The following is a 252,671-nucleotide window of genomic DNA, read 5'->3' as shown; positions in this document are numbered from 1 at the left end:
AGAGCTCATCAGCAGAGGTGACCATGATGGAGTCCCAGAATCGCAAAACAGCTCCAGATGGACCGAACGGGAGGTACGGGATCTGATCACTGTATGGGGAGAGGAATCCGTGCTATCAGAACTCCGTTCCAGATTTTGAAATGCCAAAACATTTGTCAAAATCTCCCAGGGCATGAAGGACAGAGGCCATAACAGGGACCCGAAGCAGTGCCACATGAAACTTAAGGAGCTGAGGCAAGCCTAACAGAAAACCAGAGAAGCGAACGGCCGCTCTGGGTCAGAGCCCCAAACATGCCGCTTTTATGATGAGCTGCATGCTGTTTTAGGGTGTTCAGCCACCACTACCCCAACCGTCTGCTTTGACTCCGTCAATGGAGAGGGAGGCAACACGGAAGAGGTTTTGGAGACAAGGAAGATGATGATGATGAGGTTGTAGATAGCTCACAGCAAGCAAGTGGAGAAACCGGTTTTCCTGACAGCCAGGAACTGTTTCTCACCCTGGACCTGGAGCCAGTACCCCCGAACCCACCCAAGACTGCCTCCCAGACCCGCCAGGCGGAGAAGGGACCTCTGGTGAGTGTACCTTTTTAAATAGTATACATGGTTTAAAATAAAGCGTGTTTAATGATTAATTTGCCCTGGCATTCGCGGCCAGTACAGCTACTGGAAAAGTCTGTTAAAGTGTCTGGGGATGGAGCGGAAATCCTCCAGGGACATCTCCATAAAGCTCTCCTCAATGTACTCCCAAAGCCTTTGCAAAAGGTTTCTGGGCAGGGTAGCCTTATTCCGTCCACCATGGTAGGACACATTACCATGCCAGGCCAGTAGCACGTAGTCGGGAATCATTCCAGAACAAAGCATTGCAGTGTATGTTTGCTGGCGTTCAAACAACATCCGTTCTTTATCTCTCTGTGTTATCCTCAGGAGAGTGATATCACCCTGGTTGAAATAGGGTGCTTTTCCTAAGGGGACATTCAGAGGTGCCCGTTCCTGCTGGGCTGTTTGCCTGTGGCTGAACAGAAATGTTCCCCGCTGTTAGCCATGCAGTGTGGGGAGGGGGGAGGGGTGAGCCACACGGTGGGGGGAGGTAAAATGCGACCTTGTAACAAAAGCACATGTGCTATGTATGTAATGTTAACAGCAAGGTTTACCGTGAAAGAGTGTACCCATTGTTCTATAAAATATGTCTTTTTAAATACCACTGTCCCTTTTTTTTTTCTCCACCAGCTGCGTGTGTTTCAGGATCTTCTCCTTCCCAGAGGCTAAAGATTAGAAGGCAAAAAATGGCACTCGCAATGAAATGTTCTCTGACCTCATGCTGTCCTCCCACACTGACAGAGCACAGACGAATACGTGGAGGCAGACAATGTCAGAGTGCAGGAAAGCACAAAATGAACACGAGGAGAAGTGGCGGGCTGAAGAGAGTAAGTGGCGGGCTGAAAATGATAGGTGGCAGCAGCTTGATGAGCGGAGGCAGGATTCAATGCTGAGGCTGTGAGGAATACAGTTTATTAAATTAGGTTTAGTAAAGGACTCTTTCAGTGAATTTTTAAGTGATCTTATTGAATTTCTGATCCCTTACACAAAGATTATTTAAATTTTCATAACGACTTTGTGTTTCATTATTGTCCTTAATTTTTTAATTTGTAAAGCATGATTACTTTCACATTGAACTGCACTGGGCTACTGTAGCTCTTCAAACGCTGGAAACCAGATGTGAGCAGTAGGGAATGACAAAGCCTCTCAGACTTCACTTGAAAACAAAATAGGAAAAATTTCATAAATATTCATGTTGCCTTAAAACTTGTGCAAAATTAAAGATTTTTTAAACAATACCCAAATAATAAGATATATTGAAAAAATAAATTTAGGTTTGGTATCATCCCCAATAAACTCTTGTAACATCCAACTTTTCTTCTGAAAACTTTCTCAAAATCCATTTGCAGGGTTCATAAATTTTATTGGAGAAATTTAGCATCAGTGTTGGCATCCACTTGTCAATAAGGATCTTGGAGAAAAATTGGAAGGGGGCACCTATTATCTTTTTACATTATAGATTCCCAGGGCCCATTCAGTGGTAGCAGAGTTTAGTAAATTAGTTTTCATGATGATGTGGTCTGTCTGACAGACCATTTCAGCGTTTACAGGGGATTCTGTGTGATGTTGGATTGGCTCTGGGGTTTCTTCATCAGTTTTTTGAATGAATTACTGCATGAATTTTATTGTCAGAATTATTTATATTTCACAAATTTTAGAGATGTTTCATACAATAAAACTAGTCTCCCATTTCTTCTGGATTGCAAGAATTTTCTTAAAATTGTGATTTACAGAATCCAGTTTTTATCTAACAAGATGATATTGTTTGAAGGAAAGTTCCTGGGGTATTGTTTCTTCTGTGGAAAGAAAGCAGACTTTTTAATTCTAAAGCTTTGTCATCATCATACATGTTAAACTGAATCATTGAAGGCTAACAATTAATTGGTTCTATTCTAGTATCCTGACAAATTAAGTGAGTCTGTTTGCACAAGTGGTTATAAATTGCTGTATGATTCACAGGGGTCAATTAAGATTATGCTGGGCCTATCTCCACTAAAGTTTTGGACACTTTCTCATCGCTCTCTTTGCCCCCGCCTCCCCCAAATAAATAAAAATGTTGGCTTCCCTAGATAACAGTGTGAACTATTTTTGCTGACCAAGGCTACGTCTACGCTGCAATCAATAGATGTTATTTGCAGCTTGGGTAGGCATATATGTGCTAGTTTTAATCTAGTTTGCATGGTTAAAAATAGCAGTGCAGATGTGGTGGCACAGGCTTCAGTAGAAGCTTGCCCAGTTCCTCTGGGTACATACATAGGTAGCCCGTGCTATGGCCTATACCACTACATCTTCACTGCTATTTTTAGTGTGCTAACTAGATTAAAAGTAGCGCAGGTAAACCTACCCAAACTGCAAATCAGCCTAAGTCCGATCTATATGACTTCCAGCTTGTTACCTTACCCCTCTTCCTTGCTTTTCCATGAATCACATAACATGTCATGACCAAACAATGGATGGGGGTACCATGAACATAGAATTCGTCTTCTTTTCCTAGTTGGTGGCCTGTTTCTATCAGAAAAGGAGTACTTGTGGCACCTTAGAGACTAACCAATTTATTTGAGCATAAGCTTTCGTGAGCTACAGCTCACTTCATCGGATGCATAGCTGTACAGTATGCCAGCTGTTGCCCAATATCTGTACCGGTTCCCTCTTTCACCATTAAGTCTAGAACGTAAAGCTCCTGCCTTAATCCTCCCTGGACTGACTCAGCACATCTGAATTCTTGGGGTCAAATAACTTCACATCAAATGGTAATTTAATGAGCAGGACATGAAAAAAAAGCAGCATGTTTGGCTTCAAAGCTGTGTTGAGATCTGAAAGTAATCCATGACAGGCCATATATCTGAAAGTCTTGATGAATGTGTATTAACCCCTATGAAAGCTTACTGTAGTTTATACAGAGTAATAGTAAATCATGCATATAACAAAGATCACCCAGCACAAAATGCCAAAAGGGGAAAAGAATATTTGGAAATGGCTTAACCAGCTCATCTGATGATGGATCAAAACTTACAGTGCATACTAAGATGTTTTTACAAAATGGCTCCAGTTCATGTTTCTTTATTGAATTCTATCAGGTATTTCTTTTTTTAATTGTGTACTGACAACATGGAATTTCATTTTGCAGATGTTTTGTAACAAGCATTTCTGCTTTAGTTAAAAAGGAAAAATCTATAAACAGCAGAAAAGTAATGTCTAGCTTCAGAATAGAAGCTGATACTTACCAGTGCTTGTTACGGGGGAGAGAGCACAAAAGAGACAAAAGCCAGTTGAAGGGGAGATAGAGAAGACTGAAATGATGGGAGTGGGAGCCAAAAGGATATGACATGAGAGCAAAGAATGAAGCAGCTCTTGAGTTTTTGCATGAGTATTGAGCTCTGAGGAGGAACAGTGATCAGAGCTGTGCAACTGGAGGAATGCCTCCAAAACAACAGCAACCAACTTCCTGCACCCAGGGCCGTCCCAAGCAATTCTGGGGCCCTTCGCAGACCCCCACCCCCATGGGCTTGGGGGTCAGGGGAAACCACGCCCCAGCACTCACCGGCGGCATGGCTGGGGCTAGGTTGCTGCACTTCCCACGGCCGGTGAGAGCAGGCCCAGACCCCCTGCACACCTCAGGGGAAGGGGGGCGGGGCTGGGGCAGAGCAGGGGCAGGAAGAGAGGGCTGGTGCAGCAGAGGGCACCAGGAAATTTGGTGCCCCAAATTTCCTGGTGCCCTACAGAGCTGCGTACTTTGTTTTAAGGGGTGCAGGCAGGGCCGTTCTTACCCATATGCAAAGTCCCATCCCTAACAAGCACAGCATACTTAATGAAATGTAGAGAACACCATATTTACTGTTGATTAAGCTGAAGTGCATGGGACACATAACAGAGTGTTGGATGGTAGAATGTGTATGAATTAGCAATAGCCTTCTTGGGTACACAATGGAATAAAGAAAATCAGTTGACACAGAGGAGCATTTCTTTCTAATATGTTGATAAAGAAACAACTCAAAGAGTTGTCTTACAGCTGAGAAACAATTCTGGGAACTGCAAATTTTTACACAATCATTATTTAAGCGGGGGGACACGACAATGAATGGGTGTGGATAAAGTTGCCTATTTGGACATAATCAAAATAAAGAACAATGATCAAAATACATTGTAGATAATCAGATAAAATATCAGTTTAGGTTTTTTAAACTAACATTTAATGAACACAAAAGAAAACAAATAGCAACAAAAATAGTCAACAGAGCATTAAACATGGTAATTGTCATGTTAAAAGCACAAGCTACAAACAGAACTGTGAAGTTAATAGCACCACTTCAATCAGTTTTATCATTAGGAGTCAAATAGCTGAGAAATATTTTAAACTGATCCTAGCTTACCTTTTCTTGGGAATTTTTCTATTATAAAATACAACCATAGTTCTCTGACTTACCCCTGCAATACAACTAATGGACCTAATGCTAAATAGGCATCCACACTCATGTAAGGCTTAAATGGAGTGGAAATGTAGATCACTGCCACACAGAGTGATTCAGGAGCCCTGCCCCTCTTCCAGGACTGTGGAGTAAGTTTTCATGATGCCTTTTCATTTGGAGCAAAAGCATGAATATTTGGAGAGCATTACTAGTGGATCACACACTGAATCCACAAGGTTTAAACCACATGCTAGAAGGGAGCAGTAAACCATATTCACAATTCCATCTCTCAGCATACAGTAGCAGACACTGTGTGCATGATGGTCCTGAGTCACATGTTGGAACCAAAGATTCAGCCCTGCCATGCTTCAGAATATTTTCCTTGAAGCACTGTCCTTTAGCTTGGGCTATTTATTTAACAATTTTTAGCTTTACTGTGTGAATAGTCATTACACATTGTTCCATGGTTCACCTTGGTAGAAAATAACTTCACCTATATTTGGATCTTCATTTCTGTTGGTGTGTTAGATTGGCATTCCTACTTTATAGAAAAAATAATAATTCTTTGTAACTTCAAAATGCAAATATTCCTGAGAATGTGTCAGATGTTTTAACGTATGGTACACAAACTAATTAAATCCCATATGTCTAAGAATTTGCTGTTCCTGGAATAATTTTGACAGTATGGAACACAATTTGCATTTGTTTATGCCTGCTGTTGCTTACTGCCTATGGAAATATAATGTCTTAGCATTGTAAGGCTATATTATGGTAGATTTTCAGATTATATTCTGTGTGATATTTCTTTTGATCTCTCTTTCAGTGCAACTGAAATATACTTTCTGGAGAGGATATTACAGATCAGCTTCACTTTGTAAGGAACTCCCTCTTCTCATTTACTGCCTTTAACTGTAAAACAACGTATAGAGGAGAAGCTTGTGAAAATCTGTTTTACTTGTACCAGGCCTAGAGTAGAATTGCTTTCTTACAATGCATATTCATATGTACAATTATTATTTATTACAGTAGTGCCTAGAGGTTCCAGTCATGATGGAAGATCTATCATTATGCTAAAGCACAGAGTAAAAAACAGTCCTTGCTCTAAAGAACTTGCAATCCAAACAAAGAAAACAAAGAAAAAAAGTAGTTACCAACAGCTCAAAAATACATAGAATGTTGATCACATTTCCCCGAACCAGCCTTTCCTGTATTCTATGTATATGCCACAACCAACCCATAGTGGCCACCTCTCACCAGGCCCACCCCACAAAAATTGCTAAAACTTAATCTGAGCGAATAAAACAAAGACAGTCAGAAAATCAGACTGGTGAAAAGTGTCTCAGAGCCTGCTTCTGGTTCCCATCTTCTCTGCTCCATGTGGAAGGACCTGGGGGTAGCTCCTGGCAAGGTGTCATAAATATAAAGGGAAGGGTAAACCCCTTTGAAATCCCTCCTGGCCAGAGGAAAAACTCCTCTCACCTGTAAAGGGTTAAGAAGCTAAAGGTAACCTCGCTGGCACCTGACCAAAATGACCAATGAGGAGACAAGATACTTTCAAAAGCTGGGAGGAGGGAGAGAAATAAGGGGTCTCTGTCTGTCTGCTGGGGATAGACCAGGAATGGAGTTTTATTACTTTTAGTAAGTAATCTAGCTAGGTATGCGTTAGATTATGATTTCTTTAAATGGCTGAGAAAAGAATTGTGCTGAATAGAATGACTATTTCTGTCTGTGTATCTTTTTTGTAACTTAAGGTTTTGCCTAGAGGGATTCTCTATGTTTTGAATCTAATTACCCTGTAAGGTATCTACCATCCTGATTTTACAGAGGTGAATTCTTTACTTCTATTTACTTCTATTTCTATTAAAAGTCTTCTTGTAAGAAAACTGAATGCTTTTTCATTGTTCTCAGATCCAAGGGTTTGGGTCTGTAGTCACCTATGCAAATTGGTGAGGCTTTTTATCCAACATTTCCCAGGAAAGGGGGGGGTGCAAGTGTTGTTGGGAGGATTGTTCTTAAGATCCAAGGGTCTGGGTCTGTAGTCACCTAGGCAAATAGGTGGGGCTTTTTACCAAACCTTGCCCAGGAAGTGGGGTGCAAGGTTTTGGAAAGTATTTTGGGGGGGAAAGATGTTTCCAAACAGCTCTTCCCCAGTAACCAATATTTGTTTGGTGGTGGTAGCGGCCAATCCAAGGACAAAGGGTGGAATATTTTGTACCTTGGGGAAGTTTTGACCTAAGCTGGTAAAGATAAGCTTAGGAGGTTTTTCATGCAGGTCCCCACATCTGTACCCTAGCGTTCAGAGTGGGGAAGGAACCTTGACACAAGGTCTTCTGGGAGAGAGTGCCAACATAGCCCATTCCTCCCCCTGCAGTCACTGGCAAGCAGCTCCAGGCTACTTGTCAGCTCCCTGTGTTGGGGAAGATGGAGAGAAGAAAAGGAGTTCCTGGTGTCATCTCATGAAGCAATATTCAGAGTTTTTCCATTTGAAAGCCAACCCCCCCCCCCGGAAAAAAACCAAACATCCCCTTTGTTTAGGACAGACCCATTTGCCAATTTCTGCTTTGGCAGAGCTGTGGGGTTAGAAATATGTGTTAATAGTATCATACAAGGGAATTTTACAGCTTCACATACAATGTTACACATTTTATCAGGACAAGACTGATCAGCAAATTATGTGTTTTCAAAATGATATCTTACATGGCATACCTTGAACAACAGTATTGTGGTGGAATGCTTGTAAGCATGAACGCTCAGTAAAGGAATATGAAGATAGACCACTTCTGGTCAGGGGTTACAGCACAGGAAGATGGCAAGGTAGTATACAGGAATGGGTGCCCAGTGAGCTTACAGGAAGGGATGTAAAGATCATATCTTGATTTTTGTGGCTGCATATTTATATTGCATTAACCTTGAAAACACATTAAAAAAAGCTACCTCATGCTCTGCCCTATAGCTCAGAGCATGGTGGCTGCTGCGCTGTGTAGCACTGATAGAGGCATATGGATGTGTGAATGCCTACTATGTTAAAGGGGTGGTGGGAGGGGGGAAGATAAAGGTTGAGCATGATGTTAGCATGCAGAGAAGACAAGACCTCTATCTCTTGCTCTAATTCTCCTTCTGAAGGGTAAAGGGTTTCCTGGTCTGTTTCCTAACTCTCGATAGATGAGGAAGGTCTCCTTTCTCTCCCTTCCTTCCTTTGCTTCCTGTAGATGAGGAGAGGAAGGGAACTCTCCCCTCTGCTTCTCTATGAACTTGATGGGGAGGAGTCTCTCCCCCCCCTTCTTTTGGTGATTGAAGGAGTCTCCTCCTTCTGGATTTCTGATAGGAAGGTGTCAAACTGAGAAGGGGGTGGTCATGCCTAATGGTTAGAGCATTGGTGATTGGGCCTAGAGATCAGGCTGGGACTCTAGCTAAGTGTCAGAGCAGAAATGAAGAATAGAATTGGAACAAGGAACAGTCTGTCTGAACCACCAAGTGGCAGGAATTACTCCCAGCAAAATAGTGATATTGAGCAGATTGAAGTGGCTGCTGTCAATGGGAGCCAATATTCCTGGCCTTGGAGGTCACCTAGTTAGACCTTCACTTGTTGATTGTCAATCAACCAGGGCTCAGCCATAGAATCCTCAGGTAATCAGGCTCAGAGATGACTAAAGTTAAAGATTTTTGTCAATTCACTGAAGCCTGCAACCTGTTTGACTTTTACTAAAAATAGCCAAGGGGTGGGGGAGGAAGAGACCAACAGTGGGAGCTCCACAGGGGGCTGACCACTGGCTGCTGCTCCAGCCCTGCTGCTGCTGCTCCTGTGGCAGGGGCTGACTCAGCCCAGACACTGTTCCAGCCCCAGGCCGCTGCTCTGCCAGCCGCAGCAGCAAACCTGGCCCTAGCCACTGCTCCCATGGCTGACTGCTGCTCTAGTCCTGACGCGGCTCCTGGGCAGGAGCTAGCAGCTTCTCCAGCCCTGCCACTGCGGCGGGCTGAAGCCAAAGAAATCATGGAGGTCTGATAAAAATCAGAGAATCCATTACTTCAATGACAGAATCATATCCTTACAGAGGACTCATTACTGGATGATACATTCCCCACCCCCCATGAGGAGCTGGGACAGCAAATGTCAGGATATTGGGATTGCACCCCGTACACAAATGGAAAAGAGATAGAAGGACCTTCTCTGCCTCCTTACAATGAGTGACTATGGTGCCACCTTTCTCCTCTTATTCACTCAACCTTGCAGTAACAGTGACATGCAAGTTGAAGAGCTTACAGTCTTGCAAAGCAAGTATCTTACAACTTGAGCATGTGTGATAGAGTATATCAGCTCTGTACTGAAACCAGGAAAATCATCTGGTAATCACAATAAAACAATTGACAAAAGAGGTAGTGTTGGGTATATTTACATACCATTTATAATGGCCTTATTACAATTCTTTACATGAACATAAAATGGCTTGCACAACAAGACTGATCATCTGTATTAGTTTTACATTAATGTATTCCTTTTAGTTTATAATTTAACTTTGACTCAATTTTGCACTTGTGAAAAATGATGGCTAAAGAGCCCAGCACCCTGAAGCCTGACATCCAAGATGGGGTAGCACAGGCAGCAGCATGGTAACATTCCCCCTACAAGCTGGAGCCACTCTGTCTCAATCTTGCTCTGACAGGCCCATTCGGTCCTGAGGCAACAAGGACACCAATTGGTGGTAGAGATTTGTAACTTAGACATTTGGAAGTAGCTGAGGCTATTAACTCATTTCATGTAAGGTACTAAACAGTCATCTGCTGTTCCAGAAATGCAGCCACTACCAATTTAAACTGAATTTGAACTGGTAGATTAAGGTGAAAAGATCCATATCTGATTACTAACATCTTGAGCCAAATCGTACGACTCTGTTAACTATTGCGTATATATATATGTGTCTTTCTGTTAATAAACTGAATACTAATTAATCCCCTAAATTAAAGTATTAATTACAAAAAGTCTGTATCATAACTAACACCCGAAGTTCAATAATTAGTGTGAAAAGCGGAAATGTCATCTGCCCTTCAAAATGGCTTTGTAATTAGCTGAAAAATCTGGGCCTGCAATCCAATCCAATAGGTGCTGATCAGTGCCGCTCCTGTTTGTCCTTGACTCTACGCTCATTAACAGAGCTGAAATCCAAACAGGCTATATATGATATAAATTTGGAGGGTCTTCTATAGCTCCCTCTTATCCTATGACCACCTCCAGGCACTCAACACTATTCTCCATCATGACTGACATGTGTGACAACCACTTCAGCATACAAGCTTCATCTTCACCTGTCTTCTAGGCTCCCTGGCCGCTGATGACACCATGCATGAAATCTAAGAGTATGGAGCTGAAGTACAACTTTCCAGACAGTGAGCAGATGTACTGTAAGAGACTTCAGTATCTGCCATGGCCCTCTCCTGGGAGATGGGATATTCAGAAATTGATGGCTGTCAGCTAGGTTGGATGTGTGCAATTACAAGGTCCTTTGAGGCTCCAGAGATCTAAGGCATATGGTGATCAACATAATTATGGCCAATTTCTTTAGAGTGGAGAAAACCCTCTGCTACTATAAAGTTTGGACCAAAATTCAAAAGTTGTATCTGCTAATTTCAAAGTCTTGAAGATCAGCAAAATTGTAAACAAGGAAAGAATTTTGATAATTTGAGAAGATTCTGTCCTTATGTATCAATGAATCATTTAGAAGAATAACACCCCATTTAGTTTGCTACAATCCTCACATTTCATGACAAAATATTAATGAAGTTGCTTTTAAAAGAAATGGCTGCAAATATTTAATATTTCTCATCTGAAAGAAGTTACTTGTGATTGAGAAACATTACATTTTATTACTTTTTTCAAGGTCTATCTATAAATATTATCAATTTACTTTCAGCACCACTTTTTTAAAAAGAGGAAGCCTGACCCTAGAGTGAAAATACAATTTTATGTTTATACTTGTATGCTGTGTTAGCAAGATATTGAGCATAAATGGGTGTATTTATTTGCATGTGCAATTAGGGTAACTGCAGGTGCAAATGAAGAAATGCAATTGCATGTGTATTTTGGCTTCACCTACCTCCTGAAAATATGACTCAAAGCATGAGAGCCCTTACACATCAGTTGATTAACTCCTGGTGGTTTTAAATGGAGCTTCTTGTTATGTCACCTAAGGTCATAAGTGTTCTTAGTTATATCAGCCGTGAACTAAAAAAATTGAAACCTCTGCTCTTTGTATCTTAAAAAAAAAAAAAAAAAAAAAAAAGCATAGATTTCTATTTTTAGAAGCCAGGAACACTCCATTTTTTTTTTTTGCTAAAACCAGAATTGCATAGTGGTAATCTTTAATACAATATGACCTAATCTTTCTTCCAGAAAGAAAGGAGCTTTAGCAACAAGTTCATGCTGCATGGAATACTTAATTTTCATGACATTTGCTAAGTTTTTAAAAAAAAATAAAAGTTTAGAACACAAGACAGGCATGTGGACTATTTGTAATAGAACTCAAAGGGGTTGAAGTTCATCCTACAGAGCAGAGGAAGCCTTTCTGCAGACTATTTTAGATAGAGTTTGTTGTTCTAAGAAATACAAATATAGCTTCATTCCAAGTTTATGTTTGTACTTTTAGCAGGGCCAGAAAGTTCTCAGCAAAGTCCTGTTCACAGGGAAAATATTCTTTCCATGTTTCCTAAAATTTTCACTTTCTCTTTATGTATTTTATTTCTGTCTTTGTGAATGCTGCCATTATGCCAACTGACAGGTAAGGCCTGAGTCACCACTCTTTTACATCAATGTTATCTTTAACTTCAATAAGGTATACCGGCGTACAGTTGATGTGAGAGAGGGGAGAATCAGGCCCCGAGTTTGCAAAGTGTTTTAATTGGCAAAGGAAGCAGTAATGTCTATTAACTGTATTAACCAAAGGGTGTAATTATCTGGATTTTGGGTGTGTCTAGATAGTTTGTCACAATTGAACATGCAAGACAGAACTTTATTACTAAATTCTAATTTGTAGAGTTATGACAATTCATTAAATGCCATAACTCTTTTTCCTTCCCCTCTATCCTACCTCTGCAGAACTGAGCTAATTTCTCTGCAGGCCAAAGCACTTGGGACCACTTCTCCTGTCACTGTGAAGGAAACACTGATTATTATTTCAAACTGACATAATAGCTGAACCTAGCAATATATTTCTAGAACCACATTATTCCATTCAAAGACTGGAGAGCTTCCAGAATAAGTTGAAGGAAGTAGAATATCGCACCAGATGACAGCATAGTTCTGATCACACAGAATGCATCTGTGTATAATTTAAAACTCATTTGTCTAGCTACCAGAACTTTAGAGAACCTAGATAAATCTCAGTGGAGTTATATTATCTAACTTGAAAATAGCTGGAATTTCACAGAGGTCAAATGGAAATAATTTCAATAGAAGAAATTCACAAAATCTTCTGGTACAAGTAATTGGAGCAGATACTTTCAGTCACAGCACAGAATTTGAAAGGGTGCCTGCAGACCTTGGCCCCAGCCCAAGTGTAGAAGAGATACCTAAGATGATTGTTCTGAAGCTACTGCACTTTTAAGAGATGAGAATTTTGTACCATGCCAGGAAAAAACAGGCAGAGATACCCTCGAAAGACTTTTTTTTTTTTTAATTTACCCACACATCATTGTAGAATACAATGGACAATTAATAGACTTCAAAAGTGGGTTTGCTGCTTCTGAAGATAAAGCGATGGTCATAATACTGTTCACCCGATACATATACTAATTCCTCATTGTGATTTAAAAAGTTTCAACGTAGGAGGCTGAATTTTTCTCTTGTTCTTTCCCTTATCCGATCAACTGGGGTCAGATCATTGTACAAGCATCCACCATCTTCATTTGTCTGAAGTGGCACTAAGGTCCACTTGCTTTCCATGTTCTTTGATACAATCCAACCATCGCTTCCTCAGTGTCTTTTTCCTTTCATCTTCTCCTGGAATACTGTCAGCACCATGTCCCCTTCATTAATCCTCTGCATGTGTCAGAGCCAGCACCATCATGCTTCCTGGATTTTCTCAGCCACACTACAGACTTGGACTTCCATCCTAATATTTTCATTTCTAAATCCGTCTCTCTGTGTAACTCCTCTCATGGCAAGGCAACATCTCAGACACCTGTAGGCATTGAACCTGCAGCCTCTATTGCCCATGCTCCTGCACCATACATCATTGCAGGGCGCACCAAGATTCTATATCGCTGAGCTTTTAGTCTCAGTGGCATACACTTGTCATATACAATCCCTGAGATGTTATTCTACACTCTTCCAGCATTCCCCAAGCTGGACTGTACCTCCTATTCAAGTTTGTAGTCTTCTGTAACCCAGACACCAACGTACTTGAACTGATCAGTCTGGGTTAGTCTCACTCCATTAATCTCTGATGCACATGACCTCAGTCTTAGTCATGCTTATTTTCATCCTATGCCAGGTCACTGGTAATACCTCTGGTTTACCAGTTCCTCGAGGCCTTTTTTTGAGGATGCCGTTATTGCTATATCTGCAGATAACAGCTTCTCAACATTTCCCATTGGGATCTTCCTGCTGACATAGTCCATCAATATAATAAACAGCAGTGGACTTATGTATTGGGACCAAGATAGATTTGCACTAGTCCTAGGGAAATTCTCTTGTCTTGCCATATGGCTTTAAGCACTCTGCTCATCCATTTTCAGCCTCTCTCACTCAGGACTTTCACTGGGTCCACTGTCATTTCATCAGGTCCTACTGTCTTACTGTTAATTTCCTGGATTGGATTTCTCACCTCCTTCTCTGTTGTTTATGTCAGACTCAGGCACAGCACTAGGATCATATGTTTGCAATTCTGCCCCAGCAGGATTTGCCTCATTTAAGATTCTCTCAAAGTATTGTTTCCACTTCTCCTTCCTTTGTTCAGGTGTTACTAGCAGTCTCCCATGATCATCATTTACAATACCATCCTTCTCTGAGTGTCATTTTTGCAATGCTATAGATCTTTTTGCTAGCTTGTTTACAAGTTCAGTATATAAGTCATCTAAGGCACTTTTTGGCCATTTTCACTCCCCTCTTGGAAGTTCACTTTGCTTCTTTGTATTAGTTTTGATTTCATTTACTCTCATTGGATTCATTTTTCTCTTTATGCACCATTTTCTTCTTTCAGATTCCTACTTGCATTTTATTGGTCCACTACCTCTCCTCTCTTTCCCTTGGTTTTCCCCATCTACAAACCTCTTCTACCACCATGATCCATATTTGCCAGAGGAACTTGTGAAGGCCAAGACTATAACAGGGTTCAAAAAAGAACTAGATACATTCATGGATGATAGGTCCATCAATGGCTATTAGCCAGGATGGGCAGGGATGCAAAACCATGTTCTGAAGCATCCCTAGCCTCTGTTTGCCAGAAGCTGGGAATGGGCAACAGGGGATGGATCACTTGATGATTACCTATTCTGTTCATTCCCTCTGAAGTACTTGGTATTGGCCACTTTCAGAAGATAGAATACTAGGCTAGACAGACCTTTGGTCTGACCCAGTATGGCCATTCTTATGTTCTTTTAAGGTGGTGCCACTCCTCTTCAGTGGATGTCAAATCAGTTTCCAGACACTTATCCTGCACTGCTTCCACAAACTTCTCAGCCGCCCTTCCCATTAATTTTCCATACTTTCAGGGGCATGCACAAGGGGAGCAAACAGGGACAACCCCCTTCCCAATGATCAGCAGGGCACAGAACTACTCCAGCCCCAGGGCCGCAATGGGGAGAGTGAGCTCCTCCGGTCCCCGGGTCCATTGTGTGGCACAGAACATGCCCCTCCAAAAGCAAGGAAATTAAAATTCCTGTCCACACCCCTACATACTTTAATCTTGTTTCTTTTGAGCTTAGTTCTCTCCTTTCCCAACACTACCACAATCTCTTGATAGTCCATAACTATGCTCCTCTGAGATTTCCTCACCAACATCACATCAATCTGGTTTTTGTTTTCACCAGTGATGTAGGCAATGAAATTACTCACCCTCTTCTGGAACCATATATCAGCTGTTATCCATTGTTTGACAACACACGTCTAGTAGTGCTTTCCCTTCCTCATTCATGCAGCCTAGACTGCATTTTCCCCAAAACATTTCATAATCTCTTCTATTTTTGCATGTGAGTGGATTCAGATTACCCGTATCACCAACAGCTGATCAGGGTTGCTGTGTCCACTAGTGCCTGCAAATCTTGGTGGAAACTCTCCATCACATCCTGGCTGAGGTGCATAAACTGATATCACAAACATGATGTACCTTTTAACTAGGGCTCAGTACAGCCATCAGTCTGTCACTTACCCTTAGCTTCAAACACCATCTTCCTCAGCTCTCCTCTCCCTGCCACCCAGACTCTAGTATGCCCCTTTTTGTCACCTGCATAGGAGAGTTTACAATCTAAGCTCAACTCCTTCATTATGTTCCCCATCCATCATCTTTCCTGTAGACACAGAACATTGATACCTCTCCTTAACATTGCATCAGCTACTTCTATATCTTTACCAATGAAACTGGATACATTCAGTTTTGCTACTTTTATAATATGGGGCTTTTTTGGCTGTGCAGGTCACTCCTTTAAGTCTGATTCTCTGCTCTGACCACCTCTCCCCTGACCCTTTATAGGGCAGTTCAGACACTGGCCACCAGAAATTCTGTTGGGCTGGTGCTGCCAGCCTTAGGGTGGGCAAACTGTTTGCATAGGGCTGAAATCCCCTCCCATTGTTAGTGGTAGTCCCTAGCAGAGAACCATAAAGGCCGGTCTCACCCCTCCTCATAATGAGTGTCAATTACAGCCCTTCGGTAACTTGCCATAAGAAGAAGAAATCTGCTTGCACTGACAGTCACTTTGTGCCAATAAGAACTCTAGTGTATCACTGACATCCCCTATATCCACCACACTGCGAGAGTCTTTCTCCAGTTAGGCTAAATACATGCCCACTCTTCCCCATCTTGTTAGGATTGACTTGGTGAACCATCAACAGGAAGTGCTGGTGCCACCATTATCCAACACCAGGCTGCTTTTAACCCAAGGACCGGGAGTTGAGATCAGACTTTTCCTTCTCCTAGATAGGCTGTCCTCCTGGGCTAAAGGGTTCTATCTGTCCTGAACTAATGCTTATTTTAAAAGCACCTGATACCCACCTTTCACACTCCTAATTTCAGTGAAAACATCTGTGGCACCTGAAGGCAAGTGAAGAGGAGTTTTGCTGTCAGAGGCTATCATAGATGCCAGCTATGTACACTTTCATGCACTGAATTCAGGAAAGAGGGAGAAACAGTGATTAAACTCCTGACATATGTTAAGCCAGGACTCCCCACTGCTTGTGAAGGCCATTGATCTTAATACACACAGCTTTGGAATGTGCTGGTAAAATTTCACAGAACTTTTCTAGAAAGTAGTATTTAATCTTTGCCTGGAATTTTCTAATCAGAATTGTCTTGTTTCTCCTGCCATAATAGGACACTTTCCCATGCCATTTTGTAAGGACTTCAAGGATCATCATTTTGAAGAGGCTGGCAGTAAACAGCCTCAGCCGACCACTAACCCTTTCAAGCAGCTTCCTTCTCTGGCCCTTAGAGACCCACCTCATTATATCCTCAAGGACCATGATTATCTGTAATGAGTAACTTTTTGGCATAGAATGGTAATGACTACTAAACTTAAGCCCCCATGCCCAGCCAGCCCTCACAGCTGCAAGGGTTAAAAAAACTCCCCTGTACTCCCCATGCTGCATGCTCTTAAAGGCTTGTGAAGCAATGGGGATTGTGAGACATAGTAGTTTTATACACCTGAGATGGGAAAATGTAGACAGTTATAGTCTGGCACCCCCCTCCTCAAACACACACCCTTAACAATGGCTTTCTGTTTATCAGTAACTTCAGCTGGGGTACCCTTTAGGAGTATCCCTTCTACACATACTGATCAACTCAGCCTGAGGAGGAGAGAGAGAAACAGACAAGAGAAGACATGGTTTTCAAATTGATCCAGACTACCTAGCCCAGAGTCAGATTCAAAAATGGTGGGAGCATATGCTTGAGAAGACAGAAAGATTGAGAGGTGCCCCAAGACATCCTGCAGCACTTGAAGTGAGGTGTTAGAGCATATTATTGATCAAAGCACCCAAAGGACAGCATCCCAACAGCCACTCCACAGCTTGGAGAAAAATTCCTTCTGGCTGTGGTGGTCAGAGCAGGAGAAAGGACCTAGTGCTCAGAGTACGAGTCCTTAGCCAGGGGCCAGAGCCAAGGGTCACAGCTGGAATGAAGAACCAGGAGTCAGAGCCCAGGATCAGAACTAGAGTCAGAGGCCAGAACCAAGGGTCAAAGTCAGTCAGGAATCAGAGCCGAGGGTCAAAATCAGGAAAAGCAGGAGCAGGACTGGAATGGACCAAGATGGTACAAGGCTAGGAACAAAGAATTATCCCAATCATGGGCAAAATGCTTCAAGCAGCCAGCAGCTTCTCATTTTAAGAGCAGGTCTGCGAATCCTCTCAGCCAACTGGGCAGTTTGGCCAATCAGGTGTCTGAAATGGGGCCCAGCTGCATTCATTAGACTGCCTGGGTTAACCTAGCAGGTAAGCAGGCTAGCTGTGGGTCCTTACTCCTGACAGGGCCATGAAGTCCTTTCTTCTGTAGAGTCTCCAATCTTTCCTGCAGCAGTATCCCTGGCATTCAGCCCCAGTGAACAATAATGAGAACTACTGTGAACACACCTACTGCCTGATGTGATGTAGCTGCATACACCTTGCTCTTTCTTTTTCTATATATTTATAAAATTCTATTTCATGAAAACAATTTTATTTTATTTACAATGCAGAGATGAAAATCCCCCAAAGCAATGACCCTTCCTCCCCATTAAAAACACAATTGATAAACCAGTTACTGTATTTGCATAAGCCCAAAGTAACATGCTGGCTCCTGCTTACTGTCAAACTGTGCTCTTAACGCTTCTCTAAACCACACAGCACCTGTAGTGATAAAAGTCTTGTCTCAGGCTGCTCCAAATCAGCAGACAACCTGGCAACCTCACCCCTCTACCCTGGCAGTAGTGTTTCCCCTCTAGCTTCACCAATGTTATGCAGTACACAACATGCAACAATAATGTCAAGAGTATTTTCCAGCCTTTTCATGAGACACCTCCACCTGCCCTATAGTCTTCCAAAGGCACATTCTACAACCATCTTTCACCAGTCCAGGTGATGTTTAAATCTGTCCTTCTGTCCAGGCACTTGTATGGTTTGTGGCTTCATGAGCTAGAGAAACAAAATGCAGTGTCCCTGAGTATCACAATTGGCATGGCAACCTCATTAATGACAATAAGACAGTCTGGGTAAAGTGTCCTTGCTTTCAGCTTTGCAGAAAGTCCTGTATTCCTGAGATGTGAGCATCATGAACATTCTCTATTCAGACAACATTAATATCAGTAAATCATCCTTAATGCTTGCATTGCCGTGGGGATGTACCGTTTCTGCTTATATACTCAGAGGCAAGGCAGTGGGGAGGGACATGCAGATTTGGGATATGAGTCCCATCTATTGCCGCACCACAGATCAGGAAGCCCATTGCATCACATCCATCTACCACTCCTTCAATATTGCCCAGCATGAAACCCTGTGCAACAAAATATGTTTAATCACCTTGCACACGTGGATGACTACTGGCCCCAAACTGATTGCCTATTGACCATTAGCAATCTGGGGTTGCAAGCTTCCAGACAGCAACTGCCACCCATTTCTCCACTGTCAGAGCAGATGGTCTCTGTGCACTGTAGAACTAGGGTGAGCTCAGCACACAACCTTATCATGTGGCCATCTGTATCTGAAAATTCTGCAACCACTGCTGATTGTCCCAGGTTTGCATCACAATCCAATCCTCATAGTATGGGCCCCAAACCACTACTCCGCTGTGTGCAGTTGGTTAGTGAATACTTGACAGCATTCCAGCTTCCTTTTCTGCTTTGCACTCAGGCTCAGTATCCTTGCTGTGTGTCTAAACACATTGGTTCCCCAGACACAAAATAATCTCTTGCTCTGTCCTTAAAATGGACAAGACAGCTCCACTGATCAGTAAAGCATCCATGTTTCTGATGGCAAGAAAGAAAAATGGCATAACAGAGAGTAGAGTATGGGATGGAACGAGGGATTTATGGAAATTTTACCTCAAACTTCCATAATTCCCTAGGAGGGTTGATGCTGTCCCCAATACCTAGCAACAGGATCACAAAACACTGCAAACATTTTCTACAAGGTAGTGTGCCAGACAATGGCATGGGGGACACTGGGATGTCTTCCCAAAATGCCCTGTCTTTTGCGCATATAACCTGTTTCTGTGAGGACATGCTGCACCAGCAAAGGCAGCCCAATGTGATTGCACTCTGTCAAATGAAACATGTTGGTTGCAGTATGCTGGCAGAACTTCTGTCAATAAAACTTTCTAGTGTGGACATGGCCTTCATCAGGGTTGAAATACATTGGCGAGGCAGTGTAGGGAATTTACAGAGCTAGTAAACCCGTTCTGCTGAGAGAGGACTTCATTCTCCAGGACACCCAATCTGTCACCCTTCACCAGCATTAAAATCAGTTGCCAACAATTATGAGAAACATAAAATGATAAAGGGGGAAATATTAACTTCTTGATAAATTTCCTTCTTTTTTCACTCTTGGTTTGTAAGGCTGATTCTGTGAAAATGCCAGTGAATCTTACTGTCTCGTGAATCCTAGCTATTCATTGGCTTGCATTGCATAGATGTCATTCTGTTAAAAGCCAACCAAATCACACAGTTACTTCATGCCTAAAGCAAGCTTTTAAAGAGATGTTCATTTGCATACATAGTCTTCTGCTGGACTGGAATGTCAAACTGACAAAAATGTCATTTAAGGAAAGTCTAGTGTTAAAAGGAGAAGGAATATACTGGCATTTAGAGTTTGGACCTGGGATCATGGAAGGAACGTTAACAAAAGGAATGTCTGCTACATTTGCATTCATAGTCTAATCATAATCCAATGTCAACCTGGCAGAGGAGATACCATAATCACGAAGGTGGTTTTCCCAGAGCGAGGCTCATCCATTGTACTGCAGGTGTGCTGACCCCTGCGATTCCCCAAGTGTGGGAAACTTGACTGCATAAATTTGTGGTCGTGGGGGACTGCGTTCGCACTTTCTCCTGGCAAAAAAACCCTATCTTCTTAAATGCAATGGAGTGGTTAAGTTTTGAGATGAAACTTTTGAATGCAATTCTGCAAACTGAACAATGAGTTTCAAAAGGTCAACAGAAGCAGTAATGGCTTGTAATTTGTATGTAATCCAGATACATTACTTTATTACACGATAAATAATGTATTAACATACTGCATAGATCTGTGTTAGCTTTGTGTGTTTTCTATTTCTTGCCTAATGACTTGCATTTATCTTGCTCATCTGTTTTGTTTTCTTTCTTTCATCATCAAGAACAGTACACCAAGAAAGTAGATATTAAAGAAAGGCCCATTCAGTACTTTCTAGAAAAACTGAGTTTACACAAACAGGGCCTAAACAGGAAAGGTCAAGTCTTCCACTAAAATTTTGTGGAACTAAATTAAAAGCAGAAAAAACAGCTGCTCTGCAGTCTTTCATTTCTATCAGCTCTTCTCTGCTCAATAAGAAAATGACAATGAAAAAATAAAGAATTTAGCAATGCTCAAACACTGGCCCCGTACTCTATGTTGGCTGAAGTTATATTCAGGACAATCATAGATGCAATACTCCATATAATAGTAAGAAAGGAAAAAAGAGAAGAGGTGAAAAATTGGAGGAGATTGAAGCAGAGGGAAGGATTGTGTGTGAGAGAGTGGGGAAGGTGGAAAAGATTTATAGATTACCTGAAAAAGAAAAAATATCATGTAGGAAACCATTTTTGCTTTTTTATAACATTGTAATGGGGTCTACAGGCATCAAGTTGAGGAGTAGAGCAATAGTGGGCTATAGAGTCCTGAACCCCTCAATAGGAGCAAGGCATGTTCCCAGTGGAGGAACAGTTTAAAAGGGCACTGATCGTCCAGGAGAAGGGGGAAATGAGCTAGCCTGCATATGGCATCAGGAAGCAAGGCTGATGTGGAGAGCTGTGCCAAGAGTGGCAACAGCTTTAAAAAGGCTGTTTTATAGCAAGGGTGTGGTTTTCCCCACTCCCCACCCCCACTTCTTTAGGAGTTAACAGCTAGTTAGTGTACAGGACACTAAAAGACTGAGGCCTGGTCTACACTGGGGCGGGAGATCGATCTAAGTTACGCAATTTCAACTACGTGAATAAGGTAGCTGAAGTCGACGTACTTAGACCTACTCACTGTGGTGTCTTCAGTGCAGTGAGTCGACTGCTGCCGCTCCCCCGTCGACTCTGCCTGCACCTCTCGTGGCGGTGGAGTACAGGAGTCGACAGGAAAGTGCTCGGGGTGGGGGGTCGATTTATTGCATCTAAATTAGACTTGATAAATCGACCCCAGCTGGATTGATTGCTGCTCGCCGATCCAGCAGGTAGTATAAACATACCCTAGACCAGTCTGCTAAGCCAGTGACCATGCCCCAAACTGAGGAGTTCCAGATTAGTAAAAAGTGACTCGGGGGAAAACATAATATAGGGTAGCTCAGTAACTGGGCTGGACTCTTTGATAAACCCCTAGGACTCTGGTTTAAGACCTGGTGGATTGGGTGGGCCTGCATCCCCGAACCTTGCTTCCCCCCACCCCCACTCGTTTGTAGTGACTGAACTCTAGGGAAGCAATCAGAGTACGAGGGAGTGACTGCGGCTGCATCCAGGGCCCTTCTGAGCTGACTAGACTGGCAGAAATTGTAAGGCCATGAGCTGACCACTAGGTCAGCTGCTCATCAGACATTCCTGCTACAAATATATAAGGAGGCCTGAAAGGTTTATTTCTAAAAAGCAAAAAAGAGAGATAGAAAGAGAGATTTTGTGTTTTGTTTGATTATATCACCAATAATGAGCCTCAGTCTTACCTTCCCTTTTTTGCTGGAGAACTCCATGGGGAACCAAAGAACTGGGACCTTCCTCAGTCATTAATTGAAAGAGCATGACTTTTAACAAAATCTTTCCTCCCATCTGTGTATCAGGTGGTTTAGTTAAATAGGTATAAATCAAAAAAATAAAAACAAAGTTTTAACCTTTCAGAGGGCAAAAAATGCCTTCCTCTGTTACCTCTTCAATAAATGTAATGTCATAATATTTCCAGTCATCGCTAGCCTCTAGTTGTCCAAGAAAAAAAAAAAAAGACGACAAGACCTGAATTTCTAATGGCGTAAAGAGGGGGGGACCCCCACATCTCTACTTTCAGGCTTTTTTTTATATTTCATAATAAAAATGGCACAGGTTCTTTTTTTCTTTAAAAATTATATGTATTTCTTTAAAATGTTATAGAGTAAAATACTCAAATGATAACGACATGTATGCGTGCATATATTGTATATTTTCTTTTCACTGGATCTATTGTGGGTGACACTAATGTTTGTTCTATGTATATAAACATAAAACTACACAGTTACTCTTGGTTGTAACGTTGGCCTTATCATAACCCTTGTCTGACACCTATTGTCTGGTAATAGAAGAATGCCTGCACTGCTCTGAAATGTGAGAGGACATGCATTTAATATACTAAACCTGAAGGCTTGTCCACAGAGGGACACTCAGGAAAGTTGATCTGAATTAACCAGAAGGTGTGCATTTAATACGTTAAATTTATGTGCACTTTAACATAAGTTTGAGTTAAACTGCCTGAAACCGTTGTTTAGATACACTCATTCAGAATTAAAGTGGCCTTAGTTTGGTCTAGTTTCTACTAAACCATGTAAACAACCCAGTCCTGCAGAACTTAAGAGAAATCTTTCACTGAAATTAACAGATGTTTTACATAGTAAGGTCTGCAGGAAGAGGCTCTTAAGTTTTTGGATAACTGGCAGTCAGCTTAGTGAATCAGATTTCCTTTATCTCCTCCTTTAAGTTTTGATCCAAAGCCTAATCAAGGGAATGAGAATCTTTCTGTTGACTTCAATGAGCTTTAGATCAGGCCCTCATCCCACTTTCTCCTTCCTCCCCTTCTTTCGCTGTATTCTATCCTTATTATAGGCACAGATCAAGACCAAGTTATGGACTAATTTTTTTATTTACTAGTAATGACCATGAATTTACCAAGCCTGGAGCCCAAGGATAAAGAAACTTTAGACAGACATCAATAGAGGAGGCAGAAACGTAGAGAACTAGTTTTAATCTAAAAGCTAATAAAGCTCCTGCCCCACATGAGTATACAATCTACTTTCACAAGATACTTAAAGATCAGCTATTCCCCATATGACAGTGTGCAAAGCTTTTAATTTTGTGATTGAACAACAATAAGGTAAAAGAAAATTAAGTTGGCATTTATTTCAGTATTTTAAAATGCAGGAAGGGACTCTTGAGGCTACCAATTTTACAGACCAATCTTATCATTCAGTGCAGGCTAAAAATATTAATCAAAACATCAGTATAATGCCAGATATCCTACTTCCCAAGGTGATGTAGGCAGGCTTTACAACATACCACTATCTGTCAGATGTTTCCTATAGTCTCTTATCTACCCTTGAAAGCTCAGACCCAGAAGGCCTGCCAGAAGTTATCTTGATGATGGACATAGAAAAAGCAGTCAACATGATGAAACAGAGCTTTCTGTTTGCAGTGCTGGGAAAATTTGGTTTAGGCAGCCCTTTTGTTAGATGGGTGATCATAAGCCTTGGCAACAGCCTTTTCCAACTGCATAGTGGCACCCAGCACGGTTGTCTTTTGTCACTTTATTGTCTTCTTTGTTTCTATATCCTTTAGCTATAACTCAGTCTGAGACAGAGGCTATAGAAAGGTGGGATCTAACCCTGTTTCTCTTTACATGCCAAGGATATTTTACTTTGTCAGGAATTCTGACTCAACCTTACCAATTTTTAAAGATGCATTATCATTTTTGACATGATAGGCTGTAAAATTAAATTATCTAATAATTATCTAATTACTAAATTAGATAGAGTCTAGTGCCACTGAAATCTCAAAATGAAAGGTAAATACTCAGTGCACTGTATGCTATGAAGAGAACACCTTGCTTATCAAATATCATGGTGTTAAAATCTGACTGATATTATTCTATTCTCCAATTTAAATTACACAGCAAGGATTGAGGAGACAGATGAAATGATCTGCCTAGATGGAATCATGTTCCATTGTTCATAATGGGTAAAACTGAAGGTGTTATAATAAATGTTCTACCCAGTTCTTTAATGTTATTTCAACCCCTTTATGTTATCACGTGTAATTGAGAGGCTAACATTTCTGGCAGCATAAACAATAGTTAAAAATACCTAAACTAACTGAACTATGCAAAGTGCAGCTTCACCTGAATTTAAATTTAACTACTGGGTATTCAGCTTGTGAGGAAGCCTTTTTGAATACTTGGATATTCCAAGTTGTTTTTCTTCTTAACGTACAAAAATACCATCCTCTGCATCTGATATTATAGCCATGCAAAAACTTGGGATTAATGCATTGTTCAAGTGGAGAAGTCAAACATGTGCCAGTCAGGAAATACAGACATAAGGTTGACAGCAGTGCCCTCATTATCCTCTCAATTTTTAGATAGCCTTAAGTGGAAATTATCTCCTATTTGAGATAGCCTGAAGATTGACGTGAACCTGCATTTCAGATGGATCACAGATGTAAACATCCCAGTGGTCTAACCACAATCACTTTGAATTGCTTTAAACAAAAGAATGGAAAAGCTTCAAAATTTCCAGGAAAACAGGACTATTAAAAAGTTCATAATGTTAAAATGACTGAATTGATTTTTCTCAAAAATTTGGCTTGCTTGGGATGACCTTAACTCTCAGAGTCTCCTATTTGGGAGATATCTGTATAATAAAAATAGTTGGCACTTAATTATTAGAGCTAGTGGAAACCATTTCTGTTCCACAGGAAATTCTGGCATTTCCCCCCAAAATTGTTCTGAATCAGAATGAAAAGTCTAAAGTTTCCCATCAAATGAAACTTCCACAATATTTAGTTTCAAGTCAATAAAAATGTTTTGCTTTGATTTTCACTTTAAATTTTTATTTTTTAATTTTATATGGCTATATTATGTTATTTTATAAAATAATATAATAAAGCAATATAATAAAAAGGGTAACATTCCATTCCAATCAGGTTGAAATTGGATGTTTCAACCTTATCAAGATGCTGTTTCAACTTTTTTTTTTCCCTTTCTAAACAAAATTCTAAAAATAGTACTAAGTACTTGTATGACACCTTTCATATGATTATCTCAAAATACATTTCAAATATTAATAATTTAATTAATCATTACAGTCTCACATTGATTAGGCTGCCAACAAATGTGTCTAGTTGGTATGGTATACACCAAGTGTCCTACCTCTTACAGCGGTTTTACAGTAGTGTAATCCATTGATTTATTTAGTGGAGTTACTCATGATTTGCACCAGGGTATTGGAATTATAGGCATGTATTAAGAATTAGTTAAACTGATATGAAATAAACCTGGTTTAAATAGAAATTGGAGCATCCATACAGGGGTTTCTACCAGTTTAACTAACTTGGTTTAAAATAAAACCTTTAGTTAAACTGGTAGAATTTTTTTATGTGGTCAAGGCATAAGCAAGAGGAAAATGAGACTTGTTCTTTTTTGTTTTGTTTTTCTTAGGGCTGTCAATCAATCACAGTTAACTTACACAATTATCTCAAAAAATTAATCATGATTTTAAAAAAATTGCAATTAATTGCACTGTTAAACACTAGAATAGCAATTGACATTTATTAAAATTTTTGGATTTTTCTACATTTTCAAATATATTTCTATTACAACACAGAATACAAAGTGTACAGTGCTCAGTTTATTTTTTTATACAAATATTTGCACTGTAAAAATGATAAGAAATACAGTAGTATTTTTCAATTCAAAAGTACTGTAGTGCAGCCTCTTTATCGTAAAAGTGTAACTTACAAATGTAGATTTTTTTTGTTAGAGCACTGCATTCAAAAACAAATCAGTGTAAAACTTTAGAACCTACAAGTCCACTCAGTCCTACTTCTGGTTCAGACAATCTCTAAGACAAACAAGTGCAAATATTTGTAATCAAAAATAAATGTAAAGTGAGCAATGAACACGTTGTATTTTGTGTTGTAATTGAAATCAATATATTTGAAAATGTAGGAAACATACAAAAATATTTAAATAAATGGCATTGTATTAACAGCGCGATTAATCAAGTGATTAATTGCTATTAATTTTTATAATTGCGCAATTGATCACAATTTTTTTAACCACTTGACAGCCCTAGTTTTTTTCCCTTTCACTCTTTCCTTTTATTAATCTATTCAGTGGAAAACTACTATTGAACATGAACAGCCAACCTCAGAAAATATGTAATATCTAACAATTTTGATGCTTCAGTGCTTATACAAAATCTTTGATTAGCAGTTCGATATGGTATAGCGTTCTTAGATTATATTTAAGGTTTACATTTGATCGCTCCACATCTTTTGCATGCTTAGTGGAGGTGTGAGGAACTTCCCACTGGATCCCCTTCCCCAAATCTTGAAGCCCTGTATCACTGTAATTATCACTGTAATTATCTAACCAAAGATAATTCAACAGAACTCCATTCAGATGTCCCTCTTTAATTTAATGAGTCTGAAATCTTAAAAATACCCAAAGATTATTTTTAAATATTTGCCTGTCCTACATAGATTGTGAGGGGTTGTTTCTCCCCATCCCAATCCTTTAAGGGAATAAATGGCTGAATGTTGTGACAAACAAGTCCATTTCTGACATCATACAATGGTTAGTAGAATTATAGATCATCTCCACTCATTTTTAAACACATTAATTTTTAGGCCCAAATTTTCAAAAGTGCAAGTGTAATTTTATTACACTCAACTTTGGCACATGCCAGTACATGATGTGTGTATGCAAACTGAGGTTGCTTACACACTGTTGCTGGGTTTTTTCCCAGGCTGTAGGATGTTTTACACTAACCCTTGTGCCACAGTTATAAGGTAGCCAATGATCAGTATTTGTAGCTACTTTCTGTAGTTCCATTAAGATGACTCATGGCTTTTGCACTAGGGAATGAAAGACATTTATCTTTTTTCTGTTAAAGCTAGCTATCCTATTTGCAATTTAATGTGCTGCAAAACTGTTTTTCTCAAAAGGTTTCAATTCTATTTTTGTTCAAATGTGGGGAAAAAAAGTTGGTTGTATTTATTTTCCAAAATGCACAAATTACAAACTTTTAATACTGGGAAGCTGAAATGGCAAATGTCACTAGCTTATTCATAGCATTGACAGTGATGTAAAATACAAGCCAACAAGAACAGCTGAAGAGCTTTCTAACTGCAGATCACTTTTAACAATTTATTTTTCTCCACGTATGGGAGAATTAAAGTTCAGTGAGTCTTCTATCTTAGGCTCTTATCTGGCCCCCATTACCACAGTATTTAAACCCCTCACAATTTTTAATATAGTTATCCTCAACACCCTTGAGAGGCAGGGAAGTACTATTAACCCCATTTTACAGATGGGGAACTGAGGCACAGAAAGGGTAGGTCACACAGGAAGTCTTTAGCAGAGCTGGTAATTGAATCTAGGGTCTCCCAAATTCTAATCTAGGGACCTAGCCACTGGACCATCTTTCCTCCGGGCTTAAGCACAAACACACCCCTTGTGAGATAGCAGAGATAATTCTAAAGATACTACCTGAAAAAGTGCAGTAAAGTAGTATGTTTTTGCTGGACTATTTCCTTAACTTCCAGCCATTCCTTGACTTTTATAGCGCTTTAGAAAGACTCATCATGTAAACCTTTTTCTTTTAACTATTGTAAGGTGCTCAGACAGGGAGGGAACAAGTACCATAATAAAATTATAAACAATACAGCTAAATAAATAATGAATAATTTAGGCCTGATCCTGCAATGTGCTCTGTGCAGTTGCAGGGGTTCCCCAGTGCACCTTAAAGGCTCAAAAACTAGAAGGCAAATAAGAACCTAAACTGTTTTGGGGGGTTTTTTTTAATCTTCTGATTTAAGTAAATCTCATGTTTTTTTGGATCCTGACTCATGATATTTGACTGTTTTGTGCTGGCAATACTGCAAATACTCTGCTGTAGAAATATTGAGGGGTGAGATGTTGTTCAAAACAGAACTATCTGCCAGGGAGTAAAGGGATTGGTTCATTGGGCAAAAGATCCTACTCTTGTCTGCAATCTAATCACGAGGAGAGTGACAGATCTTCCACTCACCCCAAGGTACCTTATATTCAAACTATTTTAATTTTCCATACAACAATACAATAATACAATGCAGCTTCAAACTGTAGTAATCCAAAATACACAATTAGCACACCTGAAAGATCAATCTACTTGAAGTACCTCTGAATGATCAAGTCTTTACACTGGTTTGAAAGTTGAATAAACCTCTCAGTGTTGTTGGAACAGATTATGCAGTTTAAAAGGAATCTGGAGACTGTTGCAGCAAGTAAAAGTTCTGCCCAATCTGAAACAAAAGGAAGTGGATATCTAGAAGTCCTTGTACCTGATTTTCCTGCGCATATCTAGTCTTTGCTCCTTACACTTATCAGGAGAAACATTTGTTGATTTTGAGCCCATCCTTCTTCTGTTTGTTTACAAGAACTTGAGAAAACTGAAGATGTTGTGGTGGGTTTTGTACCTTGTTGACCCCTTTGATTCCGGGGGGGTGGGGTGGGGGGAGGGAGGAGGTTAACCCCGTCTCCTATGCTGGTTCTACAACCTCCCCAGTAGTCAGGGCTGTATGGGATAGCGCAGCCTAGCGGCCAGAGTCCCTATAGCGTGCTCCTAAAGCAGCATGGCCTGAGGGCCAGAGTCCCTCTAAGTCCTCTTCCCCTCGTAGGATAGTGCGGCCCAGCGGCCAGAGTTCATCTCTCTCCTTTGAGGTCAGAGAGAGGTTGGTGAACTATGTTGTCACAAAAAGGGGGGGGGTTAGAGACCCACTTTTACCAGGCTCCAATCCAAGGCCCTGTCATTGATGGCATGATCCGCCCCAGGTCAGCGGGAAATCCTACCGCAACATGCTGCTCTCAGAGTGGTGGGAGATACCACTCCCTTCCCTTTCCTGGGTCACTTCCTACCAGTTCTCCAAACGTAGCAGTCCCTGTGGCATCAGGGTCTTCAGGTTCCTCATCCCCTGAGGCTCCCTGGGATTCCCACAGCTGCCAGTCTCTGGTCCCACTTCCTGGCCCTTCGGCTCCCTCCTGTACGAGTCACCACAGCTCCTGGGCTGGAGCCTCCACTGGGTGTCCTCCTTCCTCTGCTTCCAGCCCCGACTGAGCAGCTCTGCAGGCTTTTATACTTGACTCTCTGTTGGAACATGCCCAGCAGAGCCTCAGGGGCATGGCATCCTCTGCCAGCAGAGAAGGGTTGACCCTCTCATTCCCAGTGCGGGGCCAGTCCGCCCCGTCATAATGTATATAAATAAGGCAAAAGTACAGCCTTAATTATCCTCAGTCACCACTATGTTTTTGTGATCTGAATTCTGAATCGTGCAACATTTTAGCCCATAGTAGGTATGATTATTTTTAGTGCCTTGTCTCATTATCTTACATTCTGTATGCTGAACTGCATGAGCTACTTTATCAGCTTCTATGCCTAATCTATTCAAATAGTTTTCAGGTGATTGGTTCTCTTCTTTATCTACTGGTCCATCCCAATTTGGTATTATCAGCAAAGTAAGCTACTGTTGAAATTACATCTTCCCTTCAGTATCTTGTATATCCACAAAGAAACCAAAGTAAAATTGTAATAAAAAAGAGAAAGGAAGCAGGACTGGGGAATTCTGAGGGGAGACTGGGTGAGGAAAGTGGTCAGTGGAAGCATGTGACTAAAAGAACCAGGCAGAGGAAAAGACGGGCTAGTGAAGGAGAAATAGAGCTTAAGAATAGGTATGCAGAGTTGGAAAATGAAGAAGGGGCTCAGCAGGTAGTCACTGAAGGTGGAAGGGCAAGGAAGAAGAGGAAAAGGGGAAGAGCTAATGGAGATTACACCAAATATGAGCCCCAGGAGGATACAGGATGGGTTAAAGAGGATTATAAGGGAGAATAGGAATGGAAAGAACTTGTAGCCAGAGGGAACAGGGGATAGACTGGAGAATAGCACCATCACTAGGAAAAGACAGGTCTATGTGATTGGGGACTCTTTACTGAGAAGAATAGATAGGCCTGTAACCAGAGCTGATCTGGAAAATAGGAGGGTGTGCTGTCTTCCAGGTGCTAAGATATGGGATGTAGACCTGAGGTTGAAAAGGATTCTAAAGGGAGCGGGAAAGAATCCCCTAATTATCCTTCATGTGGGAACAAATGATACGGCTAGATTCTCGCTGGAAAGTATTAAGGGAGACTATGCTAGGCTGGGGAAGACGCTTAAGGAAATTGAGGCTCAGGTGATCTTTAGTGGGATTCTGCCTGTTCCTAGAGAAGGGCAACAAAGGTGTGACAAGATTATGACTATCAACAGATGGCTTAGGCAGTGGTGCTATAAGGAGGGCTTTGGGATGTATGGCCACTGGGAGGCATTCATGGATAGAGGACAGTTCTCTCGGGATGGACTTCATCTGAGTAGGGAAGGAAATAGACTTCTAGGATGGAGGCTGGCACAACTGATTAAGAGAGCTTTAAACTAGGAATTAGGGGGAGATGGTTGGGAGATGTCCAGGTAATCTCCATGCCAGAATTTAGCATTGAGAGGAAAGAAAATGAAGTAAGAGTGGATACAGCCGTGGGTAGGAGGAAGGGCAGTGTAGATACCAGTCTAATAGGTTATACTGGTAGTAAAATGACCGTGCCTAATAGGGTACAGAATGTGAGCGAAGCCAAACAGCAAAAATTAAGATGTTTGTACACTAATGCGAGGAGCCTAGGTAACAAAATGGAGGAACTAGAGCTACTGGTGCAGGAAGTGAAACCAGAGATTATAGGGATAACAGAACCATGGTGGAATAGTCGTCATGACTGGACTACAGGTATTGAGGGGTATGTGCTGTTTAGGAAAGACCGAAATAAAGGTAAAGGTGGTGGAGTAGCACTGTATATCAATGATGAGGTAGAATGTAAAGAAATAAGAAGCGATGAAATGGATATGACTGAGTCTGTCTGGGCAAACATTAAATTGGGGAAGAAAACTATTAGAGCCTCCCCTGGGATAGTGCTTGGGGTGTGCTATAGACCGCCGGGATCTAATTTGGATATGGATAGAGCCCTTTTTAATGTTTTTAATAAAGTAAATACTAATGGAAACTGTGTGATCATGGGAGACTTTAACTTCCCAGATATAGACTGGAGGACGAGTGCTAGTAATAATAATAGGGCTCAGATTTTCCTAGATGCGATAGCTGATGGATTCCTTCAGCAAGTGGTTGCTGAACTGACTAGAGGGGATGCCATTTTAGAGTTGGTTTTGGTGAGTAGTGAGGACCTCATAGAAGAAATGGTTGTAGGGGATAATCTTGACTCAAGTGATCATGAGCTAATTCAGTTCAAACTGAATGGAAGGATTAATAAAAATAAATCTGCAGCTAGGGTTTTTGATTTCAAAAGGGCTGACTTTCAAAAATTAAAAGGAAATTAGTTAGGGAAGTGGATTGGACTGAAGAATTTATGGATCTAAAGGTAGGAGGCAGCCTGGGATTATTTTAAATCAAAGCTGCAGAAGCTATCGGAAGCCTGCATCCCAAGTAAGGGGAAAAAAAAATCATAGGCAGGAGTTGTAGACCAAGCTGGATGAGCAAGCATCTCAGAGAGGTGATTAAGAAAAAGCAAAAAGCATATAGGGAGTGGAAGAAGGGAGGGATCAGCAAGGAAAGCTACCTTATTGAGGTCAGAACATGTAGGGATAAAGTGAGACCAGCTAAAAGACAAGTAGAGTTGGACCTTGCAAAGGGAATTAAAACCAATAGTAAAAGGTTCTATAGACATATAAATAAGAAGAAAACAAAGAAAGAAGAAGAAGTGGGACCGCTAAACACTGAGGATGGAGTGGAGGTCAAGGATAATCTAGGCATGGCCCAATATCTAAACGAATACTTTGCCTCAGTCTTTAATAAGACTAAAGAGGATCTTAGGGATAATGGTAGCACGACAAATGGGAATGAGGATATGGAGGTAGACATCACCATATTTGAGGCAGAAGCGAAACGCAAACAGCTTAATGGGACTAAATCGGGCAGCCCAGATAATCTTCATCCAAGAATATTAAAGGAATTGGCACAAAAAATTGCAAACCCATTAGCGAGAATTTTTAATGAATCTAAACTCAGGGGTTATACCGTATGATTGGAGAATTGCTAACATAGTTCCTATTTTTAAGAAAGGGAAAAAAGTGATCCGGGTAATTATAGGCCTGTTAGTTTGACATCTGTAGTATGCAAGGTCTTGGAAAAAATTTTGAAGGAGAAGGTAGTTAAGGACATTGAAGTCAATGGTAAATGGGACAAAATACAACATGGTTTTACAAAAGGTAGATCATGCCAAACCAACCTGATCTCCTTCTTTGAGAAAGGAGCAGATTTTTTAGACAAAGGAAACGCAGTGGATCTAATTTACCTAGATTTTAGTAAGGCATTTGATACCGTGCCACATGGGGAATTATTCGTTAAATTGGATAAGATGGGGATCAATAGGAAAATTGAAAGGTGGACAAGGAATTGGTTAAAGGGGTGACTACAATGGGTCCTACTGAAAGGTGACCTGTCAGGCTGGAGGGAGGTTACCAGTGGAGTTCCTCAAGGATCGGTTTTGGGAACAATCTTTTTATTACTGACCTTGGCACAGAGTGGGAGTGTGCTAATGAAGTTTGCGGATGATACAAAGCTGGGAGGTATTGCCAATTTAGAGAAGGACAGGGATACCCTACAGGAGGATCTGGATGACCTTGTAAACTGGAGTAATAGTAATAGGATGAAATTTAATACTGAGAAGTGTAAGGTCATGCATTTAGGGATTAATAAGAATTTTAGTTATAAGCTAGGGACGCATCAATTAGAAGTAATGGAGGAGGAAAAGGACCTTGGAGTATTGGTTGATCATAGGATGACTATGAGCTGCCAATGTGATATGGCTGTGAAAAAAGCTAATGCGGTCTTGGGATGCATCAAGAGAGGTATTTCCAGTAGGGATAAGGAGGTTTTAGTACCATTATACAAGGCACTGGTGAGACCTCACCTGGAATACTGTGTGCAGTTCTGGTCTCCCATGTTTAAGAAGGATGAATTCAAACTGGAACAGGTACAGAGAAGGGCTACTAGGATGATCCGAGGAATGGAAAACTTGTCTTATGAAAGGAGACTCAAGGAGCGTGGTTTGTTTAGCCTAACTAAAAGAAGGTTGAGGGGAGATATGATTGCTCTCTATAAATATATCAGAGGGATAAATACTGGAGAGGGAGAGGCATTATTTGAGCTCAGTACCAATGTGGACACAAGAACAAATGGATATAAACTGGCCACTAGGAAATTTAGACTAGAAATTAGACGAAGGTTTTTAACCATCAGAGGAGTGAAGTTTTGAAATAGCCTTCCAAGGGAAGCAGTGGGGGCAAAAGATCTATCTGGCTTTAAGATTAAACTTGATAAGTTTATGGTGGAGATGGTATGATGGGATAACATGGTTTTGGTAATTAAATATTCATAAATAAGCCCAATGGCCTGTGATGGGCTATTGGATGGGGTAAGATCTGAGTTACCCAGGAAAGAATTTTCTGTAGTATCTGGCTGATGAATCTTGCCCATATGCTCAGGGTTTAGCTGATAGCCATATTTGGGGTCGGGAAGGAATTTTCCTCCAGGGCAGATTGGAAGAGGCCCTGGAGGTTTTTCGCCTTCCTCTGTAGCATGTGGCACGGGTCGCTTGCTGGAGGATTCTCTGCTACTTGAAGTCTTTAAACTACGATTTGAGGACTTCAGTAGCACAGATATAGGTGTGAGGGGTTTTTTTTGTTGGAGTGGTGGGTGAAATTCTGTGGCCTGCATTGTGCAGGAGGTCAGACTAGATGATCATAATGGTCCCTTCTGACCTAAATATCTATGAATCTAGTGTAGCTACAGTGTATTAAATTCCTTGCTTGACTGGTTTTAAAGCAAAAGCATGTTTTACTGGAGAAGCGGATATTATCACCATCGAAGAACACTGGGAAGATCCAATTAGGTAGGTTTCTTTAACTGACCTTAAAGAAGTTCAACTCTTGGGGAAAAAAAACAAACACATAATGTCCATGATTGTCCCCTCTCCACAATCCATGCACAGAGAAGAACCCCCATCCACATGAAAGAGTGAAGGTCAATCACCTCCTCACCACTCTTGCTCCAGATCCTGTGGCAGGTGCTTTGCAGGCCTGTGCTATGGGAGGGGGTGGAGACTGGGGAGGCTAAGGGCAGAAGTAGGCTGTCTGAAGACAAGTCCAGGGAGATTAACATCATTATCTACCTCTTACCCCACAGCACACAGGCAAAAGAGATAATACACAAAAAGTAACAATCTCTTTTCACTGCCACGATGTCCAACAAAAGTCTCTGGTAATGCAGCTCCAGTGGAGCATTTTCTGGAGGTCAGAGAAGCTGTAGAGGCAGAGAGCCTTTAGATAGATGTCCCTAACTTCCTGCAAACCCTGGGGTGGGAGCATGTTAGGTTTGGGAGTGGGTTCAGTGTCCTGTTCTGCAGAAGGTCACTTCCTCACAGGACAGGTTATTGCACCGATAGGGGTGGTCCAGGCGGTGCTTGTTAAAACTGGCTATTGTATCAGACACTTGTTAAAATGTTGAGTACAGGGTAGTATCCAAACCAACCCGTTTTCTTAAATATAAAAACAAATTCAGGTCAAACACTGAGAATCTCCTCTTGTAGTCTCCTCTTGAAACAAACGTTTACACATGAAGATTAGCCAGCACTGAATAAAAGCTTTCCCTAAGCATCTACCCTATTTTGCCTTTTAAACGTTCAGTTTAAAAAAAGGGGGAGGGAGAAAAATGTCACAAAATAATAAAAAATGAACCCTCCCTCTTTTAATTCTTAATTTTTTACAATATATATAAAAATGCTCTGCCAAACTTTCCCACCTGTACATTTTTTGCTGCATTTTAAACCTCTGCAAATTTACAATTATGGTGGAAATACTGGCAGATCATTAGCTACAGTTTAATGCTGCACATGTGATGATGTAATACAATACAAGTTAAACTGAGGTGGTTCTACCCTGAAGGGGTAACTCTCCCCACACAAATCTGTTCATCACATTCCCAGCCACATCTCTCTGCCAGGGGGCTACCTAGTCCACTGCGCCCACAAATGTGTTTTCTTCCATACCATCCCAGTATCTGCAATTGGCATCCTCTCCTCCTTCAAAATTTCTGTGATATCCATTTTGCTGTGATGCCAACAAGAAATAAACCAACTAATGATGGATTTTTGAGCAGCAGTCATGTAACTACTTGATCATCATTACCTTAATACTCTTTAGCACTCTCTCCCTGTTCCCTCCTATTTGCTACATTCACTTACTACACCTTATTTCAAATTAGGTCCTGATCTTGCAAATGGATCCATCTGAGTGTAGGGGTTTGTCCAAACAAATCTAACTGTAGAATCAGCCTAGTCAGGGACTGTGTGTTCATATGACAGGTTTCAGAGTAAGAGCCGTGTTAGTCTGTATTCACAAAAAGAAAAGGAGTACTCGTGGCACCTTAGAGACTAACCAATTTATTTGAGCATAAGCTTTCGTGAGCTACAGCTCACTTCATCGGATGCATACTGTGCAAAGTGTAGAAGATCTTTTTATACACACAAAGCATGAAAAAATACCTCCCACCTCACTCTCCGGCTGGTAATAGCTTCTCTAAAGTGATCACTCTCCTTACAATGTGTATGATAATCAAGGTGGGCCAGTTCCAGCACAAATCCAGGGTTTAACAAGAACGTCGGGGGTGAGGGGGGTAGGAAAAAACAAGGGGAAATAGGCTTGAATAGAGACTGGGAGTGGCTAAGTCATTATGCAAGGTAACCTAAGTTAATTGTATCCAATTTGCAAATAATTCCAATTCAACAGTTTCTCGCTGGAGTCTGGATTTGAAGTTTTTTTGTTGTAATATCGCAACTTTCATGTCTGTAATCGCGTGACCAGAGAGATTGAAGTGTTCTCTGACTGGTTTATGAATGTTATAATTCTTGACATCTGATTTGTGTCCATTTATTTTTACATAGAGGCTGTCCAGTTTGACCAATGTACATGGCAGAGGGGCATTGCTGGCACATGATGGTATATATATCACACTGGTAGATGTGCAGGTGAACGAGCCTCTGATAGTGTGGCTGATATTATTAGGCCCTGTGATGGTGTCCCCTGAATAGATATGTGGGCACAGTTGGCAACGGGCTTTGTTGCAAGGATAGGTTCCTGGGTTAGTGGTTCTGTTGTGTGGTATGTGGTTGCTGGTGAGTATTTGCTTCAGGTTGGGGGGTGTCTGTAGGCAAGGACTGGCCTGTCTCCCAGGATTTGAGAGAGAGTGTTGGGTCATCCTTCAGGATAGGTTGTAGATCCTTAATAATGCATTGGAGGGGTTTTAGTTGGGGGCTGAAGGTGACGGCTAGTGGCGTTCTGTTTTTTTCTTTGTTAGGCCTGTCTTGTAGTAGGTGACTTCTGGGAACTCTTCTGGCTCTATCAATCTGTTTCTTCACTTCTGCAGGTGGGTATTGTAGTTGTAAGAATGCTTGATAGAGATCTTGTAGGTGTTTGTCTCTCTCTGAGGGGTTGGAGCAAATGCGATTGTATCGCAGAGCTTGGCTGTAGACGATGGATCATGTGGTGTGGTCAGGGTGAAAGCTGAAAGCATGTAGGTAGGAATAGCGGTCCGTAGGTTTCTGGTATAGGGTGGTGTTTATGTGACCATCGTTTATTAGCACTGTAGTGTCCAGGAAGTGGATCTCTTGTGTGGTCTGGACCAGGCTGAGGTTGATGGTGGGATGGAAATTGTTGAAATCATGGTGGAATTCCTCAAGGGCTTCTTTTCCATAGGTCCAGATGATGAAGATGTCATCAATATAGTGCAAATAGAGTAGGGGCGTTAGGGGACGAGAGCTGAGGAAGCATTGTTCTAAGTCAGCCATAAAAATGTTGGCATACTTTGGGGGCATGCGGGTACCCATAGCAGTGCCGCTGATCTGAAGGTATACATTGTCCCCAAATGTAAAATAGTTATGGGTAAGGACAAAGTCACAAAGTTCAGCCACCAGGTTAGCCGTGACATTATCAGGGATAGTGTTCTTGACGGCTTGTAGTCCATCTTTGTGTGGAACGTTGGTGTAGAGGGCTTCTACATCCATAGTGGCCAGGATGGTGTTATCAGGAAGATCACCGATGGATTGTAGTTTCCTCAGGAAGTCAGTGGTATCTCGAAGGTAGCTGGGAGTGCTGGTAGCGTAGGGCCTGAGGAGGGAGTCTACATAGCCAGACAAACCTGCTGTCAGGGTGCCAATGCCTGAGATGATAGGGTGCCCAGGATTTCCAGGTTTATGGATCTTAGGTAGTAGATAGAAATATCCCAGGTCGGGGTTCCAGGTGTGTGTCTGTGCGGATTTGATCTTGTGCTTTTTCAGGGAGTTTCTTGAGCAAATGCTGTAGTTGCTTTTGGTAACTCTCAGTGGGATCAGAGGGTAATGGCTTGTAGAAATTGGTGTTGGAGAGCTGCCGAGCAGCCTCTTGTTCACATTCCGACCTATTCATGACGACAACAGCACCTCCTTTGTCAGCCTTTTTGATTATGTCGTCAGAGTTGTTTCTGAGGCTGTGGATGGCATTGTGTTCCGCACGGCTGAGGTTATGGGGCAAGTGATGCTGCTTTTCCACAATTTCAGCCCATGCACATCGGCAAAAACATTCTATGTAGAAGTCCAGTCTGCTGTTTCGACCTTCAGGAGGAGTCCACCTAGAATCCCTCTTTTTGTAATGTTGGTAGGGAGGTCTCTGTGGATTAGTATGTTGTTCAGGGGTATGTTGGAAATATTCCTTGAGTCGGAGACGTCGAAAATAGGATTCTAGGTCATCACAGAACTGTATCATGTTCGTGGGGGTGGAGGGGCAGAAGGAGAGGCCCCGAGATAGCCCAGCAGAAGCAGCTGTCCTGAGAGTATAGTTGGATAGGTTAACAATATTGCTGGGTGGGTTGAGGGAACCACTGCTGTGGCCCCTTGTGGCATGTAGTAGTTTAGAAAGTTTAGTGTCCTTTTTCTTTTGTAGACAAGCAAAGTGTGTGTTGTAAATGGCTTGTCTAGTTTTTGTAAAGTCCAGCCACGAGGAAGTTTGTGTGGAAGGTTGGTTTTTTATGAGAGTATCCATTTTTGAGAGCTCATTCTTAATCTTTCCCTGTTTGCTGTAGAGGATGTTGATCAGGTGATTCCGCAGTTTCTTTGAGAACGTGTGGCACAAGCTGTCAGCATAGTCTATGTGGTATGTAGATTGTAATGGATTTTTTACCTTCAGTCCTTTTGGTACAATGTCCATCTGTTTGCATTTGGAAAGGAAGATGATGTCTGTCTGTATCTGTACAAGTTTTTTTCATGCAGTTGATAGATTTCCACTCCGTATGGCTAAATGCAGTGCCTTGCATAATGATAGATTTCAGAGTAACAGCCGTGTTAGTCTGTATTCACAGAAAGAAAAGGAGTACTTGTGGCACCTTAGAGACTAACCAATTTATTTGAGCAGAAGCTTTCGTGAGCTACAGCTCACTTCATTGGATGCATACTGTGGAAAGTGTAGAAGATCTTTTTATACACACAAAGCATGAAAAAATACCTCCTCCCACCCCACTCTCCTGCTGGTAATAGCTTCTCTAAAGTGATCACTCTCCTTACAATGTGTATGATAATCAAGGTGGGCCAGTTCCAGCACAAATCCAGGGTTTAACAAGAACGTCTGGGGGGGGGTAAGGAAAAAACAAGGGGAAATAGGTTACCTTGCATAATGACTTAGCCACTCCCAGTCTCTGTTCAAGCCTAAGTTAATTGTATCCATTTGCAAATGAATTCCAATTCAACAGTTTCTTGCTAGAGTCTGGATTTGAAGTTTTTTTCTTGTAATATAGCAACTTTCACGTCTAATCGCGTACCAGAGAGATTGAAGTGTTCTCCGACTGGTTTATGAATGTTATAGAGTGGGTTTGTGGGGGGAGGGGTGGAGGGGTTTTAGGAAACCTAGATTTGTGCTGGAAATGGCCCAACTTGATCATCATACACATTGTAAGGAGAGTGATCACTTTAAATAAGCTATTACCAGCAGGAGAGTGGGGTGGCAGGAGGTATTTTTTCATGCTGTGTGTGTATAAAAAGATCTTCTACACTTTCCACAGTATGCATCCAATGAAGTGAGCTGTAGCTCACGAAAGCTTCTGCTCAAATAAATTGGTTAGTCTCTAAGGTGCCACAAGTACTCCTTTTCTTTTTGTGTTCATAAGAGTTTCCAAAGCACTGAGCATAATGAGATTCTGATCCAAGTTTGTCTTTTGCATGAAATCACAATACTACTGCTGCTACTCTACCTGAGGACTGTAGCAAGGAGGCATGGCCTCCCTCAGACAGTGACAGAGAGGGACCACAATACCCCCCCTGCTGGGCCGAACCAGGAGAGCCACGTCCATCCCGCCGGAAGCAGAAGGGCAGGACGGGAAGGGGAAGTACAAAAGGCAGGTCCTGCAGCTCAGTTGGGCTAGAGCCACCATAGGAGATGGACGCATCCCGCCAGCTGCTGGATCTGTGGAGAAGCTGCCAGGGCTTCCTCCTGAAGACTGGCCAGAGCTCCCAGGACCACTGGCCGACCGAGACACTGAGGAGCTGCTGGGGATGCCACCTGTGGACTGGCCAGAGCTCCCTGAGATGACACATGCAGGCACACCCGAGGGGGAGAGTAGGAAGGAGCCCAGGGAAACCAGGAAAGTCTGGTTGAGAGCTGGCCTGACACAAGGTCAGTGTGTTGCGGTCAGATCCCTGCTGACCCAGTGGTGAACCACTCTGCCACTGTTAGGGCCCTGGGCTGGGATGCAGTGAAGTTGGGTGGGCCCTTGCCATCCCACCCTTAGGGTGGCTGTATTCCCCCTCCAGGCCTAAGGAGGGGGCCATTACATTTGAAAGAATCCCACTGAAGTCAATGGGACTCCACACAGACATTAGAATTTGCATGAGTTCATCTGTGTGCAGGATTCAAGCTTTTCACACAATGGAGCTTTATACATGGTCATTGTTGTTGGTGTTTTAACTACAAATGAAGTCAAGCCTGCAGATATGTAGATTATAAAACCTTCATGGTTTAAATAAATATAGGAACTATATCAGCCCACCTCCAGCTCTTTGCTATAGTACTTTCTCACTATGCTCAACATTAAACTATTCTACTCTATTCAAACAGCATGTCCTCCCTATGGGTCTGGGATAGCCTGGGTGACATAGGAGAAAACTTTGAAAAACAACTGTAAGAATTATGAATGTATTGCCCAGGTTCGAGAAATCTGCATTTGGACAGGTCCCACCAAAAGCCACTAACATACTGGCCCTGCCCTTTCCTAAAATGCAGAACCCAAATAGCTTCCACAGGGTCACAAAGAAGAAATGTTGCTCCAGATGTGACTCTACTTCCCCTGTCGGCTGGTACCAGCTTATTTTTGTCCCCTCCACCCACAGAGGCAGAAGAGATGATTTGGCCCTTAAAGAGTGTCTTAAAGTTGAACTCAGCAAATCCTAAGATAGCACTTCACTTGACTAAATAAATATCATACGTGTTAATGACTTAATTTACATCATATAAAGTGTGCCCAGATGCCACGGTGATGGGTGCCATACAACTGCACATAGAGGTAATAATTGTAATTAAAATGTATTGAAGATGTGGTCTGTAGACACAAATATAATAGTCTATTTCTTCTGTATTCAACCCCAGCTATGTAGTATAAATGTATTTCAACGAAAAGAGAGGCTCTTGAAAGGGATTGCTCAAGTTTTCCTATTGATTTCCCCAAAGATGGATTTCCAACACATCTACTATCTCTTGCTAAGACTGTCAAAGTGGATTCTCTAGTAGCAAATTCTAAAGAAAATATTAGGAACTAGAGGCAATCATAAATTCCATGCAGAAACAATTTGCTAACAAAGTTTGGACCCGTGGGTGAATATAACAGTCTTCAGTAAGTATTAGAAAATCTTTAAAGGAAATGTTTTTCTAATTAATATTGCTATTCTTCTAGTGTAGTGGTTCCCAGTCTTGTTCCGCCGCTTGTGCAGGGAAAGCCCCTGGCAGGCCAGGCCGGTTTGTTTACCTGCCGCGTCCGCAGGTTCGGCCGATCGCGGCTCCCAGTGGCCACGGTTCGCTGCTCCATTGGCCTGGAGCAGCAAACCGTGGCCACTGGGAGCTGCGATCGGCCGAACCTGCGGACGCGGCAGGTAAACAAACCGGCCTGGCCTGCCAAGGGCTTTCCCTGCACAAGCGGCAGAACAAGTTTGGGAACCACTGTTCTAGTGGCCTAGGTAAAACGAGAATATTTTAAAACACACTAAATCCATATTAGTTTCCCATTCTTTTATTCAGATGGGGCCTAATCCTGCAAACACTTATGCATATGAATAATTACTATACTCACAAGTAACAAATGGATAAGTGCATTAATTTACCAGATTAGGCCTTTGTTGTTAAATGTTAAATGTACTTTCCCTGTCATTAACCAAAAATTATATAAAAAATAGTGAAGTACTTAACCTTAGGGAAAGAAATTTGCAAGTTTGGTAGCAAGCATTTTTAACAAACCTATTAAATCAGGGGTGGTGCTGTATGCCTGGAGAATAATAAAGATGGTACCTGTATTTACAAAAAAGAAAAAAGTGATCAAGGAATCCACAGACCTGTGAGAATGACCTCATTAGCATGCCAGGTTTTAGAACAAATTGTGAAGGAAAGAATAATTAAAGAACTCGCGGTAAATGGAAAATGGTACAAAAAACATGAGTTTAACAAATGCAGATTATGCCAGACCAACTTGATATCTTTCTTCACTACCTGGAAAGATGCTGGAACAATCAGTTTGTGAGCACCTCGAGGATAACAGGGTGATAAGGAATAGCCAATATGAATTTGTCAACTAATCATGCCAAACCAACCTAATTTCCTTTTTGGACAGGATTAATGGCCTAGTCAATAGGGGGAAAGCAGTAGACATGATATCTTGATTTTAATAAAGATTTGACACAGCCCCACACAGCATTCTTATAAGCAAACTAGAGAAATGTGCTCTTGAGGAAATTATAATAAAGTGAATGCAGAACTGGTTGAAAACCATGCATCCGATGAAGTAAGCTGTAGCTCACGAAAGCTTATGCTCAAATAAATTGGTTAGTCTCTAAGGTGCCACAAGTACTCCTTTTCTTTTTGTACTCAAAGTAGTTATCAAAAGATCACTGTCAAACTGGGAGGATATATCTAGTGGGGTCGTACAGGGGACCTATTCTGGGTCTGGTACTAGTCAATATTTTCATTCATGACTTGGTGATAATAGGGTGCAGAGTATGCTTATAAAATGTGTGGATGATACCAAGCTGTGAGGGGTTGCAAGCACTCTGGGGACAGGATTAAAATTCATGAGAACCTTGACAAATTAGAAAACTAGCCTAAAATTAACAAGATGAAATTCAGTAAAGAAAAGTTGGAAGTCCAACCTTAAGAAGGAAAAATTATATGTACAAATACAAAATGGGGAATATCTGGCTAGGTGGTAGTACTGCTGAAAAGGATCTGGGGTTATAGTGGATCACAAATTGAATCTGAGCCAGCAATGTGATGGAGTAGCAAAAAAAAAAAAAGGCTGATATTCTGGGGTGTATTGACAGGAGTGCCGTACAGAAGGCACAGGAGGTATTTGTCCCACTCTACTTGGCAGTGATGAGGCCTCAGCTGGAGTACTATGACCAGTTTTAGACGCCACACTCTAAGAAAGATGTGAACAAATTGAAGAGATTTCAGAGGAGAGTAACAAAAATGCTAAAAGGTCTAGAAAACCTGACCTGTGAAGAAAGGTTAAAAAAATGGGCATGTCAATCTTGAGGAAAAACGACCTGATAAGTCTTCACATATGTTAAGGGCTGTTATAAAGAGGACAGTGATCAATTGTTCTCCATGGCTACTGAAAGTAGGACAAGACGTAAACGGCTTAATTCGAAGCCAGGGAGATTTAGGTAGATATTAGAAAAAAAAAAAAAAACTTTCCAACTCTCAGGATAGTTAAGCACTGAAATAGGTTACCAAGGGAGGTTGTGGAATCCTTGTCACTGGGGACTTTTCAGAACAGGTTGGACAAACACCTGCCAGGGTTGGTCTAGGTATATTTGATCCTGCCTCAGTACAGTGGGATAGGCTAGATGATCTCATGACTTCAAGGGGTCCCTTCCAGAGCTAAATTTCTATGATAAGAACTGATTCTCTAGAAAAGGATAATGCAGCAGATCTAATCTCTCTGGACTTCTGTCAAGCATATGATATAGTGCCACATGGGAATGTATTTGTTAAACTGAAGAATATGGGGATTAGTACAAGAGTTGTAAGGTGGGTAAGGACCTATCAACAGAAGAAAAGACAAAAGGTTTTGCTGAAAGGTGAACTATCAGGCTGGAGGGAGGTTACTTGTGAAGCTCCTCAAGTATCGGTCTTGGAACTGATATTATTTGGTATTTTCATCAGTGACCTTGGCCCAAAAAGTAGAAGTGTGTTAATGAAGTTTGCTGATGACACAGAGTAGGGAGACATTATCAATACAGAGGAGGACTAGAATATCATACAGGAACAACTGGAAGACCTTGAGGGCCAAAGAGAGGGACACAGATTGCATCACCACCTCTCTCAGCCCCAGCTGAGTCCCAAACACTGCCTAGGGTGAAACAAGATTAGATTTTAACAATAGCAGCATCTCCAGCCCATCTCCATTAAATTCTTCTCTTTTCTCCAACCGGACAGTTAGTAACATCTTTGATACCATCTAAGAAACTGTCCAACAAGGGAGTTTTTCCTTCTAAAAACTCTCTCCAGCTAAAGGGGACAAGGCATGTAGTTAAAAGGAAAGACTTACTTAATAATTTACATTTCAAAAGCTCTGTTTCTTTCTTTTCTAGATATGTAATAAAAGGTTAAAATGATTTTGGATGATGTTTGCGCCCTGGTATGAAGCAGGCTGAGGTCTCTGTATACCAAAATCCTAGACCTTGTTTAACACTGTTCAATACTGGACAGCGACTGGGTTATGTTAACACCATTAGCTCATATATTCCCTCTAAAATGAATACATCACTCATACTCAAGAAAGATTTATTCAAGCTGGAACATGTGCAAAGACAGGTTACTATGATGATAAGTAATGGAGAGCCTGTCTTACAAGAAGATACTAGAAAACCTTGGCTTGTTTAGCCTAGCAAAATGAAGACTGAGAGGGTATGAGATTGCTCTCTATAAATACACCAGGGGAGTAAATTCCAGGAAAGGAGAAGAGCATTGCTCTTTAGTTTAAATAGCAATGCATAAGAACAAATAGGTATAAATAGGCCATGAATAAATTTAGTCTGGAAATTAGAAGATTTCTAAACATCAGAGGAGTGAGGTTTTCTAACAGCAGCCCCACAGAAGTAGTGGAAGAAAGTAAAGCTAACTGGTTTTACGATAGAGCTTGATCAGTTTACAACTAGTATTATATGATGGGTTCCCTGCGATAGCAGGGGTCCAGACTCACTTACCCAGGAGATCCCTTCCAGTCCTGTGTTCTTGGGTTGGTTGAGTTCCTCAGCAAAAAAGTACACCAACCTTAATACACTTGGGCTAAATGAAGGGGAGGGACGTAGCTCCCTTTTATGAGCCCCCAGCCAGCCAGCTTGCTATAAAATCCTTTAGTAGCTGTTCTCTACTTGCTTTGCCTTTAAAGGGTTAAAAAGGCCCATAGGTAAAAGGAAGGGAGTGGACACCTGACCAAAAGAGCCAATGGGAGAGCTAGAACTTTTTAAAATTGGGGGAAAAAAACTTTCCCTTTGTCTGTTGTTCTCCAGAGAGGGGACAGAGCAGAGACAGGGCTGGGACTATGCTGTAAGAGCTTTGAGCCAGGTATGGAAACCATCACTTCATACCTAGAACTACTCATTTGAACCCCAGATATGTAAGTAGATCAGGAAAAGTCTAGGAAGATGCAATTAGGTTTATCTCTTATTGGCTTGTGGTCTCCTCTGTGCTAATCCATGTGCTTTTGTTTCGCTTGTAACCATTCTTGATGATTATTATATTTTCTCTTTTTAAATCTAGCAATAGCTTAAGTTCCAGATATGTTTGTTTTTAATAAAGTTTACCTTTTTTAAGAACAGAATTGGGTTTGTGTCCCAAGAGGTTTGTGCATATGTTGTTTAATTAGCTGGTGGCAACAGCTGGATTTCCTTTGTTTTCTTTCTCAGCTCTCCCCTGGAGGGGGGGGGGGGGTGAGTGCGTGTGGGTGTGTGTAAGGGCTTGAGGGTACCCCACAGGGAGGAATTCCCAAGTGTGCCTTCCTGGGTTAAAAGGGTTTTTTGCATTTGGGTGGTGGCAGCATCTACCCATCTAAGGTCAGAGAAAAGCTGTAACCTTGGGAGTTTAATACCAGCCTGGGGTGGCCAGTATTAATGTTTAGAATCCTTGTGGGCCCCCACCTTCTGCACTCAAAGTGCCAGAGTGGGGAATCAGCCTTGACAACACTAATATAATTGTCACTAACATTGCATAATTAGCAAGATGGAAAATACAATAATCCTAAAAAGTATACAGCAATGACAGTATCATGTTTATCCCTCTGACCTCTCTCTACTATCCACACTTTAAAATTCAACAATTATTGCTTCTAAGAAGGTCACTAAATAGATCTGTATTAAACATTAACCTATACACCACTTCTCTGTAACCTTCAATTACTCAGGTTATTCATATCGATTTTCTAAATTATTCAGTTTGTCCCCATGTACATTAATCTCTTGAATCAATTTATGCTTGATTTCCTATTACAGTCCTCTAGGACTTCTGTGTGTTGCTCTGCCTCTGTGGTATTGACTCTATTCAAATGTTTCTGGATTTTCTAATATATCACTTTTAACATGATCAAATTCCCCCCCCCCCCCAGCTCCTTATTTCCTTTCTTCACATCTTAGGAGACTTATTTCAGTCTCCAAATATTTTCTTCATTGTGTCTGATGCTGTTGAATCGGCTGCCTGTGAGTGCGTGGGAGAATCTGATTGCTCTCAGTTTATAGAATTGTCATGCTTTTGTTGCCTTTTCCTTACTCAGCTTCATCTTTCTAGCTTGATATATAGTGCAGGAGCCATTTTCTGTCATACAAAGTATTCTCTTAATTGTACAGCTGACTATTATAAATTCTTCATTCTGATGGGCTATAGAAGGAAGGGAAAGAGCTTTTAGAACCCCATCATAAGCCCCCTCACATTTCAGGTCACAGGCTACCCCTAAAACGCCACAAAATTTCTCTTTTTATTGAGCTTTTCTGCCTATTGAAAATCTGCCTAAACACAAGAACAGCATTCCTGAGATTTCCTGCTCCTCAGTTACCCCAAACTCAACACACACACACTTGCAGAGCCATTATTATACAGAAGAGTCTCTTCTGGTGTCCAAGTAGGTTCAGGAGAAAGTGAAGCAGAGACCACATTTAGAGTGGGCCCTATCTCCACAGCCTTGCCACCCACTTGGCCCTGTTGCCCACCTGCACCATTTAGCAGATGGAAGCAGGTGGTCCTCCATTTTTAAAACTTCTTCTCAGTTTTTCATTGTTTCCTCTGAACAACATGGAATACTGGGACCATTAAAAAGAATTCCTTAAATACAAGTTGTCATGAAAAGAATATAAATTTTTTCAAGAATCCAAAGTGCTGATCCTGAATTCCCTTAACATACAAAAATCCAATGGCAGTTTTCATGCTCAAGGAAGATAGGATTGGGCCCCAGATGTTATTTGAAATGGACAGCCTGCACAGAGATGAGCACTGATTGCAACCTATAAAGTATTCATAAACTCATTGAGAGAGCATGTCATTACTGTATTTTTTCCCTTCTTTTCATTTTTAATTGAACACTTAGTATCTTCAAAGAGCTTTACAGTCATTAACTAATTAATCCTCACAGTCCCCCTGTGCATCTCTCTGCTAGGTAATTATTATTATCCCCATTTTACAGGTGAGGAAAAACAGATTCTATCCATATGGGCTTGTGATTCTTGAAACTATTTATTTATTTGCATTTATAAAACAAGAAGTTACTACCTCAAATAGGGTTGCCAGGCGTTTGGTTTTCAACCGGAACACCCGGTCGAAAAAGGACCCTGCTGGCTCCGGTCAACACCACCGACTGGAACCTTAAAAGTCCAGTCGGTGGCCGAGCAGGGGCCCAGGGCTAAGGCAGGCTCCTTGCCTGCCCTAGCTCCACACGGCTCCTGGAAGTGGCTGCCAGGTCCTTGTGGACCCTAAATGTATGAGCGGCCAGGGAGGCTCCACACGCTGCCCCCACCCTGAGGTCCGACTCAGTAGCTCCCATTGGCTGGGAACTGCGACCAATAGGAGCTGCAGGGGCGATGCCTGTAGGAGCGAGGGCAACATGCAAAGCCTCCCTGGCCCCCATGCATTTGTGGGCTGCAGGGACATGGCAGCCGCTTCCTGGGAGCTGTAGTAAGTGCCACCAGGACCCCGAACCCTCTCCCATACCCCAACTCCCTGCCCCAGCCCAGAGTCCTCTCCTGCACCCAAATTCCCTCCCAGAGCCTGCACCTCCCACAACACCCTGTCCCAGCCTCCTCCTGCACCCCAACCCCCTCATTTCTGACCCCACACCAGAATCCACATCCCTAGCCTGAGCCCTGACCCACCCCGGCACTCCAACCTCCCCACCCCAACCTCCTGCCCCAGCCCACTGGGGGTGAGTGAGGGTGGGGGAGAGTGAGTGACAGAGGGAGGGGGATGGAATGAGCGGGGGGGGGCCTCAAATAAGGGGTGGGGCAGAGGTGTTTGGTTTTGTGTGATTAGAAAATTTGGCAAGCCTAATCTCAAACTGTAGATACATCTGACCGATCACTAAAACAATACATCAATATGAAAAGAAAACAAAGAACTCCTCAAAATTTAACAACCAAGTTTCTGAATAACTGTTGCAGGGCAAGCACTCCCCATCCCCTCTTGGGGTGATGGTAACTACTTCCCTGTGGCCACATCTTTATGAGCACTCCTTGTCTTGGGGTAGCATGGCCTAGTGGTAAAAGTCAATATCACCATTCTCTCTCTCTGGGTTACGTGGCCCGATGGCCAGGGTCAGGGTAACGGCCCCTTTCCACAGGACCGTGGACCCAATGGCCCAAGTCACTATGACTACCCATTTTGACCAAGGTGTATGGCCTACTGTTCAAAATCAGTGTTGCCACCTGTCTCATCAAGGCTGTGTGGCCTAGTGGCAAAAGTCAGTAGGCTGCCCCCTCTCTCAGGGCTGTGTGGTCCAATGGCCAGAGTCAGTCCAACTACCCACTTCAGGAAGGCTGTATGGCCTAGCAGCCAGAGTCAGTATGACTGCCTGTTCTCAGGGCTTCACAGCCCAATTACCAGAGTCAGTTCACCTGCTCTCTTTCAGGGCAGCAGGTCCCAATGCCCAGAGTCAGCATAATGGCTATCCTGTTCCACAGGGCTGTTTGGCCTGGTGGCTGGTAAGGGGCGTGGGCAGTCACTTGGGTGTGGGGGCAGCCAGGTAGGGAGAGCCAGGCCCTCCCTGCTCCGCTAAGTCCTAGCTCAGGGCCTGGACTTTGGCAAGTATGCTCACCACTGGGTCAGCAGGGAATCCACCCAAAACATCACTCCGTATGATGCCTAGTCCCCCTGAGCTACTTCCTTCCCTGTCCCTGGTGAAGTGGTCCTTGCATTTCCAAAGTCTGTAGGCTCCTCAACTTGTGTGGCTCCCAGGAGCCCATCACTCCTTGAGTGTCTGCAGGGGCTAGGGCATTTGCCTGGGTCTTGGTGTCTCTGGCTTCCGCTGTCGCCGTACCTTCTGCTGTAGTATCAACAGCTCCCAGGCTAGAACTTGCAAATATGCATCCTCCCTCTTCAGCAGCCAGCCCTCAATCAGCTGAGCTGCTCCCTTTTATACTTAGTCTCCAGACAGAGCATGCCCAGCAAGGCCGAGGGGGCGTGGCCTCCTTGGCTCAAAGAGTAGAGTTAACCCTAGCAGTACCAGTGTGGGGCAAGTGCGTCCAATCACAATAACCAAGTTTTGTAAGTAGTAACAGTCTCAGAGGCTCTGTCTAGACTAGATAACTGAGCTGTTGGTAATTGAACTGTCTGAATAGCTCCAATTTAAGCACCAGTGGTATTGGATGTCTACACTAGCCATGTTGTTATGGATACAAGCCAATCTCAGTTTTTTCTCATGTCCACATTAGTACTGTTGCAGTTGCACTGCCCCCCCATACCTATTCTACAATTCTCAGAGGTTGCTGAAAGAGTGGCTTATAGGAAGTTTTGTTTGATCTAGTGAGAGCTTTTGAAAAACTCAGAGGAATTGCAAAAGAAAAAGTCAAACTCCAATAATTCCTGAGTAACTCCCATAATTCCCCAGCAAAATCCCATAAAACGACAGGTGTCAGTACTTAGCCCATCTCTCAAAATGGAAGGCAGAGTGAAGAACAAGTATCTATACAGAACCAGAAACCAAAATAAGCAGTTGATGGTGGTCTTGATACCAAAGTTGAGTACCCACTATAACCTAAGTAAATGGCTGCATGCTGTACCCAAAGAAGTTCTTCATTGTGTGGAATGCCATTTTCTGGGCCTGGACCACACACACAAAAACAAAGATGGGGAGATCAAGTTGTTCTCAACACCTAAGAGGAGCAGCAGTGGCTGCATGAAGGGGACTTTTCTGTGCTTCTGAGGTGAGCTAGTCCCAGCACTGTATTTTTTTTCCATCCTGAGTTGAACAGATTGTTATTGTCTCAGACCTTATTATATTGGACCTTCAGTTTCTTTATTTTCTGCTAGCATAGCTTGCTGGTTTTGATGAAGACCGTCTCTGCCAGTCACTCAGTTACTAGGTTATATACTAATAATGTGACAATATGTCCCACTTGTACCAGTCTGCAGTGTAATTGTAGTCATGTTGATCCGAGGATATTAGGGAGACAAGGTGGGTGAGGTAATATCTTTTACTGGATCAACTCGGTTTTGGCGGGAGAGACAATCTTTTGAGCCACACAGAGCTCTTCTTCAGGTACTTTTTCCAGGCCTGAAGTAGAGCTCTGTGTGGTTCAAAAGCTTGTCTCTCTCACCCACACAAGTTAGTCCAATAAAAGATATTGCCTCCCCCACCTCTCCACTTTTACCAGAACAGTCCTGTTTTTTCATTTTGTCAGTCAAAATGTTTGGGGAATTTTATAACTACAAAATTTTTGTTTGAAATGAATTGCTGTGCTGAATAGAATTTGTTCTGTGTTTACCAGGAATGAATAACCCAGTGGAACAAGTGTTCAGTGTGATGAAATGTTTGGAGAGAAAAGTTGAATGAGTTTACACATTATCAAAGCTGTTATTTTGCTCAAAAGAACATTGATGACACTTGTTCAGTGTTTTCAGATAAGCTCGTTCATAGGGGAAAAGTCTGTCCTCTGAGAAATATGCATGTGACTCTGTTCAGTCAGGAGCTGGCAACAGTGAGCAGCACACATTGTAAAAACTGCATACTTTTGTCTCTTGAATGACTACTTTACAACCCTAAAAAGTGTAGCCACAAAAGTCTCCCACTTTTAAACACCACTTAGCACCTAATGTAGACAAAGATAGGCATGTTTAAAAATGTAATTACAATATTATTAGTACCACATGAACCACTACCACTGACATTTGTTTCAGTGTGAGAATGCCTAGTGCCCCAGGATGCAGTTACAAAGGCTACTGTTATAGCTGCTATATATATATACAATATATATATACTGTTATAGCTGCTTTATATATATACAATAAAGAATGTTGTCCTTTAATCAAATTATTATTTGTTCGTCTCTAGAAATCATCTAGCTTCTTTCTGTTTGCAGGATTCAAAGAGGAATTTTTATTATATAGATTGATGGTGAATATTCAACATTCAGGCTGCTTCGCTTAGTTGTGATTGATCACATACGTTGCATGCTATTGTTCGCATGAAAGTTTAAAATCTGGGTTTCTGCAAAGACTTGTACAATCTCCTTCAAATTTTGCTTTCTGTAAGTACATAAGTGAGAAAACTCGATTATTTGTTCATGGAAAATGAGCATGAAAGGAGTGTGAACAAGTCCAAAGTGAATTTATTTATATATTCAGACAAATATTTAAAAAAAAAACTTTGAATAATTTACCCAGTTTTTTAAATTCCAGTATGACTTGTATTAAAATTCAGAATGTTTCATGGAAATTTGAATGATAATTTAGTTCTCAACATGGTATAGTATATTTTCAGTTTCTAAGTGTGAAGAACTTTAATTAAAATATCATTTTATCTATCTATATATAGTAGATGCTATTTTTAGCTCTTCCAAAGTAATAATGCATATTATATTTATTATTTATATTGTGTAACAGACAGACCCTGCCCAGAGGAATTTACACTCTACATTCTCTCAGATCTGGGCTTCAAAGAATTTTTCTGACCATGCTCAGACAAGACCCCTAACTTCATTATCATTTATAGTAACAGGGAACCCCAGAGCTGCATGTTTTGTTTCTGCATGATAAAATTGAAGTAGGCTGTATGGGTGTTTCATGGAATGTGTTTTAATGCTGTTGGATCAGTTATATGCTCTGTAGAACTAAATTTCTGCTGAATAGAGACTTTAAAATCTGACTTCTTGACATACAGTCTTGAGTAATTATTTTGGATGGTATTTTCACATATAGAATTGATGTTTAAAATAGGATAAAACAAGCACTTATTCTGAAATTATGTTGATTCTGATTTTTTTTAAATGTCATCAATTAGAGGCAGGCATTAGTGATTAGAATTCTTATTCATAAAGTAATGTACCATAAGAGAAAATGTAATAGAAAGATAACACATTTTCATACAAAACTTAAAAGACAAATGCACAGAATTGCACTAGATGAATTAACTTCATGTAGAATTTAATATGACTCTTGTGGCTTATAATCCTTTTTGAGAGTCAATCTGGAAAATTGCTCTGGAACTATGAAAGCACAAAATCAAATCATGTTGAAGACTAATGGAGAAAGCGTATAATAGCAGTAAACATGTTGTCTTCTACTCTATATTCACAGGCAGGGCATATTTGTTATATTTTTCTTCAAGCACATAAAAGGTGCAAGACTGCAACATAAAATGTGTATCTGCTTTTTATTTTTTAAATATCTTTCAAGATATGAAAATACTAAAAAATGCAAAGCAGAAAATTAATCACTTACAATATAAGATTACTGGGAGTTCAACCATTTATCATTTGGTATATAGTATTTCATTTTGGTGATAGCACTCTCACAATTTAAGCACAACCACATAACCAGTACAACCGTATAAATCACTATTGTCCTTGAGAATGTTATATACCTTGATGAAACTTCTATGCTTAATGAAATTAAAACATTTGATCATCTTCATATCTACCTAGTTCCCCTCCTCTGTATTTAACTATTAATTTAGTGTGATGGTGTGAGTAACTGGACTGGTGTCAATGTGATTTAGGGGCCTGTTTATACTGCCATCTCAGCTGGATTTGTCTGGAATAATTTATTTTAACAGCTTTTGCCGGGGCCTATTGCACTAATGGTTCAACTGCATACAGAATGCCAGGCCAATCAAATGTTTAATGACAATAAACATCAGCTGACAACAATGCACAAGTAAAACATATTGACTAATCAGATAGCAAAGGGAATTAATACAATGAAGAATTAAACACATAATGAGAGAACCAGATAATCCTCAATACTCTAAATAAACAGAAGTAGGGAAAAAGCGATGCCCTTACTTACAACCCATGAAGCTCTACTGAAGTCAATGTGATTGCATGTAGTATCAAGTTAGAACTTTTGGACATTTCTGTGAAATGAAGAGTTAACATCTAGAGCAGTATCTGCACTGTCTAGTGTCTTCCTGACTTAAATTTTAACTTTTGAATCAAGAGGAAAGAAAGATTTTTTTTTTAAATAAAATGTATGGGCATGATAGTTAAATAGAACTTGCAGCATAGTCTTTACTGTATTTAGAAAGAGCTAAACATGTTTTTCCTGCCTTTATATTTATGAAGAAGACTGATTAACAATCTTTTCATTATTTTTTTTTCTGTGATTTCTCTTTGCTTCACGCATGGGTCATGTGTGAATATTTGCAAATAATAGTGTTATATATTCCCAGTTTTTATCTCTGTGTTGTCCATATTTAAACTTGGTTGTCATCCATCAACTAAAGGGAAAAATTAGCCTAAATTCACTGCTGGGGTAAATCCATTGAAGTTAGTGGCTTCCATCAGCATTAATTTGTCCCATTCTATGTGTAAGACGTCTTGGACATGAAGTTTAAGATCCTACACTTTGCTTTAGCCTCCTCATTAGATGAAAGCATTTATAATCCAGGGTGTACGAGTTGAATATTTAAAGGGTAAGGCCTTGATTATACAAAAGCCTTTTACCAGGCCTCTAATTAGTTAAAGTTGCAGTTGGCTAAAAGCAAAGTTTGTGTCCACACAGCATACATTTATTAATCAGTCAATTACTGGCAAATCTAACCAGGAATTGCAATGGCTAGCTGCCTAGTCTGGCACACAGATTAGTTCCTGTAACCAGTTAGACACATGCATTTTATTTATGGGTGGAAGGGCACCTTTAATTTTGCCAATGCAATCTGTAAATCTAGTTCCCTCTCTGCCGCTAGAACTCTGTGCAGTTAGATTTCTCACATTTTACATTCCAACACAATGAAGGTGTCACTGTGCCTGATCTCTAGGAGTCCCTGGGCATAAACTATAACTATCAACTTTCCTTGCTACACCTGGAACCCAATGGCTGATGCGATGAATCTGTTAAGCTGGAAAAAAATTATTATTCCCATCAATCCTTTTACTACTAACCTATAGCAGACCCAGGCCCTTCTTCTGGCCAGCGGGGAAAGCGTGTGTGTGTGTGGGTGGGGGCAATGGGAGCTGGCCACCACTTCCCATAGCTCCCATTGGCCATTGGGAACAGTGAATCGCGGCCACTGGGAGCTGCGAGCAGCCGTACCTGTGGAAGCTCAGGTAAACAATGTGTCTCGCAGCCCGCCAGGGGCTTACCCTGAACAAGCCACAAACCAAATTTGGGAACCCCTGCTCTAGATACTATGGAGGGGAGGGGCTGCAGTGTTGCCTTGTGGTTGGGGTTGCAGTGGGCTTACATTGTTGGGGAAGGGGTAAGTGCCGGGTTTTTTGCATTTCAAAGGTGGTAATCTAGGGTGGACTGGAGAGGGACCTTTTATGAACTCTTAAGGTACAAAGCCCAGGGCTGTTCTTAAAGGACAGAAACCTGAAGAAGGCCATTACAACCTAAATAACCCAGACACAAGAGATTAGCCTGGGATGTGATTAGTGTTGGACCCAAAGAGAAGGGCTAGTCTCCTTGAGAAGAAAGATTATATACCACAAGCAACTAGGACGACGGAGTGGCTGTAGCCTAATTGCCATGCCATTTGCAGGAGCCTGCTAGCAGGATCTGTACAAGAAGAGCTGCCACAATAGCAAATGTAAGCAGCTGCTGAAAATATTTGTTGGGAGGGCTGAGCCTATCCCTCACTCACCCTGCAGCCGTGGCTTCTCTCCCACAGGCCTGAACTCTGCTGCCGTTGCCTGTTCCACCTATTGGCTCTTGCTGCTCGCAGATTTGGAGGAGCCTGCCACAGTGTCAGTTGACTCGTAAGTCTGCTCACAGGTAATGCTCTCCCCTGCAATGTCCCACCCACCCCTTGCTGACCAGGGGCTGCTGTGAAGAGCATGGTTCGGGCGGGGGGGGAGAAGGGTGCTGGTGGGACAGGAGAGGATAATAGGAACCAGAGAGCCTGAGGCCCAGACCAGAGACCAGTTGCCCACAGCCAGTCATCAGGAGTTGGAGTCCCAACAAGCTACCTGTGGCAAGGAGCTTAGACACCCTGATGACAAATGGACCCCAGCTTCAGGATTCACAGTAGGAAGTGGCCAAGGGGGGGGTGAAGTGAGTGGTACCTTGTACCCGAGGAAAGTCATCATGTTGCAGTAGGAGCCCTGCTGACTGGGTGGTGACCATGCTCACTACTGACAGGGCCCTGGGCCGGGACCCCATCCCCCTATCCACTTGCCGCCACCCATCCCTCGGTGGTGGCCCATTTCTCTGACTTTGGCCATTAGGCCACACTGCCCTGACCCCAAGGGATGTTGTATTGACTCTGACCATTAGGCTGGACAGCCCTGAACCCAAGGCCCCGGTACTGAGGCTGGCCACTAGGACTCACTGCCCTAAACCCAAGGGCCACCCTTTTGAATCTGACCATTGTGCCTTATTGTGGCGAGACCCGAGACAGTCAGGTAGACTGTAACCATGGTGTCAGCACACCCATCATCAACTTCAACAGGCAATTGGGCGTGCATATAACGCCAAAGATCCAAAGGACTGCTGTACAGTGTTACAAAACAATCAGGTTAAACAGTTGACCAAGGTCTCCAGAAACCAGCAGACAGTTGATCTGATAGCAGATACGCCTTATTTTGAGGAAGTGGATTGGGCTCTGACAACCAAATTGACCACAGACCCAGTTAATCTCATGGACAGTGAAGAATCTAAACAAGATGAGCTGCTGAAGCATGACGGGAAGCTGGGTGAATAGGCATCTGATTCAAATATTATGCAAGGTCTTTTTACTTTGTTGGTGATGTTGCCGGCACCCAGTGCTGAGAGGCTGAACAACAGCTTGAGTGGTTCGTTACCCAGTGTGCTACACCCAATAATCACAACAGGGTGGAGAAGCAGAAGAGTTTATTTGAAGCTTCAAATAGGTACAGGGAGATTTGAATCTCAAATCCTGTACCCAGAGCAGCAAGTTACACAGGCTTTTATACATCCTTTTTCCCAGCATACTTATCCAATAGCAAGCTGCCCCAAGTATCCATATAGCCAGCCAATCCAGTTCCCAGCTAGTTCCCTGGTTCTCTGTATCATTTGTTAAACTATACATAAAGCTGCTTTATTCAGCATTGTTCTTCCATATCTGCCCTGTGTGGCCTTGCTTAGTTTCAGGCAGTCTGACTCTGCAGCATATTGTTGCAGATCCTCAGCATAACTGCTGTGTGTGCCTCCAGGCGGGGGGGCCAAGGACACCTGGGCCTAGTGTGAGGGGGCTTCATCGACACTCGTGGTCTTCCATCCCCTCGAGTTACCTAGTGGCCATGCCCCAGTGTTCTCAACAGTGGCATGGATGGAGCCAGAGGTAGCATGATAACAGATCCATAGCTCACAATCCATCCATTTTTTTTATTTTTGTGCTGACAGAGCTAACCTCCTGTGAGGGAGACAATCATCTTCCTGCTATGGACCAGCTCCAGAAGCCTCTTTGTCTAGCTGCAGCCTGTATTTGCCTGTTGTCCAAGCAACAATTAGTAATTTTAAGAGTGAAATACAGCAACACACCCAGACTCTTTCCAGCAAGCCACATCGAATTCCAACATTGAATACTCATCACCTATGGCTCCCCATGCTTGTGGTGGCCAAAGAACAGTTTGGTGAAGGCAGAAATTGAGTGATTTTTCCATTTAGTACCACTGGTTTACCAGTTCTATCTCCCCGTAATGGCTAACAGATGCCATACATTTCAAACATGTGAAAAACAAGTCACTCAATTAACCAGTTTATTTAGGTAACTGAGTTGGGATGCCAGGACTACACCACCCCTTTGTTTGAATCTTGGTGATCTAACCAATGTAAGGCATTATATTAGTTTGTACCTTTGTTGATCTTTTTCTAAGTTCATGGAGAACTTTCCAAACAATTTTCTATTTTCTAGCTTATACACCAGATAGCTTTTGTAAAAGGAAATCATGCCTAACCAATCTATTAGAATTCTTTGAGGGGGGTCAACAAACATGCGGACAAAGGTGATCCAGTGGATATAGTATGCTTGGACTTTTAGAAAGCCTTTGATAGGTTTGCTTACCAAAGGTTCTTAAGTAAAGTTAGGAGTCATGAGATAAGAGGAAAGGTCCTCTCATGGATCAATAACTGATTAAAAGATGGGAAGCAAAGGGTAGGAATAAATGGTCAGTTTTCACAGCAGAGAGAGGTAAACAGTGGGGTCCCCAAAGGATCTGTACTGGGACCTTTACCGTTTAACATTTTCATAAATGATCTGGAAAAGAGGGTGAACAGTGAGGTGGCAAAGTTTGTAGACAATACAAAATTATTCAAGATAGTTAAGTCCAAAGCTGACTGTGAAGAGTTACACAGGGATCTAACAAAACTGGGTGACTGGGTGTACCAACCCCACACTACTTCAGCAGGGGTTAAGCACAATCTGTAGGCCAAGGAAGCCATGCCCCCTCACCCCTACTGGGCATGCTCCAACTGGGACGAGGATATGAAAGGGAGTAGCTCAGCTCAGTCTGGGCTGGCCATTGATGAGAGAAGATATGTGTTGTAGGGTCCTGCCAGGAGAGTCTCAGAGCTCCAGGACATAGAAGCCCAACTGGGCTGAGACTCCAGCAGACCCCCAGCCAACTGCTGATGTAAGAAAGACAGCAGAGGCCATAAGATTACAAACAGGGCAGGTTGGGACACAAGCCCTTACTGGTCTGGCTTGAACCCCAAAGCATCACAGAGGGATCTGCAAAGTTGAGTACGGAAAGGAGAGGTCTCAGATGTCTAATTCTGGCCTTGTTAATCAACTGTGCTATGGAGCAGTGCAGTCAGCCAGCAGAGTGCATACTGTACAAGAGATGACATAATCACCCTCCACAGACACAAGACACAGAGATAGGAAGGCTGGGAATATTTTCAAAGCTCATTAGTGGGGAGCAGAGACTCCTAAGTCCCATTTTTCAAGGAATGTTTCTCCTTTATTGCTGTTGGACGCAACTCCATTGCCATCATATTGGGAAGATCTCCTCCAGTTAGAGTTCAAAGGGGCCTTCTTAGAGAGATGGGGTAACTGTAAGCCAAATGGTCCTGTTGTCTGGCACATCTCACCTGACCGAGCTCTGGAACACAGCTGCTATGTGAGGAAAATCTATTGTCTTGGGACCATGGCTCCGTTAGCATTCTTGTTTGGTTGATACACATTCATTAAGACTGGGAAGAATTTGAAAACATGAACATTCGGAGGTACATTCAGTTCAGTATGTCCCCTGACACTGTTTTCATGAATCAAGCTAGACAGAATCACAGATTGTCACTTTAGGAGAGACCAGTTATAGACAGTGTAATAGCAGTGTACGGGCATCAAACTTTGCTGCTATAGTCCTATAGTGTAGACACTTTGTACAGCATCAGAGGGAGTTTTTCCATCAGTTTAGGATCTCCACTTCCCTCAGCAATGGTAGATAGGTCAATGCAAGTATTCTTCCATCAACCTAGCTGGATGGAAGGTTAGGTTGACATAGCTATGGCACTCAAGGGTGTGAATTTTTAAGTGCAGACCAGACCAGAGATGGAAAGCTCACAGCTAGGGAGAGAAGCAGAGTGAGCATGGCTCTGAGAGGAAGCAGAGAGAGAGAGAGAGAAAGAAAGAGCGCAAGCTTCTTTGGGGCACAGAATTTGTTGAAAAGCCAGACTTGGGTTTCTAAGCAAGGAAACTGCCTCCTGTTTTGTTTCTTCAGTGATCAGGGAAACAGAACTTTGTGTACATGCTTTGTAAATAAACAGGATTGCACCAAAGAAATACCAGATTCAGATAATCTACTTCTCTTTCTAATGGAAACAACCTAGCAATTCCCCAAATACTAGCAAACCACTCAGGCCAAAAGGGCAACAATACAGGATATAGCTCCTTGTTGGCATCAAAAGCAGACTCTGTGCTTCTGAGGGCTAGTAGCCACTCAAGCTTAGGACCTGCTTCTATTAAGGTTACAGCCATGTTAGGGGAAACTGTTTACACTATTTTTATACTTTAACTTGATCTCAGCGATGGCTCACAAGTGTAATGAAGATTGGACCTTAATCGGGTCTTATAACTTGTTAAAATTGATCCTATTTAGTATATAACTTGGTTGTTGAAAACAAAAAAAAGGTACATAAAATGATGGCTGACATTTTGGTAATTAAAGGGTTTATCTTCATTCGCTTGGAATTACATTGTGAGTAATAAAGCCATGCCAAACTCAGACTACATCACCCAATCATTTATTGTCTATAAATATTTAACAATAATGTGATAAGTGGTATCAGGTATTTTAAAAAATGTTACATCTAAAATTTCAGAAAGCCCAAAGTTAAAAGGTCATTTAATAAACTACATGAGAATACACGCATGGTTTATACCTAGCTCCATTTCGGGAGATAGTGACTGCTGGAACTGACAACTGCAGGATGAGTGGGGATCTCCTCACCCCTTTCACATCTAGATTCACAAATATGGATTTCAGTTGCTAAAATAATTGGATTCTACTACTTATGACATGCAGCGTTTCCTTCCTTCCTCCTTCATGTCAAATTTCTGTGCATAGCTCCCTCAAAGAATAGGGATTTCCTGATATCTAGAAAATGATGAACCTGAAATATGATTGCTCTTATGCATTCTTATTGAGGTTATGCTCAAATAAATTTGTTAGTCTCTAAGGTTACACAAGTACTCCTTTTCTTAAGCATTATATTAGAGTTGAATACTGCTGGATAACGTTTTGATGCTTATGCATATGGAAGTGTGGTGGTTTTGTTGATAATTACGATTGGTTTTGGTTGATCACTTTTTTCCTGAATCTCCCTCTTACTCTTTTACGAGCGTATTATGTGGAGTTTTTGATCTCTCATTCTCTTAATATTTCCCATTACTTTCACCAATATTTCTCCAATTGAATCAAAATTTAGTGCACATCCAGTTTTTAAACAAGAAAATATTTTCCTCTCAATAAGAAAAAGAGTACTTGTGGCACCTTAGAGACTAACCAATTTATTTGAGCATAAGCTTTCGTGAGCTACAGCTCACTTCAATGACCTTCATAACCTGCCTCCCTTTCTCTGGTTTCCAGTGTGAGTGCCGAAGATTTAAACTTCTGTTTCAAGATCTCTTTGTTCCCCTCTGTTACTTTTTAAACTCTAAAAGGGCGGAACCATGGGACTTGGTCCTGGTGCTTTGGAATGGTGACATGGGTACTCCAGAAGAAAGTCACTGGATCCATTCAGTGGGAGCAGATCTGCTAGGCTGCCCTTTCTGAAGTAGGAATGTGGACCTGAAGATAAGGGTAATGTGATAAGGGTAGAGTGAGATGCTCAGGGTTACCACACCTCAATAGGCGAGATCACAGCTCCAGGTAGCAGAACACTTAGGTACAGCTACACTGCAATAAAAGTGTAGATGTTCGGACTGGGGCTGGAGCCCACACTCTGAAATTCCAAGAAGGGAGACTTGCTGCCATGGAATTTTTATTGCAGTGTATATGTACCCTATGCGCCCTCCTTTCTCCAGAATAATTACCATCACAGAAGAAGTGGGTGAGGCAAGGATAAAGGGTTAGTACTGAGACATCTTACTCTCTGAATATATGCACAAGGATGGGGGAACAGCAAGGACAGAGTTAGTCTGTCTCTTCAGCTCAAGTTATAGGGACGCATACTTTTACATCTTACATCTGTACCTGGTAAATTGGTTTCCATGATGATTAAAAATAAAATAATAAAACACATGGTAGATCATGGTAGGTCTAACCAACACAGTTTCTGCAAAGATGTCTCACTAATCTATTAGAATTCTTTGACCATGTCAGTAAAGTAGTGGATAAAGGAGAACCAACTGACAATTCAGAGGGGTAGCCGTGTTAGTCTGGATCTGTAAAAGCAGCAAAGAGTCCTGTGGCACCTTATAGACTAACAGACGTATTGGAGCATAAGCATTCGTGGGTGAATACCCACTTCTTCAGATGCATTTATTTAGACTTTTAAAAGGCCTTTAACAAGTCCCTCACCAGAAACTATTAAAGAAACTACGTAGCTATATAAGAGATGCAAGATATTGACATGGATCAAAAACTGGCTAGGAGACAGGTAACGGGAGGAATAAATGCTCAATCAACTTTCATCATGGCAATATTTAAAAGCAGGCTTCCTTGAGGTTCTGTATTGGGTCTGGTGGTATTTAATAAATGGGTGTTGAGCAGTATAGTAGCAAAATTTGCAGACTGTGAGGAACTTCAGAAGGAACTCCCTAAGGTGAATGGACAACACTGGGGTAGATGGAGTTATATGGCAATAATGAACACTGGAGGGGGAGGGAATGAGCTACTAAGACCCCTTACTTACAGAGTTCTAAATTAACTGTCAGCTCAGGAAAGGGACTGAGGTGTGATTGTGGACAGATCAATGAAGATCGCTGTTCAATGAGTAACTGCAGTCAAACAAGATGTTTGGATGTCTGAGGAATGGGATGGAGAATATAGAGAGAATATAACAATGCCTTTATAAAAATAATGGTGCAGCCTCAACTGTAATACCATGTGCAGCATTGGTCATCCTATCTCAAAGGGGATATTGCAGAATGGGAAGGGATTCAGAGAAAGTTGATGAGAATGATTAAGGGCATGCAAAAACTCTCATATTAATAGAGATAAAAAAGATGGGAATTATTTACCCTAAAAAGGAGATATAACAGGGGACATGACAAAAGTATATAAAATACTGAATGGTATACAGAAGATAGATGGGGAGCTTCTGTTCTCCCCATTTCATAACAGCAATGAGCTATTCAGTGACATTGAAAGATGGAAAATCCAACATGAAAAAAAATTATACAATATATGGTTACACTGTGGAAATCACTGCCAAAGGACATTGTTGAGGCCCAGAATTTAGCAAGATGCAAAAAAGGATTGGACGTTTATATGGATAAGAATATCCAGTGTTATAACAGTAAATGGTAACAAATTTTGGAAAGATACAAAATCTCATGCTTCAGGGTTTAAACCAGTCTCTGACTATAAAGAATTAGGATGAGACGTTCATGGAAATTAGATTATGCTGCATCTGCCTATTGGGGAGTTTCTTGTACCAACTTCTGAAACACTGGAGACAGGATACTGGACTAGATGAACTACAGGCCCAGTATGATATTGGTATGTAGAGCTAGCCACATTTTACATTTTTTAATCTTGACAAATTCAGAATTTGAAGGATGACTGAAGGCTCAGTATACAGCAGGTAAAAATGGTGAAATCTTTCACCAAATTCCTGAAATTTTGAAAAAATTTCCAACCAGCTCTTTTTAAGGGACAGTCTTTTATTTCTTCCTTGAATCAGTGTACCAGTCTTTAATGAAAACCAATTGATTCACTGATGTTTGTATCTTGTATTCTTTGTCACTCAGAAGAAGATGGCGTAAGTATCAATATCACAATGGAGTGAGTTTCATGAGACAGTTTGTTTTGTTCTTTTGGGTGTCTTGTACTTTGTCTACCCGTTCGCCTTTCTCCTCTTAAACTGGAAAGGAAGTGCAAAGAAGGAGAGGAATAGCCAAAGAGTGGAGGAAAATAGAATATTAAAAGGTCACGGCAGTGTGGAACGCTATTTTAATTCGTAAAATGTGAGGCAGTCTAAATGCTTCCTGGCACCTCATTCTACTGACAAATACTGTAATAAGAAGCACAAATGGCACAAATTATTCCATTCACTTGACAAAGATTATGATGAGAGTAGGAAATGGTGCAAAAATTAATCAGTTCCTTTTGTATTTTATTCTTTGACTTGTCTTTAGATGTGTTATTTAAAATTACCAAGTAACAGAGGTATAGCAGCCATTTACTATGATAACAAAAGAGTAAATGGGCAGTGGCTTTCTTTAAATTAATAACCTGAGATTTTAAATAAAAGTCATCAAGAAACTGAACTACTCTTCCATCCTTTTCTCTTCACAACTACATAACTTGTTCTGCCATAATGTGTTGTATTAACTTTCCTCCTCTTTCCAGGAAATGCTCCATTGGAGGAAGAATCACATTTTTTACATGAGGGCAAAATTGATAAAAACCCATTAATAGGCTTCTTATTATCCTTGCTGAAGTGCTGCAACACTATTTTTTAGTCTATTAAATATACTGTTTTAAAGGGTGTATGTAGCATGATTTTTTTGCTATATGGATGTAAGCAGAGTCAGGATTTGCTCCACCCTGACATCTGGTGGTGAGGTGTGGCAAGTTGTGGAAAAGAACTTCAGGGGCTGATCTCATTTGCATAGGCACACCCACCCACCCCCTAGAATGAGGCCATAAATGCCCAAACATTTGGCTGTTGTGGGATCCCCAGTGTCTCTGTTATTGGGGCGGGAAGAATAAATTGTTATTACCCTGATTATGGGAACTGTGCTTGGAACTGTACTTGGCCTTTTGTTATGATGGAGGGACTCACCATCAACTAAGTAGCACTCGCTAGGCAAGGGACATGGGTTCCAAAACTCTGTGAATGGAGAGAGGCTTGAGACAAGTATTTGTACCTGGTGGTGTGGGCCCCTTTGTGAGGGCCTGAAACACCAATTGCACCTCTGTCTCTCTCCACTGTGGAATGTCAGAGCTAATTTTGGGTCTATTAAGAGTCTTGCTACAGGTACTGTGCTGAATTCACTTTGGCCTTATGGTGCACCAGCACTAAGGCTCCCCCTACTATGAGCTGGAATCACTGAGCACTGTGTCAAGTAGTGGGGAGCCAAAAAAACTAGAGTGCAGTGGTGCTGTTTGTGGATAGGCTGGCGGAGTGTTCGTGAGATGGCGAGGCAAGCTGTGCAGGGCGGAGCCGTTCGTGAGACAGCGGCGTGTTCGTGAGACGGCGAGCTGAGCAGAGCTGTTTGTGAGACGGCAAGCTGTGCAGAGTGGAGCCGGTCGTGGTGGAGCAGAGCCGTTCGTGAGACAGCAGAGCAGAGCCCTGTGGGGCAGTCAGCTTCAGGACACGTAAGGTGCCCCTAACCTCTTTCCCCCCACACACAGGCACATTTTAGCCAGACTGGGGAGCAACACTCCGCAGATGAACTTTTGAACTCTGGGGCTGGACTTTGTGAACTTTGGGTGATTTGTGGATTGCTGGACTCAAGAGACGTTTGGGTTCTGGGACTCAAGAATTCGAGGGAAAGGATGTGGCCCAATTTTCTGGGGTGGGTCTTTGTTCATGGTTTGGTTAATGAACACTAGTTGTGGTGTTTCCCCAATTTAATGCTGATGTCGTTTACCTCATGTTATTAAAGATTCTCTGCTACACCAAGACTCTGTGCTTGCGAGAGGGGAAGTATTGCCTCTTTGAGGCGCCCGGGGGTGTGTAAGATTTTCCCAGGTCACTGGGTGGGGGCTAGAGCCAGTTTTGCATTTGCTTTGATGAGAGGGAACCCCTGTGTACTGAACCCGGCCCTTGCTGCTGTCAACTTGGCCTGGCAGAAGGGTTACATAAAGATGCTATTTTCAATGTGTTGCTTGTAGGAGGGGACAGTTTAACTAGTACAGCACATGGTAAACAGAGGGTATGTGGTCTAATCAAGCAAATTCCTCTGCAACTGCTGCTGGGATTGAACAAGGAGATACTACCCAATATCATAGTTAGAGATTACTGTAGATACTTACTCTTTGCTTAACCGTACAGCAGGATCTCTGTGCCTGCCTTGTCTCTATTAGCTTCTGGCTGCGCAAAAACTTCCTACTACAGGATATTTCAAGTTACTGTCACTTTTCCTAGCTCTCAAGACAGAAATTTTGGAATTCTTCTTTGAGTGATTGTATATGTATTCTACGGCTTGTGTACATTCATATTATTCATATCATTTTTGGCCAGCAGGCTCCATTGGTGCTGTGCCCGTGCCCAAGGACATGAAGGATATGTCTGCACTGCGGGTCGGACCATGCCTCCCAGGCCCCAGTTAGACAGACATGCACTAGCTCCCCTCAGCTAATATGCAAAAAATAGCAGTGTTGATGTTGCCACATGGGCAGTGGTGTGGTAAATTGATGGTTCCTGCCTTAATGCAGCTCAGCTATAAATCTCTAAATTTCAGGGAGTTTATAACATTATATCCTGGTCCCTCTTGCTCCAGAAAACAGGACTATATCACCCCTATTCTCATGGCCTTGGGGGATTCCTGTCCCTAATTCAATCAAATGCATCTATCCTGCCTCTCCTACCTCATTTCCAGCTGTTCCTGTTGGCCCTCTCTTGATCTCCTCTCTTTCTTAAGCCCACGGTTGTATATAGCTATGGGCTGCCCTTTCACTTGTGATGCCCCATAACAGTAGAACTGTCCCCTTTTCTTCTTTTAATTTAGCCTTAAAATTTCTTTTTAACATTAGCCTCTGAGTAACACTAACCCACAATCACCTTTTCCCCTTCCCACACTGAAACTACTGCAAAAGTACTCATTTGCATTTTTACCACTTTCAATTTGCAACTTTCTTCATTTGCTCCACCCCCTATATTACTGCCATTTTCTAACCAAAGTCACTGCAACCAGTTCTGCAAGGCTCTCTCTCTCTCTATTATTCTTGTCTCTGTAAAGTGCTGTATGTTACTTTGTATAAAGGCCATTATACAAAAAAATTAATTGAATTGTTATATTTTATTGTGCAAACCTGTGTGAATGTACTTTCTGGAGAAACCATATCTACATTTTATAAATATTGTCTTAGTAAGAGCACTGTTTTAATTAAAAAAACAGATGTTACACGGAGCTCACAATAGACAAGCTCAAATATAACTTCTGGAAGAATATAGTCATAAAATATTGCTGAACAATACAACTGGAATAATAGAATTTAAGGTAGAAAGAATCCAAATCAGTGGCACTTATTTGAGGGCAGGATCCCAGTGCTTACACCCCCCTAGAACTCTTGTCTCTTGCCAACTGCCCTCCTCTCTAGGAAGTGACTGCAAAGCTCCTCCCTGCAGCAGCCTCTTACTCTCTACTTCCTGGTTTTATTCTCACTCAGCCTGCCCAGCTGGGCTTCATCATCAATTAGAGTTTATCAGCCCTGACTCTCCTCCAGGTGCAGCCTGTCACAAGGTTAATTGGCCCTTTTTACTCACTGAGGCCTTGTGAGGGGTAGACACCCTGTCAGAGTTAAATATGACAGAAATGAACCAGGCACATTCTTAGGGGTTTTTTTTAATCTGTTGTGCCACAAGCCAGTGTGCTTCAAGGTGCTGGCATAATAAAACTGAACGTGCTCATGACACTGTTATACGAATACAAAAAGGTAGGGTGGGAAGGAAGATAAAACACACAGCAACTACAGAAGAATCCAAGTGTAATGGAGAATTAAATATTATGGGCAAAACTTTCACAGGTGGGAGCTTAAAGTTAGACACCTTAGGCTCAGTCCTGCAAACACACACATGAAATGTGTCAGAGGAAAAGATATAGCTATACAGAAGTATAGGAGGAAGAGCAAGGCTGCGCAGTGAGTGTCAAAGATTTGCAGGAGAGCACAGGGATGGGAATTCATATAAAAATGACAATGATCCATGTGAATAACTATCAATGTTGATAAATCTTTATTTAAAAGACAGGAGATTATGCCAAACAAAACTTGGTTAAACAGTCAGGGTTGCTTATGTGCATATACCAATAACACAACCATAAAACTCTCCAAGGAGATCATTAGTTAAGTCCTTGTACAAGAATGATTTCACTTCCCCACATTACCTCTTCCACTTCTACCATTATGTGCCACTTTCCTCCATCTCCACACAAAACATGCAATTTGAACTATGAATATCAACTACTGAAGAAAACCAAAACACTATACCTTACTTCCTCATTATGTCACCTAAATCACATTACTCCAGACATTACACACCCTAACCTCTCAGAATGATAAACTTTGTTACACATTACTTCTGTTTAAAAGCAAACACTTAAACATCACCATCCACTAACAATTTACACTTATACATTAACCATTTTCTTTAACAACATAACAATTTAGCATTCCAACCCTTTAGAAAATATACTATATGCTTTGAGTTAAAGGGCTTCATTCTCCACTTCATCCTAACTACACTCAGATGGAGAGCTGATTTGCTGCTCCCTCATTTTGGGCTACCCAGTACAAATTAGGGCTGCTCGGGGCAACCCCTCCCACCACCGATCTATACCACTGGAGTATCATGCATTGTACAGCTCTGCTCCAATGTGTCCCATCCCCAGAATTCTCTGATATACTTCCTCTTACGTCAGAGATGAGAGAGTGGATGGCATAGGAGACAAGAAAGCCACCACCATTGCCAGCTTTGTAGCAGCAGGCGTTCCTATGCACAGGGGGGATTCTTCTCTGACCTTCTCTGGCCAGTGCCAAATGGTGCAAAGTGGCCTTAATGGACTGGAGAATTTAGCCCTATATGTTTTATGTGGATCTGGAGCAAAGAGCCACATGTGTTGTGAACTAGATAAAATAATGCAGAGAGAATGATTTAAGTTGGAAGGGTATGGCAAGGACCTAACTAGTGGTCTTGCTTTTTCTTTCATTATTATATTTTTTGGGAAGTGGCTTTCTAAAACCTCAGAACATTTCACTGTTTTCTCCTTAGCCTGCCTCCTGTGGGAACAAAAGATGGGCATTGATTGCAGCTTATCATGTCTTTACAGACTAGATGGGTCACATAAAGAAGTCTGCTCGCTGCAGGTGCACCTCCTTGGGGTTGGGTCTGGGAATTAGCGTTTGCCCCGTCCTGTCCCCTGCTCCATCAGTTGCTCATGCTACAGCCCTTCTCTTTCCGTTACTTGGCCCTCCAGTAAAGTCATTATGTAGTCCCCCACCTTCTGGGTTAAAAAAGTCCCACCAGATAAGCTACTTGTATGCTGTCTCAGGAAGTCTTCTGTTCCAACTCCAGTTCCTGTACCACTTTGCCAGTGGTGGATAGAGGACCCTGGGCCCACCTGCTGCTTTGGGTTCCTACTTAGGGACCCTCTGCCCAATAACAATGCTCTGCTCAGTCTCAAACCCTGTTGCTATTTCCCTGAGCGTCTTATTCCCCCTCCCTCCAGTCAATCTGGTTGTCTGTTTCTGGGTTTACTTCTGGAGATTCCTCTGCTCCCCATGGCTACTTCACCCCTTTCATTCTCTTCCCAGATCCCTAATCCAGGGCATGACCCCAGAGTTTATTCCTCCCCTGGATTTCCACCTGGTCCCTGGCTAACTCCTTTTCCCTCTAAGAAATGACTGTATACCTCCTTCCTAGTCTTACTTCCAGGTTTTATAATCCTAGTCCAGCTCCTCCACCAGTTGTGCTTTCTCTGCAATTAGGCCTAATCAAGACCTGGCTTCCCTCCAGAAGCAGCATATCAGGTTAATTGCCCCCTTCTGCCCCACATTCACACCACACAAGCTCTGAGTGTGTTAACACCCCCACCACAGATCAGGTTTGCTCAGTTGGTGTTTGTGACGGGGGTAGGCGGTAGGATGTGTTTGCATTGCACTACTATTAGGACATTCCTTGCCAGTTATAGCTTACCATTTTTGGGCTACCAAAGAATGACAGAAACCTGAAATGGGTGGGAGCAACTGCAGGATGTCCTCCTTATTCTCAATAGCAGAGAGTGATGCGGAGGTGTGCAGCACAGAGACTTCTGTCTGTCTGGCACCAGAACTAGAGACGTGATGCGGATGGCCTGTAAGTAGTAGAGTTGGGAATTGACTGCAAGGCCCAAGCATGCCTATTGCTTTGCTTTATGTCAAATCAAAGAGCAGCAGAGAAGGCCACCTGTGCATTCAGAGCTGGCCTTACCATGAGGCAAACTGAGGCAGCCACTTCAGGTGCCAGACTGTGGGGTGGGCGCCACTAGGACCCAGAGTGTAGAAAATTGTGTCTACTACTGGTGCATGTGTATTCTCTCTGCTCTAGATGCACCGAGGTGGTGGAGTGCTGTGCTGGAGGAAGGAGGGAACAAGAGACATAACAGGCAGGAGAAAAGGTGAAAGCGAATAACAGAAAGCAGCAGGAGCTGCAGGGAGAAAAAGGAGGAAGAGCCTCTTATGTACCTCTCTAGCACCCCCAGGAGCCTGGACTGATTAACACCAGCTTCTCAGGGAGCTCCCTGTTTCCTGCTGCTTCCCTGAAGCCACTTGAGAAGAACAGGCAGTCAACTGAAGTAGTAGGAGCCAGTTAGGCCCTTAAGACGCTGATATCTTCCCTCACTCAGGCCCTGCTTCCAGACTGCTTATTTGTCTCCTTCAATTGACTGTTGAGAGCCACTATAGCTGGCACAGAACAGCAGTCATGAGTGAAAGAAGAAAATGTACCTCTGGGGCAGCATTCAGAAAAAGAAAGAAAGCAAAGGAAGCTTTTCTATCTAAGCAGGAAGGAGCTCTCCTGAGATACATAGACACAAGTGTTCACGGTGAGCCTTCTGGCCCCAGTGAGGATGTGAGTGGTGAAGAGATGCCTGATCTTCTAGTTAGTCAGAGTGCAGGTGACCTGGCAGCTACTGCAGCATCCATATCTCCATCCCAAATGGAAGTAACCATGCCCATTCCTGAAGAAAAATGTAGATCAGAGAAGAGTGTGGTGGAGGCACAAGAAACAGCTGCTGCTGAGTTTAGTTCCTTAAGTCTAGATGATCCAGGACTGTGGACCCACTTGAGTAGCAGCCTCAGGGACTTCCTTGTACTGCATGGGCCACAGCAAGTGAAAAACTTCATGTTCCCCAAAGACAATGAAAATAGAAGTTTCCATCCAACACATTACTGGCGTGAAATCCCCAATGGTGACAAAGTGGAGAGGCCATGGCTTATGTACTCAAAAACCCAGAATGCTGTATACTGTTCTTGTTGCAAACTCTTCCAGTCTAATGTTCCAGCCACATTGGGTTCTACAGGAACAAAGGACAGGAAAAATCTGGCTAGAAATCTGGCATGCCATGAGAAGGCAGCAAATCACCAGAGACTATTCCATAGGTGGAAAGAGCTTGAGATGAGACTAAGGTTAACGGCCACCATAGATGATCAGCATCAAGAGAAGATTGCCTGAGAGTCTCTTTACTGGCAAAATGTTCTGAAAAGGCTCATTGCCATTGTGAGAATGCTTGCTACTCAAAACCTAGCACTACATGGCACTTCAGATCAGCTGTATGTGCCAAACAATGGAAACTTCCTTAAAATTGTGGAGCTGATAGCTGTTTGATGCTGTGCTCCGGGAGCATCTAAGAAGAGTCACCACCCAAGAAATGTACACACACCACTACCTTGGAAACCAGGTGCTAGAAATTTGCACTTGAAGAACGTTTCATGCAGCTCAAGGAACACAGCAGTATATTTGGGATGTTGTATGATATTCCAAAACTCCTCAATATACCAAAAGAAGACCTACACCAGCAATTCAGGGCACTAGAGACAGTGTTGACACACGATGACATGTGCGATATTGATGTGAGTGATTTAGCTGATGAACTGAAAGCCCTTTCAAGATACATTTCAGCAGGATCAACTCCAAAGGCTGTTCTGGAATATATGTGCATAAATAAGATGACCACCCTCTTTCCAAATGCTTTTGTTGCTCTGAGCAAACTTCTAACACTTCCTGTAACAGTTGCTAGTTTATTAACTTCACTTCTCCAAGCTGAAGTTAATAAAAACACATCTACGCTCCACAATGACACAGGAGAGGCTGGTCAGCCTTGCATCCATCTCAATAGAGCATGAGTTGGCCCAGACTGTGGACCTTCAGGAAGCAGTTAAAATCTTTGCAACCAAGAAGGCACGGAAAGCACTACTTTGATTATTCAAACAGATAAAAATGCCAGTGTTTACTATGCAGACAAGAAAAGTTACATTTGCTGTTCAGGCGTTTGAAAGTTAAGTGTTACTTAAAATTTTTGAACAAGGCATTTTAAGTTGTTGGTTCTCCTTTATTGGAGTAGGTAGCAGAGCAGTACCATGAGAGGAGTAGAACAGGAAGAAGGCAGAATTGAGACCTTTCAAAGTTTTGGCCCAAGTGAGGGGGTATGGGAGTGTCATTTGAGCTCCCCGCCTCAGGTGCCAAAATGTTGTGGGCCGGCCCTGTGTGCTTTATCTTCTCAGCTTTGCTATATTGGAAGCTGGTGTTAGTCTCTAAGAAGAAAATACAGAAACAGGCCACATTAAAGGAATTGATAATTGACTGGTAGGGTTTGTAGGAAAGTGAGCATCATCCTCAAGATGTTTACAATGAACTCATCTTGAAGTCAGATATTTCTCAAAAGTATTTGCTTTAAATTGGATATTGTGGGGATACTCAGTTGTTAGGTGAAGGGGGCTATAGAAGTACCCAGATAGATCCTAAAATCAACTATTTTTAGAAGTATTAAAATCCTAATCTCCAGAGTCAAATCCTGTTAGTTTTTCCTGTTGGAAAAAAAATTGGATGCTTCCTTCAAGAGTACAGCACAGAATAATTTTTACACTTTTGAGTCAGTGGCAGAAAAGATTTGTTGACTGCTAAACATTTCAGTGGGTAGAACAGAATTTTTTCTCTAACTGAAATGACCAGTTGCTTAAATGTACTTTTCAGATGACACAAAAAAGAAGAAAAGGGAACAACTGTAAACAATCAAAAAGTGACATTTCTGTAAGGTATCGTTATGTGACTACCTGTCTTCTCTGTGGTAGTGACCCAAATATCATAGACCATCTGTATGCATAAAATATTTCTATCAACCTGAAATGATGCTTTGACAATCCTATGTGGACTTCTTTCTGTTTTGAAATGTAAATAAGGTCTAACTGCTGTGCCTTTCCTTTAAATTTAGTAGATCTCTTGTTGTGAGTGACTTGAGTTCACCATCAGTTCTTCCAAGCAAACATGTTGAAAGAAGTATGCTCTTGTAAGTTCATAAAAACAACAGACAGGGTGGTTACAGTTTCTGTGCACTCCAGCTGTTTTGTAAATTGATAATTATGAGAGTGGTGGCTATTCTTAGCTTAGTTCCTGTATATGTCAACTTGTAAATAAAAACCTCCACAGTCTGTTTTGCTAATGAATTCCACTTCATAATGTAATGCAGATGGCTCTCTTATCTCTTGAAAAGATGTTCTCACCAAGGCTTGATCCTGCTTCCCCTGAAATCAATGGGAATTTTTGCATGGATTCCAGAGAAGGCAAGAGAAGTGTGATGACCCCTTCTTACTGGACCCAGACAGCAATTATTTCATGCATTTAAATAAGCCTGTTTTCTTTTCAGTGGTTAATGCCAGCACAGGGAATCTGTCCGCTCACTGGCTGATATTCAGGATAGAACTGGATAATGTTCCTGTTGAGAACACTTAGAAAGAAGAAATTTCTTTTGAACTGTTAGACAAGAAGAAAGATTTTGCAGCAAACAGCACATATATGTCGGCAGCTGCAAAGTAATTGGAATTAAAGATACATTAGATATGTGCGCACATTTACTAGCATTCAGGATCAACAGTAAACATGTTTGTAAGAAACAAGAGAGAAGCTACTGTAGGAACTAGCTAATGTGAATTGCTACTTTGAACAGAGTCTTTAAGATTTTAAGTGTCAGACAGATACAGGAGCAGAATACAGGTCTGTTCAGCATTGCTGCCTGCTCTATAATCACTCGACTGTCTCAAAGTACTTCTTAAAATGAAAAGGAGGACTTGTGGCACCTTACAGACTAACCAATTTATTTGAGCATGAGCTTTTGAAAGCTTAATCTCAAATAAATTGGTTAGTCTCTAAGGTGCCACAAGTCCTCCTTTTCTTTTTGCGAATACAGACTAACACGGCTGTTACTCTGAAAAAAGTACTTCTTGTTTCCTTTGCACTGGGTGGAGCTACAAGTAGACACACAGGATTTCAGGTAATAAAACTGGAAGATTTTTTTTTTAAAAATCTAACGTACATATAATTGTTTATGCTGCTTGTTTAATTTCTGAACTTTTTGCAGCTTGGATAATGAAAGTACCAGTAACTATTTTGCTAATAGCTTCTAATAAAGTACATCTTCACATTCTTGTGCACTAGCACAATGCTGGAATAACTGGAATGCAAATGTAAGAGTATGTGCATTTGTTTAGAAAATGTTTCCATTGCAATTAAAAAAAAATCATTGGAGCATGTTTTCTAGTCTAAATTCTTGTAAAAATGTAATTTTACAAAGCTTTAATTTTTAAGCAAAATTTGATCTGACAATGTCTGTTTGAGTTCAGGCATGCTACATTCACATAAAAAGAAAACAGATCTAGCCACATGCTTAGAAGGGGCTCTCATGCCTCACAATGTATAAGGCTTAGACAGGCCTCAGGTTTATGTTGTGGGAGTATACACAGGGGCATAGTTAACTTTATTTCTAGATCTAGACCCTCTCTGCCCCACATCATTTCTGTTGCTCTGCCTGACGGGGAAGAAGCATGAAGTGCAAGGTTTTTTTTTAAAAGGCCAGTTCACTATGCCCTGTGATCATTACACGTTCCAGAATAAGGAGCAGGAGGACAAGTCGGAAGTGGAGAGTTCAGCAGTAATTCTGTAGGCCAGGATTTCTGATCCTGTGAAATAAAAGTCAAGGGCTACATTTTAAATAAGTAGATTCAGATGCCAAAAAATTCCCATGAAATTACAGCATTGCACACACAAATCAAATACCTAACTAGCCTTTTGGATCTGCCATTACCTGATTTGCAAAAACTATTGCATGTATATTTTTGCACATGTATTTTTTCTGCACAGACTGGTCCACAGTTTTTAATGGTACCCAAAGGGACATTACCCATGAAGATTGGTTCATTTTCAACAAAAGCATATAAGCTGAAATGAAAATCCAAATCTACAATGCCTAAGCAGACCTCTCAGACTGAGCAAAAGAAAAATATACAGTATTGCCTCAAGATCCACCACTCCTGCAATGCCTAGACTTGGTCAGCCAATTTATGATGTCAGGTCAGGATAGTTGGAACTTACTTTATTAATTTTTTGGCAAATGTCTATGTTTAGAACAACTGTATATACTTGATTTTATCCTCTATTGACACACTTCATGCAATACTTATCATTCTAGGACTGGAGTGGTGCTTTTATGCACAATGAGGCCTACCTTACTCCACAAGCAGACCCAGTGACTTCAGTGGGACTTCCAGTGGTGAAAGGTTCTATACAACTTCAGCAAGGATACATCATATTTTGACAGTTACACTGTAAAGCAGGGGTGAGCAAACTTTTCGGTCCAAGGACCACATCGGGGTACGAAACTGTATGGAGGGCCAGGTAGAACCCCCTCCCAATCGCTCCCTGTCCCCTGACTGCCCCCCGGGACTCCCTGCCCTTTACCCAACCCTCCACCCCCTTACCCTGCTGCTCAGAACAGCATGTCTAGCAGCCGCTCTGCCTGGCCAGAGCTAGACACGCTGCCACTCTGCGCTGCAGGAGTGCGCAGCCCTGCCACCCAGAGTACTGCCCGCGCAGCGCCATGGCTGCGGGAGAGGGGGGACAGCAAGGGAGGAGCCAGGGGCTAGCGTCCCTGGCCAGGAGCTCAGGGGCCGGGCAGGACGGTCTCGTGGGCCGCAGTTTGCCCACCTCTGCTGTAAAGTGTCGGGGGTAGGGGCTCTCTTCATATATGTTTGTCTCTAACACAGTGGAGCCATGATTGAGTCCTATGGGAACTACTGTAATATAAATATGAATAAGAATGTAGTAAGAATATTAATAAAATGTGTATGGTTTTCAGAGATATAATCATACAGTTGCATGTAGAGAGAGCTAAGAAATTATGATACATTTTGGCTCTGTCCTACACTTTTTAGTGGTCCTGTTACACATTGGGGGCCAGATTCTCCAGCCCGGTAGATGTAAATTGGCCAGAAATGGCCAGTGGCCCTTCCATCTGTGCAGAGAAGCTATCACTGGCAGAAAGGTGGTGAAGAGGACACAGATCCATCCTTTAATGATGGGGCAAGATAGGGAGGAGCAGCAGTGGGACGGGCCATGATATAGTGGAGCTCCACTATAATCCTCTACTGATGAAAAGTCTCAATGGCCTAAGTAAGAAATATTCCTCAACAGTCCTAACATCCCCGAAGGCCAGGTGATGCAGAACAAATAACTGCAGCTGCCTCCCTGTAGCTCTACCTCTCTGCGGTGCTGAGGTGAGATCAGGTAGAGTAAAGAATCTAGCCACTAGTGTTCAGGAAGGTGAAAGGTATGTGTCCAAACACAACAGAACAAAATGTATTATTACATAGACATATGTCAATTTTTATTTAAGCTTTTAATTATTTTTACAAAAGAGAGTAATACAAATGTACAGGATTAATTTTCTTATACTTATCAGCATAAACTATTGGCAGTCTGCATTTTCTCCCTTATTTGACATTCATTTCTTGTTTAACAATCAAAAGCAATGTTGTGTGTGCAAATTACCACTTGGAAGACCTGGATTTGTATGCTTAATTGCTCATGTAAATCATAGCTTTAGACAGAGTGAGCCAAATTCATCCCCAATGTTACTCCATTGAAATCCCAGAGATGAATTCAGCCAACAAGTGTAGTCTTTAGAAAATGTTGACCAAAGCACAATTGTTTTATGTTGACTGTCATATTTAAGTCATTTAGCTATTGAGAAGTTCACAATTTCCTGACTCCAAGGTACAGTACAGCTATCATTTTAGACCTTTCATTGGACAATTCACATAAGAAAAGATTTGCAGGATCAGGTTCTAATATTTTTTAAATGTGTTTTTATCAAGGTAGTCAGGTGCTAAAAAGTGTTAGAGATTTTGTTTTGTTGGTTTTTGGTTGCTTGTGTAACTTGAAAATAAACTGCTTGATTTTCAGTCAGCAAATATCTGAATTCAGGCTGACATCTTTTATGTCAAATTACTGCTTAATAAACTTTTGACCCAAATTATGATAAATTATTTAAAACCGGGGTTTATGAACAGGCACAAACCAAGAGAATTAAAGGGCACCAGATATAAATATATAAAATTTGGGTGGGTATTTCATCTCCTTATTTAAGTGATGTGTGATCTGTTCCTAAAGCAATAGTAGCTCAGCTTTCTGTCAGAGTACCAGAAGCTGAGCAAGAATACTGAACATGGTGTTGCTTCTTCCTCCTTTTTTCCAAAGCTTCTAGAGGCATCTACTAACAATTACTGTGACTTCAGATGTCCTTGTTAGTCCTGTCTCCCTTCCTCCTCTCAAACTCAAGAATTGTTACTAGAAAGCATAATTATCTGTACAACTAAAAATTATTAATTTTCTTCTGGGAATTAGTTGTAGCAATTTAAAATACCATTGTGAATCTATAACATCCCCTAACCATCACTGAGAGACTTGTGTTTTAAATGCTAGCAGGACTATTCAAAGCAGAGCATAAATTCATGAACTAATGACTAATACAACATTGTCTGGCAGAGTGTAACCTTTACTGTTACTAGCATATTGTTTCTAATATCACAGTCTACAAATTTAACACCAAGTAAGGAGAATAATCAAGTGCAATATAGTTTTCCTTGACTATGCTTAAGAAAAGCATTTCTGTTACAACAGAAAACATCTATATCATTAAATAACCGATTCACAAAATAAGACATGGAAAAGCTCTTTGGTTGATTACTATCCGAAGTTCACGCAGCCATGCATATTGCCCAGACTTTTTATGAGCTGTGAAGAAAAGAAAATGTATTTTATAGGATTTGAGCATATGAGAATATTTCAGTGACTGAAGTAATCCTGCCAAATCCCTCTACAACCTGATCTCCCCACACCACGACCCACCCTTCCTCCCTATCTCTCCTCCCACTCACCCGTCCCCCGCGCACACACAAAAGAAGGAACTCATATTCTGGGCATCATTTAACAAAGTAGCTTTGGGAACAGCATCATAAGATTGCCAGGAATGTGTCATGACTCATTATAGCAAGGTTCCCTCTGACTACCAGAGGGAAAATTAGTTGTCACAGGTTGGGGATATCACTTGCAGGGATTTAGCCTGGAGGTATTGTAAGATGTTAGAAATGTGTCATTCCTCATTATAGCAATGTTGTCAGTCTGCAGTATATAAAATACCATGTCACAGTTACTGTCTGAAATCTGTGCTGTTGATCACTTCTGTTCATATAGTCATTAGTTCACTATCCTGACAGGTCACACTACTCTGAAATTTTGCACCTTAAAACATCATGCTTCAGAAACACCAATGCTATTTAACACCAAGAGGATTTATACCAGTAGCTATAAAGCTAAGTTCCACAGACCACATGGGGTCAGTCATTGGAGAGCTAGTTGGTCACATGATGTTGCTTCCTCCTCCTTGTTTCCAGAGCTTCTAGAGGCATCCACACACTCTAGTGCAAAGAAAGGCTTAGGCACCTGTAGAAGCAGCTAGAAAATGGGCAAGTCTGGCTGCTTCCACTAGGGACAGCTGAAGTGTGAAAGGAAATAAGACCAGCCCTCAGGAAGTAGAACTGTCAGTCACCCGTTTGAGCTGCTAAGAGGAGTAGAACCAAAAGCTTACAGTGTGGAAGGAATGTCCAGAGGAGAAGGGAACGTGAGTGTGGAGCAGTATGGCCAGGGGAGGAGTAGAGAGGAGCAAGTAGTTGGGCAGTATATCCAAGGGGAGAAGAAAAGCAGGCAGAAGGAAGCATACTGTATGCAGGACTAAATAGGAGAGTGTGACCGTGCAGCAGAGAAGCATGGGCAGCCGAAGCAGTGGAAGAGAAAGGAAACAGCATGTGGGAGAGGCAAAGGGGAGATGACATAAATAACATTTTTCTAAAAGGACAAAACACAGTTAAACATACATCTCCGTTTTCCTAATATTACTTTCCACACCAACTATTGCTGTTGTTGCCACAGGGATGTTCCACACTTAGGAATGTGGGATTGTGATTGGCTGCTTTGGAGTGGGGATAGTCTGCAAGAAAATGTGTCTGTTTAAAAACTGGTCCTCAGGCATTCAGAGTCTATCTTAGATTTTATTACAACTTTAAGAAGATATTCTGCCAATTTTTTCTTGTTTAAATTGACTTTTCACTTTCCTGCAAAAAATGGGTATTTGGGGGAATTTTCTAGTTATGTTCAGTGTATGAACATTTTTGAAGGGGGTTACAAACACAAAAATAAGTCCAGCTTTCCCAAAAGAACCAATTATGGACCCATCTCTGAAGTTTTTGAATAAATGTCAAAAATTGTCTGTAGGTTACAGCTACCACTTTCATAGATCAAGATCTGGAAAAGTGAGTATAATAATTGGTGACCAAATTGTGTGTCCCAATTTGCATGGACAGTTACTGGATTTTACAATTTTACAGTTACTATTTAGCATATATTTTTGTTTGGAAGACTTAGGCATCCCATTTTCAAACTTCTCAAGTGTCCTGCAATTAAGTGTTATGATCAACATAGGAAGTTGTAAGAGCAGAAGTAGCTCTTAGTCCCAAAGAAGTAAAAGGCAAGTGGAAAAAGAAGTGAAAGGCAAGGCACAAGACCTAAAAGAATCATGACAACAGCTAAAACCGCAGAAAATTAGAGTCACAGCCCTGAATGACTAATCATAGAATCATAGAATATCAGGTTTGGAAGGGACCTCAGGAGGTCATCTAGTCCAACCCCCTGCTCAAAGCAAGACCAATCCCCAACTAAATCATCCCAGCCAGGGCTTTGTCAAGCCTGACCTTAAAAACCTCTAAGGAAAGAGAGTCTACCACCTCCCACCACTCTCTTTGAGTGTTCCAGTTTTCATTTAAATTAATACTGAGTTACAAGGTGCATAAGGAGAGCCATTAATGGCAGGCACATGGAATTCGATCTTACACTAAAAAAAGTGGAAAGTAAGAATTGTGAACCACGATCTTCTGCTGTATGTAATTGGTAAACTCCATGCGGCACTAAATTCTTCTTATAGTACGTACTGGGGCATACCCAGTTTGTTTTGACATTCAAAGCAAGAACTCGGCATGAGTGAATGCACCTACTGGACTATGGTATGATGACTACTTTTTAATTTGATTATTGTGTTTTTAATTTATTAGTACAATTAATTTTTATCGATTAGCTCTTCTATATCATGATGTTTGTCATTGAATATTTTAATGGAGAATACTTTTCACATCAGATGGATTCTTCAGAATCTCAGGTTTCATTTACAATAATTATGTTTCTAGCCCTTATTTAGTGAAGGAAACTTTAAAATTGTGACCTGAGTATAATCAATGCAGTATTGTCTACTTGCGTCTGTCATTTCTTGTGTTTCATGGTACACATATCATTGAAGAATGATATACTAAGAAATTTTTGTTCGAAGTATTTTAGTTCTGACCTACATTGTCCAATAGATTTATTAATAATGTTCTCAGCCAATTTTTTAACGTTTCCAAATATGGTGAGTTGACACAGTTGTGCTGCCCATGAGAATATTAATGTTTGTGCTCATTTAAGTCATTTCAAAAAGTTTCCTAGTCTTTCTGTCAGTCTAGGTAATTTCTGCAATGTGATGGTTCTGTAAACAGAACAGTGAAAATGTCCATGTGTGTCCTAGACTTGCAGATCAACAAGTTTATTATGGTTGGTTTTCAAGCCATCATGGGCTAGATTGATCCATTCGGGTCAGCCCAGATTGGGGCAACAGGTAACTGTACTATCCCAGGAGGGTAGAATTCCTGTCATGTTTCCTCCTTGGTTTAGGGCAGTGGCCCCCTAACTTTTCAGGGTCACACCCCCTGATTCATGTCTGCATTCCCTCCCCCTCCAAGTCGGGGCTGGGAGCAGGGACCACATCTCCTGGGGGGGGGGACGCAGACTGGGGTATGGGGGCTGAGGCTGGGGGCAGATCTGGGGCCAGAAACAGAGCTGTGGCCGGAGGCTGGGGCTTGGACCGGGTGCAAAGCCACGGCCGGGCCGCACTCAGGGTCTGTGGCTGGGAGGTGGAAATGGAGCAGAGCTGAGAGCAGAGCAGGGCTTGTGGTGCTTCCTCCCTGCCCCCTGTGGGGGCTGTCCCAGGCCCTGCTGCACCCCGCCGAACATTCCTCCAAGTGCGCCCCACAGTTTGGGGACCTCTGGTTTAGGGGGTAATATATTACAATTAACTTCATATCAAGGTGTACATTACCCACCACGCTCACACTCAGCCAACTGTTCTTGGTGGGGAATGGAGGAGTTGGGGGTGGGGAGGTCCAACGCTCTTCCCGCCTGCCATCTTTCTCTGCTCCATTAGCTCACAATGGGCAGTTTGGGGTGAGCAGCCCCTGTTCTTTCCCCTATGACCACATCCACAGTCTGAGCAGCCCTTAGTCAGCTTAGCATGAATCAAGAGGGTTGGGGGCTTTACTCCTCTTACTCCGCTCCTCAGCAAAGCAAGTACTAGGGACAATCTAGCCCAGTGTGGCTACCTGTGCTGTCCTTGATGATGACAGACACTGACAACCCATTACAACTGATGACCTAAAAAAGGATGATCATCATCAATGATCAACATCATTGTGGGTCACCAACAGCTTTCACAAAATCAAAAGTGCACTATTTTTGAGGTAAATCTTTTTCATTTTTTATTGAAATTTGTAATTTTGTCCATGTCCTATCAATGTTTCAAATTTCAGTATTTTCTTAGCAGCTCTAGTTTTGTACAATGCAATGTTTAACTTGGGATTTCCTTGTTTGTACTGTTTGTGTTGCTTGTATGCTCACTTGAGCAACCTTAACTCAATTTCAGTGAAATTTTTGCAGGAGGATAGAAGATATACTGGGTGTAAGCCTGCATGGCCACCCCTCCTGGTCTATCTCTGAGGGAGGCCACGCCTCCTCACTGTTGTGCCTTTAGTACTGCAATCAATTAGGGGGGAATTAGCAGCCTTTAAAGCTGAGGCCACTTGATCCGAGCTAAGCAATAGCGAGTCTGTGAAGCCCAGCCCTCAGGCAGAGCAGGGCCACAAACAGTTAGGGGCTCTGGCCTGCAGTCAGGGCAGAGCTAAACAAGGGTCTAGCATCCTATCTCAGGGGACGGTAGGCTAGCACAGGCCTATTGCCATACACTGGGGAGGCTGCCATCCCAGGGCTGGTGTGGCAGGGGGAGCTGGGCCAACCTGACTCCACCAGGTCCCAGCCCAGGGCCCTAACAGTGGCATTGTGTTCCGCCACTGGGTTCAGGGGGGACTCCAGCCGCAACATGCTGACCTATCTGCAGGCAGCCACGCAGCCAGACTACATTTGGCTGCCCCGGGCTACTTCCTACATTCCCAGGGTTTAGTTCCGCCATGCTGTGGGAGTCCTCCATCTCTCAGGGGTTGGTTGTCAGTGGCAGCCCCAGCAGCTCATCAGTGTCTCAGTCGTCCAGCAGCCCTGGAATCCCTGGCCATTCCTCAGGGCAGCAGCGGTCCCCCTCTGCATCCCATTCCGGCAGCAGGGGAAAAGCATCACTCAGCAGCTCCCACCCAACTGAGCTGCAGGGCCCGCCTTTTATACTTCCACTTCCTGTCCCACCCCTCAGCTTCCAGAGTGGTTGGCAGGACTTTCCTGGCTCTACAGCCCCAGAAGCAGATTGTGGTCCCTCCTAGTCTATCTCTGAGGGAGGCCACACTTCCTCGCTACACTGAGAAAATTAAAAATTAAATTTCAGAGTAACAGCTGTGTTAGTCTGTATTCGCAAAAAGAAAAGGAGTACTTGTGGCACCTTAGAGACTAACCAATTTATTTGAGCATAAGCTTTCGTGAGCTACATTCTTTTTTTAAAAAATATGTGGAAGTATAAACAAGTCAGAACAAAATCCAAAGTATTCAAGCCCTGATCCTACAAAACCTTCCAATTCAGCAAAGCACTTGAGCACAAGCTTAAATTTAAGCACATATTTAAATTCCATTTACTTCAGTGAGACTTAAGCATCTGCTCAAGTGCTTTGTTGGATTAGGGCCAGAATGTTCTGCATCTTGCAGAATCGTGCTTCAAAACAGAACAATTGAAAAAAAATTAAGAAACCAAAATATGGGATCCTGATAACAGTCAAGGTGCTTCATATATTCAAAAAAGAAATCATGAAATAAGATATTCTGTTGAAGATAAATGACAAGCTTGAATGGCCCCAAAGAAACTGAAAATTTCCTAACAGTTTATTGCATTACCACTATGAAATTCTACAGGTAGAAAAAAATAATTACTAGCCTTTTGAAGAGTACATCACCAGATGTCCTTTATCAGCTCTATCGTATCCACATGGCAGGATGCCTTCGGTGCAAATGTGTTTCTTCATGTATGAACAGCAAACACAATGGGTTTCATCAGCTGTTGCAACATGAAAGAAAAATAAATGCACTCTTTTAAATGTTTCCTTCTCTTTAAGTTTGGTGCCTCAAAATCAGCAAAGATACTCTCAAATATATACTCACAGGCTGCCTCCGCAAACTTTAATGATCAGTACTCTGGAATCATTGTTGTAAACAAAACCTAAAGGCCAATATAACCTATTGAGTTGCAAAAGGGAATTTATGATGTAGTGTATACCATATCTAAACAGAGGCTTATTCCCTGAGTAGCATAATATTGGAGAGTTTTCTGATGTCTTAGTTTCAGCTGGCTCTAGATTTGATCAAAAGTCCTTAACACAATGGCTAAGTTACATTAAATATATGTATATAATCTATTGGGCATCCTAAACAGATGGAATATTTTGCCCTCAGCTAGGTATGACTGGGAATAACAAAGCCCAATGCAACTATTTATGTTAATACATTCATGAACATCAGAAACATGAGGGGATGCTATATTAATACTGAGTTACTGTGCAGGTACATATCTCACTGAGTATTTGACAGACAAGGTGGGTGAGGTAATATCTTTTATTGGACCAACTTCTGCTGGTGAAAGAGACACGCTTTCAAGCTACACAGAGCTTTTCTTCATGTCTGTCTGGCAATGGTACTCAAAGTGTCACAGCTAAATACAAGATGGAACAGATTGTTTAGCATTAGTTAACACATATTGTAAGAGACCATTCAAAGTGAAGTGGACTCTTAAATAAGAAATGCAAGTATTGTTGAACTTTTCTACACAAATAGCTGTCAATTTTATCTAAAACTCTTTTATGCATGTGACTTGGCCCAAGCTTTTGCCTAGTTGCGTGTAATGGTCCATATTCTGTCCATATTCAGATTCTTGTGTGCAACTCCCTTTTGAGTCATCTTGAATTGCGTGCATGAATATGAGAACAGAACTTGATCTACTGACTTTTAATAAACAGTGTGATGTTAGTTCAGAAAGGAACGTAAAGCTAGTGATGTCATGGTGACATCTTTAAAATGCTGCGTGACTGTTTTGGTGACTTACAGAACATTCTTTGCCCAGTTCATACAGCTAGTACAGTAATCACTCAGTATGTTTTAAAACTGTATTTTCATCATAAATCAACAAATAGCACAAGATGGAGCAAACAAAGCAGAATCCATGGGTGATTAAACAGACCCAACTCTCACACCCATGTAATATGTCTCCTCTACACTGTATTGGTGCTGTAATACTATTTAGGTAGAAAACACACATTTGGTAGCCATTATCCAGTAACTTACAGACTGAAGGCACCATGGACAGCACTGCACAAAAAGATCAGCAAATGAGACAAGGACCAAGGGCCCACTTTGTCTAAGGTCCTAAAAACATTTTTTCTGCTATAATAATTCTCACAGATGTTTGGGAAACAAAGATATTCCAGATATTGTGAATGACAGCTGAGCGAGTGACTACTGGCTTGGATCAGACATTTGCAATGTGCAGCTTCACAGAGTATTAGCCCTGGTCTACACTAGGACTTTAGGTCGAATTTAGCAGCGTTAAATCGATTTAAACCTGCACCCGTCTACACAATGAAGCCCTTTATTTCGACTTAAAGGGCTCTTAAAATCGATTTCCTTACTCCACCCCTGACAAGTGGATTAGCGCTTAAATCGACGTTGCCGGCTCGAATTTGGGGTACTGTGGACACAATTCGATGGTATTGGCCTCCGGGAGCTATCCCAGAGTGCTCCATTCTGACCGCTCTGGACAGCACTCTCAACTCAGATGCACTGGCCAGGTAGACAGGAAAAGAACCGCGAACTTTTGAATCTCATTTCCTGTTTGGCCAGCGTGGCAAGCTGCAGGTGACCATGCAGAGCTCATCAGCACAGGTGACCATGATGGAGTCCCAGAATCGCAAAAGAGCTCCAGCATGGACCGAACGGGAGGTACGGGATCTGATCGCTGTATGGGGAGAGGAATCCGTGCTATCAGAACTCCGTTCCAGTTTTTGAAATGCCAAAACCTTTGTGAAAATCTCCCAGGGCATGAAGGACAGAGGCCATAACAGGGACCCGAAGCAGTGCCGCGTGAAACTGAAGGAGCTGAGGCAAGCCTACCAGAAAACCAGAGAGGCGAACAGCCGCTCTGGGTCAGAGCCCCAAACATGCCGCTTCTATGATGAGCTGCATGCCATTTTAGGGGGTTCAGCCACCACTACCCCAGCCGTGTTGTTTGACTCCTTCAATGGAGATGGAGGCAATACAGAAGCAGGTTTTGGGGACGAAGAAGATGATGATGAGGAGGAGGTTGTAGATAGCTCACAGCAAGCAAGCGGAGAAACCGGTTTTCCCGACAGCCAGGAACTGTTTCTCACCCTAGACCTGGAGCCAGTACCCCCCGAACCCACCCAAGGCTGCCTCCTGGACCCAGCAGGCGGAGAAGGGACCTCTGGTGAGTGTACCTTTTAAAATGCTATACATGGTTTAAAAGCAAGCATGTGAAAGGATTACTTTGCCCTGGCATTTGTGGTTCTCCTAGATGTAGTCCTAAAGCCTTTGCAAAAGGTTTCTGGGGAGGGCAGCCTTATTTCGTCCTTCATGGTAGGACACTTTACCACTCCAGGCCAGTAACACGTACTCGGGAATCACTGTAGAACAAAGCATTGCAGTGTATGTTTGCTGGCATTCAACCAAAATCCGTTCTTTATCTCTCTGTGTTATCCTCAGGAGAGTGAGATATAATTCATGGTCACCTGGTTGAAATAGAGTGCTTTTCTTCAGGGGACACTCAGAGGAGCCCATTCCTGCTGGGCTGTTTGCCTGTGGCTAAACAGAAATGTTCCCCGCTGTTAGCCACAGGGAGGGGGGAAGGTTGAGGGGGTAGTCACGCGGTGGGAGGAGGCAAAATACGACCTTGTAACGAAAGCACATGTGCTATGTATGTAATGTTAACAGCAAGGTTTACCCTGAAAGAGTGTAGCGACTGTTTTATAAAATGTGTCTTTTTAAATACCGCTGTCCCTTTTTTTTTCTCCACCAGCTGCATGTGTTTCAATGATCACAGGATCTTCTCCTTCCCAGAGGCTAGTGAAGCTTAGAAAGAAAAAAAAACGCACTCGCGATGAAATGTTTTCCGAGCTCATGCTGTCCTCCCACACTGACAGAGCACAGACGAATGCGTGGAGGCAAATAATGTCAGAGTGCAGGAAAGCACAAAATGACCGGGAGGAGAGGTGAAGGGCTGAAGAGAGTAAGTGGCGGGCTGAAGACAGGGCTGAAGCTCAAATGTGGCAGCAGCGTGATGAGAGGAGGCAGGATTCAATGCTGAGGCTGCTGGCGGACCAAACCAGTATGCTCCAGTGTATGCTTGAGCTGCAGCAAAGGCAGCTGGAGCACAGACTGCCACTGCTGCCCCTCTGTAACCAACCGCCCTCCTCCCCAAGTTCCATAGCCTGCACACCCAGACGCCCAAGAACGTGGTGGGGGGGCCTCCGGCCAACCAGCCACTCCACCACAGAGGATTGCCCAAAAAAAAGAAGGCTGTCATTCAATAAATTTTAAAGTTGTAAACTTTTAAAGTGCTGTGCTTAAAGTGCTGTGTGGCATTTTCCTTCCCTCCTCCACCACCCCTCCTGGGATACCTTGATAGTCATCTCCCTATTTGTTTGATGAATGAATAACGAATGCATGACTGTGAAGCAGCAATGACTTTATTGCCTCTATTTGCAAGCAATGATTAAAGGGAGGAGGGGAGGGTGGTTAGCTTACAGGGAAGTAGAGTGAACCAAGGGGCGGGGGGTTTCATCAAGGAGAAACAAACAGAACTTTCACACCGTAGCCTGGCCAGTCATGAAACTGGTTTTCAAAGCTTCTGTGATGCGTACCGTGCCCTCCTGTGCTCTTCTAACCGCCCTGGTGTCTGGCTGCGCGTAACCAGCAGCTAGGCGATTTGCCTCAACCTCCCACCCCGCCATAAACGTCTCCCCCTTACTCTCACAGATATTGTGGAGCACACAGCAAGCAGTAATAACAGTGGGAATATTGGTTTCGCTAAGGTCTAAGCGAGTCAGTAAACTGCGCCCGCGAGCCTTTAAACGTCCAAATGCACATTCTACCACCATTCTGCACTTGCTCAGCCTGTAGTTGAACAGCTCCTGACTACTGTCCAGGCTGCCTGTGTACGGCTTCATGAGCCATGGCATTAAGGGGTAGGCTGGGTCCCCAAGGATACATATAGGCATTTCAACATCCCCAACAGTTATTTTCTGGTCTGGGAATAAAGTCCCTTCCTGCAGCTTTTGAAACAGACCAGAGTTCCTGAAGATGCGAGCATCATGCACCTTTCCCGGCCATCCCACATCGATGTTGGTGAAACGTCCCTTGTGATCCACCAGAGCTTACAGCACTATCGAAAAGTACCCCTTGCGGTTTATGTACTCGGCGGCTTGGTGCTCCGGTGCCAAGATAGGGATATGGGTTCCGTCTATAGCCCCACCACAGTTAGGGAATCCCATTGCAGCAAAGCCATCCACTATGACCTGCACATTTCCCAGGGTCACTACCCTTGATATCAGCAGATCTTTGATTGCGTGAGCTACTTGCATCACAGCAGCCCCCACAGTAGATTTGCCCACTCCAAATTGATTCCCAACTGACCGGTAGCTGTCTGGCGTTGCAAGCTTCCACAGGGCTATCGCCACTCGCTTCTCAACTGTGAGGGCTGCTCTCATCTTGGTATTCATGCGCTTCAGGGCAGGGGAAAGCAAGTCACAAAGTTCCATGAAAGTGCCCCTACGCATGCGAAAGTTTCGCAGCCACTGGGAATCGTCCCAGACCTGCAACACTGTGCGGTCCCACCAGTCTGTGCTTGTTTCCCGAGCCCAGAATCAGCGTTCCACAGCATGAACCTGCCCCATTAGCACCATGATGCATGCATTGTCAGGGCCTATGCTTTCAGAGAAATCTGTGTCCATGTCCTGATCACTCACGGGACCGCGCTGACGTCGCCTCCTCGCCCGGTATCGCGTTGCCATGTTCTGGTGCTGCATATACTGCTGGATAATGCGTGTGGTGGTTAATGTGCTCCTAATTGCCAAAGTGAGCTGAGCGGCCTCCATGCTTGCCTTGGTATGGCGTCCGCACAGAAAAAAGGCGCGGAACGATTGTCTGCCATTGCTCTGACGGAGGGAGGGGCGACTGACAACACAGCTTACAGGGTTGGCTTCAGGGAGCTAAAATCAACAAAGGGTGTGCCTGTACATCAAGGAGTATTTCAGGCAGGACTGCACGGAGGGTTCCAATAAGAAATGGTGCACCTAAGTTATCGTTGTTATTGGAACAAGGAGGTTAGCCTGGCCTCTGATTGATACATGGCTAGATTTACCTCGCTGCACCTTCTCTGTGAGTGACTGCAGTGTGATCTAGACAGGGAAGGAGGCAAATGAGTACAAAACAAATCTGGTCTATTTCTTGTTCTGACCCACTCCATCTATCTTTTACATCTTTGGCTGGCAGCAGACGGTGCAGAAGGACTGCATGCCATCCACATCTCATGGCTGCTCGGCAGAAGATGGTATAGTACGACTACTAGCCATCTTCATCTCTTGCCTGCCTGGCATAAGATGGTACAATACGACTGCTAGCAATCCTCATCTCTTGCCTGCCTGGCAGAAGATGGTACAGTACGACTGCTAGCAGTCCATATCGCCTGCCCGCTCACCATAAGACGGTTCAATAGGACTGCAGGACTAAAGAGAATGACCTGGTCAAGTCACTCCAAATTTAGTCCCTGCGCCCATGTCTGCCCAGGCGCTCTCAGCCGACGTGGCCAGGAGCACCTCGGACACGACGAGGACGACTACCAATCGTATTGCACCGTCTGCTGCCAGAAGGCAATGGGTTGCTGCTACTGTGCAGCAAAGCCGTACCGCGTCTGCCAGCACCCAGGAGACGGTTACCTGAGCTGGCTCCATGCTTGCCGTGGTATGGCGTCTGCACAGGTAACTCAGGAAAAAACGCGCGAAATGATTGTCTGCCCTTGCTTTCACGGAGGGAGGGAGGGAACGGGGGCCTGACGACACGTACCCAGAACCACCCGCGACAATGTTTTAGCCCCATCAGAGTGCTCCATTGTGAGTGCTCTGGACAGCACTCTCAGATGCCCGATTGTTTGCCATTGCTCTGACGCTGGGAGGGGCGCTTACAGGGTTGGCTTCAGGGAGCTAAAATCAACAAAGGGGGTGGCTTTACATCAAGGAGTATTTCAGGCAGGACTTCACGGAGGGTTCCAATAAGAAATGGTGCACCTAAGTTATTGTCCTTATTGGAACAAGAAGGTTAGCCTGGCCTCTGATTGATACATGGCTAGATTTACCTCGCTGCACCTTCTCTGTAAGTGACTGCAGTGTGATCTAGAAGAATGAGTCCCCTAGACAGGGGAGGGGGGAAGCAAATGAGTACAAAACAAATCTGGTCTATTTCTTGTTTTGATCCACTCCATCTATCTTTTACATCTTTGGCTGGCAGCAGACGGTGCAGAAGGACTGCATGCCATCCACATCTCATGGCTGCTCGGCAGAAGATGGCACAGTACGACTGCTAGCAGTCCGTATCGCCTGCCCGCTCACCATAAGACGGTTCAATAGGACTGACTGCAGGACTAAAGAGAATGACCTGCTCAAGTCACTCCAAATTTAGTCCCTGCGCCCATGTCTGCCCAGGCGCTCCTGATCGACCTCACAGAGGCGACCAGGAGCACCTCAGACATGACGATGACGATGACGGCTACCAGTCGTACTGTACCGTCTGCTGCCACAAGGCAAGGGGTTGCTGCTACTGTGTAGCAATGCCGTACCGCATCTGCCAGCACCCAGGAGACATAGGGTGACGGTTACCTGAGCGGGCTCCATGCTTGCCGTGGTATGGCGTCTGCACAGGTAACTCAGGAAAAAAGGCGCGAAATGATTGTCTGCCCTTGCTTTCACGGGGGGAGGGAGGGAACGGGGGCCTGACGATATGTACCCAGAACCACCCGCGACAATGTTTTAGCCCCATCAGGCATTGGGATCTCAACCCAGAATTCCAATGGGCAGCGGAGACTGCGGGAACTGTGGGACAGCTACCCACAGTGCAACGCTCCGGAAGTCGACGCTTGCCTCGGTACTGTGGAAGCGCTCCGCCGAGTTAATGCACTTAATGCACTTAGAGCATTTTCTGTGGGGACACACACACTCGAATATATAAAACCGATTTCTAAAAAACCGACTTCTATGAATTCGACCTAATTTCGTAGTGTAGACATACCCTTAGCTACATTTATCTGAAGTTCACCCATGCAGCACCAAAGCTTCTGTGGAAAATTCGTGTATATAACTCCAGATCATCTGTGACACTGCTGGTCAGTCTCCAAACACTCAATTTTGGGAGGAGCATTAACAACTGTCTATATAAAGACAACCCCAATCTCCAGTAACGTATAATGGTGACTTTCACAGGAAAAGGGCTACACAGATATCCTGTGCTGAATGAGGTGGCAATGTCAATAGAATAGTAAAAACCAGTAAGGACAACAGCACAATTCACAAATGAATGTGATCCTCTGGTAGAACAGATGATCTACAATAGACATAAAATTGAAGTGAAAGTAGTATATGTCTAGAGTGACCAGAGGTCCTGTTTTTAAAGAGACAGACCCGTATTTAAGCCAGCCTGCAGGGGTCCTGACTTTTTCTTTAAAACGGACAAACTGTCCTGTATTTTCTGTCCCATGTCCATACCTCCCCCCACACCGCCCATCTGTACTGGCGGGTCCTGCTGCTGGCTGGATCCCTGGTCACCACCCACCCTCCCACCAGTGGTGAGTGGGGGGGTCCAGTGGCTGACGATGGGGGTGGGTACAAGGCTAGTGTCAGGACGAAGTTGCAGTGTGCGGGGCTGGCCGCTCTCCCTGCCAGCCTGTCAGTGCAGTCCCCACTGCATGCTGGCTTTTGGCTAGCAGGGCCCCACCCCCTGCCTTGTTTCCGGCTGGCACTGGCTGCACGCTGTGGCGGCTGCTGAGTGTGGGCAGGTGCCAAGCAGTGACCGGTTACGTGTTGCTTCTTCTGTGTTGCATCGGCCCTTTACGTGCTCCCCTCTCGCTGTGCTTTCCCTGCTTTGCCCCTTCATTCCCCTGCCCTGCTGCTCCTCCATACCTCTCCCCTCTCCCCGGGGTACGTCCCACTGTGAGCGGTGTGTGGAGAACCAGCCCCTGATCGGAGCACTCAGCTCACCAACAGCCTGACCGAGGTACTGGCCAGGAGGAGCCATGCCCTGCATGTGCCAAAGACACACACAGCGCTGGCACGGGAAGCCTCTCCACTCCTCAGGTGGAGGGTGGTAAACGATTCCCAGCCTGTTCGTGCCCCAGCCCTGCAGGCTCCACATCAGCCCCCTGGGCAGGGGCTTAGCACCCTCTCCATCTGCCCCCCGACCCTGGGTCCTACCCCAAAGGAGCACGGGGCTGCTGCATCCCCTAGGCTCCCTCCCCTGCTGAGCCACCTCTCTGGCCAGGTTTTCTGAAGTCCCTGCAGTCAGATTCCTTGGACCCTGGTGCACAATGCATCTTTAGGGCTTAACCCCTTCCTGCCCACGCTGTAGCCAGGGGACAGGAGGCAGCTGGGTTATGTTGGTGGCCAGCAGCAGCCTGGAGGTGTTAGCTGCCTACTGACACTGTGCGGGCAGGAAGGGACAAAGACACAGGCAAAGTCATCCCTTCCCCCAGCTCCCCTGTGGCTGGAAGCAACTCCCGTCCCTTCTCTCCCGCACAGTGCCAAAAGGCTGCTGCTGGCCACATTCTGGTGTGAACCCTGACAGAAATATGGGGGGTGGGGCATCTGACCCTGCATGCCCCCCGACATGTTGCCTGGGGAAGACATGGTGCCAAATACCAGGAAAGGCAGGTCCATCCTGGAGATCCAGCCAGGCATGGTGGCAGGCGGAGAGCACTGGACAGGGAGGGTTGAGTCAGTCACCTTCCCTGTGTGAGAGAGGTGTACAGAGTATGTGTGTGTGTCTCACCTCTCCCTGTGTGAACCCTAAAGTTTTAAAGATAAGAAGATAACTAAAAATAATCCAACTACGCAGTATTTCTTTTTAATAAGGGCTCAGTCAGCTTGATGTTAATTTGAACGTTTGTACTGCATAGTTCTGACTGATTGCTTCAATACAAGTAATTTTACCAGGGATGTCCTATATTCAGTATAGGGAAATATGGTCACCCGATATATGTTAATATGAAAAGTGCTGTAATTATTGTGAATGACAATTCATGTTTGGATGTTTCTAGGGTGTTTAACTGAATAATTGTTTTGTAATGATTATTGGAAACATAGTGTAGGTTGTCATTAAATATTGTTGATGATAATATGCACTGGAGAGAGAGAGAGAGAAATCCAGAGAGGGCAAGCTAAAAAGATTCATTACAGTGTAGCAGTGTGCTGGTTAGAAATCAGACACCAGCACACATTGACCTATACTCTGATTTTGCTATTATTTTAAAACTAATAATGATAGAAGAGCAAAACGAACATTTTGATAAGTGAACAGTTGTCTGTTTTTCAATCAGCATGCTTTTAGCATAATGACAAGCCACTCGGAATGGAAATTAGCCAATGGATTTCATCACAGTCTATACCCATAATAATATTTATGTTAAATTATTGTGTCTCAGCCTAGCGGATAAATGCACTTTGGAGGAAAAAAAAGATTTGAAATTTTGACTGTTCTCAGAATCTGTAAACAAGAAGGCAGGGCAACGCATTGGCCATCAAGAATAAAGCATCGCTGTACATTGTAGTGCAGAAAACTACTTCATGAATAGAAACTTATCTAAAACCTGAGCTGTACATTTCAGCAAAACTGATATATTTTTTTCAAATTAGATTACTTTTCAGACAACCAATGAAGTCATAAATAAAACTCTCTGTGTTATTCCTGCTGGCAGTAGATTCTGCAAGGGGAGGAAATGAAAATCACAGTAGAAGATAGTTACGTAAAATTATTTTAACTTATAGTTTAATTAAGACATTAAAAACTAATTTTTTAATAATTTATGTACAAAAAATGCATTAGAATGCAGTATGAGAATAAGTAATGAAAAAGAAGATATTATAATGTCTAATAGATGTGCAGTGTTTGCACTGAGAAACTAATTTTCATAGATAGTAAGTAACAATTTAAAAATAATTGCACTGTAAATTATGGTACATAGTTCTGGGAAACTTTTTTCATTAAAAAGATAAGCTTTTTTTTTTAGTTTGAATGTTGTCAATATAATCTCTAAAAAAAAACATCTGCTTACAGTCTAATGGAAACCAGGGACTTTTGATGTCATACCATCAAGATTCCTTGGAAAGAGCTTTTACTAGATGAACATTGGTGTCTGCAGGCTTGGGGTCAATATTGTACCAGTATATCACATGAGCAGTAGAACTGAAGAATGCTTGCTTTTGAGCTCACAAAAATTCTAATTTTGTGGAGTGAATTCTTTTCCTTCACCACCATTAAAGGATGATTGGGGGGTTGGGGGAAAACACATTTATTTGTCACACAATTTTTGCAAACAGCAAATTGAATTGGTTGACTTTGATTGGTCACATAAGTCACTAAGTATTTGGTTTTGGTGCTCTATCTGGGCTGGAAAGTTAGCAGAAGAAGCTATTCTGACTCATTTTCTAAGATGTATTTGCTCTTTGAGCCAGTCAGGATATAAATGGTTGGCATCAGAGAGAAATGTATAGGGAAAATGTTTCTTATCCTTGATTAATTATCACCCTCATCCCTAAAGGTCCGGTTAGGATTTACCAGGGGTAGTGCCTCCATCTGGCAAAGATATTAGGAAAAAAGCAGTCTAGCCACCAACAGTGCAAGAGGGGTTGTAGAAGACCTCCAGTCTTCCTCGGAAAAGGAATATAGGGGGACTGTGTGAGGGAGGACTTAGAGTTGGTTGGAAAAATGAAAATATTTTCACAAAAGAACTGTAGATTGCTTTTTCCTGATTTGTCAAAATGTAATGGACAAAAAAATAGAATAGTTTCTGACTAACTCTGGTGAGCAGTGTGGCCGGGTGTGGTCCTCAGAGTTTCAGATAGGTTTCAAATAAACATCAAAAGTTTCAAAGTGTATTTGTAGATTTCCCCATCTCTAGGATTATTTGGTTGGCACCCTTTAAACATTTATTTTTACATAAGGTATTCATGATACTAGCAGTATTCTCCATTCTAATTGCTCATACATAGAGCCCTGCAAATCCATGGGTATCTGCTTTGTATCCGTAGATGTCCGCATCTGCAGATGCGCAATGTCCGCAGACCATTTTTGCAGATCGCAGCGTGGCTGCAGATACAAATTTTATATCCGCACAGGGGTCCACCGTGCACACTCAAATGGAGTAACTGTCACCTAGCCTGCAGGCTCCATCTCAGCTCTCTGACCACAACAGTGTGCTGGGCATTCTGGGAGTTGTAGTCCCCAGCTTGCTTTGAGGGAGGAGGTAAACTACAACCCCCAGAAGGGAGTGAGCCAAGCACCATTTTGAAGGTGGGGCTGTTCTTTAAATGAGCAGGTGGCAATGGCTGTGTGCGTGAGAATTGCTGCAACTGCATAGGGGTGCCTGAGCTCCCCAGGGGCAGGGCAGTACTGCATAGAAGGACCCAGAATTGTAGACTTCCTGCCCAGAGTGGGGAAGGAGGTACGGCAGAAGTGGAGCAGGCAGCAGGTCTCTGGGGAGAAGTGGGGCTAAGGGGGTGGTTGGGGGCTGTGCAGTGAGCTGTGGAGCTGTTTAGAGCCATGCAAATTCATGGATGCAGATATCTGCAGATAATTTTTGCGGATCGCATGGTGATACACCTTTTTGTGTCTGTGAAGGGCTCCACTCATACCACTAATACTGTATTGAATGGTAATAAGTTTAAATGAATTTAAGGTGTTCAAACTACATAGTCTAACTATGTTAAGGCTGGTTTACTGCTAGCATTTCATTGGTTTTGGTTCTCTGATTGGCAAAACCTACTCTATATGGGCTGGAAAGTTAGCAGAAGCTTTTCTGACTCACTTTCTAAGAAGGATTTGCTCTTTGAACCAGTCAGGAAATAAATGGTTGGCATTAGAGAGAAATCTGCAGGGAGAAGGGTTGCTTATCGCAGTCTGGCTATGTCAAGTGCCAGGGTTTGAATGATTATTTCATTCACCTTGTAGGCATCATGCACAAGTTATAAAAATCAGTAACTTTTTAGGTGCATTGTGTGTTCCCTCTGAGAAAGAGGCTAGCACAGGTGTTGACAGACAGTAACGATTAATATACCTGCTGCCTCAGACTCACTTCCCTGGTTCCACGTGGCCAAAGTCCTACTTTAAAAGTATGTATCCTTGTCCTCGGTCACCTCACGGGTCGTCAGATGAACTGAAGGAAATGGAAGAGAAGCTTTCAGTGGTAGGACAAGAAGAAGAGCCCACTACTGGTAAAGCTGTAACTGAGACACTTTCTGGGGGGTGGCCAAGACTGTGAGTCACCTTATTACCCCCACCCCCACCTCAGGAAGAGAGAGACTTGCTTATGCTTAATTGGATATTAGGCCCTGAACCCTCCAGCCAGTTAGCCACCCAAAAAAATCTCTTCAGGCCTCTGCTTGCCTTTAAGGGGGCTTGGCTTTTCAAAGTAAAGAGTGTTCCTCATTCACTGTCCAGCCCTCAGCCACTGGACACTCACAGAAATTACCAGATAAGCTGTCCCCAAATGACTGGTGCACACAGCAGCTTGCTTAGTTCAGCTGAGGATCAGCTCTACTACAACATCTCAGCGCTGAGATACATTTATATTGAAAAGAATCACAAGTTAAATATTAAAAGATTTATGAGATAGTAAATAAGGATAATGGAAACAAATGGTTACATATAAAACAAAACATAAAATGCAAACCTGGGTCTACACATATCAATGGTTACCTTTGCTATTTAATAAAGTAGATTTCTCCCCGCTCCCCCCCAAGGATTAAAAACCACGATCCAAGCATTCATGATCATCCCTATTCTTGTCTATGTTAAAGGATAACAAAATGTCTTTTTGCTTCTTTTTATATTTCTCCAAACCAATTGTTTTTGTCCCCAGAGTCAGGATGACTCTCCATGGCTCCCTTCCTGGTGTCCTGGCTCCAAGTTGCTTTCACATCCTTGTGTTGACTCCATGTGCAAACTGAGGCTTCCATTGTGTAGGCTTATAATGCTTAATCTACACATGAACCAAGGCAGACAGGTGAATCTACATCCCTTTGTCTGGCAAAACCTGTTTGTCCGCAGATTTTTAAAATCTTTTCAGTGCACAACTCTTTAAATATCATCTGTATATACATCTCACAACATTTATGAGAAACAGTATGACAAGCTTTTACGAGATCTCACTTCTCTCTCTTTGGAGAAATACTATGAAAGCAATATGTTATTGCTGACATACTCACTATATCCATCAGGGGTTACTGTTATAGAACAATGAACCTTTTACCAGTTGGCATGGAGGAGTTCTTAGGGTCACCAATATGTTTCCTTGTCCTCAGTCACTTCTGGGGTCATCACATGACCTGAAGGGAAGAAAAGCTTGTAGCAGCAGGACAAGAGGAAGGGCCCACTACTGGTAACACAGTAGGGTAAGCGCCTACATTGCCTGCCTCCAATTCCATAGCACCCTGGCCATCAGCCTTGTGTGGTTAGGTTCATCAGCTTTCTAACTGCAAAATGGTGGGATGGGTCTCTGATTCCTCTTGGGAAGCCAGGGGCTATTCATGGTCCTTTAGTATGGAAGCCCCCATGAAAAGCTGCTGCTTCACCTCTGAGCCCCATCACACAGAGTTTTGTTGGCCTGGAAGGCCTAGTCTACTTTCTCCCTGCTGGTGAGAATTTCACATTTGTTAGTGGCACAGAAGCCAAAGGCTGGGAGCTAGAAAAGCTAGTGGTTCAGCTGGGAAAGCTTGAGGGGAAAAGAAAAGAAAATCACGTCTCTCCAGACTCAAACTAACATTAATTAGAGACAATATACAACTAAGGGCATGTCTTCACTAGCCATGTTAAAGCGCTGCTGCGGCAGCACTTTAATGTGGCTGTGTAGTCATGGCACCAGTGCTGAGAGAGCTCTCTCCCAGCGCTGTAAAAAACAAAACAAAAACCAAAAACCCCACATCTCCATGAGGGGAGTGGCTCCCACCACTGGTGCACTGTCTACACTGCCACTTTACAGTGCTGAAATTTGCAGCGCTCCGGGGATGTCTTTTCACATTCCTGAGCGAGAAAGTTGCAGCGCTGTAAAGTGACAGTTTAGACAAGGCCTATGAAGAAAGATGGAGCATTTGCTGAAGTGCAGACATTAATAATTTACAGTTAATGAATTTCCCAAGAGTTTTAGGGAGTGACTCTACAGAGGCTTTCAAGCTGTTTACTTACTATTAGATGTCTTTGAAATCTCTGAAAACGGCTGTTTGGAAACCTTCGTGATTTAATGTTTTTGATAAAGAAGGTGGGACAAAATTGCAAGTGATTTGTCTCCACCTAAGGTTACAAAAGATCAAGACCTACAGTAAATGTCAATTTGATAAAAGGCAAAAGGGAATTAAGGGCTGGATGTATCCTATTTGTGACATTTCTGTTTCAGACCCATTGGGACAAGATTAAGTGCCTTGCTAGTCATGGAAAAATTGTACTTCTTAACAGCTAGAAATGAATTTTTCCTTAACTTTACAGCAGCACCTTGTAAAAGAAAATTGAAAACGTATGTGAAGAAATAAGGCTAACCTGCAAAGTTTGGGGTCCAGCAACTACTAGTTCATGAAAAGCAGCACTGGCTAATGTTGGTAAACCAGATTTTGAGGGATGTTACAATAAATCAGTGTCTAGGTAAGACAAGAGACAGATGCCATGTTAATACACAGCCACTAAAGGCATAAAAAAATCCTTTCCCACTGTTTGCAATTTTGTGACATCATGCATATATATAAATAAAACAGTAAAGACAAACAATGTGCTTTTGGGACAGTCAGTTTGAAGATCTGCAGAAATATGGAGAAACAGATGAAGTCAACATTTTCCATAGATGTTCAGGTGCTTTTCTAAAATTAACTTTATATATAAACACAAATCAGTGTTTATCTGCCAGATGGTTAATGAGGGCCAGCCAGGCAACTTCTATAATTCACAATAATGAGTATGGTAATGAGCCTGAATTATAAACTGAAGTGCCGAATGATACATAGTACCTACTTCAACCAACAAAGCCTTTGGAGTGTTTGATATTAAGAAGAGAAACATTGAATTTCCTTAAAGAAATATTGGAAGTAAAATTGAAAGATTCAGTTAAACCCTAATTTGATTGAAAGAATGCTCAAAGTTTGTTATAAATGTTTTCAACGTTATATCTTTATAAATGTAGTCAACATAGTAAACCAGACTAGAATCAAACCAAAAGGTAAGGTATTTAAAGCATACAACAAGTGCAGTTTATATGTCTCCAACAACGAATTTTTCTATACCAGTATCTTCTGTTACCCTTTGCTTACATAAAGGCAACATAACAGGCACATAAGAATGGTTATACTGGGTTAGACCAAAAATCCATCTAGGCAAGTATCTTGTCTTCCGACAGTGGCCAATGCCAGGTGCCCCAGAGGGAATGAACAGAACAGGTAATCATCATGTGATCCATCCCCTGACGCCCATTCCCAGCTTCTGGGAAACAGAGGCTAGGAACACCAGCCCTGACCTATCCTCTATGAACTTATCCAGTTCTTTTCTGAACCCTGTTATAGTCTTGGCCTTCACAACATACTCTGGCAAAGAATTCCACAGGTGTACTGCATTGTTTGAAGAAATACTTCCTTTTGTTTGTTTTAAACCTGCTGCCTATTAATTTCATTTGGTGATCCCTAATTCTTGTTTATGAGGAGTAAATAACACTTATTTACTTTCTTCACTCCAGACTGCTGCTAATTACATTGATTTATTTTCATAAAATTAGATATGCAAATACCATAATTGGGCATCTAGTACTTTTGTGTACTAATAACATGGGTCTAATAAGCCATTTGGGTGTGTGATTTTGGTACTGATACATGCAAAATAGGCATACCGTTTAAAAAAAAATCAATCCCAATGTGTCTCAGACAGTCGTGCATTCCAAAGAGAATAGAGAAAAATTCCTGTTCTCTGTAGCACTCAGGGGTCAGCTTGGCATGCTCACGATGGCTCAGTGTGGTGGGGTGCAGAAGGGAAAGGAATGGGAAGAGACTACACTGAGGCACTATATACATAAATTAAGACAAACACATTTCCTGCATATTCATCTGATAGCTGGTGGCTCATAAAGGTGGTGGCCACCGTTCAAATCCATGAATGGGTTCAGGCATCATGGACTGAAAGCACCATACTCTCCTGCTGGGCATGAGAAAACCTGGGCAAAGGGTCCCATCTCTACCCACTGCCTGATCAGCTACCTCCACATTTCATAGAATCATAGAATATCAGGGTTGGAAGGGACCTCAGGAGGTCATCTAGTCCAACCCCCTTGTACCCTCATGAAGTGCCCTTCACTTTTCTTGACGTTCTCCAAGATGCCTCCTTTGGCCTCCCAAAGCATTCATGTTATCCAGCACATCTGTTCAATCTCTCCTTCAGAGTGACCTCCGTTGTTGGCATATGGTCTCCGAAAGAAGAAAATCTCAAATAGGACCTTCCTCTTCTTCTTAGTTTCTGATAGGCTGGCTAACTGAGATCCACCTGTAGGAGCAAGTGAAGTCACAATAGGAGCAGCTGACGCCCCATCAGCTGAGTGTCATCTAACAACTTTTACTTATTATTTATCCATAGCTCATTACAATATGCTAATTACCCTGGATCCATACAGCTGTTCTGGACAGCTACCCACTCTGTACCCATTACCTTGGATTGGATCTGTTTGGCTTATGTGCTGCCTTAAAGAAGCATGCAATTTGAAAAAATCTCTTTGAAAATTAAACTTCTCATTAGCTTTAATGCAAGACTGAGCCCTGTATGTGGGCCATGGAGTGGTATTGCTGCACAAAACTCCCACTGGTTTCAGCTTAGACTTTCCTTTATCTACATACACATTCCAGGACTGTTTGAAGTTCTTAATTTCCCTCCAAAAAATTCTTGGCCCTTCATCTTCTAGATCTCAGCCAAAGCTTTCTAAGCTAATCACTTTATCATTTTGATGCAACTGCTTTGTAAATTCTAAGGGCTTGATTGGTCACTACCATACACCTTATGCAGTCACTTTAATCCTGGGCAACCTGCTGGTTTTCCTGTGGTCGTGGATGCTGGGAAATGTGCCAGCTTAACACTGACTGACTGGAGGAAAGTTCATTGTTTTGAAAATAAAATGCTAGCACTCTGCTCCCCCCTGCAGGTGTTTCACTTTCCACCTTCTCTTCTCACTCTTTTACTATATCTCCTGATGCTCAAAAAATGTGCCAGTGTAAGTAAAACACATTACTAAGCCTCCACTATAAAGATGGAGGGATGCTATGTGGCCAGCAGAAAGCAGTTAAGAAGGTGCCTGCGTATTAATTCACACATGTGCAAAGTGGGTATATAATGCAACCAAATCAGAATGCGAGTGTTTGATGTTCCTTTTGTCCTCTCTTTGCAGAGCTGTAGATTATTATAGTCTCATAGACTCTTGGACTTTAAATTAGAAGGGATGATCTAGTCGGACTTCCTGCATATTGCAGGCCACAGAACCTCACCCATTCAATTCTGTAATCGACCCCCAACCTCTGGCTGAGTTACTCAAGTCCTCAAATCATGATTTAAAGATTTAAAGTTACAGAGAATTCACTATTTACACTAATTTAAACCTGCAAGTGACCCAGACCCCATGCTTCAGAGGAAGGCAAAAAAATCCCAGGGTCTCTGCTCATCGGACCCAGGCAAAAATTCCTTCCCAACCCCAAATATGGTGGTCAGTCAGATCCTGAGCATGTGGGCAAGACCCACCAGCCGGACACGTGGGAAAGAATTCTCTGTGGTAACTCAGAGCCCTCCTGTAATGGGGTTCACTCACCACTGTGGTGCCTCCTGCTGGCTGTCTTGGGAATTAGCCAACATCCTCTTCAGGTGGTGTCTCACCACCATCACTCCTGCTCTAGGACCCACGTCTCTCCAAGGACCACAGCGTCCTCTTCAGCAACACAGCCCTCTGGCTGTGCCACGCTCTATGCTCCTGCCTTCCGGGGCCTGCAGTCTGCTGTTCAGCCACTTCCCTTAGTGGCAACTGCAGCAAATTGTCCGGCCACTTCCTCGTGGCCCCAGCATCCTCTTGCCCTTGCCTCAGGGCCTCAGCCTGCAAAACCCCAGCAGCCAGCCAGGAGCTGTCTCTCACTCCCCACCTCCATCCCTGCTAGCAGCACTGCTCTGTCCAGGGTGCTGGCAGTTCTCTCAGCCCTCCAGAGAGGCTGTCTGTGTCTGTCCTTCCCCCCTCCCTGGGATCCCAGCAGAGAACTACCTTCCTATGCCCTGTAGCTCCCTTTTTATATGGGCCTGCTTGGCTGCTCCCTTCAGCCCTTCTCTGATTGGCTGCCTCCTGTGCAGCCTCCCTAGGGCTCTGTTAACCCCTTAGAGCCCAGTGTGGGGCAGACGCCCCCTCACATCTCCCCATCTAGGGTCCCATCAGTGGCCATTGGAGATATTTGCCACTAGCAGTCACAGATCAGCTACATGACATTGTACGTACCATCTCCTACATTAACTTATCAAGTTCAGTCTTGAAGCCAGTTAGGTTTTTTGCCCCCACTGTTCCCCTTGGAAGGCTATTCCAAAACTTCATTTCTCTGATGGTTTGAAACCTTTGTCTAATTTCAAGCCTAGCCTTGTTGATGGCCAGTTTATATCCATTTGGTCTTGTGTCCACATTGGCGCTCATCTTAAATAAATCCTCTCCCTCCCTGGTATTTATCCTTCTGATGTATTTATAGAGAACAATCATATCTCCCCCTTGCCTTCTTTTGTTTAGGCTAAACAAGCCAAGCTCTTTGAGTCTCATCTCATAAGGTAGGTTTTCTATTCCTCTGATCATCCTAGTAGCCCTTCTCTGCACCTTTTCCAGTTTGAATTTATCTTTCTTGAACATGGGAGGCCAGAACTGCACACACTATTCCAGATGAGGTCTCACCAATATCTTGTACAATAGTACTAACACTTCCTGTCTCTACTGGAAATACCTTTCCTGATGCATCCTAGGACTGCATTAGCCTTTTTCCCAGCTGCATCGAAGTGGTGGCTCATAGTCATCCTGTGATCAACCAATATACCCAGGTCTTTCTCTCCTCTGTCACGTCCAACTGGTAAATCCTCATCTTATAGCAAAAATTCTTGTTGCTATTCCCTAAGAGCGTGACCTTGCTCTTTGCACAACTAATAAGATGCATTATCTTCAGTGGGAGTTTTGCCCAAGTAAAGACAATAAGTTCAGGGGGTTGGGATAACATTTTTGCTTTTGGCCTCACTATGCTTTCATTTTCTTCCCCTCTTTTATTTATCTTTAATAAGCACTTCAGGATCCAATTCTAACTGCCTTGTTATGCCTTTCTTTTGTTCCATTCCCTAACTCAGTCATTTTCCATACATTATCCTGTGCTGTTTGTATTTGCTTGTTCTGCACAGTATGCCTTCCATTATCCAGTTTGTTTTTCTTTTTGTTTCAAACCATGTGGATTCCCTGCCTTCTTTCTGGCTGTTAGTTGCTTTGTTGTTTTTCAGCACTTTGATATGACTCACTTCATTGCTGCTTTTGATTTGTTGCTCTGATTTGGTATATACTTTAGACATGCAGTATATGCAAAATGTTCAGAATTCTGTTCTAAAAAGAATCACTGGCCTTTATAATTATTAAAAATATTTCAATTTGCCAAATCAATTTGGAACACTAGCAACATAAACAAAGTCTGATTGAATGTTTTTTTTATTCTGCCATTGCATTACCTGACTTTGGAATTGTTTTCAGTGTCCCCCAAATGTAAACTATTTAAGTAGGATGAATCAAGCTTGATGAAGATAAGACTTTTATGATTTTTTTATAGATAAAGTAATACTACTCTTCTATGGGAGGAAAAAACAAATAGGTACCAGACACTCACCAATCACTCAGACAACCCTGAAAGATCTACAAAAAACTAGGAGAGATAATAATCTGTAAGGTTTCAATAACTCTCTGAGAAAAGGTCACACAGGAAGGAAAATGAACTACCCCTGAGATTTTTCCAGGGAAAACTCAGTTAGAAACAATTATCCTTACTACACAATTGTTTTTGGCATCACTCTCTTCATAACATGCTCATATATGCTGCTTTTTTTCTGTCATTGCTGTCATTATCTACTTTTCTTTTTCTTTAAATTTTCTTCTCTTCTCCTGCTCCTTCACTGCTCTTCCTTCCTTCCTCTGTATTCACTATTCTGATCTGTCTTTAGTTTTCCACAGTTTTTTATTTTATTTCCTTTTTTAGCACAAGAAGAAATTGAAAATAAATAAATCCTACCAGGATAGGCTGATGACTTCCATTTACATCTGGAGATAGCACCTGGAATCATGTTCTAGGAATATGGACACCCAAGGCTAGATTGGGATAGGGATTTAGGTACTTAACTGCCACTTTAGGCACCTGTGTCCAAAATGTAGATCCTCAAAACCCCTGCTCATCTGCCACCTAGCAATGTCAGTGCCTAAGTTCCCAAGGAACCTAAGTTTCCACAGGTGAAGTCCCTATGGTACCTAAATTCCTGCTGTGTAAGTAAATTCCAATACCTAAATTCCAATGCCGCTGAGCTACTCAGTGTTCATGTCCCAGCGGGATCCTCAAACTAGGCATTTCCCTATTTTCCCGCAGAGCCTGATCCAACAGGTGTGCTCAGAGGTTGCCTACCAGATTCAGCCCTGCATAAAACAGATAAAGATGGTGGTGCTACTCTTAGCTTATAGCCCAGTGGTTAAAGCACTCACCCACAATGTGGGAGGATCCAGGTCCAAATCCCCACTCTGCCTGATGTGGCTTAAGGACTCCTGCTGAATGCATTAATCACTGAGCTATAGGATATTCTGGGATGAATTTCTCTAAATCTCTCCTACTGAAGCTGTTCCACTTTGTATGAAATACTTAAATAGTTATTGGGACAGAGAGAGTGAGTGAGAATGACTCTACAACCCAGTAGTTAAGGCACTCACCTGGGAGACCCAGGTTCCAATTCCTGCTCCAATGACTATTTAAGTATTTCATGTACAGTGGAACAGCATCAACCAGAGATATTATGAGAACTAGAGGTGCAGGGACCTCACTGGGGAGGTTGGCGACCTAGGGTCAAGTCCCTGCTCCACATCAGGCAGCGTGGAGCTTTGAATCTGTATCTCCCACAGCCTAGATGAGTGTTCTAACTACTCGCTACCTCCTTCTCTGTCCTTTATGATAAAGCATCGACCTGGCATAGGCATCTAATTCCAGGAGAGGCTTCACAACTGTGAATCCTAAGTGGAGATAGGTGCCTCCCTCTGCCATAGACTTAGAGACCTAACTCCGTTTGAGGGGCAGGGACAATCCCCACCCTTCTCAGTATTTTTACTGGCTAGTTTAGCCAGCTCTCTGCTCAGCATTTTGACATTTGTGAATCCCATTCTTAGGCATCTAGCTCTCTCCATTGAATTGTACAGGGAGCCTGGGTACCTAACTCAGGCTGTGGATTTCAGTAGGTGGTAGGCTATCCAAAACTAGCCTTTAAATGCTGAGCATAAGTCCTCTTTGTGGACTCTAGCCTCCAGACTCTAAGTACTCTGAATTATTCTCAGCCTCCTAATTCTTTTCAATAATATCACTAAACTTACAAAATACCTGCAAAATTTGCTAGCACACTGATTTCCATATGCAAAATCTGTATTTCTCCATATAAATAGAACAAATTATTAGTTATTACATTATTTGTGAAACAGTAGTGCCTAGAAGTCAGGATCCCATTGTGCTACGTCAGTGGTTCTCAACTGTGGTCTACCATTTGTTCAGGGAAAGCCCCTGGCACGCCGGGCCAGTTTGCTTACCTGCCGTGTCCACAGGTTCCGCCAATCGCGGCTCCCATTGGCCGCGGTTCACTGCTCCAGGCCAATGGGGGCTGCAGGAAGGTCGGCCAGCACATCCCTCGGCCCGCACCGCTTCCCGCACCCCCCATTGGCCTGGAGCGGCGAACTGTGGCCAGTGGGAGCCGCGATCGGCCGAACCTATGGACACGGCAGGTAAACAAACTGGCCTGGTGCGCCAGGGGCTTACCCTGAACAAATGGTGGACCACAGTTGAGAACCACTGTGCTAGGTACTGTACAGTCATATGGCAAAGAGCCAGTCCCTGCTCTGAAAAGTTTATAGTATAAGTAATGTCATGCATAAATACACATTTGGGTGCACAGTAATCCTGGATCCACATACAAATGAGTGTAAATATTTACAATTGTAAATGTAAATATGGGAGGCCCATTTTAAAATCTCACCAGAAATTTGAGCTAGGATTTTCAAAGGGAGTTAGGCATCCAGGTCAATTGAAATGCAATGGGATTTGGGACCCTGATTCTCTTAGACTTAGATTATGCTTTAAGAATCAGGATAATTACTGCTGAGCCATCCTAGCCACCAGCCAGCATATAAAGGGAGTGGGCATACCTCTTTGAGCAAAGAGGAAGACTGAGGAGCATCTGAGTTTTGGGAGACATGATCAGATGACAGGTTTCAGAGTAGCAGCTGTGTTAGTCTGTATTCGCAAAAAGAAAAGGAGTACTTGTGGCACCTTAGAGACTAACCAATTTATTTTAGCATAAGCTTTCGTGAGCTACAGCTCACTTCACTGGCTGCATCCGATGAAGTGAGCTGTAGCTCACGAAAGCTTATGCTAAAATAAATTGGTTAGTCTCTAAGGTGCCACAAGTACTCCTTTTCTTTTTATGATCAGATGAGTTTATGTTAGAGGTGTTGTTTCTGCTGAATCCCATTTCTGAGTGAGTTTGGCCTCTCAGGGGCCGAAACCCACTGATATCAGAAGTAATTTTTCCGTTGACCTCAATGGACTTTGGCACAGACCTTAACTCTGTGAGAAAGGGGTAAGGACTCAATCAATTTATATAATAAAAAAAAGTGTTGTTTTTTCCCAATGGCAGTATTTATTTAATGCTTGGAAGAGTCTTAAAACCACTTACCAAGCTAAAAACAATTATTCACTGTATGCAAATAATTTTATGCATTATTTGGATTGTGAGGCTTTTGTTATTTTAAATGTTCCAGCAGAATCAAGTTCATAGTGAAACCAAAGTTCTTGATACCCCACCAAAAAGTTAACTATTAATTTATAATATAGGTTTTGCTTGGTGCAAAATTCATTGTAGAGATTAGCACAAAAATAATAATTTAGATTCACAATTATCACATAAAAATTCTCTAATAGCATTTTTGTGTCTGTTCTGCAGGGTGCTGGGGCAGGTGGGGGGCAGGAGCAAAGCAGGAAAGATTGTTTTCTACTGACATAAAAGTTGTCCCATAATGGTTAGATTAACAGCAAGAATAATTAGCAGCTCAGTGGGTAGGTTGCTACAGTTGTTTTTTCAGCTTTGGCAGATTGCACATACATACCTGTTGAGTTTTGCTACCATGTAAAAATCTAATAAATTATATTGAGGGCACATTGTGATGCATATTCTTTCCTATGATGGATTTATGTTTCTGTTTTTAAAGTCTGAGCCTTAACTAATAGTTGCAGCACAAATTAACAATAACAAAGTATGTATGGAAATTATGAGTGCATTTTCCCAGTTAATTCCAAAATAAGCTTGTTATCTACATGAAATACAACTGTGACTCCATGAATAATTCTTAATAAACTCGAATGTAAGCTGAAAGCCAACCATGATAAATACCAGTGAAATAATTCTGCTATTTCCACATCTCCTATTCAGGAGTTTGTTCATATGAGATTATTACTGTTATCAACTATTTATTCAGGAAAAAATTAGCATAAAACCTAAGAGTTTTGTAAATTTGGTACAGAGTGAATTCATCAGTATTCACCAGTATATTATTTTATCAGAAATTCTTTGATGTGCATTGCATTCCTTGTCAACATATTCTTGCTGACATATATATTTTAACAGAAAATGCTTTTTTCAAGAATCTGATTCAACTGCTTATTGAGTTGGTGTCAGGGATATGAATGACCAACCCAGCGTAGACTAACATAAAGGACCAAATTCTGATTTTAGTTATACTAGTGTAAAGCTGAAGAAAATCCCCTGAATTAGGCTTTTAAAGTCAAATAGATTACGTGAATACAAACTAGGTCTGATACATATGTTTGAGCTGAGCCATATCCTTCCCTATAGGGGAGAAACCCATGTAGGGGCCAGGAAACTCTGAGAGTTTGAACTGATGAAGATTCCTTTAGCTTCTATCACAGGACCAGGATTTGTCCATATATGGAATCGGGAGGGGGTGAAACCCATTAATTCTGAAATTATCCTGAGATCCATAGAATGTTCCTATGGCTCTCAAGATACCCCAAAAAAGAGAGATGCTTACGTAGAGACCTGGCACCTGTTTGTTGTTTCCCAGGATCCTTCTCTTCCATAGCAACATGTCTTTCCCTGCAGTGATACTCACATGCACTTCTCAGCTCCCAATTGTGGGGTAGGGAGACTTTTTAATATGTGGAGGGGGGAATTTTCAGAAGTTAGTTTGACATATGTCAGCCTTATTTTCCACAGGGAAATCCCCACAGATTGGAGTGGAGAATGATGCTTATGAAGGCATCCATTGTTAGGCCCACCCTGCCTTCTTCCATTCCATTCCAGGTATCTGCATATATTTAATATTTTTGCTATGCCATAAAATCACTCAAACACTTTTAACTAGTGCAATCCGTAAGGAAACAAAAACAATTTCTTACTAACGTGTACAGTATAACATAGATTTTATGAGCTGTCATTTAATGCTTATTTCAAAGGAGAATAAAAACTAGGGGCCTGATTTTCCTCTCATTGACACCAGCTTTAAACCAGGCCCAGACATGCCACTTGGTATTTTTCTATTATTTCAGTTTGGTTTTGACTGTAATGAATGCAGCACTGTATCTGCCCTGGTCAGGCTGAAACAAAGCTTAAGACTTTAGAGACACTCAGTTTACAAATCACCAGGCTCTATCTTCATCTGAATGGTGGGGAGTGAATATGTTTGCGTGGGATTAAGAGCTCTCTCTCTCTCCCCCTGCAAAAGCTCACAGTGCTGCAGGCAAAAGAGATGGGTGGCGGTGGGGGGGAAGGTAGGCAAAAAACCTCTTCAGCAGATCATCCCCTCTTGAGCAAAGGTGAACAAGGTAAAAAGATACTAAAATAATAATGTTTAAGCTGTCTTCTATCAACTCACGAAATCTATGCAAATCTGCAACCAGTGAATGTGGCTGTATTGAAGGTGGATGTTCCATTTAAGATAAAGGCCATGTCTAGCTAAATGCTGGAAAAGTATTTGTGGCTCTTTCAGGCCAAGAACGAAGCAGATCGCCTGCAACCATAACTACTAGCTGCTGTTAGGTGCAGAGGAATGTGGTTGCTGATGCAGCTTTGTTACTATGCTTGGAGCACCAATGTCAGCTGTACTAGCAGACAGTGCAGCATGTTAATTCAGGAGACCTTGATAAGAAAAACAACAGGCTCAGTTCAGTGGTGAAGGCATGCACCTAGGTGTATTATTGTTGAAGCATGGTCCTAGTGCCCCATAGGAACTACAGGTACACTAACACATGTAGGCCTATGACAGTGGACCCGCTCAGTCAGCTGCGGGAGTTTCTGATGTCCCTCGGCTGGACAAAGGAGCCCCTCCTATGACTTCCTCTTTTATACATTGATAAAAACAATTTACATATTACAGTCCTGACGTGGTTAGTTACCACCCTTATTCTTGTACCTGCTAGTTCAAACAAAACATCCCCATCCATTGTCTGTCATCCCATCCTAATTGTACTTGGGGTCGGTGTATTACTGTACCTTCTCCTAGGAATGTGTTTACACCATTACTTGAGAACTCTAGGTGTTCCTGTACCATCCTCTCAAGTCATGAATGTGCTTACTTGGTGTTAGCTAATACCTAGTGTATTGTTATTTTGCCAAGACCAGGCTTACTCTGGTTCACAGCCTTTGTTTCACACTGTTACTTATGCCCAAGGCTCCAGCAAAGCCTACAACTAGTTCACAGGTGACAAAAGGTGTCTCAAGTGTTCCAGAGATTCATAAGAATGGTCACACTGGGTCAGACACAGGTCCATCTAGCCCAGTATCCTGTCTTCCAACAGCGGCCAATGCCAGGCTCCCCAGAGGAAATGAACAGAACAGGCAATCGTCAAGTGATCCATCCCCTGTCGCCCAGCTTCTGGCAAACAGAGGCCAGGGACACCATCCCTGCCCTGCCTGTCTAATAGACATTCATGGACCTATCCTCCGTGAATTAATCTAGTTCTTTTTTTAACCCTGTTATAGTCTTGGCCTTCACAACATCCCCTGGCAAAGAGTTCCACAGGTTGATTGTGCATTGTGTGAAGAAATACTTTTGTTTGTTTTAAACCTGCTGCCTGTTAATTTCATTTGGCAACCCCTCGTTCTTGTGTTATGAGAAGGAATAAATAACACTTCCTTATCTACTTTCTCCATGCCAGTCATGATTTTATAGACCTCTATCATATATCCCCCCTTAGTCATCTTTTCTAAGCTGGAATGTCCCAGTTTTATTAATCTCTCCTCATATGGAAGCTCTTCCATACCCCTAATAATTTTTGTTGCCCTTTTCTGTACCTTTTACAATTCTAGTATACCTTTTTTTGAGATGGGATGCCAACATCTGCATGCAGTATTCAAGATGTGAGCGTACCATTGATTTATATAGAGGCAATATGATATTTTCTGTCTTATTATCTATTCCTTTCTTAATGAATCCCAACATTCTGTTCGCTTTTTTGACTACCACTGTACATTGAGTGGATGTTTTCAGAGAACTATCCACAATGACTCCAAGATCTCTTTCTTGAGTGGTAACAGCTAATTTAGACCCCATCATTTTATATGTATAGTTGGGATTATGTTGTCCAATGTCCATTACTTTGCATTTATCAACACTGAACTTCATATGCCGTTTTGTTGCCCAGTCACCCAGTTTCAAGAGGTGCTTTTGTAACTCTTTGAAGTCTGCTTGGGACTTAACTATCTTGAGTAGTTTTGTATCATCTTCAAATTTTGCCATCTCACTGTTTACCTCTTTTTCCAAATCATTTATGAATATGTTGAACAGCATTGGTCCCAGTACAGACCCCCGTGGGACACCACAATTTACCTCTCTACATTCTGAAAACTGAACATTTATTATTACCCTTCGTTTCCCATCTTTTAACCATTTACTGATCTATGAGAGGACCTTTCTTCTTATCTGATCACAGCTTACTTTCCTTAAGAGCCTTTGGTGAGGGACCATGCCAAAGGCTTTCTGAAGATCCAAGTACATTATATCTACTGGATCACCCTTTTCCACATGTCTGTTGATCCTCTCAAAGAATTCTAGTAGATCGGTGAGGCATGATTTCGCTTTACAAAAACCATGTTGACTCTTCCCCAACAAATCATGTTCATCTATGTGTCTGATAATTCCGCTCTTTGCTATAGTTTCAGCGAGTTTGCCTGGTACTAAAGTTAGGCTTACCAGTCTGTAATTGTCTAGAGCCTTTTTAAAAAATTGGTTTCACATTAGCCATCCTCCAGTCATCTTGTACAGAAGCTGATTTAAATGACAGGTTACATACCACAGTTAGTAGTTCCACAATTTCATGTTTTAGTTCCTTCAGAACTCTTGAGTGAATACCAGCTGGTCCTGGTGACTTATTACTGTTTAGTTTTTAAATTTGTTTCAAAATCTCCTCTAATGACACCTCAATCTGGGATAGTTCCTCATATTTGTCACCTAAAAAATGGTTGTATAGTAGGCTCTCTGCTTCTGAAGTACTTTAAAAAGTTTTTGTTATTACTTTTTTGAGTCTTTGGCTAACTGTTCTTCAAATTCTTTTTTGGCATTTCTAATTATATTTTTACACTTCACTTGCCAGAGTAGTGGCTGCTAACAGGCAATACAAGTGTGGATGGTGAGAATGCAGTCCCAAGTCCAAAGAGAGAACCTACAACAATTGAGGTGAGACAGTGGTGCGAGAGAACAAGAAATGTTCAGTTGACTCTTGTATGAAAGTTTGTGCTGCTACATAACAGTGCTGCAGTAACAGTGCTACATCTAACTGTGCTGCAAATACAGTATTATTTGTGCTGTACTTACCTAATGCTAACAGCTGTGGAATGCATAGTTCTCATTTTATGCCTATATTGTTGGATATGCAGTGTATGGTTATATTCAGTCAAAACTCTTCAGCAGCATAGTCAAATGAAAAGGTTTAATATCGATAACAGATATTTTATCTGATGTGTTCAGAGACAAATCAGTAACAGAGACAGTGATTCCACACCCAGTAGGATAAAATGAGCATCAGATCATAGAATCATAGATGCCATACATCATAGCTGCATAAAGAATCCACTGTCCTCATAATCAATATGCTAAGCAATATGACCTTCTTGTAGCAAATAGATCAATATGGTAGCTGTAGCAGGTACCCAGTCTCCCACTGACTAGTGATACATTAGCACCAGTATCTGCTGTGGCCCTAGGGGCAGAGTGGCAAAGATGCAAGAGAAGCATGCTTTGAGCAGGTTTAACTTGTTCCCTTTTTTATGCTGCTTTTTGGATGAGATAATACTAAGTAAGGAATCTGACCACATCTCTCTCTCTCTCTCTGTCTTTTAAATCCTTTCCTATGTCTACAGCTCACCTCTAAATGAGAAAGTCCTAGGTAAGAGTATTGTACTATTTCTTTCAGTCTGTAACAGGAAGCCAGGCAGGAGTGGGGAAGAGAAAAATTCTAGGCAGATTCTGCAGTGAAACAGATGCAGAGATAAAATAGCTCAATATTGGGTTGCTGGGTTTTTTTCATTCTAATAAAGGTCCTTGTTCAATGTAAATTACTTTTTTAACATTGTTACACTGACATCCTGTGCACTGAATGAGTGCTCCCCTTGCTCATTTAGGATTATATGCTAATATATCTTGTGTGTATGCATGAATAATTTACATACTTTTAAAGATTAGTCATATCTTGCATCCTTTTTATCAAGTGTATGCCATATGCCAGATGGAATAGTCTAGCCCCTTTTCTGAAGGACTCTTTCAAACAAAGGCCCAAAGGGCTTTTACCTGACGACAGAAAACAAAGGATTCAAAAATGTGAAAAAGCAGTAAAAATATTATTTTATTTTGCCAGGGTTGTTATTGTTACATGACTTCTGGGCTTAAGCAGCCATTCTGTCTTGGCTTCTACTGGACTCAAAAATTATTTAATTTCACAGACTGCATTTATAGCAGAGTCACATGTGCTCAGTCTGTGTACATGCACCCACGCACACAGCTTTGCTTCATATAGGAAATACTGGAAGTGCCATGCTGAATCAGACCAGTGGCCCATATAATCCAGATGTGCGTTCTGGGTCTGACAGTAGCCAGTACTAGATACTTCAAGAAAAGATGCAAGCAAGCTGGCAGCAGATAGTTATGGAACATGCCCACAGAGAAAGTTTCTTCTAAATCCCATTTATTTTTGAAAATATGGAAGAATGTGGGGGAACAAAGTCAGCATGCTGGATGTTTATAGCTTTAGTTTGCAACAAGAAGGTGTATAGCACACAGCGCAATTTGTAGTTAGGGACATTTGACAAACATAACATTTCAAAAACCACCTGTAAGCTGATGGGGCAAATCAATGGTTCCGAAAAATTACATGCACATTTTAGACAATTTTATTCCTCCAGGTTTTATTCTTGGAAGATTTTAAAGTGTATTGATTAGAAGAGACACAAACCAAGGTGAATTCACATAAAGAAAATAACCAAACAAATCTCTCAGCCTGGAGCCAACAGGCCTGTGACAAGGTGTGAAGTTAGTCAAAGACCTCCTAATGGGGACATGCACGAGGGGGGCAAGAAGGAGCATGCCCCACCCCCATCTTCATGTGTCCCTGCAACCTGAGGAGGGAAGAAGCAGCAGGGTGGCTGGCTGCCAGCTGAGCTCCTCCTCCCACCACCTCTACAGCTGCTGCTTCTCCTTTCCCGCTGCTGGAGTCCCACCCGTTACCTCTGCCTCCATCCCCTGACTCACCTCAGTGGGCAGTCTGCAAAGAAGGCAGCAGCACTGGGACTCTAGCAGCAGGGAAGGAGAAGTAGCAGCTATAGGGCCGCCCTGCTGCTTCCTCCCTCCCCCGGCTGCCTCCTTGCTCCTGGGTGTCCCCACCGCTGATGTTCTGAGAAATCGGGGAGGGAGAGTGTCACACGAACCTTTTATTTGTGTGTGTTTAAGATGCCCCTCCAAAAGCAGTCAGATTTAAATTCCTGTGCATGCCCCTGCCTCCTAACTACCAAGTGTTATTTTCCTTTATTCCCCAAGGGACTGAATGGGGGCTGCTTAGGCGTACAGGTCCCAGCCTGTACACCTGTTTGAGGTCTAAGCAGGAGTTCACTCCCTGCTTGCTGGGAAATTAGCAGGATCTCTGGAAGCTGTCACATTATCAAAATGATATGGTCACTGGACTCGTTCACCTATCATCTTTTTTGGACGGGGATGATGTCCCTCGTCTTTGTTTACAAGAAGCTGGGAATGGGCGACATGGGATGGATCACTTGATGATTATCTGTTCTGCTCAGTCGCTCTGAAGCACCTGACATTGGCCACTGGTGGAAGACAGGATACTGGGGTAGATGGACCAATGGTCTGACCCAGTGTGGCCATTCTTATGCTTATCTTTGTGGGTTTCTATACCTCAAAGCAGTCTCATCACCAACCAGTCTTCACTGAGAATAATGGAATAAAATAAATTTAGTGGCTAGGCGCTCTTGAGAATGGGTTGATAAGAGAAAGTTATGGAAAAGTGAACAGCCCTAATATTTTAAGTTTTCATATCTTCCAATTGCTTTGCCTGATTAAATTAAATTCAAACTTCAAAATATTTCTCCTTTGATGGGAAAAAAACTGGTTTATTTTATAGCCAATTTTGCAGTCAAATTTGGGCTTTAAATAGAAATGTACTCACAGCCTGAACTATAATTTCTGTATATCTTGTGAAGTTTTGATAATTTCCTTTGCAAGTCACTTTTAAAAAAAGGTTTAGGTTCTGGTTGGATTAGCGGTTGGACAAAAGGTTGCATCTCTTCTTATTTGTCCTAAACAAATTTGATTATTTCTAATACATACAGTAGTGCTTCAGATACTCCTTATAGTTTCTTATTGATTTCCTGCATAACAGTGTGGTGTCAAATATGTAAGTAACACTTTCCATTTGATGCAGGTACTGAATCCTGGATGCACATTCTCAGAAACAAACAACTTGCACATAATGTCAGTATTCTGCTTCACCACTTACTTCTCTTTTGCTGTCCTGTGCAAAGCAAGCAAATCATGAAACAAACTGAGCACAAATCCTGAAACAAGTCACGTTAAAAATATCACATTAACAAATACAATGGTCCATACACCAGAACTGATGCCAACAGCAAGAGCCATAAAAATCATTCGCTGTCTATATGTGAAGTTGAGACTATGGATAGCCTATTAACTTGGGCCCTGTGTCTTTTTCCCTGAATAAGGCATTTATCATCCAAATACACTTAATCTGTAACTATATCAGTAAAAGGATATTTCCATGAAGAAAAGAATACAGACGTCAGAAAAGATCTTTTCACATGTTGGGAACTAAGAAATTGGCTGTGGATGGCTCTGGTAGCAGATTAAATGAGTAATATTGTACATGAGCATGGATTCACAATGGTGTGCTTTCACTGAAATTTGAGCACAGCATCGAACAGTGGGCTACTACATTGTAACATGAAACAATGCCAAAATATAAAGGGAACATACATAGCTTATAATACTAATCTATTTTATACAGCCTGCCCATACAAACCGTGTACCAAAACTTAGTGCCTTCCCTTCCTACATAAAGATGTATAGAAAAGGACTTACTCTAGAAGGATTGGTACAGCCTCATGTAGGGAAAAAACTGTTTTAGCACCCTGGCTGGACACAGTATTGGTGGGAATGTGTGGCCAAAGGGATGCATGGAGACTGAGTATCCATGGAGAAAATCAGGGATAAACCACTTAGACTTCAGAGCAGCTATGTGCTGCCTTCCTGACTCTGCTTAACTCCTGTGTCCTTTGTCCAGCACTGGCAGCACATTTTGCAGAGGGGGATTACTGCTGTGCCAAGTAGCAGAAATGTATGCTATGTAATATGTCCCTATTGGAGATGAGTCCATGTGGTGCACAGCAGCCGTTACTTGACCCCTGCTCCCAGCAGCCAGACCAGATATCCTTTTGAGATGCCAGAGTGGCAGTTAGGGGCTGCTAATGACGAACGTAGTGAGTAGGCACATACCGCATAGCCAATTTATAGCTACGTCTGCAAAGCTCCTTAGCCACTCCACCCACTTTTCCTGTGTTTAACATGCTTTTGTTTCCCTCCACCCTAGGCTTTGGATGAAGAAGGGGTTTCTTACAGAACAAAGTAATACAAGACAGTGAATATAATATGATATATATTTCAGAAACAAGGATATAAAGACATTGTATGGTGAATAAATCAAAGCATTCCATCACAAAGCCAATAGCGGAGGAAGAAAGCAAGTAGGAGCATAGGCAAGGGAGAAAAGATAAGTTTTAAGATGAGATTTGAAAGGAGATGGGGAGTTAAAAAGTCAGGGAAATACAGATGGCAGGAAATGCAAAGAAAAAATATCTGGCACCAACAGCTTGGAGATTGTAGGAATAGAATACAAGAGGAAGTAGTTTAAAAAAATAAAGGGAGGGTAGAGGGGAAGAGGGAGGAACACAGTCCAAAAGTAAGCTGCAGTAAATCCAGATTCTTTTTTTGAAAGGAGACAGTTTTGAACTGGATCCTGAGATGAATTTGGAATGAAGTGGCAGAATCTCAGGATAGGGGTGATGCGTTTCCACTTCTTTGTCAAAGTAATAAGGTGGGTAGCAACATTCTGCACATAGCAGGCAAGGAGATGGGTAGATGATAGAAATGTGAGTTAAGGGGTGAAGAAAGTGTTGTAGAGATGAGGATTTCAGCAGAGCAAGACTCCAGGCAATTGAACAGCTGCAGAGGTGACAGGGAGATTTGCAGACCCAGGAGATGGCAGTGGAAGGAGAAGGAGAGTTCAGGATCAAGAATGATGCCAAGGTTATGGATAGTGGAATCACAGGGAGTTCAGAGATGAGTAAAATGATGGCATTATATTCCCAGGTGCTTCTCTTATTGTTACGTGATGGAATATCTATTGGTATTTGTTCCAAAATGAAGCCAGGAAAACAAACAGTGAAGAAAAGGCAAGTAAATTTTGAAATTATCCACATGCCTGCTGACAGTGGATGGATTCTGTATTAACTAGAAATGCGTACATTAAGTTCAAGTTATTGTTTAGCAGCCTGTCACATCTCTAATTTAAAGACATATTGAGAAATGACACAGTGGATGAAAAGCCTCTTTTTAAATTATCATTTAATATTACACTCTTCCTTATTTTGTTAGAGTAAACTCAATAGTTCTGAGCTGAGATTTTTTTAATCACATGCGTGAGTCCCATGAAGCCAAGAGTCCAGAAATCCCCCAAAGTCAATTAGCCAGAAAGCTGACAGGAGGAAAAGTATTCAGTGGTTTAGAGAAGAGAGAGTTAATGTCCTGTTGCTAGGCAATAGGTTTCTAGGCCCTTCTCAAAAGCCCAGACTAGTGTGGTGTTTAGTAAAGTACACTTCATTACATAAACAAATCAGAACAACTGCACACACAGAAATTGCTCTGATTTTTAAAAGAAGAGATTGAAATTTCAAAATAAAAAACCTCAAATTGGTCCTTTAAGAAGACACATTAGGTCCCCCTCCCTTCTCAGAAACAAAGGATACTTGCTCTTCTTTCAGCTTTCTGGCTTAGTAACTTCTCAACATGTTGACTTCTTGGCCTTTCAGCCATATGTCTGTTGACCTTATGGATTGTTGCCTTTATGAGATGCAACCATATGTCTGGATCCCATGCTCAGAGCAGCAGTTCCCAGTAGTGAATTATTGCAGCAGCCTTAGAGAGAAGAGCTGACACAGCTCCCTATTGTTTCAATAGCCTTTGCAAGCTCAGCAATACAATTAAACTCTCATACTTCATGGATTTCCTCTCCCTACTGTGCACCAATAGTTTCAGAAGTGACCTATTTGGAAGTCATATACTATCCAAATATTTACTCCCCCAATAGCAGTTTTAATTCTAATATAAATTGCTTGTGTTAAATATGTTTGTGGTATATGGATAGCAGTAATCTCTTTATGTAGTGATGTAGTATGTGAGTTGATACCTTATTCCCCACTCCAGAAAAAATGGCAGTGAAATTGTTGTCATGAAATTCAGATGATGTATGTTATTAATTTAGATATGCTCTTTCTGTACTGGTTTATGGTAACCAAAATAAAGTGGGCTTTACAGATCTTTCACTTGAAGGATATAATTTAAAGTGATCGTATTTAAATACATCAGAAAATTGATTATCTACACATTTCTGGTGTACTACGCACCATAGCCTCCCTGAACCATGTTTAGAGAAACATATATGTAAATAAATACCTGCTCCACATGTATCATGGCCTCCCCATGCCTTTTACTGCTCTTCCACCCAAACACAATATTCTTCTTAACTGAGTTACCCTTGAAATGTGGTACCCAGAAACTGAAGTTTTATTATCAATACAACACTGTTTACGGCATTTTACCAGAATCAAGTACTTCCTAAAATTATGTTACAAAACAGCAAGGGGAAATTTCACCACCACAAGTAGGAAATGACTCAGCAACAAATTATTCTCTTTTCCCTTAGCAAAGAGGCAAAACCTCCCAGTTCCCTAAATGTTTACCAAGATTCCTGCAACATCCCTTAACTATCTAAGCACTTTTATCACATCCATTTACCCTTAGGATAGGGTTTTAATCTTTTTTTAAAACTGCTCTAGTTAATTTTAGTGCTTCTGAAAAGTGCTGTACTGATAGCCCAGAGAGGGAAGTTCTCTGTTTACTCACATAACAAGTACAGTCTTGCAAACTTCAGCAAAAATGGAATTTGTTACAGATTCACACTCTTGGGTCTTAAGCTTCAAGAACATGCATTGGCAACTCCCAAAACTAAAGATTTTGAGTTGTGCCCCCATCTTCACCCACATAACAGATGGTATATACACCCTGCTCTCTGAGCTCACAGCCTTATAGTGTTTCAACTGTCAGTTCCTTTTCAAAAGCTGCTGGCAGAAGAGCTCCCGGTGATGGCTACTCCTTCTGTTGTTTATTGTTGGTTAAAATAAATTATTTGGGTATTTTCTGGAGTTTTACCCTCCTTTTCAGTAAGGTAAAAGTAAATAGAGAGGAAAGTGCTATCATGCCATGTGTTATTTTTCTTATTTGTGCTTTCATAAGTTGATAGCGATTAGTATCTCTTCCTCTTTTTCTATCAAGGACATCAACATAATTGAATCACTTGGGGCTGGATTCATGAAGGGGTCTTTGACACCTAGCTGCCATTTCAGGCATCTAAGGTCAACTTTTAGGTATCGCTGGTATTCACAAAACAAACAACCACTTAGCTGCCACCTTATCCTTTAGGTGCCTCAAGTCCCCTAAATGTCTGTTGTTGGATATGCACAAAGGTGTTTAAGTCCTGATGCCACTGCTCAGCACTTAACTCATGCCTAAGCCCCAGGGGGATTCACAATCTTGGTGTTCATTTATTGGGTCCAATCTGTTAGGGCTGCTCAGACATTGCCTAACCTTCACAAAACATAACTGGGGCAAGTGCCCAGTGGTTAGAGCACTCACCCAGGATGCAGGAGACCCAAATTCAAGTCACCACTCTGTGATTCATAGCAGAGACCTGAATCTGGGTGTCCCACCTGATATATCACGGCTCTAAATACTGGGCTATAGGAAGATATTCTGGGGTGGGAATCCCTCCTGTTGAAACTGTCCCACTTTGTATGAAATACTTACCATCACTCAAACAGCAAGAGGAGACTGAGTATAGTCTACTGGTTAGGGCCCTTATGTGGGAAGTGGGAGACTTGGATTCAAATCCATGTTCTGAATCAGGCAGGGTGGGACTTAGAACCCAGGTTCTCCACAGCCTGGGTAAGTATGCTAACAATTGGGTTTAAGGGGCAGTTCTACCCCCCACCTTCTTTTCCTCTGTTTTTCTTTGAGAAAAGGGCTGACTTGGTATAGACACTTAATTTCAGGTGTGGGTTCATAGCTGTGAATCTGGAGCAGAGTTAGGCCCCTCCCTCTAGCCCAAAGTTAGTGCCTAACTCCCTTTGCTGGGCATGGTTTTGGCCACATCACTGTTTTTGGCATTTCTTATTCGCTAATTTAGACAAGCTGGCTTTTCTGAATCTGTTTTTTTAGGCACATACTGCTCCCTATGCATTGTATAGGGACTCTGGGCACCTAACTTGGGCTTGAGAATTCCACGAGGTGGCAAGGCGCCAAAAACATCTCAACTCCCCTGTGAATCTAGCCCTTAGAAGCTTTTTCAGTTCCACTGCCTCCTTTGGTATTTTAATTCTCTTGTCTGGCATATCCATGAACAGAGACTAGTAGATTATACTCAATTACTACTTCATTGTGTCACTCAGGATCTGAGCAATAGGCAGAAGCCTTACCTCATTCAGAGGTGTAAGGCAGTTAAAATCTTTCCTTCCAGGTATTAAGACAAACAGTAAAGAGTCACCTACTGCAAGGTATTGATGAAATTTTAATGCTTTGATTGGAACTTCAAGACATTGGTACCGCACCTCCTATGAGAAGCACTAGCTCAGAATCACCGTGATTCACTATTGTTTAAAGAGTAGCTGGTCATGTATTGTGACTCGTCTTCTAGAACTTTCAGGGAATTGAAACTCTCAAGCCTCTGTACATCCAGTTATGCTGCCTCCTGAGTCCGAGACGTTGACAGATATGGGCCTTTGGGTCCATACTTGGGACAGATATCAAAGCATCCCCTTTGTAGGCTCTGAGGCTTCAACACAGCATCATCTTCTAAAGCCTGTCATTTCCACACACTTTTGTTTCTAAGTATAGAGGCCTTGGTGCAGTCACCTCCTGGGACAAATGTGTAGGCAAGGCTTTGTACCTTTGACTCCAAATATTTAGGCTTCTATGCAATGATGAAGCCCTGATGCAGCCCTGGAGTGAGGTACAGATGGATCTTTAATTCTAAGTTTGAAAGCTCCAATGTGCCCTTACTGCTTGAAGCCAAAGCTCCAGTCCATCTTCCCTTCTTGGTATACACACACATACATCATTGCTTCCTTTCTGAGGCAGCGATGCACTTTGGTTTGTGGTCCTTAAAGCTCCAGAGAATTGTAGCTTCTTGACTCCAGTGTACTTTCCTTAATTTGCTGTCTGATAATGAAGTCTGATATAGGTTCTACAGTCTAGAACCAATACACATGCATCATTCATGCACTTACGCTCCAGAATAGTATTAGTCCTGAAACTAAAGCACAGATACTCTGGTGTCCAATGAGAGAGACTGTAAATGGTGCTGGTTACAGAAATCGAAGCACTAATGTTTTTTGTCCCAGACACTGTGGATCAGACATAGTGTAACCTCTGACCACCAAGATGCCAGCCAATGTTGTCTTCTGGCATTGTGCTTATGTGATGACATTGGCTCAGGAGGTCATGGCATTCCACACAGCTTGGTCTCCAGTAAGGGATACAGTGTTATCCCCAAAGGTCATACCCCATGTAACTTGCTTGATTCAAGACTGCAATATTTATCCCCTCCTCTTACACTTGTAGTGCATACATCATGTCTAGGTGAGTTTCAGTTTAAAGGGACATACACTTACACGGTTTGGTTCATATACAGCTAATGGTTCAGCACTTACGGATAAAGGATTGAGGTCCTAGTTTCTCAGATATGTGGCATTTGCGGGGCGAGGGGGGGGCATTGGGGGGGGGGTGAAAGACATCCATAGAAGGCCTTAAGCACAAGAAATTCAAGAAACTATCTGGGGAGAGTCACAGGGACCTTCCTAAGCTGTACTGTGAGCGGTGCTGCCTAGCTATTTTCATGGTTTCCTAGTCACAAACACAGATAGCCTGTTTCTTTTTTACCACATATATCTTTAATCCTCAGTTACCAAATTTGCAAGATATAGTACAGATATGGTCCATGTGCAGACTTCTAACTCATGTAACTATTCAATATTTAGCATTTTTTAAAATTAGGCCACTCATTTAGGTACCTAAATATAGGTGTAGGAGCCTAAATTTAGCCATTTTAAAAAAACCTTTTTCTTAGTCTGTATTTTATGAATATCTGCCTACATTTTATGTATTTCATAGTGGAGAGTTTGCAGAAGAGAAGCGTCTGTGCAGGGATCTGTAGCAATATAGGCTCCTGTCACAGTTTCAGTGTAACTACCTTTATTCTCTCTCTGTGGTCCCCCAAAGGCCCAGCAAAGAAAATAACAGAACGCCACTAGCCATCACCTTCAGCCCCCAACTAAAACCTCTCCAACGCATCATCAAGGATCTACAAACTATCCTGAAGGACGACCCATCACTCTTACAGATCTTGGGAGACAGGCCAGTCCTTGCTTACAGACAGCCTGCCAACCTGAAGCAAATACTCATCAGCAACCACACATCACACAACAGAACCACTAACCCAGGAACCTATCCTTGCAACAAAGCCCGTTGCCAACTGTGTCCACATATCTATTCAGGGGACACCATCACAGGGCCTAATCACATTGGCAACACTATCAGAGGCTCGTTCACCTGCACATCTACCAATGTGATATATGCCATCATGTGCCAGCAATGCCCCTCTGCCATGTACATTGGTCAAACTGGACAGTCTCTACGTAAAAGAATAAATGGACACAAATCAGACGTCAAGAATTATAACATTCAAAAACCAGTCGGAGAACACTTCAATCTCCCCCCGCTCCCCTGCTGGTAATAGCTCACCTTAAGTGATCACGCTCATTACAGTGTGTATGGTAACACCCATCGTTGCATGTTCTCTGTGTATATAAAATCTCCCCACTATATTTTCCATTGTATGCATCCGATGAAGTGAGCTGTAGCTCATGAAAGCTTATGCTCAAATAAATTTGTTAGTCTCTAAGGTGCCACAAGTACTCCTCTACTTACAGTTTCAGGCTCTCAGCTGTCAAGATGACTTGTGCCTCCTTATAGTAGGGGGGCACAAGCTAAAGGGGAGTACATATGACCACCTCATGTGTCTCCCCTGCCCAGTGATCCCTCCCGCCTTGCGCCCAGCCTGGAGCCGCAGTGTTCTCCCCACCCCATGTTAAATGCAGGGAGGGGCTCTCTGTCCTTCTCTCCCTGTGCCTCCCTCTCGCAGGTTGAGTCGCTCTCCCTGGCAGCTGGGCGGGGAGCGAGATGCAGCTGCTTCTGCCTGAGAGAGCCTGGCTAGTGCTAGAGAAGTGCCAGAGACAGTGTCCAAACATGCTGGGAGAGAGGAGCGAGGAGAGAAGAACAGAGCCCCTCTCCTTGTGAGGCACTGGAATTTGGAAAGGGGATCCTGTTATTCTCTGAATGGTCAGGAGTTTATCAGGGATAATTCTTGAGGGATCTACTACCTCCAGGCTTGCAAGTGGTACTTGGGCCCTAGTGTCCCTCCACCGCAGGGCCTTTTCCCATCCACTCCCACTTGGAAAAATGTTTTGTTGATTCTCCTTTTGGTTCTGAAATGGTCAGGTTTACTGAGTCAGGGAAAGATATGTTTCAGCCATGGGTGGGACTATTACCACCTGGACCCACTGTGGTTTACCACTGGCCCCTTGTCCCCCCAGACCTGGGTAATATGTTACTTTATCTGGATAGAAATGGGGAGCCAACCTGGCATATCATGCCCCTAGTATTATCTTGCCACATAGGACAGAATCTTCACCACCAATACACCCTTCCAAAGCTAACCCATAAAAGGCCCCAAGTCCCTCAAGAGGCAAGATAATGTGCAGAATGACAACAATGTGAACAGATCTTCACACTCTGACACCCACAGAATTAATTTAGCAAATTATTCATCTGCAGGAGAACGGGGATTAGTCAGAGAGAACAGACAGAGTGGACAACTAAAGGGGAGATAGGCTAGCCCTTGCAATGACAACGGATGCGGAATAGTAAGAAGGGGAAGTAATAGGTAAGATTTAATTAAACAAGAAAGGGAAAAAAGTGAAGTTAACTAATAGATGAAAGGTGAATATAAGAATTAGTGCTGAAGGGGAGAACTAGTAACAAAACCAATAAAATATAAAAATACAAAATAGTGTGATAAAACGTTATGAAAAATAGCACATTGAGAACTTAACAAAAATGAGAACGTAGGCTAGAGTTTGTCATAAAAAACAGAGGTTAACAGATAAGAGTTAATAAATAATAAAGGCAACCAGGCTTCAATGGGTTTTGAATCATGCCCTTATTGCATAGTAAATCATGTGTTACAGTTTTCATGGGTTAGAAGTTAATCTGCCTGAGGAGTTCTCTCTTGTTCCACAATTAAGATATAAACGATGCCATTTACACATATACAGTCATTTCTTTTAATTAAGACTGACATCTTTGTCAAAGCTATTATTATGTTTCCATAAGTGTTGTATAAGAAACATTGTCAAATGTTTAAAAAGCTTAATCACAATTAATTGCGAGATTAAAAAAAACAGTCACAATTAATCGATGTTTTAATATCACTGTTAAACAATAGTAGAATACAATTTATTTAAATATTTTTGGGTGTTTTCTAGATTTTCAAATATATTGATTCCATTTACAACACAGAATACAAAGTATGCAGTGCTCACTTGGGATTATTATTTTTTATTACAAATATTTGCACTGTAAAAAAGATAAGCAAAATAAATAGTATTTTTCAGTTCACCTCATACAGGTACTGTAGCACAAGCTATTTATCCTGAAAGTGCAACTTACAAATGTAGAATTATTTTTTTTACATAACTGTACTCAAAAATAAAACAACGTAAAATTTAGAGCCTACACGTCCACTCAGTACTATTATTCCATATTCTGTATTCCACTCAGTATTATTCCAAACAAAGCTGGTGATTTGAGACATCTTTGAAGATTGAGAACAAGTTTTATCAATCAGCTACTTATAGTAGTTGAATAAAAGGTCACTTTTCAACTTTATGGATAATAGTAATTTAGAGCTGAACTTGTCTCTGTATGAATAACACAGTATGTTTAGCTCTCACTTGTCTATGACCGTATGTCTTTCTTAACATATACTATAGTTTTCTCTCTTTCTCCAAAATGCAGTGCATTTCTCTGCCTGCCTCTGTACACATAGTTCAGTGCATGGAATACTTTTTCTCTCCACATTCTTGTACCAGGCCCAACACAAGTCTCTCAGTCATTCTCTCTCTCTACCTGTTTCTGTTTGCACTATACAGTGCACATCTTTTGTGCGCTCCGTCTCTCTGTCTCTCTCTCCACAGAACAGTGTGTGCCACTTTGCCTATGTATCTCTACACTGCAATGTAGAAGTTCTTTCTGCCAGTCTCTCTGACCAGTGCAACTACCCTCAAATGGAAGATGAAAAATTACCAGCCCAGGCCCAAAATCTTTTCTACTTGCCCTTTACCATGATTGTTATAATGATGAAAAACTAACAACAATTTATTCAATAAACCAATAAACAACTCAGAAAGAAAAAAAAAACTCACTCTAGGTGAGATGTCACATCAGGTGAGATGTCACATCAGTTCAGTTGAATTCAATAATCCGTTCTGGGCATGACAGGCTACAAGTGTTGGCAAACTGTAAAAGAGACAGAAACCTCACATGTCTGTCAGAGATAGATGCAAACTCCATGGTTAGGGCTGTAGGGAGTGCCTCTCTGCCTGTCACTCCCCATAGGGTTGCCAAATTCCTAGTTGCACAAAACCGAACACCCGAGCCCCACCCCTTCCCCGAGGCCCCACCCCTGCTCCACCACTTCCTCGAGGCCCTGCGCCCCACTCACTATATTTCCCCTCCCTCGGTGGCTTGCTCTCCCCCACCTCATTGACTTTCACTGGGCTGGGACAGGGGGTTGGGGAGTGGGAGTGGATGAGGGCTCTAACTGGGGGTGTGGGCTCTGGGGTGGGGCCAGAAATGAGGGGTTCAGGGTTCAGGAAGGGACTCCGGGCTGGGGCAGGGAGTTGGGGTGTGGGAGGGGGTGAGGGCTCCAGCTGGGGTGGGTAGGCTCTGGTGTGGGGCTGGGGATGAGGGGTTTGAGATGCAGGAGGGGGCATCAGGGTGGGGGGTGGGGCCGAGGGATTTGGAGTGCAGGAGGGGGTTGCAGGTTGAGGCAGGGGTTGGGGTGCAGGGGGGTGAGGGCTCTGGGCTGGGAGTGCTGGCTCTGGGGTGGGGCTGTGGATGAAAGGTTTGGGGTGAAGGAGGGGGCTCCAGACTGGGGGGTGTGGCCAAGGGATTCAGAATGTGGGAGGGGGCTGTGGGTTGAGGCAGAGGGTTGGGGTGTGAGAGGTGAGAGGGCTCTGGGGTGGGGGTACTGGCTCTGGGGTGGGACCTGGGATGAGGGGTTTGGGGTTCAGGAGGGGGTTCCAGGCTGGGGTGTGGCTAAGGCAGGCTGCCTGCCTGTCCTGGCTCCATACTGCGCATTCCCCAGAAGCAGCCAGCATGTCCAGGTCCTAGGAGGAGGGGGCCAGGAGACTCCACGTGCCATTCTCGCCTGCAGGCACTGCCCCCACCCCCTCCAGCTCCCATTGGCTGGGAACCGGCCAATGGGAGTGTGCAGCCAGTGCTCGGAGCGGGGGCAGCATGCAGAGCCCATTGCCCCTGTCAAGGTTCCTCCCCCACTCTGAACTCTAGGGTACAGATGTGGGGACCTGCATGAAAAACCTCCTAAGCTTATCTTTACCAGCTTAGGTCAAAACTTCCCCAAGGTACAAAATATTCCACCCGTTGTCCTTGGACTGGCCGCTACCACCACAAACTAATACTGGTTACTGGGGAAGAGCTGTTTGGACGCGTCCTTCCCCCCAAAATACTTCCCAAAACCTTGCACCCCACTTCCTGGACAAGGTTTGGTAAAAGCGTCACCAATTTGCCTAGGTGACTACAGACCCAGACCCTTGGATCTTAAGAACAATGAACAATCCTCCCAACACTTGCACCCCCCCTTTCCTGGGAAATGTTGGATAAAAAGCCTCACCAATTTGCATAGGTGACCACAGACCCAAACCCTTGGATCTGAGAACAATGAAAAAGCATTCAGTTTCTTACAAGAAGACTTTTAATAAAAATAGAAGTAAATAGAAATGAAGAAATCCCCCCTGTAAAATCAGGATGGTAGATATCTTACAGGGTAATTAGATTCAAAAACATAGAGAACCCCTCTAGGCAAAACCTTAAGTTACAAAAAAGATACACAGACAGAAATAGTTATTCTATTCAGCACAATTCTTTTCTCAGCCATTTAAAGAAATCATAATCTAACACATACCTAGCTAGATTACTTACTAAAAGTTCTAAGACTCCATTCCTGGTCTATCCCCGACAAAGACAGACTATAGACAGACACAAAGACCCTTTGTTTCTCTCCCTCCTCCCAGCTTTTGAAAGTATCTTGTCTCCTCATTGGTCATTTTGGTCAGGTGCCAGCGAGGTTACCTTTAGCTTCTTAACCCTTTACAGGTGAGAGGAGCTTTCCCCTGGCCAGGAGGGATTTCAAAGGGGTTTACCCTTCCCTTTATATTTATGACAGCCCCCCCCCCCCCCCACTTAGAAGCTGGACCTGCTGGTGCCCCAGGACTGGTAGGGACTAACCTGCCTTAACGCTGAAGCACCGCTGACTGCGCTTTTAATGGCCCGGTTGGCAGTGCTGACCGGAGCTGCCAGAGTCCCTTTTTGACCAGGTGTTCCAGTTGAAAACCGGACATGTGGTCACCCCATCTCCCTACGGTGAAGTGTAGTGCAGTACTTTGTGTGTGTGTCTGTGCATGTGTGTGTGTGTACCCCATTTGTGTGTTTTCACTGGGTGCATATTCTGTGTAGCCTGGTTGTGATATTGGGTTTATGTATGGTACCTTGCATGTGGTTCTGGGTATAGTTTGCCAATCCCAAGCATTTAATAATCACAAAACTGGCTTTACATTTTTCATTTTCACTTTTCACGTTTTCAGGCTTTTCTCCAAGAGAGCTAGAAACTTTCCTTTGAAAACTGAAAGTTGAGATTCTCTCCTAGTCATTAGACTTCAGGAATTGGGGCTTAAGTACAGTAAACACACCAAACATTGCAAAAGTTATCAACACTATGTATACTACTGTATGTGTCTGTCTGCCAGTTCTGGCGGGGCCAGGGAGGGATGCAACTGTGTGTGTGTATGTCTCTGAGGAGGGGTGGATCTCTGTCTGTGTGTCTCTGTGGAGGGTTGTAGCTCTGTGTCTGTGTGCAGCACTAAGGGGAGGAGTATAGCTCTGTAGAACTGTGTGTGTCTCGTTGGAGGGGTGTAGCTGTGCATAGCTTTGGGGAAGGGTGTAGCTGTGTGTGTGTATAATTTGGGAGGGACGTAGCTGTGTGGGTGGCTTTGGAGAGGCGTATAGCTCTGTGCAGAGGGGAATCTAGTGTAGCTCAGTGTGTAGCTCTTGGGGAGGAATGTAGCACTGTGTATCTATGTCTAGGGAGAGGTGTAGCACTGTATGTGTGTGGTTCTACGCAGGGGTGTATCTCTGGTGCATAGCTCTGGGGGAGGAGGGTAGCTCTGTGTGTGCGTGTTGCTCTAGAGAGTGGTGTAGCTCTGTGTGTGTGGTTCTAAGGAGCATTGTAACTCCATGTGTGTGGTTCTAGGGAGGGGTGTAGCTTTGTGTGTGTGTGTGTGTGAGTGTGACTCTAGGAAGGGGAGTAGATCTCTCCTTGTGTGTAGCTCTGTCTCTGGGGAGGTGGGTAGCTCTGGGTTTTTCTACACTTAAAACGCTGCAATGGCACACCTCCTTTGCTGCATTGCTGTAGCACTTCAGTGAAGACACTACCTATGCTGACAGCAGGAGTGCAAGTAGGACGGTACCCTCCAGTACGCAGTACTGGCAAGACATTTTTAGCAGGTACAGAGTACTGGAAAGACTTTGGCCTAGCCCCCTGCCCACAACTCCAGGGGTGGGGAGGAGCTGTGCTCTGCTCCTTAAAGGAGCAGAACGAGGCTAGGGAGGCCATTCATTCTTTAAATGGCTTTAACAGCACAATACATATGCTAACAAACTTAAACAAAGGTTTCAGAGCATATGTATTGTGCTGTTACCTTGGTCAGGAGTCCTCAAGAGGGGAGGGATTGGAGGGGACAGAAGGTGTTTAAACAGTGTTTTTGATACTGTTTCTCTCCATTGGTCTGAATTATCCATGACATCCATACTGCATCACATCAAGTCTAAATCATTAGAGGAATGCCTCTGCTTGCACTGACCAGAGGATGTTTGGATTCTGATGTCAGCCCAGTTCTGCAGCCTGATGGGAATCATGAGTTGTCCCCAGTGTAGATATAATTCTTCTTTGCAGCCAAACTAGTCTATCATGCATTTTGTTAACTGGAACTGGAGCAGCAAAACAAATGTCTCATTTTCCAGCTTTGTGGGTGAGAGAACTATAAGTGAAGATTATAATGCCGAACATTGATGGCCTTAAACCAGCTGCCTCAGGAATCTGCCAAGAATGTTGCTGAAAAATATGTTCCTCATCTTAGCAACGGAGCTAACACTTATCACATATCTGCCCACCTTTATCTGAATTACATGCCTTCTGATCTGACAGCTCAGGCATTGTCAGTTTTATCCAGAACAATTTACAAACTTGGAACCTAATCCTGTAAACTCTTAATCATTTGATCAATCCCATTGAACACAATGGGACTATTTGCATATCTGTGGATCACTTCTGTGGACTGGTAAGAGTTTTAGGAGTCTGTTCCTATAAAGGAAGTTGAAGCCTGCATTGAAATGCAATGTTTGGGTATAATGCCATAATGCAGTTTAGGATACAGTTCTACTTAAAATTTGTCTTTTAATAAGTCATACATATGCTGAAATGGCTCCTCACCCAACTCCCATATTCCATATAAACAGACTGAATACTACATATTTGGGAGGAAAGTGAGTAGTTAAGCATGTTGATGTTTCTATATACAAAGGGAGGTGTCAGAGGGGACGGGAAGAGCGTGGGGGCCCCGGGCTGGGTGCAGGGCAGGGAGGAGTCATATGGAGGGTCATGTGAGGAGGTCACATGCCCCCCTTGTGTCCCTCCCATGAGTGCAGTACTGGCAAGAAAAATGATTTCTACTTGCACCACTGGCTGACAGGAAGACTTGTCCCATTGGCATAGGTAATCCACCTCCACAGGAGGTGGCAGCTAGGTTGACGGGAGAATTCTCCCATTGACCTAGTGCTCTCTACACCAGGGGTTAGGCTGGTTTAATTGTGTCGCTCAGGGACATGGATGTTTCACACCCCTGAGCGATGTAATTATATTGACCTTACTTCTTAGTGCAGATCAGGCCTCTGTGTGAGAGAGGTTCTAAGGATGGGTGTAGTTCTTTGTGTGTGCATAGCTCTGGGGTAGAAGTGTAGCTCCCTGTGTGTCTCTAGGGAGAAGTGTAGCTCTATATCTGTGGCTCTAGGGAAGGGCGTAGCTTTGTGTGTATCTCTAGGGTAGAGTCTAACTGTGTGTGTGTGGCTGTGGTTCTAGAGGGGTTGTAGCTCTGAATGGGCATAGGGAGGAATGTATGTAGCTCTGTGTGTATCTTTGGGATGAAGTGTAGCTCTGTGTGTGGGTGGCTCTAGAGAGGGTATAGTTGTGTGTGCATGGTTCTAGGAAAAAGTGTAGCTCTGTATGTATCTCTAGAGAAGGGTGTAGCTAGGGGTGATAGGAACAATTTTTATAGTGGGGGTGCTGAGAGCCATTGAACCAAACTGTAAACGCTGTGTATAATGGAAATCACTTCAAGCCAGGGGGTGCTGCAGCATCTGTTGGTGTAGTTTCTCTCTGTGGCTCCAGGCAGGAATGTAGTTCTGTGTGTGTGGTTCTAGGGAACAGTGTAGCTCTGCGTGTGTCTCTAGAGAGGACTGTAGCTCTCTCTGTGTGTGGCTCTTGGGATGAGGGTGGCTCTGGGTGGGCGCGTGTGGCCGTAGGGAGAGCCATAGCTGTATGTGTAGCTTAGTTCAGTCATTTCCTTCCCCTGAAACCTACAGCAGCAGTAGCGGGCGGACCCATGGGTTCCCATCCTCTCCCCATCTCTGCAAGGATTGGCTGGTGTCTCCGCAGTGCGGCCCGGGATTGGCTGGCTCTGGCGGTGTAGCGGGCCGGGATTGGCCCGGCTGGCTCTCGCTGAGGCTGTGTCGGGGCCCAGGCTTTGGTGCCGGGACCCGGCCTGGAGGAGGCGGGTGAGTCGGGACCGGGGAGGGGTGAGTGCAGGGGCCGGCCTGGCCGGCGGGTTCGGGGGAATGGCCCCCGTTGCGCGGGAGCGTGGCTGGCTCGGGAGGATCCCGGGCGGTTGGGCCCGGCCGCTCCGTGCCGCGGCCTGTCACGGGGGGAGCCCCGGCCCCCGGGCTGTCGCGGGCGCGACCCGTCCCTTCTTGGTTTCCCCGGGGGTCTGACCCGTTTGCCCGGGTGCCCGGTGCGGGGCAGGAGCGGCGCAGCCCGGGACTGAGGGGAGCGCCTGGGCCGGAACCGCCGCCTCGGTACAGGCCGCTTCCCCCGGGCTTGACGACGGGTCTCGGCTCCACGCCTCTCCAGGCTTGTGCAGGCCCGGGTGGGGGATCGGCCAGCGCTGCTGGCAGCAGGGACTGGGAGGCGCGAGGGGGTAGGAGGAGCTGCGGGGTGGGGCTGGGCATGGTCTAGTCAGTGAGGGGGGGGGTGCCTGGGGGATGTGGTGGCCACCGGGGCAGCTGTGACCCATAGAGTGGGAAATAAGTGGGGGTGGGGGGCGCCTAGGGAGGGTAGTGGGGAGCAGGGTACATGTGGGTGGGGCTGCTACTCTGAAACCTGTCAGTATTTAGTGTGTGTCAAGGCTGAGCCCTGGAAGCCGGAGGCTCATAGCCCCGGCACCTCTGGGCTTGCTGCATCAGTTATAAATGTAAAAAAAAATTACTTGAGTCTCAGTACCGAATTGCTTGAGGCCTGACACCTTTTTCATTACCAGTTAAGTTCTGTGGGGCACTGGGTTGTGGAGTCCTGGTCACAGTCAGTGAACACATCTGGGCCTCCATGCTGCAAACCATTCCCCTGTGTGCATAACTTCATGTGTGTGAAGAGTCGCTTTAATCAAATGGGGCTGCTTGTGCAAGTAATGTAAAATATAGAACCATAGATACGTAGGGCTAGAAGGGGCCCGCAGTTCATCCCGCACATTGAGTATACCTGGGCGTCTGCAGGATTGGGGCCATAAGTAGAAGCACATCATAAATGTGAAGGCTGGTATTGCTTCTATATAAATCCATAGTATGCCCACATGTTGAATACTGTGTGCAGATGTGGTCACCCCATCTCAAAAAAGATATTTTGGAAAAGTTACAGAAAAGGGCAACAGAAGTGATTAGGGGTATGGAACAACTTCCATATGAAGAGAGATTAATAAGACTGGGGTGTTCCAGCTTAGGAAAGAGACAACTAAAGGGGGAGATCTATAAAATCACAATTGGTGTGGAGAAAGTAAACAAGGAAGTTTTAGTTACTCTTCCTGATAATACAATAACTAGGGATCACCAAATGAAATTAAGAGGCAACAGGTTTAAAACAAACAAAAGGAAGTATTTCTTCACACAGTGCATAGTCAACCTGTGGAACTGTTTGCCAGAGGATGTTGTGAAGGCCAAGAAACTGACAGGGTTAAAAAAAGAACTAGATAAGTTAATGGAGGATGGGTCTATCAATGGCTATTAGCCAGGATGGACAGGGATGCAAAACCGTGCTCTGAAGTGTTCTTAGCCTCCGTTTGCTGGAAGGCAGGAATGGGTGACCAGGAGATGGATCAGTTGATGATTACTTGTTCTGTTCATTCCCTGTGAAGTACCTGGTATTGGCCACTGTCGGAAGATAGGATACTGGCTAGATGGACCATTGATCTGACTCCATATGGCCATTCTTATATTCTTACGATAACAGTCTGTACGTACTTAGGCTATGTCTATGCCAGGGGTGGCCAAACTGGCTTGCGAGCCACATGCGTCTCTCTTACTGTTAAAGTGCAGCTCACAGCCCCACCCCCCCCACCATGCCCTGCCCCATTTTCCACCTACCAGACTGTGTGGGGCCGGGGGTGGGGGGGGAAGAGCTTGGGACCTCTGACTTGCAGTAGGGTGGTGGTGTAGGGGTTTCTGCCCAGTGGGGTGGGCCTTCTCAGGGTTGAATTCAGGGGTGTGAATTTTTTGTAGACTTCAGGTCTCGGGCTGAAGACCTGGCTCTAGGATCTTGCAGGATGGATCCAGCCCAAGCTCTAGGACCCTCTCATGGCCCTGGAGCCTGAGTTCTAGCCTAAGACTGGAAGTCTCCACAGCAGTGAAACAGCCCTGTGGACTGAGCCTCCCAGGCCTGAGTTGGCTGGCAGAGGCCAGCTATGTGATTTTTCTTTGCTGTGTAGACATACCCTAAGTGACCTAATTATAGTGGAATTAACGATATTTTAAAATAAAGAACATTTTGAACACTTGCATAGTATCCGACCAGATACCACTGAAAGTGATTTCACAGACATGTGTTATACATTCATGTAAATACACATATATTGCACAATCTCTGCATATTCAAAGGATGAAAACAATGTTTAAAAAAATTCAAAATTGTAAACTAAACAGGGTCATATATGTGATACTATATAGTTCGCAGAGGAGCCAGGTCTCTCAGGCTTACTGACTTGGGTGGGTTTAAGGTGCTGCTTTGTGTTTTTAATGTCTCTGTAGAGACCAGTTTTCTGGTATGAATCTTGAACTGTGTTATATACGCTTATCCCTCTAAACTGTGCTACCTTTGGGGCTGAAATTGTGCTGCATGTGAATTTCTTTTGTTATATTTGATAAAATTCCATTTGACCATCTTGGGGGGTGGGGAGGAAGGGGGCCTCCCAGCAGTAAAGAGAACTTTCAAATTTTATTTTTGTGCTCTGATAGCTTTTTAAAACTTCTGTACTTCATGGACTTGATGTTCATTTAAGACTAGTGACATGATTGAAAAAAATGATTTTAAAAATAAGCTGTGTAAATATTTATGTATCTGTGATGCAGTACACCAGATATAAACCATTTTGTTTACTTGATTATACAAGTATATATTTGCATCAGAGATTGTATAGAAGTTATTTTCCCTAAAACTGTTAATGTAAGATAAATGTTTAAAAATCAACACACATGAATCAAGAAAGTAAATTGTTTACTGTAGCCATATTGCAGAGGTAATAAGGCAAATGCAAATGGTGTACAAGTGATAGAGATGACTACACATGTGCAATGTGGTCAAGCTATTGTTGCTGTAGGAAACATAACTTTTACATTTCTTGACTTAAAAAGTCAAGCTTAACATTGTATAAATAGTGCTCTTTCACAGGTATTGATTTTTGTCTATTTTGCTAATTCAGTGCATAAGCAGTGCAGTGAAGAAAGTATGTCATTATTTTGCAAATCAAATCAACATCAAAACAAGGCACATTTTTGACCCAGTTTTATTGTGCTGGGTCAGTTGTGGAGTTTTTCCATGAAAAGGACCTGTTCCCCCCCAAAGAATTCAGTATATTAACTGAAAAGTGTTTAATCTAGTGTACTGGGTTAACTCAGAGAATGCTGTGATGGGTATTAGTAGCAACAGTTCAGGATGGCACCATCATCACTTTGTATAAATACACTATTTTGCATGGAATCAGAAGTACTCATTGGTTTGTGGGTCTGGTTGTTTTTTTTTTGGTGGGAGGGCTGGGGGTTTTTTTGGTGATTCTTGGTCCCTTTTGCTTTGGCCTGGCGTAGTCTTGAAATAGATGAATCTTATTACTTTATTTTGTACTGTGATAGGGCCTAGAGGCCAGGGCTCCATTGTGCTAAGCACAGTATAAACATATAAGAGAGACTGTCTGTGATGATTCCTAGCAGTACCCAGAATTATGAGGCACCTCGCTACCATCCACCCTTAGCATGAGAAAGCCGTCTCTGCGCCTGCAGAGTGTCAGCTCCTTGACTTCACTGACCACGGGCAGCATTACTTTACGCAGGCTCTGTTATCTATCTGCAGGTTAGCAAAATGCACGCTCCAACACCTGAACCTTCTGAGTGTCCCCTTGGATTGTCCAGCCGCTGGTTCACTGGACACTTAGAGTTCAGAGATTCACTGCTCCCAAAGGAACGGTACCCCCCAGTTTACCAGCTACACCTCAGAGCAGCACTCCATTTAACACACAGCATTTCACTTTTTTTCACACCTGTAAAAATGTATTTGACAACATACGGAGATTTGAGAAGTAGCAAATAAAAGGTTTGGAAACAAGTGGTTACTTGTGAAATAAAAAACATAACACACATTCTAGAGCCTGGACTTAATTAACAAGATATTCTCCTGTCTAATGAAGTTTAGTTCACCCAAAGTCTCTGTAGCATTTTCAGAGCAAAACTATGCTCTGAAGTGTCCCTAGCCTCTGTTTGCCAGAAGCTGGGAATGGTTAACGGGGGATGGACCACTTAATGATTACCTGTTCTAGTCATTCCCTCTGAAGCACCTGGCATTTTCGGCACCGTTGGAAGACAGGATACTGGGTTAGATGGATCATTGGTCTGACCCAATATGGTCATTTTTATGTTCTAGCTAAGTTAGCTGTGACCCTCCTTTCTTAAAACAGAACACGTTGACAGTATCCTCGGTGAAGGATCCAGGGTGTACCTCAGGACCTCCAGTTGTACCCCAAAAATCCATTGTCTTTATGTGTAAACAAGATACCTCTCTGCTGAAAGTGTTTCCTGCAGTTTTTTCTCTTGAAGATGTCACAAACTCTTGATTATCGTTCTGATCTGTCTGTGGAGGGACCTCCATTGTGAAGCAGACAATATCACACATGTGACCAGCCAGAGTGAGAAGGGTCTCTTCCCTCCTACTTAAAAGGAGCATGTTTATCACCTTCTGGTGACCGGCCTTAACTTACATACCTTAAAAACATAATTTCTGGTTTAGATACTTAACTTCTTAAATATTTTCCATACATACATTTTGAAATGATTGATAATCAGTGGGATACTGTCTTTCAGTAGAGACTTCACATGTCACACTTTGGTGAATTATTGTATGTATACTTGACACAGAGGATCCCAATAAAACTCTATACCTTCCCCGTTCAGGCCCTCTACCAGTTGGCACAAAGATATTCCTGTGTCACAGTTCCTTTACCTGAAGAGCTTATAATATAGGTAGATTGTTATTTACAATGCAAGATAACTGGAGCTGTGAACATATGATTTACATTTTAATAAAGTTTTGTTGCAATACTTCTGAAAAATGGTAATGTTTGATACAAAATAGAACCATAGGGAATGTGTATGTACTACTTTATTTATTAGAATGCTCATAAAAACCCTTCTGTCTTTTTCTGAACAGATTAAGGGCTGAGAAAATCTGTAATACAGTCCATATGCCAGTATTGGCACAAACTTCACCAGCTTTATTACTTGCTGTGTACCAGCATCATAGTAAAACAGTCCCTGGAGTTCAGTTTAGGATCTACTTTTTATTAGTAGGTGAGCAAAATGTATTTGAAAGAAACAAATCTAAGTTATATTGAAACAACTTTTAAATTATTACATGTACAACTTTCAACATGTCAAAACAAGGCAACTCAAAGATGGAGGTAGGGATGGGAACTCCACAACTTCTGCATTCCATTCTAGGCTCATGCTTTGCCATGGTGTTTCTTATCTTTTCAAAAGGTGCAGCAGCATGACTTAAGGATGGAACTTTTTGGTTTTGTTTGAATCTTCTTCCTTTTGTTGGTTCCAACAGCCTTAACTTTATTGACAGATCTGGTGTGTTGTCTGTCAAAGAAATGACCAGAAACGTTTGCAGTAATGCATTGCTCAGCTGATACAAGGACAGTTATTGGAACTAATTCAACAGTGAATCATAGAATATCAGGGCCGGAAGGGACCTCAGGAGGTCATCTAGTCCAACCCCCAAAGGAACAGGTTCCACCGAGTGTCAGTCATATGCTGACCCTGTAGCAGTGAAGATGAGCGGCTCCTACCAGAAGCTTTGCCTTGGCAAAGAGAAGACTAAGCAGTCAGGGTGGTTGTTTTTGTCTGATTCTTTTAGTCAGTTTCTTTCAGTTAATAGCAATAATTTCTAAACAAATGTTACTTGATATTAGTGGTTAGAGCTTTGTTTTATGCTCTAAGAAAGCACTCAAAAGTTGTAGCTGCTGACACAGCATACAAGTTGTATTTTAGCATAGCTAAGTAAAAGAAAACTCTGAAGACCTAGAAGACGTGGTCCAGAGAACTCTAGATCTAAACCACAGGTACAGGGTGGGAACAAACAATGAGTGTAGGTAACTCACAGCTTGTTAAATATCAGCAACACAGACATGTAAGTGCTAAAATGTCCTCATCTTTTACTAATTAATTTAACATACTTCAAAGGTATGGCAGAACCAGAGTGCCACGTGAAGTATTAAGATAAGCGTTCATGACAGTGGGGAGAAATGTCTCAATCTTCTCCTGCTGAAATTAACTGTTCTAAATCAGTGTTAGCATCTAAGAGGATTGTTCAAATGTGAGAAACTTAAGATGGATATTAGACACCTTATCTGAGGCCTCAGGTGTCTGACTTAATCAAATTATATGAATTCAAAGTACATGAGTTCAGTTCAAATGAGAAAAAGTAGCAAGTTTTAAGAAAAGCTCTGTGCAGCAGCCCCTTACCACCTCCAATTCCCATAAACGCAGAAGGAAAAATGTAGCAATAAGAAATACAAAAGAAAGTCTAAGAACTCTGTTAATATTTTATTAATGTATACATACAATCACGTGATTGTATCTTGTAACTTAATCAAAATTATATTATGCGTTATTGGACTCAGCAGTCTTATACTCGTAATAGCTGGGTTACTTTTATTTTGAGCTCTGACTTCTAAAAAATAAATAGATATGCTCAAGAATAAAGAGATTTTTATGCCCTTTGGATATTGATTTTGGAGGGTTTTCCCTTCAAATTTTAACTTTTGATAGGGAAAGTTCAACAATTTTCATGAAAATTCTTCTACATAGGACCTTGATCCGCACCAAGTTCGCATGAAATGTCAAATGAAACATTCATTTGGCAAAAATATGCAAGGTTGTTCCAGTTTTTAGATTTGTTCTTTTCTGTATGCATCTGAAAGAAAGTTATAGGTGCTTGGATCGCACTGGCTATGTATGTATACCCACAGACGTTTGTACTTGCTTATTTTCATATATTCTGTCCTGTATACAGCTTTTGTGACTCAACATCTTTAAATATTTTTAAAAATAAACAGGGTTTTTGAAAAGCAAAAATATAAATTGATTATTTTATACCAGTAATTCATCTGTTTCAGTCAGAATTGGAACTGTCAGTCCGGGTTACAGAGTAGTAGAGGCTTTTTCCTTCTGAATATTTTGTCTTAGTGGGGGAAGTAAGTACTTCAGAGTTCCAAATGAAATATCGGCACATGTAAAGAAAAGGAAAATAGCCTCTTACCTCATTAAATGAAACAAACACCAGAAGCCATAAAAGGAGAGTAGACGCTACCCCAACAAGGGTCATGCTGTAGGTTACCAGGCTATAAAGCTCTGCGCATGTCTACACTAGAAATGCAAGTCGACCTATGTTAGGTTATCTCACAACCACTGCAGTAATTACAGTGCAGTTCATATCCACGCTACTCTCCTTCTGTTGGTGGTGCGCGTCCTCACTAGGAGCACTCCCATTGACTTAAGAGGAGCAGTATGGGGTGCTGAGAGACTGGGAGCTCACAACTGGGACCCCGGCTCTGGTGGGGAGCTGACAGTTGGGGGGGCAGCACCCATGGGGTGCCAGGAACCTCTGAGCAGCAGCTGAGTGGGGAGCACAGGCAGCAGTTGGGCATGCTGCACGAAGCTGGGAGGCAGCTGGGCTCTGGGGAGCAGGGCGAGTGCAGCCCGGCTTAGAGCAGTAAGCCCGGGAGCAGCCATGCTTTAGCTGGAGCCATCCACCCTCCTCTGTGACAGCCCAGCTTTCTTGTCAATTTCAGGGCTCCAATGAACAGCTAGTATAAGTAATGCAGTGTCTCTACACAGACACTGCATCGCCCTAACTACACCGACATAAGCCCTACACTTCTTGTGGAGGTATGTTGGTGTAGTAGGGCACTTGCATCCCGAGGAGCATGTGTACATTGACATAATTAGGTCAACATAAGATGCCTTATGTTGACCTAACTCTGTAGACCAAGCCTTGAACAGTGAGCAGACTTCACAGTGGAAATCTGTGAGGTAACCTCCTTTCTGATTAAACTGTCATCTTTGTCATCAAACGGTCTCTTTGTGGGAAAGCAAGGAAAGGAGATGCCCCAGATAGTTTTCTCAGGTGCTATTACAAGATTTCAATCAACTTTTCAGCTTTTGCGTGTTTTGCTGTAGCTAAAGGACAGTTTTACCTAACAGACTCAAGCATCACCACGATGCTGCTTTTTGGACTTGTATGTTTTTATGCTGTCAGACATCACTATAGTAACTGAGCACCTTCCACATGAAATCGATAACAATGGCACTATCCTTAGTGGGCGACTTCTTCTTTTGGGGGGTAAAAATTCTGCTTGTGGTGGAGGCTGTTGTAGGTCTTTTTTTGAAGTGGGTAGAAGAGACTTGGTTCAGTTGGTTGGGTAGAAGGTTGGTGTCGGTGTTGTATCATAATGGAAAATATTTTGAAAAGTTGGTAAAAGAGCATGCAGAAAAGATTGTCTGACCTCTGTCAAAGACATATAAAGGCACACAGCATCTGAAGACCATTTTTCTTTTTGTTCCTATGGATATAGAAAGAACTCTGCTTATATCGGAAAGAGGTCTTGTAACAGAAATAGTAAGTAGAGGAACACACATGTCAAGACTTGGGAAAATACAGTTAAATCCAATAGAGAACTAGGTAAGACACCCCAGGTCAAAAAGAGCTTTAGGTATGGGGCAGAATATCATTTTTAGACTCTCTAGATAAAACTTATTGCAGACTGATGGGTCACAGAAGAAATTTCCTAAGGTACTCCACAGAATTCATGATGAGTACACAGAATGTGTTTTACCCCCTAAACTCCTTGAGATTTAAAAAAAAAGAAAGAGAAGAATAAGAAGATGTTGACCTCTGTACTACTACCTTGAAAGGGATGCAATAAGACTGTATCAGTGGCATTTTCTGTTGTCTTGTGACTCATAAAAGAAAATGCTATAAATACATGCTGTGTTGGAACACAAGAATATAAACAAGCTGAGGTTTTTAGTTATTTGTATTGCAGTAGCACCTAGAGGTCCCAGTTGTGCACCCGGACCCCATTGTGGTAGATATTAAAAAAACTAAAAGTCAGTCCCTGCCCTAAAGAGCTTACTATCTAAGACAAGAAACTACATGTATATACAACAGATAGGTGGAGAATAAGGAAACACTGCGATAATACAGGTTAGCATGATAGTCAGTGGTCTCATAGTGTCCCCAAAAGATTTGATGACAGTTAGTTTTAGTAGTGTGTATCTTTCTAGTTACAGTTGACTACCTCTCATGGATTTATGAAATGCTGTTGCCAGATGGTGTTCAAATTCTCAAATCTCTAGAATTCTTTCCAAGATTCTGGTAGCATCTTCTTTGAGGATAGGGATATCACCTTTCACCCTTCCTTGAAAATATTCTATGAGAACCAGTGGCATGGGACTCAACAAGCATAGCAGCTCAGATATCAACAATATCAAAACTCAAGTTCAGGCTATTTGTAATCAATATATCTTCTCAAATAGATACGAGGCTCTTATTAGAACTCCTTTCAATAGTAACCTCTCATCCATTTGAAGATAGGGCAGCTAGCAAGGACAATTACTGTTCTAGGAAAAGAAGTTTTATCAAGTGACAAGTTCCAGAAGATGAGATACAGCATGAACTAACTCCGTATGCAAGAAAGTATGAACAAGCACCTTCATTTGTCTGCTTGAGATAAGTTTCACATCTAGACATTGTGCAATACGCTAGCTGCAACATGTGAAGAATGTAGTGCCCATCTTTAAAAAAGGGAAGAAGGAGGATCCTGGAAACTACAGGCCAGACAGCCTCACCTCAGTCCTTGGAAAAATCATGGAGCAGGTCCTCAAGGAATCAATTCTGCAGCACTTAGAGGAGAGGAAAGTGATCAGGAACAGTCAGCATGGATTCACCAAGGGCAAGTCATGCCTGACTAATCTAATTGCCTTCTATGATGAGATAACTGGCTTTGTGGATGAGGGGAAAGCAGTGGACGTGTTGTTCCTTGACTTTAGCAAAGCTGTTGACGTGGTCTCCCACAGTATTCTTGCCAGCAAGTTAAGGAAGTATGGGCTGGATGAATGGACTATAAGGTGGATAGAAAGTTGGCTAGATTGTCGGGCTCAGCGGGTAGTAATCAATGGCTCCATGTCTGGTTGGCAGCCAGTATCAAGTGGAGTGCCCCAAGGGTCGGTCCTGGGGCCGGTTTTGTTCAATATCTTCATTAATGATCTGGAGGATGGTGTGGACTGCACCCTCAGCAAGTTTGCAGATGACACTAAACTGGGAGGAGAGGTAGATACGCTGGAGGATAGGGATAGGATACAGAGGGACCTAGACAAATTGGAGGATTGGGCCAAAAGAAATCTGATGAGGTTCAACAAGGACAAGTGCAGAGTCCTGCACTTAGGACGGAAGAATCCAATCCACCGCTACGGACTAGGGACCGAATGGCTAGGCTGCAGTTCTGCAGAAAAGGACTTAGGGGTTACAGTGGACTAGAAGCTGGATATGAGTCAAAAGGGTGTGCCCTTGTTGCCAAGAAGGCCAATGGGATTTTGGGCTGTATAAGTAGGAGCATTGCCAGCAGATTGAGGGACGTGATCGTTCCCCTCTATTCGACATTGGTGAGGCCTCATCTGGAGTATTGTGTCCAGTTTTGGGCCCCACACTCCAAGAAGGATGTGGAAAAATTGGAAAGAGTCCAGCGGAGGGCAACAAAAATGATTAGGGGACTGGAACACATGACTTATGAGGAGAGGCTGAGGGAACTGGTATTGTTTAGTCTGCGGAAGAGAAGAATGAGGAGGGATTTGATAGCTGCTTTCAACTACCTGAAAAGGGTTTCAAAGAGGATGGCTCTAGACTGTTCTCAGTGGTAGCAGATGACAGAACGAGGAGTAATGGTCTCAAATTGCAGTGGGGGAGGTTTAGGTTAGATATTAAGAAAAACTTTTTCACTAGGAGGGTGGTGAAACACTGGAATGCGTTACCTAGGGAGGTGGTGGAATCTCCTTCCTTAGATATTTTTAAGGTCAGGCTTACAAAGCCCTGGCTGGGATGATTTAGTTGGGGATTGGTCCTGCTTTGAGCAGGGGGTTGGACTAGAAGACCACCTGAGGTCCCTTCCAACCCTGATATTCTAGGATTCTATGAAAGTATGTGTTCAGCTAGTTGTGGGAACACCAGCATCTACTAGAGTGCAATGTTGCCGTGATGTTGGAGGAAAAGTATTCCAGACAGTTGTCATTTTGAAAGGATAGGTAAACTTAGTGGACGCATGGAAACACTACAAAGCAACACAGATTTTCTGGAACTGTGAGTGGCAAGATTATCTTTGACTTCTTTAAAAGGGGCCTTCAGTGTCAGAGTCCTGCAAGACATTACTATAGTTGGAACAAGCAGGTAGGTATGAGAAGCTGTGTTTTTCATCAGGAAGTGATCAAGACTTGCGTGTTTGTGTGACGCCCAGCAAAATAGGACCCTAACTTGACAGCAGCCTCTGGGTGGTAGTGTTATACAAATAATCATTAAGCTGGGCAAATACAAAAGCAGATCAGTTCAATAGGAGCATTGGAACTGGAACTTGGAAACATGCAAGTGTGTTCCCAGGAACAGCTGCAATGTACTCATCTCATGACTTATAGTGAGGAAGGCATACAGTGGGGTGTTTGTCAATTGTACTCTCCAGAGCTCTTGAAGAAAAGAGCGTCGGGGGGCATCCTTCTAATGGGCCCCAAATTAGCTCAGCAGAAAATGATTTTAAAACGACATATTTTCCAAAAAATGTACTGTATTTGTTTCTTGAGATCAGTAATAAAACCCAAATCTATAAATACTAATCTAGCTTGGCGTTTCAAAGTTTACTGTTAAACCAAAACAAATTTTTTTTATATTCGAAGGTAGATTTTTACAATTCCAGATGCTACCAGCGCTAATAGATGTGAGACTGAATTAACAATTTAATCTTCAGAGGTTAGTTTAGCAAACAGCTTGGGGAACCTGCTGGCCTACAATGTAAGAACAGATGAATAGTTACTTAAAGTAATGTTTTTAAAGGCATTTTAAAAAAAAATTAGATTAAGAACTACCCTGCAGTTCTCTGTGATGCATACGTGCCTATGCACCTTCAAACTTCTTGAGGAAGTTTTATTTTTTTTTAAAATAGCATTTCTTAGTAAATACATTTTCTCAGAGAAAATCAGAGGAGGCAGTCTTGTTCTTGCTATAAAGTTGAAATAATTATCATGCCTTCTCTTGCATTCATACCAAGACTTATTTATTTAGTTCAGAGGTCACAGGAATTAAAAACTGGTAGAACTGTGCTTAAAATGTGGAAGAGAACTAAAGAATTAAGGCTAAACTACGTCCATATTTTCCACTTAGACTCCAGAGCAATAGAGATTCAAAGTTGTTATAGAAAGTGGGGATGTAAAATATTAACTGGTAAGCATTAGTCTTACCAGTTAACCTGCCTTAACTATTAACCCCTGGGCTGGCCCAGCAGCCCCCGTGCCGGCCGAACGTGACCCGAGCCCTGGGCCTGCCGGAGCAGCTCCAACCCCTCTCCCTTTAATTGGTTAACCGTTTAAACAATATAATTTTAATCTCTGTGTCACAGAAGGTGAATGATTAGCAGCATGCTAATTTAAACATAATATAGCCAGTACTTGGCATAAGACAAAAGAGAAATTATGCAGAAATACCTCTCAGGATATGATCTTTGTGCTGAGTTGTGGCTTTCTGTCATGTAAGACCATGCTTACATTATGGAGCCGATGCCAGCATAATTTTTTTTTTCATGTAGTCCTAACCAACATAGTTGTACTGGAATAATTGTGTAGGGTAGATCAGGCCTTCAATTTTCAGAAATCTGAAATTCTACTTTGGAACCGTAGGTTTCAGAGTAGCAGCTGTGTTACTCTGTATTCGCAAAAAGAAAAGGAGTACTTGTGGCACCTTAGAGACTAACCAATTTATCAACACCCATTGTTTCATGTTCTCTATGTATATAAATCTCCCCACCATATTTTCCAGTGAATGCATCCGATGAAGTGAGCTGTAGGTCATGAAAGCTTATGCTCAGATAAATTTGTTAGTCTCTAAGGGGCCACAAGTTCTTTTCTTTTTAGAACGATAGAATCACTTAGACAAACACTTTATAGTATTTGTCAAAGTGAGGGTGTAGCTTTTTGAACTGTCAGGTCCCCTTGAGAGAGAATATGTAATCTTATGATGGGAGTAGCAAGACTAAGGGTATGTCTACACTATGAAATTAGGTTGAATTTATAGAAGTCGGTTTTTTAGAAATTGTTTTTATATAGTTGATTGTGTGTGTCCCCACACAAAATGCTCTAAGTGCATTAAGTGCATTAACTCGGCGGAGTGCTTCCACGGTACCGAGGCTAGCGTCGACTTCTGGAGCGTTGCACTGTGGGTAGCTATCCCACAGTTCCCGCAGTCTCCGCCTCCCATTGGAGTTCTGGGTTGAGATCCCAATGCCTAATGGGGCAAAAACATTGTCGCGGGTGGTTCTGGGTACATGTCATCAGGCCTGCCCCCCTCCCTCCGTGAAAGCAACAGCAGACAATCGTTGGCGCCTTTTTTCCTGAGTTTCTTGTGTAGACACCATACCACAGCAAGCATGGAGCCTGCTCAGCTCACTGTCACCGTATGTCTCCTGGGTGCTGGCAGACGCGGTACTGCATTGCTACACAGCAGCAGCTCATTGCCTTTTGGCAACAGATGGTGCAATAGGCCTGCTAACAATTGTCCTCATGTCCGAGGTGCTCTTGCCTGCCTTGGTAAGGTCGGTCAGGAGCTCCTGGGCAGACATGGGTGCAGGGACTAAAATAGGAATTACTTGAGCAGGTCATTCTCTTTAGTCCTGCCGGCAGTCCTATTGCACTGTCTTCTGGTGAGCAGCCAGGAGATGAGGATGGCTAGCAGTCCTACTGTACCGTCTGCTGCCAGCCAAAGATGTAAAAGATAGATGGAGTGGATCAAAACAAGAAATAGACCAGATTTGTTTTGTATTCATTTGCTCCCCTCTCCCTCCCTCCGTGAAATCAATGGCCGATAATTGTTTTGGTGAGGTCTGTCAGGGGCACCTTGAAAAGTTTAATGGAGATTCAGTCCTGCCTGGAATACCGGGGGGAGGGATAGCTCAGTGGGTTGAGCATTGGCCTGCCAAACCCAAGGTTTTGAGTTCAATCCTTGAGGGGCCCATTCTGTGTGACAGTTGTTCTTGTTTCTCCTTGATGTAAAGCCACCCCCTTTGTTGATTTTAGTTCCCTGCAAGCCAACCCTGTAAGCCATGTCGTCAGTCGCCCCTCCCTCTGTCAGAGCAACGGCAGACAATCGTTCCGCGGCTTTTTACCGTGCAGAAGCCATACCACGGCAAGCATGGAGCCTGCTCAGATCACTTTGGCAATTATGAGCTCATTAAACACCACGCGCATTATTCAGCAGCATATGGATCACTAGAACCTGCCAAAGTGAAACCGGGCAAGTAGGCGACGTCTGCACGGTGACGAGAGTGATGAGGACATGGACGCAGACTTCTCTTAAAGCACGGGCCCTGGCAATGTGGGCATCATGGTGCTAATGGGGTAGGTTCATGCCATGGAACACTGATTCTGGGCCTGGGAAACAAGCACAGACTGGTGGGACCGCATAGTGTTGCAGTCTGGGACGATTCCCAGTGGCTGCGAAACTTTCGCATGTGTAAGGGCTCTTTCATGGAACTTTGTGACTTGCTTTCCCCTGCCCTGAAGCACCAGAATACGAAGATGAGAGCAGCCCTCACAGTTGAGAAGCGAGTGGCAATAGCCATGTGGAAGCTTTCAATGCCAGACAGCTACCGGTCAGTCCGGAATCAGTTTGGAGTGGGCACATCTACTGTGGGGGCTGCTGTGATGCAAGTAGCCAATGCAATCAAAGATCTGCTGATATCAAGGGTAGTGACCCTGGGAAATGTGCAGGTCATAGTGGATGGCTTTGCTGCAATGGGATTCCCTAACTGTGGTGGGGCCATAGACAGAACCAATATCCCTATCTTGGCACCGGAGCACCAAGCCGGAGAGTACATAAACCGCAAGGGGTACTTTTCGATAGTGCTGCAAGCACTGGTGGATCACAAGGGACGTTTCACCAACATCAACGTGGGATGGCCGGGAAAGGTACATGACGCTCGCATCTTCAGGAACTCTGGTCTGTTTCAAAAGCTGCAGGAAGGGACTTTTCTTCCCAGACCAGAAAATAACTGTTGGGGATGTTGAAATGCCTATAGTTATCCTTGGGGACCCAGCCTACCCCTTAATGCCATGGCTTATGAAGCCGTACACAGGCAGCCTGGACAGTAGTCAGGAGCTGTTCAACTACAGGCTGAGCAAGTGCATAATGGTCATAGAATGTGCATTTGGACATTTAAAAGTGCGCTGGTGCAGTTTACTGATTCGGTTAGACCTCAGCGAAACCAATATTCCCACTGTTATTACTGCTTGCTGTGCGTTCCACAATATCTGTGAGAGTAAGGGGGAGACGTTTATGGTAGGGTGGGAGGTAGAGGCAAATCGCCTGGCTGCTGGTCACGCACAGCCAGACACCAGAGCTGTTAGAAGAGCACAGGAGGGCGCGGTGTGCATCAGAGAAGCTTTGAAAACCAGTTTCATGACTGGCCAGGCTACGGTGTGAAAGTTCTGTTTGTTTCTTCTTGATGAAACCCCCCGCCCCTTGGTTCACTCTGCTTCCCTGTAAGCTAACTACGCTCCCCTCCCCCCTTTGATCACAGCTTGCAGAGGCAATAAAGTCATTGTTGTCTCAGATTCATGCATTCTTTATTTATTCATCACACAAATAGGGGGATAACTGCCAAGGTAGCCTGGGTGGGGGGGGGGGGGTGGAGGAGGGAAGGACAAGGCCACGCAGCACTTAAAACTTATTGAATGCCAGCCTTCTGTTGCTTGGGCAATCCTCTGTGGTGGAGTGGCTGGGTGGCCAGAGAGCCCCCCACCACGTTCTTGGGCGTCTGGGTGAGGAGGCTATGGAACTTGGGGAGGAGGGTGGTTGGTTACATAAGGGCTGTAGCGGCGGTCTGTGCTCCTGCCTTTCCTGCAGCTCAACCATATGCTGGAGTATGTTAGTTTGATCCTCCAGCAGCCTCATCATTGAATCCTGCCTCCTCTCATCATGCTGCCGCCACCTATCAGCTTCAGCCCTCTCTTGAGCCCGCCACCTTTCCTCCCAGTTATTTTGTGCTTTCCTGCATTCTGACATTGTCTGCCTCCACGCATTCATCTGTGCTCTGTCAGTGTGGGAGGACAGCATGAGGTCAGAGAACATTTAATTGCGAGTGCGTTTTTTTCGCCTTCTAATCTTTGCTAGCCTCTGGGAAGGAGAATCATAGAATATCAGGGTTGGAAGGGACCCCAGAAGGTCATCTAGTCCAACCCCCTGCTCGAAGCAGGACCAATTCCCAGTTAAATCATCCCAGCCAGGGCTTTGTCAAGCCTGACCTTAAAAACCTCGAAGGAAGGAGATTCTACCAACTCCCTAGGTAACGCATTCCAGTGTTTCACCACCCTCATAGTGAAAAAGTTTTTCCTAATATCTAATCTAAACCTCCCCCACTGCAACTTGAGACCATTACTCCTTGTTCTGTCATTTGCTACCATTGAGAACAGTCTAGAGCCATCCTCTTTGGAACCCCCTTTCAGGTAGTTGAAAGCAGCTATCAAATCCCCCCTCATTCTTCTCTTCTGCAGACTAAACAATCCCAGCTCCCTCACCCTCTCCTCATAAGTCATGTGTTCTAGACCCCTAATCATTTTTGTTGCCCTTCGCTGGACTCTCTCCAATTTATCCACATCCTTCTTGTAGTGTGGGGCCCAAAACTGGACACAGTACTCCAGATGAGGCCTCACCAATGTCGAATAGAGGGGAACGATCACGTCCCTCGATCTGCTCGCTATGCCCCTACTTATACATCCCAAAATGCCATTGGCCTTCTTGGCAACAAGGGCACACTGCTGACTCATATCCAGCTTCTCCCCTAGGTCCTTTTCTGCAGAACTGCTGCCTAGCCATTCAGCCCCTAGTCTGTAGCGGTGCATTGCATTCTTCCGTCCTAAGTGCAGGACCCTGCACTTATCCTTATTGAACCTCATCAGATTTCTTTTGGCCCAATCCTCCAATTTGTCTAGGTCCTTCTGCATCCTATCCCTCCCCTCCAGCGTATCTACCACTCCTCCCAGTTTAGTATCATCCGCAAATTTGCTGAGAGTGCAATCTACACTTGACACCGGCTGCCAACTAGACATGGAGCCATTGATCACTACCCGTTGAGCCCGACAATCTAGCCAGCTTTCTACCCACCTTATAGTGCATTCATCCAGCCCATACTTCCTTAACTTGCTGACAAGAATACTGTGGGAGACGGTGTCAAAAGCTTTGCTAAAGTCAAGAAACAATACATCCACTGCTTTCCCTTCATCCACAGAACCAGTAATCTCATCATAAAAGGCGATTAGATTAGTCAGGCATGACCTTCCCTTGGTGAATCCATGCTGGCTGTTCCTGATCACTTTCCTCTCATGCAAGTGCTTCAGGATTGATTCTTTGAGGACCTGCTCCATGATTTTTCCAGGGACTGAGGTGAGGCTGACTGGCCTGTAGTTCCCAGGATCCTCCTTCTTCCCTTTTTTAAAGATTGGCACTACATTAGCCTTTTTCCAGTCATCCGGGACTTCCCCCGTTCGCCACAAGTTTTCAAAGATAATGGCCAATGGCTCTGCAATCACAGCCGCCAATTCCTTCAGCACTCTCGGATGCAACTCGTCCGGCCCCATGGACTTGTGCACGTCCAGCTTTTCTAAATAGTCCCTAACCACCTCTATCTCCACAGAGGGCTGGCCATCTATTCCCCATGTTTTGATGCCCAGCACAGCAGTCTGGGAGCTGACCTTGTTAGTGAAGACAGAGGCAAAAAAAGCATTGAGTACATTAGCTTTTTCCACATCCTCTGTCACTAGGTTGCCTCCCTCATTCATTAAGGGGCCCACACTTTCCTTGGCTTTCTTCTTGTTGCCAACATACCTGAAGAAACGCTTCTTGTTACTCTTGACATCTCTTGCTAGCTGCAGCTCCAGGTGCGATTTGGCCCTCCTGATATCATTCCTACATGCCCGAGCAATATTTTTATACTCTTCCCTGATCATATGTCCAACCTTCCACTTCTTGTAATCTTCTTTTTTATGTTTAAGATCCTGTGATCCTTGAAACACATGCAGCTGGTGGAGGAAAAAAAAGGACAGTGGTATTCAAAAAGACATATTTTATAGAACAATGAGTACACTCTTTCACGGTAAACCTTGCTGTTCGGGGGGTACTGGCTCAAGGTTCAGGGTGAGAAACAGTTTCTGGCTGTCGGAAAAACTGGTTTCTCCACTTGCTTGCTGTGAGCTATCTACAACCTCATCATCATCATCTTCCTCGTCCCCAAAACCTGCTTCCATGTTGCCTCCCTCTCCATTGAAGGAGTCAAAGCACATGGTTGGGGTAGTGGTGGCTGAACCCCCTAAAATAGCATGCAGCTCATCATAGAAGCGGCATGTTTGGGGCTCTACCCGGAGCGGCCGTTTGCCTCTCTGGTTTTCTGGTAGGCTTGCCTTAGCTCCTTAAGTTTCACACGGCACTGCTTTGGGTCCCTGTTATGGCCTCTGTCCTTCGTGCCCTGGGAGATTTTGACAAATGTTTTGGCATTTGGAAAACTGGAACAGAGTTCTGATAGCATGAATTCCTCTCCCCATACAGTGATCAGATCCCGTACCTCCGGTTTGATCCATTCTGGAGCTCTTTTGCGATTCTGGGACTCCATTATGGTTACCTCTGCTGATGAGCTCTGCACTCACCTGCAGCTTGCCACGCTGGCCAAAGAGGAAATTAGATTCAGAAGTTCGCGGGCCTTTTCCTATCTACCTGGCCAGTGCATCTGAGTTGAGTGAGCTGTCCAGAGCAGTCACAATGGAGCACTCTGGGATAGCTCCCAGACGCCAATACCGTCGAAGTGTGTCCACAGTACCCCAAATTCGACCAGGCAAGGCCAATTTCAGCGCTAATCCCCTTGTCGGGGATGGAGTAAAGAAATTGATTTTAAGAGCCCTTTAAGTGTAAAAAAAAAAAAGGGGGGGGGGCTTCGTCATGTGGACAGGTGCAGGGTTAAATCGATTTAACGCTGCTAAATTGGACCTCAACTCCAAGTGTAGACCAATGCTGGGTGTAATTAATGATCTGAGTTACAATATATAAACTAACCTTTCCTGTACCCATTTCCTTCCTCAGACTGTGCTGCAGAAAGATGGGAGAGGGCCACTTTAGGTACAGGGAAGGCCAAATGACCTGAAAGGTAGTGGGAGGGAAATATCACCCAACCTTTAATTCATGTCTTCACCTGGATCCTGTAGGTGACTCCCAAAATGTATTGAATGCGATACAGCCTTTTTCAACATACCTTCATTGTGGAAGAACAACTATGTCCAGGCCCTTTGACAGAGTCTGAGTGGATGACTCAATCCCACAAAATCTTTATCCCTTCTTTTGAGGTGGTAGGTTACTTTTCTTTTTGGTGACACTGACTGAAACAGCACACCACAGTAGAATTTCTTAAAATGAGGCTTATTAAAAACGGAAAATTAATTTAAAACAAATTGTTAATATATCTAGATCTACACTTTTGATAAACAAGATAATGCCGCCTTAATGTAGGTAAGAGAAGAAAATCTAACGTGTTCCAAGAGCAAGTCCTGTCTCTGACCTCTCGTATGAAAGTTCTTTCCCCACGTTCAGATTTTTTCCATCCCAAAGCCAGGTTACTTCCACCCTTACGACTTTCCCTATTTCCAAACCCAAAATATAGCACTTCCCAGCTTGTTCTGTAAGTATCTGCCTACCCCATGAAGTTGATTGGTTTCTGATGGGCCTACCCTTTGTTCCTGAGGATGGTAGTTCCATGTGGCTGCATGGAGTTGTTTGTCGGGCTTGCTTGTCTACGCTTTAAACACTGTGCTGCTGTAGTGCTTCAGTATAGAAGATACCTAGGCTGATGGGTGGGATTCTTCCATCAGTATAGGTAATCCACTTCCCCAAGAGGTGGTAGCTAGGTGGATATAAGAATTCTTCCATCAACCTAATGCTGTCTGTGTGGGAACTTAGGTTGGCTTAACTACGCAACTCAGTGGTGTGCATTTATCATACTCCTGGCCTACATAGTTGAACAAACCTTATTTTGTAGTGTAGACCAGGCCTGTGTCTAAAACTTGCCTACTTAGATATGAAATATTAATTTACTGACTGACTATAATCTGTCACACAGACTATTTCAATAGAAGAAATGTTATTTAATTGTTAAATAATACTAATGTGTAAGGCCCTACCAAATTCACTGTCCATTTTGGTCAATTTCAGGGTCATAGGATTTTAAAAATCATAAATTTCATGATTTCAGCTATTTAAACCTGAAATTTCACGGTGTTGTAATTGTAGAGGTTCTGACCCAAAAAGGAGTTGTGGGGGGGTTGCAAGATTATTATAGGGCGGGGTTGCGGTACTGCTACCTTTACTTCTGGGATGCATCTGAAGGCAGAGCCGCTGCCAGTAGCAGCGCAGAAGTAAGCGTGGCCTGGTATGGTATTGCCACCCTTACTTCTGCACTGCTACTGGCAGGGTCCTGCCTTCAGAGCAGGGCCCCTGGCCAACAGCTGCTGCTCTCCAGCTGCCCAACTCTGAAGGCGGTGCAGAAGTAAGGGTGGCAGTACCGCAACCCCCCTAAAATAACCTTGTGCCCCCCCACAATACCCTTTTGGTTCAGGACCCCTCCTTTGAGAAATGCTGGTCTCCCCCGTGAAATCTGTATATTCCAGGGTAAAAGCGCACACAAGACAAGATTTCACAGGGGGAGACCAGATTTCACAGTCCGTGACGCATTTTTCATGGTTGTGAATTTGGTAGGGCCCTATTAATGTGGTGGTACCTAGAGGCTTCAACTATGATCAGGGTCCCATTATGTTAGGCACAACATACAAACACATAGTACAAACATGTAGTGAGAGACAATTCCTACCCCAAAGAGCTTATAGTCTAAATAGACAAGACAGACAGGGCGAGAGTAGAAATGGGCACAGAAAGGGGAAGTGACTTGTCCAAGGTCACAAAAGAGGTCAGTGACAGAGCCAGGAATAGAATCCAGGTCTCCTGAGTCCTGGTTCAATATATTAATAAATAGTATAGAACATCATCACTCTACATGGTCTTGTCTAGATTTAAAAAAGACACAGTCCCTTCTCCAAAGAGCTTATGATCAAAATTACACTCAAATTGCATGTTGTTTAACAGACAAAGGAATGATAGGGAAAGGAGAGAGGACAGTTAAAAACACATCATTTTACATACAGGAGTCTGGTTTTGTTTGTTTTTTTTTTCAGACAGAGAGCACATCCATCAATTTCAGTCCTTCTGTAGGTAAAATTGTACCTTTCAGTTGCAAAGCAACACTAAGGAATTACTAGTTTAGTACACTTTATTAGTTTAGTTTTAATCTTTTGTCTATAAAAGAATTCTTCTACCAGAATTAGCGAAAGGAGCAAATCACCCAAGGCTTAGCCAATGATTGAGAGCTCTCATGGCTGTCTTCATATTAGCAAAATGCACAACTCTTCTGTGGTGACTGCTGTGTAACCCACACTACATTTTTTTTTTTTCCTTTTTAGGCTTTTTGAACTATAAGATGTAGATTTTTCTTCATCAGAAAACCAGTCTATATTTAGACATTATAATTATTGGATATGCCCAGTAGTTAGTTCTGAAAACTTTTATTATTTCAATTATTTAATCGCCTTACTTTTCCTGAATAATAAAACAGGTTTAGTCTAAAATGTTTCACTTTCTAATTTGAGTAATTCTGCTTTATAAGTGCAAAAAAATCCTACAGAATGCTTTTGCATTTACTGTAAAATCATTGACTATAGCAGCTTTTAAAAAGCAACACATTTTTAAAAAAATACACTGAAGTTGAAAATTTGTGTATGCAGTCCTCTTCCCAGAGCCATTAAAGATGTGTTGAAAGTCTCTGAATTTTTGGTGCTTTTAGGACAAATTTACAATGGTGCAAATGTTTGATTCTTTTGTGGTTCACTTGGATAAAGAGTGCATTACTGTCAAATGAAACCGTCATAGGGAGGAAAATACTGAAATTACCAGTGAATGTGAAATTGTACTTTGGGATTAAGATGTGTGGTAGGAAAGCAGTGAGATTAATGTAATCTTGATGTAATTAACGATATTGAGCATAAATGGTCGGCTCATATAACTTGATTCTATCACATTTCTAGAGTATTTTTCTTGGATTATGTTATACATTCTAGAGATGTAATGCTTCAGTGTTTATAAGGGTATCAATCTGATATTGGCACATTTATATATTTGACCTTATTTTTTAAGTTTTTTTTGGTCATTTGGTACTAATAATCTCTTTTGGTCAAAAGGGAATGTCGCCTCCTAAGAAGTAGAAAAGGAATGTGTTAGTGTAATCTGGTAGGAAATTTGATTACAGGAATATTCTTTTTCTAAAAGTGTAAATAAGGGGAACTTTGTATTACAATAGTAAATCTCCTTTGTCTTAAAGAAAGAAGGTTAATCCTTTCTGGTCAAACCATATCAAGGAAAACATAGTTCTGCCCGCTAGCAAGGAAGCAAGTCTACTCTACTTTTACACTTCAACTCCTTTCCTTTCTTGCTAATAAAAGTATAATAGTGGACTTTTTTTGGGAGAAGTACTTCAAGAAGGAAATGTTCTTTCCCATCTCACTGCATTTAATGGCAAAACCCTGAATTATGAACCTTACCCAGAGCCCAGTGAAATCTATGAGAATCTTTCCATTGACTTCAGTGGCCTCTGGATTGGGCCTTGTATACTTCTGGAGAAGATGCAGAAGGAATATTGCAATTTGTTAGTAAACTAACTGAAAATAAAAACAATATAGTCTTGGTTAGACTGTAGAAAATGTAACACTAAAAATTACGTAGTGATAATTGGCAGTGGCAAACAGTGAATGCAGCTTCTTTATTTTGGACATAAAACACTTAGCCCCAAATTATATGAAGCATTTAGATTATCTTCTGAATGCTACTGTTGTTTGTATTATTGTAGTGCCTATGAGCCTCAGTCATGGATCAGAACCCAGTTGAGGTAGGTGCTGTATAAACTCAGCAAAATCCTCCACAAAAGCTTACAATCGAAGTAATAAGACAAAAGGAAACAGATGGATATGGACAGACAGGAGAATACAAAGAATTAATAAGACAATTGTTGCCTAATCATTGTTAATTTTTTTTGTAGGCATCATAGAAAAGGAGAGATTTGAAAGAGGATAATGAGGTAGCTTTGCAGATCTTTATGGGGAGCGCATCCCAAGAATGAGGGGCACCATGCAAGAAAGTTCAAAGGTGCTTGTTTGAAAATTTAAAAGTGGGCTAAGGAGGCTGGCATCATGGGCTATCACACTGACTGTGAATGAGAGGTGACAGGTAGGATGAGGATAGGTTGTGAAGGGCATTTGAAGTGAAGACAAGCAGCATATGTTTGATAATGATAGAGAAGGGGGAGCTAAGATTGGGATGAAAAGACAGGGCTGACATGGCCAAAGTGACGGGCTAAGAAAATGATATTTGTAACAGCTGGCTGATTGATGTGAGTAGGGCAAGATTGTATTTGCTCCAGAGAGAGACTGGAGCATGAGAACAGGAGTGGATGAAGTGCATGTTGCAGGTGAGCAAGGGCTTGGGGGTTGGCAGACTGGATCTTGCAATGGGAAAGAGGGACAGAGAGGCAAGGGTGGAGGAGAGTGAAACGTGGAGAGAATCAACCACAATAGCAATGAAAGAAAGAAATGAATGAGAAGCAAGTGGAGTTAGTATAAGACAAGGATAATGTGCATTTGCTCACATTAGTGAAAAAGTTGTTGTTACTGAACAATTTAGCAAATGTAGTCTGAGAGAGTCCCTGACCGCCTTCCCATGGGCCTCCTCTTAACCTAGAGGGTCTTCCCTATTTTCTACTGCAGGAACCATCCCTCTGATAGCTATATATGGAAGCTTAAAGATTCCAGAAGAGAATACCATATAGCAACAGAAGAGAGTTCCCGTCCCTTGAGATTGAGCATACTACTTGTGTCTGGTTCTTCTAGATGGGTGGCAAAAGATCAAGTAGTCTCCAACTCCGCTCTCCACACCCACATCAGTGCACTGCACTGCAAAGCTCACGCTGAATATACTCAGGAAAGAGGAGTGGTGGCCACGAGCAGGAAATTAGTTTGTGCTAACACAGCACTTATCACCTCCCTCCTCTTACCTGTGCCGTCACTTTGGAGGGCTGGAACTGGATTCTCCCCTTCTTCCAGTTCTGCCTATGCGGTCTGGGAGCATAACAAAGTAAAATCTCATTCTGTGGTCAAGTTAGTGATAGAAAGGTAAGGGAGGTTTCATTTGACTAATTAAAATCAACAGAATCATAATTTCAATGGTATTGCATGGCAAAGGGGATGTGCTGCTCCCAGCTCCAAGTTCTCAGGTTGATGGAAATTTTGATACTAATAATTTTGATAATAATAAGTGTCATGGGAAATGGGTCAAGTTGAGTATCGTTGGAAAGCCCTGTCTCCCATGAACACAATGGTACCAAACATGACAAAGCTAGAACAGTTATGTAGATACATATTTGAGAAAATGTTTAAAAATCAACATTTTAAATTATACAATGCTTTGCTTACGGGAAAAAAAGACATTGATCTTGGGTAACCATAGGGAAATCTCCCCTCATTTAAATTTTTTTCAGTACTTTCAAAAAATTGGTAGTGCTCTGTTATGAAAGTTATTAAAAATAAACAAGTTTCTTTCATGACAAGTGTGTACATGGAAAATCTCCAGGTATTAACACCTTTAATTACATCACAGACGTTTTCATACAGTGCCACCACCTGCTCCCTTTGAATTCCATGGGATAATTCCCTATGGTTTGAATGGAGATGTGATATATCTGATTATAGTATAATATTAATTGAAAGCAAATGTATATAAATGCTGATTCAAATATGAATGTTCCTTCTTACTTTTCAGCTGATTATTGACTACCACCTCTTGATAACCTGGATTAATTCCTTCTTGAAAAGTTTAGCCTTCTCGGTGTTTCTGTGTCTCCATGGTTATAGATGTTTGAGCTCTTTTATTCTCATTCTTATAACAGTTTAGAACTATTTTTATGGGGACAAAATCCACACACAAACACTGTTAGGGAAGTCACAACTCCTTAAATCTGCAGATAAATGCTAAAATTTTAGCTCTAATCTAAGTAAAAGAAGGTTGATTATCATTTTAAATGTTTCACTATTTGTATTATTCTCCCCTCCTTGGAATTCAGGAAGAGATGGGTGTAAATACATGCAGATATTTTTGTGCAATCAGATGCTCTATTGAGGGGAGATGAATTTGCGCAATGCTCTATTTTTAAAAGTATTTTTACCCATCTTACATGTATTTAAAAACAAAACAAAACTTCTTGCTTATTTAGGGTTGTTTGATGGAACAGGTATCGTTTTGGTGAGGATCCAAAAGGACAGTTGCCAAATTATAACAGCATATTTCAGTTACATTACCATATAAACAGTATGCTGCTGGATTCTATTTAAAATAGTAGTCTGCATTCACAAGTATGGAGTGATAATTTACATTAGCAATGATAAAAGAGAAAAAGTTTCTAATAGAGTAGGTAGCTTGGGGCTTGTTCTAATAGAGTAGGTAAACTATTTTAGTTGCTTCAGCCTTACATACCCATCTCCTAAAGTAATTGTTGACTCTGGGTATTTCAAAGTTGATAGACCTGGGTGAAGCCAGTAGCCACTTGCTCTCTACGTCTGATAAGTGAGTATAAACATGTTAAAGCCAAGTTACAAATGTACGTATACGATATGGTATACTGTTTGGTTTGGAGTGACTTAGCTAACTAAATTGATTATAGAGGACCCAGTCATGTATCTTCTGCAAACTTATAAAGTTTGTGGATGATACTAAATTGGGAGGCCTTGAAGTTGCTTTGGAGGACAGAATTACAATTAAAAATTATTTGGACAAACTGGAAGTGTGGTCTGAAATAAATAGGATGAAATTCAGTAATGACAAATTCAGAGTACTCCACTTAGGAAGGCATAATCAATTGCACAAATACCAAATGGGAAATGACTACGTAGGACTGCCTAGGAAGGAGTACTGCAGAAAAGGATCTGGGGGTTATAGACGATCACAAGAAAAGGCACAAGAACAAATCCTCACAGACACACCCCTGGAACCCTGACCAGGAGTATTCTATCTGCTACCCAAGATCCATAAACCTGGAAATCCTGGATGCCCCAACATCTCAGGCATTGGCACCCTGACAGCAGGATTGTCTGGCTATGTAGACTGCCTCCTCAGGCCCTATGCTACCAGCACTCCCAGCTATCTTCGAGACACCACTGACTTCCTGAGGAAACTACAATCCATCGGTGATCTTCCTGAAAACACCATCCTAGTCACTATGGATGTAGAAGCCCTCTATACCAACATTCCACACAAAGATGGACTACAAGCCGTCAAGAACAGTATCCCCGATAATGTCACGGCAAACCTGGTGGTTGAACTTTGTGACTTTGTCCTCACCCATAACTATTTCACATCTGGGGACAATGTATACCTTCAAATCAGCGGCACTGCTATGGGTACCCACATGACCCCACAGTATGCCAACATTTTTATGGCTGACTTTAGAACAACACTTCCTCAGCTCTCATCTCCTAATGCCCCTATTCTACTTGCGCTACATTGATGACATCTTCAGCATCTGGACCCATGGAAAAGAAGCCCTTGAGGAATTCCACCATGATTTCAACAATTTCCATCCCAACATCAACCTCAGCCTGGATGTGTCCACACAAGAGATCCACTTCCTGAACTCTACAGTGCTAATAAGCGATGGTCACATAAAGACCACCCTATACCGGAAGCCTACTGACTGTCATACTTACCTACATGCCTCCAGCTTTCACCCAGGCCACACCACACGATCCATTGTCTACAGCCAAGCTGTACGATACAACCGCATTTGCTCCAACCCCGCAGACAGAGACAAACACCTACAAGATCTCTATCAAGCGTTTTTACAACTACAACACCCACCTGCTGAAGTGAAGAAACAGATTGACAGAGCCAGAAGAGTACCCAGAAGTTACCTACTACAGGACAGGCCCAACAAAGAAAATAACAGAACGCCACTAGCCATCACCTTCAGCCCCCAACTAAAACCTCTCCAACGCATCATCAAGGATCTACAACCTATCCTGAAGGACGACCCATCACTCTCACAGATCTTGGGAGACAGGCCAGTCCTTGTTTACAGGCAGCCCCCCAAACTGAAGCAAATACTCACCAGCAACCACACACCACACAACAGAACCACTAACCCAGGAATCTATCCTTGCAGCAAAGCCCGTTGCCAACTGTGTCCACATATCTATTCAGGGGACACCATCATAGGGCCTAATCACATTGGCCACACTATCAGAGGCTCGTTCACCTGCACACCTACCAATGTGATATATGCCATCATGTGCCAGCAATGCCCCTCTGCCATGTACATTGGCCAATTGGACAGTCTCTACATAAAAGAATAAATGGACACAAATCAGACGTCAAGAATTATAACATTCAAAAACCAGTCGGAGAACACTTCATTCTCTTTGGTCACTCCATTAGAGACCTAAAAGTGGCAATTCTTCAATAAAAAAACTTCAAATCCAGACTCCAACGAGAGACTGCTGAATTGGAATTAATTTGCAAACTGGATACAATTAACTTAGGCTTGAATAAAGACTGGGACTGGATGGGTCATTACACAAAGTAAAACTATTTTTCCATGTTTATTCCGCACCTCCCCCCCCACTGTTCCTCAGACATTGTTAACTGCTGGCAATGGCCCACCTTGATTATCACTACAAAAGGTTTTTTTCTTTCCTGTTGGTAATAGCTCACCTTAGGTGATCACTCTTGTTACAGTGTGTATGGTAACACCCATTGTTTCATGTTCTCTATGTATATAAATCTCCCTACTGTATTTTACAGTGAATGCATCCGATGAAGTGAGCTGTAGCTCACGAAAGCTTATGCTCAAATAAATTTGTTAGTCTATAAGGTGCCACAAGTACTCCTTTTCTTTTTGCGGACACAGACTAACACGGCTGCAATTCTGACACAAGCTAAATATGAGTCATCAATGTAATAATGTTGCAAAAACCCCACAAATGAACATTGGTTTTTTGATGTATTAGCGGGAGTGTTATAAGCAAGGTACAAGAAGTAATTCTTTCACTCTGCTCAATACTGATAAGACCTCAAGTGGAGTATTGTGTCCAGTTCTGGGTACCACATTTTGGGAAAGATGTGGACAAATTGGAGAAAGTCCAGAGGAGAGCAACAAACATGATTAAAGAGGAAAGTCATGACCTATGAGGAAAAGATTTTTTTAAAATTGGGTTTTTTCAGTCTGGAGAAGAGAAGACTGAGGGGATACATAAGTCTTCAGGTATGTAAAAGGTTATGATAAAGAGAAGGGTGATAAATTATTCCCCTTGACCTCTGAGGACAGGACAAAAAATAATGTGCTTAAATTGCAGCAATGGAGATTTAGGTTAGACATTAGGAGAAACTTCCTAACAGTAAGCGTAGGTAAGCACTGCAATAAATTACCTGTGGAGGTGGTGGAATCTCTGTCATTGAAGGTTTTTAAGAACAAGTTAGACAAACATCTGTCAGGGATGGTGTAGCAAATATTTGGTCTTGCCTTGAGTGCAGGAGACTGGACTACAGGGCCTGTTAAGGGCCCTTCCAGTCCTACATGGCTATTATTTTTGTGATTCTTTGTGCTTGATATTCACAAAGTCAAAACTCACTCTGTTAAATATTTTCAAAGTATGCATTAGCACACCAAATAATTTTAAATATAAATTAATCCCCATAGTCCAGAATGGGCCAGGTACTGCTGAACAACCTGCTTCTTCACAAAGTATTTCACACTTCTTAAATTATCTGTACAGTGCTTCTGAACTTTGATCTACTTTGGAGGAAATACTGGCTTGTTGAAAGGAGGGATTCCTGATGCTTAAATGCCACAAGACATCACCATCTGCTGTTTCAGTCATTAATGACTGAAATCATGACTCTGTAATTTGGGAGGTGAACCAAAAATCATGGTTTTCATTTAATTTAAAGTCAACCCAGTGGAGAGCTGGCTGCCATCTTATTAATATCAGACTACAGGCTGCTTTCAACCTGGGGTAAAGATAGCTGTAATAAAAGGTTGACAAAAAGAAAAAAATTAAGGCCTAAGAATAATCCCTGAAGCACCCACATTTGTTAACATCTTTGTATCTGAAATAACACTGCTTATGGAAACAACCAATGTACATTTCTCAAGTAACCTACAAAACAGTTTTGAGTGGCTCTAAAGCATAATACTCTTAAGACTTTGAAAAGTAACTTGCAGCTAATAAAAATCAAATGCCTTAAGTACATTTTAAATATTTTCCTACAGCATGGTCCTCCATTGCTTTAGGTAAATCCCAGGTGGCTAAAGATGGTGGAATGTCCTAACACTGGAAGTTAACTGTTTTACCAGTGCACATAGTGTGAAATCTGTAAACTTAGAAACTAACATTAACCACAACCAACTTCAAGAACGTTTGTCACAAGTACTTGATTTGGGAATGGCCACATTGCGGTGCAGTGGTATGTCTCTTCACCACTCTAAGGTATTTATTTGCTCATTCGTTTTCTCAGTATTTTTCCTTTTTTCATCTGGCAGCAGTGAGTCGTGAAATAACCTCCCCACCAATTTGAGCCCTGGCCAGCAAAACTGAAATAACTCTTTACTGATTCAAATCTATGTTATTTCATACATTCTTTCATGCTTTCAAATATATCTTCTGGAAAGAAACAATAACATTAAATATCAGTTACTACCTTAATTATTGATGGCACAGGCATTTTAAGGAACTTGAGGACTAGAACTTTTATTTGGAATTATGAGATAGTGTTTTAATAACTTCTCAAAACTAATTGCCCAAAATAGAGAGCATGACGAATACAATTTACCAAAAACTTTTGCACTTAATAGAGGTTGCTAAATTGTTATAATCTAAGATAGTTAAAACGTCTCAAAAGTACTCATTTTGGTAGTTCTCTTCAATTATATTGATGTGCCATATAATTTTTGGGAAGGAAAGAAACTTGGGGAACTAATGTTGAGACCACCACTGTTGGTTTTTACCTTTTCCTTACCTCCATTCCCTTTTCTCCTTTTCTACATCTGTTACAATTCTTCTGTGTGCTCTTTTTTCTCTTTGTCTGCTCAAGTGTATTTTCTCCCCATTTTTGGTTTTCCCTGAAATTGATTCATTTTGAGTTATTTTCTGAATTACCAGCAGTGATACATTTTACATAAAAGATCCCATAGGAAAACTGATTAGTATTGTACAATGCTAGGTTGCAGTCCTGCAAACACTTTTGCATGTTTATAACATTAAGCACGTTAATATATTCATTAACTTGTCTGTTGCTTAAAGTTACACACTTGTGTAAGTGTTTGCAGGATCAGAATCCTAGTTAGCTTCTTTTTGCTGTTTTAGAGCGTTGCTGTGGCTGTCTGCTTGCACAATCACTGCCTAAGGTGCACCAAGGCTTGTGGTGGGCAAAATGGTGAAGCAGCTCTGCAAAGTATGAATGATTCAGAGGAAACATAATACCCTGCAGCTGTTCTTTATAATTTACGGTTTGATCTTTACCTGGTAGCTTGCATACTTTGAGTCTGTCTTTAAGTGACAAATGGAGCTCAATCCAGCATGTTATTTCTGATGCCTTCTAAGCCACATGGGCCTTAGAAGGCTGTGAACTCTGTGATAAATTCTTAGTCTGCTGAAACAGTCTACCTAAGGATGAAAGATCCTATGTTGTAAACTAGTTGAATTTCATAGGGGATGATAACATGAAGATGAGCTTCACAATCCACTTCTCTTGTGATCCATAATTCTGGATTTTCCATTCTGTTCATCTCTCTATCCTAGGTTAACAGTAATTCTGTGCTGTGTGTAATAGTGTTAGGGGAAATGGGTCTTGTCAAACAAACCTGTTTTCATTCTTTTATCAATCAAGTTTGTAATCTCAAAGTAACTGCAGAGGTGTAATATACTTAAATTTTTATAAGGTGTTTGATTTAGTACCACATAATATTCTGGTTTCAAAAATTAGCACTGCACAATATCAATAAAATATATACTTTAATGGATTAAGAATTGGCTAATTGACAGATCTCAAAGAACAGTTGTCCATGGGAATCATCATAAAATGGGAGTGTAACCACAGGGATTGGTAATAAGCCTGATATTCAACATTTTCATAAATGATCTGGAAGCAAACATAAAATCATTCCTGGTAAAATTTGTAGATGACACAAAGATGGTGGAATAGTAAATAATGATTTGGAGAGGGCAGTTATACAGATCTTGCTTGTTAATCTGGGCCTATTAAAATAAAATGTGTTTTAGTAGAGTCAAGCGCAGAGTTCATACACGTAGGAATTAGGAAAGCAGGCCACATCTAGAGAATGAGAGATTACCCTGGAAAGCAGTAACTTTGAGAAGGGCTTATGGGTCATAGTGGACAAGCAACTGAACATGAGCTTCCAATGTGATGCTACGGGAAAGAGGGCTAATAGGATCCTTGGATGTATAAATAGGAGAGTAGTGGAGGAAGGTGATTTTATTTCTGTATATGGCATTGGTGAGAAGTAAATTAGAATACTGTGTACGGTTCTGGTGTCAATATATTTAAAGGAGTGGTGAAAAATTGGACAAGGTATAGAAAAGAACCACACAAAAATGATTTTAGGACTGGAGAAAATGCCTTGTAGTGAGAGACTTAAAGTTCAATCTTTTTAGTTTATCAGAAAGAAGATTGAGAGGTGACTTGTCTACAGTGTAACCAAGGGGAGAAAATACTGGCTACTACAGGGTTTGTAAATCTATTAGAGAAAGGCATAACAAGAACCAGTGGCTTGAAGTTGATGTCAGACAAATGCAAACTACTTGCCTCAATGGGTGGGAAACTTTATGGGGCCAGCAATGATAGGGGCAGCCCCAATTGAATGGAAAGGACATGATAAACACACTGAGGGGAAGCTGTGTAAAAGACCTGAGATTTTGCTGATGGGCTTTATGCTCATAGATTCATAGATATTTAGGTCAGAAGGGACCATTATGATCATCTAGTCTGACCTCCTGCACAATGCAGGCCACAGAATTTCACCCACCACTCCTGCGAAAGACCTCTCACCTATGTCTGAGCTACCTTGTATAACGATACTAAAACCTCCTTATCCCTACTGGAAATACCTGAGACCATTACTCCTCGTTCTGTCATCTGCTACCACTGAGAACAGTCTAGATCCATCCTCTTTGGAACCCCCTTTCAGGTAGTTGAAAGCAGCTATCAAATCCCCTCTCATTCTTCTCTTCCTCAGACTAAACAATCCCAGTTCCCTCAGCCTCTCCTCATAAGTCATGTGTTCCACTCCCCTAATAATTTTTGTTGCCCTCCGCTGGACCTTTTCCAATTTTTCCACATCCTTCTTGTAGTGTGGGGCCCAAAACTGGACACAGTACTCCCAGATGAGGCCTCACCAATGTCGAATAGAGGGGAACGATCACGTCCCTCGATCTGCTGGCAATGTTCCTACTTATACAGCCCAAAATGCCGTTAGCCTTCTTGGCAACAAGGGCACACCCTGTTGACTCATATCCAGCTTCTCGTCCACTGTAACCCCTAAGTCCTTTTCTGCAATTAGGGGAAGACATTGTGGGTTTCACAGGCCGAGGTCTCCCCTCTTTAATACTCTTTGTGTGCCCCTCTTCTTTGCGGGGAAGTAGTAGGATTCAAACGAGGTGACTGCCTGATCTATCAATCATGGAATACTTTAGTGGTCATCTCATACTAATACTTGTGTGAGTTCCCCCAGTCACAAGTGAACTTTGGGAGAACCTCTTTTGATCTTTCTCCTTCCTTTTTGTTTTCTAATATATATAAAATAAAACATAAGAATATTAGGATTATTTGTTCCTTGGTTATATGTGTTATGTCACATGACTATGTCATTGGCTCTTTAATTATGGGGGATTTATTTTATTTATTGTTGGAACAAACATTTTGGGTGCAATGGTAAAAAGTTATAGTACATTTTTTTGTGATAGCACACTATTTTAATATTATAAATAGATTATAACCACCATTATTATAATGGTAGTTCAATTCCTTTTTGCAAATGCTACTCATAAATTAGGTATATTTGCCTGCATAAACAATTTAACCCAGACGGTTTCTATATTAATCAAACTTTTTGTTCAAACTGTTGTTAATTTTGATATGGGATTTGTCAAGCAATGTAGCCAGATGTTTGGGAAAGCCCAGGTTAAAATATATAAATTCATTAAAAACAAACCATGGCAATATTAATATAGATTAATAGCTATGCATGTAATAGCTAAAATGTTTTATAATGTAACTGTATATTTTTGGCTACTGGTGCCATAAATGATTAAACATAATCAGTTTAATGCAAAGATAAAAATCAAGTCTCAGCTAAGTAATATGGTATTAGGATTGACACCCCAACAAAGGTGCACCCTAAATTTGACTTTGAGAGCTTTATCTTAGATCAAACTCTGATTGGTATGTGATTGAGTCAACTAATGGTGATTAAAGTTGATGCAGAAAGTCCACATTCTGCAAAATATATTCTTCACAATACACCAAATTGGTGAAAGTGTGATGAATGGAAGGAGACGGGATATATACAGGCTATCACACATTTGTGAGTCAGCTGGTCACTCCTGTCCAATTTCTTCAATTAAGGGAATTCGGGGTAAGGTTGGGGTGGGAAGGTAGATTAAAAAAAATCTACCATGCTAACCATTTAAAGCTGTACCAGAAAAAAGACATTGCAAATTTAGGTATTCCTGTAAAGACCAACCTCTGTCCTTCAAGAAGGAAATGTGGAATTGATCCTTTTGGAATTTGGGGGAGTGTAACAGGTTTACTTGGAACAGGAATATCAATTTGGAACTTGGTGGCTTTTGAAAGAATTAGAAGGCAAATTAACTGTATGGCTCAGGAAAAAGCCAACAAGGTAGTTAACCTAATATTAAAAGGCGATACAAGTTTTAGCAATAGAAGAAAGATTTACAATTTTTGACATGCATGAGATAACAAGATTGTTTGAGACAGACTAAAATTAATCAATTAATAGAACACAATAATGATCAGGGAAGAAATCAATATATGGGGAAGGAATTATCTCTTCTGCATATGGTGACTGTAGTAAATATTATTGCAAGCACCTTACAATTTTTAGAATTGGGAAAAGTGCCCGACCTTAATTAAGAATGGACATATCTTAAATTGGTATTGTCCCAAATTCATTCAAAGAAATGGAGGAGAGAAAGCAAAATGCCTGACTAAATGTCAAGTGATATTATGTGGTGCAATTAAAAACCTAGGATTTGGGACACCACATCCTAATCATAACTCATGTTACTTATTTAAGTAAAATATGTTGCAACTCAAAATCTTTGCATATCTTGTTCATGCTGTGTTTGACCCAGATAAGGATGTATTTGGTCAACTAGCTGCTATTTACTCCATAGGTTGCCTAGAAGACAACATTATTAAGGAAGGACTGAAATTACCCTTCCTGGTGGTTTATCATCAAGAAACTTAGGCCTGGTCCATACTAGACAGGTTGGTTTAACTATGTCAGGGGTGTGAAAAATCCACATTCCTGAGCGGCGTTTGTTAAGCTGATCTAAGTCCCTGTGTTGAGCTAGCTACCATCTCTCGGGGAGGTGGGTTACCTTCACCGATGTGAGAACCGCTCCCATCAACGCAGGCAGTGTCTATACTGAAGCACTACTTAATTGGTGCAGATGTGCTGCTGTAGCATTTTAAATCCAGACATGGCAAGTCCCGCAGACTGCCCGTTACTTTCAAAAGGAGCGTCAGTGGGTCTGTAGGTGTAATGTATTTGAGGTAACAACCCCACTGTGTGGCCAGGCAGAAGGGTACCTATGGAACCTACTGAAAGCTAACTCAACAAGTGTCATGTGCAGTGCAACTGACCAAATGGAAATCTCCCATGGAGCAGGAGACCTACAATGGAAAGGGGCAATATTGTGTCTAACAAGTGAAAAAGATTTGTTTATAATAGTCAAATTAGGTGTCAGGTCACAATTCCAAATTTCTGTTTTAAGCCAAAACTACATATGATTATTGGGCATACAGCAGTCTCCCTTGTAGCTGTGTTTGAAAATGAAATTGTTATCCTTTGTAACCTAGATTATCAAGAGCTAACAAGGCAGAGTACCCCCAGTCTTTCTTGCATCCAAACAACTGTTAGATTTACAGCTAAACTAATTGTTAGAAAGAAGAATGTGCATTTAATTGACATTAGTAATGACATGGACTAAGCGGAGCAAATACTGAATAAATTATTAGATGGAACAGATGACTTATTACCAAGCCCTTTATGAATGAAAATTGGATTAAAAGGAAGAATTGTCCAAGGAAGTATGATAATGATGTATGGGAGGAAGGATTATAACATTGTCGGGATATCGAGAAATACCAAGAAGTCAACCTCAATTGATCAATACTATCCCCATTCCTTCTCAACCATGGTTGCTCCAACAATCCATCGCCACTGTAAAGATCACCCTGTGTTATGGATATGTAAACATGAGCAGAATAAAGCCTTGGCAAGTACCAGAACATCCATATATTTCCATCCACTGGTAACAGCCAGTAAAAACAGCTTACCAACCACGAGAAACTCCATTTAAAAAAAAAAAAAAAAAAGCAACCATCCCTAATTTAGGTATTAATAAAGTTTTCTGTGTAGTAACATATATAACTATGTTGCATGTAGAGCTAATCTAATCATCTGTGTGATGGGGTTCTTATTCATTCTTATTTAGAATCACCCCATTAAAGGGGGAGACTTGTAGCCAAGAATAAAATATATTAAGTATATTTAGGATATAGAGGTGAAATATAGGTATTAATAAATGTTGTAATGCAGGTTGTATAAGCCTGAGGCCTATAAGGCATTCAGTTTAGCCACACTAGGTGTTATGCCTCAACCAAGTTGGTGTGACTAGGTGACCGAAAGACAACCCTGTATCAGTAAATTGTAAGATTACAGTAAAAGATATGCTAAGTGCTGCTGATCTGGAAACTACATGACAATGGACTAGGAAATGTGCTGCAATGTGTCAGTAAATATCACAAGATGACGGATGATAACGTTTTGGGGGATTCTGTAGTAACTTGAACGTGCTATGGTAACCTATTGACATAAATGTTATACTCCTGGGGGAATTCTGTGCCAAAAATTAAAAATTCTGCAAAGAATATTGTAAAATTCTGCAAATTTTGAGTATCAAAATAACACTATATAATCACATCAGTTTCAATTATTTTGGTAATTTATTTCAAAATACCTGTCAGCAACTATGTGTAACAATACAGATACACAAATATTCCCCAAGGAAAGAAACCTCTACAACAACCAGTTCCTGCTTCTCTGCCCCTCTCCTCCAGAGTCCAGTTGGGGATTCAGATGCTCACCCCCCTCCCGAGCCCAGTCGTGGGCCTTTCCCAAACCCAGACATTCAAAACCCCTATCCCCCAGAGCCCAGCCGCAGTCCACGCCCTGGTCCAGAAACTCACAACCTCTACCCCTCAGAGGTGATCTGCAGGGGGGCCCCAGCCCAGACACCCACATCCCCTGTCCCTCAGAGCCCAGCCAAGTTGCCCCTCCTAGCCTGGACACACACACTTCCTACCCTCTTAGAGCCTAGGGATACAGAGGGAGAAACAGCCTGATGCTGGGTCCCAGGCTTGCACAGAGTTTCCTGCTTGGTGCCGCCTCCTTCCTTCAGAACGTGCTGGGAACTGCAGCTGCTGGGAACATTCCAGTTCCCTCCCCTTCCCTCTGGCCTTGCCTTTTATTTGTGAGCTGGGCTCTGCCGAAGCCAGCAGCCCCTAGGGGAGGCCAACATCTCTGCAGGCCCTTTCTGTGGGGGAAAAATGGAAATTCTGTGCACACAACATTAATTTCTGCAAAATTCTGCTTTGCACAGTGGCACAGATTTCCCCCAGGAGTAATGTTAATGAGAATTAAGGGAACTAAGAGGGTAGCCAGTGAAAAATGGGGTGCCCCTAATTAGTGGGGTTTGGAAATACGGATAAGGAAAAATGGGTTGGAACCTTTGAGCCTTAAAAGGTGGAATCATAACTCAGCATAAAAAGGTGTTGCCTGGCCAGTGTGCTGATGGAAGGGGAATGCACAGAGCGCCCTAGGATGACAATCATGGATGATGATAATGATAATGACTAACCCTTCAGGGTCCCCAGCAGGTGATATGAAATGTGAGATTTAAGTGGTGCCAGTCTTAGGGCTAAACATTTTGCACTGTCTTACTATCTACTGTTGTATTTTAGTGTAATTGTTTATCTACGTAGTGGATTTGTTAATAAAGGGACTTGTGATATATTGCTTCTAGGGTCTGTTATTCTAGGGATACTGATTATGATATTCCTGATTCTGTAGCGCTTGGGAGACCAAACCTTTCTTGACCACTGTGGTCTCAAAGATTGGTTAATATTAATTAATCAGTCAATCAATCACCAATCCATCATTAAGGCTACATTAGAGCCTTTTGACATCTTTTCCAGTTGTGAATGAGCCTGTCACAGAATATCTTATTTCGTATTTCATGGTTACAGATGAGGAAATAAGTCTTTCTTTGCCCCTAGAATGTACAGTTAGCACGGCAGAGCCCAGGAAACTCTTCAACTGTATCTGTAAAGATTATTTTTGTGTGAATTTTCGCTTTAAAACTATATTTCTCAATTATGTTAACATTTTTCCACAGTATCTGTCTTATATATTAAAATATGTGTATTTATTCGGTTTAGTATTGTTACTTGTAAGTCAATAAGGGAAAAGTAAATATTTAAGCCACTGGAAGGTGGGGAGGGAACTTGCTATACCTTCAGAATGGATGGAAACACTAAAGGCAGAATACAGACTAACACGGCTGTTACTCTGAAAACTAAAGGCAGTTTAAATTTAGATTTGTTTAAAATGTACATTTGAATTTATACCCATTCATCAAAAGAATGAAGCTAACTATAAATTTGTATTTAAATTTCAACATAACAAACTGAATATTTCTCCCAACATCACTGTAACGGGTTAGGTCACAGAGACCCACTTGGAACTGTCACCTGATGTGCTGAAACTACCTCTGAGCCTGTTTTCCCCGGTTGCGTGGGACTTCAGAGCCCTATCTTGTTGAGCCAGACATGCTAGCCTGCTGCAACACAGACCCGGGGTCTGAACCATGCTCCCAAAGCTGCAGACTAAACTGAAAACAGTTCAGCAAGTACTCCTGTCTTCAGCACCCAGACACCCAGCTCCCAATAGGATCCACACCCCAAATAAATCTGCTTTACTCTGTATAAAGCAGGGGTGGCCAACTTGAGTCTGAGAAGGAGCCAGAATTTACCAATGTACATTTCCAAAGAGCCACAGTAATACATCAGCAGCTCCCACCCCATTTCCAGCGCCTTCCACCCAGTGGCAGCCTTGCCAATCAGCGCCTTCCCCTCCCTCCCTGCACCTCCTAATCAGCTGTTTCATGGTGTGCAGGAGGCTGGGGGGGGGGGGGAGCGAGGGCATGGCAGTCTCAGAGGAGGGTGTGGGAAGGGGTGGAGTGGGGGCAGGGCCTGTGGTAGAGTCAGGGGTTGAATAGTGAGCACCCCCCCGCACATTGGAAAGTTGGCGCCTGTAGCTCCAGCCCCGGAGTCGGTGCCTGTACAAGGAGCTGCATATTAACTTCTGAAGAGCCGCATGTGGCTCCGGAGCCACGGATTGGCCACCCCTGGTATAAAGATTATACAGGGTAAACTCATAAATGGTCCACCCTCTATAACGCTGATAGAGAGATATGTACAGCTGTTTGTTGCCCCAGGTATTAATCACTTACCCTGGGTTCATTAATAAACAAAAGTGATTTTATTAAGTATAAAAAGTAGGATTTAAGTGGTTTCAAGTAATAACAGACAGAACAAAGTTAGTTAAGCAAAATAAAATGAAACTCACAATTCTAAGCCTAATACATTAAGAAACTAATACAGGTAAATCTCACCCTCAGAGATGTTCTAATAAGCTTCTTTCACAGACTACACTCCTTCCTAGTCTGGCCCAATCCTTTCCCTAGTTACCATCTGAGATGGAATTAACAAGGACTGTACCAAGGGAATTTCTCCTGACTGGCAGCCCCCTTTGTTCTGTTACACCCACTTCTATAGCTTTGGCCCAAGGTGGGAATCTTTTGTCTCTCTGGGTCCCCACCCTTCCTTCTAAATGGAAAAACACGAGTTTTAAGATGGATTCCAGTATCATGTGACATGGTCACATGTCACTGTAAGAACTTATTCTTCATTACCCACATACACAGGAAAGCTTGCAGGTAAATAGACCCATTCAGAACCAATTGTCCTAGTCAATGGGAGCAATCAAGATTCCAAGCCACCATTAAAGCCACTTTGCATAATTACAATAGGACTTCAGAGTAATACTTCATATTTCTAGCTTCAGATACAAGAATGATACATTCATACAAATAGGTTGAACACACTCAGTAGATTATAAGCTTTGTAATGATTACAAGAGACCTTTTGCATAAAGCATATTCCAGTTACTTTATATTCACACTCATAAACATATTTCCATAAACATATGGAGTATAACGTCACAATCACATATTGCATCTTAGTCTAGTCATCACTGCACTAAGATTAGTAGGACCAGGGTGGATAAAAATCAATGATTTTTTTTATTTAAATCTGATTTTTTTCATAAAATGCTTTTTGAGGGAAAAAAGATAGATACATTATAGCTCAAAGATATCTCATCATGGAATAAGGATTATAAATTCTAATTCTATAGTATGAGATAATATATTCATGTAACATTTAAGACAAGTTTTGTAAATGAGTTCGAATAGTTCATGGATTAGGGAACCAATCTTATGGGGTTCCAGGGACTTCTGTGTTAATTGTTTAGGTTAATCTTTCTATCTACCCAATGGGACTCAGTGCTTAGTCTAGAAGGTACCATCAGAGATGCGTAGTTTTGCAGTTCTCAAACTGTGTATTTGTCTCTCCAGAGATTAAACATGCTTGTTAACAGTAAAAATGTTTTAAAATAATACACAGAGGTGAGAAATAACAGATCCCAACTTTATTGTCTCTCTGCAAATTTGTGCACACAGAGTCAATCCCTTACTTCTCTCTACAAGTGCAAAGTTTCAAAAAGTTCAATGAACAGAAGATTGTTGGGGGCGGAATAGATCTGGACAAGGAGAAGTCTGGAGATGAATGTGAGAAGGGAGGGACAGGCGGTAAAACAATAGTGAAACAGTTTGAGCAGCATATTCCAGGAGTCTTGAGGTCTTTCCGAGTGTAGCCTTCATTGATTTGAGGTCTACCATACCATTCTCTCACTAGAAGGGAAACCTATAACGGCAGCAGGCCGTAAAAGACACCCAGTTTTGGAATAAGAACCATTCAAGAAAATATGTTTGCTGATGATGTTTTAAAGAAAGTCACATCAGTGAACTGGTAGAAGTCACTTAAGCACTTGGATTCAGAGACTGTTGAAGTGATAATCTCACTTTTAACAGCAGTAGCTTCTTCTGCCACTGTAGAAAATAAGTATTTCCTTTAGACTAATTCATTACAAATTGAGAAATTGTTTGGGACCTGAAAAAGCAGGAAAGCTTGTTCTTCTTTTCCAGATTATGAACAAACAGGAAAATGAAAGTGAAGTTGACTGAGTTAGCTGCAGAAGCCAATATTTTAAGTTTCTCATGTTGGCCTCTGGCTGACATAGTCCGTTTAATTTTTTAAAAAATATTTAATTTAACTATTTTAGTTTAAAACAATTTTAACAAAAACAAACCTGATTTTAAAAAACTTGAATGTTTAACTAAATTCAAAAATTCAGATGCTTGTTTTGTTAAGATATTATATGTTTGCTGTTGAAGAAAAAAATCCAGACTACATAAATGTTGTTGTTTTAGTTAAAACAATTTAAACGTCTGTCTGGTGATGTTCTCTTCCTAATACAGCATGGCAAGAAAATTCTCCAAATATTAATGATTAACTTGTTGAATTGGAGATAGTTTACCTCCCAGTGACTTCATAAATATCTGTTTCAGTTACCTTTGATAAATGAAATAACCAATCATTCATTCATTTTCTGATATAGCAGTAAAACTAATCTGAAAAGTTTTCCAAATAAATCACTTAAAAATGTATAGTGTGTGCCTTCTAAAAATGAAACCTCCATCTATCTCTGAGTTATGAAGAATATGTATTAAGGTTATAACAACCAACAAGAATGCACTTTTATGTAGAAACCATGATTAAATGGAGTCTTCCTGACTAGTGATTTAAATCACTAGCCCGCTGCTGGTCTGGGGTTCTGGCTGCCAGCCCCTTGCCAGCCGGGTCCCGGCCGCAGGTCCTGCTCAGCCTGCTGCCAGCCTAGGTGAATGGAACCCCAGGCTGGCAGCGGGCTGAGAGGGCTGGCAGCGTAAGATCAGCATTTTAATTTAATTTTAAATGAAGCTTCTTAAACATTTTGAAAACCTTGTTTACATACGACAATAGTTTAGTTATATAATATATAGACCTTTCGAGAGACACCTTCTAAAAACGTTAAAATGTATTACTGGCACGCAAAACCTTAAATTAAAGTGAATAAATGAAGACTCAGCACACCACTTCTGAAAGGTTGGCAACCCCTGGTGTAGGTACTCCACTTCCCCGAAAGGTGGTAGATATGTCAGCTGGAGGGCACTGTCTACGCCAGGAGTTAGATCAGTAACTATGTTATATTTACATAAGTTGCTAGAGTAGAACAAGCCTTAGAGTGGCTGAAAATTTGGCAGGTAATGGGAAAAAATGAAATTTTAGCTTGAATAATTGTAAAATATTGTAGATCAAAATAGTTAGTGGAAGAGAGACATTTGAAAAAGTGACATAGGTTTGATAGCTGACAGCAAGTTGTCACCTCTGGCAGGGCTTTGCAATATTATATGGCAGCAAGAAAGACCAGTGCAATTTCGGGCTGTGTAGACAGTGATGTCACAGAAGAAGGATGTGATAGTCCAGCACTATAAAGGTCTGAGCTTTCACCTGAAATACTGCATTCTGTTCTGGAATCATCCATATTAGCAAGCTAAAGCTATATGGGAAGGAGTCCAGGAAATGGCAATGAAAGTGACTTAAAGTGGCAGGAGAGACTAAAATTACTAAATGTTTCTTGCTTTAGTGACTGCTAAAAGTAGTAGGTCAGAGGAGAGAATATATACCAGGAAAGAGGATTTATTTAGAGTGATTTAAGGGGATGAAATTAAGTAAGGGAAATCTTAAGCAGAGTATCTGGAAAAATGTCCAGAGCAGAAGATCATTTGGACTGTGGAATAGTCTTTCAAAGGAAGTGGAGGAAACTTAATTGCTTGATGTTTAAAAACAGGATTGGAGGAAGTGTAGTATAGGGAATTTTGCTCTCCCACTGTCCATGCTGTACATCATGGGATAAATAGAGGACCTCAGCTTCCATGATTATTGATTTAGTACCTGTCTTGAGTGCTAAAGTTACTCCAACTCTGAAATATAAAAGGGGGGAAATGTGATCCTGAAAGTCTTTCTCTAAGCTTTCAGGAATTCCTGTAAATCTCATGAAACTTGATGTGCATTTAGTGTATAGATTAAAGTATATGTAAGTTAAAATACTGCTCCAAAATGAGAAGAGGTCACCCGTAATGGCTATCCATATCTTCAATAATGAAGCATAAATAATAAAATGATTCATTGTTTAAATAATTTATTTAAGATGCTATTTGCGTTTAAATAACTTCTCAGAAAAAGCATAAGTAACAAGATCCAGACTCACATAGTGCCTTTTCTTAGTGATGAAGTTCAAGCACAAGGGAAGTCCTTAAATTGAGAGAGAATCTCCCAGGAACTTCCAGATTTGTATCTTTCCCAACTTGACATGAATAATAACTTATATTATCAATCTGTAATTGAGACACAACCTGATTCTCCTTTAAGGTGCTTTATAGATGCTTTGTAACTGAGTTCCTAAAACTTATGTGAAATTATTCCATTAATGTTTACCTTGCACGCATTTTTCTTTGTGTTCACCAGCCAGAAATTCTCCAGATTTGCCTTTTAATACTGAAAACAATATAACCATTGTCTTCCTCAGAAAAAGTCTAGTACCCAGATTACACGTTAAAATCATGACAGTTACAGTTCTTTAAACTTTTCTTTGAGAATATTGACATACCTGCAGCCCAAATGGCTTCTGCTGGAAGCCTTTAGGTTGTAATAAGTAGCCCTCCTACATCCATTTCTTCAGTTGAAGTTTTTAAAGGGTGGTATCTTAACTGAGAGAAGCTCCAGGAAGAAAAAAATCCTTTTTTCTCTCCAAATTTTTTTCTTAGGACTGGCTCTGGCTTCATCCTGCTTGGAACAAAAAATTGCCTCCTTTGGTGTGTCTGTGTTGGCATAATTAATACATGCTTCAGCAGTGGTGTAGGTTTTTAAGAGAGGTAAAAACACCAGCACCCCATCTACTCTTAATATTTATACTGTTACCACCTGTGCAGTTGCACCATTCTTGGCAGTTGACCTAATATAGGTACTAACTTCGGTAGTAGAAAAAGTGCTTGAGTGCACATGAGGAAATCTCCTGATCATTGGCATCATATGTCTAAACAAACAACTTTATCCTGCTTGTCTCCACTGAACTGAGCATGGTTCTTAAAGAAAGAATATTTGTAACAGCTGGGAAAAATAGAACTTCCATTTGAACTCCAAATATATTTGCTGTCTTTGAATGTGGGCTCTCAGAGAAACTAAACTCCCTCTTGTCCTTGCCCCATCCATTTCGGTGGCTGTCAAGGTTACAAAAGCTAAAGTGTTAATTGAATATCCAGCAAAGTTAAAGATGGCCGATTGACTGGAAAAATTACTTATATGTAAGAAAGCTGCTGAACTTCTGAAGTATAGTTCTTTTAATTACAGTAATTGGGGAAATTATGCAACATGAGCACTTCTAAATCAGGCAGACTGCAACTGGAATTAACATTGCACCAGAAACTTTTATAATATCTAGTATATCAGCATTTTTTCCTATTCAAGTTTTCTTATACCTTTGACTGTATCTTCTTGGTAAAGTCAGTAGGATCCATTTAGCCTGGATCTTATTACCATAATAAGATCCCACATGAGTTATTACTTTGTATGGCTACTCTTAATAAAGTTACCTAATGTAAAGAATCCATCACTACCCCTTGTGACCTGGAATGTTTATTCTAGAAGATGTGCTCTGACTACCAATATTTTTCCCCGCCCCAGAGAGAGACTAACTGGAGCCAGCTAACTTTTGTGTTGTTACTGTTAGGCTTATTTTCAACAGTACTTAAGTTTGTGATAAAACTTCTTATGGTCGTGTAAAATGTCAGACCCATTAGCAGCAATGCATGTCATTTAAGGAAGAGCAATCAAGTGTTCTATGTTCTTTATTTGTAAATTTTTGCATATATAAGGAAAAAGCCTAATCACAAAAAACAGATAGTGTTTGTAGTGAAGATTTGAATTTGAGATATGATCTATTGACCTCACAGGGTGGATTGTGCAATGTTCAGTTCTGACCTTTTAAAGTTGTTGCTTTACGTGGCTCAAACAAGTGAAATTTTTTCTTTGAAGCAGCAATTCTTAAATCAGCACTTCTTAAGAAATACTGGATGTGAGCTACAGTTGTTCTTAACTCTTTTCTTAATCATATATTATGCCTTTATGACAAAATGCTAAGTTTATATAAAGTGTCAATATACTTTTCTTTTGCTTAGGGGACTACTGTAACTTCTGAACACTTTTTTTTTTTTTTTTTGTAGCATGCATTTAATAAAAGTAGATTGTTCTTTCAGCAAACCCTTTACGTAGATTGTTCTGAAAAACAAGTAGTTCATAGTTGTGCTTTGGATGGTTTATCAAATAACGAAATCCTAATTTTGCAGTGCTGAGTGTTCCAGATTGAGACATTTGTGTCACTCAGAAATATGAAAGGGATGAGAAATGATAAAAATCAGGAATAGAGCAAAATTTACTGTGTCAAACTAGTTCCTGATTTCAGTTGAGCTACATTAGGGATGAGTTAGGCCCAGTGTTTGTTTTTAAGCCTTTATTTACTGCAGAGTTTTATCCTGACAGGATAAAAATTAAATATTATTTAAAACAAGGAGAAAAGTCTGGTCAAGTGTACTTTTATATGCCATTAGCATCAAAAGAACTAAAATTTAAGCTGGTAGTGTTCACTGATTATATATAGATTTTAAAAAAATGTTCATGCCAATGCAGCTCAACACTTTAAAGAGGAAAAATGGGAAATTTATTGTGGAAAATGATTCCCTGCTCAAACAAATCAAACCGTAAGGGGAAGGTGAGGAATGGATTTTTGTTTTCCCTCCCTCTTATCTAATGTATTCAGTTTTTCCTGTTTTGTTTCTTGCAGGAATGGGTCAAGAAGCTGGCAAACCTGCTTGGCCCAAACCAGCAGGAGGCTATCAGACCATTACAGGGAGAAGATATGGAAGAAGACACGCGTATGTCAGTTTTAGACCATCTTTGATGAATCAAGACAGAAATTCAAGTCAACAGAATGGAGAATGTGAAGGATTAGAATTAGACGATGTTCAAAAAGAGAAGTCTTTATGTGCGTTCTCTGTAATTTCAAACTGAGACACATTTTCTTTGGGAGGGAACGGAGATGGAAATGTATAGAATGTTGAAAGTCATATGAACAAACTTCAGGTCATATGTTCTGCATCAAAAACTCAATGTGAAGTTTAATGAACATTAGTATTTATCTTGAAATGTTTTAATTTACTTCATAAAATAAAGTAGAGCAACACTGAAAGATTTAAATTTCATAAAATTTCACAAAACATATAATTGTAACCATGAATATGCCATAGAAATCTTATCTTACCCCAGAACCAGATTCTTGAATAATTCCCATGTAAGAGGAAAATACATCATGTTTATTTGCTGCCTCAAATAGAGCTAGAAAACAAAATACTTTACATTCCATGAGCCAAATTCTTCCATCATGTAAGTCCATTGGCTTAGCAGAGTTACACCAGAAGTTAATTCGACTATTTGTAAATAATTACAAGAAAAATATGAGAGCGAAAAAGAAATACTGAAATAGCAAATAGACATTATTTTCCTCTTTTCATGAATATTCAGTTTTCTTTGGTTTGCTAATTTTAAACTTCATCCATAATTCATGAGTTTAAAGTAGCATTCAGTTAGAATAATTGAATCTAGAAATTCAAAATGACCTATTAGATCATATGTATAGTCCCTCTTCTTTTGAGTCTATTATATATTCGTAAATGTTTTTGCAGTCTAGTCTTAAATGTGCCAATTAATATTTGTAAAAAGAAAAGGAGTACTTGTGGCACCTTAGAGACTAACCAATTTATTTGAGCATGAGCTTTCGTGAGCTACAGCTAACTTCATCGGATGCATACTTTGGAAACTGCAGAAGATGCATCCGATGAAGTGAGCTGTAGCTCACGAAAGCTCATGCTCAAATAAATTGGTTAGTCTCTAAGGTGCCCCAAGTACTCCTTTTCTTTTTGCGAATACAGACTAACACGGCTGTTACTCTGAAACCTGTCAGATTTAATTATGCAAGTAATATTTACCACTCTTTCACTTAAGAGACTATTCCAAAAGCCAGAAGATCTCACTTTTTTGGAAACTCTTCACATAATTTCATTTCATTATTCTTGAAAGCTTTTTTTATTGTGCTAAGAAATTCCTGTTCCCCTTTTGTGTTTACATCTTACAAATGTTCAGAGTGAGTTGTATGCAAATATTTACCTTATTTGCATCTTCGTTTTCTGGTAGATCAGTGCTAACCCCATGACTTTTTTTTTGCTTTTTTTGGTCTGAACTTCCTGTAGTTTGTCACTATCTTTTTAGATAATGAAGTGCCAACATTGAACATATTGTTTCAGGTGTTCAGAGGAGGTAAATGGTGAAAGGAATATTACTTCTCTGTTCCATGATATGACTCCTCTACAGATGTAGCTCAAACTTTCATTGACTTTTTGCTGCTATATTTCCTTGTAAACTTATGACTAATAGTAATTATGTGCTCTATAACCCTTAAGTCTCTTCTTGGCATTTCTACTTTCCATATTTTTCCCTGTCATTTAATATTTGTGTTTTGGATTATTTTATTCCCAGATGTATGAGCTTGCATGTTTCCAAGCTGATTCTCATTTTATACTGAGAGTACTGACCAAAACACAGGAGTTATCCCCTGCTAAATTCCATGCCATCTTCAATATCTACTTAAACAACCACAAGAGATAGATAGAAGGGACCTCACTATAATGTTTCATCAAAGGCAGCACCTCTAACAGTGCAGTATCCTTTTAGTTTTGCAGTGACAGCATGCCATGTAAGCCCAAATTCTAGTGTGGGAAACCACAACCCGCATCATTGTGTTCCAGAAATGAAAGTGCTATCAACTCACCCTTCTGACATGCCATATCTTTTTTCAGATAAGACTGAAGAGATAAATAAAAATGTTGGGCTACCATAATTAGAGGTGACACTATCTGTGCCACTTATAATTCAAGGTTCTGCAGAAATCTGAGTCTGTATGATACAAGTGTCTCAAGCAGCCATCTGGATTCTAATCGTAGAAATGTAGGGCTGGAAGGGAACTTGAGAAGTCATCAAGTCCAGCCACTTGTGCTGTGGGAGGACCAAGTAAACCTAGGCCATCCCTGACAGGTGTTTGTCCAACTTCTTTTAAAAGTTTCCAATAATGGGGACTCCACGACCTCCTCTGGAAGCCTGTTCCAGAGCTTAACTACCCCTATTGTTAGAAAGTTTTTCCTAATATCTAACCTAAATCTCCCTTGCTGCAGATTAAATCCATTACTACTTGTCTTACCTCCAGTGGACATGTCCTACCTTCAGTGGACATGGAGAACAATTGATCACCTTCCTCTTTATAACAGCCCTTAACATATTGGAAAACTGTTATCAGGTTGCCCATGGGTCTTCTTTTCTCAAGACTAAACATGCCCACTTTTTTCAAACTTTCCTCACAGGTGAGGTTTTCTAAACCTTTTATCATTTTTGTTGCTGTTCTATGGATTCTTTCCAGTTTGTCCCTGTCTTGCCTAAATTGTGGTGTCTAGAATTGGGGTCTCATCAGTGCCTAGTAGAGCAGGATAGTTATCTCCTGTGTCTTACATACCACACTCTGATTAATATACCTCAGAATCATATAAGCCTTTTTTGCATCACATTGATGACTCGTATTCAGTTTGTGGTCCATAATAATCTTGAGCTCCTTTTCCGCAGTACTACCATCTAGACAATTATTCCCCGTTTTGTATTTGTGCATTTGATTTTTTTCCTTCCTCAAGTGAGGTACTTTGCACTTGTCTTTATTGAATTTCATCTTGTTGAATTCAAACCAATTCAACTTGCCACGGTCATTTTGAATTTTAAACCTGTTGTCCCAAGTGCTTGCAACCCCTCCCGGCCTGGTGTCATCTGCGGATTTTTTCTGCATACTCTCTACTTCATTACCAAGTCATTAATGAAAATATTGAATCATACTGGACCCAGGACTGACCCCTGCAGGACTCCGCTAGGTATGCCCTTCCAATGTAACAGCAAACCATTGATAAGTACTCTTTGAGTACAGTCTTTCAATCAGTTGTGCACCTACCTTATAGTAATTTAATCTAGACCACATTTCCCTAGTTTGCTTATGTATTTGAATAATGTATAACATTTTTAATTAGATCTTTTCTTTTTCTTTTTCTTTTTTTTAAAGAATATACTTGGGTACATCTATTTAACCATGCATATTTCATTCTTCTTTATTCAAAACCCTTTTCTCAGATGTATACAAGCTTTCTGTGCTTCTAACAGGGGTTTAAATTTCATAAGTGCGTGCACTGAGTTATGCGTGCAACTGGAGGTTTCCATGCAAACTTGAATATAAACGTTCCAACCCTGATTTGCATGTGCACCAGTCAGAGATATGAAAGAATGTACACGCTTTTGAAGATTTGGGTCACTGTTCACTTCAAAGCTGATTGGATGCTATACTTATTTAACCTGTTTCTAACTTTTTCCACTCCGTTTTCAAAGTCTGCCATTCTTGATGTTCATTGTCATGTCACCATCAGAGGAGTCTGCCCTCAGTTTTACTATCAAACCTAATTGCAGTGAAATCATTGTTGCTAATTGGAGCCTTTACATTTACTTTCCTTGTTAATTTCTCCTTGTAAGTCAAGAATAGCATTCTTGCTTGCAAGTACAAAATAGGCCTATTTAAAATCCCATTTATGGTACCAATAAATGGCTTCTTCAGATCCTTGCAGAATGTGCATTTTTGCCCATTAATGTATGGGTAGTCTAATTATTAGCAGTATTATTATTAGCAGCAAATTTTTCAGTTTCCTTAACTTTTGAAACATACTAAATTCCTATAATTCTCATTTCAAACTTCTATTGTCTGAAAGCAATTTAAAAGAGGCTGCCTGCAAATGTGTTTTTGTTTATAGGGCTCTTACGTATTTCTGCTGTCATGAGTGAAGCTGAAATTGTATCATTTAAGTTTGTTTGTTTAGACTTAGTTTAATAAATGGAACCAAAGATATATTAGCTGCACATAAGCACACATGTGATAAACGTACCTGATCATTCAATTGCACTGTTGTTCCAGTCAACTGCCGGCTTTTTCATGAGCAAGCATTGTTAATGAGAAACTTTATATCCAGTTTGATCACTCCAATGTATTCTTTCTTGCGATTTTCTATGAAGGTCCCAATCCATTGGTTCAAGTTTGTTCTGCTTTATCAGATGAATCTTCGTTACAGAATGGTGGATCTGAAGTTCCTGTTGGTAGAACAGAATTGAGGCGAACTGTCGAGACAGACACATCACCATTTTTTCCAGTATGCTATAATCAGGAAGGCAATCAAACCTCAAGGAGCAGTATGAATCCTGATAAAATTCCTGAGGACTGTGCAGAATATACTTCTGGCAAGTGTAGTGATCTGAATGGTCAGAATGGAATTGCTTTTGTAAACATTGACTCCTATGAACCAGATAGCAGTGATGGAGAGGATGATGGTGCACAAGTTGATCTTTCCTTAGCAAAAGAAGAAGCAGGCTTATTTCAAGAAACGCTGGATCACATGCTTTCTGAGTTGGAGAAAGAGGTGGAGTCCTTCAGTAGCATACAGTCACGATTGTCTACTTTTAATCATAATGCTTCCAGAGAAGTTTTTGAAGAACTAGGACCAGTGCCTTCAATGAGATATTATAACATAGACTCAGATCTTGGCCATCGAAATAATAGGACATTTAAAAAATCATCTGCTGAAGACGAAGCTAGAGGAAAAAATAGCTTAAGTGGTAATGCCAGTTGTGAAACACAACAGAGAAAGATGATAGCTGATGTTGCGGTCAGGACCCCTGTAGGGCTTTGTAATGAACTGAATACCAGTGATGGCAAGACTGATCAAGGAAATTCACCTGAACTGGTAGTGAGACCTAAAGTTAGAAAACAAAATGCTACAAACCCATTGGATAGAAAAAAGCTTACTAGTGATGACGAAGCAAAAAGCAGTACTAGGAGGAGGAGTGAAATTTTGGAAGCCCGGCAAGGCAGTGCAGAACATGTCTTGAGAAATAGCAAAGAAAAAATGAATTCCAGTGTGTTCTTTGACCCAAGAGACTATGAAGATGCTCAAAAGAAAACAGAAAATGATCTAAAAACTAATGTAACCATCCAAGAAAGAACAGCTGTAGTAGATGATAGAGCTTTCTGGGATGAATTTGAAGATTGCAGCAGGCATTTACCTGGTTCCAACAAAGATGAAGACAGGTAAGATTTAATATATACATTATTGTAGCATCTTAAATTTGTAAAAATAATGCACTAATCTGAATAACTTTAGCAACTATTATGAGGTAGTAGTGGTTTAAAAAAGACAGAGTATCTTGGGAATGAATATATAAAATGGCAAAACAAAAAATTGCTCTCTAAATTGTTTGTGTCCTTGTCATGAGTTGCCATCTTTCTCCTCCTCAAATTGCTGTGCAATATTAATACCTGTTGCTGTACCGAAAGCCAGAAATGCATCATTGAAGATAGGGTTTTTTAATTTTAAAATATTAACCAGCCCGTTTTTCATTCTACTAATATGTAAGGTATTTGTGCCTCAGTAAGAATTGATAATTTAAAACCGCATTGAATTATAATTTTCTGCATACAGCTATTTGTAGAGAAAGATTACTGAAATAATGACCAGTAAATACTATCTGTAATTTCTTGCTGTAGAAGCATTTCTTTTTAAAGATGTGCACGGTATGGTAGAGAGACTTAGCTGCTACAGTTGTGTATTATACTAGGAGGGTTTAGATTTCTGAAACACTGACCTTCCTGCTATGCTTCAGTGTCTCCATTCTGTATTCAGCCCAAAGTGTACTGTAAGCTAAAGCCCTCCACATACCATGGAACTCTTAGGGCATGTCTACACTTGCCTCCAGAGCGATCGATCCAGCAGGGGTTGATTTATGGCATCTAGTGAAAATGCAATAAATCGACCGCTCTCCTGTCGACTCCAGTACTCCACCAGAGTAAGACGTGTAGGCGGAGTCGACGGGAGCGGACACAGTCAACCTACCGCAGTGAAGACGCCACGGTAAGTAGCTCTAAGTACATTGACTTCAGCTACGCTATTTTCGTAGCTGAAGATGTGTAACTTAGCTCGTGCCCACTCCCCCTTCTCCTCCCAGTGTAGACCAGGCCTTAGTCTCTGTCAGAAACATAGATTATCATCCTGCATTCCAAAACAAAATATTTTGAAGATTGGTTAGTGGAAATGCAGTTGGATGAAGTAAGCGTTTTGTTTTTGAAAGCTTATTTAAACTAATATAAAGAGAAATTTTGGAAGTCCTCTGTAGTAGCCTAATAACAGGGGTGACCAAACTGTGGCTTGTGAGCCACATGCGACTCTTTACCATTGACGTGCGGCTCGCGGAGCCCCCATTCTCCACCTACCAGAAAGTGGTGGGGGAGGAGTTTAGGACCTCTGCCTTGCAGTGGGGTGGTGGGGTAGGGGCTTCTGCCCAGTGTGTGTGGGGGTCTGTCAAGGTTCCTCCCCCACTCTGAACTCTAGGGTACAGATGTGGGGACCTGCATGAAAAAACCTCCTAAGCTTATCTTTACCAGCTTAGGTCAAAACTTCCCCAAGGTACAAAATATTCCCCCCGTTGTCCTTGGACTGGCCGCTACCACCACCAAACTAATACTGGTTACTGGGGAAGAGCTGTTTGGACGCGTCTTTCCCCCCAAAATACTTCCCAAAACCCTGCACCCCACTTCCTGGACAAGGTTTGGTAAAAAGCCTCACCAATTTGCCTAGGTGACTACAGACCCAGACCCTTGGATCTTAAGAACAATGAACAATCCTCCCAACACTTGCACCCCCCCTTTCCTGGGAAATGTTGGATAAAAAGCCTCACCAATTTGCATAGGTGACCACAGACCCAAACCCTTGGATCTGAGAACAATGAAAAAGCATTCAGTTTTTTACAAGAAGACTTTTAATAAAAAATAGAAGTAAATAGAAATAAAGAAATCCCCCCTGTAAAATCAGGATGGTAGATATCTTACAGGGTAATTAGATTCAAAAACATAGAGAACCCCTCTAGGCAAAACCTTAAGTTACAAAAAAGATGCACAGACAGAAATAGTTATTCTATTCAGCACAATTCTTTTCTCAGCCATTTAAAGAAATCATAATCTAACACATACCTAGCTAGATTACTTACTAAAAGTTCTAAGACTCCATTCCTGGTCTATCCCCGGCCAAGACGACTACAGACAGACCCAGACCCTTTATTTCTCTCCCTCCTCCCAGCTTTTGAAAGTATCTTGTCTCCTCATTGGTCATTTTGGTCAGGTGCCAGCGAGGTTACCTTTAGCTTCTTAACCCTTTACAGGTGAGAGGAGCTTTCCCCTGGCCAGGAGGGATTTCAAAGGGGTTTACCCTTCCCTTTATATTTATGACAGGGTCTCTGGACTTCTGCTTAATAGGGAGGAGGGTCTTGGGGCTTTAGCCCCACAGGGTGCACCTGCTGGGGCTTGGGGCTTTAACAGGAGTGGGTCTGAAGCCCCGAGCTGCAGCAGGTGTCTCCCATGGGGCTGAAGTCTTGAGCCCCGGCAGGTGTGCCCCAGCTTTCGAACTTTTGAAGACTGTTGTATGTGGCTCAGAGGGTCAGTAAGTTTGGCCACCCCTGCTATATAACTTTTAGAAGACTTCTCCTTCTTCCCATAGCTTCTGACTAGTTTCACTGACAATCAGTGTAGCCAGCTGTAGAGTGAAATTGATGAGAATCTTGCATGTTGCACTTTCATCTTCACTCTTTAGTTTGCCTTGTGTACCCCGTGACAGCAGCAACCTAGTGGTTCGGGTAGCTTGGCAAATATCCAGCAAATCCACCATGCATAAGCGTCTTATGCTGTGAGTAAATCTTAAATATTACAAAATGCATAAAATGTAATTTCTGTATTTGAGAATGACATGTAGTATTCGCTCTTTAATTTACTCATGTAAGAAAGACCAACTGCTGATATAATCCTCATTGAAGTTTTAACGATCATACTGATCTGCAAAAACTATAAATAGAAGAAATATCCATAGCTAGATAAAAACATAGGTGTAATACCCAAAGGAAGAATTATTCTAAAAGGATTATTAAATTGTTGAGATCTTAAAATCTTTTAAAAATACGTCTTCAACTTGTTGCTGTATTTTTTTGTTATAAAGATACTAACTACCGAAACGACATGAATGGAACATTGGGCTTGCCTCCTTGTGTTAACTTTAAAGACAGAGTTAAGTTTCACAGGCCATCCATAAACATGCTTTATGTAGCACTTTCTAGCCTAAAGATCCCATGGCAACTTTTTAAAACTACTACCAAATCTTACAAGCGTAGGTGCCTAAATTAGATCCCTAAATAAGTGGCCAAGGGGTGTGTGCGTGTTAAGAGGTGCAGAGCACCCTAGCTACCACTGAGGACTGTCACTTTTACTGGTAGGAATAGAGGAAAAAGGGGCAAGTTGTTGTTCACCTGTGTAATTTGGTAATTTCTTTTAAACACTTCACCCTGGTTGGTTAGGAAGTTAAAGGTCCTTTGCTGTGAGGGAATTCTTGAACTCTCTTCGTGTGTTGTTCAGGGGGGATTTGATTTAAATCATGATTTAAATCACTAGTCAGGAAGACTTGATTTAATCATGGATTTCTACATAAAAGTGCGTTCTTGTTGGTTGTTATAATCTTAATACATATTCTTCATAACTCAGATAGATGGAGGTTTCATTTTTAGAAGGCACACACTATACATTTTTTAAGTGATTTATTTTGAAAACTTTTCAGTTTGGTTTGGTTGTTTGGTTATTTCATTTACCAAAGTTTAATTAAAGCAGATATTTATGAAGTCATTGGGAGGTGAACTATCTCCAATTCAACAGATTAATCATTAATATTTGGAGGATTTTCTTGCTATGCGGTATTAGGAGGAGAACATCACCAGACAGACGTTTAAATTGTTTTATTTAATTAAAACAACAACGTTATGTAGTCTGGATTTTTTCTTCAACAGCAAACGTATAGTATTTTAACAAAACAAGCATCTGAATTTTTGAATTTAGTTAAACGTTCAAGTTTTCTAAAATCAGGTTTGTTTTTGTTAAATTGTTTTTAACTAAAATAATTAAATGGCATTTAAAAAAAATCGACTATGTCAGCCAGGTCAACATGAGAAACTTAAAATATTGGCTTCTGCAGCTAAGTATTGTCTTCCCCTTCATTTTCCTGTTTGTTCATAATCTGGAAAAGAAAAACAAGCTTTCCTGCTTTTTCAGGTCCCAAACGGTTTTTCAATTTGTAATGAATTAGTCCAAAGGAAGAAAATATTTTTTCTACACCTGCAGAAGAAGGTACTGCTGTTAAAAATGAGATTATCACTTCAGCCGTCTCTGAATCCAAGGTCTTAAGTGACTTCCTCCAGTTCTCTGGTGTGCCTTTCTTTAGAACATCATCAGCAAACATATATTTCTTGAATGGTTCTTATTCCCAAACTGGGAGTCTTTTATGGCCTGCTGCCATTATAGATTTTCCCTTCTAGTGAGAGAACGGTATGGTAGATCTCAAATCAATGAAGGCTAAAGTCAGAAAGACCTCAAGACTTCTGGAATATGCTGCTCAAACACTTTCACTTTTGTTTCTACTGCCTGTCCCTCCCTTCTCACATTGATCTCCAAACTTTTCCTTGTCCAGATCTATTCCACCCCCAACAATCTGCTATTCATTGAACTTTTTGAAACTTTGCACTTTTAGAGAGAGATAAGGGATTGACTCTGTGTGCACAAATTTGCAGAGGGATAGTAGGGTTGATGTCTGTTGTTTCTCTCCTCTATATATTTATTTATTTAAAACATTTTTGCTGTTAACAAGCATGTTATCTCTGGAGAGACAAATCCACAGTTTGAGAACTACAAAACTAAGCATCTTTGATTGTATCTTTTATACTGAGTCCCATTGGGTAGATAGAAAGATTAACTTAAATAATCTAGACAGAAGCCCCTGGAACTCCATAAAATTGGTTCCCTAATCCATGAACTATTGGAACTCATTTACAAAACTTGTCTTAAACATTACCTGAATATATTGTCTCATACTATAGAATTAGAATTTATAATCCTTATTCTATGATGAGATATCTTTGAGCTATAATGTATCTTAATTAAAACTATCTTTAGATAGGTTTTTTCCTCAAAAAAGCATTTTATCAAAATAATCCTATTTAAAAAAATTTTTTTTAAATCATTGCTTTTTATTCCCCCTCCTGTTATGCTTGGAACTTGTATGATATTCTCAATCAAAGTCTCACTTTCATGTCTTCCAAGAAAAATATATATTTCCCCCTTTGCGCATTACCAATTTCCTTTGTCTTTTACAAGCTGTTATAGCTAGTAACAGTTCTCTATTATAACAGTTATGCCTTAAATAATAGTGAACAAGAGTGTCAAGCGCTAGGTGACTGATGACCAAGGACATCTGTGGCCGCATTCATACTCGCATAACCTTTTTTTGGCTGCCTTTTGGGCGGAGAAAATAAATTTTTTGGGGGGGCCCACTTGTACTACTCAAATGTTGATGAGTACTTATTCACACAAGGAATCCCATTGAAATCAGTAGGATGCTATGTGAGCACTTAGTCAGTGTGAGTAAGGGTTGCACAACTGAACCCCCTTAGTGAGGGCTGCCAGCTGAAACCATTATTCAGCCTCTGTTAATTAATTCTCTAAGCATCCATGCTCAATGCAGCATTGTTCCCTTGGGAGTCTATTATTTATTATTATTGTTGATTTATATTGCGGTATCATCGAGGAGCCCCAGTCATAGATCAGGACACTGTTATGCTAGCCACCGTAAAAAGACAGTCCCTGCCCCAAAGAGCTTACAATCTAAGTAGTCTTAGTATCCTGCAAGCCATCTTTCATGTGTTCTGTTCTTTAAAAATACTGTTTTTTACATAGTTCTTTTGCAGTAACTTCACTTCTCCCTGCTTATCTGCTAGTGCTTGATGCACCCTGGTAGTTGACTAGGTTTGACTGATTTTACTTTACTGAGAAAGGGACAGCTTTGTCATATCTATCAGCTAGCCTCATATTATGTATCTGTCAATGTAGAGCTTCTGTCCTTTAGTTGTGCATGTGTTTTTCCTCTTGTGGATGATGATCCCTCACGCTAATCTTTGGGAGGTGATGGCATCAGTCAGCATCTCTATATATGGCTCCTGATTGCCACAAAAGATAAATCATTCTATTTCTAAAATACCTATGTTATCACCATGTTGCGTCCACTAGAGATTTCTTCACCAGATATGAAGTACTAACTGACAAAGTGGGGAAGAGAGAGAACATAAAAAAAAATCAGCCAAACCGTCATCTTCCTTCTTATATTGAAGAATGACATCTTAAAGCCTATACATTTTTTAAAAAATGACATTCATTGCTCTTAACAGGTGAGCATCTCATAAACACTATGGTATACTTCTGATTATCCAAATAGTATGGATAACATGGATTTTCTTTGGATAATCAGGAGCTCTGATAATCAAGAGGGCAGGAGCCATTCAGCAGCTTGGTGGACTCTTCCCACAGCTGGGGACTTGTCATCGTCATCCTCCTGGCAGTCCTCGACGGGGTCTCTGCTCTGCCCCATTTGCTCATTCCCATGACAGTGGGCTGCAGAAATCTCCTTGCACTTCCATAAGGCAGGTGACACCCTATCCCTGTAGGTGCAAGGGTGCAGTGGGGAGCCTGTGGTCCTGGTGAGACAAGAGCAGAGATCCCTGGCTAGGACTCTGTTCTGCTCTGCTCTGCCACAACCAGAGCCTTCCCTGCAGCTTGTCCTTGCACGGATTGGATGTCACTGACTGCAGAAGTTCAAGGAGCCCTTTCAAGGTTCCTTCCCCACTCTGAACTCTACGGTACAGATGTGGGGACCTGCATGAAAGACCCCCTAAACTTATTCTTACCAGCTTAGGTTAAAACTTCCCCAAGGTACAAACTTTTACCTTTTGTCCCTGGACCTTATGCTGCCACCACCAAGGTGTCTAACAAAAATAACAGGGGAAGTGCCCACTTGGAAACGTCTCCCCCACAATATATCCCCCCAAGCACTACACCCCCTTTCCTTGGGAAGGCTTGATTAAAAATCCTCACCAATTTGCATAGGTGAACACAGACCCATACCCTTGGATCTTAAGAACAATGAAAAAGCAATCATGTTCTTGAAAGAAGAATTTTAATTAAAGAAAAAGTAAAAGAATCACCTCTGTAAAATCAGGATGGTAAATACCTTACAGGATAATCAGATTTTAAACATAGAGAATCCCTCTAGGCAAAACCTTAAGTTAGCAAAAGATACAAAAACAGGAATATACATTCCATTCAGCACAACTTATTTTATGAGCCATTTAAACAAAACAGAATCTAACACATATCTAACTAGATTGCTTACAAACTGTTTACAGGAGTTGTGACCTGCATTCCTGCTCTGGTCCCGGCAAAAGCAGCACACAGACAGAGAGGACCCTTTGTGTCCCTCGTCCGTCCCCCCCCCCCGCCCGCCTCCAGCTTTGAAAGTATCTTGTCTCCTCATTGGTCATTTTGGTCAGGTGCCAGCGAGGTCATCTTAGCTTCATAACCCTTTACAGGTGAAAGGATTTTTCCTCTGGCCAGGAGGGATTTAAAGGTGGTTAGCCTTCCCTTTATATTTATGACAAGCCCTCTGCAGCTCTGGTGTCACACCCCCATTCACTCCTATGACAAGAGGGCTTTCAGAGGGTTCCCTGCACTGCTGCAGGAGCCATTTAGCCACAGGGTGGCTTCCCTCACAGCCGGGGGTTCATCCTCCTCTTCACAGTGTTGGTGGGACGGGGGAGGTGGCTCTGTTCTATTATCTGAAGCTCTTGATTATCCAAATTCCTTCCTTGTGCCCTAACATGATATACATGACCTCTGCATCATATATCTCATGCCGGGGAACAAGGAAGAGATCTGAATAATGCAAAGGTTCGGGTAATAGTGTTTTGGATACATGGGCGTATGCTGTAATTGAGTTTCGTAACACCTTGTAAGTTAGGGAAGTAGTATTCTCATCTTGCAGTTAAGGAGTTAAGTCACTAAGGGTAACATTTTCAAAAGCACTTAAGTCCCATTGAAAGTTAGTGGGACTTAAGTGCTTTTGAAAATGTTACCCAAATAACATGTTACCCAAAGAAGCATGGCCAAAATGACATAAGTCTTTGGCAGAGCTGGAAATAGAAATCAGATCTCTGGCGGTCCAATTTTCAGTGCATTTAACCATAGATCTAATCTTCTCTCTTGATATATAATTGGCCTTGTATTTTTTTTTTTTTACTACTTTATGCTCCTTGGCCAGACCCATTTACCAGTTCACATTTTTACCATTTATGGGGGATTTACAGTATGAAAAATTGTCTTCATAAACTCTTGTAACAAAAATATTGCAGGAAGCTCTGACTGAACAAAAGAATGAAATCTTCAAGGCCTTGTAAATGGATTCAAAAGGTCAAGCCTTTTATTTAATGCCTTTGGGTGGACTTTTGAGGAATACTAACATGAGGGAGGATGGGAATAACCTGTAACAGTTCTTCTTCTTCTATATGTTAGTGCAGATCCCATTCTAGGTACAGATGTGCCTCATGCACGCAAAACTGGAGGTGTTTTAATATCATCCATTAGGGCTGTGCATGTGTCCTCTGCTGCCTCATGCAGCAAGGGCATAAAGGGTGGGGGCAGTCGCTGTACGTGGCAGCAAGATAGAACTTAGCTGATGGCTGACTCACTAGGCTTTAGTTCTGGCTAAATTTCTCTAATGCTTCTTCAAGCACTCTGAAATGCCTCAGAACTATCTTTATTCTGTATTACCTAGACTGTTCTAGCATTTGTCAAACAGAAGTTGCTTGCAGACCCTCCTGTACAACCACTTTCCCATACATAGCTTTTTTTTTTTTTTATGGGCTCTTAGAATGGTTGGCTCGAAACTTGCAGGCTAGTAGTTGGCTAGTTCCACTGAAAGACAGGTACAGCAGGTGCCTATTCTTGGGAGAGTCTTGCATTAAAGCAGGTGCTTTGTCTGCCTTTCGTTTTCTGAAAGAACCTGAAAGTTTAGGGACATGCGAGGCTGAAGCTGCATCTTCTGGAGCAGTCTCAGAGTGGGACTGGATCCAGAAGAGCCAAGCTTGAACATCCTTCTGATAGTCAAGCCCACATCTTCTAGCCCTCCATCTGTTAGCCTGCGACTCCAGAAATCTCTGCAGAGAAAGTGGCATCAAAGCCCAAGTTGGATTGACATTGGCGTTAGTATTGACCCTGACTTAAAAATTGACACCTCAGATATTGGAGCAAAGTGTTGCAAGTAGGAACTCAAAGCACTTGGACAGGAGCTCTAGAAGGAGTTCTGTGTGCTCTCTTATAAAGAGGGACACTGGAATACATCACGAGACAACCCAACCAAATCATTCACTGAATTGATGACAGGGCAGAAAGGAGCAGACTGTGCTTCAAGAGTTCAGAGCTGTTTTTAGTGAATGGATAGTGATCTATGTTCACTGAAAAATTTCAGTGTCCCTATCCTCTCTGTGGAGCTACATTCCCCCACCCTGTCAAAAACCCTTCAGTCATCATACCAGCGGACACTGTGTACCCTCCTACCAGAGACAGAGTACCAGGCCAGGGAATGCACAGGTGTAACATGGGGTGTCAGTCTTCCAGGACCTTGTCCCTGGACTTCTCCGCAGCAACCCGCCAGCAAATTTGATGGGATGGTTGAGAGTTGCATAGAAATCAGTGCACAGAGCATGACCTTTGGAAGCTGCATCACCCCATTCCCCCAGGTGTGATCTGTTGATAACATCAGACAGGTGCGTATGGGAGATCATAGCCTATGGCTACCCTATACAATCCATTGCTTACTCCCTTCCCCATTCCTCTTTAGGGATCCTTCTCACGAAAGTCTATTACAAACAGGAGTGGCCAGATTGCTTCACCTAGCAGCTATAGGGGAGGTTCCTCAAGAATACAAGGGAGGAGATGTCTGCTCCCACTATAACCTTATACCAAAGGGGGTCTTTGTCCTGTCCCAGACCTGAGGAGACTCAAGATATACACGTCATCTCAGGTTCAGGATTGTAATACTTGCTTCTATCATGTCATCACTCCAAGCCCAAGACTGGTGCATGGTTCTTTACTTGTACATAAAGATGCATACTTCCACATTGCCATCCACTTGGTCCACAGGACGTATCTAAGATTCACAGTGAGGCAAACCATTGCTAGTACAGAGTTCCACCCTTTGGACTCTCCACGCCATTAAGAGTGTTTGCTCAGTGTTGAGCTGTAGTGGCAGTGCACCTATGGAAACAAGAATGTTTTCCTGTGTCTGGATTGGCTGGTCTGAGACAGGTTCTAAGAGGAGGCTGAAGCAACCCTGAGTCACATCCTCTTCTTTCTCTCACAGATGGGACTCCTCGTGAACTATGAGAAGCTGTCTCTTAGATGCTAAGATGGTGCAGATGCTAAGAGTTCCAAAGAGTGCGACTTCACGTAAGTGAAAGCCTTCCTTTCAGAGGATGGATCCAGTCCTTGCTGTAGGTAGTGTGCAAGCTACAGACAAGACCAGTTCCCCCAGTGCATATGTCCACGTGCACATACATGACCTTGCTTGCCAGATTTTGTTTGCTGCCTCGTCAACACTGCTCCCCATCTGGATGTCTTATGATGAAAGGAGTCTCAGGGACAAGTTGGTGTGCCACATGGACCCCCTGCAAGTGCAAGGGTCCAGGTCTCAGAACAATCTAAAACTACATATGAATGTCTTGAAACTGAGAGTCATCCTACTGGCTTATAAGGTGGTCCTAACAGTCCTTTGAAAGGCAGTGGTGCAGATCATTAGAGACAGCATATCAGCTACACACTGTATAAACAAACGGAAGTCACTCAATCATTCCCTCTCTGCCTGGAGGTCGTTGAGTCTGGAAATGGTGCTATCAGCATGGGGTGACTCTAATAGTTCTCCATCTACCAGAGGTTAGCAATGACCTGGCTGACTTCTAGAGTAAGAATGTGGTGACCAGCCATGAATGGTCAGTGCAGAATCAATCCTGGAATTGTTATTCCACCAGTGGAGAACTTGCACTATAGATCTTTTCACCATGGTGGACAACACCAACCATAAGGAGATGTGAACTCCAGTTCCCTTCTTGTTGCTTTTCTACTTTGATGGTTTCAAGTACAACTGTATGCCTTTCCAGCAATCCCCGGGATCATTATCTAAGATCAGATTGGGCAGAGCTATGGTCATTATCATACCCCCTGCCTGTCTGAGGCAGTTGTGGCTGTCAGATCTCCAGCATCTGACTTCCAGCTTCCCCCTGCCCCAGTGTCTGCCCAGAAACAGTCTGGCAGAAGTAGAGTCAAATATTGTACCTGGACCCATAGCTGGTGCATCTGAGAGCCTGGCTTTTGGGTGGTTGAGAAGGACTGAGAGAGACTGTTCATTGTAAGACAAGGAGATCCTTCTACAGTCAGAAACCCTCCATCAGGAAGACATATTCTTTAAAGTGGAAAGATTTTCCATATGGGCAGTGCCAAATGATGTGAACCAAGTTAAAGTCCTGATAGCCAAGATTCTGGACTACAGTACTGCTCCTGAAGCAAGGAGTAGCAGCCTTTAGCTCCCTTAAAGTCTATCTGGAAGCAATATACAGAGAGCCACACTCCAATACAATCACACTTGGTCTTTCATGCCCTGTGGTGTCTAGATTCCTCAAGAGATTTCTTCATACCTGCCCTCTAGTTTCAGACCCTGCTACCATCTGGGAGCTTTATGTTGTTCTCCTACAACTCATTTGAACCATTGGTGGAATGCTTGTTATGTTATCTTCACCATCAGGACTGTCTTCTTCATAGCTACTACATCAGCATGAAGAGCCAGTGAACTGCAAGTTCTCATTCTGCTATTCTTTCACATGGGCCAAGTGATGATGAGACCATACTCTAAATTAATCCCTAAAATGGTCTCTCAGAATTCCACCTGAACTAGTCCATCACCTTGCCAGTCTTCTTCCCAAAGCTGCACTTGTTGCCAGGAGGAAAGAAGCTTTGTACTCTGGATGTATCTAAGGCCCTGCTTTATTACATCAACAGGACCAAAGATGCCCCCCTCAACTTTCTCCACACCTCTTTGTGTTGACCTAATGTGGTGCGTAAAAAGGTCAAACTGTCTTATCTCAGAATCTCTGTGTGGATTTCAAAATGCATTTTTACCTGCTACAGGTTGTCCGGCAAGCCTCTGCCTCTAAATATCAAGGCACACTCCACCAGGGCACAGGCAGTGTCTCTGGCCTATTTCAGAAATATGGTGATCTTTGAGATCTGTCAGGCAGCCATGTGGAGCAACCCTGGAGACTTTTGGGAAACATTATGCACTTGATGAGGCTACATGACTGCCAGGACAGACGCCAAGTTTGCAAAAGCAGTACTTGAATCTCTCTTTGATACAGCTGAAACCCTGACTCTTGCCATCTGGGGAGGATGCTACTCACCTAGGGTGGAATCCACAGTGACACATACTCAAAGAAAATACAGTGACTTTCCCTTCGGTAGCTATATGGTTCTTTGAGATGATGTATTTAGTGTGGATTCCATGACCCACCCTCCATCCCAGTTTTTCTGAGCCCTCAGCTATACAGGCTTTGAATTGCGAGGGCATTGTGGGAGGGTTGTGACTGTCCCACTCATGAGGCACATTTAAGGCCCTGACAGACATGGCTATTCAAAAAATCCAGACTGGTGTGTGTGTTGCTCATGTACAGCTGGAGTGGGATCTGCACTGATTACATGATCTTGAACCACAGTTATTGTAGGTAAGTAACTGTATTTTACTTTCAAGGTTATATTATTGCGTAACCTTCTTTTCCACAGTGCTGCTACTATAGATGTGGAGAGGAACTACATTTATATAACTTAACCATTGCCTCCCAGGAGACAATCTGTCTCTTTGCTGTAGAATGATAGGGAGGAAAAAAATATATAGACCACATGCTTATGAATATTGTCTTAGTGATCATGGTAGTAAATGACCCATTAAATAGTAAGCACAGGTGTTTTAAACTACAAATACAACTCGCTATCTCTTCACTTTGTTTCAGCTCTGCTATTGCTGTTACTGGTAAGCATCCCGTCATAGGGCTTGGGGAAGGCCACACACCATCAACAAAATAGTGTAACTGACTCCATATGCCATGGTGTCAAACATGTAAAACAAACCACATGAAAGAGAGTTTTGGTTTTGCTATAGTAACTTGCACTTGTGACAGTAATGGATACAAACTTTTCAGATGGGAATGCAATTTTGTTTCAAGTTGACATTTCCCCATTAAAACAGTGGGTTTCTACCACCGTAAGTCAGCTTTTGTCCCAAGTGGATTTCTCCATACAGGGAGATAATACTATGAATTTTTCTTATTTTTAATGGTGTGACCTTTTTCTTGGTGCCCTAACTTAGCTAGGTCTCAGATGTTTGCCCTTAATCTTTGGATTTGGACTCTGGCTATTATTATAAGAAATCATGCCAGAATCTTTCATATGGCTGAATGGGTAGAAGAGCAGAGTTATCCTAGAAAAGCACACAGTAAATCCCTGTAAAGCAAACAGTCCAAAAATAACTCAAAATCCTTTGTGATGGAGAACTCATACATACTAGAAGTAAAGGTGTGTGTAAGCTGTTACAGCTGACAGTGGTTTAACCTAGGTATCGGGGCAGGCATCAGGCCTCGTGGTCAGAGTGGTCCTTAGAAACTAAGGACTAGGGTCAGAGCAAGAATCAGTATTGAGAAGCTGGAGTGAAGGATCAAGCCAGAATCAGTAGTAAAAGTTAAAGCCAAGGGTTAAACCGGAGGCTAGGAACTGGATACCAGAGCTGAGGGGCAAGCTGGAGACAGTAGTCATTAGTCAAAGATCCATGGTCAAGCTGGAGGTCAGAAACTGGAGTGAGCAGGGTAAGAGGCAAGGAAGGGCAGGGACAGGACAGAGGCAGGGGTGGGAGTCAGGCAGGAGTAGCAGGAACAAGGTAACACAGGAGCAGGCATTATGGTGGGTGTTGAGTAGCCAGCCTGCAGCTGCTGCTGACTTAAGAGCCAGCCTGCTGGCCCCTTCAGCCAGTCAGATGGCAAGGACAAATCAGGCAGCCTGCTGCTGCAGGCCAGCTGTATTGTTGGGGCAGTTTGGAGATTAGCTGTGCTACAGGCCTGATTCCTGAGAGTCAGGATCAGGTTGTCCTTAACCATGGTGAAAACACTGTTCCATTATGTTCTGTAGATGGGGCTTTAACCTTGTCACTATTAAACTTTGGAATACCAGTGCTATTGGTTTGGCTATATGCTACTGACACACAAAGGGAAAATAATTTATATTATGCAGTGAAAAGATGAATATAGATGACTGACTGTGGAAGCAATAATTAGTTGATTTCACTCGTGGTAACTTGATCTATTCATTTTTAATGTAACTTGTCTTTACAGCATTCTCTCATGGACTTCTCAGATTTCTTTTGCAATTGGGATATTGTTGAACTTCTAACTGCTGTTTTACTGGAGACTCTTGAAGACAGCTTGAATTGACATTCCAGCTTTATGGAACTATTTCCTCTGGGGGATAACTATTCATAGATCAGATGGACAGTTAGATGTATTTATGGGACTGCTCCTGAGGGACATCTAACTTTACTGGACACTTACTGGATAGCTTTTATTTACCATTGTAGGTTCAGCATGCATGACCAGAGCCAGTATAAAACTGTGGATGTCTCTTTTGGTGGGGAAGCGGGGATAAATAAACGTACAGATCCTGCAACATTTTTCCCTCAGCTTGCATTTATCATGTGTAGCTTCCAGTGTACTGTGCTATTTGGTTAAACATGTTCTTCAGCAAATTCTGTCAGCATGGGTATGTACTATTAGAAGGAAACTTTCTCCATTTTCCCAAATAAGTTTGAAGGTAGGAAGAAGGTAAAATTTCAAATGTCAACTTCATAATGACTCCCAGATTAAATCCTGGTCTGCAGCTTAAATAAAAAGAGATTTTCTCCATCAGATTACAGACTCTCTGCTTCCCTACTCATTATAGTTTTCTGTAACTTTTTATTGAATGACATACTCCATTATCTCTGCTTTGATCTAAGCAGGTGTTCTCTGTCCCTGGGGGCAAAAGATCCAAGAGCTATGCAAATTGTTTTACAGAAGGTGCTGTTTGACAAGTTATGTAGACTGCTTCTGGAGATTCAGCAAATGCCTCTACAATGTTAATGCTATTATAAGCCATGAGAGTAACATCCAGTCAGATATCATCTACTGTGCTCCTTTACTGCACTATGTTGTGGGTGAAAGTTAAACTTCCTCAATCTTTACCCTTTTCTTAGGAAAAACATCTCTGCCATTGGTTCTTTTAGACCGGGGTGGGCAAACTTTTTGGCCCGAGGTCAACATCTGGGTATGGAAATTGTATGGCAGGCCACAAATGCTCACAAAATTGGGGGTTGGGGTGCGGTAGGGGGTGAGTGCTCCGGCTGGGGATGTGGGCTCTGGGGTGGGGCCAGAAATGAGGAGATCAGGGTGCGGGAGGGGGCTCCGGTCTGGGGCAGGGGCTTGGTGGGGGGGAGGGAGGAAGACTCTGGCTGGGGGTGCAAGCTCTGGGTTGGGGTTGGGGATGAGGGGTTTGGGGTGAAGGAGGGTGCTCTGGGCTGGGATTGAGTGATTCAGAGGGCAGGAGGGGTATCAAGGCTGGGGCAGGGGGTTGGGGCACAGGAAAACCTCCTAAGCTTATCTTTACCAGCTTAGGTCAAAACTTCCCCAAGGTACAAAATATTCCACCCTTTGTCCTTGGATTGGCCGCTACCACCACCAAACTAATACTGGTTACTGGGGAAGAGCTGTTTGGACACGTCTTTCCCCCCAAAATACTTCCCAAAACCTTGCACCCCACTTCCTGGACAAGGTTTGGTAAAAAGCCTCACCAATTTGCCTAGGTGACTACAGACCCAGACCCTTGGATCTTAAGAACAATGAACAATCCTCCCAACACTTGCACCCCCCCCTTTCTTGGGAAATGTTGGATAAAAAGCCTCACCAATTTGCATAGGTGACCACAGACCCAAACCCTTGGATCTGAGAACAATGAAAAAGCATTCAGTTTTCTTACAAGAAGTCTTTTAATAAAAATAGAAGTAAATAGAAATAAAGAAATCCCTCCTGTAAAATCAGGATGGTAGATACCTCACAGGTAATTAGATTCAAAACATAGAGAACCCCTCTAGGCAAAACCTTAAGTTACAAAAAGATACACAGACAGAAATAGTTATTCTATTCAGCACAGTTCTTTTCTCAGCCATTTAAAGAAATCATAATCTAACACGTACCTAGCTAGATTACTTACTAAAAGTTCTAAGACTCCATTCCTGGTCTATCCCCGGCAAAGACAGAATATAGACAGACACACAGACCCTTTGTTTCTCTCCCTCCTCCCAGCTTTTGAAAGTATCTTGTCTCCTCATTGGTCATTTTGGTCAGGTGCCAGCGAGGTTACCTTTAGCTCTGGGTGCAGGCTCTGGGTGGCGCTTACCTCAAGCAGCTCCCAGAAACAGTGGCATGTTCCTGCTCCGGCTCCTATGCAGAGGTGCAGCCAGGCGGCTCTGCACGCTGCCCTATCTGCAAGCACCACCCCTGCAGCTCCCGTTGGCTGCAGTTCCTGGCTAATGGGAGCTGTGGGGGCAGCGCTTGGGGCAGGGGCAGCATGCGGAGTCCCCTGATTGCCCCTACACGTAGGAGCCAGAGTGGGGACATGCTGCTGCTTCTGGGAGCTGCGTGGAGTAGGGCAAGCCCCCACCCTGCTCCCTGGCTGGAGTGCCAGAGTGGGGCAAGCGCCAGACCCTGCTTCCCAGCGGAAACTTGAGGGCCAAATTAAAACATCTGGAGGGCCTAATGCAGCCCCCGGGCCATAGTTTGCCCACCCCTGTTTCAGTAGTTAATCAGTTTTTTTCTCTTGTTCCTTCAATTTAGATGTCAAATTCACATATAAAGAGTTTTTTTTTTATTTAAAAGTACCAAATAGTGTTTAGAAGTGGAGGATCAATGTCCGGGTGTGAAGTCTTACATGCCATGGGAATGAGGCCATTGCCACACACTTGTATCCTCCTGGCTCCTCTCAAGGGTCTTGCCATCCTTTTCTTTTCCCAGGGCAGCAAGAGAAAGGGTTCTTATATAGTATCTGGAGTGAATATTTTGAAGGTATTTCATGGACTCTGCAAACATGGATGGAGGAGGGAAAAATGAAAAATTGTGCCAAATAATATGGACATGATTTTTAAAAATCATAGTTATAAGAAGATAAACCCTCCTCTTTATAAAGAAACAACAGCTTTTATTCATAATGGTAAGATACATGAATGGTACAAAATTAATGTATTTCAGAAATATTGTTTCTATTTAGAAACAGTTCTCTACCCTTTTCATGAAATAGCTAATAATGAATTTTAACTTTGGCTTTTTTAAATTTATTTACTTATGAACCTGTCAATACTTTAAACACAACATTGGCTTGTCTCAAATTGCAGTTCTGAATGCAGTGATGGGGAGTGGTCTGCATGTTTGCCCTCCTATTTTGCTGCTACAGAAAAAGACCAATCCTCCAGTGATGAAAGCTGGGAGACTTTACCAGGCAGGGAGGAACGTGAACCTGAAGTGCAGAGCAACAGCAGTGGCCTAGAAGAGGAAAACACAGACTTCTGTTTCCAAGGCGGGTATGTATTTTTGTATTTCAGAAAGTGATTTCTACTAATAAGTGAGAATTAATAATACGATATGTACTCAAAAGTATATTTAATTATTGCCATTTTTAATAAATCTTAATTTACCATCAATTACCTCGGTTGCATCAGAAAGAATGCAGTATTTGCCTACATTTAGAACAGGAAATAACTCTGATGTTTCATACAGACCCACTGTTGGTAATTCTTGACTTCTGAATGATAGCTGTAGTAATACTGTAATGCTTTTGAGAAATACTGATGATTGCGCAAGCAACAAAAGAGACTTACTAGACTAAAACAGTCAGAGTGGATTCTGTATTATCTTTGTCTAAATTCGTTGTAATAAACACTCTTCTTCTTCACATATATTTACTTTTTATGTTAACTTTTCAGATACCTCCTCCTACAAATCTACTTCCATGTTTTTCTGTCTGATTCTTCTCTTTACCTGGTTGCTCCTCTTCCTCTGGTCATGGAATTTGCCATCATCAGTTCTTTGTCTATTCAGTCATGTGTGTCAATGACCATAGCAACTTTGTTCTTCAAAGCAAACTGTGGAGGCTTCCAGCTGAGAACTAGATAAAACTCTCCTCTGAGCCAGTCCGTATTGTTTCTTAATTGACTAGAGAGTTCTTCCTTGAGCAACAGTAGTCACTCCCAGTTTTTCTGCTCTTCTGAACTCTCAGATCCTGCTTGCCTTGGGAAATCGCTACCACTAGGCTATCTCTGTTCTGGCCTTCATAAATTTCAGGTGTAATGAATTAGCACAGACTTGCAAAAATACTGTTAAAAACTTACCAGTCCAGACACAAGATCTTTCCAGCCTTTGCAACATTGATGGTGGGAGAACCTGACATTTTATTCACCTGTCAAATAAATTACTCGCCCTGGGAGATTACACATTTGAAAGGTTATTCAGTGTATATTTTTGGGTGAAAGTGTGTAGCTTTCCATTACTCTTTTTACCCTGTAAATAATATTATATGTCAAGAATTGTGAATGAGTGCCTAAATTTGGTTACTTATATCTGTTTGTAGGCATCTAAATCAGAATGGCCTGATCTCACAGACTTCGAGGGTTGCAAGTGTTCAACACTTCAAAAAATAATAATTTAGATGATTTAGATGTCTAAATATGGGTATAGGTGACCAAATATAGGCACTGATGTTTGAAAATGTTGATCTTCATACTTTTTTTAAAATAATTGGTACAGCTTATATAGTGCTGCTATATTAGTGACAATAATAATGTGGTGAATAATTTTCTAAATCACTACTTCTCAAACTGATCTGCAGAGCTGTTTCGGTCACAATGATTATTGTATTCTAGAAATTTCATTTATCTGGAAAAGTCTTCAGAGTTCACAGGGTCTGTTTTGTTTCTGTGGGAGATTCCTTGTATGGCTCTGTGTCCAGGTTGCTGTGCAGGAATTTGCCTATTAATTAGTCTTTGAGTGTTTTTTCTGGTGTAAATTCAACTCTGATCAAATTTATTGACAAAAAATAAATTGTAAAACTTAAACAGAGTAACACTCCATGAGGCAATTTGGAGAGATTAGACCAGAGTGAGATGTAGGGATATTTGGTACTAATAAATATTGGCTCTAAATCCAGAAAGAGGAAGTAAATAGCAGAGATACTGTATCAGATTAGGAACATATGTCCACTTTAATTCTACTTAGTTATTTTATTTTCATCCCCTAATGGTGTTATAGGATGTTTTCTATTAATTGGATGTGATATATCTTGACTTTAGCAAAGTGTTTGATACGGTCTACCACAGTATTCTTGCCAGCAAGTTAAAGAAGTATGGATTGGATGAATGGACTATAAAGTGGGTAGAAAGCTGGCTAGATTGTCAGGCTCAACGAGTAGTGGTCAACAGCTCGATGTCTAGTTGGCAGCTGGTATCAAGCGGAGTACCCCAGGGTTGGTCCTGGGGCCAGTTTTGTTCAACATCTTTATCACTCATCTGGATGATGGGATTAATTGCATCCTCAGCAAGTTTGCAGATGACACTAAGATGTGGGGAGAGGTAGATATGCTGGAGGGCAGGGATAGGGTCAAGAGTGATCTAGACAAATTGGAGGATTGGGCCAAAAGAAATCTGATGAGGTTCAACAAGGACAAATGCAGAGTTCTGCACTTAGGAAGAAAGAATCCCATGCACCGCTACAGGCTGGGGACAGACTGGCTAAACAGCAGTTCTGCAGAAAAGGACCTAGGGGTTACAGTGGATGAGAAGCTGGATATGAGTCAGCAGTGTGCTCTTGTTACCAAGAAGGCCAATGGCATTTTGGGATGTGTAAGTAGGATCATTGCCAGCCGATTGAGGGAAGTGCTTGTTCCCCTCTATTTGGCACGGTGAGGCCACACCTGGAGTATTGCTTCCAGTTTGGTCCCCCGACTACAGAAGGGGTGTGGCCAAATTGGAGAGAGCCCAGGGGAGGGCAACGAAAATGATTAGGGGGATGGGGCACATGATTTATGAGGAGAGACTGAGGGGTTATTTAGTCTTCAGAAGAGAAGAGTGGGGGGGGATTTGACAGCAGCCTTCAACTACCTGAAGGAGGGTTCCAAAGAGGATGGAGCTTGGCTGTTCTCAGTGGTGGCAGATGGCAGAAAAAGAAACAATGGTCTCAAGTTGCAGTGGGGGAGGTCTAGGTTGGATATTAGTAAACACTATTTCACTAGGAGGGTGGTGAAGCACTGGAATGGGTTACCTAGGCTTGACAAAGTTTTGGCTGCGATGATTTAGTTGGTATTTGGTCCTGCTTTGAGCAGGGGATTAGACTAGATGACCTCCCGAGGTCTCTTGCAACCCGAATATTCTGTTATTCTATGAATCAAGAACTAAGGGTATTGAAAGCATGTGAGATTTGAAAGTTGCAAGGGAAGTGTACCCTAGGGTGGATATTTAGCTTAAGGAGGAGTCTACAATATACGATCTCTTAAATAAAGCTGTGATTTTTCTCTTTGGGGTTATTGGTGGCCTGGGCAGGGAGAGAAAAGGTTTTTTTGATAAAAACACAAATATCTCATGAATGACAACGAAACTATCTTTTATGTTCTATGCAGGGCAGGGCATTTCTTGTGTATTTGTCTGAAATATGTTAAATCTGGATCGAAAACCAAAACAAAATTTGAGCATTTACTGTTCTTTTTCTTTTAACTTACAAAGTCTGGCCAAAAATATAGAATTTTGTCTTCCCAATGTGCCATAGGCTTTCTTCGGGTTGTCATAATTGGAAGATCAGTAAGCATTCAAGGCAGTGCTAGAAAGGTCATTCACTATGAAATGCGGAAGGAAATGGATTAAAGAAAAACTAGGTAATTTTACCTAGAACATTCACTGTAGTGTGCATTCAATTACCTTGTTGACCAAAAAGCTGCACAAGACTTTCTCTGGGTTTTTTTTTCTGTCATTCAAGCCATTCAAATTGCAATCTTGAGGTCAGTGGCATCAACAGACTGATTGAATTATGATCGTGTATTCCCTTGGGTGGTACATTTTTTCTGTATTTGCTATATGAAATAGAAGAATCATCTGAATATACCCAATCTTTTAAAAATAGCTTTCCTTTCTGACAAGCACTAGAGTTCCATTGCTGTGTTGCAAAAGATGGCTTGTGACCAGCACAGTGCAAGCACTCTGGCATGGCAAATTTACCACCTGAATTTTGCTTTTCATCAAAGCAGTGTCTGTGGCTTGTCATGTTGGTCAACAGTGTTGTGTACAACACCCACACAATACCCATAGTCCTATTATTAGAGGTGGTCTCTTCAAGGCCTTTGCCTTCACACTTGGTGAATGAATAAAAGTGTTGCTTAACTAGTATCGGAGCAGTGGTAGTAACCTGTTGCAAACAACTGCTGAGATTTAGTGTGATTCATCCTCTTCATATGTTGGATTTTTTTCTAAATTGGAATAAAAATATAGACATAAGGGCTTTTATCCTTTCTGTCTGAACCATAAAACAATTGAAAAAGATATTTTTGCATTCTCTTCAGAAATCACGCAATTCTGCATTACATAGCCAAGAAGCTGAGACTCTTGCAGTGTGTCAGAAGTGAAAATCGTATTTTCTAAGGACAGTATACAGTACAGTCTTTACAGGGCAGTCACCCTCAATAATTCCCTGATCTGCAGCACACACAAAAAAGTGGGTCAGGGCCAGTGTGGCTGACACTTTATTTAAAAAAAAAAGGGGGGGGGGCAAACCATGGGATTGAAGGGCCCCTAAAATCACCTAATTGCAGCGGGAGAAAGCACATCTGCTGCCCCTGTAGGGGAAGTCCATATAGGTCTGTGAGCAGCAATTGAAGAACAGCAGAGGGCAGGTTTACACTCCCAAATACTTGAAACCCTGTATTGCTGGGAGACAGCGTACGCAAAATATACTGAGTAATGAGGGCAAAAGGGAGGGGCACCTGCTGCAATATTTCTCGTCTGCCCTCTTCCCTCTTGCCCAGTGGTTCTCAAACTTTTGTATTGGTGACCCCTTTCACACAGCAAGCCTCTGAGTGCGACTCCCCCTAATAAATTAAAAACACTTTTTAATATATTTAACACCATTATAAATGCTGGAGGCAAAGCGGGGTTTGGGGGTGGAGGCTGGCAGCTCACGACCCCATGAGGGTCCCTACCCCCAGTTTGAGAACCCCTGCTCTTGCCAGACATCTCACTGGGAACTAACCACTCTGTCAGAATGTTATAGCCTCTGCAAGATTATGGAGAGCTGCAGCCTACCAGGTACATGAATTTGAACATGAACTGCTCTCTCTCTCTTCTGCTACAAACACGGTTACCCCAGTTTTTCACTGCAGTGGGGCAGCCTGTTTGAAGTGTAGTGTGTGGTGAGCAAAGCTATAGGCTGTATTTACCCAGCATTCCTTGCCTATCCCTGCTTCTGTCAGACATGGATTTAGCATCACCATCTTTTTGAGAGGGAGTATAACTGAGGTTGGAGAAGCTGTTTTATCTCACTCTGCCTTCTACAGTTGAAAGGGACCACTAGATTGCAGTGAGAAGTCAGGATAACCCTGAGTGCAATAGGAGGGAGGGAATGGAGAAAATCAGATCACGGATGATTATCCTGGGCAGAGCTAGCCCTTTCCACATGATGTAACTTGTTCATTTCTTTATAAGTTCTTATACTGCCGTCATCTCTGTAGTATATGAGAGGAGTTAGTGCCCAGTGTGGGGAAGGGGACTATAGGCAGGTGACATCTCAGGGGTTTTGTTGGTGCCTGTTCTCTCCTATTCAGGTACTTGTACTGAGCCCATCATAGCGATATTGGAGTATCTTCCTGCCCCTACCCCAGTAATGTAGCATACTGAGTCCTATTCAACCTCTGATAGTTGCCGAGATTGCAGGAGAGGCATAACAATTGCAGCAGTTGAGTTGTCTCCTGCTGTCTGTCCTCTGCTGGAGATAGACAGGTTCCTTCTATGTTCTTTCAAGGAATCAGGGTTATTTCTGATTTCTGGGGATGGGGACTCGGTGAGGCCCATAACCTCAATTTTCCATTACAGCAGCACCTTAAAATGCCCGTTAATGGCAATTACAGACCTTGACCCTCACTGACTGGCAAAGTGAGCAGTCTAGAGCCAAACACTAACTTTTTAATTAAATTTCTTTAAATGCTATTAAAGACTATCTTACCTGAAAAAACAGTAACATGGGTGATGTCAATATATTAGTTCAACTTTATTCTCAGTTAGGGACCCAGTAATTTATCAAATTTAATCCTGGTGTCCCTTTCAGTGAAAAATTAATTGAAAACTTACAATTCTTTTAAAAAAGTGAGCAAGAGTTTAGGTGTTCTCTGAACTAAGCAAAAGCTTAAACTAAACGAAGCATCTTTCAATTGAGTTAGTTCAAATGTATTGAAAAACTCATTTAACACCAGTGTAGACACAGTTTTACACCTTTTAACTCAACTTCACCTATCATTCAACCTGCTAAAATCAAGCTGAAGGAGTGTGTATATTCATGTTACATGGAGTTTTCAGTTGAACTAACTTGGTTTAAGAAGGCACCTATTTCTCTTCTCTAAGCAAGGCCTTAAAGGCCATTAGGGATAGCTCTGTGGTAACAATTGGCAAATGTTAACTCTTATTAGCGTCTTCTATAACTCCACCTATTGTGCATCTCCTGCTCTCAACGCCACATTGTACCCAATATTATGTGTACTAGTTATGTATTGTTCAGCCTAGTACCTGTTGTCCTAAGTTGCAGGGTTTCCACCACTTATCTTGTGAGATTATTGCACAGTTTAAATTTTAATGTAAAAAAGCTTTTCCTGAGATTCAGCCTAAAATTTGCTTTGTTGATTTCACCTCTTAGTCTTGGCTATATACCTGTGTACTATCCTAATTAAATAATTCCTGATCATTCATGTTGATTTTTCTCTGAACTTCCTCCAAATTGTCACTATCTTTCAAATAAAAAAATCAGGAATCAGTATGATGTTCAAGGTGCAGTCACTCCAGAACTTAAAATGCAATGTTTAGCCATCTCGTAGCAGATAAAACAGTATCAGGAGACCTGTAATTGACACCTGTTAGCTCACGTAGGTATATGCTTGTGGCAAAAAATGAGGGTGAGCAGATGCTAAATCCAATGCTTTTCCTTTTACTTTGTGCCAAACTATGATGAGATGTGTGCCAGCTGTTAATTGGGCTTGCTTCTAGCAGTTGGAGCTGCTACTTTTCCTTTAGTGGCCCCATCTTGATTTCCAGAATCTAAGCTTTCATTTAACAAAAGTTTAGCTTCTCTACTCTACAGGCTAGAGACTTAATCTTGAAAATGAGTGTAACCCATGCAGTTTTGCCTCCCTAGGTCTCTAGGCAGCCTGAAACAATAGCACTGAGAATTCTGAAAAAAGAAAAGGAGTACTTTGTGGCACCTTAGAGACGAACAAATTTATTTGAGCATAAGCTATCATGAGCTACAAGCTGTAGCTCACGAAAGCTTATGCTCAAATAAATTTGTCCATCTCCAAGGTGCCACAAGTCCTCCTTTTCTTTTTGCGGATACAGACTAACACGGCTGCTACTCTGAAACCTGAGAATTCTGAGTATCCTTTCTTCATCTGGTGTGCTAACTCTCTGGGGCTGCTTGATTTAAATGTTAGTTTAAGTATTTCATTAGTGATGAAAACATGCCAGAAAGAAGGATGGTCCTCTTATGGTCATCTTCTCAATTTACTATGTGAAGCATCTAATTTTGGCAACAAGAGTGTGTAGTTCTTGGGTTGATGGTGGATGGAGCTTGGGAGAGTACCATCTCCTTCTGCTCTCCATCTGACTTCTACTTAATATTTGGATTCCAGAATCATTTAAATGTATTGTCTGTTTTCGCAAGTGACTTGCCAATGGAACAGCTATAGTATACTGATATTCTAGTATATTAATATCTATAGCTAGTAGGTTTTGCATGTCCACCAAAGTAGATTTCAGTTCTACAAGGATAAGCACCTTATTCAATCAGGTTATGGATTGAAATATAGGAAGAGAAACACCATCAACAATTGTAAAAATAGGAATGAAAATGTATTTAAAAGATAAACCAAAAGTGAGCATGACACACAGACTGTATTAGATGCTGAAAAAACTAAAATGTATTTGTATCTTAAATGACTCAGTATCCAACTCTGTGTGAAATAAAACTTCACTCTCCTATACCAATTTTGATCTGAAAGCACTTTAAAAATATCCCAAATTAATTTCATAATATCCCTGCTCAGGGTAGGCAGGTTTTAATCCCAGGTGAAGGATGTCTGAGGCATAGAGACAAAAAAAAAAAAGTTTGCTCATGGTCATGCAGTAAGTCCAGTTGCAAAGCCAGGTAGACTCCTAACTCCAGTCCAGTATACCAATGACTGGATATATGTACTTTGTTGGGCAGTGCAATTTTAATTTTTTTGTTTAAAACATATATTATGCTGACTAGACTTCACACAATCAGTCCAAAAGGGTTATGATCAGAGTACCCCTTTTTTCCCCCATTGTTGATCCAGTTCAAAAGTACAAATCTTGGGGCAACAATCAAAGTGTAAATTTAAAATATTAATTTCAGATTTTCCCTGAGAGCATAAGAATTTTCCTATGATTTTTCCCCAGATTCCTATTATATACAACAACATATACAAATCTACCAGTGAGAAAATGGAGTGCCTCTCTCTGCCTGCCTTATATTAACAGTAGCAAAGGAAATGGAACTGTTTAGTGCTATTCTCCAGACAGGCCAGTTGGCCAGTCTACAATTTTGGCTTTCCAGCTCCACTGTTGCAAGCTGGACTCCTGTTCTTGGTCACCAATCCCTTGCTTGCTGGTTCCATGGAACATTTCAAAGAGATTGCACTGTAATCCAGTTAACTGCCCTCTTGTAGGGAAAGATGGATAGCAAAATTCAGCAGGAAACTGGGCCCTGGCTGGACAGTGAGACAAATGCCTGATTCTGGCTGCAACAAAATAGCAAGTTCTGCAGTAAAAATGCTGATTTCTGTGGCATCTTGGGGAAAAGCCAAATTCCATGACCACAGAATTATGGCTGTCACGGAGCTCTGATTTTTGGTGAATGGGTCAGGTGATACCTCTCGGAGCTATTGTCTTAGGATCTTGGCAGATGACATTGGATTCAGAGTCTAGTTCTTCTGAGCCTTGGTCTACACGGAGGAGGGGTCCAATCTAAGTTACGCAACTTTGGCTACATGAATAATATAGCTGAATTTGACGTACTTAGATCGACTTACTGTGGTGTCTCCACCACAGTGAGTCAACCGCTGCCACTCCCCCATCGACTCTGCTTGCGCCTCTCGCGGTGCTGGTGTACAGGAGTCGATGGGAGAGTGCTTAGGGGTCGATTTATTGCGTCTGGACCAGACACGATAAATCGATCCCTGCTGGATCGATTGCTGCCCACCGATCTGGCGGGTAGTGAAGATATACCCTCAGTCTGAGAAAGCTGCATTTACAGCCCTTAAGAGTAAAAGAAGTATCCTCCATTATTTACATTTACTTTAGAACTTATTTTGTTTAAGTTACAGCTTTTCTAATATTTGTTTGTAGGGAACAGACCTCTTTGGAGGAGGGAGAGATTCCTTGGCTGCAGTACCATGAAGAAATTGAAAGTAGCAGTGATGAGGAAAATGATCCAGTTAGCCATTTTGTGCATCCAGGATTTTTCATGTTGGATGGGAACAACAACCTTGAGGATGACTCCAGTATGAGTGAAGACCTAGACATGGAGTGGAGGTATGCACCTGTGCATAAAAGTGATGGGTTCTCTGTGTGAGATGATATTAATGGTTAGTTTTTCTGTCATCTTGCACTTTGTGCTATATTTAGGAGGCCACAAATTGAGCATTGTTCTACTGCTTAAACAAGCCGATGATACTGGATTTTCAGGGTTAACTTGCAATAAGTGCTGTTTCTTCCAACAAGAAGACTAAGACGTGTCATATTGCTCAGGTTCAAATTTTAAGATAGTTCTGATGTACCACGTAGTTATTTCAAATTGGAGATCCTGTGGATGTAATTTTGGATTCATTTCCAGGTTGATAAGTGCCCCTATATAAATGTTGTTATACACATTTTTGATTACATAAGAATATTCATCTAATTGAATGTTGACGTATATATGATCTTGGTAAAGGTTTTTATTTTGTAGTTACTCCTCTGCAATTATAGGGATTTAGATCTGCATTATAAACCTTGTCTTATTTCTCTTTTCAGTGCTATGCACATAGAAATCATTTTTACATGTTTCTTTCCATTTCAGTGTTAAGATTACTTAGAAATATTGCAAAATATCAAGATAATTACAATAGGAGTAGGAAGATGACTTTGCCTCCATATGCCATTCATAAGACCATTACTAGAATATTTCTTACAGTCTGGTATCCACATTTTAAAAAGAAAGTTGAAAAATTAGAGAGTGCAGAAAAGAGCCTCAAAAATAATTTGAGGGTTGGAGAAAATGCCTTAGAATGAGAGACTTAAGGAGTTCAATCTGTTTAGTTTATCCAAAAGGAGAGTAACAGGTGACTTGATGACTGTGTATTAGTAGCTTTATGGGGATAAAACAGAGGGTGCCAAAGAGCTGTTTAATCTAGCAGAGAAAGGCTTTATAAGAACCAATGGTTTTCATTTCATTTTTTTTTAACCTTAGGAATATCAAGGCTGGTTTTCCAAGTACAGTGTTAACTTTCAGCCCTTAATTGAAAAGGTGGGATGTTGAATTTTTAAAATAGTCTACATTCAAAATTTTTAGGTGTTTAAGTTCAAAAGTGTGACCAAAAACAGTTTTAAGCAGCCTAATTACAAATCCTACCTTTACAATAGTTCACCTTTCACTTTTATTGTTGTGGTGACATCACAGTCTCTTCCAGGCTAGACAGGACCTGAGTTCCTAATGTAGAAAAATAAGCAGGAAATAAACTTTTTTGTTGGGAGAGGAGCAAGAGCTTTCAGAGTGTGGCTTAGCATCATGAAGACCTAAAAGGCACAACCCGAAGTCTTGTTTCAATTTTTTGGAAAACAAAAATTGGTAATATCTTTTAGGGTTGATAAGAAAACAGAAAGCATATCCCTTATACCTAGCAAATGCTGATACCTGCATCTTGCAATGTCTGCTCATATCAAAGCCTTGTCACTAAATTATACTGATGAATTTATAAAAAGTAGCTCTAAAATAAATTGCTTTTATTTTTCATGTGCATAATATAGAAAAGCATCAGATACAAGGTCAGAAATTGTGTCAGAAGCCTTGTATGGGTTTGTTCCATTGCAGAGTGTACAACTTTACTTAAAATAGATGTAAATGTTTTTGAAAAAGTATAGACACACAGTGTTTAGTCTATCTGAACATCTGTGTGCAGAGACATGAAGCACAAAATTTTCAAATGGGCATACTCCTGACTGATTCACAAACATCCTCTAATTGACATATACAAACCCAGCTTTTATGCACTCCTTAGGATTTGTATGCAGTATAGTTGAATATTTGAATATAATTGAATATTGTTAAAGCTGCACTTAAAATGGAGGCTCTGTTTCCTAATATTGCATTTTTGGTGTTTTCAGACTACTTGATGAATTTGGTGATGGCCTAGGAGTTGCTCAAGCCATTTCTTATGTGGATCCTCAGTTTCTCACATATATGGCACTGGAGGAGCGTTTGGCACAGGCCATGGAGGTATTGAAATACGATTTCTGACTTCTGTGTAAAAATAAAAACGGAACACATTAAAATGACTTAAAACCATGTCACCAGACTAGCTTAAAGGAGCCTAAAGATGATAGTTTTTTTTTGTTTTGAGTAGTAATGCACCAGTGTGTTCCGCATATATGGTCCCTGTGTGTATTAATTCATATCCGCTCACTTTTTAATGACACGCATTTTTACTACTTTTTATACTTGTAAGCTCTGCTGATCTAAACAAGTATGAAACAGTGAGCTAGATGCACTTACTAGTGTGTTATCATTTCCTAGTGCATCAGTCACTTAGGTGAAAGTAATCATGAAATGACACTTTCATGATCCAATGGAAAGGAAGGATGGAGAGCAGCAGAATAAGGCCAATGGACTTCAAAAAAGAATACTTGAAGAAAATCAGAGAATTAGTGGGTAAGGTTCCATTGGGAAAAAAAATCTAAGGGAAAAAGGAATTCACAGGAGCTGGCAGTTTCTCAAACAGTATTTAAGGGTGTTGAGGAGCAGTTAACCTGCTCCAGTGGAAAAAGGCTAGGGTGACTGGGGAAGCAGCCACAGCTGGGGCTATGCCCTGTCAGGCCACAGCGGACTTATAAAAGGGCTGTCAGTCAGGAGCTGAAGGACCTAGCTGCCTGGGAGAAAAGGGTACCTGAAGCAGAGCAGGGCTGAGGAAAGGCAAGAGGAGCTGGGGAGCTCCAGTCTGACCTTGTTAGGGGCCCAAGGCAGGTACTGGGGCTAAAGAGGTGTAGCCCGGGGATAGGCAGAGGCAGCTGGTCCAACCCCCTTACCGATGATGAGTGGCCATTACAGACTGCAGTTTGCCCCAGTGAGAGGGGGCTAGATGACGACTGGCAGAAGCCACGGAGGCAAGATGGTCTTAGAGGGTTGGGGATTCCCCTGGGAAGAGAGACCCAGAGTGTGAAGGTACAGCTGGGGCAGAACCCAAGTTAAAGGGGCACTGGGGTCCAGGAGGGACACAGGGGCCTTAGGCAGGTGAGCCACCAGCTGGCAGAGGGTGCTCCAAGGCTGGAAAAGAGCTAATTCCCAGGATGTGGGATGCTGATGAGTCATCACTCTGCTACGAAGGCACAACAGCAAACTGTCCTGATGCAAAGGAAAGATAAGAAGAAGAATAGTAAGAGGCCTTTATGACTCCATCATGAGCTCTTTACTGACCTGAAAATCAAAAAGGAATCCTACAAAAGGTGGAAACATAGCCAGATTGCTAAGGATGAATATAAATGAATACCACAAGCATGTAGGGACAAAATCACAAAGGCTAAGGCACAAAATGAGTTACACCTAGCAAGGGTCATGAGACAGTAAGAAGAGGTTCTATAAATACCTTGGGAGCAAAGAAAGACACAGGAAAGTGTAGGTCTGCTACTTAGCAGGGAAGGAGAACTAATACTAGATGGCACCAAGAAGACTGAAGTGTTTAATGCGCGTGTTACCTCAGTCTGCAATTAAAAAGGAGTGAATGGTGACCAGATGTTTAACATAATTAATATTAACAAAGACTAGGAAGGAATACAAGTCAGAATCGAGAAAGTACTGGTTGAAGAATATTCAGATAGCTTAGATGTATTCAAGTCAGCAGGGCCTTACAAAATTCATGATAGGGTACTAAAGCAATCTTTGAACCATTAGCAATTATCTTTGAGAATTTACTGAGGATGGGTGATGTGCAGGAGGATTGGAAGGGGCGTATAGTACATGACTTTTATAAAGGGAAACTTCAATATCTGGAAAGATACTGCAACAAAGTATTAAACAATCCATTTGTAAGCATCTAGAGGATAATTGAGTGATAAGTAATGGCCAATATGGATTTGTCAAGAATAAATAAAGCCAGACAAACCTAATTACTTTCTTTGACATGTTTACTGGCCTAGTGGTTGGGGGTGAAGCAAGTAGATATGAGATATCTTGATTTAGTAAAGCTTTTGGTTTAGTCCCATATGTTCCCCTAGGTCCCATAGGGAAATGTTGCCTAGATGAAGTTAGCATAGAATCATAGAATATGAGGGTTGGAAGGGAGCTCAGGAGGTCATCTAGTACAACTCCCTGCTCAAAGCAGGGCCGATCCCCGACTAAATCATCCCAGCCAGGGCTTTGTCAAGCCTGACCTTAAAAACTTCTAGGGAAGGAGATTCCACCACCACCCTAGGTAACTCATTCCAGTGTTTCACCACCCTCCTAGTGAAAAAGTTTTTCCTAATATCCAACCTAAATCTCCCCGAATGCAACTTGAGACCATTACTCCTTGTTCTGTCATCTGCTACCACTGAGAACAGTCTAGAGCCATCCTCTTTGGAACCCCCTTTCAGCTAGTTGAAAGCAGCTACCAAATCCCTCCTCATTCTTCTCTTCTGAAGACTAAACATCCCCAGTTCCCTCAGCCTCTCCTCATAACACATGTGTTCCAGTCCCCTAATCATTTTTGTTGCCCTCCGCTGGACTCTTTCCAATTTTTCCACATCCTCCTTGTAGTGTGGGGCCCAAAACTGGACACAGTACTCCAGATGAGGCCTCACCAATGTCGAATAGAGGGGAACGATCATGTCCCTCGATCTGCTCGCTATGCCCCTACTTATACATCCCAAAATGCCATTGGCCGCCTTGGCAACAAGGGCACACTGTTGACTCATATCCAACTTCTCGTCCACTGTGACCCCTAGGTCCTTTTCCGCAGAACTGCTGCCTAGCCATTCGGTCCCTAGTCTGTAGTGGTGCATTGGATTCTTCCATCCTAAGTGCAGGACTCTGCACTTGTCCTTGTTGAACCTCATCAGATTTCTTTTGGCCCAATCCTCCAATTTGTCTAGGTCCCTCTGTATCCTATCCCTACCCTTCAGCGTATATACCACTCCTCCCAGTTTAGTGTCATCTGCAAACTTGCTGAGGGTGCAATCCATGCTATCCTCCAGATCATTTATGAAGATATTGAACAAAATCGGCCCCAGGACCAACCCTGGGCCACTTGATTCCGCCTGCCAACTAGACATGGAGCCATTGATCACTACCTGTTGAGCCTGACAATCTAGCCAGCTTCCTATCCACCTTATAGTCCATTCATCCAGCCCATACTTCTTTAACCTGCTGGCAAGAGTACTGTGGGAGACCGTGTCAAAAGCTTTGCTAAAGTCAAGAAACAACACGTGCACTGCTTTCCCTTCATCCACAGTTACTATAAGGTGGATATGCAACTGGTTGAAAAACTGCACTCAGAGAATAGTTATCAATGGCTAGCTGTCAAACTAGGAAGACCTATCTCATGCGGTCATGCAGGGTTCTGTCCTGAGTCTGGTACTAGTCAATATTTTCATTAAAGACTTGGTTAATGGACTAGAGACTACTCTTATAAAATTTGCACTTGACACCAAACTGTTAAGGATTGCAAGCACTTTGCAGGACAGGATTAGAAATCAAAAGACCTTGACAAATTGAAGAATTGGTCTGAAATCAACAGGATGAAATTCAATAAAGTAAAGTTAAATGTACTACATGTAAGAAGGAAAAATCCCATGCATAAATACAAAATGGGTGAATAACTGGCTAGGTGATAGTACTGCTGGGTGTTGTAGAGGACCACAAATTGCATATGAGCCAGCAATGTGAGGCAGTTGCAAAAGAGACTAATATCATTGTGGGGTGTATTAACAGGAGTGTCATATGTAAGACACAAGGGGCAATTGTTTTGTTCCGCTTGGCATTGTGGAGGACCCATCTGCAGTGTTGATTCCAGTTTTGGGTGCTCAAACATAAAGAAAAATGTGGACAAATGGGAGAGGCTCCAGAGGAGAGCAGCAAAAATTATAACAGGTTTAGAAAACCTGACCTATGAGGAAAGGTTTAAAAAAATAACCCAAAAAACTGGGTATGTTCAGTCTTGAGAAAAAGATTGAAGAGGGACATGATGAGTCTTCAAATGTGCTGTTATAAAAAGGATAGTGATCAGTGGTCCTACTGCAGGTAGGACAAGAAGTAATCAGCTTAATCTGCAGCAAGGAAGATGTAGGTTAGATATTAGGAAAAACTTTCTAAATCTAAGAAAACAACAAGGAGTCTGGTGGCACCTTAAAGACTAACAGATTTATTTGGGCATAAGCTTTTGTGGGTAAAACACCACTTCTTCAGATGCACTTTCTAAATCTAAGAATAGTTAAGTATTGGAATAGGCTACCAAGGGAGGTTGTAGAATTCCTGTTATTGGAGGTTTTTCTTCGTGTTTGCATCCATGTGTTCAACTCAGGTATGTACCCACCCAGCACACCAAAGCCAGAGAACTTTGCTAAGCAGTATCTATACAGGCTGTGCTCCTACCCATACCTGCATCAGTTCCTTCTCACTGCCCAGAGCTTGAGTAAGAGTGCTCGTTGTGGTTTTTACCTCAAGCCTTGTTTCACGGTGCTGTCTGTGGTTTCCCCCCCATGTATAGTTGTTAGTTGTCGTTCGAATAGTAGTACCCTTAGGTTTAGTTTACTAATAGTTAGGATTTTGCCTGGTGTGATGCCCTCACTGTTGTGTGGTGTAGCGAACCCTTATAGTGACTCTCAGACTTGTTGGGGGAAGGGCACGTTAAAGAAATCTGCAAGTCCTTCAGAAGAGAGAGGCAAAGAAATGCAGATGGCCAGAAGCTTTCACTTGAAGCAGTACCTTCTGGAGCAGACCATGAGGTTTGCTTCAGCACTAGGGACCTCCAAAGATTGCCAGACCCCTTAGTGGCATCTCAGCCAGCATGGGCTGTTGTTTGGCCAGGTTTGGATTCCTCTTCCAGGAGGAAGAGAGACTGTCTCCCTTCCTCTGGTCCTCCTAGACAAAGATCTCATAAAATGGACCAGAGCTAGGAGAGGTTTCTTCTCCCCTTCTAAGAGGAGTGCAAACCAAGACCATGATTCATCTGGTACATGAGATAGAGCAGGGATGTCTACCTGTACTCTGGTACCAACGTGTGAACTCTGTACTATTGACTCTGGTACTCTGGCGTATTGGGCAGTATCAGACTTGTTTTGCCTGTCTGTTCCTGACTGTCCACTAATTGAGGAATGTTCAGGTGTGGTGGCTTCTTCTTCAGTGTCCTTTGTGCCATGTGAACTTATTACAGACATGACGTTGTTGACACCTTGTTCTGCAGCTCTTCCAATTTAGGGCGCAGAGTTGAGGTTGCCCACCTGTTTGGTACTGAGGGGCTTGTCGGGCTGAGGGGCTAGATCAGATACAAACTTTGGGAAGGCAGTTCTGCAGTTTGCTATAAGTAGTCTCTGATCTCACCTCCTACTCATTCGCTTGTGAGTCACCTGATCTCAACCACTTGAAGAAGAAAAGACAGTTACTTGGTATCTCATGACATATTGATTAAGAAACTGGAATAATATGAAATTAACATGGCACACATTAAATGGATTAATAACTGGCTAACTGTTAGGTCTCAAAATGTAACTGTAAATGGGGAATCATCATCATCAAGCATGTCTGTTTCCACTGGGGTCCCACAGGAATCAGTTCTTGGTCCCATGCTATTTAACATTTTTATCAACGACCTGGAAGAAAACATAAAATAATCACTGATAAAGTTTGCAGATGAGACACAAATTGGGGGGGAGTGGTGAATAATGAAGAGGACAAGTTACTGGTACAGAGCAACCTGAATCACTTGGTAAAATGGACACCAGCAAACAATATGTGTTTAATGGGACTAAGTATAAATATATATGTCTAGGAACAAAGAATGTAAGGCATACTTACAAGATGGGGTACTCTATCCATGGAAGTAGTGACTCTGAAAAAGATTTGGGAGTCATGGTGGATAATCAGCGGAACATGAGTTCCCAGTGTGACACTGTGACCAAAAGAGCTAATGTGATCCTGGGATGCATAAACAGGAAAATCTTGAGTAGAAGTAGAGAGGTATTATTTTACTTGGCACCAGTGTGACTGCTGCTGGAATACTGAGTCCAGTCCTGGTGTCCACAGTTCCAGAAGGCAGCTGATAAATTAGATAGGGGAAGAGCCACAAGAATGATTGAAGGATTAAAAAACAGTGATACTCAAGGAGTTCAATCTATTTAGCTTAACATGTTATGAGATGACTTGATGCCAGTCTGTAAGTATCCACATAGGGAATAAATATTTTTTAAATAAAAAGAAAAGGAGTACTTGTGGCACCTTAGAGACTAACCAATTTATTTGAGCATAAGCTTTCATGAGCTACAGCTCACTTCATCGGATGCATACTGTGGAAAATACAGAAGATGTTTTTATACACACGAACCATGAAAAAATGGGTGTTTATCACTACAAAAGGTTTTCTCTCCCCCCACCCCACTCTCCTGCTGGTAATAGCTTATCTAAAGTGATCACTCTCCTTACAATGTGTGTGATAATCAAGATGGGCCATTTCCAGCACAAATCCAGGGTTTAACAAGAACGTCTGAGAAACGGGGGCGGGAGGGGGGGTAGGAAAAAACAAGGGGAAATAGGTTACCTTGCATAGTGACTTAGCCACTCCCAGTCTCTATTCAAGCCTAAGTTAATTGTATCCAATTTGCAAATGAATTCCAATTCAGCAGTCCCTCGCTGGAGTCTGGTTTTGAAGTTTTTCTGTTGTAATGTCGCAACTTTCTTGTCTGTAATCGTGTGACCAGAGAGATTGAAGTGTTCTCCGACTGGTTTATGGATGTTATAATTCTTGACATCTGATTTGTGTCCATTTATTCTTTTACGTAGAGACTGTCCAGTTTGACCAATGTACGTGGCAGAGGGGCATTGCTGTCACATGATGGCATATATCACATTGGTAGATGTGCAGGTGAACGAGCCTCTGATAGTGTAGCTGATGTTGTTAGGCCCTGTGATGGTGTCCCCTGAATAGATATGTGGACACAGTTGGCAACGGGCTTTGTTACAAGGATAGGTTCCTGGGTTAGTGGTTCTGTTGTGTGGTATGTGGTTGCTGGTGAGTATTTGCTTCAGGTTGGGGGGCTGTCTGTAGGCAAGGACTGGACAAATCTCCCAAGATTTGTGAGAGTGTTGGGTCATCCTTCAGGATAGGTTGTAGATCCCTGATAATGCGTTGGAGGGGTTTTAGTTGGGGGCTGAAGGTGACAGATAGTGGCGTTCTGTTATTTTCTTTGTTAGGCCTATCCTGTAGTAGGTGACTTCCGGGAACTCTTCTGGCTCTATCAATCTGTTTCTTCACTTCCGCAGGTGGGTATTGTAGTTGTAAGAATACTTAATAGATATCTTGTAGGTGTTTGTCTGAGGGGTTGGAGCAAATGCGGTTGTATCGCAGAGCTTGGCTGTAGACAATGGATCGTGTGGTGTGGTCTCGGTGAAAGCTGGAGGCATGTAGGTAGGAATAGCGGTCAGTAGATTTCCGGTATAGGGTGGTGTTTATGTGACAACTGTTTATTAGCACTGTAGTGTCCAGGAAGTGGATCTCTTGTGTGGACTGGACCAGGCTGAGGTTGATGGTGCGATGGAAATTGTTGAAATCATGGTGGAATTCCTCAAGGGCGTCTTTTCCTTGGGTCCAGATCATAGAATCATAGAATATCAGGGTTGGAAGGGACCTCAGAGGTCATCTAGTCCAAAGCCCTGCTCAAAGCAGGACCAATCCCCAATTAAATCATCCCAGCCAGGGCTTTGTAAGCCTGACCTTAAAAACTTCTAAGGAAGGAGATTCTACCATCTCCCTAGGTAACACATTCCAGTGTTTCACCACCCTCCTAGTGAAAAAGTTTTTCCTAATATCCAACCTAAACCTTCCCCACTGGAACCTGAGACCATTACTCCTTGTCCTGTCCTCTTCTACCACTGAGAATAGTCTAGAACCATCCTCTCTGGAACCACCTCTCAGGTAGTTGAAAGCAGCTATCAAATCCCCCCTCATTCTTCTCTTCTGCAGACTAAACAATCCCAGTTCCCTCAGCCTCTCCTCATAAGTCATGTGTTCCAGACCCCTAATCATTTTTGTTGCCCTTCGCTGGACTCTCTCCAATTTATCCACATCCTTCTTGTAGTGTGGGGCCCAAAACTGGACACAGTACTCCAGATGAGGCCTCACCAATGTCGAATAGAGGGGGACGATCACGTCCCTCGATCTGCTCGCTATGCCCCTACTTATACATCCCAAAATGCCATTTGCCTTCTTGGCAACAAGGGCACACTGCTGACTCATATCCAGCTTCTCCCCTAGGTCCTTTTCCACAGAACTGCTGCCTAGCCATTCGGTCCCTAGTCTGTAGCTGTGCATTGGGTTCTTCCGTCCTAAGTGCAGGACCCTGCACTTATCCTTATTGAACCTCATCAGATTTCTTTTGGCCCAATCCTCCAATTTGTCTAGCTCCCTCTGTATCCTGTCCCTACCCTTCAGCGTATCTACCACTCCTCCCAGTTTAGTATCATCCGCAAATTTGCTGAGAGTGCAATCCACACCATCCTTCAGATCATTTATGAAGATATTGAACAAAACCAGCCCCAGGACTGACCCCTGGTGCACTCCACTTGACACCGGCTGCCAACTAGACATGGAGCCATTGATCACTACCCGTTGAGCCCGACAATCTAGCCAACTTTCTACCCACCTTATAGTGCATTCATCCAGCCCGTACTTCTTTAACTTGCTGACAAGAGACCGTGGGAGACCGTGTCAAAAGCTTTGCTAAAGTCAAGAAACAATACATCCACTGCTTTCCCTTCATCCAGAGAACCAGTAATCTCATCATAAAAGGCGATTAGATTAGTCCGGCATGACCTTCCCTTGATGAATCCATGCTGACTGTTCCTGATCACTTTCCTCTCATGTAAGTGCTTCAGGATTGATTCTTTGAGGACCTGCTCCATGATTTTTCCAGGGACTGAGGTGAGGCTGACTGGCCTGTAGTTCCCAGGATCCTCCTCCTTCCTTTTTTTAAAGATTGGCACTACATTAGCCTTTTTCCAGTCATCCAGGACTTCCCCCATTCGCCACGAGTTTTCAAAGATAATGGCCAATGGATCTGCAATCACAGCTGCCAATTCCTTCAGCACTCTCGGATGCAACTCGTCCGGCCTCATGGACTTGTGCTCGTCCAGCTTTTCTAAATAGTCCCTAACCACCTCTTTCTCCACAGAGGGCTGGCCATCTATTCCCCATGTTGTGATGCCCAGCGCAGCAGTCTGGGAGCTGACCTTGTTCGTGAAGACAGAGGCAAAAAAAGCATTGAGTACATTAGCTTTTTGCACATCCTCTGTCACTAGGTTGACTCCCTCATTCAGTAAGGGGCCCACACTTTCCTTGGCTTTCTTCTTGTTGCCAACATACCTGAAGAAACCCTTCTTGTTACTCTTGACATCTCTCGCTAGCTGCAGCTCCAGGTGCGATTTGGCCCTCCTGATTTCATTCCTACATGCCTGAGCAATATTTTTAAACTCTTCCCTGGTCATATGTCCAACCTTCCACTTCTTGTAAGCTTCTTTTTTATGTTTAAGATCCGCTAGGATTTTACCGTTAAGCCAAGCTGGTCGCCTGCCATATTTACTATTCTTTCGACTCATCGGGATGGTTTGTCCCTGTAACCTCAAAAGGGATTCCTTGAAATACAGCCAGCTCTCCTGGACTCCTTTCCCCTTCATGTTAGTCCCCCAGGGGATCCTACCCATCCGTTCCCTGAGGGAGTCAAAGTCTGCTTTCCTGAAGTCCAGGGTCTGTATCCTGCTGCTTACTTTTCTTCCCTGTGTCAGGATCCTGAACTCAACCAACTCATGGTCACTGCCTCCCAGATTCCCATCCACTTTTGCTTCCCCCACTAATTCTTCCCAGTTTGTGAGCAGCAGGTCAAGAAAAGCTCCCCCCCTAGTTGGCTCCTCTAGCACTTGCACCAGGAAATTGTCCCCTACAGTTTCCAAAAACTTCCTCGATTGTTTATGCACCGCTGTATTGCTCTCCCAGCAGATATCAGGAAAATTAAAGTCACCCATGATGACAGATGATGAAGATGTCATCAATATAGCGCAAGTAGTGTAGGGGCGTTAGGGGACGAGAGCTGAGGAAGCGTTGTTCTAAGTCAACCATAAAAATGTTGGCATACTGTGGGGCCATGCGGGTACCCATAGCAGTGCCGCTGATTTGAAGGTATACATTGTCCCCAAATGTAAAATAGTTATGGGTAAGGACAAAATCACAAAGTTCAGCCACCAGGTTAGCCGTGACATTATCGGGGATAGTGTTCTTGACGGCTTGTAGTCCATCTTTGTGTGGAATGTTGGTGTATAATCCATAGTGGCCAGGATGGTGTTATCAGGAAGATCACCGATGGATTGTAGTTTCCTCAGGAAGTCAGTAGTATCTCGAAGGTAGCTGGGAGTGCTGGTAGCGTAGGGCCTGAGGAGAGAGTCTACATAGCCAGACAATCCTGCTGTCAGGGTGCCAATGCCTGAGATCATGGGGCGCCCAGGATTTCCAGGTTTATGGATCTTGAGTAGTAGATAGAATATCCCAGGTCGGAGTTCCAGGGGTGTGTCTATGCGGATTTGATCTTGTGCTTTTTCAGGGAGTTTCTTGAGCAAATGCTGTAGTTTCTTTTGGTAACTCTCAGTGGGATCAGAGGGTAATGGCTTGTAGAAAGTGGTGCTGGCGAGCTGCCGAGCAGCCTCTTGTTCATATTCTGACCTATTCATGATGACAACAGCACCTCCTTTGTCAGCCCTTTTGATTATGATGTCAGAGTTGTTTCTGAGGCTCTGGATGGCATTGTGTTCTGCACGGCTGAGGTTGTGGGGCAAGTGATGCTGCTTTTCCACAGTTTCAGCCCGTGAACTCTTAAAATTACTTTGTTGTTCCTCATTAAGAGAAGTTAATCTCCAACAATGAAATAACAATAATGATAGCCATCATGCATTCATATACATACAGTTCAAACTGTTCTAGGAATATTGGCAATTTCTCTATATTTACAATCTGAATATGGAACATCCAGTAATGGTACGATTCATGCCCAGAAATTATTTCTGCTTAATCCTAATTCTAAATTCCTTTTTTCCTCTTTTTGCCCTTTGATCCCACAGTGGTGCAGGATATATTTCTGCTGTAGATTTGGCTCAGGTCCATTTTCAGAAAAGGTGGCGATTTTTCCAGTCTTAATTACCTTGCTCTGGTAGACAACAGATGACCTCTTCTCTGTAGCATCATACAGAGCATTGCTCTAAACTTTTAGCAGTTGGCCTTCTCATGTCAAAACTAAAATTCAACAGTGTAGCCCAGTTTGATATTCCTGTCAAAATAAGATTTTGAGGTCCCATGTAGTTTAATTGAGAATCTGGAGAGGGGAGTGCTTGGGGAGGTAAGTAGATAACACAAAGTGATGTAGGTTAGTCAGGAGCATAGGGGACTGTGAGGAATTTCAGAGAGACCTAAATAAGCGAAGTGAAAAGACAACAAAACGGCAAACAAAAGTCATTGTCAATAAATGCAATGTAATGCGCATTGGAAAGAAAAAACTAAACAACTTATAACCTGTCAATTGTATCAAATCAAGGAAGCGACCTGGCCTCCATTATAGATAATTCAGTGAAGAGTTCTTGATGTGCAGCTGTAGTTTAAAAAAAAATGTTAGGGTGCATAAGAAAAAGGTTTGAGAATAGTGCAAACAATATTAAATGCTCTTATATAAAGCAGTGATGCAACCTCATCTGGAATAGTGTGTGCAGTCCTGTCTCCCCATCTCAAGAAGAATATTACAAAACTGGGGGGGGGAGGGGGTTTCAGAGAAAAGCAAGAGTGATGAAGGGAAGGGAAAAATTCTCATATGAAGGGAGATTGAAAAGTTTGAGAGAATAAGAGGAGACATGAAAAATATGTAAAATAATGAATGGTCTAGAGAAGGTGAATTAGGGACTTTTCTCCTATCTCATAACACAAGAACAAGGGAACATTTGATTAAATTAAAAGATGAGAAATTCAAAATAGATAAAAATAAGTTTTTTACTCGATCTGTAATTAAACTGTGGAATTTGCTGCTATGGGATATCGGTGAGGCCAATAATTTAACAAAATGTCAAAAGGAATTAGATAATCTATATATCAGAATAATTAGTCAGAATTATAATGCATGATCATAAAAGATTTGGAAGAGATTGAGATTGGCTAAGGATCAAATGTTAGAGGTCAGGGTGAGACCTAATGTGAGGTGCAGATTATCCCACACTTGCCTGCTGTGGGGTTCTTCACCTTTTTTTGGACATCTGATGCTGGTCACTGTTAGACAGGATACTGAGCTATATAGACCATGGGTCTGACCCAGTCTGGCAATTCCCATGTTCCCAGACGCCTCAATCTTAGGTTGCATTGTACAAAAGAAGTGCTAAATGGTGCTTTTAGATGTGTAATGTACTGTTGTAAAGTAATTGCTGCAGTGAGTACCTGGTATGTGATCCTGTAAATGCAGGAGCAACATCATTCGACTACCAGTCCATTAGTTCAAAAGGGTAAATTCAATAGACTCGTTTGTTGTAGTACACATGGAGAATTTTTTAAATCTCTGTCTATAGCTCACTCCCTTAATATATTGGTCATGGGCCTCTTCAGTCCTCTCCTGGTAATAGCCGTGGGAGGAGATCTGGGAGATGAAAAACCCCATGAGGATCCCTTCACATTTTTCTTCATTTAATCATTCAATCAGGGGACAGGGGTTGTAGCATCAGCAGTGATTCTGTTCCCATGCCACCTAGGTCCCCTAAGACCCACGAGAAGTCAGGGCCATCCAAAAAAAAGTCATACCTCTGCATCTGCTCTAGGCTCTATACCACTCAGCTCTACCCAGATCCTTAACAGCACGTCTCAACTGGAGACAAATTGCTTTACTTCTGCTAGTCCTTTACTGAGTCACAGGTTTTCATTCAGGGTGGATTTGATTTAAATCATGTTTTAAATCACTAGTAAGGAAGACTCGATTTAATCATGGATTTCTACATAAAAGTGCTTTCTTGTTGGTTGTTATAACCTTAATACATATTCTTCTCAACTCAGAGGTAGATGGAGGTTTAATTTTTAGAAGGTACACACCATACATTTTTAAGTGATTTATTTTGAAAACTTTTCAGATTAGTTTTACAGCAATATCAGAAAATGAATGATTGTTTAGTTATTTCATTTACCAAAGGTAATTGAAGCAGATAGTTCACCTCCCAGTGACTTCAAAAATATCTCCAGTTCAACAGGTTAATTGTCATTAATATTGTGAGGATTTTCTTGCCATGCTGTATTAGGAGAACATCACCAGACAGACATTTAAATTGTTTTATTTAGTTAAAACAACAACGTTATGTAGTCTGGATTTTTTTCTTCAACAGTAAACATATAATATTTTAACAAAACAAGCATCTGAATTTTTAAATTTAGTTAAACGTTCAAGTTTTTTAAAATCAGATTTGTTTTTGTTAAAATTGTTTTTAATTAAAATAGTTAAATGGCATTTTTTAAAAAAATAAATAAATTGACTATGTCAGCCAGGTCAACATGAGAAACTCTAAAATATTGGCTTCTGCAGGTAAGTATTGTCTTCCCCTTCATTTTCCTGTTTGTTCATAATCTGGAAAAGAAAAACAAGCTTTCCTGCTTTTTCAGGTTCCAAACGATTTCTCAATTTGGAATGAATTAGTCCAAAGGAAGAAAATATTTTTTCTACATCAGCAGAAGAAGGTACTGCTGTTAAAAGTGAGATTATCACTTCAACAGTCTTGTCTGAATCCAAGGTCTTAAGTGACTTCCTCCAGTTCTCTGGTGTGCCTTTCTTTAAAACATCATCAGCAAACATATATTTCTTGAATGGTTCTTATTCCCAAACTGGGTGTCTTTCACGGCCTGCTGCCATTATAGGTTTTCCCTTCTAGTGAGAGAATGGTATGGTAGATCTCAAATCAATGAAGGCTACACTCAGAAAGACTTCTGGAATATGCTGCTCAAACAGTTTCACTTTTGTTTCTACTGGCTGTCCCCCACTCCTCACATTTGTCTCCAGACTTCTTCTCCTTGTCCAGATCTATTCTACCCCCAACAATCTGCTATTCATTGAACTTTTTGAAACTTTGCACTTTTAGAGAGAGGTAAGGAATTGACTCTGTGTACACAATTTGCAGAGGGACAGTAGGGTTGAGGTCTGTTATTTCTCTCCTCTATATATTTATTTATTTATTTATTTAAAATATTTTGGCTGGTAACAAGCATGTTATTTCTGGAGAGACAAACCCACATTTTGAGAACTGAAAAACTAAACATCTCTGATGGTATCTTCTAGACTGAGCACTGAGTCCCATTGGGTAGATAGAAAGATTAACCTAAATAATCTAGACAGAAGCCCCTTGAACTCCATAAAATTGGTTCCCTAATCCATGAACTATTGGAACTCATTTACAGAACTTGTCTTGAACATTATATGAATACATTGTCTCATACTATAAAATTAGAATTTTTTCTCAAAAAGCATTTTATCAAAAAAATCTGATTTAAATTTAAAAAAATCTATTTTTTTATTTTTTTTTACATTTTAAATCATTGATTTTTATCCACCCAGTTTTTTTCCCCTGGGGGGACTGTGGTAACTGAGTGGCTTCTCTGCACAAGAATAGGGGAGCCTGCATGGAGAGGGCAAATCCTTTATGTTTGTTATATTTACCAGATAATCTTGTCCTATTTGTGTTCATATTCATATGTTTATACCTGACCCAGAAGTCTTAGGGTGTTGAGCCTGCAAGAAGTTTGTCTATATTGCTAGTATGCAACAGACATAAGCTCTTCTATCGGAAGAAAAGCATGAGCCCCTGTTTAATTCCATCTGTAATGGCAGTCCTTGGGGGCTGTATGCCCGATTGACTGAGAGAGCTGCTGTAAGGGTGGTAGTATGGTTGGGAGCTGTTGAGCATTCTGTCCATTTAGTAATTCGTGGATGACTGTAAACAAGTTCTTATTTAGTCTTTGAGAGTGACACAAATCCTATCCAGTCAGTTTTTATATCAGACCAGGAGGGAAGACGATTCCCTTAGAACAGTGGGTCTCAACCTATTTACTGTTGTGGATCTCCTATGCAGCTCTCTATGTTTATGTGGGCCACATCCACACAATATATATACTATTTGTATGGCCCTGAGTATGTCACAAGGGACTTGGCTGAGTGCTGATTGGGCCGCCAGTTGAGAACCACTGACTTGGACTATATACCAGTGTTTAAAATTAGGTCTTAGTTGTCTGAAGCGTTATGGAAAGCAAAAGAGCTTGATATAATTGATTTTTGTCAGCAGTACATAAATGCCCAATAGGATGTTTCAAAGCATCTTATATGGCTTTAATAACTGGTTGACACTTATGATACCTGGTACATACATCACTTCTCTACGCTTCCTGGAAAACCCCATTGTGGGATAGTATCATTCTCATTTGTAAATTCAAGTAATTCTTTAAAGGTATGGACTCTATGCTTTTGGCTAAACAAAGTTAGCAATTCTGTATTGTGTTGCGAATGTTGACACAATGTATTTGTTGATACAGGTTGAATCTAATACCATATTCACTGAGCCTCTGTGAAAGTCAGGATTCAGATCCGCTCTCACTAAAATCTCAACCTTTTTCTGGTTTTATGTCATTATCAAGGGCATCGGGATGGCTCTGCATCTACAAGCAAGTCTGGAGCTAATGTAAATACAGGTTTCAGAGTAACAGCCGTGTTAGTCTGTATTCGCAAAAAGAAAAGGAGTACTTGTGGCACCTTAGAGACTAACCAATTTATTTGAGCATAAGCTTTCGTGAGCATAAGCTGTAGCTCACAAAAGCTTAGGCTCAAATAAATTGGTTAGTCTCTAAGGTGCCACAAGTACTCCTTTTCTTTTAATGTAAATACAGCTTCTTTAGGGAGAAAAGATAGCTCATAGGCTATTAAATAGCTTATAGGGAGCAGATGAGTTTTAAACTTGCATGCTGTTGTATCTATTGCACTGTCTCCAGTCAGTGTCCTCTTTATTGTTACCAGAATACTTCTAGGTGTTCCTGTATTCATGATTCTTTACCTTTTTTAGGTGAACAGTCATTCCACGCACCTGTCCTAATTTTATTAATGCCAAGAATCAACCTGTTAAATTCTCGACCTTCTACTGTCTAGCTATACTGGGAAGATTTCTGATCAATAGAGCATCCTATATATTTTTGCATACTTACTTCATTCAGAGGTACAGAATATTTTCTAGGCTGTTCAACTGTTTTCAGACATGGTTTAAAGTGGTGAGGAGACTTTCAAAATTTTATTAATGCCAAGAATCAACCCTACATGTGTAATATGTGCTTTCCAGGCTGGAGGGGAATTGGCTTTCACAATATGAAGGAAGCAAACTTTCACACATAATTAACATCAGTACAGAAACCCTGATCTATTATAATAGTGGCTACAACTTCCTAATACAATAATTTCAGCATTCTGATTAATAACCAAGCCTAATGAAAATGAGTAATTTGAGGATTTTGAGTTCTAATATACACGTACACCTTTGCATTAAACATTTTATGATGTAAATAATAGCTACCCATGTGAACCACTGGTAAAAACCTATTGGCATATCCGTCTAAAATTTGCATTTCCAGTAATCATGAGGGGGAGACCATAGGTGTCATGTTTTAGTAGATCTCTTCCTTAGATTCTATAACTTGACCCAACTCCGTTCTTCTAAGAGCTTCTTCCTTTTAATATGGCTAATGTCAATGCCTCTTCCTCTCCAAACTTAAATCCATGAAGCAATTTGAAAAATGGATATTGCCTGTTTCTGATTTGATTATCAGTTGTATCTGCTTCTTTTATTGAATTGAAAATCTGGCATATGTCAAGTGTTGTCGTTTGCTACTCCCTTGTCCAAAAGAACAGACTTACTGCATTGGTTTACTGAATGTAGGAAATGTTTAATCTCTGATCATGTTATCTTTAGATATGTTAAATTCCCTACCCTCTACTATCTAGCTATACTGGGAAGATTTCTGATCAATAGAGCATCCTATATATTTTTGCATACTTACTACATTCAGAGGTACAGAATATTTTCTAGGCTGATCAACTGTTTTCAGAAATGGTTTAAAGTGGTGAGGAGACTTTCAAAATAGCAAAAAAACTACATCTATATTATTTGATTATACCAGAAACAACAGGAATTTTGAGAAGATCTCAAGATATGTACTCCAAATCAGAATTCTATAGATGGCTCACCTCTACTCCGAGCTTCAAGATAGTTACAAAAATTGGCCAGAAAACAGCAAGAATTATCGAACATATGACTTGGTTTCCTTTGGGAGAACTTTGTATGTACCTTCTGGAACTTGAAAAGGAAACTGACTGAAAATCTGTGCTACCCAGAGGACTGTGTGTTCGGCTGTCATCTGGATTTTGATCTACTAAGGTCCCATGTTTGATGAGCATAGCCTGATTTAGAAACAGGAAATACTGTTTTAAATTCTCTTACAAAAGTTTCTAGAACCATAGTGGGCAACCTGTGGATGGTCAACGTCAACATGTCTTGCGGCCCGCAGTCAGCCAACCTGTGGATGGTCAACTGCGGCCATGCCTGTGGATGGTCAACGTCAACATGTCTTGCGGCCCGCAGTCAGCCAACCTGTGGATGGTCAACTGCGGCCATGCCTGTGGATGGTCAACGTCAACATGTCTTGTGGCCCACACTCAGCTTACCCTGATGGGCCCACAGGTTGCCCACCACTGTTCTAGAAGCAGGGGCAGGTCTACCCATTTTGCCACCCCAAGCAGTCGCCACTGAATTGCCGCCGTAGCGGGAAGAGCGGCGGGGGTGCCGCCGAATTGCCGCCGCGGGACACGGACTACCGCCCCATTCTGAATGCCGCCTTGGAATGCCTACTTGGAAAGCTGGTGCCTGGAGCCGGCCCTGTCTAGAAGATGGAGTCTAACATGATTTGGCTGGCTGGTGTTAGCCTAAATTAAGGCAAGCTACCTAGTGTAGGACACTGTGGAAAAGGTGCAGCACCATCCCACATTGGTTAGGCACACAGTGCTAGAAATTAATGTTCCTGATACTGTTTCATTTTCAAACCAAGTTTAAATGATTCCTTCTCTTGCTTTTAGGTCCTTGTAGATAGAGCCTTTAAATGGTGCACCATGCAATTGGAAAATCTAAAATCGATGTGAAGCAAGTAAAATAAAATAAAAATCTTGGAACAGAGAACGTCTTACATTTCTCAGAATACTGGCATAATGGTACGAAGGTTTTCTCTCCTATTTAGTACCACTGTCATAATGCCCACAAACATTCCAGCCCTGGAATTACATTTTTCAGAAAAATAATCTTTTAAGCTAGCTTGTTCTGGGGTACAAACAGTTAAGAATCCTGCACTCTCCTTCACTAACCTGAGTCTTTTCAAATTCAGGTAACAAGCATGTTCATGGAAATGACTTATCACCGTCTACAGGTATCGGCAATTTCTGATTATCTACATATACGGAGTGTAGGAAATATGGTGAATATGGGATAGTAAATAGCATTTTGTTCTGTAGCTTAAAAAGAAGACTGGCTGCTCCCTGTCAAATACAATGAGGTGGCCAGGAGTATCACAGTTTGGCAGCATTTTGCATGTGGGGTTAAGGGTGTTCTCAAAGTCTAACCCAAGGGTCAGCAACTTTTCAGAAGTGGTGTGCCGAGTCTTCATTTTTTCACTCTAATTTAAGGTTTCGTGTGTCTGTAATACATTTTAACATTTTTAGAAGGTCTCTTTCTATAAATCTCTAATATATAACTAAACTATTGTTGTATGTAAAGTAAATAAGGTTTTAAAAATGTTTAAGAAGCTTCATTTAAAATTAAATTAAAATGCAGAGCCCCCCGGACCGGTGGCCAGGACCCGGAAAGCGTGAGTGCCACTGAAAATCAGCTCCCATGCCGCCTTTGGCATGCGTGCCATAGTTTGCCGACCCCTGGTCTAACCACTGACTTGAAATATTATGTACAATTTTTTGATATTTGAGGAACTGGTAGGGTTGATTTTAATGATATCATCAAGAAAATCCTATCTGTCTTGTGACAGTGCAATTCATTCTTTCAGAGGTACTAATTTATTTAAACCCCCTTCCCCAATCTTCCCAAAATGTCTAATCTTCCTTATCTGAACTAGCAAATTCATTTGCTAGATACCTTTCCCCATGACAACCTAACTTTCATCTGAGGCTATTATAGCTCAGAAGTTACTGAGAAAATCTCTCTACGTAGCAAAACCAATTTGCTGTAGCTAAGGAGCACTTGAAAGGGAGGGGAAACTGTAGTATTGCAAAAATTCAAGTTTATCTTACTCTGGGAAAGGGAGAGACTGAGCTGTCACAATTAAGCATGACCCTATCCATTTTTCTCCCGTCTAATTGGTAGATTAGCCAATTGTTTATTCATAGATTCCAGAATCTTACTGAATGTCAAAGAAAGCTCCGCTTCTGTGTCCAGCAAACTTAATCTTATAAACCATTTGTGATAATTTTCCACCTGTTCTAATTAAGCTATAGAACAAGTGCTGGTATATCTTTCAACTCATTTCAGAGTACAAGATGGGCTGTAGGCCCAAATAGGAGGATGAGAGTGGAAACCTGGCTGGAAGTCTATAGACAGGAGGTGCAAAAAAACCTTTAAAATAAGCAATAATTAGGAAATGTGTCAGTCGGGGAAGAAGTAGAGGCCTGAGGTTGATTCCCAGGTGTTCTCATTAACTGTTTTTAATAACATACACTACTATATTTTGTAGCTTCAGGATAGCCATTTCTTTGGACTACTTTGATATTTAGGCTTGGGGAAAAGTATCAAATGAATTATTATCCCCTCCTCCCCTCCCCCATGCCACCCTTCAGATTTTTATTTTCATGGTTTCCCAAATTTCTTGTCCATTTCTTGCTTTTGATGTTTTTTTCATGTTAAAACTAAGTTATGTAATACTGCATTTAAAGATTTAAATATTTTTTAAGATTAACACTCAAAGATAATATCTTATGCAGGAACATAAATTAAACCAATTCTAACCCTTTAGAATGTTGGACTTGGTTCTGTAAACTTTCTCCCTATTTAAAGATTGAGATGGACACACTCAAAGTAAATCCAGATATAATCCAACATAGTAGTCCCTTAGTTTAGGGTATTGAGTGCTTTCCCCTTTTGTATTTTATGTTAATTAGTAATTAATTGGCTGCTGTAGATCTCAGTAACATTTTCTGTAAATATTACTCTTAGAGATTATTCAAACCTAATAAGTTTTGTGTCCATTAAAATAAATAAATTGGATGCTGACTCCCCCCTCCCCCCCAAAAATCCATGCCTGTATTAAAGTGGCATCTTAGCTGTTCAATTTCAATTGCTATTGTTCTACTGTAAGACTATTGTTAGGTACATCCTAAATTGAAATTTGTAAAATTTGGTTCAGAGCAAGTTGGGGGGTGTAGGGGGGTTGTATTATGTCTCTTCTTATCATCTAGTGTGCACCTTGGGGAATAATAGATGTTAGTTCGCTTTAATCTGCTGAAGTGCCTTAGAAATTTGAAGAATTTGCAGTTTGACCTAAGTACGTTCTTATGCAAATCTAAAGTAGTTCTTCTGGTTTTACTGGATTTTGAAACTTTTTAAATTGAGGCCTCATCTCAGTCTCAGACTTCTTATTTTAAACACTAGGGACCTGAGTTGCCAAGTATTCAGTCAGAGTCCACATTAGATATGCATATTCCAATATCTTTCTGATGAACCTCAACTTTGAAACTTGGGAACCTGTTCAAATGTCATTTATTAGTTTAGTGTGCTGTTCTTAAAAGTAAAATGTATTTTTATGAATAGCTTGTGCTTATCTCTTTGGTGAGAAGATGGATGGCTTGTTAGTGATGAAGTATGTGTCTCTGGGTGGAAGAATGAAGGAGAATGAAGGACAGTGTAAAATGGCTTAACTTGTTTTGTTTCGTTGTATTTGAACGTTTGTCACCTGTTACGTGTACAGAAATATATGTTTGTGTTAATATATATTGATAAATATTTATTTATTTCCCAATAAGAATCTCTTTTTAAAGAAAGAGTATCATAATTATTGAAGGTACTAGGCATTAAGAGCCATGTGGTGCCAGTTTAATAAAATATTTATGTCCAGATTCACTCTCCTGCTCAGTCAGCCTTGTGCTATACCAGCTACTTGAAAAGAGGTGTATGAGTTCCTGCACAATCCCACTTTCCCTTGGTCCCAGCATAAGGAACATGAGATGGGAGCGTGCTATATCTTTGTGATCCTCAGCTGCCAGAATAGGTTTTTGGGGCCAATGGTAACTAGCAAGTGAGAGCATAGCCAAAAAGTTGCTGTCATTTATGTGAGGTCTAGGATTGGGGACCCTCAAAAGTGGCTTTAATGCCATCCTTGTTTCCGCCCTCTCTGGATTTGTGCTGAGCGGAATTCAGCTGGTCCAGTGAATATGGGCTTCTGACTCTAAAATCTGTTTTTCCAGACTTGCAAGGTCTGGTTTGCATGTGATCCATTATTCCAGTATTCTTGGCTTTCTAGCTTGATTTAAGTTTTTTTTTTTTTTAAAGTTTTTTGTATCTTTAAGATGTAAAATCTATTTAACATGTCATCCACGCCATATAATATCTCAGTATTATGTTCATTTGCTTCAGCTCTCCATGTTGTAAGTGCAATAAATGTTCTTTAAGTTGGGAAATAAGAAAATAATAATAAATATACCAGTACATTTCTACAGTACCTTTCATCCAGGAATTGTAAAATACTTTACAAACAATTGGTTAAGGCTCTCAACATCATTATAAGGTAAGTAAATAAAATGGGGTCCGCTTCTCTGTGCACTGAAAAGCAGCTACACATTAGATGGAACATGTTTTACGTTATGCCACATAAGTTGTCAGAAAATAAAGAATACTGTATCTAGTTGAAACTGAAGTATGAATTTTAGTTGGACAGAATGTGACTAATCATGTCGTATTTGGTCAGGGACACCAGTGTTAACTCCTTACTCTTAGAAAAAGTGATCTTTAATGACCTTGTATTGGTCAAGATCTTAAGTTGTAAGTGTTAACCAAGAAATGGCTCCTCAAAGAGTACAGTGCTTCTCCACTCACCACTATACATCCGTTGAGTAGCGAGCCACAGGGAAGAGTACCATCTATTGAAATATCCCTACTCCTTGCATTATTTGAGTCTTCGTGAAATGTCACTCATCCGCATAATGACCTCGATGGATTCTGCTTTCCTCCTAAAAACTAGTATTGCTGCTGATCCATAGTCAAGCCCACTACAATTAGCCTTAATTTCTCGTTTATAGTTTTGGGCTATGTTGTAGTTGAAACTGGGAAATCTGTTAACATGAAGCCATTGGTACTGCTTTCAGAAGGTGACAACAGCAGTGTGTTACGAAGGAAACAGTCAATTCTGACCTCCTGCATCCTCTAAGTCATTCCTGAAAAGACATTTTCATGCCATTTTGTTCAGCCACTTTATAATATGAGTAAATATTTATTAGGGAGTAGCTTGAGACCATAACTCTCTTTGCTAATAACCTAATTGATATTTGAAACCAGGGATCCAGAAATAAGTAGCCAATCAATTAAGTTTCTGTTCCATTTGACCTGTAAAAATCTAGCAGTAATGCTGCTCTACAAAACTTGCGTAATCCTTTTGCTTAATAAAGCAACACAATAGCTATATTAATTTTTTTTTGTCTGGTGGGTTTTTTACATGTGAAGTATCTCTGTCATGAATATGGAAACGTAACTTTTTTAAAATAAAAACTTCCTTTTTAGACTGCTTTGGCACATCTGGAGTCTCTTGCCGTTGATGTTGAGCAAGCTCATCCACCAGCCAGCAAAGAAAGCATAGACTGTCTGCCACAGATTGTTATTACAGAAAATCACAATGGTATGGAAAAAGCAGCTCACTAAAAATTTTAATTCCTGCAAAATGTATCTAAGCTTAAATTTGTTATAGTGTGGTAGTGTACATACAGTATTTAAAGGAAACTGACGCTCTGTTATGCAGCACAATACTGAGTGGTAAATTCAGAAATTATCTGTTCACTCTGAGTAGAACATAAGGGCACTTTGGAAAATGACTTGCTTAGTCTGGTAAACTGTATCATATTATGATTAGCCACTGATATCTTCTTAACATATTTCACTTGATTTTTAATTAAACTTAAATTTTGAAATTTGTGATGTGTCTTTGTTTTTTCCCCCTCAAGCTGTTGGTCAGGAGCAGTGCTGTGCTATCTGTTGCAGTGAGTATGTGAAAGAAGAAATAATAACTGAGCTGCCCTGTCATCATTTCTTTCACAAACCCTGTGTAACACTTTGGTTACAGAAGGTGAGTTCTCCTTTGCTTGCTTGCGGGACTAGTGGTGAGTTTGTGCTCTGTCAGTTAGAACAACATGCATCTTTTTCTGAAAACTTATTACGAGATTATTTCACAAAATAATTAATTGGATTATTTTAATATTTTAAGAAACAATTTTGTTGGTGGTGAAAAGAAATCCCTAGGAGTATGCAAAGAGCAAAGTTGGTTAGTCTTGACCATTTAACATATACAGGACCCATAAACAATTTAGACGTTGCTTGCAATGTGTGTACAGCCCTAATGTTGAACTGCAGCCGTGATGGTACCAATATTCTTTAGAATGACCAACCCCCAGAACACCATACTGTGCTTCTCATTACTAGGAGGAAAAAAGAAAATTTAAATGGATTAGATAAAAAAATTATTCTTGGATTGGAGAAATTGACTTAAACTTGTTTAATTTTATTTTTTTCTTCATAACTTGCCTAGGAAGAGAGAATAGCAAACTACAAGAGTGAAGAGTGCAACATCACTAAAGATGAGGAATTGTTTAAGGTGGTTCAGAGCAATTTAACTAGAAGTAATAATGTTAAATTGCACTGGAAAATTTAGACTGAGGTCTGTTTGGTTGTGGAATTGTCTCCTTAGCACAGGGATGAAAACTTCAGTGGTTGAGACATTTAAAAGACGGGTGAATAAAGCAGTTGAGAATTGCTATTGGAAAACATGTAAAGTCACGCACACTTTGCAATTAACCTGTTTCTTTTGTCTCTTCTAGTCAGGAACATGCCCGGTGTGTCGTCATGTGCTTGCACCTGTACTCCCTGAAGCAGCAGCTGCTGCTACTTCCTTTCTCTCTGATCATGATTCCCCTCCAGTCCACAGTGCTGCAGGAACACAATAAAAGTAACCTCTGGTATGAGATGTTGCCCCAGCAAACTAAAAATGTAAATTTCTTCTGTTTTAATTACAATGTGAAAACAATTATATATAAAATATATTATATATAAAGGCTATATATAGTATATATTTTAGTTTAGAAAGAGAATGTAAGACTTTCTAAACTGTTTAGATTTACAATAATAGCTAAAATTTTCAAACTGAAAGTTAGAAAAATTTGCATCAGTTTTCTGCTGTAGAACATCTTGCTGTTAACCGTAATATCTAAAGCTTGTATTACGTTAAATTTGTCAAAAGAATGATCATTAATGTGGCACTTTATGTGTTCAAGTTCTTGCAACTGCAGTGCAGTTGGATCTTATTAAAGTTATGCTTATAAACTGTTTTACATAATATAACTGAACAATGTGTTTTTTGTTTTTTTGTTTTTGTCAAAGATAGTTGCACCAAGTGACTTTGTAATTGATCTCTCATATTTGCATCAAATGTGAAGACGTTCTGTGATCACAGCCTTAGTAAAATTTGGTTTCACTGGAAATAAACTGCATAATAGTACACTTTTTTTATCTTATGACTTTTTCCATAATATTCTTTTTCCCATATATGTGAACTATTGCTTATCTGTTATGGATACCACAATGTGGAGATTTTAGAAATATTTGCACTAGTCTTGAGCATATGATCTGGCTTTTAAATAAATAAATAAATAGGTGGGGTATGAAACTTAATGCTGGGATTTTCAAAGGAGTCTAAAGAGTTAAGTCAATGGGAGTCAGATGCCTAATTCCTTTAATCTCTTTTGCAAATCCCATGCTAAATATTTCAGTCTTGAGTTTTAGGGGGCTGGGGTGATGTTTGCTCACTTTGTGCAAACATGTTCAAAATAGTTTCTTGTGTCTGGGAATCTTTGTCTGAAAACTGGAGTGAGGACTCTTAAGACTGAATTGAGAAAAACCAGGTATACTGTAGTAACCACAGAGGCAAAGGATGGAATATAGCAATGGAATAAGCTGTTCAGTGAGATAATTATGACAGAGTCATTACTGGTAGTATAAAGATATGGTTAGACTTCCAGTATTTCTGCTGGCTGCAATCAATTGCACTAGATGTTATATTCACAAGCAAAAGCAAACCAAGAAACTGAAAGGACTGTAAGAAACGTCTCAGACTGTACTATATTTCCTCAATAACCCTTCATCTTCTTCTTTTTGCATTCATAGAAAGCAAAGCGGACATGGCAGGAATGTTGGGCTCAAGGAATTGTACGTTCCCTCTAACAACCAACTCTCAAAAACTTCCATGGGTATGGGTTAGATACATGTTTCTTACAACGTGATTCCATGGGAGCAATATATCTGGCGTCCAGTTCAGCTCCCACTAAAATCAGTGGCAGTTTTTTCCATTTACTTTAATGGAACTGGGCTGGGTCCTTGGAGAAGAGTTACTCTTGGAAAATAACTGCTTTTTCATACAAATTCTGGTCTCATTCTTCAGCTACTCAGAAATATTCCTGATTATGGCCTCCAATACAGTAAAAATGTGATCATCTTACAAACATTAACATATTTTCACAACACCACTCTGAGGCAAAGTATTATTCTCATTTTTCAGGAGAACAGTGAAATAAGGTGACTTGTCCAAAGGTCATACATGAAATATGAAAGATTACTTTTTAAAATCTGTATTTGTAGGTCTTCCTTGTATACCTTTCAAAATCCTGGTCCTTAATTGAGGGATAACACACAAAATCTCTCTCTAACTAGTGGTTGAATCAATAAATACTAGATCATAATAAAAGATTACCAGTTGAATTATATCTGACACAAAAAAGAGGAAGAGTCAAATGATGAACTGTTCTCCAAATGTTATAGCTATTGTTTTGGTCATTATGGAAGCAGTACCCTATGGACATGCAAGTTTCCGCTTTGAATATAAAAATATATCTGGCCAAAATAGCTCCTGTATGGGTGTAAGTGCTCTGAAAAGCACTATATTCTGTCCGTAATCAGTTCAAAGAGACTTTTGTAGGCTATAACTTTGTTCCCAGAGAATAGTCCACTCATCATCTTATAAAGGAACTCTGATCAATCACCAGACGAAATACTTCTATTCTTCCCTGTTACATAAAACAAAACTTTCAAGCTCTTACTTATTTACCCATGTAGACAGATTAACGTGACAAGTTACGCTCATTTATTTAAAAGTACTTATTCTTGGTCTTCTGTGCGTACAGCAATATATTGCAGAGTCTCCTTAAAAAAAGACCACAAAAATGCAGCACCAAAACAAACTACCCCATTTTGAATGTTTTTGTTGTTAATACAATATTCATTCTCCAAAAGCAGTTAAATATATGATATAAACTGACTGCACTTAATATTATAATAAAACACCTCTAGTTCCAAAATTAGAATGCAGATTTTTGTTAGTGAAAAATATAGTATTACTCACTTTGCTTTCCCCTCCTCCCTTTCTCCTTCTTCCTCCCCTTCCCACTCCTCCCCCATATACGTTGAAAGAAAGAGACTTTGGTTGGAAAAGACAGCCGAAGAAAGTAAGTTCTCTATTTGTGAACAAAGTAGATCTGGCTGGAATAGTGGAAGCTTTCTGGGATAGCCATTATTAAATGAAAGAAACCTCCTCAAGGGGCAAGAGGGTAGTTCAATCCAGTTTTCATGTCTATTCAGACTCCTCTCTGCTGGGAACTTCAGTGAGACCACCAATTTGTTTAATGTGTCCTTCTTTTTAAAAAGAAATTTAATTTTGCCGTTGCTTAAACTCCTGAAAGATGCTTTTAGATTGAGATTTCTGTTTACTACACAGGTTCGTTATATGTGCCAAGACAGCCTTTTGAGAAATATGTATGTTGTCAATAAATCACTTGGAGTATTTTTATCCTGAAGAAATTACATTCCAGGTATCACAGTTGAAATGGCAGCCATTGAGAAAGTGGCACTGTGCTCTTTAGAATTTTTAATTTAATTTTTAGAAATTTTAGCACGCACACACAATTCTGCAATATTAATATCTCATAACTGCCAAAACAGGTTGTCCAAGCCCAGCCAATCTACCTAAACATCAAGATACCAAAATTCAAAACTGAAGTTTCAGGTAGAAAAACAAAATAATGAAAACCATTGATTTGGGTAACTGCTTCTGTCTAATACATATGAGGGATAGTTAGGTTCATATCTCAGTTTATCAAGCTCTGAGAAAACTATATGATAACGATTGTTACCCAGACCAATAGGTTGTTTGTTATTTTGTTTTACCCTATTTGATGCCCTCCAGAGGAAACTCAGTTTTTCTCTTAAATGATTTCATGCCATATTCATGGCAACTTTTTGATCCTTTTTATTAATTCTCATATGTACTTAATAGGTTAAATCAGTTATTGTACATATATTTCTGTCCAGGCCAGTCTCCTTTCAAGCCAAATAAACTATTTACATAAAAAATTGTTTTAACAGGAATTTTAGTGTAGCACTGCTAAAAACTTTATATTGTATTACACTTCAAGCTATTGCATGGCATTGCTGTCATTGAAGGGTCATGGTCATTGAAGGTTTTTTAAAATATTTTCTACATGGAGGCAAACTCTAACAACATGAGTTTACATGGTGTGGTTAGATGTTGATAGATGTTTAGCTGCTTGTGTGTGTTCCTCCTGTGTGCTGCCCCAGCCCTGCGCAGACAGCTTGCATGGCAGACCTTGAGTGAACTGCCCAGTGACTACAAGATCCATTGAGGGACGAAGGCACCCAGCCAGGTTTATTGTCGACGAAGTACGGTACTAGTATCCCGCAGACTCTACTGGACCACTAATACATGTATGCCCGTAACAATGGACCAGCTCAGTGAATGGCGGGAATTTCCGTTCTTCCCTAGGCCAGACAAAGATACTCTCTCTGAAATGCATCTTTTATATCCCTATACAAACAAGTTAGTACTGTCCATCTGACATAGTTACTGCCCCCTGACATGGCTAGTTATTACCCATCACATTATACACATTGGTTTCTATTACGTACTGTTATCCTGACCTTATCTTTTGGGAGGGGTCAGCGTGTTCCTGTTATCCCTGGGGAACGTTTTTTCACCATCCTTGATATTGGGATGTTCTGGTACCACTTGATATCAGGATGTGTTTGTGTGAGTACTAGCACTTCTTAGGAATGTGTATTTTTGTAATATTAGCCCTTTTCTTGCCAGATTCTGAGAGTAGGTTCTGCCTCAGACCAGGCCTCTAATACAAGGGCTTGTGTTTCAGGCTGTTTTCCTACTACACTGGGAATAGTTTTGTGCAAAGAGATCATATTTCTACTTTTGGGTCCAGCTCCCTAGTGCGATACAGGATGGAGCTTCTCTACCTATCAAATTTCGTTAGCCCTTTGAGGCGCTGGTGAGTCAACCTCATTCTAAGACCAACTGTCAATATCTCTGTGCCCTCTCGAAGACTCTCATCCAGTTCTATACTGACTGTGCTTGGCTAGGGAGTTCCCTGTTTGATCTGCAGTAATGTACGCTTATTTCTTCAGTTTCTTGATCTCTTTGATTTTTTTCTATCCAGCCTCAAGTGGCTTCTCTGTGGTATTGGTTGTCTTTGGTTTTCGTTGTGGACCTGCCATTGTCTTTCAGCTGGTGGTACCCCTTTGAGACTGTCATAAATATAAAGGGAAGGGTAAACACCTTTAAAATCTCTCTTGGCCAGAGGAAAAACCCTTTCACCTGTAAAGGGTTAAGAAGCTAGGATAGCCTCGCTGGCACCTGACCAAAATGACCAATAAGGAGACAAGATACTTTGAAAAGCTGGGGGGAGGGAGAGACAAAGCCTCTCTCTCCGTCTGTGTGATGCTTTTGCCGGGGACAGAACAGGAATGGAATCTTAGAACTTAGTAAGTAATCTAGCTAGATTTGCGTTAGATTCTGATTTCTTTAAATGGCTGAGAAAATAAGCTGTGCTGAATGGAATGTAGATTCCTATTTTTGTGTCTTTTTGTAACTTAAGGTTTTGCCTCGAGGGATTCTCTATGTTTTGAATCTGATTACCCTGTAAGGTATTTACCATCCTGATTTTACAGAGGTGATTCTTTTTACTTTTTCTTCTTTTAAGAATCTGAATGCTTTTTCATTGTTCTTAAGATCCAAGGGTTTGGGTCTGTGTTCACCTATGCAAATTGGTGAGGATTTTTATCAAACCTTCCCCAAGAAAGGGGGTGTAAGGGTTGGGAGGATTTTGGGGGGAAAGACGTTTCCAAACAGGCTCTTTCCCAATTATATACCTGTTAGACGTTTGGTGGTGGCAGTGATAAAGTCCAAGGGCAAAAGGTAAAATAGTTTGTACCTTGGGGAAGTTTTAACCTAAGCTGGTAAGAATAAGTTTAGGGGTATCTTTCATGCAGGTCCCCACATCTGTACCGTAGAGTTCAGAGGAAGGAACCTTGACAGAGACAACGAGAGTTTTTCAGCTGCCCCAGTTCACTGTTGACTATTGTGGCCCACTCTGGGTCACTCACTTCATCATTTCCTTTATGTGTCCTTTGGTGCTTGATGCATCAGGAGCTTCCATTCTTTATTGGTAGCATCACCTTCTTACCATGTTATGCTTCTGTGGGTACAACACTTGCCCTAAAACTTCATATACCCCATCTAAATTTACTGGACTTGGCTCCTTGGTGTATGGTATTGATGCACAGTTCCCTCTCACAATACAAAGTCTATGCACAAGTGTTGTTGGTGCAGAATTCTAACTACACATTCATTCTAGGCTTGAAATAGTTGATCAGGAAACTGATGCATGCACTGCTCAGAGTCTGACTTTGTTCACTCAAGACTGTACAGGAAGTAACTAGTTGTATATAATTCAAATAAATATTTTTCTTGTCTGCATTCTTATAAAAGCACTTAGTATGGAAGTTCAGTGTATAACACCTTATTTCTAGTCTTCTCTCGGTATTACAGAACACAGGGACCAATTCTGTGCAGTAAACCCATTCTAAATATTTTATCTTCTGTCTTTAATTTGTTGCATGTTTGAGTTGCATAAGGTGGATACTTACATCTTGTAAACAGAGCTCTTTAGCTTCCAGGAGTCTGTATGCAGCACTACTTTTATACAGAATGGTTATATTACTCACTTACTGGATCTGTAATTGTTCTCTGAAGATATTTTCTTGCATCCGTCAACACCTGTTCCATTCAGTTTGCATCAAGAGTTGCCATGTTACCTTGAGCCTGCAGTGGGGATATACAGCAACCTAATTTTTACAAAAACTCTCACAAAACTAGCAAGGTACTGTGTGATTACGGTAGCCTAGAATTCAGTATTTTATCTTAATGGACAGTGCTGTCACCAGTTTTTAAAAGCTGTTGTGCATGTATTTCTTTTTGTAGAACAAAAGAAGGGGGGCAAGTTAAATATGGGTGGACCCTGTAAAGGGTGTTTGAAGTAAGAAAAGTGAATGATGAAGCTTTTTAAGAAAGAGGGGAAATGAAATGAACTGTTAAAGGATGCAACTGGAACTATTAACTCTGTTTGGGTTGGTATCATCCGACTGTATTGAAACACACTTTCAACCTTAATTCTTCTTTACATGTTTGTTTGGGAATTACTACAATGTGTAATTTCAATTGCCTGAAAATGTTTGGTTGGTTGTTGTGTTATTTCTTTGCCTTAAGGAAACTATTGGGCCTGGTATGTTTACATGTGTGAACTTTTTTATATATTATCACACACTAATGGATAGTTGATATGGGAAAGTTCCAGAATAGACTTCTTATCTGAAGAGTGTATTTATTTCTCACTCAGGATAAGAATAATCCAGTTTAACAAGATTTTATTCTAACCTTTCTGAAGAGACAGAATGCACAAATAATTGGCTTGTTTATTAACTGAATATATGGAAATATGAATGGACAGATGCTTTCAGCATTTTGTAAATAAAAAAATAAAGGAATTACGGTTTGCTTGATAGAAAATCAACAACTGAAAACAGTTCTAGAACCTATGGATAGTTTCATAATAGGTAGGATCACAGTAATCAAAGATTGAAAAGACTTGACTGAAATGGAATGAATTACATATTATTTATACTACCTCCTATCTTAGCTAAAAGAGAAGGAAGAAACCAAAAAGGCCAAAATGAAGAGCTTTTCTCTTTGATTGCATGGTTGTTCCTGCACCTTGGAGCTACCTGTATGACTCCTTTCTTGTGGATTCAGTTTTAATGAGATTATGCAGAGTATTGAGGATCTCCACAAGGTGCACCTCCTCGAAATCAAGACTGTGGATGTCTTTCTAAAAAATACACTGTAACTCAACCAGAAGAATACAGAAATTAGTGGGTGGGGTTCTGTGGCCTCTGTTATCAAGATCATAACGATCTCCCTCTGGCCTTAATAAGTATGAAACTATATCAGAGATTAGGAGCAATGAGTGAAATGTTCAAAAGTCCCTAGTTCACACTGAAAGTCAATGTGACTTGAGTTCATCCCTCACTTAAATGCTTTTGAAAATCCCATCCAAACTAATTGAAACAAAAATTGGTCCCCATTTTGACCTGGTTCTTCTTCTGAACCATACCCACATTTTTAGAGGTCACATTTTGATGGATTTAAAATTATTACTTTTTACATTTCATTTTACTTTGATTTATTTAAAACAGATAATAGAAGTACCCATTCCAAGATGTGATTGCTTTTTACAAAAAATAAAATTCACAACAGTAAAAAGTAAGTAAATTAAACTATTTAAATACACTTCCAGCGCCTCTCTTATACCCTGCCCCCCACCAAATCATAAGAGGAACCAGCTCCAAAATCAAATTAACTAGAGCAAAATGTAAACAATCAGAGGTTTTGTAGCTATGACGGGGACTGTTGCTATTGAAGGAAAAGGCTGTGAGCAGACTGATGTGGGAGGGTGTAATATGCAAATCTACCAAAGTAACCAGGCATGCTTGCTCACTAAATGACTTTTTTTTTTGACATCTCGAAGCCTCTTCCTTTCAGGGTTGCTGCTTTATTGATTGTCTTGTCTGCTAAATATACCTTTATGAGTGTAGCATCTGTAATTGGAATTTGCAATGTACTTTATACTGCATGCAAAGACTTCCTTTTTCACAACTATATTATAGGCCATGATCCTTCTAACATGCAAATGCTTACGTTTAAAGTGCTTAATTTTAAAGTTAAGAATACGTATAAGTGTTTGGAGGATCAGAGTCATAATGTATGATCCAAAGTGCATGCCTGCACTCCAAAATTTCTAACTTAAAGAAACAAGAAATTTTCTCTTTCTGTCATCTGTCCTTGTCTGATTATAAGATATTCTTTAGTCTTGCAGCAATATTATTGCTTCCTTTGTGTTGGGGGAAAGGTTGCCTGTTAACTATTCAATGCAGACACAACTGTCTCACAAAAACTATTTCAGATTATGTTCATTAGTTTAAAAAACAAACAGTATTTAACAAATCAGGTGACAACATACTAGACACTGATAAGAGAGTGGAATATTTGTGCCTGTTGGACTTTCTGGAAAGAACCGTAAAAGTTCTCTCATCATGCCCATTTTTGCAATAACTGACTTTCTGGGAGCTGCCCTAATTTTTTTTAATATTATTTTCTATTAGAAATATGTAAATTATTTTTGGAGGGGTTGTGATCATTTGGATGCACCTCTTCTTTTATAGTGAATGATGGGGATTTTCAAAAAAGCTCAACTCCTACTGACTTTCAGTGAGAATTGCACACCTCTCTCTCCTTTAGGCACTTCTGAAAATCCTGACCAGTATGACACTTTTTACCAGTGCTTTGGGCAACTAAATACAGATCCAGAATTTGACTTGTGTCTTATGCACTTGTTCCATGACACATTATTTTATTGATGGGCCATAGGAAGAACTGCCATCTTTCTCCACAAAAACAAAATTATTCATTTTCTAGTGGATTCGCCTGGCCCACCTCAGCTTGTTTTTTTTTTTATTTTTTATGTGGAAATAATTGTATAATAAAATTTTGAACCCCACTTATAATTTTTGGCTTTATCCAGTCCAGGACATGGTGTCATTTCCTTGTACTGTACTGATAGTGAGCCTCCATCAAAAGTCTGATCCATCTGAAATTATTTGGAAGCCCTCTTTCCACTTCCTTAAGCACTGTTCGGTATAGTATGGTGGGATATTCAGTCCCAATACAATCGTTGGTTGTGTGTATATATCAAACGCAATGATGTGCATTATCTATCAGCGTTGTTTGAATACACCCTGCCAGTTCCTTTCTTGTTCAGCAGGTTTTTATTTCTCCCTTGTTTTACTTCCTGATAATTGATATTCATTTTAAATACCATGCTTGGAGACTTTCACCAGATGGTGAAAGGAATTTCACCAGAGGAATGAGGAATTTCACCAGATGGTATCTGTATTCCTTTCTTTTTCTAGTACAATAAAAACACAGAAAAAGAAATAATATGTATTTGCAAATTTTGTTTTCATGCTGAAACTCCATATTGGAAATTAAGTGATTTTTTTAAAACTATTAGCTTTAAACATTTCAGTAGGTGTATTTTCGAGGTAGAGGTCCTTGGTATCATTACTGTGTAAGAAGCATTGGTTTAATGGTGTCTCATACATTAAAGGCTAAAACATAAGGGGCTAGATTCTCATTTACACTAAAGTCCTGCACAGGGGTGGCAACATAAAACTGCATTAAAGTGGATGTAAAAGTAATTTATGCTGCCACAGCAGTATGAAGGGACCTTTATGTAAATGAGAATCAGGCCCAATGTTTCTTAAACAGCCTTTAAACAAAGGTAAAAATAGAATTGGCGGGCACAGTTTTCAGCTGTTAAACTGAACCATATTTCACCTATTCAGACAGAAGTTTTCCCAAAGGCTTCAAAGAAAGTCAATTACACTTTATTGTAGGAGCAAGGTAATTTTTTAAAAGTTTAAGGTTGGGTACTTTGCACCAGGTTCTTTTATTAAAGAAAACAAAAGATGAAATGTTTAGTATTTTAACAATACCTTGAATAGTCCCTGTTGACTACTTATGCTAAACCAGGGGTTGGCAACCTTTCAGAAGTGGTGTGCCAGGTCTTCATTTATTCACTCTAATTTAAGGTTTCATGGGCCAGTAATACATTTTAACGTTTTTAGAAGGTCTCTTTCTATAAGTCTATACTATATAACTAAACTATTGTTGTATGTAAAGTAAATAAGGTTTTTAAAATGTTTAAGAAGCTTCATTTAAAATTAAATTAAAATGCAGAGCCCCCCGGACCGGTGGCCAGGACCCGGGCAGTGTGAGTGCCACTGAAAATCACCTCACCTGCTGCCTTTGGCATGCATGCCATAGGTTGCCTACCCCTGTGCTAAACAATCTGGTGTTCCATCCTGTATTTATCTGCAACATTAAGTTTCCCAGAGCTTAACAAGAGCTCTGTGTAAGCTCAAAAGCTTCTCTCTCTCACCCAGTAGAAGTTGGCCCAATAAACGATATTACCTCACCTACGTTCTCTCTCTAACACTGATTAAGAACAGCTAGGCACTAGTGGCTGCTTGATAGCCTGAAATAGGAAAACCACATGAGTTTTTTAAAAAGTACAAAAAGGAGTATTTTTGTCTTGTAAATTGAATAACAGTATTCTACTATGACCTGTTAATGTGTAAGATGATTCTGTAAAAGTGGAGTTAAGCTTCACTGCATATGAGCAGAATTCTCATTACAAAAATCTGAAGTTAGGGTGTGTTTTTCTAATGCTTCTTGAAAATTATAGTATAAAGATACTAGCTGCAACAATATTTGCATAGATTTGAAATAAATATATTTACTTATGCCAGTCAATTCCTTATAAAACAAATTCTGTCTAAAATGGACATTTTGATTACATTTGCTAGTTTAGGAAGATGCCACTGTGAGACGTATTGGAAGTAGGTTGCCCCTTCAGATCACCACGGTGGACTGCATTACAGGTGGGCTAGAGCCATTCATGTATTTCTGATTGTACCTGTTTTAGCGAGACAAAGTGGATGAGGTAATATCTTGTACTGAACCACCTTCTGCAGGTGAAAGAGACAAGCTTTCGAGCTTCTGTTTTGTTATTTTACAAACTTGAAGCACAAAATTAGCTCAGGAAAGGGAGTTGGGAATGTTTGCTGATTAAATCATAAAAATGGGACCTAGTCATTCAAATGAAGTAATGTAATGTTAACCTGGGGAGACTCTCCTCTGGGTTTTAAATAACTAGTTAAAAATGCACCAGTCCTTAGCTTGAAAGCTTTGAGAGAGGCTCTGCAGCAGAGAAGTACAAATGGATGGGAATGAGAGGAGCCATTTCAGTGAACGATGGTTAAAGAGGTGAGTTCTGTACAGTGCAAAGCACTATTCTGTTTTGTAAATCTACTTTTATAATCAGTAGTAACAATGTAAATTTATAAACCAAATTATTTTTTAAAATGCAAAGTCATTGAGATGTGTATGATTAACCAAAGCAACCACATGAACTTGTTATTTCTGACTCTTTGTCTCAGGTTTCACTTTGTCATCACACGTTTTGTGTTTTGTCAAAATTTAGGCCCACACTTGCACAGGAGCATAACTTTACTCCTGTGAGTAAAGCTCACTTGAGTGGAACTACTTGCAATACCTGAAGTTAATTCGTCTGGAAAGTACAAAAATAATAATCAGAACTACTGAGGGTCAGATTTAACCCAACATGTGTTCAGTTTAGTCATTACGCAGGTTTTACAATGCTTACAGTGAGATAGGTGGACTTTTTTTTGGGGGGGGGGGGAGTTAAATGTGGGAAAGGGAACATGGAATAAGAGACATCAAAAGAAGGTGCATTTACTAAAGGTAAGATCCTAAATTGAGGGGGCTCAGAGACTCCCCTTCTATAAATCTTTTGGAAAAATAGATCTCTCTCAACATTTTGATGCCAAAAGAAATGTCAACACTCTGTCTCTATTTCTCTATTTTCACTTTGATGTTTGTTTTTCATAGCTTAGGTCAGATTATTTTCTCACTCTTGCATCTTCCCAATGTGTAATTCTGCCATACTGCATGTAACATGTCCTATCTGTTATTACCTGGGGCAGTGTTTCTAGAAAGATGAACGTTTGCCTCTTTACTTTGACTTCTGTTTTCTTCCTGGAATTTTCTGGTTCCTCCTGTCTTTTCCTTTTCTCTGTTTTTTGATTTTTAGTCTTCCCTTCTGTCTTCCCCCGCAATCACTTGCTTCCATTTGTACAAATGAGAGTCCCATTTGTACATACATAAAATATGCATATTCCAACTCGCCACCTAGGAAACCCTCTTGTGTGTAAACCATGTGCTGATAGGGAACTGGATTTTATGCGGGCAATTTCTCTACTTTCTGTGCTAACCTAAATCACTATTTTAAAATTTGGCCCTTAAATTGATTTTAATTCATGACACACAATTAAAAGCTAATTGTGTCAATCTCAGCTCTGTGAGAGACAGGAAAAGGCTCAACCATAACAGCAAGTATAAAAAATTTGAGAAATTCCTTACAGAAAGATCAGAACTTAAACAATGAATTTCTTACTGAATTGAGTAACTTGGGATAATGGTGAGTGGCCAAACTTCTAAAACAGTAATTGCCTGAGCAGAGGAATAATTCAAATAGCAAATGAACATTCAATAATATTTACCTACAGACAAATGTATATACTCAAATTTATATGGCAAAACCAGCATTGAAATAATAGGCTGCTAGTGTGTTGTTTTTTCCTTTGTTGTGTAAGAGAATAGGAAAACATTTATTACTGTTTACATTTCAATGTTGGATCAATTGGCATGTCTAGGCAAAAGAATGAAGCACCAATGAATATTAAAAATATTTTCTATTGCTTTACAGAAGACATACTGGTGAATTACAGGATTTGAGGTGTTAGGAGATGAAATATAAAAGGCATAATATTATCTGTATAGTCATTATATTCATGAGAAACTGTCATTTTGCATGAAGGTGCAGAAAGTTACTACTTTCCCACCCATATACCAGTGGGTGAAGACATTTCTTAGTATTCAAAGGCAGCTTGCAGATGTTTCATCTTGACAGCTGGCAAACGTTTATTATCAGAAAAGTCAATTAACAGTAATCGGGTTTCTAAATAATTATAGTTTTTGTCCTTTGTTTTGGGTTGCTGTTTGCTTTTCTTGCCCAGTGAATGCCACTCACCCTCTGTATTTTTAAGCTGTCACCTACGATGGTAAGTGTAAGGATCAGACTGTCTAGATTTAGTGCCAGTCTTCCCCTTCCATGAGAGTTTGTCTAGAATAGGATTAAGAAGCTTTTTTTATCTAACATGTTCTAAAACTGGAGTCTAAACACAGCAAATTTAGTAATGTTTAGCTGGGTGAGTTGAACCCTAGAAAAGAGCTTGTGTAACTAGATTTGTGTGGGCAGTCCTCTAGCTAAAGGAGAGCCTAGGCTTCAGCTCAGTTTAACACATGCTAAGTACTACTTGGCTTATCTACACTGTGATTTTCATTAGACCATTCTAACTAATGCATACGACAAAACATTTTTACTCTAGTCTAGACCTACCCAAACTGATAGAAGGTGCCAGAATAAGGAGTGGAACAACCTAACTCATCAATGGGACACTGGACAATATTTCCAGAAGCAGACAGTGGAGCCCGGTAGGCTGTGATGACTACTAGGTTGGCAGAGCTCAGCCTTTACAGATTTTCAACACTCACCAGAAATCCTTCTGAATACTCTAACATGTGAAAATAGCACCTGCCCAGATTTAAATGTCTGAATAATATTTGTGACTCCACAAATAACTTGCCCTTTAAGCAAGATTTTCATTTATGCACTGCAATACAGTACAATTCCTAATTTTTGTTTTAAAGCCTTGAAGATGTTATAAATTTTAGGAGGGTTTATGTGATTGGGAAGAAAGTGCTTTTGAGGTTCAACAAGTTTATTGAAAAATAGCAAGCTGATATTACAGCAGGTAAAAAGAAGGGCTAATTTTGTTAAAGTATTATTTTCAGTGAGAAGTGACCTAATGCAAATTTGAGCTAACATTAGATAGTCCTTAACAAAACTGATTTGTTCATGTACATTTTGTATCCACATAGGAACCGAGCTTTGGTAAGGATCTAATGCTCCAAAATTCCTGTCACTCTTTTAATGAATCAAATTAGTATTTATTCACAATCCCAAATGCAAAAGGCCATTGCAGTGAGCGATGCAGAACCTCTTCCATCCCAGTGGTCTTGGTGTTGAAATAGAGCACTGGTAGAGTCAAAAAGATGCAGAGCCTTTGTCTTTATCTTTAAATTAGTAAGCCTTTTGTTTTTTTCTTAGACTTAATGACTAATTTTGTGGAATATCAATAAATGACTTATAATGGGATTGCTTGCTGGATAACATTGTGAAAGTTGAGTTTAAATCTTAAAATAAAATTAATTGCAAAGAGGCTTATGGGCTTGCAAGCATTTCCGTTTTTATCTGTACAACTTAAGGGTATCGCTAGACTGTATACTTCTTACAGTGGCGTGTAGAGTATATATGCCACCTGTCGCCCTAGCACAGATATAAAGAGCAGTGTGGATGGTGAGGCACTGATGTTAGGGGGCTTATTCCTTCACCCACTTACTTCCCTGGTCCTTCTCGCATGAATAGAGAGCAACAATACCCAAAGTCCAAAGGTGCAAACAATTCGATATTTATTGGGGTGAACTTCCAGCAAGCATGATTCCAGTTTCCTTCCTTAGTATCCTCCTTCCCAGCTCTGACACCACAGAGCCTTACACCTGTGTCCCTGTTCCCATTCCTACCCTTAGCCAAACATGATTCCAACTTCCTTACTCCCATTTCCCCCTTTAGCAAAACATGATTCCAATTTTCTTACCCCCATTCCCTGTTCCCATCTCCCTCCCCCGCACACACCCACCCCCTCCCACCCACACCCACTCCCACTTCCTCATTGACTACAGATTATATAGTAAAACTTGAGTTCTGCTTAGCTATACCTTAACCAATCATTTTCCTGAAATTTAACTAACCAATCCTAACATATTGTAACATGATTATGTAACCAATTATATCCCACCACCTTAATTAGTTTACACCCAGCAAAATTAATTATACAGCAGACAGGAACAATCACAGAACCAGACAGAGATTATACAGACAAACAATAGCAAAGTGGGAACTATAATGACAAAACAATACAGAAGTGAGGATTTCACATCCCAGCTATTGATAAGTGAGTTCTTGCCAGACCAGGATGCTATCAAACTAAGTTTCCTTTTACATTTTCTAGGCACTTCCCTTTCTCTGGAGGTGATAGGAATACAATTCTGTCCTGATAGTGCCTAACAGCCCAATAGCACCTTATTTCAATGTGACTAGTTTGGAATGTGAGGATGTGACTGTTCGCTTCCTAGCTTATGGCTGCCTCTGCTGCTTAGCCAAAGGCCTTAGCCTAAGAACAGGGCCTCAGACTGTCACAGTAAGAGAAGGCCCTTACACCAGCAGACAGTGATTTTGATTCTTTCTTTTATACCTCTAGAACTAGCCAAGTGATAAGAATACACCTAAATTCTTAAAGTACAAGCCTTTGCAGACAGGCCTGAATATCTTTATCCTAACAACTGATTTGGCGAGTAAAGATACAACAGAACCTCAGAGTATGTACCCTAAAGAGTTCTTTATGTGCCAGTGACATTCTGCATTGGTGATGTCTAGACCGGTGATCTGCTAGGCCTCTGTAATCCTTGACTCTGGGTGCCAGCCTTACCCTGCACTGCTGTGAGAACCCCCACTCCCAGGCTGTTCGCGCACAACCTCTGGCATGTAAGCTGCTCCTAGCTACTTGCAAGTGAATGACACTGGCTAGTATCTCCGGTCCCAGAAGCAACCCTAGGAACCTCCATCTTGCAGTGCCCAGTTATGCTCACTGGACACTGCAAGCTTATATAAATTCATCAATTTAACAAAGGAATTTATATGTACCAGGCTTGTTCTCCCAAGGGGAGTTTCTGAAACACTGCAAACCAAATGCACTGCTTCAGGTAGAATAAACAAACAGATATATTAACTATAAAGGTAGATTTAAGTGAGTATAAGTCAAAGCATAACAAGTCAGATTTGGTCAAATGAAATAAAAGCAAAACACATTCTAAACTGATCTTAACACTTTCAATATCCTTATAAACTTAGATGCCTTTCACCACAGGCTGGCTCTTCAGCCAGGCTCTCCCCTTTGATCAGTGGTTCAGTCGCTTGGTGGTGGTGGTGGTGTCTGTAGATGTAGGTGGAAGAGAGAGAGCATGGTAAAATGTCTTTCCCTTTTATCATGTCCTTTCTTCCCTCCTGGCTTTGCTTCCTCTCTCTTGTCGTCCTTCCTCCCCCCCCTCCCCCCCCCCCCGAGTCAGGTGAGCATTACCTCATCGCAGTCCCAAACTGCCCAAAGGAAGGGGGTGACTCCCGAGGGTCTAACAGCTTCTTTTGTTGCTTGGCAAAACCAGTGTCCATTGTTCTTGTGAGGCTGGGCTGGGGTTGTCCCATCCATGCCCTGATGAGGTGTGAACTGCCTCTCTGTTCTTGGAGAGTTTTTGCATGGGCTTGCTTTAAGCCATGAGGATACATTTTCAGCCTCATAACTATATACATGAAATTATAACCTGTAACAATTATGATAACATCACTATAACAACCATACTCAGTGCATTATAAGCCTTCTGACGACACCCAATATGACAAACTTTGCATTGGATACCACACAATCATTTTATAAAGATGAACATGGGGTGTAGGGTGTTCCCCCGAGGTACAGCGTGTCACAGTGCCCAAGCAGTGCCCTCCTCACCACCACCACCACCATCTACATTGCTATTTTTAGCAGAGTAGTGACTCCCTGCTGCCAGAGCCTTTTCCCACTGAAAGGAAAGGCTCTGGCAGTTGAGGAAAAGCCCTGGTATCTCCCTGCTATAAAGGCCTTTCCCTGCTGCAGGGATCTGCTACAGTCTTTCCCTGCTGCAGGAAAAGACTCCAGCAACGGGAAAAGGCTCTGGCAGGGGGAGGCAGCACAGATAGAGTCCAGTAACTCTGCTGATGAAGCCTTTCCCCGCTGCCTCCCACCTGCCAGAGCCTTCCATTGTCCTGTGGCAGTGTGGACGCAGCCTGCTTTTCACTGTGGAATATAACTACACATTCCATACATGCCACTGCCAGTAGTGTACAGTGCAGACATACCTTGAGGGAATGAGACAAGTGTTTGTCTACCACTGTTAACCTAAACTCAAAATACTTTGTCATATTTTCCAAAGGTGACAAGTACATTTCAGATTGAGAGTCTAGTTATAATGAAAACAAATCACTAACTTGTCACTGTGGTGAGAGCATGAAACTCCATCACTGGTTAGAAAGGATTATGATCCATTAGTTACATCTATTCCAACTGTATTGTAATTAATTAGTTGCTTCTCAGCCAGAGGAGCAGGACTAAGTAAGAGGCATGAGGTGATAGCTTAATGGACACTTGGGCCTCATAAAAAGGGAGAGAGTTCAGACTGAGAAGAGGAACTATAAGGAACAGAGGGGCTCCTGTGAAGAGGCCTTTGCCAGTGTCTGCAGGAGAACAGACACCTAAGGAAGACTCAGTCTGAGGAGCCAGTACTCAGTACTGGAGTAACTGAGAAAGGAGATTGGAGGAGAGGAATGCTGATTTGATGAGACACATTGGACCTTAGTTTGCATTTGATGAAGGGATTTGAACTAGGCACCTTCTGGGACAGAGAACTGAATTGCACACAGAGGCAGATGCTGTGGGGGGGTGCTGGAGACAAAGGCTCCGGTATCATTGTGCCTTACACAATGAGGCATTGTGGTGGTGAATGTGTGCACCATAAGTCACTTATAATAAAGATAAAATTTCAATAATTTATTCCTACATAGTTTACTTTTTGAATATTATATATTAATACGTTTAAACACAAATCTTTTGTTGTCCACCCCTTCATTTTACATATGATTGGTCTTTTAAAATACTGCATTATGTTGACTTTGAAATAAAGTTTCAATATGAAGTTTGTTGAAGAA

General features: G+C 41.6%; 2 protein-coding genes, 1 long non-coding RNA gene and 1 other non-coding gene across 14 annotated transcripts; all 4 read left to right on the top strand.

The window, feature by feature from the left end:
* The first annotated feature begins 486 nt into the window (after nucleotides 1-486).
* LOC140912067 (uncharacterized) lies at nucleotides 487-6,667 on the top strand. Its single transcript, XR_012159215.1, has 3 exons — nucleotides 487-573; nucleotides 1,228-1,424; nucleotides 5,827-6,667. It is a non-coding gene; the product is annotated as an uncharacterized lncRNA (long non-coding RNA).
* A 13,394-nt stretch (nucleotides 6,668-20,061) lies between these two features.
* On the top strand, nucleotides 20,062-20,225 carry LOC140912169 (U1 spliceosomal RNA). The gene has a single exon (XR_012159247.1). It is a non-coding gene; the product is annotated as a U1 spliceosomal RNA (small nuclear RNA).
* A 63,899-nt stretch (nucleotides 20,226-84,124) lies between these two features.
* Nucleotides 84,125-85,774, top strand: LOC140911719 (uncharacterized). The gene is made up of 2 exons (XM_073345302.1): nucleotides 84,125-84,989; nucleotides 85,578-85,774. Exons 1-2 carry the CDS (start codon nucleotides 84,584-84,586, stop codon nucleotides 85,772-85,774), a joined length of 603 nt encoding a protein of 200 aa, XP_073201403.1. The 5' UTR covers nucleotides 84,125-84,583.
* A 43,315-nt stretch (nucleotides 85,775-129,089) lies between these two features.
* PJA2 (praja ring finger ubiquitin ligase 2) lies at nucleotides 129,090-246,321 on the top strand. Of its 11 annotated transcripts, none has more exons than XM_073344665.1 (10): nucleotides 129,090-129,162; nucleotides 176,132-176,332; nucleotides 180,490-181,558; nucleotides 198,948-199,133; nucleotides 208,218-208,403; nucleotides 210,234-210,345; nucleotides 223,970-224,044; nucleotides 233,161-233,275; nucleotides 233,598-233,719; nucleotides 234,468-246,321. In XM_073344665.1, the coding sequence occupies exons 2-10, from the start codon at nucleotides 176,134-176,136 to the stop codon at nucleotides 234,591-234,593; spliced, it is 2,190 nt and encodes a 729-aa protein (XP_073200766.1). In that variant the 5' UTR covers nucleotides 129,090-129,162; nucleotides 176,132-176,133; the 3' UTR covers nucleotides 234,594-246,321. The 11 variants fall into 11 exon arrangements, with proteins under 11 accessions (XP_073200766.1, XP_073200763.1, XP_073200762.1 ...); XM_073344662.1 differs by lacking the exon at nucleotides 129,090-129,162 and adding an exon at nucleotides 130,054-130,241; XM_073344661.1 differs by lacking the exon at nucleotides 129,090-129,162 and adding an exon at nucleotides 130,055-130,220.
* Nucleotides 246,322-252,671: the final 6,350 nt, after the last annotated feature.

The sequence above is a fragment of the Lepidochelys kempii genome, chromosome 5, assembly GCF_965140265.1.
Source record: "Lepidochelys kempii isolate rLepKem1 chromosome 5, rLepKem1.hap2, whole genome shotgun sequence".
Lineage (NCBI taxonomy): Eukaryota > Metazoa > Chordata > Testudines > Cheloniidae > Lepidochelys > Lepidochelys kempii.
The sequence above is the reverse complement of the archived record's forward strand: the minus strand, read 5'-3'. Positions and strand labels throughout refer to the sequence as shown.

Bases quoted from the DNA above. Each gene is read 5' to 3' on its own strand.
- LOC140911719 (XM_073345302.1), top strand. From the start codon at position 84,584: ATGAAGGACAGAGGCCATAACAGGGACCCGAAGCAGTGCCGCGTGAAA. The intron at 84,990-85,577 runs GTGAGTGTACCT...TTTCTCCACCAG, and splicing joins AGGCGGAGAAGGGACCTCTG to CTGCATGTGTTTCAATGATC.
- PJA2 (XM_073344658.1), top strand. From the start codon at position 135,434: ATGCCAGTATTGGCACAAACTTCACCAGCTTTATTACTTGCTGTGTAC. The intron at 176,333-180,489 runs GTGCGTTCTCTG...TTTTCTATGAAG, and splicing joins TCAAAAAGAGAAGTCTTTAT to GTCCCAATCCATTGGTTCAA. The intron at 199,134-208,217 runs GTATGTATTTTT...ATTTGTTTGTAG, and splicing joins GACTTCTGTTTCCAAGGCGG to GGAACAGACCTCTTTGGAGG.